The sequence below is a fragment of the Mustela lutreola genome, chromosome 5, assembly GCF_030435805.1.
Source record: "Mustela lutreola isolate mMusLut2 chromosome 5, mMusLut2.pri, whole genome shotgun sequence".
In the NCBI taxonomy this organism is placed as follows: Eukaryota; Metazoa; Chordata; class Mammalia; order Carnivora; family Mustelidae; genus Mustela; species Mustela lutreola.
In genome coordinates, this window is record NC_081294.1 from 69,979,909 (window position 1) to 70,201,657 (window position 221,749).

General features: G+C 37.2%; 1 protein-coding gene across 7 annotated transcripts; it reads right to left on the reverse strand.

Moving 5' to 3' along the window:
- Window positions 1-21,541: 21,541 nt before the first annotated feature.
- Window positions 21,542-217,987, reverse strand: RAPGEF6 (Rap guanine nucleotide exchange factor 6). 7 transcript variants are annotated; one of them, XM_059174491.1, is made up of 29 exons: window positions 217,696-217,986; window positions 193,288-193,358; window positions 191,938-191,994; window positions 186,754-186,837; window positions 165,991-166,060; window positions 145,239-145,382; window positions 118,129-118,260; window positions 109,306-109,483; window positions 106,958-107,094; window positions 104,750-104,908; window positions 104,022-104,174; window positions 99,287-99,451; window positions 95,783-95,890; window positions 93,240-93,443; window positions 90,323-90,431; window positions 81,003-81,243; window positions 73,445-73,602; window positions 65,655-65,895; window positions 63,324-63,707; window positions 55,252-55,463; window positions 50,794-50,917; window positions 48,278-48,301; window positions 44,096-44,316; window positions 39,558-39,749; window positions 36,496-36,630; window positions 30,786-31,014; window positions 28,387-28,889; window positions 25,807-26,121; window positions 21,542-25,116 (listed from the first exon to the last, which is right to left on the reverse strand). In XM_059174491.1, the coding sequence occupies exons 1-29, from the start codon at window positions 217,762-217,764 to the stop codon at window positions 25,091-25,093; spliced, it is 4,845 nt and encodes a 1,614-aa protein (XP_059030474.1). In that variant the 5' UTR covers window positions 217,765-217,986; the 3' UTR covers window positions 21,542-25,090. The 7 variants fall into 7 exon arrangements, with proteins under 7 accessions (XP_059030474.1, XP_059030477.1, XP_059030475.1 ...); XM_059174494.1 differs by lacking the exon at window positions 25,807-26,121; XM_059174492.1 differs by lacking the exon at window positions 48,278-48,301 and having other exon boundaries at window positions 217,696-217,985.
- Window positions 217,988-221,749: the final 3,762 nt, after the last annotated feature.

A 221,749-nucleotide genomic window follows, 5' to 3' on the forward strand; every position in this document is an offset into this window, starting at 1 on the left:
TAAGAATAAGGCATCCTGATTAAAGTATCTGAAGAAACTGATAGTGGTTTATGAGGATTCTATTTTGAGCACAGTTTCAAAGGACATGAATAAAATGCACAAGGGTTCATAAGCTAAACTGTTTTTATAGATCTATCCTACTTTTTGTGCTTTAGAGACATAGCCGGGAATTTGCTAAAACTTGTGGAAATGCAAAAATCTTCAAAACTGACAGGAAATTATTTACCCTCTGCTTGAAATGTGCTTTGAGTACACTATAAAGAAAGCAAAGGAAAGGTTACCTTAGGTTTATTGTCTCCATTCCTCACGGGCTAATAAAACTTAAACCATGTTGCTCAGAACTTATATTTTTAGCACATTCACTTTTCATTTTTTTGATGTTTTTGATGCTTTCCGCCAAGTAGCTACAGCCTCTGGGCTGCGTGTAACCCCAACCCTCAGCCTCTCATCATCTTAACAATTTCTGTCTGCCCTTTGATGCCCAAAGGAAGGAAGTTAGTATCAGAATAAGGAGAGCCAGATGTTTGATCCGGAGCCTCACAAGCAGTGGGGAAAGGGTGTGCTCCTGATATTGAAGGCCAGGTGATGGGAGTCTGACAGCAAGGCGACAGCTACAGAGCAAAGACACTGGCCAACTCTAACCTACACTCCACTGGATCCTTTACAACTCAGTTATGTGGAAGCTTTAGATCAGTGAATGCATGATAGCTTGCTCTGGGGGCCCAGAAAGGACTCCCAAGCAAGGGTTTTCGTTTTTGGTTTTGGTCTGTTCAAGGATCAGCAAGAAAGATTATTTAAAATTCCTCAGAACTTCACCTGATCACCTTTTTCTTCATTTATTAATTTCAGCTGCCTCAACACATGCCTCCTTTATACCATTTGGGCCTTTCAAATATTTGAGCTGATTCTTTACATTAGATCTCGATTCTGTGCAGCAGCACACTCAGGCACTGTCCACAGACATTTTAGTTGAGGTTTCTGGGTGTCTGGAAACATCACTGTTTCACTGTTCAGAACCATGCAGACGCGAGTTTAAGAATTGTCATTGCTGCTTTGAGCACAAGCACCCAGAGTCCAAATTCCAGTTCTCAAGTTTTCAATAATGTCTATTTTGTCACATTAACATTTTCATAAATTTCTGCAGGTTTTGCTTATATCTAATTTTTGCTGCTTGGATAGTGGCTTTGTGGGGGCTCTTCCAACAAAATACCCTAGACCAGACAGCTTATAAACAAGAGGAGTTGACTTCTTACAGTTCTGGAAGCTGGAAGTCCATGATCAGGGAGCCAGTGTGATCCTGTGAGGGGGGCTCCTCCAGGATGCAGACACCTCAGATCTTCGTGTGCTGAAGGGGCTAGGAATTTCATACGGCGTCTCTTCACAAGTGACGCACTAATGACACACGTCACCTCAGGGCTTAGGATTTCACCATGAACTATTGGGGGGGGGGCATTCAGAACCACAGCATGCAGCTATAGGAGGTGAGTGACTGCAACTGCCCTTCGTGAGCTGTGGCCACCTCCAGCGTGGAGTGTGTGCACCGTGGAGATGAGGCTGCAGGCCAGGAGCCTCTCGGTCAGGTACGACTGCCACTGAGAAACAGAAATGACTGTCCTTTCTCCTCCCGTCCACCATTCTGATCGTCCCCTAGGACACTAACATGACAGGTAGACATTTCAGGAAAAAAAACCAGCCTGTAAGGTCATCTGAGGGATGAGAACTTAAAGCAAATGGAAGATTCCAGTGATTCAGCCTCTACTGAGCAAGGAAAATGCTCTGAAGGAGGGGGAATATCAAAAAGAAATGCTCTTTGCCTGCTTTGTGTGTTAAAAATTTAAAAAAACTTTATCATTTATACTTTCTCACTTCACAGTTTGTTCAATAAACCTTTTGTTTGGAAGATGTGTATCCAGCTCTGGGAAATTATTTCTCTGGTTATTTCTTGTGAGGATTATCAGATTTCTGAGGAGCAACAGTGAGCTCTAGAATATAAAGGAGTACTTTACACATACTGATGAGAGAAAATTATTTTGAACGAGTATATTCTATCTAGACCAAAATCTCAAGGAGGTGAGATGGTAAAATAAAGATGAACAGGCAAGCAAGCCATCAGAAACTATGTCACACACCCTTTCTGAAAATACAGCTGGAAAAGTATGCTCTGCAAGAACCAGCAGAACACACTAAGTACTATGATTTAAAGGTATCTCAGGACTTCGACATCTGAGGCTGACCTAAAGAGCAATCTATCCAAATAAGAACAAACATCAGGAAGATTTTAGGAAAACTGGTCCCAAGAAGCATAATTAAATAGATGCCATTTATGAGCTGCAAGATTTGTGCATTCACCAATCTTTTTTTGCACATTATGTGCCCAACACGCTATTTATGCGCTGGGGGTACAATATCGTTCTCGACCCGCAAGAACGACACATAGCCTGGTATCTTGTTAACGTTGCTTCCTCTTTATTATCATACCACACTTGCTTATATGCAGTAGGGCACCCTATCAGAAGACAGAAATTCTCAAGACATCCAATCACAGACCTGGTGCTAAGCTTCCCCTAATTAGTCTATCCAATGTCCGCTTTTCCTCCCCTACATGGGCCATCGTGGATATCAGCTTGTTTACGTGGAAGTTTGTTTTGGCACCTGGCCAGGCGCCATCTTATAATGGCGGGGACTTCCTTGGCCACAGGCGGTTCCCGACATCTCCCCCTTTTTTGTTTTATAGCAGGGATCGTGCCTGTCTTAGGTTGTCAACAGTAGAAGACATCCCTACCCGTCATTAGACATGAGGTAGCAAAGATCTCTGTCCTGTCTTAGGTTGGTATGTCTCTCTGCTGATCTTACCCATCCTTGACTACCGACCCAGCATGCTTAACCATATTTGGGGGGATGTTCCAGCTTCAGTCGTCAGCAGAGCTTGTACTAGGGCTCGCTTTTGCTCACGATGTTGTCATCTCCACTGACATATTTTCTTAGTAAGAAGTAGCATGCCAATGAGGAGAAGGACAAGCAGACCAATCGTTCCAGCCCATTGTTTAGTAAAGTTAAAAACATTGCCGAGTGCATTTAGTATGTCTGGAAATGATGCAGGCCGTACACGAGTACTATTAACATTAGTGGTCTCAGCAAGAAGGCTCCGTGTAAAATTTTGAAAGTCTTCAGACCAGGTGCCTTGTAAATATCGGGAGAGCAGTCGGGAGGAATTGCTAATCTGACTAAGGTTAGAGAATTTTACAGGGGTAACACAGAGCGCAGAAAAAGGAACAATACAACCAACGCTCAGTAGTGAAGAACGGGGAGAAGATAAAGGAAGAATTAGTTAAAGGTAAAGGATAGGGCCAAGCTTTCAGAATAGCCCATAATTCACGTGTCGCCGTCGGGGGAATTAGGAATATCAGAGTCCCCCACGACAGTAGGAGGATCACGGCTTCCTCGGTCCTCGTCCTCGTTCTCAGGGGCCTTCCGGACCCATCTCTCCGGAATCCAAATCGGCACTTCTTTGTCCTGTGGGAAAACACAAACGGAGCCTCTGCCCCAGATTAATACAGGATCCGGGCCTTTCCATTGTCCCGTAAGGATATCCTTCCAAAGAACTAAGGGCTTGGGGGAAGAATCCATACGGGCTGAATGTCTTTCAGCTGCTGCTTGACCGTTTTTATCGAGCGTCAAAAAATTTAAAATAAATAGAATTGTATTTAGTTTGTCTTTAGGGGACCGGAACGTGTCCCCTATTCCCCCTTTTTGTTTTAAAAGAGTTTGTTTGGTGGTTAAGTGGGCACGTTCCACGATGGCCTGTCCTTGAGGATTGTAGGGAATACCATGATTTAGGGTAATGTTTAGTTGAGGAAGGAAACCGTGGAATACTTGTGAGGTGTATGCAGGTCCATTGTCTGTTTTTATTTGTCGAGGTTTACCCCAAGCGGCAAAGGCTTGAAGGCAGTGGGAAATAACATCTTTGGATTTTTCCCCAGCATGGATAGGGGTGAATATGACACCAGAACATGTGTCCACGGAAACATGCACATATTTTAGTTTGCCAAATTCAGGGATGTGAGTAACATCCATTTGCCATATATGGTTGGGTAACAGGCCTCGTGGGTTAACTCCTAAGGAGGGGGATGGCAAGAGGGTAACACAGTTTTTGCAAGAGACTACAATGTCCCTAGCTTGAGCTTTAATTATGTTGAATTTAAGTCTGAGAGTAAGAGCATTAACATGAAATAGCTTGTGAAATTGTTTTGCTTGTTGAATATTTTCCATTAAAGTGAAGATAAATTGCTTTTTGGTTAACATGTCTGCAGTGCGATTGCCTTCCGTCAAGGGGCCGGGGAGAGCCGTATGTGCCCTGATAGGCCCTATGTAAAAGGGTACCTTTCTGTCCTATATAATGTGTTGGAGATTCTTTAAAGTTTCTGTAATGGTGGATTTGGTGCTGATGTGACCTACGTTTTCCAGGATGGAGACAGCTTGGACAACATATTTGCTGTCTGATAACAAGTTAAAAGGTGTATCATGAAACAACTGAAAGGCTTTAATGACTGCAAATAGCTCTGTAATTTGAGGGGAGGAGCTTTGAAATAAAAAGGTCCAGTGTTATCTTGGGTAACCACAGCGCCCACCCCATTTTTAGAACTATCAGTAAAAACGAGTTTTGCATTATCCAAAGGTGATTGACCTGTAGCCCTCGGATAAATTAATGGGTGAGTAAGACTAAATTGCAGCCATGGGTTTGCTGGATAATGATTGCCAAATTTTGCAGTTGAGATAGTCCTAGTAATGGCCCAATCATCGTGACATGCTGCTAAGCAAGTTAACTGCTCTTGTGTATAGGGAGTTAGGATGACGTCAGGTTGTTTGCCAAATGCAGTGATGCTAAGTTTTAGTCCTTTCAATATAATTTTAGCTATGGCATTGGGATACCATGGCAGAACCTTTCCTGGAGAGTAAGCTAAATTGACCCAGGAGATGGGACCTTCCTGCCAAAAAACAGCAGTGGGCGTGTGCTCTACTGCAAGAACACAATAATATAGGGTTTCAGAGTAATTAATTCTATCAACTTGGGCAGTCTCAAGTCTATTTTGAATCAATTTAACAGCTTCTTGAGCTTGTTCAGATAAAATACGGGGGGAGTTCAAGTCAGAGTCTCCTTTCAATGTCTCGAACAGGGGCTGTAGTTCCTGATTAGTGAGTTTTAGGTATGGCCTGATTCAGTTAATATCTCCCAGGAGTTTTTGAAAATCATTTAATGTCTTTAATGAATCAGTTCGCAAAGTGATTTTCAAGGGCTTGACCTTTGTGCTGTCAAGCTTGGTGCCCAAGTATTCCTTGAGAACTGGTTTTTGAATTTTTTCTGGGGCTATATTCAAGTCAAACTGTTTGAAACATTCGAAAAGGGAGACAAGGGCCTTTTCAAGCTGTTCTTCCTGTTTATGGCAAAGTAGTATATCATCCATATAGTGGTATACCAAAACGGAAGGATAGAGCTCCTTGACCTTTTGCAAAGCCTGATCAACATAAAGTTGACACATTGTGGGGCTGTTAGCCATACCCTGAGGAAGAACTGTCCATTCAAATCGCTGATCGGGACCAGAATGATTAATAGTGGGTATGGTAAATGCAAATCGGGGGTATCACTGGAGTGTAATGGTATAGAAAAAAAGCAATCTTTGATATCTACAACAATTGAAGGCCATCTCGAGGGGAGGGCAGATACCAAGGGTAACCCTAATTGGACTGGTCCCATGATAACCATTTGGGCATTGATTGCTCTCAAATCATGCAATAACCGCCATTTACCTGATTTTTTCTTAATGATAAAGATAGGAGTATTCCATGGTGAAGTGGAAGGCTTTATATGTCCTGCAACAAGTTGTTCATACACTAATGTGTGGGCTGCTTCGTATTTTTCTTTGGGCAGGAGCCACTGAGAAACCCACACAGGCTTGTCATTGTGCCATTGAATGTTCAAAGGCTCAGTGGCCCCTATGAAAAACCCAACCCCGGTCCACCAATCCCAGAGGTATAATTACTTAGGGGTACTGAATTTGCAATACCCTGATTTTTCCTCCCTAATCCTCCAACACCTGAATATCCAGCTTTAGTCATGAGGTTTCAAGCTTTCTCACTGTAAAAGGCTTCAGTAGTCAATTTTAGGTCCATTTGAATAAGAATGTCTCTTCCCCAGAGAGATATAGGGATCTTAAGTACATATGGCTGAACCAGGCCGCGATGACCTTCATCATCCTTCCATGGTAATGTAGCAGCACTACACATAGGACTTTGGGCAACCCCTAGGCCTCTAAGGGTTTGATCACCCCTTTGTAGGGGCCAATCTTTTGGCCAATCAACTTCATTAATGATACTATGATCAGCCCCGGTACAGAAGGCCCATAAATTTTTTATTTCTGATCCACAGAGAATAAAGAGGTCTATCCTCCATTCCAAGTGTTAGACATGTGAGGGGCGGGCCAGTGGAGCCAAAATCCCTCTGTCCACGGGATTTTTCTATGTTGGGGAATAGTTTATGACAGCTTGGTAACACTATAATTTGTGCTATTTTATCACCTGGACTGATAACTGTAATGCCACGAGGGGAAGACACTAATATTTTGACTATTCCTGTATAATCAGCATCAATTACTCCGGGGTGTACTATTAATCTGGCAAGGGCTGTGGAGCTTCGCCCTAATAATAGGCCTAGAGTGTTCACAGGTAGCGGGCCCTTAAAATCCGATTCCACCACCTGGGTTCCCATCTCGGGGGTTAGTACGAGTCTGGTGGTGGCGCGGATGTCCAATCCGGCGCTTCCTTTTGTAGCCCATCTTGGTTTGTTGGCAGGTAATGCGTGCGGGCTACCTGTTGAAGCACCCCATACATTTGAGGGCCCTGGGGTGATGGGCCCCATTTCCCGTTTTTTGAATTCCTTGGGGGTAGTGGATTACCTTGAATATCTTTTACTGAGTGACATTCATTCGCCCAGTGTGTACCCTTGCTACACCTAGGACATATGCCAGGTTGCTTTGTTGTTGGGGGACCCTTGCTGTCAGGACATTCTCGCTTAAAGTGCCCCTGAGCTCCACATTTGTAGCATCCCCCAGAATTTCCTTTAGCGCCCTTATGTTGGGGTAGCTGAATGCCCTGAAGGCCTTGAGTAATGGCTGAAGCAAGTACTTGTCCTTGAATAACGCTGTCATTAATATCCCTGCATACCTTGATGTATGTGCTTAAATCTTTAGCCTTCCACGGCCTAATGGCCTTTTTACACCATTTATTGGCTTGCTCATAGGCTAGTTGTTTAATTAGAGGCATGGCTGTGTCAACATCCCCAAATATTCTCCCAGCTGTTTGCATCAATCTTGCAACAAAATCAGCATATGCTTCATTTGGTCCTTGTATCACCTTAAATAGTTGACCCTGCAAGTCCCCACTGCCCTGGAGGGTCTTCCATGCTTTGGTAGCGGCAGCCGCAATCTGCATGTATTCGGCAGGGTTGTACTGCAGTTGGTCATGTTTACCAGTGTATGGCCCCATGCCCATAAGCATATCCAGATTCCATTGTGGATTGCCTGCCGCGGCATTACGCCGTGCAACATCCTGGGAATGCTCTTGCCATGCTGTCTTCCAGACCAAATATTGCCCTCCAGAGAGGGTTGCCCTTGCTAAATTCCCCCAATCTTTGGGGATTAAATTCATGCCTGCTATGGACTCCACTAGAGAAATAGTAAATGCTGCCTGAGGGCCATACTGCATGACCGCTTCCTTTAATTGTTTAACTAATTTAAAGTCCAAGGGCTGGTGATACCGTTGATGATTTTGGTCCTCTAGAACTGGGAAAATCGAGCTGCTATTGGCCCCCCTCCATGCGGTCTTCCAATCCTCCTTAGCAGAGGGATGACATTTACATGTTACCTCCCCTGCCAGGGGATTGTAGGGAGGCGGAGCATTAGGGGTCACTGCTGAACAGGGAGGGCCTAGTTTTAATTTGAACTTCCACTCTAGCTCCTCCCCCGACATTTCTTCTTCCCCTTTGCTAGAACTACTCCTTTCCGCAGCACGAGATGAGCGTTCTTCTTTCACTTCCTCGAGTGCCTCAGCGCCCTCCTGAATAGCTGAGTCACATTTCGGCTTACGTCCTCCCAGGCACCCTCTGACTAGAGTCCATATAACTAACGTTCCCGGTGGCAATGATTTGTTTTTATCCCTCTTCTTAAAATCCTCGCCTAACTGGTCCCATTGGGGGATATTTAGCAAGCCCTCGTCCAGAAACCAAGGCACCACTGTCTCAACTGTATTCAAGAATGTCCTAGCAGTTTTCGTTTTTAACGGCGTGCCATTGGCCTTTAGAAGGTCCTTTAGGGAACCCTCTAACCTCGACTTTGACAGTCCTGATCCCATAATTAGAATCCCAACCTAATGGTGGTTTCGCCTATACTTGCCGCTAAATCCCGGCTCTAAGGCTGCCCCGCTTCTTATTGCGGACTTGTACAAGCTTCCCACCACCTTTGTCGTGGTTTTACCCCGCTTACCTGCGGACTTCTCCCTTGCAAGGTTTTTCTATTTTTCTTAATGTGTCCCAGGTTTCGGCACCAATTATCGTTCTCGACCCGCAAGAATGACACGTAGCCTGGTATCTTGTTAACGTTGCTTCCTCTTTATTATCATACCACACTTGCTTATATGCAGTAGGGCACCCTATCAGAAGACAGAAATTCTCAAGACATCCAATCACAGACCTGGTGCTAAGCTTCCCCTAATTAGTCTATCCAATGTCCGCTTTTCCTCCCCTACATGGGCCGTCGCCGATAACAACTGTTTACGTGGAGGTTTGTTTTGGCAGCTGGCCAGGTGCCATCTTATAATGGCGGGGACTTCCTTGGCCACAGGTGGTCCCCGACAGTACAACAGTGAGCAAACCAAATTCCTTTACCCTCTAGGAGCTTTCATTCTAGTGTTGGGGTGCCCACAGATGGACATGAAGCCAAACAAATTCTGTCAGGTCAGAAATTGAGACATGGTCTGGACAAACAGCCGGGGATACTGGAAAAGAGTTGCATTTTATTTTATTTTATTTTTTTTTTTTTTAAAGATTTTATTTATTTATTTGACAGAGAGAAATCACAAGTAGACGGAGAGGCAGGCAGAGAGAGAGAGAGAGGGAAGCAGGCTCCCTGCCGAGCAGAGAGCCCGATGCGGGACTCGATCCCAGGAGCCTGAGATCATGACCTGAGCCGAAGGCAGCGGCTTAACCCACTGAGCCACCCAGGCGCCCAAGAGTTGCATTTTAAAACATCACCGTGCCAAGACCATCGTATGAAACGGAGACGATGTCAGTAATATGGTGAGAAAAAATGTACTGTCAGGAAGCAAAAACGACAATTCTTGGTATTCTAGTATAAACCAAAAACTGGTCTGAAGGTAAGACAGGATTTTGAGTGAATGACACATGAAAGTCAGGCTCCAAGAATAGCATCAGCCATGCAAATTAAGTTCTGAGTGAAATTTAAGAAAACTCATTTGAGAGATACAGGTTTAGTGACAAATAATTGCCTTTCAGGGCACACAGGTACATCACCACAGGATGCAGATCTTTTAAAATCAAACCATGAAAGACAACTACTTTCACAGAACATAAAGTACAGTTTAGAAAACTGGAAACCACATTCAGAAGATGGTGGCGGGGAAAGACAGAGTGCAGAGTGCTAATCTCTCATGTATGTACTGGGAGTGCGGCAAGTATTTACCCCTTTTATGGCTATAAACAACAGTGTTTTATGTCAGTTGTACCTCACAACTAGGAAAGAATTTAATTCTAAAACTAACGAGGGGCGCCTGGGTGGCTCAGTGGGTTAAGCCACTGCCTTCGGCTCAGGTCATGATCTCAGGGTCCTGGGATCGAGTCCCCCATCGGGCTCTCTGCTCAGCAGGGAGCCTGCTTCCTCCTCTCTCTCTCTGCCTGCCTCTCTGCCTACTTGTGATCTCTCTCTGTCAAATAAATAAATAAAAATATTTTTAAAAAATTTAAAAAAAATAAAAATAATGAAAGAGGGGTACCTGGCTGGCTCCATCGCTAAAGCATGCGACTCTTGATCTTGGGGTCATGAGTTTGAGCCCCATGTGGGGTGCAGACCTTACTTAAAAACAACAGAGAAACTTACGTGTAAAAATAAAACCATAACTGGAATGAGGGAAAAGGAAGTCTATTGCAAGTCTCCTTTTTTGTTGCATAAAGTCATTTGTAGCATTCAAAGTTGATGAGTGAAGAAATTAAACTATGCCAAGTTATTTACAATTAAGGTGACCTGCAGAAGAATTCAAAATGTAAAGACCTGTAAAAGTAGGAACGGAATATTAGAAGTGGACATGGAGACTTATTTTTTAAGTACTTCCAGTCTATCCTGTTTGGGTTTCATTTTCTTTATACTACCAGTTTCTAAATAATATAAAACAAAATAACGTTACATTTTAAGCAGATATTAGAAAGGTATCTTTAGTGGGATGGCAGAGTAGGAAGCTCCAGGCTATTGTTCCCCCCACAACACACCAAATACTAGAGGACCAAAATAGCTTTGTGAGAATGCTAGCGATCAGTTAAGCTGCAGCAACCAAGTGAACACTGAACAGAAAAGACCACACTCAAAATGGTCAGAAATTTTGAGGCGTCCCTGTCCCACCCTTATGCTGGTGCAGTACACCTCAGTGGTGAGGAAACAACCCAATCCTGTTCCTCCATTGGGACTCGAAGAATGAAACTTGCTTGTAACTTTGACTTGCCTGGGGACTGGTTTTCTTGCCTGACTCAGAATGTTGCTGGAAATGATGGCATCGAGTAAAGGCAAGCTGGAGGCTGCTGACTACAGGCACGGGTGCGTTAGCAGGTTAGAACTCCAGGTGGTCTGAAGACCCATGGATGGCTGTGGACAAGAAATCACAGGCAGAGGAAGAGAAAAATTCAAGTCTCCTGAGAATGGGCAGGAATGAGAGTTTTAATGGAAATGAGACCATGTAAAAGCAGTTGGTATGTGAGGAACTGAAACAGGCCCACATGTGGTCCCAGGCAAGATGTATCCTCAGCAGAGATCTAAGAGGACCATGAGCCTTTTTTAGGTTGGGCTGATGAGTCAGAGTCTTCCACTGCTTGAACCTGGTCTCTGAAGAGTGGGAGAGGTGCCTGCTTTTTCAAATACCAAAATCTTAACCAAAGGTCACAAGCCATAGAAATAACAAAACATGGCTCATTCAAAGGAACAAAATAATCTCTAGAAATCAATCTTTAAAAAATGGAGACCTCTGACTTGACGAATTTACCACAAGGGTCTTAAGTATGCTCAGGGAGCTAAATGAACATGGACAAATACATATTTTCTCTTCCTGGTGATTTAATAGCATTTTCTTTTCTCTAGTTTACTTTATTGTAAGAATACAGTATAGAATATATATAATACAAAATGTGTTTTAGTTGGCTATGTTGTTGGTAAGGCTTCTGGTCAACAATAGGCCATTAGGAGTTAAGTTTTGAGGGAGTCAGAAGTTATATGTGACTTATATATGACTACATGGGGTGGGGGTTGTGGCCAGCACCCCTAAGCCCCACATTGTTCAAGGGTAAACTATATAATGAACTTATCGAAAGTCAAAGAAAGAGGACCTTAAAGGCAGCAAGAGGAAAGCAATGCACAAAATTCTCAAAAAATACCAACTAGAATTCAATAGCACTGTAAAGGATTATGCAGGATGGCCAGGGGAGAAGGATTCCTAGAATGCAAGAATGTGTCAATGTAAGAAAACCAGTGTAATATACCACATTTACAGAATGATGGAGGAAAAACCAGTAGGATCATCAAAGTACAGAGAAAAGCATCTGACAAAATTCAACAGTTTCACAATGAAAACATTCAACAAACTATTAATAGAAAACATTGAACAAAATGAAGGCTGTAAACGGAAAGTCCACAGCTAACATACTCGGTGGTGAAAGACTGAAAGCTCTTTCTCCAAGATCAGGAGCAAGACTTCATTGCCTACTTTCACCTTTCTATTCAACAAAATACTGGAACTGCTAGCCACAGCTTTAACGGCAAGCAAAGGAAATGAAGGCATCCATACCAGAAAGAAAGAGGTAATATAAGCTCCTATCACAAACAGCATGGTCTGTTACGTAGAAAGTCCTAAAGATTCCACAAAACAAAAGAAGAAAAAATGTGAGGTAAACTCCGCAAAGCTGCAAACAAAATCAACACACAAAAATCAGTTATGTTTTGGGGCACCTGGGTGGCTCAGTGGGTTAAGCCGCTGCCTTCGGCTCAGGTCATGATCTCAGGGTCCTGGGATCGAGTCTCTGCTCAGCAGGGAGCCTGCTTCCCTCTCTCTCTCTCTCTGCCTGCCGCTCTGTCTACTTGTGATTTCTCTCTGTCAAATAAATAAATAAAATCTTAAAAAAAAAAAATCAGTTATGTTTCTATATGCTAATACTAACCATCCAAAAGGAAATTAACAAAACAATTCTGTTTATAATAGTATCAAGACAAATAAAATACTTAGGAATAATTTAACCAAGACAAAGACTTGTGGAAAATTGAGTATAAACATGCAAAAGAATAAGGCTGGATCTTATAGTCTGTTTGGGCGACTATAATGAAAATGCCAGACTGGATAGCTTACAAACAACAGAAATTTCTTTCTCACAGTTTTGGAGGCTGGGAAGCTCAAGGTTCTAGGGCCAGCATGGTTGTTTCTGACAGTGGCCCTCTTCCTAGTTTAGAGCCAGTGCCTTCTTGCTATATCCTCACATGGTGAAAGGGCACAAGAGATCTCTCTGGAGTCTCTAAGAGCACTAATTCTATTTATGAGGGCTCTGCCCTCCAGATTTGGGCACTTCCCAAAGGCTCTACCCACTCATACCATCAAAAAGGGCATTTTCAAGATATTGTGTGTGTGTGTGGGGGGTGCACACTCAGACCACAGCAGATCTTTACACAATATACCAAAATTAAGTGGATTAAAGATGTATATTTAAGACCTCAAACTACAGGGAATATGTGGGTGGCTTAGTCTAAGGTTAAGCGTCTGCCTGCAGCTCAGGTCGTGATCTTGGGGTCCTGGGATCGAGTACCGCATTGGGCTCCTTGCTCCATGGGGAGCCTGCCCTCTGCTTTCCACTCTCCCTGCTTATGCTTTCTCTCTCTCTGACAAATGCATGGAATCTTTAAAAAACAAAAAAAGACCGCAAACTACACAGCTTTTGAAAAAAACACCGGGGCGCCTGGGTGGCTCAGTCCTTAAGCAGCTGCCTTCAACTCAGGTTGTAATCCCAGAATCCTGGGATGGAGCCCCAAGTCGGGCTTCCTGCTCAGAAGGGAGTCTCCTCCTCCCTCTGCCGCTCCCCCTGCTTGTGCTTGCTCACATGTGCGCTCTGACAAATTATATAAAATCTGTTCAAAAAAATGTCAAACCTTGGTGATGACAGAGTAACTACTTTTAAAGCTTCCTTGTTTCTTAGCGTGATAAAGCCCTAGAGTTTTAGCAAAATGAAGTGCTTGATGAGCTGTGGTTAAAACCCTAGGTCAAGTTTCCCTGTGAATGCTTACCCTTGCTGCAGTCTCAGTGCTGACTAGCGACTTGACCTCTCATGTCCTAGGGGATTTTCACGGATGAGACATGGGAGGTGGGATCATTTGAGGATGGGTTTGTTAAGTATGTGCAACTGCCCTAAACATACTTCTGGTCTCACAGGAGCTGAAACCCTCCATCACTGCCTACTGATTCCTTGCCCTGTCCAGCTGCAGCCCACCACAAATATTTCATCTGTTCATCTTTATTGGTTTGGAAAAATTGTGGTAAAACACACAAACTCAAAGGCAACCATCCTAACCATTTTTAAGTGTACAATTCCGCATTATTGTACAACTGATCTCCAGAACTTCGTCTTGCAAAATGGAAATTCTCTACCCCATTAAACTCTAGCTCTCCATTTCTCCCTCCTGCCCAGACGCTGGAAACCCTTCTCCTTCCTTTGACTGTGGACTCTACTAGGTACCTCACATCAGCAAGATCAAACAGTATTTATCTTTTCGTTACTGGCTTCATTAACTCCAATATCTTTTCTCGAAGTTCATTCATGTCATAGCAGCTGTCAGAATTTCCTTCCTTCAAAAGGTTGAATAATACATCCACTTCATGTACATTCCACACTTGGATCTCTCCCACCTCTTGACTGTGAATGATGCAGGGCTGGACAGATACCTCTGGGAGACCCTGCTCTCAGTTCCCTGGGACAGTAGCCTACAAGTGAGATTGCTGGATTGTATGGTATTATTTTTTTGAGCAACCTTCAGGGCACAGTGTTCCCATTTCTTCATCTTGTCACCAAAACTTTTTTTTTTTTTTTTAAATAGTAGCCATCTTAATGGTTATCAGGTGATAGGGTGTCATGATTTTGATTTGCATTTCCCTCATGATTGATGTTGAGCATTTTGTCGTGCACTTATTGGCCATTTATGTATCTTTTTTGTAGAACTTTTAGGTACTTTGCCTATTTTTAAATTGTCTTTGTTGCAGTTGAATGAGGTATCTTTTATTCAATAAATATAAGGCTTTAAAAATACTATGTATTCCCAATATACACTTCAAGTATGAACATACACTGACGAGGAGTGTCTGAGCCACCCTGACGCTGTGTCTGCTGAGTGACACCCCCATGAATCCCTGAAACACAGCCTGCCCCATTTTCCCTTGCTTGGCAAGCTCTTCTGTGCCTTTGTGTTCTGGCCCCTTCCCTCTCATGGGGTCTTCCTCACATTCTTCTTGCTATAAGTGTGTCTCCTTCTAGTTTTCCACCCCTAGTATGTTTTAACTTAGGAAACAAGGAAGTGCTCGGTCTCACCAACAAGTCAAAAATAGAACTTCAGTGCATTTGCTACATAGAATTGATTTTAGTTTTGGGAGCATCTGGATTATATTTTGAATAGTTGCAGTTGTCAGATAAATGACCATAGATAAAGGAGGTGTGGGACAGCTAAGACTCTACTGGGCAAAGAAATGAAATTCTGCAAGAGAAGACGAAATGGAACAGTGAAGGTACAGAACTACGGAAGTGTGAGGAGGGGAAAAAGGCAGGGAGAGAGAGCGCGGGATCATAATAATCCAGCCTAGAGTTTGCCAGGTGGCTGGGCACTGCCAGAGGATTACATGTGGATTAATTCACTTCATCCTCAGAGCAGCAGTAAAAATGAGAGAGGTTATTGTTGGTAACCTGTTTAAGAGAACATAGAGAATCTATAGCTAATACAGAATATATTAGTTCTCTGTTGCTGTAAATCATCACAAACTCAGTGGCTCAAAACAGCACAAGTTCAGTGGGTCAGAAGTTTGGGCCTAGGCTGGCTGCTGGGTCATCTACTCAGGGTCTCACAAGTTGGGAGTTCACAGTGTCAGCTGGGCTGTGCTCTAAGCTGGAGGCTTCACGAGGGAAGCAGCCACTTCCAAACTCACTGAGATTTTGGTAGAATTCATTCTCTAAGGAAAGGCTGGCTCCACCTTGCTGGTTGTTGGCTGAAGACATGTCTGCACCCTCACATTCACTGCAGGATTATTTGCAGTTGCCAAGATTTGAAGACAACCGTCTGCAGATGACTGGATAAGTAAATGTGGTATGCACACAGATTATTCAGCCTTAAAGAAGACAACAAAAATCTAGCCTTTCTTAACAACCGGGAAAAACCTGAAGAACATTATGCTAAGCGAAGTAAGCCGTACACAGATAAGACGGCTATCATGTGATCTCCCTTGTATGTGGAAGGCGGTGGCTGCCAGGGGTTGAAGGGGAAGGATGGGAGGATGTTCAAAAGGTACAAAGATTTATGCAGGATAAGTAAGTTCTGGAGTGATTCTGTACGACATATTGACTATAGTCAGTATTACTTGACTAAGGGCTAAGGTAGGTGATTTTAAGTGTTCTTACCACACGCAAATTTTAAGTCTGTGAAGTAACAGATACATTCACGAGCTTAATTGCGGTAACCGTTTCACAGTGTATACATACGTCACATCATCATATTGCACCCCGTAAGCCGCCATACACTGAAGGTTTATGCCCCACTCCCATTCATGGGTTGAAATCCGAATCCGTAAATGTGAGGGTATTAGGAAGTGAGGGCTGTGGCAGGTAATTAGGTGAAGTGTGTGAAGCCCCGATGAGTGGGATGACTATCCGTATAAAAGAAGCCCTTCTCTGTGAAGACACAGCAGGAAGGCACCATCCATGAACCAGGACACAGGCCCTCAAAGAATAGTGAATCTGCTGGCACCTTGACCTAGAAATTCCCAGCTTTCGCACTGTGAGAAATAAATTCTGCTCTTTATAAGCCACCCAGCCTGTGGTATTTTTGATACAGCAGCCCAAATGGACTAAGACAAACAACTCAAATATATACAATTTTTAATTGTCAAATCTCTCTCTCTCTCTCTCAAAGTGGGATGGGGGGAACCCCCAAACACATCAGACACTCAAAACCATAAATCTTTTATGAGATATATTAAAGCTCTTAAAGCAAAACAGTGAAACCAAAGCAATAGAAAATCTAAATAAATGAAGAAATACACTGGGCTCATAGACTAGAAGACTAAATTTTACAGAAATGTTAATTTCCTTCAAATTATATAATTTTAAGAAAATCCCATTCAAAATTGCAATTGTGTGTGTGTGTAAGTTGATAAGCTGGTCATTAAATTTATCTGGAAATACAAATGATATGAGAACAACTAATAATATTCTTGAAAAATAAGAGGGTCAGCCACCTTTCTCTACCAGGTATCAGTATTTAGTGTAATGCTAGAGCATTTAAAACAATGTGGTATTAAGGAATGGAAGGATAGCCTGATAAAGTATACAGACCCCGGAATAAATTCACACATACTATGACTCACATCAGAGATGGCACCACAGGGCAGGGGAACAAAGGACTTATTTTTTCAACAAGTGGTCCAGGAACAATCAATGGGTGGGAGACTAGACCTTACACTATACACAAAATTCTATTCTAGATATATTGTAGAGCTACATTTAGAAGGCACAACATTGAAGTATGTGAAAGGTAACACAAATACGTTAATGAACGTGGAAGAGGAAAACACTTCTTAGATCACAAAGAAAGCACTAACCATAAAGGAAAGGAGTAATTTCTTTAGTTTAAAATTAAGAACTTCCGGGGCGCCTGGGTGGCTCAGTGGGTTAAGCCTCTGCCTTCGGCTCAGGTCGTGATCCCAGGGGCCTGGGATCGAGTCCCGCATTTGGCTCTCTGCTCAGGAGGGAGCCTGCTTCTCCTCATCTCTCTCTCTCTGTCTGTCTCTCTACCTATTTGTGATCTCTCCTCTGTCAAATAAATAAATAAAATCTTAAAATAAATAAATAAATAAATGAATGAATAAATAGAATTAAGAACTTCCCTTCTTCATTATGACCACACATGCCACTGAGTGGGAAAGTTATTTGCCAAAGATGTAAGTGACAAAGGAGTCATATCCAGAATGCATAAAAAATGTATACAAATTGATAAAAATGCAAAAGACTCAAAAAGGCACCTCATAAAAGCAGAAATCAAATGACCCACAGAAATATGAAAAGGAGTTCAACCCTACTAATAGCCAGGGAAATGAGAACTAAAACCAGAATAAAATACCATTACTTATCTACCAAAATAAAAAACACCAAAAACACTTGTGGTGTCAGAATGAGATGGACACCTGCCAGGAGCCTGTGGAGTAGGCAACTGCTCAGTGTAGACCGCAGAAGTCGACTGGTTCTTGTGTTTATTACCTGCTCTTCATTCCTGCTCGGAGCTGTGCCATTTGTGTTTTCTGGAAGATTTCCCTTAGCAGCCCTGGAAAAAACCAGCACTCATTAAATATACCAGATCCTATGTCCAAATGCACAAACAATGTATACAGAAATAGCTGTATCACACTGTCTACTATTGAGTGTCCAAACTTTATTCAACTATAATCTATATAAAATTCTTTATTTGCTGGTTGGAAATGTTTTCATTTCATAACCTCTGTGAAGGGGAACTCTCAAAAAATTTCACTGCGGAATGCAGAGATATCTGGAAAGATGGCCAAGAAATTATAGGTGCCTGAGTGGTTTGGTGGGTTAAGCATCTGCCTTCAGCCCAGGTTATGATCTTGGGGTTCTGGGATCAAGCCCCATGGCAGGGTCCCTGTTCAGTACATATAGGTCCCTCCCTATACTTCTCCCAGTGCCCCTTTCCTCCCCCCTCCCCTGCTCGAGCACTCTAATAAATAAAATTTTACCCCTCCCCAAATTACCTTGCCCTAATCTTTCTAAAAACAAAGACCACAAGGGATACGTGATAGTGTGGCGCCATCTGGTGGCTCCAATATATTTTACCACAGCTCCCCATTGTTCTTGCAAAGGAAAGGTTTCTGCCCATGATCACCTGCCACCACAGTCCAAGCAGAGCACCGCAGAGCTAACATTTCCACGTCATCAACCCTAAACCTATGTAGTTTTTCATAAAGGAAGCAACTTTCCATGTTTAATAAAAGACAACTTCCCCTCCTTTATGTAATATTTAAGTCTTGCCTGTTTTCCTACTGGATGCTCTTTTTTTGTACACATAGAAGTACTTTATGTATTCTGGATACCAGTCCTTTGAAAGGTGTATGAATTACATTGTATTTTCCAATTCTGTGGCCTTCGCTTTTCTTAAATGGCATTTTAGAATAAACCTGCCATAATTTCCTTTAGAGTTGTCTTAACGAGGATCTTATTTAAAAATATCCTTCCCACTTTGGAGATTTTATTAAGATCAGCAGTATTTCTTCTGTAAGCATTTGGTACAACTTCTGCCCCCACTCCCCCCTTCAAAGATTTTTATTTATTTGAGAGAGAGAGAGAGCACGTGCGTGCACGATGGGGGTGGTCAGAGGGAGGAACAGACTCCCTGCTGATTATGGAGCCTGATGTGGGACTCCATCCCAGGACTTCAGGATCATGTCCTGAGGCGAAGGCAGTAGCCCAACCAACCAAGCCACCCACTTGCCCCTGGTACAACTTTTTTTGATAAAGTCATCCAGGCCTTCGGTTTTGAGGGAATGCTCGTAAAGTGAGGTTCCACTCCTTTAATAGCTGTAGGACTACTGAATTTTCCTTCTTGTTACAGTTTTGCAAAGTTGTGTTTTTTTTCTGTGAACTTATTTCTTCTAATTTTAGTACTAAAAGTGTCTCATATCTTCAGTGACATTAATCATAATCATTATCACTCCTAATGATAGTTTTGCTGTTTTTTTTTTTTCTTGGTTATTCCAAGAGATTAGCAATTTTATTAGTCTTGTTAAAGAACTCAGTGCTTTCTTGATTTTTTGGGGGGGCATCTTATTTATTTCATTCCTTGTTATTAATTTTTCATTATTTCCATTTATTTAAATTTAATTTGCTGTTACTATTCTGGTTTTCTTGAGAAGAATGTTTAATTCATTTTTAGCCTTTCTATACTTTTTCTATATATATATATTTAGGGCTATAAACGTCCCCTGTAAGTATGGCTTTAACCTCAAACCAAAAGGTTTTGATACTCAATTCCATTCAGTTAAAAAACCTTTCAAAAACTTTCCATTGGGTTAGTGGGGGACATATTTCTTAACCTCCAATTTTTATAGTTCTTGTTACTAACTTGTTTTATTCTGTACAGAGAAACTTCTCTACACAAGTTCAACTTTTTGCAATTTGTTAGTTTATGGCTTAACAGAGCCAACTTTGATCAATGCTCATGTTCACTTAGAAATAATATATACTTTGCAGTTAATGATTACGTGTTCTGGAGTCCATTGGATTATTAAGTTTGATAATTCTGTTGTTCTTGTCTTTTATATCCTTACTGATTTTTTTGTGTGTGTGTGATGGGGGAAGGGTATGTGTGTGTCTGCTTGTTACTTACTGAGAGAGTTGTCTTCAAGTTTTATATGTAGACTTCAAAAGGCACTAATTGGCACTTTAACCTCATGCCTCTAGTGACTAAAAAACTACACCAACATATAAAACAATGCCATTTAAAACACTGGACATCAAGCACTGAAAGACATTAATCTTTGAAAGCACAAGAAACAAGACCTGAACCTTACCACTGCCCCAGTTTACCGCCTGAAGAAAATTTCCAGGCCATGATGCAAGGAAGGGTAAACTGGGTAGGAGCTCCTCAGTGTTCCGGAGCCGAAGAGACAGGTGAGAGTCCAGAGAGGTGCAAGTGGCTAGAGTTCGTGTAGTGGTTTCCCTGGGCTACCGTAACAGATCAGCAGGACTCAGGTGCCCTATTTGAAACAGGCCAGAAGTCCAAATCAGGGTGTCATCCAGAGGTGTGGAGAAGAATCTCCTTTCTTCTAGTTCCTGGAGGCTGCTGGCATTCTTTGACTTGTGGCTTCACCTTTCTGCTCTCTCCACATCGCCTTCACTAGGTCTGTTTTATCTTCCTTCCTCTCTCCCTCCAACTCTTGTCTTGGCATATAGGGCTCATCCAGGTAATTCAATGTAATCTCATCTCAAAATGCTTCATTACATCAGCAAAGACCCTTCTCTCAAATACAGTAACATTTACAAATTCCAGAGATTAGGGCTAGATGTTTTTAGGTAGCCAACACTCAACCTACTCTATTTATGTGTAGTGTTTCTAAGTAAAGGAATGAACCAGGGACACTTGTGCAAAGATGGTCAGGGGAAGGAATGACTGGGGACAATCTGGTATGTGTGGTGAGAGGGGGTTAAACGGGAGGAGGGAGAAGCCTTATTATAAGGGAATAATATTCCCTAGGTACAGAGTGAAGACTAGGAAAGTTTCAGGAAGAAATGCTAGAGCAAAATTTCTTCCTTCTTTGGTGGTTCTCGGATCTGATCCCGATACAAACTGCTGCATTTCTTGCCTCACAAGAGGAGTCCTGTGGCAGACAAAGGCAGGTGCCCATTCAATGTCCATTCTTTCCTTCTTCACTGAAAGGAATCCAACTTTTTTGGGGGGCCATTGATGGCTCAGCTAAGGAGTTCACTTCCCAAGTTTCTTGCAGCTGCTGGTCATGGGACCCACTTCTGACTAGTGAGATAAAGGCAGAAATACCAAGTGCAGCTTCTGGGAAAGCTGCTGTTTCGCTATAGAAAAGAGACACACTTTTGCACCTTTACCTTTCTGCCCTTCCTATTGATGCACAGGTGATGTCAAGCAGTGTAAATGCCGGGGCCCTGAGTCTCAGAGAGTGTTTACTTACCCCATTAGCCCTGGGCTTTCCTGTTCTAAGAGAGAAACAAGCCAAATGGGGATTAACCACTGTTATTTGGTTTTTCATCAAACACCCTTTTTAAAACCCAAAAAAGAGATAGGTATTTTCTAGACACCACCAAGTCAACAATAATTGGATCACTCCAATTTCTCTGCGGACCTAAAATATAAGGCCTTCACACTAATGCTAGCCCCACAATGGCCGCCTTGAGTGACTGGGTGTCATTATTTTATCTATGTAAGAAATAAAGAGCAGAGAAGTTTAATGTAGATTCTTTATTGATTCCACCAATGTATTAGTAGATATGATAATAAATGGACTTTTACATTCTCTTAACCAAAAATATAACAAATATTTACACTCAGTAAAAATACAAAAAGCATACAGAGGCACTGTCTTTCTAAAAGACATAAGTTTAAGAGGTATCAAAAAATAGGAGACAAACATTGCTCGTTACAGGATACTTTACAATCACTGAATTGTGCAGTATAATTGCATTTAATTATTAGAACTGTGCAGTTTTGTCTTTTTCTGATAAGCTCACGTTTCATTTTAAAAGATCAAGTACAACTGCATTGTGTATCAAAAATAAAGAAGCCTTAAAAAAGCACAACAAAAGCTAAAGATGAACTGGGGTTCAAGTTTAAATTTGAAAATGTACTGTGACACTTTTGAAGATTCATCCCTCTGTTCTAGCCTTTAAGGTAATGCTAAAGGGATACATCTACTTTAATATCACATTTTTTAGAAACAAAATATATCAGAATAACAATCATTATCATTGTTTTAAATATACAAGGAAATTCTTTCTCCTCTCTTTTCATAGGGAAGAGAACACTTCATAAAAATTAGGTTTGTTCTCATAAATCCTCATGATTACTGCCACACTTCTGGCCTGGGAGATGCTCAGGTTATACCAATGACCACAGTATGACTTACCAGCCTCAGGAGAAACCAGTTAATAAGCCTTATTATTCTCTCCAAAGATCAGAATCAAAGTAATCATTTGGAGGAAGAATCTACTACTTAAAATAAATCTTTAGGGAAGTTATATAGCAGATTTACTAATTGACCAAATCTTTCATTCTAAACGAACGGTTCTGTTGAAACTTATTTGGCAAAACTCATGGATTTACTGCTTCAGGAAGTCCTGACAGATTCGGAGCTGAGGGGAGGTGAGGGCACTTGTGTCTTCATTAAAGTTAAAAATTTATAAAATAAAAATAAAAACAAAAATGGGGGTTTAGAATTGGAACAAATACAGGTTAAGGCTTCCCTTGTTCTAGTATGTAACTAAGAGAAGGCAGAAATGTATCCTAAATTAGAATTAAAATATAAAAATCACAATGCCATGAGTTTTTAGGGGATACACACAGATCAAAATACAATGCATTTGGCTTTAGTTCCTGATCACTGTTATCGGCTGACCCCAACACTCACAGGAGGAGCTAGATAAAAACAAAGGCAGCCACAAGGTGTAGTCAAAATTACAGCCTCTGACTCTCTGTGCAAGATATTCTCAACACCATTAAGGATGAAGACAGGTAAGGCTCACGATTGATTTCAAACACCTGTAAACAGACAGATAATGTGCAAACAGCACATTTTTGGGGGGGTAATGGATATAAAATAATAAGAATATATAACCAAATTTGACACAAAGAGATGCTTTGTTTTGTTTTCTTTTGTTTTGCCCCGGACATGAAAACACTATTACGTAAATCAATGAAGGGACATTTTCTGTGATCAGAGGAACAGTGTTATTAGGTTAAATCACGACAGTGTGAATTTCAAAACCAGGATTTTTTGATCCAGGCCACTTTCCATGTCAATGGAACAAGAAAGCTACAGAGTCAATTAGCCTCTTTCTAACATACTTGGCAGGTGGATTTTTAAGGCTTTAATAAAGTTTCAAATTCATGGGGTTTTCGTGCCCAAAGGAATTTTTCAGATAAGCTATTTTTCCTAAATGAAGAGACAGTCATTTTGAAGGAAAACATAGAGTACTCCCATTCACCACTTGGGAAATGAATTACTTCAAAATGAAGGGGATGGGGGGGTAGGGTGTGCCCCTAGCTGGCTCAGTAGGTAGAGCACGTGACTCTTTATCTCAGGGTCACAAGTTCAAGCCCCATGCAGGCAGTGGAGCCCACTATTTAAACAAACAAACAAACAAACAAAAACTGAAGGGGACTGCAAGAAAGTGAGAGAGGGAAGAGATAGCTAGGGAAAAATGAGAACAAACTCTTAAAAAAGGAAATCACAAACGAGCTAAATCCTATAAATTCACATATGGACGACCACTCAGAAGTAAACCCATTTTGGCTCCATGTTAATCTGGGTATGCACACAAATAGCTTTGGCTTTTTTCCCTTTTTCTTGCTTTTTTTTTTTTTCTTTTTTTGGTAGTCATCACAGAAGTTTATTAAGCTCTCACTTACATTTACATTAAAAAACAAATGATAAATTTTAAACTTAAGATATAGAAAACACTGTATTTAATTAGTAAAAATGTGGAAAAACTAGATCATCCAGTAAACAGTCACTGAAATTTTAATTAAATACTTAGAAGCGCCATGCCCAATAGGCTATTAAAAATATGTATTTCTTTCCTCTCAAGGGCTAAACTGAGTACAGAAAAGAGAATCATTTCCACAATTCTAGCTCCTTTGTCCCCCCTAAAATTTTCACTTATCACCTCGGTGTGCTCATGAGCTTTCTTGCAGGCAGCTGGGGGCTGCTGCTTTGATCAGGGTTGAACACAGCCTCATGCTGAGATGGGGTGCAGGGGCGGCTGCAGAACATACATGCAGCTGAATTCATCTCCATGGTTACAGACCAATGATTACATTTCCTTTGGAAAGAACTCCACATTTGAGCAGTCAAAAATTTTTGTTTTGGATTTCTGTAGAACTCTACTGAACCCATTCTCTACTTAATGGATTTACACTTTTAGTTAGATGCAGCATAACTTTAACTTCAGAAAGGATGGTATACATTTTCTTTTGAGAAAAAATTTCATTCTTTGGAGATGAGGGTGGCTACCCCCCCAGTCACAGCCTCCCTGTCACAAAGGACTGAGAAGAAACCCTGTGGCAGCTTCAGCTGGCCTTCTAAATCAGCCAAGGGCAGTATCTTCCAAGCACCTCAACCACAAAGGGCTTCCTATCCCACTCAAATGGAGATCCTACATTGCACTGGAGTTACAGATCAAGTTCATCTGTCTAGATTAAGCATACCATCTGATAAAGATGACTTCAGTTTGATCAGAGACAGTTTTATGATCTCAAACCTAAACATCTGCTAATAACAGCTCCCCAAAACGAAGAAAACCAACCACAAAACTTCAAATAATAAGTTACTTTTCAAATGCACAAGAATATCCTTGGTAATGGCAGACATTTTGAATTTGTCCGTTAAACCAAGCTATGGCTTGGAAATAATACTAAACTATTATCTTAAAAATAATTTGGTTTAAGAAAAATGTATAATGATATACATAGGGAGGACTCCCAAGTTTGCATCTGTTTTAGTAACTGTGGTCCCAAGGCAGGTCTGGTATGCGAAGTAAAGACTGGTTTCCAGGCACAACATCCATAGCTGAGGAAACTGCATCTGCAAGGATTCAGTAAAAGGAAGCATGATTCAGAGCTAGGTCATCGCTCAGAGTACAGGGAACGAGACCTCTGGGTTAGCAGCAGCAGCAAGCTGTTCGTTGGCAACAACGGCCTGCGGAATCATGAGGTGGTTCTGCCCACTCCTTCCTCGACGGCTTCTGGAACACTTCCAATGGGTCCTCCAAAGGCTACACTGCTGAGACCTGTTCATTTTCTGAAAATAGTAAAGACATCATTAAGTGGTAGATGAGGCATAGTAATGACGATCAACATACAATCTAGCCACCTGTTTAGAGAACTAGTCACTTTCAACCAAGAAATCCTCTCAAATATCCCATCAAGGCCCAGATTTTATTACAATGACATGAGTGCTGCTCGCACTGTGGACTGACAGACGGCATTGCCCTAACTGCTTCATCGCTTCATTACTCTACTGCTTGAAGGGATAAAATTTCATTTATTTTTAATAAAGCAGATCATTTTGCAAGATGCTGCCCCAGCTGCAGTCAGTCAAGAGTTCTGCTGTTAAGAGGAACTACACCAACAGCAAGACTTCAGGTAATGAGGCACTTTCCAGTTTTCATGCATTAATGTGAGATGCAGCTCTACTAAGGTCAAGTGCCTCCTCTCAAAATGATCGTATCAGACTGAGCCACTTCTGGTCAAATTTAAGAAGACCCTATCTGAGCAGGAAGAAGGGTACTGGGCACACAGAAACATGCAGATTACTCCATTCAAAAAATACACCACCACATTAAGGGATTTCTTTCTTTCTTTTTTTAAAACAGAGATTGCTACAGCAATTAGAAGTAAACATTAATGACTATATGAAATAACAGAGTAGAGATCAATTCATGTATTCAGCAATTTATTTGAGACCCATTAAGGTAGTCTGTCAACATACCATCTGCTTCGCTATCTGCATCAGTCACATCTGCTAGCTTAGGATGGGACGGCTGCAAAATCTGCCTCTGAGGCTGAGTTACAATCTTCGACGGAACACAGGCCACGGGGCTGCTACCGAGGGAGGCTGGTGGCAGTCTAGAGAGGCTGTCATGCATCATCTTTGACCTCTGCACTGCCACACTATAATCTGGAGGTTTTAGGTGTAGATAGGGTCCTTCCTTTAGGTCCGCTAAAGAAATCCCCATGTATCCTGGAGGAGTGGGAGGTGGCTCCCTATACCTATCCTCCTTCTTGGGTGAGGTGACACAGTACACTGGCATGAAAAACAAGCAATGGAAATGTTAATGAAAAATCTAAGAAATGAAAGAAAAAAAAATACTGAAACTTATTACAGTGACAAAACAGAACTCAAAAATAGACTAAATGAATATATTTGAATATAGAGAGAGCAGATTAAAAACACAATGATTAAAACTTAATATTTAAACCTGTTTTCAAACACATAGATCACATTAGGTCTTATAAACAAAACCAGAGTGACAGAGAGTTGAAAGAAGTGATGTGGTGACAAGCCCTCCTCTTCAGTGGAGCACCCCCCCACCCCCAAATTCAGAAACAGCTGCCTGGGACACCAGCCCTGGGGATGACACAGTCAGAACCATTCAGCAGTTTAACCTGAACACCTATGCTCTGCTGACAGGGAGGATTTTTGCAGAAATGACATCTGGACCCTCTATTTCAGGGCTGCCCACTCTGTCCTGAGACATGAACCACCGTTTTACAGCACTCCTGTGGAAACGACCTGTCAGTCCTGCTGTATCAACAACTTAAACTTCCTGGGTACAGAGGACCTAATTCCTTCAGGCATCTTACTGCTAACTTCTGATTTGTGATTAAGTGGGAAAAAAAAAAGAGAAAAAAAAAAGCCATAATTTTAGGAAATCCATCTTAAGTTTCTGTGATTTTCAGTGCACATTCAAAGTAACTGTGACTTTAAAAAAATGTAACTTAAAAACCTTTTCCCTAAGTTTGCAGACCATGGGACAAAGGCACAGTTTCAAAAAACTTCAGAAATAGGTTAAAGAAAGAAGTTCCATTTTATTAAGACCAATTCACAGGACCTAAGGGATAAACCACTCTGATGGCCTTACTGATGTAAACTTTTAAACACAAACACTACCTAAATGTAGGCAGAATAAATTAAGAAAGACCATTGGTAATTCTAATGTTAACTGCTCTTTTAGAGACAATCAGGTTTGTTCATAATGAAATTTCTACAACTGTAACAGCAAAATCTGCATGTAGTATCAAGTTCTTCAAGGATTTCCATTCCCACCCAAGAGGATGGGGCAGGGAGGGAAGGGGTGAAGTCAGCAAAACCAGTAAGACAAGAATGAAGAATTTAAGCCCAGAGTTATCTAGAAATGCAATAAAAGATTTTTAAAAATCTAGTTTCCGGGTGCCTGGGTGGCTCAGTGGGTTAAGCCACTGCCTTCGGCTCAGGTCATGATCTCAGGGTCCTGGGATCGAGTCCTGCATCGGGCTCTCTGCTCAGCAGGGAGCCTGCTTCCTTCTCTCTCTCTCTCTGCCTGCCTCTCAGTGTACTTGTGATTTCTCTCTGTCAAATAAACAAATAAAATCTTAAAATAAATAAATAAATAAATAAAAATAAAAATCTAGTTTCCTAAAAGGACAGGAGATTCATTTTATATCTTTGTACAATCATGTTTAACTATCCATATAGCAGTTACCCAGAAAGATTTAATAGAAAATGCTTGGAAAAAAATCAACACGCTAAAAACCTTTATAGCAGATTGCTATAATGCAATCTGACAAGTAAAAATGTACTACACATGTGCTATAGACATCAGCACATCTTTCACATTTTTAGTAATTTAAACTGATTTCATTAATATGTTATATAGTTGATTCAAAGTATAGTCATTCCATATAAATAGAAAAGCAGGGGCTATTATATCTAAATATTTACATAATTCAGTGAATAAATGAAAAAATGTATTTGATGGCTAAATACTAAATGAACACATACAACAAAAAAGCTGTTTGTGGTCAGAATGGAACCCAAAACAGGAGCTGGCATAGCCATGATGTGTGCTAGGGGGGTATACCCAAAAATATTTTCGACTTCCTTATCACAATTTTCCCCACTTTTATTAAAGAATAATATCAGATTTAAAGTTTCTACCATGTATCACATCAATTGGGGTCCAAACAATGTATGAGGTGACAAAGAGAATAATCCCTTTGTCAGGGTTGCATAGTAATACAATTTTCCTCAATGAAACCACAAATCTCAAAAACAAAACACAAATGAAACTGCCAGCTTAATTAATTACCTTCATATCAGCCCTCTGATTTTAATAGACTTGAATACCTGTCCCAAAACCCTTGAGAAATTGTCAACTTTTTGAAAATAATTTGTTTGTAGAAGGCAGGAAGAGAGCCTGGAGTGAGAAGAAATATTTTCAGGGGTAAAATTTTGGGCCAAGATATCCCAATGCCACTTTTTGCCACTTAATCCCTAAATGCCACAGATGACAAAAAATACAGAACTTACCAATCAGGCCCTTTTCTGTACTTGAAGTAACAGTTTTATAAACTGGATCAGTGCCATCCTTGGGGTCCAAGCCTTCAGAGGACTCAGGTGCGATGCTCTCCAACACTCTCCGTTTAACTGTTCCATAGTTTGGTTCATATGTGTCAGACAGAGAACTGGAGGAGGCCCAACTCTGTCTCATCTGATTAGTCTCTAGGTTTCCTTTACACTGACCACAAGTTCTAGAGCAGCCTTTAGGGCAGGAATAGGGCTCACAGTCAGGTAGTTCAACTTCAGCAATGGGGCCATCCAAATGGGTATGTCGATAAGCATTTAAAAAATCCCAGCCTTTTGGGTTTGGAAGGCTTTGGAAGTTGTCATGGGAACTGCTTGAACAGGAAGTCCAACTTCCACGACCACTATCTGCTGCTTCTAAAATGACATGCTCATGGGAAATCTCTTCATTACTCATAGAAGAGGAGACAGCTAAACTCTTGACAAGAGATGGTTTTGACAGCGTCCACCTAAAAAATTGGGGATACACCATTAAAAGTAATTTACTGGCTTACTGGAAAAACCTTCTTCTGTCCAATCCAAGTATTACTGCCTACGAAAGACTACTGAACATGCATCGTAAGTGTTCAATGCCAAAATAATCTTGTGAAAAAAAAAATGACACTGTAATCAATCATCACTTAATCTCTATATCCATTAATATTCATACTTACCCAGAAACATACTTGGGAGAAACTCAAATACTTATTAGCAAAGTTACCTCAGAAATTTTTCTTGAATTGATTTTAAATGAAAATGAAAAATGAGGTTTGAAATGAGTAACATTAAGTATACATTTTCATTGTTGGTCAACATAATGCTAGACTCTCTACATGGATACAGAACAAAGAATTCTTAACTATATGTTCTCAACCATATTTGGTTTTTCAATGTTAACTCTGAGGTTAGCCTAATATAGAGCCAAGTACAGAGTAACTTCTCCAACCAAGAACTGTAAAATGTATACTATTATTTACAGCACGTGTCCCCAGATTAGGGCTCAGGAGCCAAATTCAGCCAATGGCATGTTTTGGAGCAAGAGCATGTATTGTCTGGAGCAAAGCATGGTATTTTACATTTTAAAGAGTTTAAACAAGGGCGCCTGGGTGGCTCAGTTGGTTGGGTGGCTACCTTCGGCTTAGGTCATGATCCCGGAGTCCCGGGATAGAGTCTGCAAGGGGCTTCTACCTCCACAGGGAATCTGCCTCTCTCTCTGACCTTCTCCTCCTCTCTCATGCTCTCTTCTCACTGTCTCTGTCTCTCAAATAAATAAGTAAAATCTTAAAAAAAAAAGAAAAAGAAAGAAAAAAAAGGAGTTTATACAAAACAAAAACATGCCAAAGAATTTGAGAGAGAGAAAAATGGAGTCTGCAAAGCCTGAAATGTTTACGATCAGGCCGTCTACCCTCCTTGTCTCCTGCTAGCTGCACCCCGCTCCCCAACAAAAAAAAGCTTGTGAACCCTTCATTCACAGTACAGAGCAAGTGTGGGCAAACTATAGCCCAAGGCCAAATCTGATCCTTAGATTTGGCCTATTTTTGTAAATAAAATTTTATCGGGACACAGCATCTCCACTTATTTACAAACGACATTGTCTAAGGCTCTATCAGAGCAAAAATGGCAGGGTTGAACAGTTGCAACACAGAATTCATGACCTACAAAGTCTTGATATTATTTAGTATTCAACTTCTACAGAGATGTTGGCTGACCCTTGGTCTAGAAAATCATAGTTTAAAACCTTTACCAATATGGTAACACTTCACTCTGATTTGTTTCATAATAAAAAATACCAGATTTAACAATCAGTTTATAATCAACTTTCTCAGAATTTTCTCCAAGATTTCCATACTGCCTGATTCTAAATAGAAATTTACAGCTAACTTTAAGAAAAACAAAAAACAAAAAACCTTTCTGGACTTCTGCTAGCTGGTAATTCTTACTCCCTAAATGATACTTTCAGATCAAGGACTGACTGTAGCCCCCCCCAACCTGTCTATAATGGATACAGCACTAGGACCACCATCCATTACACAGTCTGTCTGAGGATTCTCTAACTTAATAGCCACATTACAAGAACCACATCCCCCTACCCATAGCAAATTCACTCTGAGCTCTTACTAATTGAAACATACATGACAGTTAAATTCAGTACACACTTAAAAATGAGCACCCATTCATCTTTCAAAATAGTACATATTTGCATATTTGAGATAGAAGATACATGCTGGCCCTCATATTATTTTATGGATCCCCTTGCAACCACCCCACAGGTACAGGGGTATCCTCTAAGGGCAAGTTGGGGAGCACTGCTTGCAATGGTCACTTGGCTTGGGTTTTGTGGTATGAACATGGGCAGCCATATTTACCCAGGGCCAAGCTGAGTATGATCTCCTATCCCTGAGGAGTGTTCTGTCTTTTCCAAAGGCCCAGTGGATTCAGGGACCGCCACAGGCTGTGAAGAACATCGTTCATCCTGCAGAGCTGTAGACATGGAGTCAACAGAACAATTGCTCACGATGCTGGATCGTGAAGAAATTTCACTATGGCTGGAGTCAGACAAGTTGTCAGATTTAGCTGACGGTGTAAGGGTATAACCTAAATGAGAGAAAACAAGTGATTAAACTACAAAGCAAGGAAACAGGGAGGGGGTATGTGGTCAGGGAGAAGTTGAAGAAAAACAAGAACAACAAAAGACAGAGTAAGCAATCTCAGTTTCCATCTGTGTAGATGTAATGATGCTAATTTCTTACACATATTCCCCTACATATCCACTCATCTACCTACCTACACTGTACCAACCTGACTCCAAATTCAAGAAATACGAAGTCGAAATCCAGTATTACTGAGGAAACTAGTCCAAATGTGTATCTGCCCTGGGCTCTCACATAGCTACAAGCATTTAATAAAATAAGAAGGTATTAGATATATTTCAAAATAGTAAAAAGCAGACATCTTGAGTTTCTCCACTTCTTTTTAGCCCTGTGCCCCCTTCTTTGATTAACATAAATATTTCATGGTCTGATTTGAGGGTCTAGAATACCACCTTGAAGTAAGGGTGGGTGAGGGGAATCAAGACTCAGAAAAGAGAGTTACATTTTTGCTTTTGAAACTCCATATACTTACCCCAGATATTTTGCTTATGTCAACTAAGGAGTCTTACTCCAAGTTCAAAGCAATTATTTTCATATTTTTAAATCAATTGTGTTAGCTATGAATTTCATCTTATACCCAGTTTCCTTTTTCTTCGCTAGGTTTACAGAATATTGCTTTAAACAGCAGAACTGACACATTTATAAAAATGTGTTACAAAAATAAAAGCATCTGCCTATTTTAAATTGTTCTATGGTTTACTGCACAGCAGATTCAGCAAGAGAGATTTTCTCTTCCATTCTCTGGAATAAATGGGTAGAGATGGAATGAGGCAGAAGCATCTCAAAATAAATCTGTAGCATGACAGTCAAAGGTACATAATGTCTATTTTGATAACTGTTAGAAAAGTAAACAAACTTACTTAGAAATAAAAGGAAATGCCATAGTAATCCCAACAAGGAGTAGGTCTCAAAGAAGCAAATAATTATTTTCCTTTTTACTGGAAAAATGAGGTTCAAAAGGTACATGACCTTTAAGGACAATCCTGACAAATCTCATTAAGGAAAACTATAGGCTTTATATACACATATAACTCAAGTCATTAAAGAAAAAACTTGTTGAACACTAACCATATTAAGTAGTTTTAGTAACTATTTCAGAGAGAAAAATGAAGACCCAGAATACGGGTGACTTCCCTGTGGCTTATGGGGCCACCAGGCACAGGACAAGTTGAGAGAAACAAGGCTTTTGTTCTTCTCAACATTGTCATTTCTCAGTGCTTTTTAGGAAGTGACTGGTCAATTTTCAAGAGAACCAAGAAAATGGATTTGGTAAATTTAAAACAAAAAACCAAACCAAAACAACCCCCCCCAAACCCCATCCAAATAAAATATAAAAATCCTTTCTCAAAAGAAAAGAACGATTGTTCTTTTATCCTGGAGGAGTCACTTGCTTTACTGTTTTAGAATTATATCCCTCTGTTAGATGAGTGTTTCTCATATACAATCAATTCTAGGAATTACCTGGAAAGGTTATTAATATACATATTCTTGGGCCCTTTCAGGCAATTCGAATTTAAGAGGTTTGTAGTAGGACACAGTAACTGTATTTTCAACAAGTTTCCAAATGATTCTTCACTTGCTATGTCAGATCTCCTTTTCCTGTCTCAATCAGAGATTTATATGAAAAGCAAATGAAATAAAAAGTGTATGTGGGGACGCCTGGTTTCCTGTCTCAATCAGAGTTTTATATAAAAAGCAAAAGAAATAAAAAGCGTATGTGGGGGCGCCTGGGTGGCTCAGTGGGTTAAGCCACTGCCCACGGCTCAGGTCATGATCTCAGGGTCCTGGAATTGAGCCCCACATCAGGCTCTCTGCTTGGCGGGAAGCCTTCTCCCCCCATCCCCCGCCCCACCTGCCTCTCTGCCTACTTGTGATCTCTGTCAAATAAATAAATAAAATCTTAAAAAAAAAGTGTATATGGACAAGATAAAATTTCTTGCCTTCGTTTTCCTTTAGTTGCAGTAATAAGAGCAATAAAATTCTCTGAAGCAAAGGTGGTGATAAGATCATTACTAGGGGTTCTAATGCAAAAGTAAATACTGATTTCTAAAAAGTACCTCTACTTATTTCATTCACAGACCCAGTCGCTATCAGCAGGAAATAAAGCCAACTACAGAAAACAAGAGTATAAATTTTACTCACATTAGTAAAATAACATGTACAAATAAGGCACTTTAAATAAATATGACTTTGTGGCTAGAGTATCTTTAACACTATGAAATGCCTATAAATCTTATTTTACACTAAATTGTTCTGCCTGAACTTTGTTTGATAAATAACTTAATTTAAGCTACATTTACATTAATAAATGAAAACAAGTTTAACACTAAAATTAAGTGAGGAACTCCGTCAGATTGTCTTTCTCCTTTTAGACTTGAATCGCGTATAGAAGCAGTTTAAAGTGTTACGGTTGCCTCCGCTATTTGAATTGAAGATGTCACTCCCTTTCTCATCTTTGATGTTGCTTCTAACATCCTTCACTTTCTCACAGCTTTCTGTAGCTTGATGGTGATCTGCGTCCTCTTTTTTGTTGTTGGCTAGTCTCTCCCTTGAAAGAGTTCTTTCCCTAAATCTTCTAAACGGGGATGTCATTCTTTTTTTGGCTGCGTTCTCACAACTTGTCCTGTCTCTATTCTCCTCAGTGGCCTTCTCGGTCCTGTCTGTTCTTTTGGCTGTGCTCCTGGTAATCTGAAGGATTTTCTTTTGCAAGTAAACCCCACCTATTCCGGGGCAGTTCTGGCCACTGATCTTGGTGCTGGACTCACGGGGAGGGGATGAGGAAGGCCCTGAGAGGCGCAGCAGGATGCTGAGATCAGATAGGATACTGCCAACTGGAGGGAGAGATGCAAAAACCCTGTCATGGTCAATTAATTCTTTCCAGTTAATCACAATTAGGCTGGTTTCTATTATAGAACATTTCACTATTAAAAATTCAAACATTTTGACAATATTGGAAAAACTGAAATCTAGTAACATATTTTTTAAAACACAGAGTTTACTATATAGCATAAACACTGAAGTCATTGCAAGACACAATGCAGGAGAAAAATTACCTTAATCAGAACAAGCTGGTAATATAATATTGTTCAATGTAAGCAAAACTTGTCATAAAGAAAAATATGACAAAGAGTATGAACTAACCAGAATTACTTCTCACAATAAACTGTGTCTAGAATTTTCAGGCAGATTCTACTAAGAAAAAGCTTGGTTAAAACCAGACAGGACACAAAAACAGTAAATACAGGGTAAATATTTACAAAGCACAATTTCTGATCCTGTTTATCTCCAAAGTGGAAAAGTTGCCTTCCATTACCACAGCCTTCCATAAAGCTGCCTGATGCCTCATATTTTTAAAAGTTCTTACTTACTAAAAAAAAAAATTTCTTGCTTAAAATCCCCTTATGAAAAACATGAAGATAGGCTTGTTTCCTATTTAATGTTAGGAAAAGAACTAATTCCAAAGTTTAGCAAGAACCAATAACTAGGAATTCCAAAGTTTAGCAAGAACCTAATATGGTACTCCTAGTTTAATAATATTTTTGTTCAATTCAGATTACTGGCAAAATCAAGGAAATACAATAACTAGAGAGGTTTTGATAGAACATATGTAAGAACAGTAAAAAACAGTTTTAAAGAAAATAATTTCTTCAGGTTTCTATGGATCGTAAACATGTTTATGACAGTCTCCTAAAGCTATGAATGACCACATGATGAAAGTCAAAATGGCTAAAAGATTTCTCGATTCTAGTGGTGAGAGTGGATTTTCTTTTGGGAATGAGAGCAATGGGGAAATTCGTCTTCCCACAAGTCACATGCAGGCAAGAACACTGTATTTAATTCAACTAGTTTCCTGGTTAAAGAACTGTCTGTGATGGGACCTCTGAAAAGCCCCCAAAAGGTGTGGAGGGTGTAGAGTTGTTCTTGAAAGAGTGCTAAGAGCATGCAGCCATGTTATCAGGACCATGTGTGTGACAGCATCCCCCTCTGTGAGATCTGGTAAGGGGCACTTCAGATAGGACCATGCAGAGAGTAAAGAAATGAAACAGGATATGCATGCTTCACAAAATCATATATGAGCTTCATACCACAAGGTCAGAAACCTGTGTTATATAATCACACTGTTAATATGCACCGCTTCTATTCCTATTTAATTCTACTACTCTTTTCTTAGTAAAATCTGAATGAAAATTCTAGCTAGTCTCAGCTATATCAAAGGGTAAGTAGGGCAGGTTAGCAGTGAAGCTATTTTTACCCCAGGGTGGCAGCAGGGTTTTAAAAGACAACACATCTCAATTTACTAAACACTTATCATCTGTCAGGTTTTCTAAGTATTATTTCTTTTAACTTCGTATGAGGCCTCTAAAAGAGCTGGTCTGGTCTTTGTTCCATCTTACGGACAGGAAACCCAACCTTACAGTTGGGCTTAGTTACATGGCTATAGTGGGGAAGAGAGTCAAAATTCAAACTCAGCTCTGACATTCCCTTACCACATAACTGCCAAAATGTGGCAGCTAATAAAAAGGAACCCTCAAAACTGAGATGAAACTTAGAACATGGGAGCTAAGGAAAACTCTGGAAGCTTCTCCTTCCTGCTCAACTTCCTAAGGTTGTCTTCCTCAACCCCATGTGCCCTCCTGTACTGTGATTATTTAAACAGATTAATTTATTTATTTTTTACATTTGTGAGGATGAGGCCAGAACTAAGGAGTTTTTTTGTTTTGTTTTGTTTTTACCAGGCTAACAAAAACTGTGGATGGGCCAATGTAAGAAATATACATACCCTTTAAATGCTACATGTGCAGTTACCATGAAATGGCAGTTGCATGCACACTACCCAGGGCTAGTCAAGACCAAAAAAAAAAAGAAAGGCTTCACTCTGAACTATGAAAACTAAGTCAATGAGCAAGACAGATTTCAGGTATTTTACTTCAAGAGGTCCTACATAGCATATAAAATCCATAGGGGTATAGGTTATTTTAAATCCTGATAAGTAAACGTAATAATATTCCATTATTAAAAAAAGGAATGTATCAACCTAAATGTTTCTTTCCCTCAATTTTGTAGTTGGTTAAGACCAGTTTCTTATAGAAATTCTGTTTTAAAAATACTCCACAGAAACCTTTAATTGGAAATTTGTATACAACATCAAGAATGCACAGAATAAACAACTGTGACTTCTGCCTTCATTCTTATCTACGCTTGTCCACTGACAAAGAGCCAGACTGTGAATACAAGAGTTCTGGTGATATGATGAACAATACCTGGAAAGCATCTCAATAGTTCAGTTTAAAACATGAAAGTCCAAAAAGTATTAGAAGTTACATGTTTTTCCACTTTCCATTATCACTATAGACTGAAAAACAAATCATGTACCACCAAGTGTTGTCTGGTGTAATAAGGATGAGCTTACACTGTTATGTCTTACCTTTGCGAGGGGAACCTTGAGGAGATGCAGGAGGACTAGAATGTAAAGATGATGCTACAGAGATAGTGTCTTCTGGATGTTTCTTACCACTTATTTCTTCAGTTGTTCCTAAAACTTTCTGAGGTAAATTTGTATCTAAAAATAAAACCCAAGAAGCAAATAACCATCACTTCACAATTAGAATATCTGTAGTGGCTTAGAGTACTACATAACTGAAGCCATAACACACAATGGCTAGTGCAGTCAACTGAAATGTCTAAATGGCGAACAGAACTAAATGACCGGCTGATGGCATCCAGAGATTCTCATCTCTAGGTTGTTTGTTCCAATTCAGCTAGTCAGCACCAACCAGATAATAACAGTTCTTTGTTGTTTGTTTGTGCTGTGGTGTCAGGGAAACCAAGTTAATGGTCTGAGTATAGTGTCCCAGCCCCCACAAAAGATACACTTGTTTTGTGGGAAGACTTAACAGAGAAGGGATGGATTCAAACTCTTCTCTCCCCTCTAGAGATGGCCTCTCCAGGGAGGGCAAGGCACACAACCAGGGCAGTGTGGGGATGTTGGCCCTATCACTACCTGTGTACAGCTGTGCTGTGGGGGCACAGGTGCGCAGGGATGCCAGTCCAGCCCTTTTCAAGAGTGCTAAATTCACACTACAGGAGAAAAGTAGACAATAGAAACAATCATGAATTTATGGAAAAATAGTATTATGGAACCCCCTCGGAAACAAGCAGCAAAGTTCTATCTCCACTCTTGTCCAACAACTGGTCCAGTTTAGCGTGGGTCAAACTTAGCCATGGTTTCACCATATTGATACTTCTGTATTTATCTTCTTTAGGAAATGTCCAAGAGCTACTGACACTCTTAATCAGTCAAGTGAGCCCATCTTTGCTGGGCCTTTGTCATAAAACCAAGCAGCTCTTTCACACTGAAGACCTTTAAATCACAGTATACTAACACTACTCTAAATTACATGTTATTTTAAAATATTTTTTTAAAAGATCTTATTTAATTTTTTGACAGGCAGAGAGACACAGAGAAGCAGGCTCCCTGCTGAGCAGACAGCCTGGTGCAGGACTCGATCCCAGGACCCTGGGATCATGACCTGAGCCGAAGGCAGAGGCTTTAACCCACTGAGCCACCCAGGTGCCCTTACATGCTATTTTAATATAAATGTATTTATCATATAAATAACAGGCATAATACAACAAATGGAGAAAAGGGCTACTTGGAACAAGTAATAACTACCTTTTGCGTGATGACATCCAAGTAAGAAGCCAGATCAGGATCTGTCTCATTTGGTACTACTAGCCTGCAACTTGACTGACTTCACCAATTTTGGATCTAATTACCTCTTTATTTCCATAACCATCCAACTAGCTCAGGCTCTGAGCAACACCCTGTTAGTTATTACATTAGCTTTCCGTTTGGACTCTCTGCAGTCTTTTTTTTTTTTTTTTTAAGATTTTATTTATTTACTTGACAGAGATCACAAGTAGGCAGAGAGGCAGGAAGAGAGAGAAAGCGAGAGGAGGAAGCAGGCTCCCTGCTAAGCAGAAAGCCTGATGTGGGGCTCAATCCCATGACCCCAGGACCATGACCCGTGCCAAAGGCAGAAGCTTTAAACCACTGAGCCACCCAGGCGCCTCTCTGACTGCAGTCTTACTGCACTCCCTACTATAGTCCTTCTCTAGGATAACACAGACCGTTACCTTCCCTGGCTCAAATCTCTGCAACAGCTCCCCACTACCAACTCCCCTTTGGACTCCATATTCTAATTTAAGTATGCTTTGGACTTCACATCTCATCAACTGGAGGTTGTTTAGTATGACCTTTTAACCATTAGCCTGGGCCCAACTCCCAGCTCCATTATTCACTGGTAGCAGGTCTAAGTTACGGAGACCCTCTATGTTTCCTCTATAGAATGAGAGTATTAGGTATCTTACAGAGTTACAGTGAAGATTAAATGAATATAACAAACCTAGTAAAACACTCAGTTGTGCCTGGCACTCAGGGAGTACTCTGTAAGTAGCAGCTTTAATCATCACTCTTTTTTTTTTAAATTTTTTATTTTTTATAAACATATATTTTTATCCCCAGGGGTACAGGTCTGTGAATCACCATAATCATCACTCTCTTAACAAACACTCTTCCTGTAGCTCTGCCCTCAGAGGCAGCTGCAATGCCCACAGCAACTCCTTATAGGTCCCAAGGTTTTCTTCTGCCTGAAGCAATTCTCTGCTATCACTGCCTAATGACCTCCTTCCTACTCAAGTTGAGACTCTGCTTAGGCATTACCTCCAAAAAGTCACCTCTGACTTTATACTTAGCTCTGTGTGTCCTAAAAACTTTCCATCTATTTTTTTTAGTATGTTTTTATATGCACATACTCCAGGCATAAAAGCAAACACATTATACTTAAGTTACTGGTTTGTGTGTCAATAGTACCAGAATGAAAATCTGGCAAGGGTGGGGGGTCCTTTCTTACTCAACTTTGGATCTAAAACAAAATCAAATTCACAGATGTCTACTGAATATGTCCTAAATATAATACATGGGCTAGGTAATAATGTTAGGAGCCAAACTGAACCTAGCTTCCCCTCCACATGGCCTAAGAAAGGGGCGGGGGGGGGAAAAAAGCACAGGTTTTTTTTTACATACTTTACAATTTCTTCTTGTCTCCTAACTAGGTTTTTCAAAAGTGATCATTAATGAAAAAAACAATATACATTTTTAGAACAAGCAACCTCATTCTCATAGGGTGCACATGTACATTAGATAACTGTTTTATGCCCCTCTGAATGCAATAAACTCTTGGTACCTCAGTGTAGTACTGTAAGTTTTCTGTTGATGACTACAGAAATTCCAAAGTAACATTTAAAATAGGTATGCTGTCAATACATACCTACAAACTGAAACTTTTTTAAATTCATGAGTGATGATTAAATTATACAAACCATACCAGATCATCTCCTGAGCATTTACCTTTGTAATTATTTTTCAGTCTAACTCCCCTGTAAATTTTAAATTACATCAATGCAATAATAATTGTGAATACTCACTTAATGTGGCAGGGTCTTTGGCTTGTCCCTTCTTCCTGATGGGGTGCAAATTAACAGCTGGCACTTGGAGCACCTGGCTTACTCGGTGGGGCTGATGTAAATGGGCTTTAGCTGTTTGACCTGCCGATCTCATAGGCACTGGAGACATTTCTGATGATTTGGCTGATCTTTTCTCACTTAAATTCTTGGTCACTAATGGAATAGAGTAAGAAATATGTAATTATGTGCTTTTTAAGGCAAGATTATTACCAGTGACAATAATAAATGACTGCACTAAAACCATCTATTTTTTAACACAAAAAATAGAACAGATTAATCTTCCTAAAAATAACTTCAGGCCCTGCATGATTAGCATCAGGCCAGTATTTGCCTCCCTAATACCATATACTCTGCAGCAACTAGAACCCTTATTTTTTCAAGTCATCCTATATCTTTTCTTCACAGCACTAGTGATTGTTTGTAACAATTCAATTACCTGTGTGATTCATTAATTAATGTGTCCCCCTGACCAGGCTCTTAATGAACATGAGAGTAAGGACTGCCTATTGTGCTCACTACTATATATCCCTCTGTATGCCACAACTGATACAAAAAAGATGCTTAATGGGTATTTGCTGAACTGAAACTATTGAAAAATTTCAATAGTTACATGCAGGACTATAAGAGAATTATTTTATAAATTCATAATTAGAGTACTTGATAACAGATGTCAGAATTAAAAACTGAGAACTGAGTTAAGTAACAAAAAGCTCCTGCCTCTGTATAAAATGAATACAGTAGTCCAGAGGAAAGAACTTTTAATCCTTTAGTTATTCAGGGTGGTTTCAACACAGGTCCAATCTCAGTACTCCACGATGTATTTGTTTTTAACATCAAGATAAAAGCCAAATTAGAATGTTTAACCAGTCCCAGAACAGCTGTAATAGTTATCCACCATGCTTTTATTATGAGGGCCTACAGAGTATTTTGAGTGTTAAGAATTAGGATACATCTCAGAAGTCAAAACAAAGGGACTTCTGCAAGATAATGTGCAGTGACTCCTCAACTGCTTGAACCCGAGCAATTATCTCACCTTTGGGCTAAAGCCATGGAACACACCTTCCCCTTTCTGTCAATACTAACCAATTATCAACTGACATCTTATTTTACCTGCTGTAGTATAAAGAAGAAAAAAATCAAGAAACCACTTTAAATAGAGATGACTGCCCAAACTCAACTAAATACATACTGATTTATGAGGAAGAACCAAATTCTAAAATGCTTAGCAATCAACTACTGTATAGGCCTGGGATTTAAAAATCATTTGAGGGGTGCTGGGTGGCTCAGTGAGGTAAAGCCTCTGCCTTTGGCTCAGGTCATGATCCCAGGGTCCTGTGATGGAGCCCCACATTGGGCTCTCTGCTCAGCAGAGAAGCTGCTTCCCCCTCTTTCTCTCTGCCTGCCTCTCTGCCTACTTGTGATCTCTGTCAAATAAATAAACAAAATCTTAAAAAAAAAAAAAGCCATCTGAAGAGTAATTAAAAATAAAAAATATTTAAATGCTTAAAAATCATTTATGCAATAGAAATCAAGTAAAGACTCTCAACCCAAATTAAAGGAATACAAAATGAATTAAACTATCACAAACTTAAAGAAGGTCTCACAGGTTTACTCATTTTAAGTCTGTATTAAATATGTAGTAAAGGATACCATTTAGTGTTACAAGGAAAGACAGATAAGTTTAGTTGGGTGTAAGGAAAGTGTGCAGGTGAGAGTGTGAGGGAAGGAGAACGGGAGAGAGAGAATGGATGCAGACTAGGTATGTAGAATCATTCTGGGCCCCCATTTTAACAATAAGCCAGGCACAGAAGAGATTTTTATGCTCTTGAATATCCCAAATCAGATTTAGGGAACAAAAAAAGCAGAAACTGAAAATAAAAGATAACATAAGTGTTGTTTCTGTTTTTGTCTGATGAAAGGTTAAACTGTGTTCTGTCACTGTAAGATGATAAGGGTCTATGCTGAATTACTTGGGGAAAAATAATTTTGAGGATCATGCAAAGCAGGGTCAGAGTACTTTAATAAATTATGGATATGGGCTTTGAACTATAAAATGTGGAATAAATCTTAAGATTCTGTACACTTTTTTGGTCACTACTCCTTAATATGTACCATTTTCACATGGCTGACACTTCTTACTAGGTCACAGGTAGTAAAAATTTTTCTAGATACCTTCAAAGTCTATATATGTTCATTATTTTTAATGGCCATGTACTATCCCTTGTCTTGATAAGGAAACAGTGTGCTTGACTATTCTCTAACATTTCAGTATCTGCAGGATTTCTTTTTCATCGGAATACATTCTGCAACATCTTTATATAAACAGATTTTGGGTGCATTATCTCAAAGGAATAACAACCCCAATACAAGACACCGAACAGGTAGCTCTAAGGAGTAAATGGCACTGTCTGTTAAGTGCCTAGCATGGTTGCTGCATATAGAAAGTTCTCAGGAATGGTTAGGTTTTATTATTTCTTTCTCCTTCAATCTAATAGGATTGATGTAGAAAGAATCACAGAAATAAAACATACTGTCAATCCTTAAGTCTTACATCCTTGGGCAAACAGAGAACTAGGATGAAGAGAACCTTGCTCAAAAAGTAATAATGAGGGGCGCCTGGGTGGCTCAGTGGGTTAAGCCACTGCCTTCGGCTCAGGTCATGATCCCTGGGATCAAGCCCCGCATCGGGCTCTCTGCTCAGCGGAGAGCCTGCTTCCTCCTCTCTCTCTCTGCCTGCCTCTCTGCCTGCTTGTCATCTCTGTCAAATAAATAAATAAAATCTTTAAAAAAATAAAAGTAATAATGACACTCAAACTTGGTCTTCATCCTTCAGAAGGTTCCACCATACTACTCTATTCCTATGGGTAGAAGGGTCCAAAAAAATCCTTTTTATGACGTCATTTACCGAATGGCTTACTCTGTACTTTAAAATCTACCATCATATTTGAAATTTTAAAATCAGTATGTGGTTATATGTCCACTTTCTCTTTTCTACTCTGTTGACAAACTGTTTTCTATTATATGCGATTTGTTAATCTCAGGGTCAGCCCATGATGACTACCATTTCCTCCTATCAATCAGGACGACTAGAAACAGAAAATGTGAACCACCCCCAACAATATTCTGTCAATAGTTTATCAGGTTCTAGACAGCCTATTGGAATTTTTATTGGTGTAATATTTAATTACATATATATGTATATGCATAAAATAACATCCACTTAGAGTTTAATCATCATTTTTGGCTGTCACAACACAATGTCTTTTACTATTTTTGAAGTCTGCTTTTGTGACTCATCATTTCCTTGACCCAGACACATATACATTCTGTTGTTGTACAGGTATTCTCAGCTTTTAGAAGTTTGCGTTATGCCATTTTGCTTTTATGTCAATATCAGTTTTCACTAGCCACAAGAAATCTGAAGAGAATTCTTGCTTATAGACGCAATGTGAACCCAGTCAGAGTAGAATCAACAAGCTATTTTCTCAGAAACTATATTCGGTATCTGATTATCAAACTGTCATAGCTTTCAACTGGGTCTGTGTGCATCTTTGCTTTATCTAGATTTATTCTGTGCACCCATTAACAAGGTATGTCTTAAGGTATCAGAAAAACCTAAAAGAGGTTTTTTTTGGGGGGGTTGGGAACACTCAAATTTTCTTTCATATAACTTCATGGTAATTGCTTCTTCCTTTTATGTCATTCTGGCTTACAAAAGGTTTCATAGAAATGCTCTAGTTAGGAATAGTGGGGGAAACCTACACGTAATTAAAAAAAAAATTGAGACTAGGCTCTTCTTTTGGCTATCACACCAATATTAGAATGTGCCTGACTTTTGTTTTATTAATTACTGACACCTATTATCTCTAAGATTCCTTTTTTTTTTTTTTTTTTTTTAAAGATTTTATTTATTTGAGGGAGAGAGAGACAGAGAGGGAAGGAAGGAGAGAGAGCATGCATACACACAAGCAGGGGACGCAGGAGAGGGAGAAGCAGGCTCCCCACTGAGCTAGAGCCTGATGCAAGGCTTGATCCCAGGACCCTGGGTTCATGACCTGAGCCAAAGGCAGATGCTTAACTGAATGAACTACCCAAGGGCCCCTCTCTAAGGGTTTCAATTAAACTTCTTGGATTTTGTAGTTGGTAAGTAACATTATCTGTGAGATTTTAAAAAGGTAAAAAACTTCACTTATTTTTATTCTTCATTTAGTGGTGAAGGTAAAAATGTTCTCAAACAGAAGGGCTCCTCTTATAATGTTCCATGTTTTTGTAAGAAGACTTTATAATGAATTTTAAAGAAGAACTCTTTATCTCTCAACTTCCTGCATAGGGTAATCATTCAGAATGGATGGTATTCAATATCTGGTTAAGAGGATCACTCAATGCTTGGGGTATATCAGAAAACTTTTTTGAGTGAAACAATTTGTATGGGACTTCAGCTTAACTCTGGAGAAATAAATTTCTATTTTCTTTTATATTAAGTGAAAACTTGTACTTACAAGTACCATAGGCAGGTTCCCACTGCAATGACATCATCTGAAACTTTTCCTCATCTGTGTCTACATCCAGACTGGAAAGATACTGCTTCACTTTTCTTGCCATTTGGGCATCCTCGTATAGCTTCTTGGCGTTAAGCAGAGAGCTGCGACGTGCCCTTTTTTTGTGTGCACCTCCCTGAACATCCAGCATGTTTGAGTTTGTGCTGCCTTGACTCAGTGACCTGTAGGGAGATGGACATCACAATGAGGGGCAGTAAAGATGAGAATTACAAATGGCAGACTAAGATTAAAAGAATTTTGTTCTGTTAATGCTATTGCATGCTGATGCAAATGAGTTAAAAGATGAAGAGCATTAATGCAGAGTAATATGGCACACATCGCTATGTTCTGAGTTCTAAGATTCGGCAAAGTGTAGAACTCAAAAGAATAAGATAACACCGCCCTCCCCACCACAATGAATTCCATCAGGTTTATGTTTGCGCCTATGCAACCCATGACAAAACTATGACAAGTAAACTGGCCCAAAGGCCATCCACACTCTGAAGATAAGGCAAGAGCCTGGGTCACAACAAGTGGATCCTTAGTCAGATCTCTGCACCAGGAGTTTCTAGAGCAGCTCTGCTTGTTTGTGCTGCTTTGGGTATGCCACCGCCACCACCATTCCTGTCTACAGCAGACCCACTCTAAGTATGCTAGCCAATTTTACCAGAAGTAGATCTTGGCCAAAATTCAAAGAGAACAATCAATAGGAAAAATAAGTATTTATATTCAATTCAATATAGTTAGAGACCAGAAGTAGGAGAGAAAGCTACTCAGTCTTCTACTTGCACACCAATTGATTAGGCAATATGTGGTTCTAGGACTATCTGTGACTGGGGAATTTTCTTTGCAATGCCTCCATGATAGAACTGCAAGCCAGGCAGAAATAACTACAGTTCAAACAAGCTAAAGCCTCTCCCAACTTTCCTCTTTTTGGCAAACTGCATTCTAGAATAACCACATCTAGAACCAATGGAAAATAGGAAATGCTATACTATTTATAATAAGGCCAGAAATGCAAGGTTCTTAAATGATTTTTATTTTATTTTATTTTTATTTTTATTTTTTAAAAGATTTTATTTATTTATTTGACAGACAGAGATCACAAGTAGGCAGGGAGGCAGGCAGAGAGAGAGGAGGAAGCAGGCTCCCTGCTGAGCAGAGAGCCCGATGCGGGGCTCAATCCCAGGACGCCGAGATCATGACCCGAACCAAAGGCAGAGGCTTTAACCCACTGAGCCACCCAGGCGCCCCATGATTTTTATTTTAAATGAAGTTCCCATTCCAAAATAATAAAGCTATCTATGGGTTTATTAAATTACCCTCATTTTTATCCCCAAATATTCTAAAAGACCACAACCTATAGAAAAATTTGTTCTTCAATGCTTACATACTATTTAAAACAGACACTAGAATCCTAATGTTTTCTTTGTAAACTAAGTGAAACAAAGTTAAGTGTTACAGTATTTTTTTTCTTTCAGTATTTTAAGATCTTTGGAATAGGATGTGCCTTACATTGGAAACCAACTTTCAATTGCTACTGGTCAGGCCCATTTCACACAGAGAAACGTCAAAACATAAGAATGGTTGGGAAGAAAATCCAATGATGTTAATGAACTACTCTTTCAATCTCCAAATGATTTTAAGAAGGGAGTGAATCCGACAACATTCCCAAAGCAGCAGTCAAAGGGAAGCAAGTATCTACAAACCCAAGCCAAGACTCTAGCACCAAAAGCTTTTACTTCTCTAATGGCTTGTTTTAGGAAATAATGCATTACTAACACCCTGGATGACACAAAAGATACTACTGTGCAGGGAAAAAAAACCTCCCAGAAACTAGTCACTCAGAAGATTCATATTCTAAATACGAAGAAGTCTAAGATCCAAATAAACCAATTTAATTTGCTCACATTTTTTAAAAAAAAAAGATTTTTATTTATTTATTTGTCAGAGAGAGAGAGAGAGAGAGCGAACAAGAGAGAGCGTGAGCGCACTGGCAGATGGAGGCAGAGGGAGAAGCAGGCTCCCCGCTGAGCAAGGAGCCTGATGTGGGACTCGATCCCAGGATGCTGGGATCATAACCTGAGCCGAAGGCAGCTGCTTAACCAACTGAGCCACCCAGGCGTCCCAACATTTTTCTTTTAATGAATGCAAAAGGGTGTTATGTGATAAAAATACATACCTAAGTTTACACAAGAGCTCTTTTAAATAAGCATAAAGTAAAAAATACTCAGGGGTAAGAAGGCAGTGAAATGATTTTTCTTAGTGGTACATCAAATAGTGGTGTGTCTAACAACTGAAGATATCTTAGATTCAAATAAATGCAGTAAAATCAAGTGCCAACATTTAGGAGCAAATTTGAATACAAAGATCTTAATAAGTTTTCCTTCACTGGTATCCAGGAAAAAAAAAAGGTTTCTACAAATCTAGGATACACACAAAATTCTAATAACTAAAAACATTGTAATAAATGACAATTAAATGTCTTCTAAACTACTTCCAGAACAGAAAAATACCATGATATAAGAATAAAAGCACTTAGCATCTACAAAATCACAACAGAATATGTTACTTAAGTCATTCAATACCCCAAATTCCCAGTAGGATGTACTGACCAAGTATTTTTCTTCATAACAGTAATGCCAGGAATCAATTTCTATTTTTGGTGAGAAGAACCAGAAAAGACCAAGACATAAATGTGGAATACAGGAAACACATGAGAAACACAAAGAGAAGGAAGAATGGAGAAGGAAGTTCAAGTTCACCAAACTTCCAACAGAAAACAAGATCACAAATAAGACAAGACTCAAGTTCAAGTTAAGTGGCTCACAAAAATTCCTTCTATCATGTAATAAGAGCATCTAACTTCATGATTCACTCTAGTCTTAAAATAACAAAATCCTTCATTCACAAAACCATCTCTTTGTTCATCTAAAAATAAAAGGGATACATAGATGATTTATAAGGTCCTAAACATTCTATGATTTTAAATAGGTATCTATGTAAAAGCAGAGATCTGAACATACCTGAACAACAAAAGGTGGCAGTTTCTGATTGTATTAGTTCTTTTTTTTTTTAAATAAGATCAACTCTATCCCCAACTTGGGCTTGAACTCACGACTTCAAGATCAAGAGTTGTATGTTCTACAGACTGAGCTGGCTAGGCACCCTGATTGTATTACAGTTTTAAGAAAGATAAGGGAGTCTCTTATTAAAAATGGCAGAAATTTAAAATAAATTTCTATCATGTTATATTACGTCTCACAGTATTAGTGGATCTGATGAATTAAAATAATCCTATTTCAATTATTTACTAACTAAATTTTAAAAATTAAAAAAAATTTTTACTGTGTTATGTTAGTCACCATACAATACATCATTAGTTTTTGATGCAGTGTTCCAAGATTCACTGTTTACTAACTGAATTTTATAACAGAGTTTGGATAAGGCTGCCTCTTCTTGGAAAACTAATGGGAACAAAACCTTCACAAACAAAAGTGATCCATTTTTTTTATTATCATGTATTTCTTAATAAAATATGGCATCTGAAGAAACTTTTGTTAACAATAGTCTTCACATCCAACGTGGGGTTTGAACTCATGACTGTGAGATCAAGAGTCACATACTCTACTGACTGAACCAGCCAGGCACCCCAAAATATGGCATCTGAGAATAAGAAAATGGCACAGACTCTGGAATCAGACTACCTGGGTCTCGATTCACTATTAGTGAGCTATAAGAATTTAGACCAGTCTATCTCCCCTGTCTGAGAGTATGAGAATAACAGTATTTATCTCCCAGGGTGGATGGAACATTCAGTAATTCATTTAAAGTGCTCAGAATAATAAATGGCACATAGCACACACCAAATATTTACTGTCATCATCATCATTTAACTGCATCTGCTAAATTAAAATCTATAAGGGACTTATGGGACATCAACAATGGCAAAGTAAAGGGGGAAAAAAAAAGCTAGTTCCATCACTACTTTCACCTTGTTAGCAAAAGGCATTTGTCAGGAATGTAGGTTGACAGGGTTAATAGAATGCATGCTATTTTCTGTGCGTGCATTAATGAATAGGATGCAGTATATGTTAAGAGTCGTACAATCTTCATTTCAGTTGCATTCATCTCTACACTTACCCCAGACTCCGCCACCTCTTCTTCCTGTAAGCAAGAGCCACAAACATTGAAGCATGGGTTGAATAGGAAAGCACAGAAAAAAGACAACAGTTGAGAGTCAGAGAAACTATGGAGACAGACTAGAACAGAAAAATTATACCAAGAAAAAATGGTAGTTAACAGTAAAATGACTTTAATGGAATGCAGAGGGGTAAAATGAATTATGATACGTACTGAAGGCCAACAAACCTGCAATATTCTTTAAAATATTTTTTTAGGTTAATTATATTTCTAATATCAAATCTGTATCTTAGGCTTATGTTAATAAGAAACTTAAGAAAAAACACGTTCTTACTCTAAATTGTGAATTTAAAGTTTTTAGGGAAGGAAACCTTAAATTAAGGAAGAATTTTTGAGTATTTTTTGGAAAGGATTTTTGGGCCACTCATTCAAATGACAGGATGAAATTACAAGGAACATAAAAATTTATGTCATTTCTAAGGGAAGAAATTTCTCTGACAATGTACTTTACAAGAAATGTTAACCAGCAAAATTGACTTAAAATTTAAGTAAAAAATACCATCAGAATAAGATACTGCATATCCTTATACTCCAATTAGACTGAATAAAGATTCTATTTATTTTTGCTCCCTGCTGGCCTCAGTGTGCCAGGCCTGTACCCACTAAGCTCCAGATGCAGGTGTTTTTGTCTCTGTTTTTCAGTCAGCAAATTGATTACTGTTAGAATAAAAGATGTTACTTTGTCCACACTAGATAATTTACCCCACAAAATGGACAATTACTTGCTTAAACAAAGAGCACATTTCAGTACTGGCTGACAAAGAAAACGGATTCAGGAAAATTCAATCCATTTCTAAGTGTCCAAACTAATTATAAATGTTTCCTTTTCCCCCACACTATATTCCACTTAACCAAGGCCATTCCACAGAAAACAGCCAAGTTTATGAATTTCCTCCTTAGGTTTTTCCTCCTCTGCTTTTTTTAGTAGCTCAGCTGGTACTCGTTATTTACTGGCCTGGTAGGGGCACAAATTCATAATGTCTTCAGGAACAAGGCTCCTAACATATAAACGGAGGTCCACATAAAGACAACAGGGAGTGGTGGGACCACTGGACAGAAACATGCAACAAAAGCAAAAACTTAAAGAAACAAACAAACAACAAACCCCCCTCCAGGTTTGCTTTGGTCCCTGGTTCTTACTGTTTTCTGCTTCCAAACTGTTGAGCACCGACATTTGCTCATTACACACAGTGATTCTTAAGGGTAGAGTGGGATGGCTGCGGAAGAGGACAGTTGACACTACCCTTTGCCCATACTCTGAAGGTCTCTACACTAGGAGCAACCATCAGATCAACTCCTTACAAAAACAAAGACTCTTCCCCAACGGATTTCTTTGGCAATCATTCTTAGCTTCTCAAAATTCACTAAACCATCTACTTTGGAGTCATTTCCTATGGAATAAAAGCAATTCTTTGGTTCTCAAAATTAAAATACCTATATAAAGGTAGCAGAAGTCAAGTTTCTCTTACAACAGTAAGTAAGACAAAACAAAAAATCTACCCTGACACATACACACACTATATTTTGGTTATCAAAACTCTAATTCCACCTCTGATTTTTAAAGAAACAAGTATTTTTTGTTTCATTCCTAGACTACATGTTTTTTTAAGTCAAAGGAACTGTGCTTGCCTTTGTTGATAGTTCATTTTGGAAGTCTTATGTACTGAAGCTATACACACAGGCCCAGAAAAAAGTAAGTCACCTAGATTAAAACCCCAGTTATCTATTTACCCTGAAAATTATGAAAATTACTGAGAACATCTTGACAACAAATGTTCTATAAGTTTTATATAGTCTAGAAAAACTTTACTATATTAAAAATGAACTTTAAAAAGCATTCTTAGAACTGAATATGGAATACAAATAACATCTGCCATTTCTATTAATGATGGAACATGCTTAAATCTGAACTTTCTCAATTCTGTTAAAGTACTTACAAATAAACAGTAGTACTATGGCTTGAGGAAAAGAATATGTTTTAAAAGAATAAAGTATGACTGAGTCAGAAAAACTTAAAAATATTCAGTAAAAATAGAAGACATGTGCAGACTAATAAATAATACTATACAAATAAGGCTGAAAATCAGATTAAACGCATTTGTCCTTTGTGATAACTTCAGTAAGGGTCAGCAATTTTCTTATATTAGTTACTTAACATAACAATAATACAGAATTATCCAACTACTCAAAAAAGTAGTACAGAACACATGTTCAAATGTCAGCAAACTACATAATACTGGGCAAATAACCTAACTGCTCTCAAAACTGGTTTTTTCCAATGTAAAAGGAAACCCTATACCACCTACCTTTAAGGGGTACCAAGACAAATGATTACTTATGACTGGCCTGTGTAAGCATGTCATGCAGTGTATATAACAAATGGGAGATGGTTAATAAATATTATTGCTTTATCACTTGACGTCACTCTAACACTTTTACACACTTCAATGTCTTACCTCTGCCGAAACATCATAGCTGGGTCCATGTTAGCAGAAGTCATTCGAACAACTTGGCGGATTTCTTTGGCAATCATTCTTAGCTTCTCAAAATTCACTAAACCATCTACTTTGGAGTCATTTCCTATGGAATAAAAGCAATTCTTTGGTTCTCAAAATTAAAATACCTATATAAAGGAAGCAGAAGTCAAGTTTCTCTTGGGAGCACAATTTGAACTGCCACTTCTGTTTTCTTGTTTTTTGTTTTGTTTCCTTAGAGGAGGAGATAGAAAGGGAGGTGGGGGGAGGGACAGGGAGAGAGAGATTCTTGAGCAGGCTCCATGCCCAGTACCAAGCCTGATGTGGGGCTGGATCCTACAACCTTAAGATCATAAAGCGAGCTGACATCCAGGGTCAGAGAGTCAACCAACTGTGCCACTGAGGTGCCCCGCCACTTCTATTTTTAAGAAGCGATGTATATGACTCAACTCTGCTCCTAGGTACTGAGCTATTGGAAGGAATTATATTCCTGTGGGGGCAGTGATTATGAATACTGGAAGGTGATAAGCTACATAGCTTCTGAAACCAATTTCACAGTATTGTTACAGGAACACCTGTAAAATGTGCACCTCCTTAAGTCTTACTCTCCAGATGCTCAGCCCACTCTCAGGCAGGTACCTGTCTCTGCTCTTTTAGACAGCAGGGTATATAGCACCTAAAAACTTAGGCTTTAGCCAGGGGTCATAAAGAGTGACCTATGAGCTTAATTAATCCAGTAAGTTTTCTTTGATTTAAAACACTTTTAGAAATTGTTAAATGAGTTGTCAACCTTTAACAAGTGGAAGATATCCCCTGAAAACTTCTGACTATTCTTTAAAAAAGGGAGGGTTCTGGTGGGGGATTAAGGAAGAGTAGGTATGTTTTCTTAAATCACAATTATTAGTTAAAATTAAGAGGTGGCTGGCTCACAGAAGAAACACTTTCTAGTTTGCCATTCACCTTCTTTTACCCAAAGTTTTAATTTACAATTCTTACTTTCATCAACTGATGCAAATATGCTTACTTAAAAGTTCCGTAATTATTATTGCTATTCTGGTAACTGGGCTCTGAGGAAAAATTCACACAACTTTCAAAATGGTCTGCTTTTCTCTGAAGAGAGTAGGTATGAAACCAAACTTAGCCTATCTGATGGCTTACTAAAAGTTCAGAGTACAAGGCAAAAAGAAAAAAAAATGTTCAAAAGGCAATGTAGTGTTTCTTTTTCATGCCTATCTTCAATACTTAGTGTGGCTGCATTTATCTAATGTGGAAGGCCCCTGAGATGCCTCTGTGGAAATCTTAAGTCCCAAAAACAACTTTAAGAACCTAATGGGTCTGAAACACAGCATGTTCTATCTCCTCATAGTAAACAGAACCTATACATTAAAGATTTGAGTTGTTCAGTGCCCTAACATGTGAGGTGGTAACAAAATAATAATCAAAAATACTTTTCAAGTCACATAAACATGTTTTGAAGTAGCAAGTCAGAAAAATATATGTGAAGTCTATCACAGTATTTCCTTATGAGAGAGGGGTAAGGAGAGTAGGGGCAGTAAGATCAGATAATCAGAACCACCTTGTACTGGGAATAACTAGAAAATTTGAGCAAAAACAGAAAAAGCAAATAATTTAAGTAATCAAAAAGCTACTGAAGCAGTGAAGATTCTGAAGAGGAATGAAGATCTTGGGGAAGGTTTACTATTTCGCAGTGCTTGATCCTACGGGTATTTACTGATTCAGAAAAGGCAGATGATGAACTTAAAGAACTAAGTGGTACCATCCCAACCTATGAGATTAGAAGGAAACAATTTAAGTTCTGGCAAACTTCCAATGCTTTGGGTTGGGATCCCGAAGGGCTATCCTGGGATTAAGGATGAACTAAATGTGACCAGGATATAAATTCAGTGTTAAATTATCTCAAGATATGAAAATGGATTAAGGTGATTTTGGATTGTTAGGACACCTAGCTGTCTGGCAAAAGCAAGCTTTAATTTCTCTGGAGGAATGGGGCATTATCCAAAATCTCAGATTATTTCTCTAATTTTTTTTATTAACAACATACATTTGACCAAAAATAACCAGGGCTATCAGGAAAAGAGACACCATGAATTAAATGCAGGAGAAAAAAATGACAGAAAGGGACGCACAAAGGATGGGAGTTATTAGACACAGACTTTAAAATAACAAAGTCGAATATGTGCAAAGATACAGAAAACAACACAGAACTATTATGAAGAACATAATAAAGATAAAAAAATGTAAATTATAAACCTCACCAAAAAGAAAAAAAAAGCCTCATATAACACAAAAACTAGAAGTAGGAACTCACTGATATATTTAATAGTAAATTACACACAGTTGAAGAAAGAACTGATAAACTGGAAGAAATTATCCAGAATGAAGCATGGTTAGACAAAAAGATGAGAAACAGAGAAAAGAGGGTATGAGGCAATGGAGGAAGTCATAAGGTCTAACAGAGGTGAAATCAAAATTCCTAGAGGTTAGAAGAGGAAAGGTAAAAAATTTGAAAACAAAATGAATGAGAATTTTCAGAACTCAACAACAACAAAAAATCAAAATACAGCTTTCAAGACATCTTACAAATAAATCAGGACTATGCCACACCTAGTTACATCACAGCCAAACCAGAGGTAAAAAAGAGACAAAAAGAAAATTATAAGGCAGCTATTGGAAAAGAACAAAATATAGTCACAGGCACAGCGAGTAAGACTGACAAATGATGTCCCAACATCAACAATGAAAGCCAGGGCACAATGGAATGGTCTCTTGAAATGTTCAAAGACGACAACTGCCAACCAAAATTATGCCTTAAAAATGAATATGAAGTAAAGATTATTTTTAGATAAATAAAATTAAGATATTTCATCATCAGCAGACTTGCACGTAAATAATAGTGTTCTATAGCAAGAAAAAAACCCCAACCACATAGAGCATTGATATGCAGAAAGAAATAAAAACAAAAAATATCATATAAATATTGACTCTACTAAATGATAGTGGGAGTTCAAAGCATTAAGAACAACTGCATATAAACTGGGAGGTTAGTAAATGGAATTTAAATAATCTAAGTTCCTTGTATTGCCCAATACATAGAAAAGTACTGATGAATATTAACCTAACATCAACTAATTGAGTATAAATATTATAATGTCTATTGTAACATGAGAAAAAGAGTAAAGCAGTTAGTAAGTTACTGTACTAGAACAAATACCATACACAAAAATTAACTAAGGAAGTTTGTAGATAAAATAAGGTAAAAGATCACTAAGATAGGCTTTTAAGGCTAAGAACCTGCTGTTCAACAAAAGATAATCTTAAGAGACTCAAAAAGTAGATCATACACCCAGGATTTATAAGAAATACTTAAAAATGTAATAAATGAAAGAGAAAACCTGATAAAAAAAATACATAAGAAACCTGAACTCATAATTGACCAAAAAAACCCCCCACATAAATATATAAAAGGGTATTCAATCTCATTAGTAATTAGGAAAATGCAAATTAAACCTCACCATTACTAAAATGGGTAAAAATAAGAAGACTGAGTTTACCAGGTACTGATGAGGAACAATGACAATTCTTAATAACAATGCCAGTGTTGCACTTCAGTACATAATGCCAACTCTCTTCTAAAGTTGATTATATGAGTATCAGATCCACAAATGCCACCTTGACTGATATGAATATTCAAGGCAGCATTATTCATAATACGTGAACAGTGGAAAACTGTCAAATGCTTATCAGAAGAATGGAAAAATCCACTGTACTGCATTCAGGTAATGCAACAGTAATTTTGAAAGTCAAGTACAGCTATAGTCAAAACCATGGAAAAATCTCACAAATCTAAGGTTGAGCAATATAAACCAGAAACCAAAACCAAACCAAAGCATAACAAATACGTTCTGTAATTCTATTTATATAAAGTTCAACAACAGATAAAACTAAACCCCAGTATTAGGAGTCAGGACAGTTATTACTATTGGGGAAGAGAATGAAGGTGGTAATTAATTAGAAAGGGACATTTTGGTTTTGGCCAGAGTATTGGTTACATGGATGTTCTCTCTGTCATAATTCATTTAGTTGCTCAATGATTTTGGGAACTTTTATGTATTGCATGTGTTGAGTAATTCAATTAAAAAAAAAAAGTTGGAAGGAAAAATATTACTTAGCAAAATAACAAATATGATTCCAACAGTCTGATCTGAGTATAAGTGAAATTTATGTTTGAATGCCTAGGATAAACACCTAAATTTGTTTTTGTCAATAATGTGGATTTTGATTTATAAAAGTTGCTGCATTTATAATTACATAAAGCTTTAGTGACATAAAAGGTTGCAAAACATATGAAATATAATAAAGCACAATTCTGTGGAATTAGTTGAAGTTTAACATGCTAATTTTCAAATAACTTTTAAATACCTTCATGGAGAAATGTCATATCTTTCTTGACAACAGGGAAGAGTGGAATAATTGGAGGCTGCATGCTTTGACTACTAAGAATATTTCTGTATTTTGCCATGTTTCTAGATGGATCAAAAAGGTCTTGTAGATCTTGGAGGTGTTTCTCATACTTGCTTGGTAATTTTTCCCAAGTACCTCTGAGTCGTGCTACAGATGCCAGGTTCAGGCCACTGCCAAAGATGAGAATAAAAACATTAATAAGGGACTTAGAGGAGTGAGAAAGACTCAGGGCAGTAAAGCATATACACCAAGTTTCTCTAACAAAGCTAAAGTAAGTAGGGACAAATTTTAATATGTTGAAATGAACAGAGTATAACCGTGGGAGAAAAAAAATACAAGGGACTCTCTAATCTGACAACAAGGAAAACTGCTTTCAGAGGAACTATATATATTACTTGTCTATGGTTGTATTCCTGTAGCCTTTATTTTCCAGCTTGCATGTATGAGACATAGTGTTTCCATAAAAGACACACTTAACATAAAAAAAAAAAAACACCCTCAAATATCACAATGTTTCTGTTTGTTTTACCTAGAAATAACTTTATGGAGACATTATCTATTTGAAAGAAGTTTAAGTAATGCTAAACACAAATGCTATAATAATTGAGGCAAGTTCTAGGGCAGAGGCAGCCTTCTTTTCCAGAGATTTTGTTCTCTCACATCCGATTCAAATACTTCCTTATCTCTTAGTTCTAATCCTGTTCCCCCAAGGCCTCTATATTCAGTGTCTTCTTTTCAACAGGTATTTAAACTCGGATAGCCCCGAGGTTGAAAAGCATGCATATCCATTAGACTGCAGCTCTTCCCTATCCCTTTTTGTCTCTACTACCACCCCCCTCCCCAGGCTGCCAAATGAATCATGCATATATAATGCCTCAATTTTCTTACCAGTTAATCCCTCTTTTATACTTAGCCACCTGACTTTTAGGGACACCACTGAACTTAAAATGTTCTCTTAACTTCTGATTTTTAAGGTGTGACATCAAGATATTTGTTCCCTTTGCCTCTGAGAAATCATCCCAAATGACCGAACGAGTATCAGAAATACAAATTTCATCTCCACTTCAACTAGGAATTATCTGTAACTCCCAAACACATTAAAAGGTTGACCCAAAACAGTCAAAGTTAAATAGGGGAATGGCAAATGCTCAAAAAGAACTTCTGTAGCTGAAGGTCTCAATGAAAGCTGGTCAAGTTCTCCAAAGCAGGTAACTCACCCCGAAGGCAAGACCACCACCCTCCTTTTTGAAATAACACAAAGGAATCTATAGACATAGAATTAGGTGGGGGCTGGACCATGTTCCTTACCAGGGAATGCCGGATAAAGTATATATAGCTACAGTACCTCGATAAGAAGCAGTTAAGCGGTGAGACTAGATAAAAGGTAGAAACTCTGAGTGGTAGGCAGCACTAAAGCCACCAATCTCCATGTGGTGGAAAGAAATAAAGGGTAAACAATTCACATTCAAGCTCAATTCCTGCTAGCCTGGAATAATGCCCTAGATCCTCTTTCATATGAACCTCCTGCAAATACTTGGTACAGGAAAACTCACATCAAAATAAACACAGAATCTATAATGAGCAGCTACAAGGAAAAACAACACAAAGAAAAATGCTGCCACCAATCAAATAAAAACTGGGACTAATCAATGACTTAGCCATGATTTCAAATGAATTAGTAAAATAAATAAAGAGCTTAATGGAGAGATATAAAGAGCTTAAGGGAAATATGGTAGAAGGAATTGGTAAAAAGAAGTTAACTAGTGAAGTTCAGAAAAGAAATGGAACACAAAACCAATACAGAAATTAAGGCCACCCTGGAACCTACAGAGGAGGGGGGAAAAAAAAGACACTGCTACAACCTGATGCAAGTAATGTTGAGAAGAGGATTAACAAAAGCAGTTAATGGAAGTGGACAGAACTGGAAGCCCATGTTTCCAGAAGAAAAGTTCTAGCTCTCGGCTGGAGTAAAACAAAAACAACACAACAAAAAATGGAGTCTGGATGCGCTTAAGTAGGTAAAACGAATAGTTTGATTTTGCTGGCTTCACCCCTCTCCACAGGTACACAGCTGAAAGCTAAACTAGACAGCTAGTGATTTCTCCCACAGGGGAGAGGGTGAACTAGTTAAGTACATGTCTGGTTTCCCTAATTGTATAGCATGCTATCAAAGACACTAACTTCACTCTTGTTTCACAAAGCTCCAGAACATCCAATAAAGTGGGAGCTCCATGACAAGGGGTGCGGGAGCAGAACTGGAGAGTAGTATGGAAGATTCCTGGAGGACATTAAAGGAACACAGGTCCTGCTGATAGCTTCTGGACTCCAACAGGAGTCAGCCCGGGAGCCACAAGGAACATCTCACCTCTCACCTGCAGATGGCCCCAAATGACCTACTGGCACCTGCCCTGCTCCATATACCCAACTCATACCCCTACATCCTTCTTCACTCTGCTGCTGGCTCCCTGTCCAACATCCTGAGAACAAGCTCTGGTAAAGAAGGAGCAGAGATAAAAGGCCAGAGTCTATGGGCAAAGGAAAAACCACAAACTTGAACTGGAGCACCACCTTCAGGAAAATAGAATAGAATCTATTAGCAGATGACAGGGTATACTGGAGAATACAGAGAAGATAAACTTTAGAATTCTCTCACAAGAGGGAGAGGTGCCTGGGTGACTCAGTCAGTTAGGTGTCTGCCCTCGGCTCAGGTCATGATCCCAGGGTCCTGGGATCAAGTCCCAGCAAGTTCCAGGACCGTGTCAGGCAGAGAGGCTTGCTTCTCCCTCTCCCCCTGCTGGTAGCTCCCCCTGCTCGTGTGCACACATTCTGTGTCAAATAAATAAAATCTTAAAAAAAAAAAAAAGAGAGAGAGAAAGCACGGAGTAGATACATCCATGTAATGTCTGAGAAAGTCTTAGAATCTATAGGAAGACTGCTAAAGTTTTTTTGCCTCCCCTCACTCTAAAGACTGCTAGTAAAAACTGGGAGAGGGTTAATGCTACTTCAAAAGAAAAAACAAAAACAAATCAGGGAACCACGACATCACTGAAGTTCACAATAATCCTCTAGTTGCCAAACCCAAAGGCATGGAGAGCTACAATTTACCTGATAAAGAATTCAAAATAGCTATTTTAATTAAATTCAATGAGCTACAAGAAAATTCAGAAAGGTAATTCAATGAAAACAGGAAAATAATACATAATCAAAATGAGAAATTCAACAAAGATACAGAAATCATAAAAAAGAGTCATAGATTTTTTTAGAATGGAAGAATTCAATGAACAAAATAAAATAAAATGTCACAGAGAGCATCAGAATCAGAGTAGATGAAAGAGAAGAATCAGTGAGAATAAGAATAGCAACTTTGAAGTAACCCAGTTGGGGGTGGGAGTGGGGAGAATCAACAAGACTGAAACAAGCCTACATGGTCCACAGGCCCATCAAAAAACCCAACCATCCGAATTAGTTGAATTCCAGACAGGGGAAGAGACAGAGAAGGAGGAAAAAAGCCTATTTAAAGAAATATGGCCGAGAACTCCCCAAACATGAGATGAGATCTGGAAATTCAAGTTTATGAGGCTAACTGATTACACCATTACTTCAACTCAAAACAACTTTCTCTAAGATTCACTGTAATAAAACTGTCAAAAATTAAAGAAAAGAGAATTCTAAAGGCAGCAAAAGAAAAAAAGATGATAACTGACGAAGGAACATCCACTAGGCTGTCAGCCGATTTTCTCGGTAGAAAACTTACAGGCCAGTAGAGAGTGGGATGATATATTCAAAATGCTGAAAGAAAAAAATTGTCAACCGAGGACACTATCTGGCAACATTATCCTGAGAAATGAAGTACCTTCTCAGGAAAACAAAAGCTGAGAGTATCTATCACCATTACACCTGCCTTATAAGAAACACTGAAAGGAGTTCTTTGAACTGAAATGAAATGATGTTAAATAGTAACATGAAAAGATATACAAATATATGCCACTGTGATAAAGTTAAATGCATAGTTAAATTCAGATAACTAAAAAGAAAAAAAAAGATGTTATTGATTTCTTTGACAGAGCACAAGCAGTGGGGAGTGGCAGGCAGAGGGAGAGGGAGAAACAGGCTCCCCACAGAGCAAGGAGCCCAATGTGGGGCTCGATCCCAAGACCCTGAGATCATGAGTTGAGCTGAAGGCAGAGTTTAATCAGCTGAGCCACCCAGGTGCCCCAAATTCAGATAACGCTTAATAGTGCAGTATGATCATTTCTTAACCACTTAGAGAATAAAGCTTAAGGAACAACAAAATGACAACAGCCACTAAGATGTTAAGGAATACAGAATATAAAAAGGCAAATTCTGACACTGAAAACATATAGGAGCAGGGAGTAAAAGGGTAGAATTTTGCATGTGACTGAAGTTGATATCAGCATGAAATAGTTATGTTTCATGTAAGTCTCATGGTAACCCCAGAGCAAATACCTATTGCAGACTCACAAGAGACAAGGAAAAGGGAATCAGAGCATTTAAACACAGATGATGATCAATTCACAAAAGCACATAGCAAGAGAGTAAAAATGAAAAAAGGGGAACTACAAAACAGCTAGAACTGTAACACAGCAGTAATAAAAGTCCTTACCAAGCAAACATTCTACATGTAAATGGACTGAATTCTCCCATCAAAAGGCACAGAATGGGTGGATGAATAAGAAAAACAAGACCCAACTATATGCTGCCTATAGAAGACTCACTGTAGCTTAAAAGACACAAATAAGCTCAAAGTAAAAGGATGGAAAAGATAAACCATGCAAATAGAAACCAGAAGAAAGCAGAGGATGCTTTATTTGTATCAGACCAAATGGATTTCAAGCCAAAAATGGTAACAAAAGACAAAGGAGGTCATGATATAATGATAAAGGGCCAACTCATCCAGAAAACATAAAAATCATGAATGTGTGTGCGCCCAACATTTCAGCATGTAACTATATTAAGCAAACAGTAACAGATCTGAAGGGAGAAACAGACAACAACGCATTAGTAAGGGACTATACTATACCACTTTCAGCAATGGATGAATTACCTAGACAGGAAATCAATAAATGAACCTGAACCATACTTTAGACCAAATGGACCTAACATATATATATACACAGGACAGTCTTTTCACCATTAGCAGAATATACACTCTTCTCAAGCATAAATGGAACATTCTCCAGGAGATATTATAAAATAAATCACAAGTGTCTTGGAAAATATAGGAATACTGAAATAATGTCAAGTATTTTTTTCTGACCATAAGGTGTAAAACTAGGAATTAACAAGAGGAAAATGGGAAAAATCTACCAATAAAGAAAAACTGAACAACACTCCCTTGAACAACCAATGGGTCAGAAAAAAAAAAAAAAATCAGAAGGGAAATAACTATCTCTCAACAAACTAAAATGGATACATAACACAACAAAACCTATGAGATGCCGCAAAAACGATTTCCAAGACAGAATTTTAGCAATAATTTTATTAAGCAATGGAAATTACCTGGCTTTTCATATCAAAAGAAGAAACTCAGCCCAAAGTTAGGAAAAGGAAAAAAATAAAGATCAGAACAGGAAGATACCAAATAGAGGCCAGAAAAATAAAAAAGATCAATGGAATTAAGAAGGATTTTTCTGAAATGATAAACAAAATTGACAAACCGTTAGCTAGACTAAGAAAAATAATGAAAATAAATAAAATATTACTACCTAATTCCAGGGAAAACTGATTTATTCGCTTGTGTCATCTCTGCTATAAAGTTAGTTTCTTTGATATACTTTAATATAAAATATGGGAAAACAAAGCAATTAATTTTACAGGAACTACTAAATATGAATAATGTGTATAATAAAACAGTCGTTAAAACAAAACAAACCTTTAACCAAATACCCACCTTGGAGCTGTCTTTCCTTCTTTCAAATTGCTTTCCTTGGCTGTAAAGACACTATCATAACTGTGGTTTTTTTTGTTTGTTTGTTTAAGATTTTATTTATTTGGGGCACCTGGGTGGCTCAGTGGGTTAAAGCCTCTGCCTTCGGCTCAGGTCATGATCTCAGGGTCCTGGGATTGAGCCCCACATTGGGCTCTCTGCTCAGCAGGGAGCCTGCTTCCTCCTCTCTCTCTCTCTCTCTGCCTGCCTCTCTGCCTACTTGTGATCTCTATCTGTCAAATAAATAAATAAAATCTTTTAAAAAAAAAAGATTTTATTTATTTGACAGAGGGAAAGAGACCACAAGTAGGCAGAGAGGCAGGCAGAGAGAGGGGGGAAAGCAGGCTCCCCACTGAGCAGAGAGCCTGATGTGGGGCTCCATCCAAGGACCCTGGGATCATGACCTGAGCTGAAGGCAGAGGCTTTAACCCACTGATCCACCCAGGCGCCCATAACTGTGCTGTTCTATTATTTCTTGAAACTGTCCCCTATCTCTTTGGCTCAACTCTCTTCTTTACCCCTACACTCTGGATGGTCACTAGTTATGGCTCTTAAACCCTCTACTATTTATTTTTTACATTCTCTTTTTACATAGAGATCTCTCTGTGTTAATCAGCTTTTTTTTCCCACAGACTACCCCAAAACTGAGCCTCTAACTCTCACATTCTAACTCTATGCCTCTACACAGTTTCAATTTCTAGCCTTCCAAGCATGCATCAATGGAATCTTGGTTCCTTGTTTTAGACTCAGCTGTTAAAAACTCTGAAGTAAGTGGCATGATTCCTGCATTTTATAGGTGGAAAAAAAAGTCTTCAATTTTCTACTGACACAGTGCTACTACACTGGAAAGGCAGGACTCAGACACAGGTTCAGCTGTTCTAAAGGTTAAGGCTCATATCTGTTCAATACTCCTTCTAAAATCAAATTTTAAAAAATCACACCAACAAAAATTCCTCCTAAAGCGTCTAATTCAAGCGCACCCACTGGTTACTTTCATAAAGGAGTTTCTCATCACCATGACAGATTTATGATTATAAAGATTCCAATTCTATCTCATGTGAGACTAGAGCAGGTCATAATTAAATTCTGTGGGAGTTATACATAGCTGGGATGAGGAGGTAATTATGCTGCAATATATAAGCACATGATCTTATAAATAGGCAAAACTATAACTACCCTCCACCTTTAAAACCTGACTTCCTTTAGGGACGCCTGGGTGGCTCAGTTGGTTGGACGACTGCCTTCAGCTCAGGTCATGATCCCGGAGTCCCAAGATCGAGTCCTGCATCAGGCTCCCAGCTCCACGGGGAGTCTGCTTCTCCCTCTGACCTTCTCCTCACTCATGCTCTCTCTCACTGTCTCTCTCTCAATAAATAAATAAAATCTTAAAAAAAAACAAACACACCTGACTTCCTTTAAGAGGAACCCCTTATCACTATACTAGGGGAGGGTCAGAAAATACATTATTACCTCAGTTAGCCAATCTAGCCAGTCACAGTGAGTCAGGGAAAGAAAGGCTTCCAGGACATATAACCATCCATATTTCCTGGACTTAGAGACCATGAATTTTTAAATTCTAAGGCCTATTGTGCTTCAGCAACAATACAACCAGATACCTCATGCAGTGTTTGATAAACAAATCAGTGCTCACCAAATGGTTGCCATTATTATCATTATTTATTGTTGTTTTTATTGTTTCAAAATTGCAATTTTAGGTTGGAGCAGTGATGCCACACTGATTTTTCAGTGCCAAATCGCAGTGAGGCAGATAGGGAAAGATGCCCGATATGGGAATCTGATGATAAAGATCACCTGTTGGCCATAAATCCCAAGAGAGTATAATCCATCAAAGGGGGGAGAAGGAAAAAAAATGGGAAGGTACTTAACCCTCTTCAGCAAAAGGAATGTTTAAATGAAAGATGTCAGAAAAAGAAAGTGAAAAAGTCACTATCACCAGAACGGAAAATTAAATCTAACAATACTTTGAAAGCCTATTAATTGGAATTTTCTTCTAGTCACTTCATACCTACGTAAAAAATCAGCTTCATGTCTAAACTATACACAAATATTCATACATACTTACCTTATTATGGCAAACATGGAATTGAAGTTCTTACATTCTCGACAATGAAGAGCAATTTTAATAAAATGCTTAATAATCTTCATTCGTTTCAGCTGATTAGATTCAGTTAAAATCTCTGAGGCAACCCAGAATGTCTCCTGGTTAACAATGTCCTCAAACTCTTTCAAGTGAGTATTTCCTGTTTTGGAATCTAATTTAAAAAGGTCATCAATGTATTCAGTAGGCTCAATATTACGAAACAAATCGAAGTCCCTCATTGACAGCTGAGTGGCCACTTCGATGGTACTGAGCTGCAGCATGGAGAGTTGGCTTTCCTTCACTAGTTCTTGAGCATCTTCATCTGAACATAAGGTTTCTGTTTCCATGTTATTTTTTAAATAATACCTAAAAGAAAAAAACTATCTTTATAACAGATTTCACATTTATAAAGAGCACTTTCTTTTGGACTGTTGTCAAAATGTGATTATACTGTTTGTCAAAAACATCAGATGTTTGTCAAAAACATCAGACTATTCAGGAAAATTAACATTGTAAATGAGAAGACAAAGAAGTTACCCTGTTGTTCCACCATTTGACATCTATTAGAGAGTAAAAATAATGTTGACAATGCTGTGAACCTAACCATTTTATGAAACTACTCACATAATGTGTCAACAACTGTGTGTGTGTTCTTAGGGATAAAGCACTAAGAGGCATAAATGAAGGAAGCTGATGCAGGGTAGGTACTATGTCAGTATTTGTTCATGGGCAGCATGAATGAACATCTGAATCAAGACTGTTTACACTTCTATTCAGAAGTCGTTCTTACACTCATTTTCTTCTTTCTCAATTCCCAAGAGAAGCAAAGAATAAAACCAGTAAAGAGGAAAAACCTCTCCACTAATGAGTTCTCCCTTCTCAAATACAAAACTTCGTTCCAGCAAACGGCACTGATTGGCAATCATAAAAGAGACCTTCATTTTCTTCTTTTTACATTAACAAATCTGTAACACTTAAAAGTTAAAGACAAGTTTCACAGCTGGGAAGTATCTTGTATAGGGCTGTTGCTGGGGATAAAAAAGGTAACATACTTGTCATGTGTCTTTTAGTTCATTCTTTTCTAATATACAATTTTTTCCCCAGCCTCAGTTTGTGACCATCTATTTTTGACTATCAAGGAACTATATCTTGTTTTCTTCTGTGTGTATACTATTCACATACCTAAAAGAACACTATAAATGTGTTGAGACCCTAGTTAATAAAATTGTATCTAACATTTATAGTGGGGGACTAACTCATTCATTCAATTAACATTGCTATGTGGTAGGTTCTACTATTATCATTCCCATTTTTTTAGTGAGAAAACTCAAGCAGAGAGAAACCAAATAACTCACTCTGGTCAGAGCTGGGACTTTCCCAGACTGCTGAGCACTCTGGCTCCACTAAGTATATCTAGCAAGGCTGAGTTCATCCATTCTCTCTTACCAGTAACCATGAGAGGTAGTCATTTTTAGGTTTCTAAGGATCTTAACTCTATATACAGAATTTAGGCTCACTAAAAAGAACATTATTCTCAGACAAAATCACCAGAGTTAACAACAAATGTACTATAGAAACAATCTTCTAGTTGATCAAATAATATTCAAAGCACATTTTTAAAAATTAGAAAAGTTATTCCATAGTCACAGTTGGAAAACTGCTTAGAAAAAGAACTGTAAAAATTATGCCCTCTTTTGCACAGAGTACATTTTAGTCATACTAAAAACAAATTTGTAACTAAACACATACATACTCAGATACATACAAAGATAAGTATCATTTGGTTTCCTCTCTAAAAAGTGGACTACACCAGTGGTTCTAAGAATCTGTTTTAGCAAGAGGGCTAAAATATTTTAGCAAATTATCCTTCCCTTCCTTCTCCTACTTTCGAGTAGTCCTTATGAGTGCTTACACTCTGAGATTCCATTTATATAATTATGGAGACAAAGCTGAAAAAAAAAAAGCCTACTTTAATTTTAGAGAAATTTCAATGATCCTAAGACATGATATTTCTACTTAATATATCTGTTTTTACACACAATCTTCAAAAACACATCTACATAAAAAGGGGATCAAAAGGTATAAAAATTTTCAGTTATATAATAACTAATGGAAATGAAAACTACAACATAGCAAATATAGTCAATAATATTGTAGTAACATTATGTATGTTGACTACAGTTTTCATGCTGAACACTGAGTAACAGAACTATTGAACATATTGTACACCTGAAACTAAAACACCATTGCAAGTTAATTGTACAATTAAAAAAAGATCTAGAAATAAGTACATTCACTAATAAGCACATTCACCTTCCATTGAGCTGAATTCTATCAGCTAATTTGGAGAACTGGTCTGGAAGTCTTCTCTGTTTTATGACACCCTCAGGAGTAACAGAAACTTCACAGAGAGAATATGTGTCGGACGCACCCGTCAAACCAAATTCATGAACAGCATGACAAACAACTTCTTTAGCTGTAGTGTCTTTACTGATGATAATGTAGCAACTCTGTTGATCTGCTTTGAAAACTCTTATAACTTGATCAGGAATATCTACGTAAATACAAAAGTGTGCCTTGTTATTTTCAAGACAATTCAACTCTTCATAAAGCAATTTAGAACAAAAAGATACCACTGGACAGTGATACATACCTATCTATTTCAGGAGGTTAACAGAAGTCACTGTTGCATTTATTGGTAAATGAAGGTATCTACCTTTCCAGGTGACAAAATACTAATATATGTTCACAGAAAAACATACACAAAATGATAAACATTATGATTTGGAAGCCACAATCTTTTTTATTTATTACAAACATTTTGAGGTCATTAAATACTCTTCAACAAAACAATTTTTTTAAAATAGATTTTATTATTTGGGAGAGCTAGAGAGAGAGCACAAGTAGGCAGAGCAGCAGGCAGAGGGAGAGGGAGAAGCAGGCTCTCTGCTGAGCAAGGAGTCCGATGAAGGGCTCAATCCCAGGACCCTGGGATCATGACCTGAGCCGAAGGCAGCCTTAGCCGCTTAACTGACTGTACCACCCAGGCACCCCAACAAAACAATTTTTAGAAGAGGCATAGGACTCCGTAATGTGTATTTCATATTTTTAAGATTATTTATTTATTTGTTTATTTGACAGAGATCACAAATAGGCAGAGAGGCAGGCAGAGGGAGAAGGGAAGGAGGCTCCCCACTGAACAGAGAGCCCGATGCAGGGCTTGATCCCGGGACCCCAGGATGATGACCTGAGCTGAAGGTGGAGGCTTTAATCCACTGAGCCACCCAGGTGCCCCTTTTTAAATTATCCAAACCTTTAGTGACAGACATTTAGGTTGCATATCTTTTATAACAACACTGTGATGACTAATACTCTCTTTCCCTGGTAGATTAACCTTTGCAGTCAATCTGATTATTTCCTCAGAGAAAATCCAGTGGGGGAGGGGAGATGGGAGGGGAGAAAGAGAGAGAAAGGATTTGCTGAGTTAGAAGGAGGGCAGGCATATTTTTAAGGTTTTTGAAATATACTGCCAAAATGCTCCCCAGAGAGGTTATAATATTTTATAATGCTAGAATATAAAGAGAGCAATTTTAATCACATCCTTACCCAACTGTTCATTACAATTTTTTCATTTTGAAACCGCTATGCTTTTCCTCCCTCTAAAAATATGCCATTATCTTACATTTCATTTCTTTGATTATGGGTGAGAGTCACTTGTTTAATGAGCAACTAATATTCCTTCTTTTTTAATACTTTTTACATTCTTTATGCTTTTTCTTACTGAATTATAGTAGATACCAACACTCAGTCTACCATACAGTGGCACATGTCTTCCTATTTTTATATTTATTTAACACAGGAAAACTGATTTGGTTAAACATTTTTTTTCTTTGGGATTTCTGCTATTAGCAGACAAATCCTAATTCAAGATATGCACAAGTAAGTAATGATTATCTCCTTCCCTCATTCTACCTTATTTTATTTTGTTATACTGCATTGGCTAAAACTTTAAAAACAATGTTCAATACGATGACCCTGGACTAATTTGAACAGAGTGTATTTCCTCCCTAATATTTCTTAATATTAATAATTTCTTGATAATAAATCAGTTACAAAAGTTTTGTTCTTTAAATTAAGAAAAATGTATTATTTGTTAGTTTTTTGGTAAGAACTATAATTGGACTGGGCGATTTTGGTGGCTCACGTAATTATATATGGTTTGTCTAGTACTATCTCATTAGCACTACATATATTAACTTTTAGAGATGAAGAAAAATGACAAATTTGTCTCAAAGCCATCTCAAGTACAATTCTGGCTAAAGGAAAGAATAATGAAAGAGATGTGGCAGAAGATAATTTCAGAGAATAAGATACTACTCTGAGCTCATGGGACAAAAAGAGACCCCCAAGACTAGAAGATTCAACTAAACAGATATGAATGCCTGGAAAACACAGTCTTAAGAGTTCTAGGCCCACTGTCAAGCTGGAAGCAGAAGTCTTCATATATTCAGTCAAGTTCCTTTCGTAAGATGTATGCACCAAATGGCCTTTCTTAATGTATGCAAATATTTGAGTCACCAAAAGCTTCTTGTTCTTATTTCCTTGCAGTGAGTCAATCCTTAGGATGCTGATGACATCAGTTCTCTACACCTACAAGGCTTAAGATTAGACTGTTTTATGATTCACTTAAATCAGAGATGCTTTTCTACTCTTGGCTAGAAAATGTTTTCAAGCAGAGGGAAATTCCAAGAGAAAGATACTGGACAAAGGGTTTCATTATCCCCTTGAACTCTGTATAAAGAGGTCAAACAACTAACTACTGTTACCTGTACTGTCCCCATCCTCTACAAAAAAAGGCCTCAGTTATCTGGGGCTCTAGTACTAGATCAGTTTACTAGTTTTTTTTTTTTTTTTAGATTTTATTTATTTATTTGACAGAGAGATCACAAGTAGGCAGAGAGCCAGGCAGAGAGGAGAGGAGGAAGCAGGCTTCCCCCAGAGCAGAGAGCCCGATGCAGGGTTCGATCCCAGGACCCTGGGATGATGACCCGGGCCAAAGGCAGAGGCTTTAACCCACTGAGCCACTCAGGCACCCCAGTTTACTAGGTTTTTGCCAGCAGGATTGGCTAACCTTGAGGCAAAGGGGAGATGCTCGGATCTCTTTTATTAATTTCTCCAGAGAAATTTATTCACAAAGACAGATTGGGAATTTGCACATATTTCATTTTCTCTTCTTTTACTTTCAAATACTAATAACATCTGGGAAGGAACTCAGACTTGTAAAACAACAAACATCTTGCAAAACAGTGTAAAAGAAAGTCATACTGTTAAAGCCATTTGTTTCCCATGAGAAGGCCAAATGTTACATAATGACATCATGTAAGAGGGATCTGGACATCATGAATGGGTACCCCTAGAATAGATCCATAAAAGGGATTATTCAAAGGGCACCCTATTACCTAAATCCTGATTAATTTGCCACGGTAATAAATACCAATCTGGAAAATGATTTGTAAAAATAATGGAGGTAAACATTTCTTTGCACTGTTATCGGCGTCATGGTAAAATTTTGTTTTAAAATTGTGACAGTTTATGTCATCATGTTTGTTGTTAGAAGGGCGTATGTGTCAAATGTAATACTTAACACAGGTAAGATAGCAAATGTTAAATGATCAGATGAATGGTAGACATGACATTAGAATAAAATTGAATCAAAGGAAAATGATTTCAAATTTTAGGCATGAAACTAAAATGCACCTAAAAATAAAACCCCATAAGGAAAAAAGAGACATTTAATAAGAATCTTGAGGACTAAAGCATTTATTAATCTTATTATTCCTATTTCATTAAAAAAAATCTTAGGTAATAGGTAAATGATTTAAGAGAAGAAATCTCCAATATCTGGACTTTCAACTCAAAGGCAGAATTTCTAGAATACTAACTATAATCCTCCTGATTAAAATAAAGAAATAACATACTTGAAGGATGCATGTATTCACCCCAGTAATAAAGAAGGGACTATTTAAGTAATATTATGATAAAAACAAAACCAAAGACTGTCTCTTAATCATACTTTAAGTTGTTAACTGCCATTTAAGTACTTATGGAGTGCCTATTATGTGTCAACAGTATTTAAGCGATGAACATACAGAAATAAAGGAGATGGGACAAAGTCTCTGCTCTCGGGGACTTGCTTATATTAGACAAAGTGGTGGGTTCACGGAAAGACAATCCACATCGTGAGAAGTTTCACTAAGAAAACACAAGGTAGTGGTACAATGGTAGAAATCAAGGATTAGCACATTTGTTCTATAAAGGGCCAGACAGTAAATATTTTAAGCTTTTCTGGGTAAGAGGCAAAATAAGATGATATTTTGTAGGTACATATATAGTAAAGGAGAAAATAAATTTCCACAAACTCTTTGATAAAAATTCAGTATTCGACAATAGTGCAAACATAAAACATGGAAAGATAAACACAGAGATTTAGGCAACACTGTAAACACTCACCAAAAGGGGACTGGTTAAACAAAATGCTACCAGCTGTTTAGTAAACTGTGGAAGAACAACACATTCTGAGGTAGAAAAGTATTCAAGGTATATTGCAGGTGAGATGGGCTAAGTAGAAGAAAAGTATAGCATATAATTTGGGGTGAAAAGGGTGGTGGACACATTTTATGTGCACTGAAATATCTGGAAAGATATATGAATAAACAACCATTAATTCTAGGGAGTGGAGACTTATATTCTACCCTTTCTCAGATTTTTAAAAATTTTATGTTCTTTAAAATAAAAAATTAGTTAAAATAACTCAGACTTATAATACTGAATCTGAAAAAGTATTAAGTAATAAAGAAATCAAATAAAAGGTATGTGCTACTAATGAAAAAGAAGCAAGAAGTTCCATAAGTACACTCAAAAAAAAATTCGAGTTTTATAATCCTTTTGGCCATACTCTGAGATCTTTTATGCCTAATCTAGTATTTAGGTCAAAAATTCCTCTAAAACCTACATAAGTTATAGAGCAGCTTGTATACTCTGATTCTGTAACTATAAAAAATTATGTATTCAAAGAAAATGTTGAAAAGAATACACACCAGTTTACACTGGTAAGCTTGTAGATTGGACAGAAAAGTTCTGACTCTTATTTTATTTAATTCTGTATCATATGACTTTTTTAAAATAATAAAATACTACAAAGAAGTTTAGCAATGGAATATCACAGTCTTCAAGATACTTACAGTAAAAAGCAATAGCTGTAGGCAGCAAAAACAAAGCAAAATCACAGAAGAGTCAGCAATCAAAAGCAAACTACTTTTAACAGTTCTGTAGCTTTGACCCTACTTTCTAACAATTTTACTCAAGCAGCATAAACATAGCTGAGATCGCATCAGACTCGACTCATGTCACACATGTGCTGCAATATATACATGTGACATGCACAGCTAACCTAAAATTTGGCGATGTCATATATAATTTAAGGAACTGATTTTGGAATCAATTGGTAATGTGTATTTTATTCAACATAAACAGCACTGTAAAAGTGCTTTCATAAAGGTGTACATTTGGGGGCTTAAAAATATAATTTGTAAGTCAAATACCGATCTTATAGGTGTTTTTTTTATATTGCTGGTATGGACAAAGGCTGCAGACTTAGTCTGCAGATGGACCTTCTTTGAATAGAAGTCATAAGAGCCTCAAAAGTTTTCAATGAGTGAGCTATGCAATCAGTTGAATTGACTAGCACTTCCTCCTCAGAAATTTGAATTTCAGTGCAATGGAGCCCAAAGTTTCTAAATTTTCATCAATTCCAACTTCTTCCCTTTGTTGCTCCAGCCAAATCCTCAAATGACTGCTGTCCTTTCCCTACAACCATCCCTTATTTCCTTACCCCCATTTCTAGATATGCCACTGACAAAAAGGTAGCCAGGAACATCACATTTTATAACATACCATCTTATGAAAGTATGCATACTTAGATTTTTTTTTTTTTAAAGATTTTACTTATTTATTTGACACAGAGAGATCACAAGTAGGCAGAGAGGCAGGCAGAGAGAGAGGGGGAAGCAGGCCCCCCGCCGAGCAGAGAGCCCGATGCGGGACTGGATCCCAGGACTCTGAGATCACAACCCGAGCCAAAGGCAGAGGCCCCAACCCACTGAACCACCCAGGCGCCCCTAGATTGTGTTTTGGTAGTGTAAAAATATTTCATTTGTGAACATACTGCTGCAGGACACACACATAGACATGAAAATAAATTCCCGTGCTCCTACTGGAAAGCAATATAAGACAGACAATGAAAATGTGCTAAAGATTTCTAGGAAAGGAGGGACTGCCTTCCTACATAAGGTAACATTTGAACTCAGTATCACAGAACAAGAAAAAGTTCGCAGGATATGCAGGGAGAGAACACCAAAGGTGGCAAAAAGCACAGGAAAAGAAATCACAGTTATGAAGGCACATGTCCCACTCAGGAAAGACAGGTGGTGAGAGTGGGGAGAATGGCAGAACAGCAGGCTAGAAAGGGGATTTACAATCATGCTGTGAAAACTGGACATTAACAAATATTATGTTATTGTCGTAATGTTACAAATCCGGGGCTGAGACTCTGCAAACCATATTCTTCTTTGCTAACAAGACACCTTTTAGGTTATGCCAAAAACCGGCACCAAAAACAAGTGTTGGGTTAAAGAAAGAAAAGACTTGCTGCTTTATGTTTCTTCTTGAGGGCTTTTTCTTCCTGTACCACCCCAGCAACACTTCACTCTATGGTGGCACTTCTTTCACGTACCAGAGGAAAAATCCAGTTTGCGCTTCCTACCTTTGTGATACCTTAGTGCTTGCTTCTTTACCATTGTAAGTAAATAGTTAACTTTATACCTTGACAACAATCCCTTTTACTAAATTCTGAATAAGTATCTGGAGAGGTTTCTATCTTATGACTAAACCTTGACTAATACAAAAATCACTAGAAATTCCTAAAGCAAAGTAATGACTCATTAGAATCTTTGTTCTAGAAAGAACATTGGCAGTCATGTAGAGAAAAAGATGTGTCAAAGACAGATAATTGGGGTTAGTCCTTGCTAACAGTTAAGAGGCAATTGAAATTAAAAAAAAAAAACAAAAACCCAATGTAGAGAATGAATTTCATTGAACTGTATTTTTATGTTATGTCCAATTTTAATTCAAGTTGCTAAAATGAAACATAAACCTTACTATTACACTTACATTCTTTCCTTTTGAATACTGAGATTCATGTAATTGAGTTTCCTCCCTTTTGACACAAGCTATTAGGAGCTTCAGCATGAAAATTAAAGCCAAATCACAATGTCATCAATCTTTGCAGAGCTACCTTTTTTGTCTACTCTCCTTGGACCAAATTACACATCTCAGTTTTAGTTGTATGTGTCTTTTACATACCATTTTACATTTCATTTGAAATGAAAGTCAAATCCTTTCAAGTCACAGATATGCAAATAATTCTCAAAGTTTTTCTTCTTAGTAATGAAATGTTGTATTATACTGTTAAGTGGCAATTTCTGCTGCTGGGCTTGAATAGATGCAGGAAAATTAACTTAATGTCCCACACAATGTTTAAACCCCAAATCTGAACACAAATGAAAAGATGCTATAGTATATTTAATTAATAATACGTGACAATAAAACAGCTTTAGCTTCAGGTGCTGCGGGAAAAAATCAGTGTTTACAAAAAATTACTAATATATTTCAGTATGTCACAGAGGAAGTTAAGTGAGACCACCAAAATTACAATAAATTCACTTATTCTCTTTCACATCCTGGACAACCTGCTTCTTAACTGAGCAGCAGCATCCCGCTGCTCTAAAGGCTACCAAAAGACACCTAAATGTAATCCCTTTTCTATGTACTTCTATTTCATATTGGAACAAACACCATTCTGGCTTATGCAGAAAGATACAAAGTTCTCTTTAGATTTTTGCAGTAAGTCATAACTTACTCAACATAACTCTTGAGATAAGAGAAGACAGATTTAAGCAAATCTACCATTTGATACACAAGACACAACCACCTCGTTTGTCCCTTTGGCACCAATAAGGCTATATGAAATCACAAATAAAAATTACCTGAAGGATTAGAAAAATCCAACATGCTGGTGGTCGGTTGCAGGAGATCAGGGCTGCTAGATGAGAGTGTTCCAGGAATAGGCATTATAGCCAGACTGTGCCTGCAGTGTCTTGTTCCCACGATGCTGTCGTCCTGTGAGTGGCTCAGGCCTCCGTCACTTCAAAATAATGGCACATAAAGTATTTAAAAATTCTTAATGGTTTCTTTTCTCTGTATACACTTGAGGCATAAGACCAATTCAAAGTGGTGACTTAAAAAATTATATAAGTATATTACAGCAATTAAAAAATGGGATAACTATATTAATGAAGACACTCAAAATTTACTTACACTAAATTTAACTTACACATCTAAGTAGTTTTACATCATAAAGAAAGTCATGCTGAGTTTCTATTGGTTTTGATAGAGAAATTAAACCTGAATGTTTGGGGAGCCTTTAAGATCATCCAGTTTTGGTGGACACTAATATATCCAACAACGTATAACCACACCACAGCAAAGTTTGCACTCGCAAATAATAGGTTGGTGATCTTCTAGGCAAAGCATGAAGTTGGGTCTAAATTTAAACCAAAAAACCCAGCAGGTTGTAGAAAACAAAGGGACCAGGTCCAAGTGACAAAATAAGAGAGTCTTTAAACATATGAACAACCTGAGAACTGCCCAAACCAGCGATAATGTGGAAAGGTAACAGGAAGATGGAACACAGAAGAACAGTGAACACTGGGTACATGTGACAAGTAGAAAGACGAAAAAAGAGGACCAGAAATCAAAACAGAAGAAAAGGAGTTTTATAGTCTTTTAAATTTATTCTAAGGACATATGATTTCTTGCATGATATCTCGTATCTCAAGTCTAATTTTTTGGCTATTCCCTAGATGAGAGCATCACAACCACAGCAGAAAGCAAGTCATTTAAAGTTATTTCCCTTCAAAGGTTTCAGAAATATCAATTAAATGGCCAAATTTAAGCAAATAAAACACCCCCCTCTTTTAAGATACTTTATAAAGTATTTATTTTTTTATTTTTACTTTTTAAAAGATTTTATTTATTCATATGACAGACAAAGATCACAAGTAGGCAGAGTGGCAGGCAGAGAGAGAGGAAGGGAAACAGGCTCCCTGCTGAGCAGAGAGCCCGACTTGGGGCTCGATCCCAGGACTTCAGGATCATGACCTGAGCCCAAGGCAGAGGATTTAACCCACTGAACTACCTAGGTGCCCCAAAATACTTTATAAAGTATTCTAAAGCCACCTGCGTGGCTCAGTTGGTTAAGCAACTACCTTCACTTCAGGTCATGATCCTGAAGTCCCAGGATCAAGATCCACATCCAGCTCCCAGCTCAGCAGGAAGTCTGCTTCTCCTTCTGACTCTCCCACTTCTTGTACTCTCTGTCTCATTCTCTCTCTCCCAAATAATAAATAAAATCTTAAAAATAAGATAGTTTAAAGGTTGAGAAGTTAGCGCCCCCTGGCTTTGGGACCTAGAATCCAATATTCCTGCCTGGCTTCAGAGGGTACAGCAACCTCCTAGGCCTATTTTCTAGGCTTCTAAGGAAGCACAGAATGGGCAAGGCCTGCCACAGTGCACCTGTACCTTCTCAAGCTCCAGAGAACTCTCGGCATGAAGACCAGCAAAGTGGAGAGAGAGTATCTTCTTCACTTGGGAAGTCAATATAAGGTCTAGCAACGCCACCCTGACTCCACACCCCAGCATTTCATTCATTATAGATACTAACTACATTACTATCAAATGACCTTATAATAACCCTGTGTGCCTTTGAAAAGATTTATGGTTTTGAATTGATGCTTTTAATGACATTTGTTATACTTAACAAGAAAAATACTTTAAAGGTGTTACACAGGCAACTCTAAATCCATCTAAGAGAAAAAATTAAAAGAAACCCAACTCTGTGGGATGCCTGGGTGGCTCAGTGGGTTAAGCCACTGTCTTCGGCTCAGGTCATAATCCCAGGGTCCTGGGATCGAGCCCCAAATCAGGCTCTCTGCTCAGCAGGGAGCCTGCTTCCTCCTCTCTCTCTGCCTGCCTCTCTGCCTGCTTGTCATCTCTCTCTGTCAAATAAATAAATAAAATCTTTAAAAAAAAAAAAAAAAAAAAAAGAAACCCAACTCTGTCATTTAAACTTTACATACATACCCCAGAAAGTCCTACAAAACAAAGGATTAATGAAACAGTCCTATACAAACACAGTACAGCAATGAAAAAGATTTCCATTAGAATAATGAGCAAAATACCATTTTTTTCTAAAGGTTAAACCAATCCTTTAGGTTAACATTAATTCTCATCTATGTTTTATTCAATGTAGTATTCTACCCAGTACCTGCCATACAAACAGGGGTATCAAAGAACACTTACCTGTTACCATGAAATGGATTAAATGAGTGATAGGGGATACATCCAGAATACGTTAGGAGTAGAAAATAGGACTTAGGCAGATTAGGGAACTATGCCAGATGAAGAGCGGAGGACAGTTAAATAAATAAGCTAAAGGACTGCTAACAGCCACAGAAGGAAGAGAGAGCTAGGACAAGCAAGACTGCACAGGAGTCAGGGAAAAGCATGAAGACATGGAAAGGAGCAAAAGTAAGTGTTTTAAGAGCCAGCTATGCATGTAAACTTGGGTTATTAGCTACGTGACCTCAAGGAAATTTCTTTCTGTTTTGGACCTTTGGTTTCCTCATCTAAAAATGTGACTACTACTCCCCCAGGGCTGCCTTAAGGATTAAATTAGGTTATGTAGGTGAATATTTTGGCACAGAGGAAAATACAATTCCAATTTTTAAGAAGAAGTAGAGTACTTTTACTAAAATTAGAACAGTACAAACCTAAAAAGGATTTTAAGCAATTTGTACTGAAAAACAGAGAAGGCAGCATGGATACAACAAATGCTACAGAAACAGGAAGTGTTTACCTGGGAGAGAAGGCAGTCTCATCTGACAGAACTAAGGCTAAGGAAATACAATATCTGATAGGATATTAGTGCTTATGTTAAATTGGTTCCTTATAATTTGGTGTGTGTTGCTAAAGATCGGAGCTAAATGTTTTAAAGTTAGGTATGAGAACAAAAGGAAGGTGGCTTCCACAGAAGCTGTACTTACAGCTTTGATGTAATTTGCAACAACTTAAATTATATGGAAAATAAATATTTTTAAATATAATAGGCTTTCTAATTTAACTGACTTTTGAAAACAAATCTGCTTATTTTTTAATACAGAGGTCCAAGTAACTGAATCCAAAGGAGCAAACTGTTAAAAGGTTAGCTGGTCCTATTAATAATCACAGTAGAGGGACGCCTGGGTGGCTCAGTTGGTTAAGCAGCTGCCTTCGGCTCAGGTCATGATCCCAGGGTCCTGGGATCGAGTCCCACATCGGGCTCCTTGCCCTCCGCAGGGAGCCTGCTTCTCCCTCTGACTCTGCCTGCCATTCTGTCTGCCTATGCTTGCTCTCGCTCACTCTCTCTCTGACAAATAAATAAATAAAATCTTAAAAAAAAATAATAATAATCACAGTAGAAGCAAGTTTAACAATGTTAAAAAGTTTTAATTTTCTTTTAAAGGGAACTGGCTCTATTAGTAGCAGTAAGAAGTAATTCACTATGGAGACTAAGAAAAGTGCATGAAATACCGTAAGTCCTTATCTTTCTTACTGATATTATTTAACATTACCTCTGCTTTTTTAATAAGCAAAGAGAGTACACCATACAGATACAATAATGTAAAGCTGGTTACAAATTCATGGTAATTAAGGTGTGAGCATGTATAAATGAAAACTATTCTAATGTTATGTACAACTCATGCCATGACATGAATGAAACAGTATCTAATTAGCAAAATATCCATGCTTTTTTGGAAGCTGAATTGATAAAGCCCATTTGCAAATAATCATGTCATTTCTTACCAAAACAGTCTCCTGAGATGATGCAGTAACAGAAATAAGATAGTTTTGAAAAATTCCTCAATAATTCCCCATCACTAAGTTTACTTAGAATAAAACTGTATTTTAGTTTCATATTATGAAACTAAAGAAGCTATGTAAATATCAATATGCAAATGAAAAATAATTCCAATACTAAAAGCAAACAAAGTATGCTGACAAAAAGATGGTGAGAAAAAATAATTTCTGATAAGCAAACAAGATAGTCTACTTCTGGGACTACTACAAAGAATAATATGAAGCTCTTACTACGCAATTTGTAATTAAAAGAAAAAACCTAAAAGCTAAGTGATTAAAAAAAAAAAGGACATCAGATTTCCTAAATCATAAAATATTCACAAGTCAATAAATACCCATTGCTATGTCCTTTCACAGAGGTTATTGAAAATGAATAAATTTTTTCCAGTTGTAATTTTCAGAACAATTCTTTCATTTTAAAATTATGTAATGGTTAGGGATATGGGGAATTATCTATTCTTATCTCAACTATTTGCTCTTTCCTTCCTTCCTTTCATATTCTTTTGCCTATGTGACAGATGTAGATTATTCTTTCTTCCAGTATTTCTATGATAACTCTTAGAGATGAATGCTGCAATGGGCAGAGACCAAGTGCCCTTCCAAAGAGCCTGACACACAGGAGATGCTCAGGATCATGGAATTAAATTCATTGAAGTTTTTTTTTTTCCCCCACTTAAAAAATATTTAAAGGAGAAAATTTAAAAAATACAGTGAACAAGCAAGGAACAGAGAAAATTATGTATAACATCACACTCTAGAAAAAAAAATCACAATCAACATTTTCCATTCTAGTTACTTTTACAGAATATAGCACAATCTATTTAACCAATCCCTTATAGCTGGACATCTAGGGTACTTTTTTTTTGTTTAATTACAGACAATACTACTAAGAGCATCTGTATATAAATCTTCACCTAATTATTAGAAATGGAATTACTGACTAAAAGGTATGAACATTTTTGAAACCCTCGAGAAAAAATACCCAAAGGCTTTATGGAAAGTTGCATAATTTCATATTTCAACAGCAGTCTGAGCCATTTATCTGATGTTATCAATTCCTGGCCCTGACTATTCTCTTGTCAATTTGTGATGAAACAAGTGGTTCCCTGTTTTCAAAATAAATTGAATACCCTTGATTACTAATGATGCAGCACACATGATTCATGTTCTCTGCTGATTTTCCCATTGAAGTTTTAGTGATCTTTTGTTTATCTATTAAAAGTTACCTGAAAGTGCCATTCATTCTCAAAAATGCTAAGCAACCAGTTTGACACATCAGTTCTTTTTGTAAAACAGGCTCCAGCAGAAAACCTTTATTATATCTACTAAAATAAACTGGCTTTTTCTTTTTGCATTTTATAGCTGAAATTATTAGCATTTTACTACTCTGAAACATGTTTAGAAGTGATAGTTTAATATTAACTTCTGAAGTACAGTATTAATGTTTGCATTCATAGCCAACAACAGTCTCCTACTGGCACAAAAAACTCCATACATAACTAAATGAAAAAGTATTTCCTTCTAAGTTATCTATTTCTATTAGATCTTTCATTATAGGGGGTACCAATATAAAGAAATCATGCTTGAAAATACTCAAATGACTGCTCCTGGCTACATTAATTTCCACACCTCCCACTGTAACCAAAGAGAATCCAAGCATAAAACCAATTCCCATCCCTGAAGGACATACTATGGAGATGAGTTAGCTGCGTGACATATGAATATAGCTGGTTGGAATCTAACACTAAAAAGCTAAAGTCAGTTACAATCATTGTTCTCTGACTCTAGAGAACACACGTCACAATGCCACTGTTCAAAATGAAAACCAGTTAAAGGAGATGAATGTATTCCACACCAAATCCACCCAGGTTTCCAGCAACAGAACTCAGGGCATTACCTCCTGAGAACTTCCTTTGAAAACTCTTCTCTGGTTCTGGTCCTCCATTCATCCCCGTTTGCTCATTGCCTTCCTGCAGACTTCTGCTCATCCAAAACTGCCTGCCATCTTTACACTGTGACCTAGCCCCACTTATATCTCCGTAATTCTCATATATGAGAATAAGATTTTTCTTACAGTGTTCGCTGTCCTGCTGTCACACTACAGTATGCTCAGCATTAAAAAAACTTCATCTATATTAAAGTTATCATTTTTATAAACTACTTGCCTCAAGGAGAACAGTCACTAAAAAACAATGAGTAATAAATAGACTTTGTAGAAATCAGTGACATTAAGAACAGATTTCAGGATGTGTCAATTCTCTGTGAGCCCCCAATTAAATGAAGAACAAATGTGTTCCCTGACTGGAAATAAGAACTCAAAAAGAAAAGCATTTTCTGATCAGGCAATCTTTGAGATCCTGAACTCTAAAAAAATTGAGAGTTGGTATTTATCGATTTCTAAGTTGCCCCCTAGTGTCCTTGCTGTTACTACTGCACTGTGCTGCACTTACAACCCCAAACTATCAAATATGATGAACAGAGTTTCTATGGCTCCCTCCTCCTATGACACAATAAAGTTCATATCTTTAGCATAATATTCAAAGTCCTTCATAACACAGCACTTACCTAACTCTCCTGCTTTATCCCTAGATGTACACACACTAATACACTCCAACTAACCTACCAAGCTTTGTTCCTGCCTTTTTATGTATTGAAACATTTTATCACTCTGTAATGTCTGCTTCCCTAGTTAGATAATCAACTCTTAGAGAACAAGAAACTTGCTCTATCTTTGTATTATTTGGACACTGTGCCTAGTGTATGATAAGTGTGTGGGAAAATAAAGGGTTTGTAGTACAAATTCCTTAGAGGTTGCGACCACCTCTTTTCAGCTCTATAAAATTATCAATGGGCATAGTGCTAGGCACTATCAGGAGCCAAGTATTTTCTTTGAGTATATTTTGCTTAAATATTCTTTCTTCTTTTCATTCACTGTCTTATTCAACAGATATTGAGTGACTACTATGTGTTAAGTATTGAGCTTGATTAGGACTTGTGTGATTGCTTTAAGAAGTAGATAATGTAAAATAAATAGACATAATATATGCTAGACTCTTTCCCAGTTGTGATACTTTAGTGAATTGATTTTCTAAGTATTTTACAGACCTCAATTTACATTTAAAGTCTCAAAGTTTCATTCTTTTTTGGCGACATCTCAATTTAGAAATAGAAACAGATTTGATTAAGAAGGTCATTTAGAATTCAGGAAGGAAAAAATAGTGCAATAAGAGAAAGATGACTTAGAAGACAAAAACCAGTATCAGCAAATGTATTCCCAAGATGTCCAAATTTATACATCAAAGGACTGAAATTAGACCAAAAATACACAAGGAAAGATTTCATAAGATAAAACGGACAGTCTTCCCTAAAATTCAAAATAGCTACTGGAAGAACACATAATCTAGCAGTGGTAACATCACAGAAGCAATGGAAAAAATACTGAGAATTTCTTATTTATGGGTTACTTACAGATTTTATGATGCATTGGTTGTATAAAAACCAAAACTGACCTCAAATTCCCTACCCCCCCAATAAAATATTATAGTCAATAGGAAAAGGCCTACCATGATACAGATTAGCATTACCTACCTAAACAGTTTTGGAGGTAAGATACTAAACCGTGTTTTATCCAAAATTTTCCTGATTTTGTTTCTTCCACCTGAAACAGTGTTTGCTTTTATTTTCTTATTTCCTTTCTCCTGTGATGTGTGTTCAATATCTCCTGGTACATCCTGGATTGAATGGCGATTACTTTTTTTTTCAGCAATTTTAGGAATATGAGGAATACCAGATTTTTCTTGTTCAGTCCTACTAAGTAACTCTTTGAACACTGTGGAAATTAAAAAAAAAATTGTCATTTCTTTTCTTCTCATTAGCAAGATTTTATAGGAACAACAAATTTGAAAGATAAACAATCACTTTCTATTACTTGGCCTTTCAGTCTCATTCATTAAACATTATGAAATTTATACCCATCCTTCATCAGCCATATCCACTTATCTCTTCAGTTTTTTAAGATTTTTTTTTTTTTAGTTTTTTAAGATTTTAAGTAATCTCTATACCCAACTTGGTGTTCAAACCCATGACCCTGAGATCAAGAGTCACATGCTCTATCTACCAAATGAGTCACCCAGGTACCCCTAAGAATATATTCCAATTTTTTTTAAAAGTAGGCTTCATGTCCAGCTTGGGGTTCAAACTCATGACCCTGAGATCAAGAGTTGCACACTCTACCAATTGAGCCAGTGAGGCACCCCTCTCTTCAGTTTTTATAACTAACCATACTTCTGATATTTTCCCAAAGTGGCAAAAGAAGGTTACTGGCAAGAATGGAATGAAAGTGGGCAGGTACTATGTTTGAAAGTCCCGGGCTTCCTATTTAGTAATAATTGCTATATAATAACAATAAGTAATATAACTATTAATCAACTCAGATTTTATAGAAAGAAGTATTTAGACTTTATTATTTACACGTTATTTCTTATCATAATCTATATCACTTGAGATGAGATACAAGTACTGCAGTCAGGTTCAGTTTTGTAAAATTTAGCCAATTAAAAAAAAAAAAAAGTTTGACTGCACCTGTTTTCGCCAGAAATAAACAATACCAAATGTAAAAATAAATGACAATCTCCTCAAGACGACATTTCTGACAACTCCGTCACTTGTTATTCAGCTAAGAAACATTCACTACAGTGGTGTGAAGTAAACAACCAATCATTCTTAGGTAACTTCCTATTAACGCGAAGTCTGATAAGTTATTTCATTCTTAAGGAAAGTGAAAGCACACTGGAAGAACTGCCTGTCTCACAATCTCTTAGCCTAGATCAGAATTTTCACCTTGGGAGAAGGGCTATACCTCCTTGGGATCAGGTGAAAAAAAGACTAATCTGTGTAAGACTATGGCTCAATCGCAGGACCCTGAGATCATGACCTGAGCCAAAAGCAGAGGCTCAACTCAGTGAGCCATCATCCAGGCACCCCCATACTAGGTACTTCTAATAACTAGTATAATTAGTTATTAGTGTTGCCTTTTCCAGTTAGGATAACCTATATTACCTACGTTTCATTAACTAAGTCCATAGTAATTTTTTTGTTGTTTTAAATATGCTTTCTGAAATAAGACAGATCAACTACTAGAGGGGGGAAAAAACTAAAAAGATAAAAGCTAACATAGAAGGTAACCTTCCTAAAAACTCATGGTGTCTGGGGGGGTCTGAATCAAAGCAAAATGAAGCTACATATTCTAAAATATGCAGGTCTTCAAAAGGTATAGCTTTGAGTAGAAATACTTAGTACCTTTATAAAAGAAAAACTGTAAATAGTACAAATGTGCCCACTGAAAACAGAAAACTTATCTTTTTTGTTGTTTTGGGGGTGACTGAACAGTTTCCTTCAACATCAAAAGAGTTACAAGTAAGATTCTGAAAGACAAAGACTTAAAAAATTGATGCATTACAACAGAAAATAGCTTGGCATTCAGTTGTAGAAGTGGACCACTCTTGAAAGTTTCAACCAGGATGATGTATTACCAAAGCATATTCAAAGTTTATGAAAAGCATATTTTCTGCCTTCAAAATAATGGGAAATCTTTAGGAGTCACCTTCTCAAGACATTTTGCTTGATTAAAAAGCAATAAATTCCTTTTAGTTTCCTTTGAAATTTATGCTTTAATTTAAGCATGCGGTAAAGGCAAAAATGCCTTTTTGAGCTAAAATCAGTATGTACTCATACAAAAAAAAAAAAAAATTTACTGACCCAAGAACATGTCAGGCACTATACCAAATGCCTGCAGATTGCCCGTTGTAGAAGAGTTAAGTCTAAGATACGTGGTACAGAAAAAACATAAGCCAAGGGATTAAGACAACGGGAAAGGGAAAATCCTCCTTAATTAAGTCACTGTGTAAGAAAAGTTCAGTAAGGTGAGATTTTAACCAAGCAAAGGGAAGGGAAAACAGAATGACACTAGGTAGAGGAAATCTCAAGTTCGAAGATCCTGTCACAAAAGGAAACTTAAGGAAAATTAAGATGACTGGGGAATAAGGTAAATAAGGGGCCTAAAAATGCTACGGTGAGGTGTCTGAATTTTCTGTGAAAAGCAACAGGAAATCTTTAAATGGGCTGTAGATATTCCTGCCTGTGATGTGTACATAACCAACTTAAGAGTGTATGAAGAAGTTTATATCCTCACTGGACTTGTGTATACAGTTATAAATAAAACTGTAAAGATATTAATTTGCAGATGAAGAGAAAAATAGTGAATTTTAAAAATTAGTTAAAGTTCCTGATAAAAATTAATAGGTGAGTAAATGTAATTACAATGCCAATAAAGAACAATATTGAACATACGAATCAGAAATGAAGGTGCCGGAGAATCATAAATTTGATTACATAAAGATGAAAAATTTCTCAGTCCCTACCTATATGTATGTATATCCACACACGCGTGCACACACACACACACACACACACCCGCAACACATCACAAGCAAAGTCAAAAGGACCACTTGGGGAAATATCTGCAACCTTTAAGACTAAAAAGATACTTTCCTTTTTTTTAGTAACACATTCAAACAAATCAATGAAAAATAAGAAACTCAATATAAACATGGAAAATGAAAAGACTGTGAAAAAGAAATGGTAACATGTAAAAAAGGTATTCATCTTCCCTCATAATTAAATGATGTGCATCAATAACCATAAAGTTGATCAAACCCACTACAGAGGCATTCTTAAATAGAAGTGTATGTAGATTGGGATAAACTTTTGGAAAGCCCAAGTACAGTATTGTCAAAATTAATTCCACTATGAGAAATTTATCTTACAGGTATATCTACATAAGCATAAAAGTACAAAGGATTTTTATTTCAACACTATAAACAGCAAAAACTAGCAATAACCAAAAATACCCATCAATATGACATTAGTTCAACACATTACAGATTACAATAGTATGTCAATAGATTCCTATTCAACAATCTCATAAGAAATAAATCTATACCAACTCCTGTGCAAAGTTTCAGAATACTGTACACAGTGGGGTCCATCTGTATACTTTCTTTAATGTTTTAATTTTTAAAACATACACATATATGACTTTAAAAAAAATGAAAATGCTAATAATTAATTATCTGAGTGATGTGATTTTTAAAGATGTTAGAAAGCTGTGAAAGCTAAGAGGAACAGATGAGCTAAAATTCCATGACACAAAGATCGTAAATTGAGATTGCCTGCCGTTTTCGTCTCTAAACATGAAATGGCAATGAGGTAGAGGGACTCTACTAGAGGAAAAATAATTATTTATTTATTTATTTATTTATTTATTTGACAGAGAGAAATCACAAGTAGATGGAGAGGCAGGCAGAGAGAGAGAGAGGGAAGCAGGCTCTCTGCTGAGCAGAGAGCCCGATGCGGGACTCGATCCCAGGACTCTGAGATCATGACCTGAGCCGAAGGCAGCGGCTTAACCCACTGAGCCACCCAGGCGCCCCGAGGAAAAATAATTTTTAACAGCTTCAAGCACTGGCATAAAAACTGGAATACAAAGAGACCCAAAGCAGTGCTGCCTTCCTCCATGGGACATGTCTACTTGTAAGACAAGGCAGGAGGCTGGGGACTGGTTGGAAATTTCATACAGTCTTATGGTACTTAGGATACAAAGTCATACAACAAGGATGGATGTGCAACAAACACATGATGTATTTATCTGCTTGGGGAGGGAGGCTCAAGAGCAAATCTCAAAACCTCTGAAGGGCTGAACTTAAGAAAAAAAAAAAAAGAAAGCCACTATACTCTGAACCAAAAGCCATGCCTCAGCCTGAGATTAGGGGTGAGGGTACAAGGACAAGGCTAACAAAAGCAGAGTACAATTTCCCACAATCTCTCCATGCTCAGAGACAAAACGTTCCATTAAGAGAAGGGACCTGCAACAAGCACAAGACAAACATCACTCTCAGTTTGAAACCTGGAAACATTTTAAGTAATTCTGTAACCCAACCTCACCCAGCCCTCACCTTGTATGCTTAACAAGAGGAAATGGCAAACCCTTTCCATTAAAAAAATATTAATTTCCCTACTTGTTATATACTAAGTATAGCATACAAAGAAAACATTTGCAAGACACACAAAATAAGACACAATGATAACCACCGGGGGAGGTTTGGCATGTGGATAATAAAAACCCCAATTTTGGAATTAAGACACAAGAGTTTTATAGTAAGAAATAATAAGAAATATAATAAGAAAATATAGGGAAGAGATAAAATAGATGAAAATATGGTGCAATAGAGAACTAGAATTTATAAAAAAGAGATTCAAATGGGAATTCTAGAACTACAAAATTATCTAAAATTAAGCTCACTGCATGTGTTCAACAGCAGACTGGATAAATAAGAAAACAGGAAAACTTTGCTTAAACACAGGTCATTAGAAAATATCCAAACTGAAGCACAAGTATGAGAAAAAATGGAAAGAACAGAACAGACTCTAAGTGATGCATGGGACAGAGATCTTTTACCACATATGATCTCACATGGAAAGAAGACAAAGTAGCAAAGGCAGTATTCTCAAGTCATAATAGCCACAAAATTTCTAAAGTGATGAGACATCAATGCACAAAATCAAAAGTTCCGCAAAGCCCAAACAAAATAAAGAGATTTGTACTAAGAGAACCTTTTTATACTTAAAATTGCCCTGAGTCCCGTTTATAAGTTATGGAAAATATTGCTGTATCTTTGTTTAGCCTTCTGTGGGCTATGGTTCCCATGTTCAGTTTTAAAAGCTCTGGAGTGCTTTGTGCCACCAGTCATTCTGGGACCTGGGCAGAGGTCTACTTCCAAGTCTTTGGTATGCTAAGTACGAACACACACACACACACACACACACACACACACACGCATGCACCCATGCACTGAGCCCAGGATCTCATAAACAACTTTATGGGGTTATCTCCTCCATCTCAGTTAACAACCTACTATCCTTAGTTTAACCTTTTCAGTCCTCTAGATATAAATTAATAAACTGCCCACTCTAGCACTTTAGGGGGGCAAGTAAGAGGACAGTGAGAGTGTGGGAAAACAATGAAGCTGGCCTTGCCTTCTTGGAGCCACAGCTCCACCCTCAGAATTGTTTCGAGTAGCCTTATGTTGAAGGCTGCGGTCAATGCTACTGGATTATTTGGAGCTGAGGCCTGACAGAATGAGGAAAAAAAAAAGGTGGGAATTCTCTTTTTCACTCCTCAAATTAGCTTTTTCCTGAACCTTTATTAGTTTGCACACATCCAGGTTTCAGCTTGCCAGCTCAGGGGATGCTGGAGAAAAAAAAAAAAAAGATTAATCCACTGCTGGTAGTGAGACTTCGAAGTTTCCAAGTTCTTCAATGGGTGATCACGATTCTGGCCAGGTTTTATTGTTGAACTTAGTGGGAAATAAAGGGTGGCATGTGTTTATCCCATCTCACCTGCAAATGTAACCTTTAATTTGATTTTTATCTTCACAGATATAAGATAGGTACATCATAGTCTGATATTCTGATATTTGATATTCTGGAGCCCTTCTGGTTCTGTTTCTGGTTGTAGATTACACTGACTTCTAAGAGAGCCTCACAGTCTTTGACTCTGTACTTGGAAAACTGTAAATTTTACAAATAAGAGGTCACTGCTTAAATCCTTAAAAGAGGATTTTTATATTCTTTTGCTAGGCACCTTAAGTCTAGGGCTAGAGCCAGAGCCAAATCTTGAGGTCCTTCTGAGTTTGCTTAACAACAGCCCACATCCACCTCAAAGTTAGCTGTTCAAGGTCCCAATGCTCAATATAGACATTTATGTGAGAGTGGTCTGAACCCTGGCAGACCCTCTAAACTAGAAACCTGTGATTTTTACCTAGCAGTTTGTTTTCTCAGCTACAATCTATGGACTAAAAATGTCCATGGGAAAAAAGACACCTTTATGGGATACAGTTTCAGTGGGGAGGGGAAGGGATTTGACACATGCAGACTTTGCGCCCCTAGCAACTGCAGGATTTCAACTCTATAGCCTTTTCCTGGGAGTCTATTGCCCAAAAAGGCTATCTCTCGGGTGCTTTACTGTACTGGTAATGTCCCAGAGATACACGGCTTCAGTTCACCTCTTTGTGGTCTGCTTCTCTCTCTGTTCTGTGTCAGATAGTTCCTAGCTCCCTTTTTGAATTTTTATACTTCTTTGTAGCTACTTTTTATATTTAGTCTAACTTTTCTGAGTGTTCTTAGTCAATACTGGAAACAGAATGTTAAAACAAGTTTAATTCATTTTGCACAGATTTTAGGTGGACTTTTAAATTAGAAGAGTCACATCCTTCTTTCATTCTGGTATAGTCTCTATTACTGTTACATGAGTACTTTATTTTCCACATTTTCTTTTATATTTCCTGAAATAATGCTCAATGTTATTTATTGTTGTTCTATAGTCTGGGAGATTTCCTCAACTTTATTACCTACTCCCCTCTACTGTATGTTTTTGTCTTTGCTGCCATGTTTTAAGTCACTCTGAGGTATTTCTTTCTCAGTGACTGTTCCTTTTATCCCTAATACCCTATTCTTGTTTTAAGAGATGAATTTTTAAATCTCTCCGAGCACAGCTCTGGAAATGTTCTTCTTCTCTTTAACTATTTTCTCCAGAATCTGTAAGCTTACTTATTAGGCTCTCCACCATGCTTCCTCAATGACCCTGGTTCTCTTATGCCTGGCCATCAGTTTTAATTAACACAAAAAGACTAAATATGGTTTGCTCTGGTATCATCTAAACATATCTATCTTCTGGTCAGTTTTCCTAACTGTAGGTTGTTTCTTTCTTCCTTTCTTTCTTCTAAAGATTTTATTTGAGAGAGAAAGAGGGTGCATACACACGCAGAGGAAATAGCAGAGGAAAGCAAAAAGCGCACTCCCCAATAAGCAGGGAGCCTGATATGCAGCTTGATCCCAAAACCCTGGGATCATAACCTGGGTTGAAGATAGATGCTTAACTGACTGAGCCACCCATCTTATTTGTAGCTGGTTTCATTGTGTGTTCTATTCAGGACGACCTAACTGTGCAAACTTTCTTCACTGTAATGCCAGAGTTACTAGGGCTTTATTCCAGGTACGACATCCAGAATAAAATGCTCCATTTCCACAAATGCTTTATTAATATTCCTTCAAGATACTCTTAGGTGTTTTGTTTGGGGTAAAAGTCGCTGACCATATTTTGCCTAGGATAAGGAACAAGGTGTTGTGGACACAGGCCCCCTTTGCACTACCACATAATGTCTATCCTTTGCCACATCCAGTCTAGAGTTCTGATGGGCAATTGTTTCTCACCACTCAAGGAGTTTTAAGGTTGTGGCTTCCCTGCCTCTTTATCCTTCAGATCTCCTTTTTCTGTCTCTCAGGGGTCATGCTATTAACCACCAAATTTACTATCTCAGTATCTTTATACATAATAGTATGGTATCAGTTAGTAACTATAATGTGCTGGCACAAAAAGTTAAAGGTGTTTGATCTACATAAGAATCTTATGAAATACAGTTGAAGAAAGTCAAGCATGGAGAATCATTTACTCTCAGTGTCAGAGCAAGCTCTGCTTTCTTATTTTACAAAATCAGAATCTTTTTAATTTAACCCATAAGTTTTGTTTCTAGATTACTAGTTCAAGCTCAGGAAATACAGAAACTGTGAAGGCTTACTTATTTTACACTAAATAATATAGTATTAGGAAATTGTGAATAGATGGTTATGTATCAGATTTAACAGGACATAATTCAGTAGAATGGATGCAAGTGAAAAGGGGAAAAATATCAAATGTTTTATTTTTCACTATGACTAAGTACAGTATAAGGAAGAGTCAAAGTGAAAAAATAAAACACACTTCCTCTTCCATAAGCACAGCTTTTAAATTCAACTCCTAGTTTTCAAATTGCAACCCAAATGACCTAGATGAATTTTTCCTCCTTACTTCATTAAGACTGTTAAATTTTCTTTGATAATTTTCAAATTATTATACTGTTTTTATTGTTGCACTTCTCAAAATTTCAGAGAATATCCTTTGGTATATATATATATATTTTTAAAGATTTTATTTATTTATTTGACAGAGAGAAATCACAAGTAGGCAGAGAGGCAGACAGAGAGAGAGGCGGGGGGAGAAGCAGGCTCCCCGCTGAGCAGAGAGCCTGGGATGCAGGACTCGATCCCAGGACCCCTGGATCATGACCTGAGCCGAAGGCAGTGGCTTAACCCACTGAGCCATCCAGGCGCCCCTATCCTTTGGTATCTAATGAAACCAAGTTACAGTAAGTCTTCCCTAAAAGAAAATAAAATACAACTACAAGCTTACTCTTTGCTTTATTCTAACAGAAGCATGATCAAAGCACCGCCGACACAGCATTATTACATAGAAAGGTAAAGTATACCCTTACTAAAAATCTGAAATTCATTGATTAATTATTTTACTCAATTCATTTTCACAGAACAGCTAATCTGGCATTAATATTATTATATCAGAAAGGCAGTTAAAACTTTAGCAGTACTATGATGTGCACATTTGCAGGGGGAATAAATGCCTAACCATGACTTTTATGCTTCATTCAGATCATTCTAAGATTCACTCAGTGCTTCCCAGCAAAGTACATAGTGCCTCCTCAGCAGATATTTCATAAATGACTAATAGAAAGTACTTATATACTTATTTTAAATCTTATTTCCAGGACATTAAAATAATACAAATAATGAAAAATGAAAATTCTAGAATACATAATACCATATCTTAACACTAAGGATCCTAAAAATGTTCTAAGAGCTCAGAGAGAACACATTTACATTTTATTAGTCTTTTCATTGTAATACTTTACTTTTTATTAACAAACAAAATAAAAATCCTCAGTTTTTACAACAAAACTCACCAAAAATGTTGGTCTTCACAGTAAGTGCAAGATGAGTATTATTCCTTAGAATTTCAAGGGCCTTCACAAATGTAATATTTTCAAAGTTTTGTCCATTTACTTCCATTATCTTGAAAAAAGCATTTGTAAAATATAAATTAAGACAAAAACTGTTACTTGTGCACCCTTAAGTTTAATGGTGGAAAAAAAAAACCTTGAACAAAATACACCCATATGTGAACAATGGTTATCTCTGTGAGAAGTGGGGTTACTACTGAATTTTTTTTCTCTATATTTTGTTTCCCCAAATATCTACTAAAAACATTTTTTTGAAAGTTCACTCCCTCTAAGATCTATTAAAGCCATTAAAAAAAAACACAGTATAGTTTATATATGAAGGAAAAATTTTAATCATGTCAGATCAGATGATAAAAATTAGTGCCAGCGTATATATGTGCAAATTTTATTGAAATTTTCTAAATGCAAATTAACTGCATTTAAGAGAGATAACTCATCCAAAAGTGATACACTGAATACATCTAGTATCATTTCCTGACAATGAATGAACCAAGTCAAGCAAAAAGTACCACTGTGATGAGTCCTTCCACATGACAAGGCTCAACCTTCACAGCAGGGCTTTCCCAAATTTGGCTGTACCTCAAAATTATATAGAAAGCTTTCTTAAAAAATACTAATTCTAACAAAAAAGGATAAAGAGATAACCATAATGAGAAAAAAAAGGAGGAGAGCATAGAGCAATGCTCCCATTGAGATTAAAATAAAGACTGAGAAGCAAAATATTATGAGAAGAAAAAAAAAATTCACAGAAATAAAATTCAGAGTTGAAAGAAGTCTTGAGTCTACATACTGAACTGTCTCAACTAGTACCCTGTAAGGATAATGAAGAGACTTAATACATCTCAATGAAAATTCTAAATTCCAAGGACAGAGAACAAAGAATCTGTAAGCATTACTTGCAGTACTGTGCAGTGGGACAAAGAAAGCTAGAAAAGAAAAATAAAGATTGGTTTGGACTTCTCCTGGGCATACTAAGATGTGATACTTTTCTGTAACATCAAAGTTCTCAGGGAAAAAGAACTATGACCAACGAATATTATACTCCACTGAACAAGAGCATTATCAGACATGCAAGGACACACAAAACTATAGTACCTACTGGCCCTTTTTGAGAAAAGTACTGGAAAAGGTACTGGTAGTACTAGAAGAAACTGTGAAATGAAACCCAATAATGGAGACACAGGGCATATGAAATGGAGGTAATCAATGAAATCAGTAAGACAGGTATAAATGTGTACATGGCTATTAGTGATAAACTCACAAAAGTTAATGTAAATGTCAAGAGTATTCTTAATAGAAGAAAAACAACATTAAAAATGACTTAATAGCTAGACCTAAAATTTCAGGTAATTTTAATAATAATTGAGGATACCGAGAGAAGTAAAACCTGATAAATTTTCTCTCAAGAATGAAATCATTTGATTTCATTGTTTTATTTTTTTTCCGTGAAGAATGAGATGCTTAAATGTGTTTAAAATACTATAACAATAAATATACCTAGTCTAGAATTCTAGCACTAGATATTCTTAATGACTGGAGTGGATGAGTTAGGCCCAGAAATCTCTATTTTTAATAAGTTCCCTCAGGGGAAGAAGGGGATCATTATAACTCTAAATCAGCTTCTTAACCCTTTGATATTTGGGCTGGGTTACTCATTATGGGGGATGCACTGCTGCAGCGTGTTGGAAGCTGCTTAGTAGCATCCTTGGCCTCTACCCACTAGATGATGGTTGCAGCCCCCAGGTCATGAGACTCATCAATACCTCCAGACATGCCAAATGTTTTCTGAGGGAGAAATCATTCCTGGTTGAGAATCCCTGTTCTGCAGTGTAAAACTTTTTATAATGTAATGTATTCATTGGTTTTTTTTTTTTTTTTTTTTTAAGATTTTATTTATTTATTTGACAGAGAGCCACAGTAGGCAGAGAGGTAGGCAGAGAGAGATGAGGAAGCAGGCTCCCTGCTAAGCAGAGAGCCCGATGCGGGGCTCGATCCCAGGAACCTGGGATCACGACCTGAGCTGAAGGCAGAGGCTTTAACCCACTGAGTCACCCAGGTGCCTCTATTTTAAAAGGAAAGTACATTGGTATGATTTAGTTAAAAGTACAATAAAGCTATATTCTAAATTAGTTTAATTAACTAGAATTTTAAAATGGGAAAACATAACCTTCCCAAGTGATTCACGTTAATTTGAAAATGACTCTTTGGTGTGCATGAGAACCACCTTGAGACCTGTTAAAATACAGATTCCTAGAGCTCATCTCTGTAGAATGTGACTAGTATGATTAACAGAACTGAGGCAAGCTTAGGAATTACATTTCTTAGTAACAAGGTTGTCAGGAATTACATCTGGGAACATACTGCTTGGTCTACAGCTACCTAAAGCCTTAATGGAGAAAATAAATCCTCACTAACTACCTCCTAGTCTCTTTTTCCTGGTCCCTCAACTGGCTTCCTCTGCTTATGCATGTAGTTCTGTTACTTATATGAACACTATTTAAGCTGAAACCATCATTTATGGTAATGTTTGGCCACTTACATTTTAATTTTTTTTAATTTTTAAAGATTTCATTTATTTGAGAGAGAGAGAGCAAGCATGAATGGTGGGCAGAGGGAGAAGCAGACTCCCCACTGAGCAAGGAACCCCACGTGGGGCTCAATCTTAGGACCCCAGGATCACAACCTGAGCCGATGGCAGATACTTACCCGACTGAGCCAGCCAGGAACCCCTCATTTTAATTTCTAATTGAATTTCCTTAAATGGATCATGCTTACTTGTAGAAATATCACATGTGAAAAAAAAGCAGCAGACAAATACTTCCTAAAAGGCTTTAATTCATGTGGTTGGTTATTTACTTACCTGATCACCACGTTTCAGTCCAGCATCAGCAGCTTTGCTACTAGGCTCTACTCCTTCAACGAAAATACCAAACCCCTTCTCACTCCCTCCATTAAGGCTGAAATGCAGAGGGGACTCTCGGGAAGCCTTCTGCAACACCACCTGTCTCCACTTGGCCTTTGCAGCACAGGCAATATTTAATAACCGGAGATGACCATTCATTTTCTAAGAACATAAAAAAGGGTATAATGTACATAAATTTATGTCTCTATCCCTTAAAGGCTTTTAAAAATCACCTAAAATTATTAGAATTAGAGTTACCTTGAAATAGAGAGTAAAGAACATGGAAGCCAGGGTAAATAAAACTGAAGGAGGGCAAACTTTCACCCCAGAGCGCTGTCAAGAAAACGATCTCACAATACGATTTATAAAAATGGCTCAAAAGGATTCCAAAATGATATCTCTTCATGGAAGACAAAACATTATTTCTCGTGGCCTAAAATTTCCTAGTACATCTCCACTACTATCTTGCTCGTCTCCAGGACGTTACATAAATCCAGAATCTTTATAAACCTTCATTTAAAACCTTAAAGGACCTGAACTACCTTTCCAAATACAGTCCTACTGAAAGACATATTCAAGTCCCTACTTCTTCTGGTTATATTATTCCCATATTATTTTAGATCTTTCCTAACTTTAGTAATATTCTCAAAATTTCAGATTTTAGTATCAATTTAATACTCAACTATTCTCAAATAGCATAGTATGTGTAAACCTCATAACTCATGCCCATAAAAAGCAGCTAAAGTTTCTTCAGGATAGGGACCCCGCCTTACACGTGTTCTGATCCTATTCTCCTAACACCTTGGGAGTATCAAGTAGAACTGAATAAATACCTGATGACTGAATGATTACCAAAAAAGAAATCCCATGACTGTAAGGCAATTTCTATTTTCCATTAGCCCATAATGGGATTTCTTTCCTAACTTTAGTAATATTCTCAAAATTTCAGATTTTAGTATCACCAAATGATGGTGATAAGCTTCTTATCACCTCTTAATCAAGTTCCCTGTATCTGTTCATTCTTCCCATTTTGTTTGCATAGAGCTGAAGGGCTGCTGAGAAGGCTACAGGAACTAAGAGGTAAGGGAATGGACAGAAATCTGCCTATTTGTCCCTTTTTCAACTCAATCCACTTACATTCTGAGTAAAAGCAATGGTTCTTGGGCCCCCAGATTGTTACATTCATTAGCTCATTATAATCCTTATAACAATTCCCAGAAACTAGGGGCTACTACTTATAAAGACAACTACAGAAAAGGCTGGGCTACTTGCCCAAGTTTACATGTCTAACAAGTGGTACAGTCTGAATGTTAATTCAGGCAAACTAACTCCTGAACTGCATTATTAATTTACTTCCTAAAATTTCAAGTTGCTTGGAGGATATAAATCCAGTTGCAGTTCAAAGTTTGTATCTGTCAGAGTAAATGGAATTAAAAATAGCTACTGTGTAAGTTAAAAGGACCTTGAGGGGGTTATCTTAGGTGTTGTATATTTAGAACAAGTAAAATCACATGCAGAAGGGAGACTCAGAATGTCTAATGTAGAGCTGATACATAAAATAGGCCTTTAAAGTTGCACAGAGTTCAAATAGCAACACTAGAAGAAAGAATTTAAACCTGAGAACTGGTAAAGAATATAAAATAATCTGGTTGGGTAAAATCAAGGGTGCACAGATAAAAAGACTTAAAATGTAGGTGAGGGGCCTGAACATATGAGGAATTACTTTAATAGGAAATACTTTAGTTCATTGACAAAAAGAAATATTCGTCTCATTTATAGTTTAAAAACAATCTTTGGCCACACAAAATGGACTAAAAAAAAATACTAGAACTAAAATTACCTAGCTATTACAACAGATGAGCCATGATTAAATGAGGCCATTTTTAAATGGGAAGTGACAAAGGAATGGTGGAGAGAGAGGGGCTATAGGGAATATGTGTACTGCCACAGTTAGTGACCTAAGTGACTTTAGCAATGAATGGACATCTTGGTCAGGGAATTCAAGGAAAAGAGAGAGGGAGTCCACATAAACACCAGAGTTAATAAGCTTGGGTGACTAGAGAAAGCATTCTCATGAGTCTTTTTTTTTTTTTTTTTTAAGATTTTATTTATTTATTTGACAGAGAGAAATCACAAGTAGATGGAGAGGCAGGCAGAGAGAGAGAGAGGTAAGCAGGCTCCCTGCTGAGCAGAGAGCCCGATGCGGGCCTCGATCCCAGGACCCTGAGATCATGACCTGAGCCGAAGGCAGCGGCTTAACCCACTGAGCCACCCAGGTGCCCTCTCATGAGTCTTAATATGAAAATAGAAGAGTGACAAGGAAGCCTGATTTTTGCTTGGGTTAGTGACAGAAAATGAGCAGAATCTAAAATATAAATTTATAAGTTCTCAGAGCAGACATTCAAAACATAGAAACAGATAAAAGTTGTTGTGAATTGCTGTTATTTGGAAATGAGGAAAATCCCTAAACCTTGAAGAAGATAAATTCTTTTAAGTCTTACTGTATCTTCCAGATTTTTTTCAAATTCCTCCAGAAATCGAGTCATAGCAGGATCACCTTCAAAATCATTAAAATGATTATTTACCCATAATAACACAATCCGTGTTACCTGTGGAAACATGAAGGAGGCAGCATACAGTTATGAGAGGCTTTCTTTCTGCTGAGTATATTCCAAAAGCATGTCCAAAAACCAAGGGGGAACAGAGTTTCATGGCTAATCCCTTTATCCACTCCCTGTCCTGCATGCAAAAGGTTCATCCTAACAGAGAGGCATGGTTTAGTTTGACCTTCTGTTTCCTGGGGGATACAAGCAAGCAGAGAGGGCCAAGAGTATACCCTCAGTGGAAAAAAACCGCCATAAATCTGCATGCTAAGCTGTAAGAAATACATAGGATGTATACCCCAGAAAGTATCCTAAAATGTGAGCTTCTAAGGGTAGACAATCATATCAAAAGGGTTTATATAGTCGAGCACATGTTTAGCCATAAGTCTTCACATAAGCACACCTGAACTTGCCGTATTACAAATACTGTGACTTTTCAAAGTTGTAAAGTGATTTGCTTACTTCATGTCACAGATTAACAGAAAAGTTAATGGAAGCTGAACTGAATCACACACCTAACAATGGAAGTAATTTATATATAAACTGAGGTAGAATACACATAAAAGCCAACATTTAAACCACTTTAAGGTGTACAGCTCAGTGCATTTAGCACCTTCACAATGGTGTGCAATTATCATCACTACCTAGTTCCAGAACACTTTTATCATCCCCAAAGGAAACCCCATTCTGATTATGGAGTCACCTCACCTGCCCTTTCTCCCAGCAGCCACTAATCGGCTTTTCTGTCTCTCTGTATTATGTCTGTGGGATATTTCACATAAAATGTGACCTTTCATGTCTGGCTTCTTTCATTTAGCATTACGTGTTCAAGGCTGATCCATGTTGCGGCATTTCCCTTTTATGGTTCAAAGACATTTCATTACATGACTATACCACACTTTGTTCCCCATTCATCAGTTTATGGACATAAGGGTTGTCTCTACCTTTTGGCTATTGTCAATAGTGCTAGGAACATCTATACCTAAGTTTCTGTTTGTATACCTGTTTTCAGTTCTTATGGATAAATACCTAGGAAGAGAAGTACTTTTTGAAGAAATGCCGAACTTTTTTCCAGAGCACCAGTAACATTTTATGTTACTACCAACAATGTATGGGAATGTCATTTTCTCCACATCCACATCTTTGGTAATGGTTGTTACTTCCTTTCCTTTTAAAAAGCCATCCTAGTAGGTGTGAAACAGAATCTTACTCTGGTCTTGATTTGCATTTTCCTATGAATAATAGTGTTGATCATCTTTTTCATGTGTTTGCCAGTCATTTATGTATCTTCTTTGGAAAAATAGTCTATTCAAGTCTTTTGCCCATTTTTACATTGTCTTTTTGCTGTTGAACTATAAGGATTCTTTATACATTCTGGATACTAGACCCTTATCAGACATAAGATTTACAAATATATTTCACCTAATCAATATGTGGTCTTTTCTTTCACTTTAAGGCTTTAATTTTGATGAAGTTTATCTAATTTTTTTTTCCTTTGTTTCTGCTTTGGATAACATATCTAAGAAACGACTGCCAAATCCAAGGTCTTTTTTTTTTTTAAGTTTTAAAAGAAGAGGTTTTATTTTAGTAAAAAGAGCACATATCATTGCAAAAGATTTATTTATTTATTTTTAATATTTTATTTATTTATTTGACAGAGAGCGATCACAAGTAGTCAGAGAGGCAGGCAGAGAGAGAGAAGGAAGCAGGCTCCCCGCTAAGCTGAGACCCAGGACCCTGAGATCACGACCTGAGCCGAAGGCAGCGGCTTAACCCACTGAGCCACCCAGGCGCCCCATCATTGTAAAAGATTTAAACAATACATATGAATACAAAAAAGTTTAATAAGGTCATGATTTTTAACCTCTTAAGAGTTTTATAGTCTTAGCTCCTATATTTAGGGTCCCTGACTCATTTTGAGTTAATTTTGTGTATGGGATAAGGTAAAGGTCCAATTTCATTCTTTTGCATGTGAATATCTAGTTGTCTTTCATTCATAGTTTTGCTCATTCAGCATGCCTTTATCTCCTCAGCAACTGATTTAACTACATATAACTCCAAAGGGGGTGGGTAGGCAAGCCTTTGGTTTAAACACTTTCGTTTCCTTAACAATGGAATTCCCAAGTCCAGGTGCATCTAATTTATTTCTCTTAAGATGTAACACAGGGGGCCGCCTGGGTGGCTCAGTGGGTTGAGGCCTCTGCCTTCAGCTCAGGTCATAATCCCAGGGTCCTGAAATCAAGCCCCGCATTGGGCTCTCTGTGCAGCAGGGAGCCTGCTTCCTCCTCTCTCTCTGCCTGCTTCTCTGCCTACTTGTGATCTCTGTCTGTCAAATAAATAAAATCTTAAAAAAAAAAGATATAACTCGGATGATGGATATTGGGGAGGGAATGTGTTGTGGTGACTGCTATGTACTATATAAGACTGATGAATCACAGATCTGTACCCCTGAAACAAATAATACATTATATGTTAATAATAAAAAAAGGTACAACTCAGAAAAACATACCAAGAAATTATGATCCTACTTTTATTTTTCTTAAAATAAGTAACTTCAGGTTTTTTGCTGAGGTATTGCTAGTCTTTCTACCGATGTACAAATATCCCATGAAATAAGGTAAGATAATTTAAATTAGCAATGTTTAATGTAAAAAAAAAAAAAAAAACCAAAATAAAAAAAAACTCGAATGTAGATTTAAAATAAGTCACAACAGAGAAATATTAAGGTCAAAAAGACTAACTGTTTCAAAAATGATTATAAAGTCTTTAATTCAAAAATCAACATTATTTCTATTTTGGGGCTTACAAACAATCTTAAGCTCCCCTAAAAATAATTTACTTGGTGAATATTCTTTCTAAACTATTAAGTTTTAAATGTTTTACTGATCTCTTTCAGAAACAAACACTTTGATAAAGTTCAAAAATATTCTTATGCAGCTATCATGTTTTCTGAGTTTATAACTATACTACAGCTTATTTCAGTTTTTAGCTTTAAAGGCTTATATCAACTTTTTTTTTTTTTTTTTTTTAAAAAGATTTTATTTATTTATTTGTCATAGAGAGAGAAGCGAGAGCAAGCACAGGCAGACAGAGTGGCAGGCAGAGACAGAGGGAGAAGCAGGCTCCCCGCCAAGCAAGGAGCCCGATGTGGGACTCGATCCCAGGACGCTGGGATCATGACCTGAGCCGAAGGCAGCCGCTTAACCAACTGAGCCACCCAGGCGTCCCTTATATCAACTTTTTAACATGCTTTTTTCCTCAAAAGTAACTAAGTAGATCTATGTTTTTTAGGTGAAGTAAATTTTGTTATCAAAATAAATATTTATCAACTGTAAAAGGTTTTTATGAATATAATTTATAGGTTAAAATCACTTCCATGCCCTTCATATTTACAAAACCAACCTTATCCCGTAAGTTGTCAATTTTAAACCATTCCAATAGTTTGATCCCAACATCCAAAGGACTTTGAAGAAATGTCCTGTAAGTTAGTAGGAAATCTTCTATATAAGTTGGGTCCACAATAGAGTGTTCTTCTATTAAATGCATGATGAGACGCTCAGGTGTTGCCTAAAAATCCAAGGACAGAAAAGATGATAAACAGCTGAAGAAACAAAGAATTCTACTGATTACTTTCCTTTGTAGTCACTCTATTACACAATTCCTCAGAGTTTCACTGTTAAAATACTTAGCAGTGGGAGAAGGTAGTCCTTTACAGATTGCAGTCCATCAGCACCCAGAAGTTGAAAAAGAGAAAAGGCAGAGGAATGAAAATACTCAAAAGCATTTACTCAGTTTTATCTGTTTTAATTGTCATTTCATCCTGGCAGGGCTTTTGAAATTCAGTGATTTACCCCTATTGGGGCTTTTTCTGTCATTTTCCCACAGTTGGTAGAGGTAGGGAGATGACATCTTAAGCCACCAGATAGAAGAAGTTAAACTTAAAAAACAATACAAAACAAAACCTTCCCTCCAAATTTAATCATCTTCAAATCTCTTTTGCCCCAGGCTATAGGAGCAGTGCACCAGTTTAAGATAGTGTGTTTTGCTGTTCTTACTTCCTAGAAAAGAAGTTTCTTTTTCTACAATTTCTCCATGCTAGTTCACCATTCTGAGAGGAACCAGAAGTTCTATATATAGTTTTTACATTAATTCAGAGTTTTAACTGCTTGCCTGTTTCCAGATTTATAAAAAGAAATGTAAACAGCATTTATCTACTGCTCTGCTTTAAGCTTCTGAATCAGTGTTAAAATTTATTACCTTTGCAGCCTTTTCAAAAGTGTGGAGATAAACCATATGCTAAACCAAATATAAAAAGCAACTGCTGTCCATAACATCAAATTTCAATTCACCCAATTTCACTGATGAGAATAACTATATGGTAAACATACATCAATGCTAACAATGTTATCTAAGAATTTAAAAAAAGGTATATAAATCATTTCTCTAGAATGAAGTCAAAGTAAGGTTTTTCATATAACATTTAAGGGATAAGGCAACCACAGGTGCATTCCTGTTCTTTTCCCACCCTCTGAAACAATCTAAGTCAAATAGTACAAAGCTGGGCCTAACTTTCACAAGCCAATCTTGAGTTGAGGTCTTTAAATCTGGTTCTTAGATCATGTATAGTTAAGTTGGGGGAGGAACTCATCAACATTTTAAAGGCCATTATTCTGACTGGCTAAATCACTAGGGCAGTATACCTGCAGAGACTAAGCCATATATTCAAAACTATATTTAAAGGTGAGCCCCACAGTCGTACAGAAGCATGTCACCAGAGCATCTGGGTGGCTCAGTTGGTTAAGCAACTGCCTCAGGTTGTGATCCTGGAGTCCTGGGATCCAGGCCTGCATCAGACTCCCTGCTGGGCAGGGAGTCTGCTTCTCCCTATGACCCTCCCCCTTCTCATGCTTGCACTCTCTCTCTCTCTCATTCTCTCTCTCTTTCAAATGAATAAAATCTTAAAAAAAAAAAAAAAAAAGTAGCAGCAGCATTTCACCAAAGGGCTCACTAGTATCCAACAAGGTGGGATTCTGGGAGACAGGGTGAGCAGAGCTGGTAGACAAAGGAGATGAATGGAATGGTGACACTGGCATGATAGAGACTGGTTACAATGAGCAAGCAAGTAAATACAGAGAGCATAACAAGAGCCACTCCTGGAGAAGGCAGTTACAAATATGAAAAGAGAAAAGACAGGTAAAACTGTGGTATAGCACTGGAACTGGGAATGCTAGTATGAACTCCTGAGTATTACAAGTGGATGGAATCACATACAAAGCTATAGGTGCATATGCATTTACTGTAAATATACACTTAATATAAATATACTATATAGTATGGCAAATACATATACATCTTTCCTTACAGTGTCTGATCAAAGGCTCTAAAAGAAATAACACCCAAGTAGAATGAAAGATTAAGTGCCAAGATCTTAGGTGGTAGTAGTGGTCACTGTAAGAAGATTTTATTCATTCATTTGAGTGAGCGAGAGAGCAAGAGAGAGAGACAGAGAGACACCAGTGGCGGGGGCGGGGGCGGGGGGCAACAGGAGGGAGAGAAACAGACTACCCACTGAGCAGGAAGCCTGACTTAGGGCTCGATCCTAGCATCCTGGGATCAGGACCTGAGCCAAAAGCAGATGCTTAGCCGAATGAACCATCCAGGCACCCCTAAAAGATTTTATTTTTATGTAATCTCTCCACCCAATTGAAGCTCAAACCCACAAAGCTAAGATCAAGAGTAGCATGGTCCACCAACTCAGCCAGCCAGAGTACCCCCCCACACAGATCTTAGTTTTTAAATGCTATTCTCCATTAGGAGGATCTAGGGCTCTCTGGAGAAATGGCTGATTCCAAACCTGGAACAGGAAAAGTACAAGATGAGCCTGAACATCATGTTTTGACAGATAATAAGAAAGCTCTCAGGAAAGGATGGGGACATATCAAAAGGATACAGGAGTCAGCCTTATGAAGGTCTCCTTAGCCAAATCTGGGACAACTTGACCACTGGAACGACGATAGAGAGTAAAACACAAAAATCCATGCCAGTATAATTGAACTGATGGGAGAAAAGGGAATTTTCATCCTTAGGGAAAAAGATAATAAATGAAAAAAAAAAAAATCTGGGAGGGACAGAAAATCACCATTTTAGGCAGGAGTCAATGGAAGACTGGAGGACAGAAGTTAGCAGAACATACAGACACTATGCCAAAACATGTCTCCTCCAAACACTTAACAATTACAAATGGTATAGTGGTAACTTGATAGTGAGGAAATCTGACAGACATCAACATGACCAGATGATTACAGCAGATTTTACCAAGGGTAGGAGGGACAGGCTGACATTACATGTTCCCTAATACAATGCAAAGAGAAGAACAGGACATCATTTCTGTGGAATTCCTACCAGAAAAGCATGAGTTGTGTCTGCTCATGAGGAAACATTGGAAAGATCCACACTGAGGATGACACTACAGAATAAAAGGTTGTTCTTTAAAACTGCTGAGAATATGAACAGAAAAAAACTGTTCCTAGAGCAGACTCAAGTGACATATGACAACTAAATGCTACTGTGTTCCTGGTGAGATGCTGGATGAGAAAGGACAAAAGCCATTGCTGAGACAGTTGGTGAAAATCTAAATAAGGTCTGTGGGCTGAATGGTTGTACTGCATCAATTTTTATTTCCCAATTTGAAGGGTTCCATGGTGTTTCTGTAGGACAGTGTTGTTTTTAGAAATACACAATGGAATATTCAGGAGTGATGCATCACACTTGCAGACTGTTCTCAAATGATTCAGAGAAAGATGGTGACAGTGGAGAAACTTCAGTGAAATGCCAACAAGCAGTTAGGGATTCAGTGAGGGAGCTCAGCACCGTTCTTGCAACTATTCTCTAAGGTTGTAATGACTTAAAAACAGAGAGTCAAAAAAACATGAGCTCCCATAAAAAAACAGTCTGTGCAATCCACCCATATGTTTATCTTGTCTACATATAAAGCTTATTCTTATCAGTTTAGGAAAAGAAAAAATGTTGCAGAATTGCCTGACTCCTGAGGGAAAATGGATCTGACATTAGTCCTTCACACTATTAAATAAGTTCATGCATTTGTAATGAATAACAACACATTTACTTACTTTGCAGCCAAGACTAGGTTGAAAAGAGAAATGGTTATAAGTTTTTATTTCCTCTATTTCAACTATAATTTCTCTATCTTACAATCTAGAGATCTTCCAGGAGACAGAGTATTGGGGGAGGGGGAGGAAGGAGACAAGGGGGCAAGTAGATAAAGGGTAGGGAAGAGGGAGCTAGAGAAAACAGTATGGGGATTAGTATTCAGACTTCACAATGTGCTAAGGTTTTTGATTTACCTCATTTAGCCCTAATAAAACCTTGACATACCATTTTCAGGTAAGAAAGCTGAGGTTCAGAGAAGATAATGCCTATTTCAATGCCATAAATATCCAGTAACCATTCTGCATCTTCATCTACCATTCTTTATACTTTTGTGATTAGTCCTTTCATTTTCTGTTTTGTTTCTAAATACTGCTGCTATTTTTTAAGTTTCAAAAGTTTTTATTTAAATTTCAGTTAGTTAACATACAGTGTAATATTAGTTTCAGGTGTACAATTTAGTGATTCATCACTTATATACAAAACCCAGTGTCCACTGTCAACAAGTGCCCTCCTTAATACCCATCTCCTCATTTAAGCCATCTCCCCCACCACCTTCCATGTAGCAACCTCAATTTGTTCTCTACAGTTAAGAGTCTGTTTCTTGGTTTCCGTCCCACCCAATGTCCATTTGTTTTCTTTCTTAAATTCATAAGGAGTGAAACCATATGGCATTTTTTTCTCTGACTGACTTACTGCTGTGTTTGATGACATCAACTCCCATTATCAATGGATCATAAATTTGAAAGGAACACTTTAACCATTGCATTCTAAAATAACATCCTACCCATACTAATATTAAATGCCAATGTCATGCTTATTAAAATGTGTAAAAACCAATGTAGAAAAAAGGACAAGAACTAACAGAATTAACACAATTATCTTGCACTGCACAAAAAGTAGTTCAAAGCCTTATACATAAGAAAGTTTTATTCTATCAGTGACTAGAATAATAAATAAAAACACCCACCTTGATTACAATGTGTCCTTTCCTGGTTCCACTCCGATCTAGTTCACGGTGCTCATGTACCATAACAATTTCTCCCTCTTCCTCAACTTTATGGGTATTCTTCTCCACATGATTTAAAATTCTCCAATAATCCTGCTGGGCTATGCAGACAAACTGTCCGAGAATAACATGGGGACAGTTAATGAACCTGTAGTACATAAATATATCACTGTGCACCAAGGCCGAACACAAAGGTAAGAAATCAAGTGGCATCAGTTCTTTTTTATACAATCCCTTTAACCCTTAACAAAAATCAAGGTGAAATAAATAATTCACGTACAAAGACACAAGAGGTTAAATCCTTTTGAATTCTGCTCTAAAAGGAGAAGTGAGCATCTACTTCTCTCAAAACAGACACTAAGCAAAGAAAACATGAAGCAGGAGTAAGTTAGAAACAAACAGAACTTAGAAGTTCCTATTTTTTTCCCTTAATTTAAAAAAAAAAAAGGACTAAGCTGGCTATTACCCAATAGAGATTTAACAAACCAACATTTCATGTAATCTCTTCTAAAAATTTGTTCTTTGTTCAATTCCACAAATGTTTGAATCAGACATAAAATTTAGTTTTGTTTTATTAACTGTGAGCTTCTGAAAACTCCCACTTTTCAAATGAAGCCATTTGAAGAAAAAACAGGCTCGGCCATTTTAAATCAATAACCAAGAATACAAGAGCAAAGAGATAAACTTACCTGACAATCATCTACTTTAGTTCTAACAACTCCATGCATGTACTGCTTATCCAGAGTGGGAGTAATTCCAAAACTATTTCCCATAAAGAGATTTTCAACTTTTCCATCTGGATGAGTGATTTCTACAGTGCCGTTTAAAATAACATACCATGAGTCAAGCTACAGAGAAAAAGACAGGTTTTAAGAACATGGAACTTGTATTTTAAAAAAGAAGAAGAGCTGGTTATATTACTTTATACTCTGTCAGAAAACATCCTATGCCTGTCGATGCAAATTAATAAAACTTATTTTATTCTTTCTTCTTTTAGTCAGGGAATGACATCAGAAGGACTTTCATAATTAACCAAACGAGAAAATCAGAGTAAAATGATGCAATGGTTAAAACTATAAGCTGCTGAAATCTGCATCCAGACCCTGCTACTAATTGGGTGAGTGACCCTGGGCAAGTTATTTAACCTCTCAGTGCCCCAATCTCTTGATTTCTAAGTGGGCTTAACAAGAATACCTATCATAGGACCTTTGTCTTAATGAGTTTAAACATACTAAGATACATACTGAGTGCTTAGAAGAGTGCCTAGGACATGGTAAACATTCAAAAGAAAAAAAAAAAAAGATAGCCAGTAATTAATTCAGAATTAATTTTAAGGCATAGTTGACAAAGTACTGAAAATTTCTCTTAATGTTAAGAAAATATTGCCTTCACTTATATAGCAACATAAGATGCTCCTAGAAGTTAACTCGATGTGTATCAGGGAAAGACCACTTGCTCTCCTTTAGTATGCCTCTTACCAGCCTACAGTCTCAACAGTTTAAAGGTGATTCAAGGGAAATCTGGATTATCAGTTCTGAAGGAGAATCAGTAGCAAAAAAAATTTTTTTCCAAAAGCGTGGGTTTTTTTTTTTTGATATTTCAAATATGAAATTCACTCACTGTGCGATTTGTGGATAACAAAAAATTGCTTGCGAACAGGGACTGTGTCTAGTTTTTCCACCACTATACTCCCTATGTCTAGAATAGTACCCAGCACAAAGTAGACAAACAATAAATTTTTGCTGACAGAACTGTGAAAAATTAAGAGAATATAAAAATTTGTGGAAAAGTTTTTCAAAATGCCACTGTTTATACAGTTGTTAGAAGTTTAGTTTCTCCAGGTTTATATTACTTTAAACTGCTGAAACAGTTAGTAGACTGTTTTGCCTTTTAAGAAAACTTAATAGTAAATTCATTTGTTCATGAAACTTTTTTCTTGAGTATATCCTATGTGCCAGATGTTTAGGATATGGGGAAAAACATGTAAATAAAGCTAAAGATAAGGCCCCTGCCTTCAAAGAGAGGCCATCAAATTTTAAAATAACTTGAATGCCTACATATTATTACTTTTGCAGGCATATAATAATTACTTAACCATTGATTACAGAATTACATTTTAGTCATTTCCAATTTTTATTATAAATATGTTGCAATGAACATCTTTTGAGTTTTATATTATGTACTGAACCAAGACACTCAAGATGAGTGAAACAGGATAGACTGTTAATTCTTCAAGGCCCATGTTAAAAATTTCTAAATGACTTTCCAGAAATGTTATTTTAGCAGTATATGTCCTTTTAGCAGTATATGACAATTCTCATTGGCTGATATGTCAGCATTAATTTTTATCAGTTTGATAAGAAAAACTGAAGAAATTCCTAACAGCAGTAATTCCTCTGCATCTTCCCTTTACCCACACAAAGTTACCAGCCAAACATTTCTTAATATAGAACTGCCACCACATAAATGTCTCAACTGACAGGACTCTACCAGGAGGCATAGATATCAATACATTTTACTTCTTTTAATGTATAACATAAAAAATGGATAAGGAGAGTAAGTAAATAACAAATATTTTAAATAATGACATAAATATACAAACAGAATGATTAAGAATTTTTTTTTAAAAGCATTACAACTTGAGAGAAACAAATCTGGGTCAATGGACATTATTTATTGAACATCTATTCTATACTAGTTCACTGCTGGGAAATAAAAATTAAGACAAAGCAAAGCAAAAACAAAAATAAAAACCTGCATCTTCAGAAACTGTAACAAACCCAAACTCAGCATTCATATAAAAAAAAGTAAAGATTTACATAAGTTTATGGAAATTAAATCATTCTAAAAATTAGCTGCCATATTAAATAATATGCAACATTAATATGCAACCCTACCTCTTGCCCATCTTCAAGAATAATAGCTCCAGCCTGTTCGACCACTTCAAAAATCATCACTGTGCAGAGTTCTCTCCTTACAGACATGGTCATGTTTGCAAAAGCAGGAAGCTGGTGCATAAACTCCATTAATTGTTCTATCAAAAAAAAAAAAAAGGCAATTTTGGTATAGACACCATTAAAGGTTACATTTTAAAGATCCAATAAAATCTAGAATTGAATACCCAATTTCCTAATCAACCTATGAATTTATGTTGCTAACACTGAGGAAACAAGGGGCAAGATGACTGCTGGTTAAAGAAACACACACACACACACACACACACACACACACACACAATGATTTAATAGATATTTCAGAATCACACACACAAAAATAGGCATATTGGAAGATACCAAGAATTCACAACCTCCAGAGAGTACCAGAAACCCAGACTGAAACGAGGCTAATTTTCCTACTCTATCATTCCACGGTAGTTAAGTTAGTGACATCTTTCCATCTAACAGATTAGCAAAAAAGTCTTTTGTCTAGTTTTTACTGGAATAGAGTTAAAAAAATAAATTTCAACAATTAAGCAATGAAGGGCAACAAATTTGAATTCTAATTCCCAACTGTTGAATCAGCTGCAAGGTAACTCTTTATAATCAACTAATGTTTATGAGTGCTTGCCTTAGGCCAACATTACTGGTACAGATACATGAGTAATAAAATAAATATTAAGGGAGAAACACATATACAAGCAGTCAGCTAAGAGATGTAAAAGAATTAATTCTAAGGTCCTATCTACCCAGATAACTGGGACATAATTATATTTCAATTTTTTAAAAACTGTGAAAAGAACACAGTATACAATTCTTTATCATTAAAAATGCACTTTCAGGGGTGCCTGGGCAGCCCAGTGGGTTAAGCCTCTGCCTTCAGCTCAGGTTGTGATCCCAGGGTCCTGGGATCGAGCCTGGCATTGGGCTCTCTGCTCAGCAGGGAACCTGCTTCCTCCTCTCTCTCTGCCTGCCTCTCTGCCTACTTGTGATCTCTGTCAAATAAATAAATAAAATCTTAAAAAAAAAAAATGCACTTTCAGTTTCTGTCCCGATACTATTCATGAGTCTAAAAATATAAGTTAGTGAACTGTATTATGTCATTAGAATGGCAAGGAATGTTCAAATATACTCATCTTTACTCACAGAGATTATGATTTTTGGTAGTAGCATCTTCTGATTTGAATGATAAGCTATATGGCTATTATGAAAGGGAAATCTAGGATAAAATCTTAATTGAATCATAACAATATATAATGACACTAAATAATCCTGTTCTTAAAGAAAACATTAGCATCTTTATTATTATTCAACCTCCCCAAAGTGATGAGTTCTATAAGAAATACAGAAAGGGAAAATTCATAAACTTTGATCAAAAAATTATACACACACACACACAACACAATTTATTTTTTCTTCCCCTCAAGCTAGACAAGTAAAAAGATGACTTTTGATAATATCTGGAAAATTTTTAAAAAGTTAGACATCAGACACTGTTGTACTGGATAGTAAATATCTTATGGACATGAAGAGGGAAATTACTTTACTGTAGTCAAGCTTTTGTTTTATAACTGAGAGCAGCCAGAATATGAGGGCTATCTGCTTGTGACATCTATCACCCCAGTAATCACCAATGTTGATTCAGATGATCTACCTCGCTAAGCAGGCATCCCCTTCCCCCGACTGTTTCATGTGCAACCCTATGCAAGCTGTGCAGTCAGTTTAAGACGAACTTTCCCTATAAAGGACAACTGTTATTTGGTCAACAGTATACCAATAGCTGTATCTTCCAAACCCTCAAATTGGGGTAGCTAGCCTCCAAAATGGCTCCAAATCTCGTTATTCATGATCCTGTACAATTCCCTCCCACATTACATCACGGTTATTCTGTGTGACACTCTTGAGACCAAATCATAAAAGATAATGTGGCATCTGCCTTACTCTCCCTTGGATTACTTGATTTGGGGGCACCAACTGCCATGTTGTGAGATATTAAAGAGCCTATGGAAAGGCCCACAAAGCAGGAACTGAGGTCTTCTACTAAAAGCCATATGAGTAGCCATCTTGGAAACATATCCTCTAGCTCAGCCCAGTGAAGCCTCAGATAACTGACTAAAACTTCATGAGAAACTGAGCCAGAACCACTCGGCTAGGGTGCTCGTGAATACTTGACCCACAAAAGCTATGAGAAAATAAACATGTTATTTTAAGCCACTAAGCTTCAGGTATTTTGTTATGCAGCAAGAGGTTAACTATATATAAATTAAACTATAAAATTCTTATTATGAACAGATATATATTTTTTTTACCAATATCATCATCAGTTTTGTCTGCAGGTTCTTTCTCAAGACATTCTCGAACAAGATCTCGTCCCTGCAGTGGATCTGTTCGATCAATCTCTTCATCTTCCTCTTCTTCATCTTCAGAATCAACAGGTCCTTCTGGAAGACGTGTTAAATCTACATCTCCTACTTCACTTTCTGTAGCCTACAAAAAGAAATCTTGATCGATTATGTTATAAAAATTGTATGACACAGCCTGAATTAATCAAAACTACTCCTTCCTAACACTACAAAAAGACAGCCAACACTATGTTCTATCAGAAACAAAACAGTATTTATAAAAGGCTTCTCTCTGCCCCAAAATACAGGCTCATGGTGACATCCAGATGATAAATCTGAGCCAGTAAGTTCACAAAATGGTCAAGAGATGTAAACACCTGGATTAATACCGGTTTCCCAAATAACACATTTATTTTTTAGAAGTGTAACAGCTCCTAAAACATGAAGTACAGGAGACAGTTTAGCAACATTCATTTTATGAATATCTATTAGTCTGTGCTGGATGTTGCAAATAAGATATTCTTTCACCACAAAGATTTAGAGTTCAGTAAGATAGGCAACCATGTAAATTAAGAACCAAAGTGTAAAAATGAAAAGGACTAAAACAGACCAATTGTGAAGTAATGAAAACAATCATAACACCCCAATACCTTTCTGTTGAATCTAACTGTGCAAAGAAGAGCTGAGATTATTATAGCCAATGTCTAAAATAAGCTTATACTTGCAACCTCAACTTTGGAAATACATTGGTCTCATATATCTGTAAAGGAACTAGCAGATTTTTCAGAAACTACAAATTTAAATTTCAATAATAGAAAATAATGAAATAATAAATATTTGGGACATACTGAAGTAAGCTCCAAGGTGCCAGAGGACTACGCAAATAAGGAAGACAGGGGCACACACCTGCAAGCAACTAGGTTCCTTGACGCTAAAATTGCATTTGCTTTCTGGACACAGAACTTTAGGGTTTAAGTGGCGTCACTTCTGAATAATACATCCTTAGAACCACAAACTTGTTATAGCAGGTTATTATTTCTTTTAAAAGAATAGTTTATATTTAAATGTACACATACTAACATGACTTTCAAAAACCTCATTTATTTACATACATGGATTTTAATCCAAGAAACTAGTGTTAAAAACAAAAAAGCAATACTCTCTGCAACTTCCTCTATAGTTTAATTTTTCAGAATAGAGAAGCTCACCCCCAGAGTAGCCTTTTTCCACTTTATCAAAAATTTAAGGACAATCTATTTTACATATGTGGGTTCTTAAACCAATGTCTTCAACATGATTTCAAGTTTTCAGACCATGACCCAGACTATTTCAACACAGTCTCCAAACCTTTTAGATTATATCTGATAAAAAGATGGCTCACAGCAAAAATAAGCAAGATTCAAGTCAGTTATGAGGACAACAGGCAAGGTTTATTGTCATCTGTGTGAGAAGTGAAGACACTTAAGAGGAAAATTCTTTAGAGAGAATGGAAATCATGGGTAGGGATTGTGAGAGGGTACTAAAGGAACTTTTAGAAATCTTTTTCTTTTTTTTAAGGTTTTATTTATTCATTTGACAGAGAGAGAGCACAAGAAGGAGGAGCAGCAGGCAGAGGAAAAGGGAGAAGTTGGATCCCCACTGAGTGGGGAGCCTGACACAGGGCTCGAACTCAGGACCTTGCGATCATGACCTCAGGGAGATGCTTAAGGGCTGGGCCACGCAGGCGTCCTAGAGATCTTTTAAGGAAATCTGCAAAGGAAAGACTATAGTCTATCCTTATAAATATCTTCTTTAACTGTACTTTTGTCAAAGTACAATAAAAAGAAAACAGATGAATATCATTTAAGGGAACATATTAAACTATTAAAATGTTAAAAGTATACAAGATGTATAAGGTAGCAAAATAAGAATTAAAAATAGTGAAGAAAGAGTAGCCAAAAACATGCTAGGAATTTTAAAAGGATTTTATAATTAAAAAATAAGTAAATAAAACAAGCTATATAGAATCCAAGGTCTAATTCCTTGACTTAGCAAAGGCAAGTCAGGTCTTTGAGGGTGAAGGTAGATATAACAACCATCAAGACAAGAAGTCACTGCATGATATTTCTGAGGATGCAGTTTGTTGGCAGAGTTTAATTCTCTAACAACCGGATAAGAATTTCTTTTTTTAATGTAGTATTCACAATGTCCAGCATACAATAAAAACTTGATAGATGAAAGAGGGAAATATGTTACATAACCAGAGAAAAATCAATCAATATAAAGAGACCCAGGAATGAAAGAATGGAATTAGGAGACATGAACTCCCAATGTTATAAGTAAGTTCTAAGATTTAAAAGAAAACCAAACATAAGCAGAGTGAAAATGGGAAATCTAAGTAAAGAAATGTAAGCAATAAGAGTAATGTGAAGGGTGGCAATAAAAAGTACCCCAACTGAAGCAAAGAAAGAGTAAGGCCATAAAGAAAATTTAAAAGAGTCTGAGAGACTAATAAGATAACATCAACTGTTGTTACAAAAAAAAATGTAGATCAACAGATATGTCACATTTGTTAAGACATGGTACAGAGAAGATCATTCCTGGTCTTTTAATTACTTTACCCCAGCACTTGGATTCCAGCAGACCCTCAAGAAGATTATAATAAATTAAGTTAGGGGTGGGGAAAAAAGGTATTTTGGTGAAGCAGTTAATAAGGCAAGTTCATTAAACTTGTGTTTTTCCTTTCCTGCAGTATAATGTATCTCTGCGTTTATGTGTAACTATAATTTGGTGAGGCAGACAGTCTGAGGTGATTTTTCTGATGACTCTGCCTTCCCCAAATAAAGCACCAGAGGATATCCTTTTCCTGTTTGCATCAAGATAAAGAATGAGGGGAACTACAGGTTGGAATGAAAAGTTACACAAACTTACAGAAACCACATTTTCAAGTTTAGAGAAATATATTAAGCCTAATATTAACCTTTAACTTTCAGTGCTTCTCTTTTTTGCATTCCTATTTTGAGTACTTCATTCAACCTTTTACATGTACCACTTAGGCCTTATGTTTCCTCTCTCTTTGGCCGGGGCAAGAAGGCTGTAAAATTAATCCTTCATGGTAATACTATCCAGAATAGTCCATTCCATATTCTCTGCAATAGGTCATGCAGTTTAATTAAAGCCTTATAAAGTCTTCTTTGTCCTGGATAATAATCAAGCTTTAATTACTAGTGATCCTCTGCACTTTCGTGAGGAAAGATATTGGTTTCTACTTTCAAGTGTAACTAAAAAAAAAAAAAAAATTCTAGATTACCTCCTAAATGCCAAGAGTGTGCTTAACTCAGCATAAATAAGAAACAAACCCTGCCTGTACAAATTTTCTATTCATAATCCACAGAAAAACTGCTGTGGGGTTCTAAGACATTGAGAAATGATATGAAAATGTCATCAAGGTGAAACTGCAGATAGAAGAGCACAACCAAAACACAAGGCTAGGACAAAGCAAACATGTTCAGGGAGTAACACATGTATTTTGTCATGGACCAGAATCTAGAATGTTCAAGTGGGGAACAGTGAAGCACTGAAACTTTTAAAATGTATGAGTAAGGTCACACCATTCTTGTAATTTATCTCATGTGGGGGTTTAAAAAATGGGAGTAAGGGCACCTGGGTAGCTCAGTCCATTAAGCGACTGACTCTAGATTTTGGCTCAGTTCATCATCTCAGGGTCGTGAGATCCACCCTATGTTAAAATAGGAGTAGCCAAAAGGTAAGTGAAATTCTGACCAGGACAAGGATACTTCTGACAGAAATATTAAAGTAGAAGGAAACGTGGTATGACAAAGCTAGCTAAGGTGTCAAATGAACCACCTAGTGGAGATGCGGCACCAGTTATAGAGAGACTGGCAGTAGAGGTATGAATTAAGGATTCATGCTGCCATAGAGATAGTAACAGAAGCAATGGGATTTTTTAGCATGTTTTACTTCCCACAAAGAAACTAAAAAAGATGACAGGGGATGAATATATGCCTCAGGTTTCTAAAATGTAAGTTAATAATAAATAAATATATTAAATTAATGCTTTATTTATAAATGCTTTATTTCATAATATTCCAGCTCTTGCTGGTATAAACAGACTGAAATATATAGAAGTAGTACTCAGAAAGAAGCACTCCTTATCTAGAGTACTCTTTGAGGATACATAAAATATCTGATCCAAGAACAATCTAGAATCTTAATATATAAATTTAGCTAAATTCTAAGCTAATCTGATTAGAAACATATTCATACCAAAAGATTACTTGCATTTTATCCAGACTGTGGTAAGTGGGTTTTTTTGTGTGTGTGCTTTTTTTTTTTTTTTTAAAGATTTTATTTATTTATTTGACAGACAGAGATCACAAGTAGGCAGAGAGGCAGGCAGAGAAAGAGGAAGCAGGCTCCCTGCTGAGCAGAGAGCTTGATGTGGGGCTCCATCCCAGGACACTGGGATCATGACCTGAGCCGAAGGCAGAGGCTTTAACCCACTGAGCCACCGAGGCGCCCCAGGATTTTTATTTTTAAACATGAAAACTCTCAAGGAGGAAATGCAGAGCACAGCCACACATTTGGCCATATAAAATGGTGTCAATAATTTTCTTGTTAAGAACTGCTGTTCAACTCTCTTCTCTCTTCCCCTCAAACCTCCAAATTAAAAATACTTGCATTATTTCACAAGGGTTTGCTTATAGTGTTAGAAGCCATGACCAGATTAGGTGTTTGCTTTTAAAATCTATGAAGTGCCAAAATTTGGATGACCAAACTACCTCATCTGTCACTGGTCAAGGTATACATACACAGGCAATGTCCACCTGTAACTAAACGGTGTATTCATAGCTTGAGTAAGTACTCCAAAGGAGGCTGGAGGTCAAGAGAAAGACTAAGGTCCAGTATTGATATTCCTCTTCCCTTTGTTATAGGATGTGACTGGATAGACACACACTATTTGGTTGGTGTTTTTTACTATATCTGTTTTTTTTTTTTTTAAAGAGTTTTTAATTTGTTTACTTGAGAAAGAGAACAAGCAGGGAGTATGGCAGGGGGTATGGCAGAGGGAGAGGTGGAGGGAGAAGCAGGCTCAGCGCTAAGCAGGAAGCGCAATGCAGGGCTCCATCCCAGGATCCTGAGATCATGACTTAAGCTGAAGGCACATGCTTAACCTACTCAGCCACACGGATACCCCCTTATCTGTGTTTTAATTGTAAATCTTGATATTCTGCATTTGGGGGGATATATTTTTTCAATCTGTTTTTATTCTGTTCTTATTTCTTTTACAATTTAGTAATTTTAACTTAAAGCTTTTCCCACAATTTTATTCAACTTTTATTTTTAACAGTAACTATATTTATATCCTCCTTAAAAATGTGTTAAATACAGAAATACTAATGTTCACTGAGAAAAAAAATAAGAAAAGCTAAGGTAACATAATAAAAACTATCCACAAACTTACTACTAATAGAAAACATTACTATCATTTGGTCCTCTTTAATTCACATTTACATTCCACGTATACAAGTATAAAATACATGTAATTATGTGTGTATGTGTATTTATTTCAGATATTGGTTTCTTCTGTTTCCAACTGTTTTTAACATAAATGGTTTCTATCCATTGGCTATTCACCTAAGCTTAACCTAAGCCCAGGTTTGAGGATTTTTACCTTCTTTGGCCATCCTTAAAATTTTTATCTTACCTTTTTACATTTTGAGTTTAGTATTAAAACTATCTCCTTTAAATTTCTGAATTCCTGTTTTGGTTCTAGATTTCATTATTTTTGCTTCTTTTATCTATTAAGTCCTCCTAAAATAATTAACACCGACTTTTATCTTACTGATTACATTTTACTTATGTCATGTTTAAACTATATGGCCCCCAAACCACCCTCCCTGCAAAAACCCCAAACTGCATGACTCAATTTATGTGGCCTTTGGAAAATGCAAAATTGTAAAGGCAGAAAACAGATTAGTGGTTGCCAGGGTCTGAGGATCAGAAGATACTGACTATAAGGGGGCAAACAGTACTTTCTGAGGTCATGGAAATGTTCTGTTTTCATGGCTATACTGCTGAGGATGAATTTTATTCTATGTCAATTATACCTCAGTTAACATAAAAAAATATAATAAAAACAAACACAACTAATGATGTAGGAAACAGAATGAACATAACTTGGTACTGGAAGTTATGCTCAAAGGAGAAGAGTCAATAGTAACTTTCAGGTTTCTGGGATATGACATGGTGCCTTCTTCACTTTGTAACGGAGACAGTCCTGTAACATGTAGGACAGCTGGCAAGCTTACTTATCCACAGTTTATCCAATGTTAAAAGGACTCTTTAAAGGCAGAATGAGGGGCGCCTGGGTGGCTCAGTGGGTTAAGCCTCTCCCTTTTGCTCAGGTCACGATCTCAGGGTCTTGGGATCAAGTACCACATCAGGCTCCTTGCTCAGCAGGGAGTCTGCTTCCCTCTCTCTGCCTGCCTGCCTCTCTGCCTGCTTGTGATTTCTGTCAAATAAATAAATAAATTAGATAGATAGATAGATAGATAGATAAATAAATAGGTAAAATGAGCTGTACAAAGTGTTAGTAAGGCAAGAGAACCTGCAGAAGGTTGGAGCAGGGCTCCTATATACAAGGCCATAATTCTATAGCAGAAGACTTCCGACTACCAGTAGATGTGCTCCAGCCTCAGCCTCAGGTGGACAAACCAGTAGGAAGACATGCTATACACTATACAGACATGCTATAGATATTACATTAAGTACAGTGCTTCAGAAGCTTCTCCAGGATCTTGCAAAGACATCAGACACTGCTCTATATAGCCCAACATCTGGTGCAGAGTAAAGCACTGGCCTTTCCATGTGACCCTGATCTCAATCTGTGCACTAACCTTTTGTTCTTCCTCTTACAACCACCTAAGGCTCTGTTCCTTGCTCCAAAAAGGTGGTAACATCTGGTTTAGAAATGGATATACTAACGAGATGAGATACCTAGAACTTAACATAACCTCATCTCTGCTGCATGTTTTCTCCTAGCAACGTCTAGACATTTCCACTATGAGAAATCTATAGTCTCAACCCTGAACTACATTAATCCAGGATCAATCCTTTCTTAAAAAAAAAAACAAAGAATCCAGAGGAGCTACAGCTCTACTTTAGCTTTTTGGTATGTAAGCATCCTTACTTCTTCCACATGACAATTCCTTTGGGGAGGGGCACCATACCCGGAATGCAATACTCTGAGAGGCTCCAGAGTCAACGTACTTTTTAAGTGTACTTTTAAAAAGTCACTTGTTCCGTCTCGTACAAAATGATGAACAAGAAGAATTCCTTGTTCTGTCTACTATAAAATGCTAAACAGGGAGATGTAGATGGCCACAGCAATGACCTTGTGGAGAAAAGCTATGCATAATCCAAAAATGGAGGCTTTTTTCCATTTTTTCTCTGCCTACAAACTTCCCTTGAAAGGAATGTGGATTTTCCTAAACCATCTGAAAATAATTCAGTAGACCCACAGCCCAAAATGTTTTCCATGAGCAAAAATAACTCTGTTTCAAAAGACAAGTAATATGTGGTAGCCACCTGCCACCTGTCACTTAAACTGTGGCTGGTCTGAACGGAAATGTACAGTAAGGTTATATTAAATTCTGCCTATGGGAGACTCCCACACCCCCCATACTGTGCATGCACCGCCTAGCACCTTGGGGCGAGGGCCACAGCCTGGGCTGGTGGACTCTTGCTGTTCCATCTTGTGTCCTGCTTGGCCTGCTACAGAGTCACCAAAGCAGGGAGTAGGAATGCTGCATTCCAAGTGGCTCTGGAAAGTCGGCTGTGGACTCAGGTCATCAGGCAATTCCACCACATCAACGATCAGCTCAAAGCTAAGCTCCCCAGAGGATCTCAGCTCCTCCATGGCACTGATCCACGATTAGGTCTGCCCAGTTACCATGGAGCCACTGGCCACAACAAGCCCAAGAGAATCCCCCAACATTCCACCTGGAACTCTACTAGCAACTGGCAGCCTAGAAAGGCATGTAGGCTTTCTGAATGTTGGGGCAAGCCCTTCTCTGTCTCTCTCTCAAATAAATAAAATCTTTTTAAAAATACCAGCTAGTAAATTAATTTTGATACTAATTTTTACATGTACATGTTTGCTTTGGATTTTTATTAAAATAATTTTATACTGTCTTTGGAAGCCAGAATTTTAAAAATTTAACTCATAATTTTAAACTGTGTGCTGAAATGATAATATTTGGATATATTATGCTAAATAAAACACATTATTCAAATTAATTTTACCTGTTTCCTCTTTTTTAAGGGGGTATACTAGAAAATTCAACAGACCCTTTACAATGAAAAACAATCATAACTATCTAGGATTTAAATAAAAACTTAAAAAAAGAAAAAGTTACTCTTTTAAGACTACTTACAAAACACTCCATTATAAAAAAACACCCTTTTTGTAAGTCTAAATTAATTTGTTTCAAGAACTATTTTTTAACAAAGCAAGTATCATATATAATGAATTCCCTTGGACTAAAGACATTAAAAAGAACATTATATTCATATATTCCTGAACCATATCTAATCACACTCAAAAGACTGCTTCTTTAATTAAGCTTGCAAATATGAAATAATAAATAAAGTGTATTTTCCCAAAGACATTCTGCCTGAATTTCATACCCTTAAATTAAAAGATACGTGACCACCTAAAGCACAAGCACGGATTATCGGCAGAATAACAAAGCCACAGGCACAGCATACAAACTCCTAAGATATTACCTGATAGATATCAGATAAACTGCTGCTCCCAGAGTCACTGGCGATGCTACAACCGGACTGACTAGAAGACACATGAGTCACCTGTGGATGAGGGTTGTCTGTGATGTGCATCTTGGTAAGATCGGCCGGAAGCTGCAGAAGAAAAATAACTTAAGATATTCCAAACATCAAACATTACCTTTTTATCAGCGTTGGTGAGGAATGCATAGAATTACTGAATCACTATACTGTACACCTGAAGCAGAGCACTGTATATTAACTACACTGGAATCAAAATACTTGATTTTTTTTTTTAATAAAAAAATGAGTTCTTAACAAGTTGTAACTTCTGTAACAAATACTTGTTTTATGTACATTGCTGGGCAATTTCATTTCTCACTTAAATTTTCCACTTTTATGAAAAATCTTAGGAAATTATAAGAACCAAATTAGTACTCTGACACTGTTACTCAAGCCTAGAGTGGAATTCCACTGTGTAGATTTCAGGAGACATTTTCATTGGTAATGGTATTTCATTGGTATTTCATTGGAAACACTTGGCCCCTCTTTTTCTCCAAATGAAACTATCAGCTATTGCCACCTTCAACTGTCCAGAATGCACTACACACACACCCACACAAACACACACCCCAACATAAAATGGTTATTCATATGAAAAAAAAAAAAAAAAGAAAGAAAAAGAAAAGCAGTATCTCCTGTTAAAGTACAGCACTTGGTAGTAAGACTTAGGAAAAGTTGATTGCATTCCAAATTTCAAAAACTCTGTAGAGCTCTTTTCACATGATACTGTAGTAGTATGTAGTTGGCTCCTAAAAGATTTGTTAGTAATTATGATGACTTAATTAATGTCTATGCTAGGTAAAGGGATACAAGAGACACAAGAAGGATATGATACTATCACACCATCTTTAGTATGGTCACACTTTTATAGGGGTACAGGTTTTATAATATCATTCATACCAAAAATAAACCAGAACAACAATAACCAAAAAAAACTCACAAAATCAATGCTCTAAGAATTACAGTAGGAAACACATGACTGCACTCCAGAGTAGTGAGAGAACGTTTTAAATAGGAGTCCTGGTGATATACTTTCCAAATAATTTCTCTGCAACTTGCCATGCAGGAACATTAAGAGAAAGGAATTTACTTTTTAAAACAGAGGTTCTCATTGTTTTAGTGCAAGAGAATGTTGAAGATGAACATAGTAAAAACTAAATAAACCCTAAAGGAAAAATGGAGAAGTCTGAGTTCTTTTATCTTAAGAGTAGTCACTATATTTATAAAAACCAAACACAGAGGGATGCCTGGGTGGCTCAGTCGGTTAAGTGTCTGACTCATGATTTCAGCTCAAGTCAGGATCTCAGGGTCATGAGAATTAGCCCTGCATCAGGCTCCATGCCCAGCAGGGAGTCTGCTTAAGAGTCTCTCTCCTTCTGACCCTTCCCTTCCCTTCCTAAAAACAAACAAACTGTACACAGAAATGACATCACACATTCCTCTGCCAATAAGGGTAGGTTATCTAACTCAGATAAATGTTGTAACTAAGATAAACAGAAAAGGTGGAATATACACACATAATCTGGCCTGTAAGGTTTTGCTGATGCTTTTTTTTTTTTTTTTTTAAGATTTTATTTATTTATTTGACAGAGAAGCTGGCTCCCTGCTGAGCAGAGAGCTGGAGGAAGGGCTCGATCCCAGGACCCTGAGATCATGACCAGAACCAAAGGCAGACGCTTAACCCACTGAGCCATGCAGGTGCCCTGGTTTTGCTGATTCTTAAAAAGGGAGAGGAAGAGACTCAGATGCACTTCAACAGTCACTGGTTAAAAGAGACAGAAGTTATATTCCAAGGCCTAGAATGGAAAGACCATCCTTTGGACTGGGAGTCTGGAAAGAACATTATACTCTAGGAACGACTGTGATCCAAAAGTAAATTAATGCCTATTTTAGAATAATATAAATCCCTGCTGTTGTATTAAGATTATACAGGTTTACTAGTACTTCCAGTCAACTACTGGAAGCAAATAGGAATCCTTACCACAGGAAAAAAATCATACTAGGTCTCAAATTATTTAAAATATTTTGCACATACGAAGCCATTGCTCAAATAAAAACAGGCAAATGAGAAGACAAGACAGCACTGATGAAAACTAAGAGAAATAATACACTTTAGAAAAGAATGAAGAACCTTCAAATAACAGAATAATCAGATTATAAAATGACTGTTTTTAATATACATAGCAAGGATAGGCAAATATTTTCTTTAAAAGACCAAAGAACATATATTTGATACTTGTGCAGGCAACATATAATCTCTGTAGATACTTCTTCTTTTTTTTTTTTTTTTTTTAAATAACGCTTTAAAAATGTAAAAATCATTCTTGGCTCACAGTTCATACAGCTCACTGGCCGTATGTTTTCCAATATAGCAATACATGATACAGGCAACTTAACCCTGAAAAACACAGGTTTGACCTGTATGGCTCCACTTATGCCTGGGTCCAGTTACATGTGGATTCTTTTTAAATACACTACACTAAATATATTTTCCTTAGATTTTATTCATGTTTTCTTTCCTCTAGTTTACTTTATTATAACAATACAGTATATAATACATATAACATATAAAATATATCTTTTTAAAATATTTTACAAAATATGTCTTAATTGACTATGTTATTGGTAAGGCTTCCAGTCAACAGTAGGCTATTAGTACTTAAGTTTTTGTGGACTCAAAAGTTACACATGGATTTTTGACTGTGCAGGGGACCAGTGGTCCTAACCCATGTTGTTCAAGGGTTAACTCTACAAAGAAAAAGACAAGAACTTTAGCAAAGAATAATTAACAAAGGATAAAATGCAAATTATAGAACTGAAAAGTAAAGTTAAGGAATTAAAAAGTCAAACGTGGACTCAATAGATTTGACAGAGCTAAGAAGAAAATTAGTAAAGATTGGCCTGAAAAAATATCCAGAATGAAGCATCAAAGTAAAAAAGAATGAAGCTGGGAGAGAATGGACAAGAACCATAGGAGATACAGTGAGAAGGTAATACCTGAATAATCAGAGTCATAGAAAAAGAGAGACTAAGGCATAGAAGATAATGGCTGAGCATTTTTCCAAACTGAAAAAAATTGAAAAGTAGGGGATCAAGTGGCTTTAAGAATGACCAACAAGGAGCGCCTGGGTGGCTCAGTGGGTTAAGCCTCTTTCTGCCTTCAGCTTGGGTCCTGGTCTCTCTCTGCCTCTTTCTCTCCCCCCCCCCCCCCGTCAAATAAATAAATAAAAATTTTTAAAAATGACCAAAAAGATATATTACAAAACCATACCTATGTTAACTAAGGTGAAACTAGTGGGCAAGGGAAAAAAAGATAAAGAGAAGTCTTAAAAGCAGTCAGAAAAAAATAAAAAATAAAAAGACCACTTGGACAAAAAGCAAAATTAAACTGATGGCTGAACTCTCAAAAGAAATTTGAAAGGCACAAGAGAATGAAGTGACATCTCCAAGAGCTAAAATTCTATACCCAGCAAGAAGAGTCCTTGGAAAAAAGGCAAAATAAAGACATTTTCAGAAAAATAAAAATGAAAACAAATACTCTCCAGAAGACCTACAATAAAGGAAATCCACAGGGAGAAAAGAAACAATTCCAGATGGAGGTTTCTAGATGCAGAAAAGGAAAGCCAATGAAAACAGGAAGTATGTCGGTAAATCTATATGGATACTGACTACATAAAATAGGAGCATTAATGTCCCAACACACATATAGAATTAAAATACAATATACAACAACAGAATTTAAGTCTCGAGAAGAGTAAATGAAGTTACTGAAGTACTTTTTCTTTGCAATGTCCATGACAATGTAGAAACAGACTTCACAGATGAAGCATATATCACTGTAATCTCTGATTTAAGAATAGTAAAACTGTGTATAACTATGAAGTTTACACAGGGGAAAACATTAAATAAAAGGAAAAGTATACACCATGCAAACATAAACCAAAAGAAAGATTATGTAGTTGTATTTCAGATGAAGTAGACTTGAGGGAAAAGCATTAGAGACAAAAAGGGGATATATTTTAATAATAAAATGTTCAACACTAGGGCGCCTGGGTGGCTCAGTGGGTTAGGCCACTGCCTTCGGCTCAGGTCATGATCTCAGGGTCCTGGGATCGAGCCCCGCATCGGGCTCTCTGCTCCGCAGGGAGCCTGCTTCCCTCTCTCTCTCTCTGCCTGCCTCTCTGCCTACTTGTGATCTCTGTCTATCAAATAAATAAATAAAATCTTTAAAAAAAAAAAAAAAGGTTCAACACTAAATAAATATGTACCTAAGCATAAATATATAAAGCAAAAAATGGCAACAATAAAAGAACTAGATGAATCCACAATTATGCTGTCAATTTATACCAAATTTTCCAGTGACAGAATAAGCAAATAAAAAAATATGTAACAACAGAGAAGATAGGAAAAACCATAACACACCTGACCTAAAGTGCATGAACATAGAATAATGCAACCAAAAACTTCAGAAGACTCTACCTCCATCTCCCTGTGCCTCTTACCCCCATGTTCTCTCTCTCTCTTATTTTTTTTAATAAATTAATTTTTTAAAAAGGCAGAAAAATCAATGAGGTATCTCTAACTGGTTACAAGAATACAGAAATAGTGATGGGACTATGTCTCAGCTCAAAGATCTACTTAGTTTCTACCGTTTTGACAGAATTCAACCAGAAATTCGTTCATCTAGGAATGAAGTTTATGAAAGACAAAGATTGAAAATCGTTTTAAAAGGTCATATGTTTGGTTGAGGTATCAGGAGTGGGAGATGATCCATACTCCCAAGATTCCCACAGAGGTTAAGACCATGGAGAAAGAAGTTATCCATCAACGTAACACAATGAACCAAAGCCAGAAGAAGATCAAGTCTGCAAATTGGGTGGGTAATGATACTTTTGAGAAATCTTCACCCTGACTATACCCTAAACGGTAAGATTATCTCTACTTAAATGAGAAACTGAGGCAATAAAATTAAGCTGTTAGTTAGCCACAGATCTCTCACTCAAGTAACTAGTGGAGTTAGAGTTAAAACTCAGAACTATCTGATTCTAATACTCTCTGCTACACTCTGCTTTGTACCAGGAACTCTGCTGGTAACAAAGATAAAACCAGATGGGTCCCCACAGTCTAACAGTGAAGAGCAGACAGAGATTCAGAAGTATACAGTATCAGGGCGCCTAGGTAGCTCAGTGGGTTAAAGCCTCTGCCTTCGGCTCAGGTCATGATTCCAGGGCCTTGGGATTGAGCCTTGCATCAGGCTCTCTGCTTAGCAGAGAGCCTGCTTTCCCCCCTCCCCCGCCTCTCTGCCTGCCTCAATGCCTACTTGTGATCTCTGTCAAATAAATAAATAAAATCTTAAGGAAAAAAAAAGTGTAGAGTATCTCCTTTCTCCCTCATGAAGGAAACTTAGATCAACATATAGGAATCCCTTCAACCTCTTCATGTGATGAGAATAATGATAGCAACTACAGCTACTGTTTGAGTACTCAAACACCACATGTACCAAATATGTAAGCTAGCAAATACATCCTTCTACATACTTTTTACATAGATTATCTCATTTAATCATCAAACAACCAGCCAAGGTAGATGTTATTATTATACCCAATTTTCACATTAGGAAACCAAAGCCCAGAGGAGTTATACAAGTTTCCCAAGGTCACATAACTATAGGAAGCAGGGAAAAACTGCATCTGAAAATCCAGGAGCCTGACTATAAATCAATTGCTCTTTCCTACTTAGTTGTTTCCTGATACTAAGTTCCTAACATCTAACGGCTCCTTTTCTTTATAACAAAAGAGGCAAAAAGGAGAAAGTTTTCCTCCAATAGAAATCCTGGATTTTTTTTTTTTTTTTGATTGATTGATTGACAGACAGAGGTCACAAGTAGGCAGAGACAGAGAGAGGGAATCAGGCTCCCTGCTGAGCAGAGAGCCCCATGCGGGGCTCCATCCCAGGACCCTGGGATCATGACCTGAGGCGAAGGCAAAGGCTTTAACTCACTGAGCCACCCAGGCGCCCTGGAATCCTGGATTTCTTAAACCTTCTCTGCGGTCTCTCAGCTTATCTGCCCCTTTTCCTATTCCTTCTACCCCCAGTAGGGAGTTATTAGCTTACCTTTAATGAGCAATGTCAATTCACTTACCGCGTCATCCTTCTAGCCTACCAGGTCTGGCAAACATTCCTATTTTCCAGTTACCTTATCCATTTCCTATACCCAAACTTCTGAGCTCTGCTGGAGCTCACATGTCCATGAGGACCAGTGTCAAAGTTCAGTTTGCGGTGTGGAAAGGTTCCTTGGCTAACAGCTTGAATATAGACACAGATTACGAAAAAGTACACAGTCTTTTGAAGACTCTGTATACATATAAAGGGAAAGAGATGTATTAAGAGGCTAGAGGTAGGGCACCTGGGTGGCTCAGTGGGTTAAGCTGCTGCCTTCGGCTCAGGTCATGATCTCAGGGTCCTGGGATCGAGTCCCGCATCGGGCTCTCTGCTCAGCGGGGAGCCTGCTTCCCTCTCTCTCTCTCTCTGCCTGCCTCTCTGTCTACTTGTGATCTCTGTCTGTCAAATAAACAAATAAAATCTTTGGAAAAAAAAAAAAAGGCTAGAGGTAGAACATAATCTTCAATGACAAGCAAAGTATTGTGATTTTGAATCCTACAGGTAATAGAGAGCTACTACAAGTTTCTGGGAAGAGCAATGACCTAAGATCTGCTGTATGTCTCAGGCAGACTTAAGCCAAAAAAGTGTCTATTTTTCTGACTCAAAGTTCTCTGCAGGTCCAGGCAATACTTTGGGGCAGCTTCTTTAAATGCAAACTCAGATACTACTTTGGTATTTTGGCTCTGCCATCTCCATACAGGGCCACTTAAATCAGAGCAGCAGGAGAAGAGAGCTGCTGGAAGAGATTGCTAAATCTTGCCAGCAACCAGGGAATTAAAAATGTAAACAAATAAATGTTCATGGGATTGGCAAAAAGAAAGCTTGATAACACAAAATACGGGCAAGGCTATGGAGGAAAACAATATTCTCATAAATTACTAAGTTATGAATTGGTATAGCCACTCTGGAGAGTGATTTGGGGAGTAGCCACTTTGAAGAGCAAACATTAAGATTTATTACACTTAACTTCATAAACCTATGACTCAACAGTTCCTCTTTGGGTATCTATCACCAAAAAGCATATAGGTGTGCAAGGAGGAATATGTAAGAACATTCATTATAAACAAAGTGTAATAGTTTGAATTAAAGAAAAATAATCACAAGAATGGCTGAGTTGTTACAGCCTATTATGGAATACTGTGCGACAGTTGAAGGTATAAAGCATACCTGTATAAATCAAATCTGAATAGGTCTCCTAGCTGTACTGACTCAAAAAAGTAACGTTCATGATAAATATGAGTCATTTTTTTTAAAGCACAAAAACATGATTATATGTTTTCTGTGTACATATACTCATCTAAGTTTGGGAGAAGAGATTTGGAGGAATATATCCAGGCAATCAAGAGCAGCACTTTTTAGTGAAAAAGAAGTATCAAGGCTGGTAGCCCAAAAGGTATTTTGGCATGATCTACAATATCCAGCTAAAATATTTCATTTTTGTATGGAGAAAACATTTATTAGAATGCTTTACAAGAACATGTTAAGTACTAATATACCTAATATATAAAGTGGAGCCAAGACTTTGGGTCTTAGGACTGAGCTCCGCATCAGGCTCCCTGATCAATGGGGAGCCTGCTTCTCTCTCTCCTGCTCCCCTTGCTGTGCTCGCTCACTCTCTCTGTCAAATAAATAAATCTTAAAAAGAAAAAAGAAAAGAGATTCTGAGGCCCAAAAACACCCTTTGGAGACTGTTTTATGAAGACAATCTAAAATGTCTCAGAAGTCCTAAAGGAAATAGTCGTATATAACCACAGTAACCTTGGGTATATTACACTAGTACTTTGCGTGAGGCAAATGGAACTATAAGGGAAGCATACATTCTTAGTTCATTAGCTTTACTAGAAGATGAGGGTTGGAGAGACACTGACATGTGTATCTCCCCACTGTAACATTTTTAAAACCAAAGAGCAGCTTTCAATCAATACTTGCACTTAACAGTAGGCTTATTAAAAGTGCAGACAGACTTGTTGAGAAAAGAGGAAATCAGTTTAAGAGTGCAGGAAACCAGTCACTGCACTGAATGAGGAGTGTAGCAGGAGATAATGGGAGAAGAGTCCCACAGTGTCTAGTAAATCACAGCTAAGACTCTGACTTAGTCTGAATAAAGTATGCCCAGAAGGGAGTTGTCAACTGTACCTACGCAGACAGGTAAAGTAAGGGTCAGAAAATGACCTGCAGATTTAGCTGTGTGTAAAAATGTAAATGGACTCATTGCCTTGACCAGTGACCATAGAAGCACCTAAAAGAAGGCAAAGAGAAGCCAAAGTGATGATATCTCTTCCACCCAGTAAATAAGTCACTTTGGGTAAACAACTTGAACAGACCAGGAAGGTGAGTTCTCAATCACTCAAAGAGTATCAACCTCCTGAAAAAAAATGCAAACACACTCAACTAAGAGAAGACTTTAAACATGAAGAAAGAGCTAAGCAGACAATAAGGGAAACGACTGCCATTCATGAAATGAAAAGTTATTAAACAAGGGTGGCTGTTAAAAACCGTCACTTGAGATTTCAGAAATGATTAATGGTGTGGGAAACAAAGGCATAAGAGAAATTATTAAATTTCCTTACTACCTACAGCCCATTGACAAGTCCTTGAAACAGGCAGAATGACATTCCTCTAGGGACTTAACTGCCTGGATGTTGACAGTTTGCTAATGGGAAAAGGCAATCCTAAACACCACCCCCACCCTAAAAATCTACTTTAACATATAAAATTGCTTTAGCAATTTCCTTTATCTCTAAACCCCACCTAGACACGTGTGGCAATCACTCCTCTCCCACAAGTATATGGCCCACCAATATATATATCTGAAGGGTCTCATGATTAAGATTTTATTAGACAGTAGTAAGTGACCTCTTCCCAACAACAGTCAGCCCCCTCAAGCTCCTGGAAACCTTGCTTCCAAAAGTCTTTAGTGACTTATGCTTTCCCAAACCCCCTCACAACTTGGAAGTATACAATGGGTCACTCTTCATGACTCCAGTGCAGCTTTTTCTGCCCACGGGTCCTGTCCCTGTGCCTTAATAAGACCACCTTTTTGCAACAAAGATGTCTCAAGAATTCTTTCTCGGCCATCGGTTTTGAACCCTAACGCCTCTCCCAAATCAATTAATACAACGATTACATTGAGAAATTTAAAAGATGAAGGGCAGAACAGCAAATGGTGACAAATGGAGAATCAGTGAGTTAGAAGATCAAACTGGAAATGCATAGAGTGAAAATAAAGTCTGAAACAAGTGTTTAGAGATAATATGGACAGATTCAGAGTTCCAACATCTGCAACACTAAGAGCTGCAGTTTTCAAAAAATAAATTTCCCATAACTGAAGACCAATGGGAATAAAGATTCCCATTGAGAATCTTGAGAAGAGCTTGCAAGTCCCAAGAAAACAAAACAAAAAATTAGAAAATCCAAAATAAAACCTCATGGCATCAAGGATAAAAAGAAAAATCCAAACAAAACAAAACAACTAACCACTGACGAGAAAAAGAGATTACTTAACAAAGGACTGAGGATTATAAGGAGCCCAGACTTCTAATTACCAACAATGGATGTGAGAGATGGCACATTAACTTTTTCAAAGTGCTAAAGGAAAAAAAAACCTTTAAATTTATTATTTTATATATAACTAAACAATTATTTTAAAAATAAATATGAAATAAAGCATTTTGAACATACCAGGACCTAAATAAAGTTCATCTCCTCCCCCCACCCTTATCTGGCTTCTAGAACTATTTATTCTGTCAAGAAAATGAATTCAGAAGTAACGAAAGCCAAGTAGTAGAGTGGGCATAGCACATGAATAAATAAAATCAGTAGGATGTATTGGAAAGCCAAGAGAACCAAGTTTAAAAAAATTAACCACAGGTTTAATGTGTTTGCAATCACAATCCAGAGTTAAAATTCCAACAGCAGTAACATGAGAGATGGGGGAGGGGTGGAAAGAAGTCATACTCTTTCCCTAATACTAATTTACATAGTCAAGTACCAATCACAGAATCCTGCTCAGATAGTATTTGCTGGCGTTTAATCAACCCTTAGAATCTGATTTTTAAAATCCTCTTGGCTCTTCTACACTTGTTAAACTTTAAATCAAAAGCTGGTTACCAATACCACCAAAGACTATGTTTTTGTTGGTATTCTAAACAACAACCCCTATATCTCATTCTTGATTTTCTTCAAAGCTTTTTCATTTAGTCTCATCCATTTTCCTTCCACAGGTTTTAAATCTTAGTAGTGTTACTATCAAGCATTAGCAAAGCGTAGGCCCCACAGGTGGCATTTGTACTATGGAGGCCACCCATGCCTTACCAGATAGTACAAATGAAGCGCATACCTATACCTATGTTTCTCTCCATCTTTTTACATTTCAATCAGCTGTTTGCCAAATAGACTGTGAATTTAAATGTATTTCAAGAAGCTGCGTTTAAGAAAATAGCAGTGATGCTATCAACAGTATTTCTCCCTTAGTCACCATCAGTAGGACAACCTTTAAACAAAGACATGATTTCATCTTAGGAAATGCCTCTATTGTGCCTGTCTCTATTCAACAGAACCATAAAGAAATCCTGACACAGCCAATGTTACAATTAAAGTGCTTACTAAAACATACAGTTTCATAAAACAAAACTAAAAATTCACACTTCTCTGGGTTTGTTTTTGAAATTTACATACTAGGAAAGATAACTTGAGTAGCATCAAATTTCAGATCTATATAAACAACCACTATTAACAATACAATTTATTAAATTACATTGCATATTTTCCTAAAACCTAGCATGTCCTGTTGTGTAGCATTTTGCTTTTCTGTGAGTTAATTTTGCTTTTTAAAAAGTGACAAATGTAACAGATGCTATCTTAACACCTCAAGCTACTAATGATTCACTTACGACTATTTTTAAAATGCTTAAGAACATAAAAATTTTTTCATAGACTTTTCATACTAAGTATGTCCTTCATATTACTTCACTGATGAGTTATTACCCTGTTTTCCTAAAATTTCTGTGTAATATAAAAACATATAAATATAGAGATTAGACTAACACTGCTAAATGCATCGACCATTTAAGGAAGCTATACAATACAATCAGGTTAAAGAGCATACTCACAGAGAAGTACAGAAATAGCTATAACCAAATGGTTCAGTCTGAAGACAGTACACCTCAAATACATTACATTTTAAGTCTATAGATTATTACGAAGGTATTTTTTCAAATCCTCTTAGAGATACATTAGAATACTTTAGAGATTCCTTTAAATTGAAAAACAAAATGGCCATGAGATTGAGCTTTTTTACATAATGCTTTGTAATACTTATTATTAAAGTTTAGGAAATGTAAGAGCACAATAAAGCTCGTTTACAATTCAAAGTAACAGAATTTAAATTTAGTAACTAGATTATATCCATCTCCAAGAAAATAATAAACATTACTTACTTTGGAGGCCCATGGCTGAAGACAATTGGCATAACAGCGAACAAGAAAAGCCATTTCCTGGGCTGGAAAGGGTAGTTTCCTTTTCAAACCAGAGCCACAGGGATGAGTATGTTGACAAAATTCTGTTAAGTTTCTTTTTACAAATCATACGCCATTTGCAGTGTTATATAAAGGCAGCTTCTCCAAATCCCTTTCAAACTGAAATCAGGAGCTTTCAGTAGCTCAGAGTATTGTTCTAAATAACTGCAACAGTTTTCATCACAATGTTCACTTTTAACAAGCAAATCACAGTAAATCAAGATGTTTACATTTCTGGCTCAGTACATACAGACATACACATGCTTCTTCAGGCTCCTGGCACAGACATGCACAGTAGTAACACACAGTTAATACAGTATCAATCAAAGTAAATAAGGCAACATGCACCAAATCTGTGTTCCTGGATTCTGAGAAACCCTTCCTTTCTGTAATACAGCTTTGTCTTTTCTTCAACTTATTTCATTCTGTAGAGCAAGCACTGCAGTAATTCTTTTGCATCGGAAGCAAACCAAACACTGTATCCTTAAAATGAAAGTTTCTTCTTTATCTTCTTAATCACCAAAGGTTAAAAAAAAAAAAAAAACAATCAACCGATGAGCAAGCAAATGGTAGTTAGAAGATATATATATGCTCTAACAGGTCTGTCCTGGAGAACGCCTGAAAATATCCAAAATTGAAATTTTCTCTTTTTCACATGCACTATTTACAGCTCTGCAGTACTGCTTCTTGTTCTAATGCATCAGTAAGACAGTAATGTTGATCTAAGTCTGGCTTTTCTGGTTGAAAATTTATATATGATAACACAAAAGCACTATATCTTCTACTAAAACAAGACTATATGTTACTGTCTTAATTCCTACTGTCCTTGCCTGTTTCACAGCAGCTCCCTAAGGAGAAGCTCCTATTGATTCCATGCTCTGCAGTAAGATGAAATATCTAATAAGAAGGAAAGAGAGTGGGAGGAGAATAGAGCTAAAAGGATGACATCACCTGTATAGAAAGCCTTCAGAAACTGCATTAGATCAATTGGCTACTGTATCTGCAGATGTAGCCCAAAAAGCAATTTACTGAAAACACACACACACACACACACACACACACACCCTTTCCTGAGACATGTCAGCAAGCTAAATTCTATAAGAAAAAAATTGGCTTAAAGCACCTCTCTGTTTCACTTTAAAAAATCCATCTTGATTTTTAATTCTGTGCATTGATACAGAGCTTTATTTGGGAAGCTAGATTTCTTATTATTATTCAAATTTAGCACAGTATTGTCCTCCCAAGGGAAAATAATTAGCACTGGTAAAATACTTGCATTACAAATATGTAAGGCAGCCTTCCCCTCAGATGTCACATAAGTGTTTGCTACATTACTAAATCAGGGGTTTCTGCTTGCAAAACTTATTTATCAAGTAACTGTTCTAAAAGATATAACCTTTAGGATACTCTTAACATTAAAAATATCAAAGTATTGGGGCGCCTGGGTGGCTCAGTGGGTTAGGCCGCTGCCTTCGGCTCAGGTCATGATCTCGGCGTCCTGGGATCGAGTCCCGCATCGGGCTCTCTGCTCAGCGGGGAGCCTGCTTCCCTTCCTCTCTCTCTGCCTGCCTCTCTGTCTACTTGTGATTTCTCTCTGTCAAATAAATAAATAAAATCTTTAAAAAAAAAAAAATAAAAATAAAAAAAAATAAAAAAAAAATATCAAAGTACTAAGTAGTAAGATTTTTATGTATATATTTAAATGGAAACAATAGAAATTCATTTTGCAAAGAAAAGCTGAAAAACATCACTAGGCATAACAGTCGAGTTGCAGCCTATACCAACTCCTCTGAGGAAGAATAACCCATGCAATACTTTCCTGCAGCCCGGCACTCAATTCCTAGAAAGACACAGGATGCCAGTAAAACTCAAAAGGAATTAGAGAAGAAAATCATTATACCTGTTTAAAAACTAGCACTTGGACTAAAAAGTAAACATTTTTCTATAAAAATTCCAGAAAAATATTAAATTTTGCCACACCCTATCCAATCTAAAAACAATTCCTCTAGCATCCACCCTTACTCTTCACACTTCTGCCACAAGGAACCTACTGCAGATACTCCTATAGTTTGCACTTAAGTTTGTAATGGTGCCTCCCAATGGCCAAAAAATGATATAGTTTCCAATGATAAAATGCTTAGTACATCCCCAGACAGCAAAATTTTGAGAGTTACAATCAATGAACAAAGCAAAGTAATACAATTATTTTGCTTTATTCACCTAACACTAATTTTGAGGGCAAGAGATGTGCAACTTAGGAAGAGAAATTATTACCTGAAAGATGGGTGTTATTACAAAGGACTCCACTGTCAAAGAAACATCATGTCATTAGCTCCACCAAATAAAGAAAAAAAAAAAAGAGTTCTTTAATACCTCTGGGCAAAGTATGACTCACTTTCTGAACAATACTAACCTGCCAACCTGAATTGTACTGTTACTTATAAAAGTACAATAAACTATAGTAAAGCTAAATACTGTTCTGAACAAAAGTAAGTCATGCTTTCAAATTATGTGATCACTTACGTACTTAGATTTCCATAAAACTTAAGAATCATATTTCTGGTGAAAGTTTCCAAAGAATACATACAAAAAATTTGCATTTAAATGTAAAATTAAATCTCAAAAATACAAATAAGCATGACTAGCTTTCTAAACATAAAACATGGTAAACATATACAGGTTGATTTTCAAGCACCAATATATTTTCTCAATTATTGCTTTTTAAATTATTTATTTGCCAGACAGAGATCACAGGCAGGCAGAGAGAGAGGAAGAAGCAGGCTCCCTGTGGAGCAAAGAGCCCAATGTGGGGCTCAATCCCAGGACCCTGGGATCATGACCTGAGCCGAAGGCAGAGGCTTTAACCCACTGGGCCACCCAGGCGCCCCTCAATTTAATTATTTATAATAAACTATAATGTGTTGGAGTTTTAACACTATGTTAAGCATTCAAGAATAAATTAACTGAAATCTAATTTTGAGCATTCATATTTTGAAACAGAAAAATGATAGCAGGCACTCTATGTAAATGAAGCCCAACAATTACTAAAGATAAATTTCTAAGACAAGCCTTTTATATATAAACATTAGTAACATGACTCAAGAGTAGTTCAGTCTCATTGACAGATAACAATTACATTCATGTATGGTACCAACAGGATTAAATTATAACCAAAAACAAGATCATAATGGTCATTTCCACCACCCCCTTTTTATAATAAATCATGCTGATAGCACACAAAGAAGGACCTCAAGCTGAGCAAGAGAGAGCCATCTCTTAGCTGCTTTAAGAAACTGCTGCTCTGTGTATGAAATGCAATCCACTAGATGCCATATGTTAGAAACTACTGTAGTAAACAACGACTCAGCAAAGGAACAACTCTCTTTTCCTATAGCATGGCCTGTAAGTGAAGATGACATCATCCTTTTCCTTGTTCTACCAATCACCTCATAGTATCTGCCATCCTGGGGAACTGTATGGTGAACAGAGCACACAGAATCCCCCTGCGCAACAATACCATCAAAGAAATACACAGGTCAAATCCTATATTCAGCTTATGAATCCACCAGCATTCTGAGGATATGCTATACCACACGATTTCTTCAAGAAAAAAAATGACATAACCTCCTAATTAATGAAGAAAGAAAGAAACATCTTTTGAAGACAACAGTCAGTAATTTGTCAAGTAACTAAAAATATGATTAAGTGAATAAACACTTTTTCACTTCCATCATTTTTAGAATTTTATTGTGATCTCATCTTACCAATTCAAATGAAGTAAACGCAGCAAGGGAGAGTGCCCTGATCTACACATTATCTAGGAACCATCACCACAGAATAGCCATTTAAGAATACATTTCCCCTGCATATGAAACATCATGATGTTAAGCCACATGAGATTAAATCTTTGGCTTCAGAAGGGTCTGCCGCACCACCATAAAAGAAAGCAATCGACATACATTGGTTTTTGCAAAGCTTCAAACCATTACAAATATATTTATAAAAATGTAAATGCTATGTAGCTAATAATTAAAATATGTTGACTGTAATATACTGCCTCTAAACAAAAATACAAATGAAAACATCAGAAATATTGCATGGAAAGCCAAAAATGAGGTTCTGACAGTTACTAAACTATACATATATTTCTTACTTAGTAAACAACACTGAAAAGGGGGGGGTCATCAACGATAAAATTATCAGAGGATATACATTCTTGACATTATAAAAACAAACCGACAATAACAAAAACCAGATTTATAGTAATCTCAGGCAAGGTCATATTGTTTATTCCCCATCTGCACAGTGAAAACTGTGAAAACTGTAATTATAACTTGGGAGAAACCAAATTCAAAAGCAGGTAAAGAACAAAGAAAAATTATGTACTACCACAAAATAAACAGGCCCCTCGTTCCTCTATTTTAGTTGTAAGCATTTGGTCTTCAAAATATAAATTAAGTGTGCTGATTTATATAGTAAAACCACTTTAATCCTTTTGAAGAATGAATGACCCGTTACCATAATGTCAGAGAGGTAACATCCAAGCCCTTGTAAAGGATCATATCAAGCTTTTCCACCTCTTCCTCATCCCTTGCTTAACTTTAATATTTGAAATGAATCCTCATTAAGTTATCAGACACGATTAATTCTAATTGCTGGTGCCCCTCAGGAATTCCTCTTTTCAAAGTGCATTCTATCTATCACTCAGCCTTTCTGAAAAAAGGGAAGCCAGAGCATCAACATTCTCCTCCTATTAAGAAAAAGTGCGCTTCAACACACTATCAGCTATGACCACTAAATGGTCAGCACCATGCTGCTAAAAACCCTGCTAAAGCTACCAGCAGGACACATAAGCACTATGAAATATGATCCTTCCTTAGGGAGTGATCGAGGAAGAAAAAGCAAAGGAGAGGGAAGCCTTCATCACCAACTAAGGTGATGTAAGCTTCTATAATTAGAAACAGTGTAACCGAAGGAACAATAAAAAGGCACACCATGCTTCCACTTTCCCCCAAACTGTGCAGTTGTAGGAAGCATTTTTTTACTCATTGACTCACATACAGGCAAATAAAGAACATGTTCTACCTGTAATCAGTCAAGTGTGCTACCAAGCAAAGCTAATTTAAGTTGTATTATTTTCTTCCAAAAAATGGGGTCTACCCAGTAATTAAAATAGAGCTACATATAAACATTACTGGAAAAACAAATGTCATTTTAAAGATTGAACTGTTGAGAATACGGTCTCCATCTCTAGAATCCCAGAATATATTTGAGACCAACTTTAAATCACTTCTCTAATTTTTTTTTCACTTCTCTAATTTTAATACTGCCTTTTCTAGTATTATGAAAGCCAAATGCTGAGTTCAGCATAGTTTCTAAACAGATAACAAATCAAACAAAATGGCAAAAACATTCAGCATTTATCTGTTTGCTGTGTCTCAGGAGTTTTCCAATTGGAATGCTCTTAAAAATCCATACCTTGGACCACTGGTATACATTAATAACAGACTTGCCTCAGAAAAACTTCAAAAGAGCTTCCAGTAGCAATTATTGTATAAAGTGTTTCAAGTACGTTAAAAAATTTCTCCAATTCTGGTTCCCTGGGCAGATCCAGAGCAGCATGCCCTGCCCTCCTTGAGCTCCCAACATTCATGAAGTAAAAAAAAAAAAAAAGTGAATGATAATTTCTTGAAATGATTAAGCTATCAATACTTATACAGAGCTATAAAAATAATTTTTATATCCTTAATCCAGTAGCTTAACTTTCACAAGTTAATCCTAACAACAAAATCAGAGTCCATTTATCATACAAGTTGTCCATTAAAGGGACAAAAAGCAGAAGCCTCGTGAGAGTACTTTCTTATACTCATAAAACATAATATTACTATTAAAAATAATGTTTTAGGAAAAACTTAATAACCTAAGAAATAGAGAACAGAATTTATAAATATCCAGCATTATCTAAATTAGAAGAGCTAAATTAATCAAGATACTTTTCCAAATCACTAGTAACACTAGCTATCTCTGGGTTGAGGATGACAGCAAGTTTCTTTCTTAACATTCTTCTATGTTTTTACATTTCTACAATGAGCATTTTTTTCACAAATTAAAAAAAAAAAAATCTGGGGCGCCTGGGTGGCTCAGTGGATTAAGCCACTGCCTTCAGCTCAGGTCATGATCTCACAGTCCTGGGATCGAGCCCCGCATCGGGCTCTCTGCTCAGCAGGGAGTCTGCTTCTCTCTTTCTCTCTCTCTCCGCCTGCCTCTCTGTCTACTTGTGATCTCTCTCTGTCAAATAAATAGATAAATAAATAAAATCTTAAAAAAAAAAAAAAAACTGCTCGAGGCAGCCATTTATCCTAACTTAGTTTGATTACATTACCATCCCTTTGCTTTTTCTCTATTTGCGGACTCTTGACCCTGTAAGTAGGTATAAGAACTTCCTATCAAGAATTCTGTATTATTTCCCAGAAGGCAAATGGGAAGCAAAATTCTCCTAGGAGATGCTAAACAATCAAGAATAAATTGAGAAAAGTCCTCTTCTGTTATTAAGATGCAAAGCACCATAAAAAATAGGGCACTCTGATACCCTTATAACAGAGGCCTCACAAAGCTCCCTCACCATTTCCATCATGTGAGCAGACAGGTCAGCAGTCTGTAAGCTCAGGGAGCATACAGAAGAACCCAATCATGCCTAGACCCTCACCGTAAAATTCCTGCCTCCAGAATTGTGAGAAATAAATGTGTTATTTATGAGCCACTCAGTCTGTGGTATTTTGTTACAGCAGCCTCAACAGACTAAGACATCCTCATCAAAGAGGAGATTTCAGCAATCACATGCATGATTAGACCAAAGTCCTCTAATTTCTGATGAGCTTATCAGGGGACAGGATCCTAATTTCTCACCACAGGAATGGCTTGATCAATAAGACACACAGACTCCATCAAAGCAACACACACTCTGCTAAAAAAAAACAACCCAAAACTTATGGTATCACATGCATGGCCAAGTCGAAGAATATAGACATTATCTGGTGTACCAACATAAAGGTGGTTAAATAATCTGATCCTAATAATCAACTGTACTGACAATTATGCCTTAATCTTGCCAACTATGCTCTGAATCCAAACAAAACTGCAGGAGAGCAGGGAATGTAAGGTGCCATCAGAGGGAGCTGACTGATTGACTGTAATTTGTCTGCCTAAAATCAAACCGTAGATTCTAGAGTACCGTACCATGCCTACAACCTGCCATACTTTCCGGAACAATGGACTGGGTAGAAAAAACATATATAAAGAAAGGTGAGTAAAAGAAAGCCCTCTAAATTTAAGACCATGACCCATGATGTTGCCATGAAATCCTTTTTCTAGGTGTCCTTTTGGAAAGAGTTTGATGGCTCCACTATATGGAGGCGCTATGATGGACAAAGAGAAAAACAAGGCTAGTGGCTTATGCTGTGCCTGAGAATGTAAAAAGCTCCATAAGCAGTATCGGGGAAAAGAAAGAAAAAATTATGATATGGTCTATTGTGGAACTTCGGATCTAGTTAAGAGAAGGTAACATGTACACCAAACTCCTTTACTGTTCGTTATTTAAAAACACAGTATTAGAAAAGAGAAATCAATAAAAAGGACTGTAATTTCATAAATGAAGTACCCAGGGGCGCCTGGGTGACTCGTGGGTTACGCCTCTGCCTTCGGCTCAGGTCATGATCTCAGGGTCCTGGGATTAAGCCCCACATCGGGCTCTCTGCTCCACGGGGAGCCTGCTTCCCCCCCACTCTCTGCCTGCCTCTCTGCCTACTGGTGATCTCTCTCTGTCAAATAAATAAATAAATCTTTAAAAAAAAAAAAAAACCAAAAAACCACTATTTATAAGTGAAGCACCTAAACACCAAGAAACTTTTTCAGACCTTTGAAGAATGTTCTTGTTTATATTTGGGTCAATAATGTTTCCACAAAATGAGCAGAATGGGGATGCCTAGGTGGCTCAGTGGATTAAGCCTCTGCCTTCAGCTCAGGTCATGATCTCAGGGTCCTGGGATGGAGTCCCGCATCAGGCTTTCTGCTTGGCAGGGAGCCTACGTCCCCCTCTCTGTCTCTCTGCTTGCCTCTCTGCCTGCTTGTGATCTCTGTCAAATAAAATAAAATCTTTAAAAAAAATGAGCAAGAATGTTCTCTGATATTATGGTGATTGATTTCAAGATGCATAAAGGCATACTTGGTGCCTGTCCTTGATGAAACCAAAATACTTCTTCCTTTTTGGTTCTGCCTTAATTTTACCATTTAACTTCACGTATATAACAACATTAAAAATTCAAATCATTACATTTGAAAAATGTTTACCATAATAGGCTGTTTAAAACATAGTAATCAACTTTTGGAACATAGCCGAATTCTATGAGCACACTGCATGTAAGTTCCACATCCTATGGGACCAATGAGAAGTCCACTCTATGAACAGGAAATGTTAAGAAAGATGTCTCCAAAGAGAACAATCAATGAATGAAGCCCTGGGAGCTGAGCAGGACTTCTCAAGAGGACACAGCAGGAGGCCATTCTGGATAGAAGGAGCAAATGTTAAAATTCAAACTGATTCCTTAAAGAATTACCTTAGGTAAAAGAGCCTCCAAAGACCTTCCAGGGGGAGAGCAAGACCAAAGGAAGGGATCTCCAGCAAAATAATGGAGCCAGAAAGCTAAAAAGATAAACTGGTGCCAAATGAGGAAGAAATTTAAAAACAACCTAATCTTGAAACTTTTTAAAATAAAAAAATTTTGAGATACATTTCTGACATATGTAACTTATTTTTTAAAAAGATTTTATTTATTTATTTGACAGACAGAGATCACAAGTAGGCAGAGAAGCAAGCAGAGAGAGAGGAAGGGAAGCAGGCTCCCTGCTGAACAGAGAGCCTGATGCGGGGCTCCATCCCAGGATCCTGGAATCATGACCTGAGCTGAAGGCAGAGGCTTTAAACCTACTGCGCCACCAAGGTGCCCCTGACATATATAACTTATTAATAAATGCACATATCCCAAGAAGATGTGGTATATATACACAATGGAATACTATGCAGCCATCAAAAGAAATGAAATCTTGCCATTTGCGACAACATGGATGGAACTAGAGCGTATCATGCTTAGCGAAATAAGTCAGGCGGAGAAAGACAACTATCATATGATCTCCCTGATATGAGGAAGTGGTGTTGCAACATGGGGGCTCAAGTGGGTACGAGAAGAATCAATGAAAGAAGATGGGATTGGGAGGGAGACAAACCATAAGTGACTCTTAATCTCACAAAACAAACTGAGGGTTGCTGGGGGGAGGGGGTTTGGGAGAAGGGGGTGGTATTATGGACATTGGGGAGGGTATGTGCTTTGGTGAGTGCTGTGAAGTGTGTAAACCTGGTGATTCACAGACCTGTACCACTGGGGATAAAAATACATGTTTATAAAAAATAAAAAATTATATTTAAAAAAAAATAAATGCACATATCCCCAGCAAAAATAGTTATGAAATATATACAAATCCCCAGAAATTTAAAAGGATAATACTACATATAAATATAAACTCTATTTTCTTCCCATGTCCTAGGGACTGTTTTGTAATCTACATTTTAAGACATATGGGCTAACCTACTGGGCCTTGCTAACTACTGTCAGAAAGACCTTCAAATCAGTCATTCCAAAACCAGTCATCAGTTTTTGGCAGACACCCCTGCCATCATTTCACTGGATTTTAGCCAGTGGTTGTGTACAGTAAAGCAACTTCAGTGACTTTCATATACATTTAGTTACCACCTTGTCTTTTAAGGTTGGACAAAGAAAATACCATATTTTAAAAGAGCTACTGTGAATAAACACTATAAAAAAATTGGGCGGGGATGGGAGCAGTGGTAGGCTGAATCTTAGTTGTCCTAATTTCAAGCCAGCTTGATTTTCTTTCTCCTGCTTTTACTTTCCCTTTGTTCTAATTCTTTAGCTTACTTGTTTTTTTATTCTATTAATATACTTAAATATTTTGGTAAACACATTTTATATTCAGGTATAGAACAGATAAATAAGAAAATTATTTTATAAGAAACAACAAATACTGAGTATTTATAGTAACAACAACAGGAAGAGAAGCTATTGACATATTAAATGGTTTTTAGAGCCCCAAACACAACGCAGAACTTTCTGTAAAAAAATCTCATTTAATCCTTTCACAAATTTATAGGTTATTAATCAAAAGAGATGTAGGAAGGTTACACAATGTACCCAAAGTTACAGAGGAATCTAAACAGGCTGAAAGCTGATGCAAGAAGAGGCACTCTTATTTTCCTTGAGAGACAACCAGCTTGGAGGGTACAAAGACGATGGTTCCCATTAGGCAAGTATATTCTGAAGAAACCATTACAGTGTAGTCTAATAATGGTCATAAGTATAAACATGGAATACTGTGGGAAAGCAGAGATGTATACCTAACCCTTTCCAATGGAGAATCATGGAGGCCTCCCATGAAATGATACAGAATTGAGTCTTGAGGATGACTTTGTGCCAAGAAGACAAAGAATAAAATAGCATTTTAAGTAAAAGGAACAGCAGATGTAAAAGATGTATACAAGCAGGTTTCTCACCCCTCAGTACATACACATATGTATGTATTTCTCACCCACACATACACATATAACTTAGTGTATACACATATACAGTAACCATCTTACAATATAATATGTATATCAAATCACTTTAAACTTACATAGTGTTATATGTAAATTCTATCTCAATACAGCTGAAAATAACTAAAAATATGGTTCCTTCAAGGCTCACCAAATTTGTTCAGCATGACTAAAAAGTAGTGAATGTGTACAAAAAAAAGAAAAGATAAAGCTGGAGAGGTGGACAAAGTCCAGACCTTGCTGTCCAATCTAGTCACTGCTAGCCACATGTGGTCACTTACATGTCAATTATTTGAAATTAAAATGCAAAATTAAAATCCACAGTCATACCAGCCACATCATAAGTGCTCAATAGCCACTTGTGGCTAGTAACTACCACCAATCTGGAAACAGATATAAAATATTTCTATCATTGTTAAAAGTTCTATTAAAGAGAACTAGTCTAGGGGCGCCTGGGTGGCTCAGTGGGTTAAGGCCTCTGCCTTTGGCTCAGGTCGTGATCCCAGGGTCCTGGGATCTCTGCTCAGCGGGGAGCCTGCTTACCCCCTCCCTCTCTGCGTGCCTCTCTGCCTGTTTGTCATCTCTGTCAAATAAATAAATAAAATCTTGAAAAAAAAAAAAAAGAGAGAACTAGTCTAGACTATGAAGGTCCTCATACATTAGCTCTCTGAATTTCTTCGGTAGATGGTAGTGGGCTATGAAAAGATTTAAGAGTTTAAAAGAAGCGACAGAGCTTCATTTAGAACTGAAGAAGTAAAACGGACGGACTAGTTGGTGGGATGGGATAAAGGAAGAGATAAAGAATAGGGCTAGCATAGGGTTATCGGAGAGAAAGGAGAAAATAAATCCTGAAATCAAAGAAAGTGATTAACCAGATGTCTTTTAATGAAGAGCTTATGAGACACTTTCCAATTTAGAAAAAAAAATTTCCACATTTCTTAAAATGAAGGAATACTGCTTTTACAGTGAAAATGGGCCAGGGGATTATAGGAGATGCTATTGCGACAGGTTTTGTTTTTTTTTTCCTTTTAAAATTTCATTTATTGATTTTAGAGATAAAGAGCAAGTGCAAGCAGGGGGAGGGGCAGAGGAAGAGCGAAACAATCCTAAATGGACTCCCCAGTGAGCACATGAGCTCAATCTCTGGGCCCAGTGGAAATCAAGAGTTGGATGTTTTAATCAACTGAGCCACCCAGGCGCCCCAATGCTATTACAACAGTTCTAAAAAGAAAGGCAGTGAACACTAAGGCAATGACATGGGGAAAGTAAGAGCAGAGTGTAAATCTTGAAACATTTAAGAAGAAGCATCTACAGATATTACTGACTGATTAGACTATGAGTGTGCAAACATGTTCCATGTTCTTTAGCAACCACCCCTTAAAAGAGGCACACCCAATACTACCATTCTAATTTTTTGAGGTACAGCAACCAAAGCACAAAGAGTTTAGATGAAACTCCCTAACCATACAGTGAGTAGGAAGAATTCAAGACAGATGGCTCATGTAAATGCTAGACTATTTTCAGCTGGCATAATTACCCATCTTACTCTCACTGAGTATTACTCCCATCACCTTTCTGCTATTTCTAAATATGAAATACACCTTCCTCAAATATCTAGAATATTCTCACTGAGAATATTAAAAAATATGTAAATTTGTTAAAAACTCTGAGAGCAATACTCTAAGGAGTTTCAAAAATGTTACAGTTATAGAAGTGCTCTTTTTAACATTAAGAAAAAACCCCTTTCACTTTCACATTAAAAGCATGGTTCTCATCTTTGTATAAAGCAATGTATGACAAAACTGCAACAATAATTCATAAAAATAAACAATCTTTTTCTATCATTCTAAGCATTCAATTAGAGAATAAAACATGCAAAGTCTTTAGTACACATAAACTTCTACGTACAGGTTGTATACTAATAATACTTATGACAAAGATAACAGTAACAAAAAATGCTGACCTTCAGCATTTTAGCAAGGAAAAGTTGATGATGGTGAGCAACTGAAAAAAGAAACTGTCAAATCTGCATTACTGTCTACAAGAAAAAATGATTCCTTTTGATCTTTCTCTCTGAATTGCTGAGAGTAGAAAAAAAAGAACTGAAAGATCCTCGAGTAGTCATAAAGCCAATTTTCTTCTGGATGTTTTCACAAATACTAATTAAATTTTTGATGCACAACCTCCTTTATCCAGACCAACTATCAGTATGTAGGTATTTGGACAGACACAGGTTTTTCATATGGGTGACATTAATGAATAATAAATGAAAACCTTGTAAAACCTTTTCCAAGTTGCCTGAAATATATCTATTTTAGGGGAAAAAAAAAAAGCAAACAGAAACTATTATTTCAAGAAACAGCAAATTTACCTAACATGACCAAAAATCCTTTTCCAACCCCATCTCATAGTTAGTAACTACCCTGAGTAAACTTAGTTCTCCCCTCTGCCAAACTTCTGACAGTACTTAATAGGTTAAGTATTACAAATATACTAGCTATATAACCCTTTAAATGCAACAATGCCACACTTTACTCAGAGTCATCAAATGGACAGCATCTCAAGCAGTGTGCCTGTCGCTATTTCTAGTCTACACAGGAAACCAACTTATCCCCAGGAGAACAACATTTAGCACGCATGGGAGTTGCAAGTACATGACTCAGGAGCGTAAGCCACAGCTACCTAGAGAAAATACAGAATTTGCCTGGGCTTCAAGACATGATGCCAAAAAATCTAAGAACACACTAGAGCTGAGACTGGAGTAAGTGATCAAAACACACACACAAACTATGCAGTCTAGCTCATATAAGGAAAACCAAATAATACAATTAAAGACAGTAATTCTACTTCTCAGCATTTTTCTAAAGAAACTGACATAGAGATACACGTAAGCACGAAAGATAATTAGAACCTTATTTAAAAAAAATAAAAACTAAAAAAATCGAAATGACCAAATATTGGGAAGTAGATAAATAAATTATGGTAATTATTATAATGGAATGCCATGATACTCTTGAGAATAATGTAAAAAAAATTTTTCTAAACCACTGAAAGATGTTCACATTATACACGTAAATTTTAAAGAGTTTTCATATATTTAAATTTTAAAAAGCCAAAAAGCTTACATTTGTTAACTCTATGTGGAAAAAAAGCCCCTTTATCCAAGAATACAAAAAATGTCATGAATGGTTACATAACTGGGTAGTATGACAAGTCAATGCATAATTTTTCCAAAACAGACACATATTACTTGTATAATAATGCAAACATGTTAGTTGAAATTTATTCATTATAGGGAAATTTATTACATAAAAAGAAATTATTACATAGTAAGATCAGGAAATGAACTTTATGTGCCTCTGGATGCGGCAAAAAAACCTAGGGGACTATTTCATATTACTCTTTGTTGTTAGAATGTATGGAACCAAAAACATAAGGCAAATGTCACTAAATCCTTAGAGCTGCCTTAAATTTAACATTTACTCCACTATACACAATTCCTTAAATAAGCGTTCCTCCTAACATGGAAGGAGGAAGTTCTGTTTTGACAACCAAATGAATTAAACATAACCTTGGGAATTTTGTTGCAATCAATCTCTAAACTATCTTTATATTTTGGGAGGGATCATGATTTCTTTGAAACTGATAAAATACCCCTGGATTTATTCTTTCTTAGATTATCCTTACTTTCTTTTTTTTAAGAATTTATTTATTTGAGAGAGAGAGCACAAGTAAGGAAGAGGAACAGTGGGAGAGGGAGAAGTAGACTCCCCTCCAAGCAGGGAGCCTGACATGGGGGCTCAACCCCAGGACCCTAAGATCATGACCTGAGATGAAGGCAGACGTTTAAATGATTGTGCCACCCAGGTGCCCCTATCCTTTCTACTAATTCAAATATTTTTTAGTTTAAAATGAAGTTCTCTGCAATTACAAAACTGAAGATTTCTGGAGAAACAGCTTCTGTTTCTTCTAGTGTTACAAAAGCTAATTATTTCATCTGCTATTGCTGCTGCTGCTTCTTCAATATTTGTATGTAAAAACATATCACTAACACTTGCCCACATTTCTGCACTAACACACAGTATCTGTATTTCTCCCATAAGACAAGAGAAAATTTGATGTATTTTTCTTTTGTATGCCTTACAGAATATCAGGAAAAAAGCTCCCAATGAGTCTATTATCTGAGTTCTCAGAACTCTTTCATATTCCACTAGATAACAAAAAGGCAAGAAAATCCACAAAGAAGGTCTAAAACGATACAGTAAGAATTTTTTTTACATGATTTGAACAAAAACCAAAGCAAAAACAAAACTTCCACTGGCAAGAGCATTTCTTTATTTATTTTTCTTTTTTAAAGATTTTTATTTATTTATTTGACAGACAGAGAGACAGGCAGAGAAAGAGACAGAGGAAGAAGCAGGCTCCCTGCTGAGCAGAGAGCCTGATGTAGGGCTTGATCCCATGACTCCGAGATCATGACCCGAGCTAAAGACAGAGGCTTAACTCACTGAGCCACCCAGGAGCCCCTGGTAAGAGCATTTCTACCAAAATCAACTGAGCATAAATATTTTTTAAAAATTATATATACTTACCTGCTCTAAAATTTTATGTTGAACCTTAAGTGTTGATATTACCAAAAATACATGTAAATTAGATACCATATATAAAAATTAAGGGAGAGCCATGAACTGTTCCCTAAATATACTCACAGAAAGATAGCTGTTAATGTCCACATCATCAGTAATAGTTTGACGCTCTCCTTTATAATTAATTTTCCGAAACCTTCGTCGAGATTGTCGGGCAGGTATTTCTCTTTGTAGAATACTATCTTCATTATCTTTGGAATTCTCCACCTGAAACACACGTTCATATTCCTGATTAAATATCCAATTTTTCCATATTACTGACAGTCTGTGGAGTCTTAACAGGCTCAAAGGAGGATTCATTTACTTCTTGCAAGGAACTGCTTCAAGAAAATAATCTGGGTAGGACAACACTCATGAGTTCAAGATTAAAGGTGACATTATTAAGATCTCAAGACCACAGTTTCCTTCCAGGAAATAGTCTGTCTTGCTCACATAAACATATGCGTTCTAAAAAAGGCACTTACCAGAAGCAAAGGCTGTTAACTACACCTACACATTGAATAATTAATTACCACTTCTGAGTTAGTCCAATTAGAAGCTGCATGATTATACACGTATTTTTATTTTTTGCCAATAATCATAGCTACGATTTCACTGAAATGCTCAACAGCAAAAGAAAAACGTCTTATGCATTATTCGTTGGTGTCCATCTTCATTTATGACAATAGAGTAAGGCTGGCTTCCTTTTTTTTTTTTTTTTGAAGATTCTGTTTTTGAGTAATTTCTACATCCAATGTGGGGTTCAAACTCATACCCTCAGATCAAGGTTGTTCACTCCACTGACTAAGCCAGCCAGGTGCCCCAAAGCTGACATCTTTTAATAAAGAAGTGAAAACTAACATTAACTGAGGGCTAAAATGGGCCGGCATGCATAAACATGATACTATTTAGTTCACACAGCAGTCCTGTAAGCAATATGTAGCTTACGGATGAGCAAAGCAAAATCCTAAGAGATTACTTTCCTCTCTCACATAGTGATCCTTATTATTAAAGTTGATTTGGACTGTAGGTCTGTCTCCAACATTTATGGTACTGATACAAGATTACATTGCCTGTCCAATCACAGATGAAGCCATACTTTTAAAAATTATTTATAAAAAGGTATATTGATGTTCTACAGTATAACATATAATTAACATCCCATCACATAAACATTATTTTTCTCCAAGTCTTCCTTCAAATGTCCTACCCTTGGCTAATATCAAAAATTCCCAGTTACCCAAGTATGAAATTTCATGAATATCCCATCCCTAATTCTGCTGCTTGTTTTTCAAATCTTCAACCACTTCTCAGAACTTGTCAATCCTTTTTTTTAATAAAGTCCTCTCATATTGCCCTTTCTTTCATTCCCATCATTCCTTACTCAAATCTTAATCACTTCAGTCCTGAACTATACAAAGAGGTGATGCTATTGCTTCAGACACATTCCTCTCCAACTCCATCCTATATCATCAAATAAATCGCTTACGTAAAAATCAACACTTTATCACATTTCCTGTTTAAAACGCTACAACAGACCACTAACAGTTATTGACCGAATTTTAAACAATTATTTGTGATGTTCAAAGCCACATATGACCCATCCTCCAAATCTATTACTGTATGTTATAAAGGTAAGCCTGGAAAAACTATTCCCTTATCCTCCCCCCTACCTCAACACACACAAAAAAACCTGTCACATAAAAGCTCACAAAATTTCCCGAAGATTTCTCAGAGTTGATGTCTGTCTGTTTCAGGTATGAGTGGTACAAGAGTTCAAGAATAAGTAGTGGCCAAATGAATAGGACTATTAGTGGGTTCCTATAATAAAGTGAATTACATTTTACTAAGTAACTTTGTATTATCCTACACATCTATCTTCACTTGCTGAACCACTGTTCATTTAAGACATGTCTCAATTAGCATCTCTTCTATAACTGCAAAAGACATTCCTGTCCTCAGACCACAACTACTTTGTGTACACAATCTAGACTTCTTATAAATAGGCCATGCTCTCCACTGCCTTCAGGCCTTTGTATATGCTGCTGTTGCTACTGCCACAAAGCCCAATCCTCCTTTGCCAACATGGTGGCATCCTTCCCATACTTCATGACCCCTCCCTCCTCTGCCCCAGGAAGTTTCTACCCCTTCTCATGAACTGCAATTAGTATATAAGCCCATATCATTAACAATCTAACAAATTCCTTAAGACAGAAACTGCATTATATATTAATCTTTATTCATTTAACACTCAAAAAGTTTGCAAAAATGGGCAGACAATACATTAGATTCTCTCTTTCTCCCCATACATGATAGGTCCTTGGAAATACATGTAAAGGACTCCAGAAATATAAGGGTATGCAGAGTAAGTTACTACGATTCTTCTGAAAGGTAAAATCCAGAAGAGACATGGGAACAACTTCCACCTCAACAAATATAAAATTGTGAATAGGTAGTGATACATGCTACCTCCTTGAGATTTAGTCTGCTTTTTAAAAAATGGTGAGAGAATCACAGTATTTACTCCATCACTACACCAGAGCCTGTACCAGACAGTGTAAGTTATCACTTAAGGCTCACAATGCTCCTATCACATAACTACTCTGTTTCAATAATCATACAGAGTAACATAAAACTTAAGTAATACATACAAGTGGGTAAGGACTCAAAATCCAAGTGTGACTACTAAAATTAATTTCCTTCATACTGCCCTATCCCAATGGATGAATTATATTATCCACATGAGATAAAATTTCAGTATCATATAATCCTTAAATTTTCTAGTATCTACAATTTATTGCTCAAAAGCAGAGCTAATAAAGGCTTTCCAAAATATAATAGTAAATTAAGTCAAGGAAAAGGAGTTTCTAAGTCTCAAAATTTTAAGGACAGTACCAAATGAAAATAAAGATTAAACAATGTATGAAGGATTAAGTACCCTTAACAAACCTGCCAAGTACAACTGAAATATGAAATTAAAAACCAAACAGAACTGCACATGCATACCTCATGTCACTAAAGTAACAAATTCAAAGACCAAGACTGAAGTGAAAATAAAAATACCAAGAGATAGGCTACCAATGAAGCTCCTGATCTACCAGAAAACAGAAAATTTCCCAACCCTAGAGATTAGCCCCTCCATTTTGATGGTTGTAGGGAGTGAGAAAGACAATAGAGAATCCATCAAACATGGCAATCCAAGGAGACTTGCTTGTAAGCTCAACTTAACTAGCTGAATCCACACTGTGAGGATACAGAAGTATAAGCCTATCCTGTAGAAGAAGACAGAAGAAAACTTGCTTGACACTGGGAGGAAAGGGGGTAAAAAGCAACCAACCAAACAGACCAAAAACATTTTTCCTAAGAATTTAAAACATAAACTATCCCTCATGCAGGTCATTAGTTTGAATTTGTAATACCTTAAGCACGTAAGTAAATTTAAAGACACTCAGGATTTATAATGTATATATGTAACTGACAAGAACAAATCTGAAACCTCTTTGCAAGACTTTTTAACCCAAACCTCAAAGAACTCCCACACCTACTGTTCAAGATATATGGCTTCCCAGATAAACATACCTTCCCCCTCCAAAAAAAAGAAGGAAAAAGGCCCCCAACTACAACAAAAATGAAACGTGAATAAATGATAGACATAATGAGTAATAATGGCCAGAAAAGGGACAAGAGACACACACTTGCAAATATTCCAATGCATTTTAAGTATTAGAAAATATAGTTATAATAATAATAAAAAAAAACTTTCAAACAAAAAGAAACTTGAAAACAAGCCAGAGATTATAAATAGCACTAAATAGGTAAGGATGGACCAGGCCCCAAAAACCCACAACAAACCCAAGTGCCCTTCCTCCCCAATACCAGGCTAGCAAACAATCTGTAATAAGCAAATGCAGTCTACATTTAGAAAAAGGACAAGAAAGTATAGAGAAATCCTGTATGAAACACAAGAGCACAAAGAAGGCCTACAATGGGGATGGAACAAGAAGACTCAGAAAAACCTCTCAACAAACCAATCCCAACCCTGAGGACAAAGGAAAACAGAAATTTGAAAGAACTGGAGCACTAAAGGTAACCACAGTAACAAAACAATGCAAACCTAGCTCAACTCTAGCAGAAGAGGTGTGTTCAGCTCCAGGCCTAAACACTATACTCATTCTCTACTGCCCTACACACAGTAGGTATCATTAAATCCAAAATAATGACTCACATAAAAATAGAAAGGGTAAAAAACAAACAGTAAAAACAAACAAACAAAAACAATCCACTGCCAAAAAACAAAAAACAACCAACAGAGCAATCCACCAATATCAGATGTGATCCAGATGTTTCAAGTATCAGAGAATTTAAAACTACATATAGAAAAGGCAGCAGAAAGGTGGAAAAGGCGGACAACATAAACAGAGGAAAAATTTCACCAGACATAAGGAAAATATGAGGGAGTAAAATGAGAATCATAGAACAAAAATCGTAGTACCAAAGACAAAAAATACCTTTGAAAAACTCATCAGTAGACTTGATGCAAGTGAATAAGAATCAATGAACTTAAAACACAGGTCAAAAGAAAGTACCCAAACCAACAGAGAGGAGAAAGAAAAAAAGAATTAAAAAAGAAGAAGAAGAAGAAGAAAAGGAAAGGAAAAGAAAAAGAAAAAGAATAAAGAAAAGGAATTAAATGCCATATGGAGATATAACCAAAAAGAGAATTAATAAATAGAGAAAATAAAGTCAAAAAATTATACAGTACTCAGCACAAAGCCAAGAGGAGATGAAAAACAAGCAAGCATAAAAGATATAGACAGGCTGAAAAGATTTAACATATAAAGTTCAAGAATGAGATGACAGAAGAATAAGGTAACATCCAAAGGAAAAATGAAACTTTTTGATTAAACAAAAACTTGAAGCAGTCCAACAAATCCAAAAATACAACTATAAATTCACATAGTGAAGATAAAAAGAAGACTTCTAATGCAGCCACAAGGAAAATGTAGACTGGTGATGTAAACGAAAGGTGATTAGATTAATAACAGACTTATATAACATTTATTATTTATTATGTTATATATAACAATTATTATTATTATTAACAGACTTAATAACAAGACTTAAATAACAGGTTTATTAGTATCAAAAAATAATAAATCCCAGGAAACAGTGGACTATATTGACTATAAAATATGTATGTGCTAAGAAAAAAAAAAGGATCCTCCTCCCCAAATTGCACTCGTGGCAAAACAATCCTAAAGAATGATACAAAATATAGTCTCAGTCATAATAAAAAAGAAAAAAATACACCCAGCTGAGCTGTTTACCAATAAATATTAAAGAATATTTTAAATGGTGTACCTCAGATACAACACAAATGCTTCTACAAAAAAGGTCTCAGATGGAAGAAATTAAAAGTAAACCAACAGTAAATACATGATAAAATATGAGCATATAATGATTGCATAAAACAGTAAGACATTTGTAAAGTACAAGTAAAAATACACATATATGGTACGTCTACATACATAATAGCTTTAACAATAACGTTACCACCAACATTCTGGTATTACATGGTTTTGCTTCCTAATGATTTATGTACATATTATAATAATTATAATTACACACCATCACACACATGTAGTATGTTTGTCTAATCATATACACAAACAAAAAATTAACAAAAACTTTAATGTCACCATTAGTACGAAAAATAAGACTACTAGTGGTAGTTGTTATAATTCTACCGAGATATATTATTTCTAGAAGATGGTATTTAGGTAATGCTGAGCTTTCCTTACACATTCCCAAAAGCCAGGAGTTTTCAATGTTTATTGTACCGTTAATGCAGATGCCTTTAATAAGGTTATAAAATTTTTTTTTCTTAGTTTGCTAAAAGTTTCAAAAAACATGAATGGATCTAGAGTAATACCAAATGCTTTTTCCTTTACCTACACAGTATACATAGTATACACAGTATTAGCAATTTGCATTTCTAATGAAGTAAGTCTTAAGGGCGCAAAGAACTAGTAATGGTTTTATGTATTTATTTTTTAAAGATTTTATTTGTTAGAGAGAGACAGAGTGTGTGCAAACAAGGGGAGCAGCAGACAGAGGGAGAAGGAGACTCCTCCATTGAGCAGGGAGCCCTACGAAGGGCTTGACCCCAGGACCCTGAGATCATGACCTGAGCTGAAGCCAGATGCTTAACCCACTGAGCCACCCAGGCACCCCTCCCTCAATTTAGAGCTAAAGATCTCAAAATTTATTTACGGTTTTCTGTGTTGATGTTTCCTACAACTTTTGTTAGATTTATTCTAACATATATGGACTTTTTGATGTTTACAAGTAGTATGTTCACTGAATTTAATTTTTAAATTACTTGTTCGTCCTAACTAGAAATACAACTGATATTCTGTACATAAATATTCAGAGACCTTGCTAAAATGACTTAATTCTAAAAGATTATGTGTATTTTTTTTATTTCCTACAAGCAAATCATTCATCTGTATTATACATGTTTCTAAAGCTTTTTTTTTATTCAGTTATTTAGAGAGCATGAGAGCAGGGGGAGGGGCAGAAAGAGAGGGAGAAAGAGAATCTCAAGCCGACTCAGCTCATAGGCTGAAGCTGGGCTTGATCCTGCCACCCTGAGATCTCTACCTAAGCCAAGGAAGCTCAACGGACTGAGTTACCCAGGCACCTCTATGTTATCTTTTGGATCTATCCTTGTTACCTTTCCTAAATGCACTTTATAGGACCTCTTAGCCTGTGGCTTTGGAAATGCTGAGCTTCCCTTACACATTTCCTAAGGCCTAGGTAATGTTTTTAATGTTTACTGTAGGGCTAATGCAGATGCCTTTTACAAGATTATGAAAGTTTCCTTCGTTTCCTAGTTTGCTTAAAACTTCAACAATCACAGGGACGCCTGGGTGGCTCAGTTGGTTAAGCCGCTGCCTTCGGCTCAGGTCATGATTCCAAGGTCCTGGGATCGAGTCCCACATCGGGCTCCTTGCTGGGCGGGGAGCCTGCTTCTCTCGTCGCTGCCTCTGCCTGCCTCTCTGCCTGCTTGTGTGTACTCTCTCTCTCTATCTCTGGCAAATAAATAAAATCTTTAAAAAAAAAAAAAAAGAAGAGCAATAAAATTAAAAAAAAAAAACTTCAACAATCATGAATGGGTTTTGGGTACTATCAAATTGCTTTTTCTGTGTCTATACAGACAATCATGTGACTCTAATTATATTACTATAGTGAATCATAGTGATTTTCAAATATAGGCATACCTCAGAGATACTACAGGTTTGGTTCCAGGCCATTCTAATAAGGCAAATATTGCACTAAAGTGAATCAAATAGAACTCCTGGTTTTCCAATGCATAGCTTATGTTTACAAAACACTGTTGTCTATCAAGTGTACAATAGCAGTATGTACAAAAAAGCAAAGAACATACATTAAAAAAATACTTTATTGTTAAAAAATGCTAACCATCATCTGAGCTTTTATCGAGTTGTAATCACTGATCAGAAATCACTGTAACAATTAAATAATGAAAATCTGAAATACTGCAAAAATTACCAAGCAGTGACAAATGATACAGGTGAGCAAACAGGGTTTAAAAAAAAAATGGCACCAACAGACCCCTCACCAAAGATTGCCACAACAGTATCCATGAAGCACAATAAAGCAAACTGCAGTAAAACAATGTACTGCCTGAATTAAATCAACCCTGCAACTCTGGGAATAAATTCAACAATCACGATATTTTATCCTCTTGGTATATCACTTCACTGGAATTTGATTTCCTAGCATTTTATGATTTTTAATTTAAAAAATCCTAACCTGGGGTGCCTGGGTGGTTCAGTTGGTTAGGCAATTGCCTTCGGCTCAGGTCATGATCCCAGGGTCCTAGGATCAAACCCCATGTCGGGCTCCTTGCTTGGCAGGGTGCCTGCTTCTCCCTCTCCCTCTGCCTGCTGCTCTGCCTGCTTGTGCTCTCTCTCACTCTCTGTCAAATAAATAAATAAAATGAAAAAAAAAAAAAAATCCTAACCTGGGAGCACCAGGTGACTCAGCCAGTGAAGCCTCTGCCTTGGGCTCAGATCAGGATACCAGGGTCCTGGGCTCAAGCCACAAGTTGGGCTTCCTGGTTAGTGGAGAGTCTCCATCTCCCTCTCACTCTGACACCACTCCCACTCCACTCCTGCTCTTGCTGGCTCTCTCTCCAACGAATTAAAAAAAACAAAATTAATCTGTAACATTGCCTTTCTATAATGTAACTCATCAGGTTTTGCCATCACAATTAAACCAGGCTCTCAAAGATTACATCACTTATACATCAATAAAAATAAACTGGATGCATAAAAAGGGAATGTAATCTCTTTCCTGCTAAGACTTTTTGATTCTTATTTAAATGTTAGGAAGAAAACTCACCAATGAAACCATGTGAGTGGAAATTTCTAAATGAAAAGGTCTATTACATATGTACTTTCTTTCTAGAAGAGGGATTCTGAAGATTTTCTGTGTGTGACACATGCACGTGCTTATTTCGGTTAAGTTTTTAGTAATACCCTTTACTGTTTTCAGAATTTTCATAAGCTCCATAGTAGTCCATGCTTTTCTTACTCCTGATATTAAGCTATGTCACGTTTTGTTCTTGACTACTTTGACAAAGAAGTATAAAATTTATTACTCTATTGTGATTATCAACTTTTACCTTTCTTCATCCTCTTTAAGTATGCTTTACATGCCACCAACTTTTTAATCTTCATTGTTTCTTGGTTTCTAATTTCTGTAGATATAGTCTGCTGTTCTCTGGGATACCTGGGTGGCTCAGTCAGTTAAGAGGCTGACTTCAGGGGCGCCTGGGTGGCTCAGTGGGTTAAAGCCTCTGCCTCCAGCTCAGGTCATGATCTCAGGGTCCTGGGATCGAGCCCCGCATCAGGCTCTCTGCTCAGCAGGGAGCCTGCTTCCTCCTCCCTCTCTGCCTGCCTCTCTGCCTACATGTGATCTCTGTCTGTCAAAGACATAAATAAAATATTAAAAAAATTAAAAAAAAAAAAAAAAAGAGGCTGACTTCAGCTCAGGTCATGATCCCAGGGTCCTGGGATCGAGTCCCACATTGGGCTCCTTGCTCAGCGGGGAGCCTGCTTCTCCCTCTGCCTATAGCTTCACCTGTTTGTGCTCTTTCTCTGACAAATAAATCTTAGGAAAAAAAAATTAAATTAGAAAAAATAGTTTGCTGCTCTCTAATTTCTTAATGTGGATACTTACCTTCACCAAATGTCAGCCTTTCTCCTAAAACATTAATGCTTAAACTACTCACCTAAGGCTCATGACAAATTTCATACATTTTGGTATATCCTCTTCATTCTGTTCAAAATATTTTCTCATTTTTATAGTGATTCTTTGGCAAGTGATTTAAAGTATACTCCTGAGTTTCAAGTTGTATTTTGTTTTTGTAATTGGTTTCTAAGTTAACTGCATTATAGCCAAAACAAAACCAAAAATTAAATTCTTAAGAAAGAATTAACATAAATTAAGACTTATGTTCCAGATATAACATCTATTTTTATTATTTTTAAATCTATTTATTTATTTTAGAGAGTATGCATGCTCAAGCAGAGGGTTGAGCAGAGGGAAAGGACTTTAAGCAGAATCTGCACTGAGCATAGTGCCCAGGGCACGATGCTTGATTCCAGGACCCTGAGATCACGATCTGAGCCAAAATGAGGAGTCTGCAGCACAATCAAATGAGCCACCCACAAATCTGAAGTACATCCCACGTGTGCTTCCAAGTACACGTACTTGTTGTTGATGGGTACAGAGTTCTACTATTAGGCACAGGTTCAAATCCTCAAAATCCTTACTGATTCCTTATGCCTGCTTTCTCACTTTTAGAGGGACGTTTAAATTTCTCTGTCACTGTGGATTTGTTGAGTTCCCAAGTTACTAATGACTATCTTTTAGTTATATAATAAGGCACATAAAATTCCAGGACTGTTTAAATGTGATACATATTTATCATGATGAAATACTATTTTTACATTAAATAATAGTTCACGCCTTAAATTACACTTTTTTTTGTCCTAAATTACACTTTTAAAATTGGAGACAAACCAGCTCTCCTTTGATTTTCACTTAGAAGACACAACTTCTGTTCTTTCCGTTCTTCCAGACTTGATCTTAGCCAAAAGACCAAGAAGTCAAGTTTCTTCTCAAACCTTATATTTACACTGCTGTTTTTTCAGTGGCATGTAATTGTGTTTAAAAAAAATTTAATCTGGTATTCGCTTTACTGGTTTATATTTAATGTAATTTCTGATACACTAGAAAGGAAATATCATCTTATGTTCTTTCCTCCTCCTAGTATGTTTCTTCTCTTCTGTGCCTTCATTTCATTATTCCATTTCCCTTCTTATTAATTCCAAGCTGTATTCTTAGAGGACATACATGCTTATTAGAAGCCACCATTAGTATATTTACCACTTTGTAGAAAATGCAAAGATCTTACGAATTTTTCACTCCATCCCTCCTTTTACTTGTCATGTGTTTACCTCTACATATATTTTAAAGCACAAAAGACACTTTTATTACTCTTACTGGTTTCTATAGTCAATATACATATATCTAAATGCTTTACAATGTCTTTATTTCTTTCCACATAACTGTCTTTCCATCTGCAATTCCCTTTTGCCTTAAAAACTCCCACTTGGTAAACTGAGTGCTTGTCTATTGCTGAAAATTTTCTTCAGTTTTGTGTGGAAACTGTTTACTTAACAAACAAAGCTTCAGTTTTTGCTGTCAGTGGGTGTTTTATAAGTTGTGGTGGTTTAAAAGTAATGTGTTTTTCCCTCTGGTTTTATAACTTTGTTTTTCGTTTTCCATAGTTTTACTATAATGTGCTTATACTTAAGTTTCTTTGTATTTATCCTGCTTTGAGATTAGAGAGTTCTCAAATTTGTGAGTTGATTTCTTTTTAATGTTTTGGAAAATTCTAAACCATTATCTCTGCTAATACTTCTTTCTTCTCCTTACAGGATTCCTATTACACTTACCTAAGATCTTTTCTATTATCTGTGTCATATACTACATAACGTATTTTTAGAATATTTTCTCCATCAGTTTGCATTCTTCTGGCTTATCATTCAGTTCCCTAACTTGCTCTTCAGTCAAATTTGAGGATGTTTCTAGTTGTAGAATTTGGAAATCATTACTTCATTTTATAGATTCCAATCCTTTAAAATTCTCCACTAAATCCTTGAAATACTAATCAGATGTTCCAAAATATGCACTTGTTAACTCTGGTATCTGTACCGCCTTCTGCCCGTTTTCCCTCTGGTTTCTGAACACTTTTTTTATATATTCCATGGATTCTGCTATATAGCGTATTTTCACTGTTGTTATTTTGCACAATTCTGTGATTTCAGTATGTATTTATCCTTTGACAAAAAGATGTTTGGTAAGTTTAAAATTTTTCAGGCAAAAGAACCAATTAGTTTTCTGTTGTTATAATTTAGAATTTCATTGCATGTAATCAGAAAGTATTACTATATCTAACTTACAAAAATTAATGAATTTTTTAAAAATATAGGAACATTTTTTGTTAATGCAGCATGGGCACCTAATACAGTTTATCATCATGTTGTAGAATTCAACTTATCTCCCTAAGATTACCTTACTGTTTATGTTGTCCAGGTCTTCTATCCCATTTTTTCCTTGACTTCGCCTGTTCTATACTAAGAACAAAGAATTAAATTCTCTAGTAGTAGATTTCTAAGTCTCACTGAATCCTCTGGAGTGTCCGTTGTAAAGATTTTATTTAGTTATTTATTCAAAGATTTTACTTACTTACTTGAGAGAGAAAGAGATCACAAATAGGCAGAGCAGCAGGCAGAGAGAGAGGAGGAAACAGGCTCCCTGACGAGCAGAGAGCCCCATGAGGGGCTTGATCCCAGGACCCTGAGATCATGACCTGAACCGAAGGCAGAGGCTTAACCCACTGAGCCACCCAGGTGCCCCAAGATTTTATTTATTTATTTAATAGAGATCACAAGTAGGCAGAGGGGCAGGCAGAGAGAGAGGAAGGGAAGCAGGCTCCCTGCTGAGCAGAGAGCCCAATGCGGGGCTTAATCCCAGGACCCTGTGATCATGACATGAGCTGAAAGCAGAGGCTTTAACCCACTGAGCCACCCAGGCGCCCCTGGAGTGTCTGTTTTAAATAGAAGGTTTCTGTATGATAAGCTGCGAAGATATTCATGTGTTCTCCTCCACTGTAAATTATAGGTTTTAGCACTAAAAAAATCGTCCTTCTATGTCACAGTTCATGAGTTTTTGGTTTAAATTCTACTTTTGGTATTAAGATGACCATACCTGTCCCACTTTCATTTTCATTGGTCTAGTATACCACTGTCTACTGCTTTATTTTTAGCCTTCCTGAAACATTTGATCCAGCAATCACAGGACTGTCTCTTCTAAGCAGCAGAAAGGGGCGCCTGGGTGGTTCAATTGGTTAAAGGTCCAACTCTTGCTTTCGGCTCATCATTATCTCAGGATTGCAAGGTTGAGCCCCACTTGGGGCTCTGTGCTCAGCATGGAGTCTGCTGGAGATTCTCTCTCTCCCTATGACCCTGTCCCCACCCTCATGCACACTCTAATATAAATGAATACATTAAGTCTTAAAAAATACATTAAAAAAATAAACAGTATATAGCTGGGTCTTCTTTTGTGAGCCAAACTGAAAAATCTATTCTTTATAATGGGTCGATGAAGCCACTCACATTTGTTGTTGTTATTACTGCTATCACTAATATTGCAGGTTTTTAACATTTTATCATTTTATGTATTTACTGCATGTCTGCATGAAATGTATATTCTTTGCTTCAATAAAAAATTGTTTTTGTTAGATTTGTCTCTGTATTCTTTTCTCACACATTTTTTTCCGAGATATAATTCCCATACCATAAAATCCTCTTTTAAGTATACATTAGTCAATTAAGTATACAATTCATTAGTCTTTAATATATTCACAAAGTTGTGCAAACATTATCTAGTTCTAGAACATTTTTATCATTCCAAAAAGAAACCCTATGCCCACTATCATCTATTTTCTGTCTCTACAAATTTCCCCATTCTGGATATTTTATGTAAATGTGATCATATAATATGTGATCTTTTGAGTCAGGTTTCTTAGAACAATCTTTTCAAGATTCATCTATCTATATTAGAGCATGTATCAATACTTGATCCCTTTTTTTTTTTTAAGATTTTTATTTTATTTATTTGAGAGAGAGACAGTGAGAGAGAGCATGAGCGAGGAGAAAGTCAGAGAGTGAAGCAGACTCCCCATGGAGCTGGGAGCCCGATGCGGGACTCGATCCCAGGACTCCGGGATCATGACCTGAGCCGAAGGCAGTCGTCCAACCAACTGAGCCACCCAGGCGTCCCTACTTGATCCCTTTTTATTGCAGCATAATATGGCATCATATGAACATAAAACATCTTGTTTATCTCTTTATCAGGTTAAAGGACATCTGGTTTGCTTCCACTTTCCAGCTATTACGAATATTATGAACATAGTGCACAAGATTTTATGTGGACACATGTTTTCAATTCTCTTGGGTATAAATGTGGGAATGGAACTGATGGATCATATGGCAATCCACTTTTAACTATTTCATGAGCAGTCAAATTGTTTTCCAGAGAAGTTGCATGTCTTTATTTTTCTACCAGCCACATATGAAGGCTTTCATTGTCTATGCCCTTCCCAGTATTTGTTATGGTCCTCCTGCTTTCTTACACCTTCTTTTGCTATCTGTGGTGAAACATAGTCTTCCTAGGGCCTGCTGTGCTTCTACACATTTTGTTGCATTTGCCAAGAATGCATAGTTCTAACCACTCATTAACTGGGCCATTTCTCAAGAGCTGTGCTTATAGTAAGCAATCCTGAAGGATGTGGTAATGTTTCCTGCTGAAAAAAGAACAGGCTTGCTCACTATAAAAGCAGTGGATTCCCCAAACTCAGGGGTTCTTAGTAGCAATGCAAACCTACTATGTGTGTGGCATCACTGTGGACCACCCAGCACTGCCTCCATGGGACCTATGAAGCAAGGGCAATCTACAGAAATATGCTAATGATAATGCTGCTTGCTATACCACAAGTAAAAAAAGTTCTTTGTTTGTGACCCATAAGTCTTATGTCTTCTGCCAACATCCATGAAATAAGTAAACAATTAGATTATACAGTAATCAAATCCCAAACCTTGTAATTACCTAGTTGGAGTTTTTATTGTTAACACTCTCATCTATTCTCCATGCAACAAACAACCATCAATACACTTATTCTTTTTCCTATTTCACTCTCCCTTCTCCTTTTCTTCAGTTTTATTACGGCTATTCTGTCTCAAAATATAATATAGTCTGTCCGTCACATCTCTACCTTTTAGTCTTATTAATACATTTGTGTATTTGAAAGATTCATCACTGTTTCTTTTGGTGAGGTTTTCCTGGCTATTTCTCAGTTAAACAAAATATCCTCTGGCAGATTCCTTAAAAACAGCTCATGGGTGCATAATTCCCTAAGTTTTGTTTTTGTTTTTTTTTTTAAGATTTTATTTATTTATTTTACAGACAGAAATCACAAGGAGGCAGGCAGAGAGAGAGAGAGGGAGAGAGGGAGGAAGGGAAGCAGGCTCCCTGCCAAGCAGAGAGCCTGATGCAGGGCTCGATCCCAGGACCCCAGGATCTTGACCTGAGCCAAAGGCAGAGGCTTTAACCCACTGAGCCACCCAGGTGCCCCTCCCTAAGTTTTTTAATGATGAAAACCATTTCTCCATAACCTTGATAAAGACAATGTGGCTGACATTAAATCCTTAGCTCATATTTTCTTTTTGAAAGGCTGCTCTACTTGAGCCTTGTTCTGGTTTTTAATATTTTCTTTTTAAAAAAGAATGATTTACTTAAAGAAAGAAAGAAAGAGCACATCATGGGGGGAGGGGAAAGGGAGAAAATCTCAAGCTTAGTCTCAAGCCCCATCAGATCATCACCTGAGGTGAAATCACAAGTCATCCGCTTAACTGAGCCATCCAGGCAACCCCCACACCAGTGGATTTTTAAATGTGTGAATCAGTGCAATTCATTTGCCTTTCAAAGTTGTGTTTTTGCCTGCAGACATTAAAGATTTTTTATCTTTGAAATCAAATAGTTTTATTAGGAAATGTCTTAGAAATTATCCTTCTGAGCTCATTTCCCCAGTACCCAGTATATCCTTTAAGTGGGTATAGATTTGAATCTTCTTCAATTTCTAAACAACTTTCATTAAATATTGCTTTAAACATAATTGCTTTCCATGTATTTTTCTCTCCTGAGACTCTTAAAGATATGAATATTATCCTTTCACTGTCTATCTTCAATTTCCACTATTTGCTCTGCCATTTGTTTTATGCCAGCTTTGAGATATAATTCACTTATAAGATTGTGTAAATTCAAGGTATACCATGTGCTAGTTTGATACATTTACATTTCACAAAATGATAATCACCACTGCCTTAGCTAACACCTCCATTATATCACTTATTTACCATTTCATTTCTGTGGTGAGAAACTTAAAAATCTGCTCTCAGTAACTTTCAAGTAGAGTATCTCTGACACTTTTTTTTTTTTTTAAAGATTTATTTATTTATTTGGCAGAGAGAGATTACAAGTAGGCAGAGAGGCAGGCAGAGAGAGAGAGAGGAGGAAGCAGGCTCCCCACTGAGCAGAGAGCCCGATGCGGGACTCGATCCCAGGACCCTGAGATCATGACCTGAGCTGAAGGCAGCGGCTTAACCCACTGAGCCACCCAGGCGCCCTCTCTGACACTTTCTACTTCATTCATTTTCCTTTACTTGCTTCTTCCTTACCTTTCTTCAATTCTTTTAAAGTGTAGTTGACACACAAAGGTGTATTAATTTCAGGTATACAACATAGTCATTAGACAAGTTTATATATTATGCTATGCTCAAATGCAGCTATCATCTGTTAACATACATTATTGTAGCATCACTGACTATATTCCTTATGCCGTACCTTTCATTTCTGTCATTTATTCATTCTGTAACCAGAAGTCTTTATCTCCCACTTCCCTTTACCCATTTCTGCCTGACCTCCACTCCCTACCCCACTGGTAACCATCACTTTGTTCCTTGTATTTATAGGTCTGATTCTGCTTTTTACTGAATGTTTTTTGCAGATTCCACACAAGTGAAATCAATATGGTATTTGTCTTTTCCAGTCTTATTCCCTAGCATAATACCCTCAAGGTGCATCCATGTTACCACAAATGGCATCTCATCCTTTTTTTATGGCTGATTAATATTCCATTGCATATATACGGTATCTTCTTTATCCATTTGTCTATTGATGAACACTTGATTGCTGCTAGTCTTGGTTATTGTAAATAGTGCTGCAATAAACATAGGAGAACATGTATCTTTTCATATTAGTGTTTTTGTTTTCTTTGGGTATACACCCAATTGTGGAGTTATGGATCATATGGCATTTATTTTTTTTTAATTTCTGAAGGAACCTCCATGCTGTTCTTTACAATGGTTGTAATTTACATTCCCACCAACAGTGTATGAGGATTCCTTTTTCTCCACATCCTCCACATCCTTATTTCTTGTCTTTTGACATCCTCAATCACTCTCCCTTATTTCTTGTCTTTTTATTTTAGCCTTTTTGACAGGTGTAAGGTGCAAACTCATTATAGTTTTGATTTCAATGCACCTTATTAAACTTGCATTTGAGTGTATTCTTCCTGGGGCATTCTGTAATTTACTCATTTTATATATACATTATCAATATTTTTTTTCTATGCCTTCGATTTCTTTACCAAGTTTATACTTTTTACTCCACTTTTCTTTCAGTTTTCATTTCTTGGTTTTTGAATTTTTGATTTTACATTTTTTTAAAATGTCCTTAAATTCTTCACTGATATGTTTGTATCCAAGTATGGTCAGTTTTCATCTGAAAATTTTCCTCAGATGGTACATAACAAATCTCTTCTTTTTTGGTAACAACTATATATACTTTTATTAATCTTCCCTTTTCATCTTTTTGTAGTATTGGGATATTTTACAAGATTCCTAGTTTAATAGGAAATTAGCAAATACTCTGAGGGCCAGGTATTTTAGGATACTTTTTCTTTTCGTCTCGCTGAGTGGCAGGGAGAGGGAGGTGTGGGCCTTATAAGACGGTGATTTTGTGTTCACCTTGTCTTGCAGGAACCTAAAACTTCCCAGTGTGCTTCTTTTCTTCTTTAACACCTAAATACCAAAGGGAGTTTTTCTTTTTACCTTTTTTGTCTTAACCCTGAAGATACACACCCATTTAGATGATGACTTTTGTAAGTCACTCCATTTTAAAAGACTTTCCTATAGGTTATGCTCTGCTCTATTCCACATACACACCCACAATTTTGAACTTAAGGTAGAATGGCTGTGCCGGTTAATCTTAGGTACACTTGGTAGCTTCCATCTTGTATGTTTTCTGCAAATCTGCTTGGTTGGCTTTTGCTTACTACAAAGCCTTGCTGAGGACTGGAAAAAGACAGAATGTGAGAGATAATATACTGAGAATTGGTGGGTTTTCTCCCCTTACTTAGAATTATGCTCAAAATTTGGCTTTCTCTGCCTTCAACTTATGCCTTGAACATGGTTTCTGTATAGATTTCTTTTACTCTTCTTATAGCTCTGTACTGCTTTTGGAGGAAATGTTGGGAGACAGGTAGTTAAGTGGTAACCACTGTCTTCCGCTACTCAGAGAAGTGAGATCTAAAAGCTAAAGTAAGGAACTAACAAATTCTATAAAGCAGTTTATATGGGGGCTCAGTCATTTAACTGTCTCACTCATGATTTCAGCTCAGGTAATGATTTCAGGGTCCTGAGATCAAGACCTGTGTCTGGCTCCACGTTCAACAGGGAGTCTTCATGACATTCTCACTCTCCCTCGGTCCCTCCTCCCAATAGTGCTTACTTGCATGCACTCTCTAAAATTCTTAAAATAATTCTATACATTGGGGCGCCTGGGTGGCTCAGTGTGTTAAGCCTCTGCCCTCGACTCAGGTCATGATCTGAAGAGTCCTGGGATCAAACCCACCATCAGGCTCTCTGCTCAGCAGGGAGCCTGCTTCTCCCTCTCTCTGCCTGCCTGTCTACTTCCGATCTTTCTGTCAAACAAATAAAATCTTTTTTAAAAAAAATCTATAAAGCGGGGCACCTGGGTGGCTCAGTGGTCAAACAAATAAAATCTTTAAAAAAAAATTCTATAAAGCGGGCACCTGGGTGGCTCAGTGGGTTAAGCCTCTGCCTTCGGCTCAGGTTATAATCTCAGGGTCCTGGGACTGAGCCCCGCATTGGACTCGCTGCTCAGCAGGGAGCTTACTTCCCCCCTCTCTCTACCTGCCTCTCTGCCTACTTGTGATCTCTCTCTCTGTGTCAAATAAATAAATAAAATCTTTTTTAAAAATTCCATAAAGCAATACAGGTTAAAAGGTCAGTAATATTGTCATGAGGAAAGTCTTTCTAATAAGCATAAACACTAACCAGAACTTTTAAGAGGAAAACAATGCTATAGATAAAAACCAAAAAACCTATTGCAAAATTTATTTTAGCTGATGAGAGAAAATGATTTATTTATGGCATCCTATAAGCAAAAGGGTTCATTTATTAATAAAAATCTTTTAAGGGAAAAAAAAAATAATCCCATGTACTTGGTGAATTAGTCAGTTGAGAGTCTGACTTTTGATTTCACCTCATGTCATGTCCCAGGATACTGGGATAGAGACCTGTGTTGGGCTCAGCACTCAGCAGGTAGTCTACTTAGGGTTCTCTCTCTTTCCTTCAAGATCTGCCCCTACCACACTGTGCGCTTTCTCTATAATAATCTTTGCCAAGTAAAAAAATTCATAATCCAACTGGAAAAATGATCAGGACATATGAATATTAAGAAAAACAAATCCCCTGTAAGCCATATGAAAATATGCACAAGTAAATTAAAAATAGGAAATTTCCTTCTAACATGTCAGATTAAGATGACTAATGTATCGGGTGATCATAAAGATGCTCAATAACAGGCATTCCCAATCACTAGTGGAGTTATTAAAATTTGTACACATACATACATATTAAAACCATCTGAAAGAACTTCATGCACTGACATTAAGTTCTTTCATGAATTCTAAATAATTTCAGCTACAAAATACTGAGGTACCAAAGATTTACACTCATACAAAATATCAATACATTTTTACTTGTCAAAAGATATAGTATCAGGGTGTTTGGCTGGCTTAGTTAGTACAGCATGCGACCACTGATCTCAGGGTTATGAGTTGAAGACCCACATTTGACATGGGGCCTACTTAAAAAAAAAAAAAAAGTAATAATGGTGAAAAAAAATCACATGGCATTTTGACAATAAAATCCTTCAAGAACTCTCAAAAATAAAAATCTTAAAGCAATTTTGAATAATTTTCTCCTATAACTTATAAAGCATTTTTAGTGATTAATTTCAACTTAAATAATAACAACACTGAACACTTAAAAATGGTTAAGATAGTAAGTAAATTTTCTGTTGTGTATTTTAGCACAATAAAATTAAACAACAACAACAACAACAAAAACAATGTATATGAGAACACTGCAGTAAAAAGCACTAATTCTTTCCTGATAAAGCAGAAAAAATACAAAATACATCAACGGACAAATAAATGAGAAAACTAGTACTGCCTGTGGCAGTTTTCTCGCCATGTCCCTCAATATATTTACTTAAAAGACAGAGGCCTGAGGCCTGAGACAGAGGTTCTGAGGCCTTATTTAGATATACTATGTATACCAACACTTAAAGAAAATAAACATAATACACAGTCAACTACTTGAACAAACTTCAGTTTAACTAACATTCACTGATTATTTCATATGCAGGCAGCACTGTGCAATACAATGGAAGAGCAAAATGAGTAAGACAATTTCTACCTTGTAGGAGCTAAAAATTATTTTTTTTAATATGAAATTTAGGACACTGAAGTGCATGATAATGTCGATGACCCAATTTGGAGAAGAGCAAACAAACTATGTGAAGATGCGAAGTTTTGAGCCCTGACATTAAAATGCATCATTAAGAATGTAATCTCTTTTCTTAATAACTTAAAATCAAATCAGATGACATGATCATCTACATGAGATGCTAGCAGAACGACAAGTCCATTCAATATAAGCTATTTTTTTAGTAAGGTTATCTTAGAAGAAAGTAAAACAAAGTGTTTTTGATTTTTTTTAATGCTAAAAAAAAGAATAAACTGAGGTTTTCTAATGTTATATCGCCTCTCTAGATTTCTCAGTAACAAGAATTATTACTTAATTATACTTTTAAAGAAAAATATTAACATCTAAACCATTTCTTACTTGGATATAACTATATGTCTCTTTCTCTCTTACCCTCAAGTTTAGCAGAATGTGGATGTTCAAAGATTATTAACTAAATTGCAGAGGAAAAGAAAAAAACACTTGAAAAGTCAGAGTTCCTCTAATAAGGCCTTCATTTAAAATTACTGGTAGAAGTAGTAAAAGAAATCACCAAAATTTGGAATATGGTATACAGAATTGTATCACTTTCTAAATTGTCTCAAAGATCAGAAGAAATTTTAAGTAGATAGAAACAACAAATTAGGTGTATAAGTCTGATATTATTCAGTATTTTTAAAGTCACAGTAATGGCACCCCCTTGAGTGTTTAAAATCCTACTACATTTAAAGTTGAAACTAAAGCATATCAAAAAAATTCACAGCATTCTTTAAAGTTCTTACCACAATCATTTCTGAAGGCTCTAACACAAGACAATCACATCCTCTTTTTCCTCCAAACTGCTTACCAAAACTATAAAAACAAAAGAACAATTTCTTTAGCAAAGATATAGATAAAATATATCAATATAGGAAAAATAAAAAAGAACCCCCCCAAAACCCTAAGCATTAACCAAGAAATTACAATCCTATCACCTATGCAAGATTTTCTTAAACCAAAATCTTTCCTCATATTTTCCCTTATATAACTAATCTCAACATAGTTTTTTGTGAAAAAATCTTTTAAAATAATTGCCTTTAACTCATCTCTAAAACTTTTATAGTATAGGTTATTTGCCTAGTCTCAAATCTTCAATTCGGTATGTTGAATTAACTTAAAAACACCTAATAAAAAATGAAGCCACGACTATGGAATATTTTCTGAAAATAAATTATTATAATATTTTGGGAGCAGTAATCAACCAAAGATAAAAAGAACTTAAACAATAAATCCACATTTAAATATATAAGCAAATGTATTAAGATACACATGTGATTTATTTTTCAGAAATACTGCTGGGGAATCCCTAGCTAGCTCTTCCAAAAAAACTACAACTGGCTTAGTTCTAGAAGAAAATATACTTCTATATTCTTCCAATGGGAGAAAGACTTCTCAGCAATCAAAAAGGGAAGCATTCCTATAAGAAAACGTAACATTTTCATTTAAAAGAGAAACAATGTTTTAAAAGGATGGGAGGATAGGATAAAATACTTGCTAATTATTTAAGAGACAAAATGTTAACATACCCAATATGGAGACCACACTTAAATTGTAAAAGCAATCTAAAATATTACATTAATGAAAATTAATTACCATGGCCAATTATAAAACTTCTAAAATATTATTATAAACTAACCAAATTAAAAAGAAATTCCACTAATCAAGCAAAACATAAAATACCTAAAAGTAAACATAAGAAATATAGGTCATTTATAAAACACTATAAAATTTTATAGATAGACTGAAAAGAGTGACTGAATGAAATAAGAGACCTATCATGTACTTTTATAAAAAGGTTCAATATTCTAGAAATGTCAATTCTTCACAAAGTATAATGTTATACACAAATATTAGTTCATAACAAAAATCCTAAGGTGCCTCCTTAGTGTAGTAGGCAGCATGTCAGTCTTGTAACAAAATCTCAATGTCTAAATGTAATAAAATTACTTCTGAACATTTAAAAAAAAAATCACTTTTGTTATTTCTTAAGCAGTATAACTATTTTTTCCCCAAACGCTAATGGTATCTAATGCATAAAAAAAGAGGAGTAAATTTGTGGAAGTTTCTTTCATTGAGGATCGAGTAACAGGACCATATTTATTCTACCTAAAAAAACAAGAAAATCAGACAAAATATATAAAACAACAGTTTCAAGACACTGGACAACAGCAAGGACAGGACTGTGATTCCTAAGAGAGAAAATAAAGAAATTAAGATGATACCTACAGTATCCTATTTTACAAACAACAGCAACTCTCTAGGCCACTTAGGTACATGCCCTAGATCAGAATTAGCAAATTGCTTTCTCTGTGTCTAGTATACTCAAAGCTTTATCATGAACAGGCTTTAGATTTTTTCAAATTTTTTTCTTACTTTACTAAAAGTATATGGTTTTTGTCCATTATTATTATACTAATTATTATATATTATATATAATAATATATATTATACATATTATACATTATTATACTAATACAGTATACTATATTAGTTGATTTATGAATGCTAATAAACCTTCTTGCATTCTCGAGATAACCCCAACTTACTAGTTTCTAATACTTTATTAATATATAACTGGATTTGGTTTGCTGTTATCTTGTTAATGATTGCTGCATGTATATTCATGAAAGATAACAAAGTGTAGTTTGCTTTTCTTGTGTTGTTTTTGTCTGTGTTAGTGTTAGGTTAATAATGGACTCATAAAATGGGTTTTAAGTGCTCCCTCTTTCCCCAGTTTCCAAAAGAGTTTGCACAGGATAAATAGCAATGCTTCCCTAAATAACTGAAAACATTTAGCAGTAAAGCCATCTGGGCCTAGGCTTTTCTTTGTGGGAGTAAACGTAATTAATCAATTTTACTTTTTTATAAACATATTCAAAGTTTCTTTTTCAGTCTCTATATGGTAATGTATGTATTTATACCTTTTTGGTATAAAGTGGCTTATAAAATTTTTAAATACTTTTAACTCCTGTAGGATATTAATATCTCTTCTTTTCATACCTTATTTAGGTATTATGTATTTTCTCTTTTTTAAATGATCAGTCTATTCCAAAGTTTATCAGTTTTGTTGACCTTTTCAAAGAACAAACTTTTCATCTCACTGATTATTTTCTGTTGTTTTCTGGTTTTTCTTTCATTGATTTCCACTCAAAGTTTATCTCTGTTTCAAATTTACATTGCTATTCTTATTAAGATGAAAACTTAAAATGATTGAATTGAGACCATTCTTCTTTTCGAATGAAGTTACTATAAATTTAGTTGTAAATTTCCCTCTAAATTCCCCCTTTACAGGAATCTCCATATGTGTTATATAATCATTTTCATTCATTTCAAAAAAGTTTTTTAAAAATTTTATTTATTTATTTGACAGACAGAGGTCACAAGTAGGTAGAGAAGCAGACAGAGAGAGAGAGGAGAAAGGAGGCTCCCCGCTGAACATAGAGCCTGCTGTGGGGCTCAATCCCAGGACCCTGGGATCATGAACTAAGCCAAAGGCAGAGGATTTAACCCACTGAGCCACCCAGGCACCTCTCAAATATTTTCTAATTTCTGCTATCAACTCTTCCCTGACCTATGGGTCATTTACAAATGTTTTGCTTAAATTCTCACATTTTCCCCTGGAATTCATTTACAATTTAATTCCCATACTCTGAGGATAAAACCTGAGTAATTTCAACCTTCTTAAATTTACTGAGACATTTTATAGTCTAGAGTATGCTCTATCCTGGAGAATGATCTATATGCCTGGAAAAAAAAAAAAAAGTATCAAAGTGGTAATAGTACTTCTCAAACTATTTATCTTCACTAATTTTTCAATCTAGTGGTTTCCATGGTTGATAGTTTTGAAATCTCCAGCTGTTTAAGAGTTCAATTTCTACTGATCTCTTCATTTGTCAGTTTTTAATTCTAGTATTTTAGGGCGCTATCATAGCTAAAAAACTGTTTTATGTTCCTAATATAGTCATCCTTTTACAACTATGAAAATTTGCCCTTAGTCTCCAGTAACATTTTGGGTTTTATAGTCGATTTTTTTTAAAAGATTTTATTTATTTATTTGACAGAGATAACATGTAGGCAGAGAGAGAGGCAGAGAGAGAGAGAGGGAAGCAGGCTCCCTGCCGAGCAAAGAGCTTGATGTGGGGCTCGATCCCAGAACCCTGGGATCATGACCTGAGCCAAAGGCAGAGGCTTTAACCCACTGAGCCACCCAGGTGCCCTTTATAGTCGATTTTGACTGATGTTGATATGACCACTCCAGTTGTCTTATGAATACAATATGCCTACTATATCCATTTCCATCCCTTTACTTTAAATGTATTTGTGCTTTGAACCTCAAGTACTGCCTAAAGATAACATATAATTCTATCTGGGATTATCACAGAATCTGATAACATGCCTTTTGACTAGAGTGCCTAGACCATAATATGTAATGAAATTACTGACATGGTTTGATTTTCCTACCTACTTTGTAAATGCCCCATCTTTTTTGTTCCTGTACTCCTACATTACTACCATTATCTCTCATGAGTAGTTTTAGTCTACCATTTTAATTTCTGTGATGATTTTTAAATGCCCTTTAAATGCTATTAAACTCTTACTAGTTCATCTAAGGATTACAATATGCATATAATATGCAACAATACATGGCAAGACTGTCCACTGTCATCACTTCCAACCAAAAATGTACTAGAGATTACAGCCAATGCAATAACACAAGAAAAAAAAATTAAAGGCACAGAGAATGGGTACCAAGAAATAAAATGTCTTTACCAGAGATGACCCATCTTGTATGTGGCAAACTCTAAGGACCTTTAAACTTTCCCAGAAAACTTAAGAGTGTACCATGTTCACAGGACATAACATCACTATGTAAAAACCAACTGTGTTTCTATATACTAACAATGAAAAAAATAAACATAAAATTAAGCAAGCAATGCTATCCAAAATAGGATCAAAAAGAAAAATATTTGGGACTAGTTGAACAAAAACGGAGAGTTCAACATTCAAAAATTAATGTAATCCATCATATCAAAGGCTAAAAAAAAAAAATCACACAATCATACCAACAGATGCAGAAAACACATCTGACAAAAACCAAAACTCATTCATTATTACAAATTCAGTATACCAGGAGTATAGGGTAACATCCTTAACTTGATTATGAGTATTTACAAAAAACCAATAGCTAGTATCTACTAGGATGAGCAACTAAGCAAGGATGTCTCCTTCTCAACCACTGCTTTCCAAAATCATACTGGAGGACCTAACTAATACAGTTGGAAAAGGAAACAAAAGGTCTAAGATTGGTAAGGAAAAGATAAAACTATCCTGTTCACAGATGAAATGATTAAGTACAAAATGGGGGGGGGGGGGCACAAAAATACTTCTGGTATAAGTTACTATAGCAAGGTTGCGGGGTACAAGTTTCATAAAAGTCAATTACTTTCCTATATACTATCGAACAAGCAGAATTTAAAATTATAAAAACAAACAATGTCATACCCATTAGCATCCAGATAAATCAGAAATTATATGGTAAAAATCCATCAGAATAATGTACAAGATCAGTACGGTGAAAATTACAAAACTCTGATCAACGATATTTAAGAGCTAAACAAATGAAGAAAGATTCCATATTCATGAATAGGAAGACTCATTGTTGCCAAGATGTCATTTTTCCCCAAACTGAATTATAGATTCAATGCAATTCCGTTCAAAATCTCTGAAAGTTTTTTTCTTTAAAAATTGTTAAAGTTTATTTATTTCTTGAAGAGAGATTAAGAGAGAACACAAGTAGGCAGAGTGGCAGGCAGAGGAAGACGGCATAGCAGGCTGCCCACCAAGCCGGAAGCTTGATGCAGGCCTCGATCCCAGGACCCTGGGATCATGACCTGAGCAAAAGGCAGACACTTATCTGATTGGGCCACCCAGGCACCCCAAGTTATATGCAGACATTGAAAAACCAATTCTAGGGGTGCCTGGGTGGCTCAGTGGGTTAGGCTTCTGCCTTTGGCTCAGGTCATAATCTCAGGGTCCTGGGATCGAGCCCCACATCTGGCTCTCTGCTCAGCAAGGGGCCTGATTTCCCCTCTCTCTCTGACTGCCTCTCTGTCTACTTGTGATCTCTGTCTCTTTCTCTCTCTCTGCCAAATAAATAAATAAAATCTTTAAAAAAAAAAAAAACAATTCTAAAGTTTACATGAATAGGCAGAAGACTCAAGAATAGCTAACACAACACAGAAGAAGAACTACGTCAGAAGACTGACACTAGGGCATGTGGGTAGCTCAGGTGTCTGCCTTTGCCTCAGGTCGTCATGTCACGGTTCTGGGATGGCGCCCCATATTGGTTCTCTACTCAACGGGGAGTTTGCTTTTCCCTCTATCTCTGTCCCTCCCTCCACTTGTGCTCTTCTTTCCTCTCCTGCTCACTCTCTCTCAAATAAATCAATCTTAGGAAGAAGAAGAAGAAGACTACGACAATGATGACGAAGACGACAAAGGCGAAGAAGAAGAAGACACTAGCTGAATTTAAAAATGTATCATACAGGTTCAGGGAACAGGACACTATGGTATTGGTTAATGAATAAACAAAGGTATCAATAAAAGAAAACACAGATCCCAGAATCAGAATCCCATTGATATGCTCAACTGATTTTGACAAAGAAGCAAAAGCTATACAATGGAGCAAAGACAGTCTCTTCCACAAATAGTGTTGGAATAACGGACATCTATCTTACACCATCTCATCAAGAAAATTAATTCAAAATGGATCCTAGATCTAAATGTAAAACATAAAGCCATACAACTCCTAGAAAACACAGGAAAAATATAAATGATTTTAGGACTGGCAGTGACCTTTTAGCTCCAAAATCAAAAGCATGATACATAAAAGAAATAAGCTGAACTTCATTACCACTGAAAGCTATTAATAGAAAAGACAAAGTCAAGAGAATGAGAAGACAAGCCACAGACCAAGAAAAATATTTCCAAAATGTCCGTCTGAAAAAGGCTTGTTATCCAAAGTACAAAGACACAAGAACTCTTAAACTCAACAAGGAGGGAAGCCTGGGTGGCTCAGTGGGTTAAAGCCTCTGCCTTCGGCTCAGGTCATGATCACAGGGTCCTAGGATTAAGCCCCGCATTGGGCTCTCTGCTCAGTGGGGAACCCGCTTCCCTTCCTCTTTCTCTGCCTACTTGTGATGTCAAATAAATAAATAAAATCTTAAAAAAAAAAAAAAAAAAAACCCTTAAAAGGAAAATTATTTAAAAATGGGCCAAAGATGGGGCACCTGGGTGGCTCAGTGGGTTAAAGCCTATGCCTTCGGCTCAGGTCATGATTCCAGGGTCCTGGGATTGAGCCCTGCATCAGGCTTTCTGCTCGGCAGGGAGCCTGCTTCCCCCTCTCTCTCTGCCCGCCTCTCTGCCCGCCTCTCTGCCTACTTGTGATCGCCAAACAACCACATGAAAAGCTCCACATCAGAAATCATCATGGAAATGCAAATTGAAATAACAATGAGATACATTACACCCTGTAGGAATGGCTAACTTCTAGTACACAGACAACACTGAATATTTGGTATGGTCATGGAGAAACAGGAACTCTCATTCATTGGTCTAGGAACATAAAATGGCACACTTTAGTAGAGTTTGGAAATTTCTTACAAAACTAGAAATACTCTTACCATACAACCTAGTAATCATATTCCTCCTCCCAAAGGAGTTGAAAACTTATGTACACATTAAAACATGCACATGGATGTCTCAATCAGCTGTTCAAGAGTCAACTGTAAATTCTTATAATTTGAAAGTATGACAACACAAATGAAAAGAGAAAAGCTCTAACAAACAATTTAACAGAGAAGATATAGCCTAATAAGCACATGGAAGGATCTGCAAAGGCACCACTCACTAATGAAATGCAAAAAAAAAAAAAAAATAGCACTGAAATGCTGTTAAGTACACACTGAAACAGTAGTAATCGAAGACTGTCAACAGCAAGTGATGGAGAAGATACAGAGAAACTTGATTCATTAAATGTTGCTGGCCACAATGTAGAACACTACAGTCACCTTTTAAACAATTTCGTCCTTTTCAAAAGTTAAATATATGCTTCTCATACAATAGAACAATTCCACTATTTTTGGATACATACAAAACAAATATAAACACACAGCCCATATAAAGACTTGAAAGTAAATCTTGATAACACTGTTATTTGTAAAAACTCCCAAGCTAGAATAAAAAATTTCTTATTTCTCAAAATTTTCAACTTCTGTTAAATGGATGGACAAAATGTGGAATCTTTCTAGAATGAAGTACAATTTAATAATTTTTTTACAATGAGTGTGCTACAACTGGTACATGCTCAGACAGGGATGAATCTCAAAAACATTATTCTAACTGACTGAAGTCAAAAACCAAATACTACTTTTAAATAACTGCAAGAAGTAGATAGTGACAGAAAGCAAACCATGTTAACTGCAAAAGAGCATGAGGCAACTTTTTCAGGCAATGGAAGTCATCTGTAACTGTGATGCACCAATGTATACATTTACTATAAATTATTCAACTGTGAACTTAAAATGGATGAATTTTATGGTATGCAAATTTTACTTCAAATAAATCTATTTTAAGAAAACTGTCTAAGAAACGAACAAAATCTTCAAAAACTTGGAATAGAGGAAGATTCGCTGGCACACATAAGTACTACAAATAAAAGGAAAAAAAAAATCATCCTTGAGACTTTGTAACAATTAAAGAAGTCACCAGTGAAAAATGAAAAGGCAAGAAATCAGTCCAGGAAAAGTATTTGCAATAGATTTATCTTGTAATGAATTTTTATGCATGATATACAAATAATTCCTATACCTCAAAAAAGACACAACCTCTTAAGAACTGAACAAATTAGGGGCACCTGGGTGGCTCAGTGGATTAAAGCCTCTGCCTTCAGCTCAGGTCATGATCTCAGAGTCCTGAGATTCAGCCCCGCATAGGGCTCTCTGCTCGGCAGGGGGCCTGCTTCCTCCTGTCTCTCTGCCTGCTTCTCTGCCTACTTGTGATCTCTCTGTCTCTGTCAAATAAATAAATAAAATCTTAAAAAAAAAAAAAAGAACTGAACCAATTTTTCACAAAAGAAGATTCGCGAATGATTAATTCACAAAAAAAAGCTGATAGCATTAGTTATCACAGAAATGCAAATTAACACCACAATGAGATCCATTTCATACACACAAGAATAGCTAAAATTAAAGACTAACCATCTCAAGCACTAAGGAGGATACAGAGCAATGTGAATTCTATAAACTGGTGGTGGCAATATAAATGGTACAAAACTTGACATAACATCTGGCAGTTCTTTTTATAAATTAAATATGACTACCACATAGTTCAGTCACTGAACTGAAGCTCGTGAAGAGACTTGTACAGAAATGATCAGGAGCCTGAGTGGCTCAGTTGTTAAACATTTGCCTTCAGCTCAGGTCATGATCCCAGGGTCCTGAGCCTGAGTCCTGCATTGGGCTCCCTACTCAGCAGAAGGCCTGCTTCTCCTTCTCCCACTCATCCTGCTTGTGTTCCCTCTCTTGCTGTGTCTCTGCCAAAAAATATATAAAATCTTACCAAAAAAAAAAAAAAAAAATCATTGGGTCTTTATTTGTTATCACAAAAAATTGGAAACAACCTTAATTTCTTTCAATAGTAAATTATATAAACAGACTGTGACATATGCATACAATGGGATATTAATGACCAATTTTACAAAATAAATTTTGTAAATAAATTTTGCATCTGCAAAAGATTTACACCTATTAGTATGTTTGGTGAAAAAGTGCATGTTCTACTTTTTCATCCCCAATTCCCCTTCTAGACAGAACAATAAAGCCTGTCCGCTCTCTGTACATCTCTTCAATACTGTACTGTGGTTTCTTCCCAGGGCAGTAAGGCAGGAAAGACAGGGTAAGGCGGGGGGGGGGGCATTTAAATTAGGGAAAAAAAACCCCAACAGTCAGTTCACAAATCAGTAGACAACAGACAGAAAATCCTACAGATTCTCTAAGATGGCTATTAGAACAAACAAGTGAATTTAGTAATGTTCCAAGCTATAAAATCAACACATGCAACACCTCAACACTGAAAACTACAGAAGAGCACTGAGAGAAAATTACACAACATTGTTGACCTAAACAAATAGACTGATGCACCTTGTTCATGGTCTAAAAGAGACAACTGTTAAGATGTCAAAACCACCGAAAATGGTCTACAGATTCAATTCATTTCCAATCAAAATCCCAGGCTTTGCTTTTTTTAAAAATTAATAAATTGATTCTAAAATTCACCTGAAACTGTAAAGAATCTATAATAATCCAATTTGACAAAGCTGTGAGGACTCAGACATTTTGTAATATATTATAAAGCTAGAGTCATCAGGATAATGTAGCAATGGAACAACACAGAAAAAATAAATCAATGAAAAAAACAGATCAATGAAACAAATTAAACAGTTGGGAAATAGACCACATAGTCAATAAAATTTCAACAATGATACAAAGGTAATTCAGAGAAAGGATAGTTTTGTCAACAAATGGTGGTAGAACAATTGAATATGTACAGGTAAAACGATGAAATTAGATCCACATACCACGCTATAAAAAAAAAGTAACTACAATAGATCACAAATCTAAATATATCATAATAAAATCTGCAACAATACAGGTTCCAGAAGAAATTACAGATAACTGAGACAATGGGTTAATCAAAGATTTCCTACAAACAACAAAGGCAAAGTCCATTAAAGAAAAACTTGATAAACTGGACTTCATTAAGTTCTGCTCTCTGAAAAGCAATTAATAGATGGAAAACAATCCACAGACCAGAAGAAAATATTTGTCAGGCACCCATCTGTTGAAGGAACTATGTAAAGCATAAAGCATCCGGAACTACAAAATAAATCATACAACTCTACCTACCCCACCCAAATGGGAAATGATTCAAAGAGACCCTTTGTAGACAATATGTAATTGACAAATAACTACATAAAAAGACGCTCACCATCACTAGTCTTTAGGGAAATGCAAATTTTTTTAATGTTTTTTGTTAACATATAATGTATTATTTGCCCCAGGGGTACAGGTCTGTGAATCATCAGGCATACATACTTCACAGCACTCACCACAGCACATACCCTCCCCAATGTCCATAACCCAACCACCCTCTCCATTCCACCTTCTACCATCCCCCGCGACCCTCGGTTTGTTTTGTGAGATTAAGAATCTATTATGGTCTGTCTCCCTCCTGATCCCATCTTGTTTCATTTTTGGAAATGCAAATTTAAACTACTATCAGCTATGATCCCATACCCATGAGGATATGTAAATTTAAAAGATTGACTTTGGGGCTCCTGGGTGTCTGGGTCAATTTGGTTAAGCATCAGACTCTTGATTTCGGCTTAGGTCATGATCCCACAGTCGACAGGATAGACCCCTGAAGCCTGCTCCTCCCCACCCCCATCTCATCCTTGTGCGCTCTCTCTCTTTAAAAAATAAGATTGACCTTACCAAGTGTTTGTGAGGAGGTATTGTGGAACAACTAGCATTCTCTTACACTGTCGGTAGAAATGTAAAATGACAACTGTGGAAAAGAGTGTAACACTTTCTTAAAAGGCTAAATATCCCTCTCTATCACACAACCTAACTCTTCCAAAATAAATATACATACATACTTGTATACCCAAAATAAATGAAGTATGTGTCTACATGAAGACGTATAATCCATTCTCTTCCCATGTATATACTAAAAAGATAAACCATATGTCCATATAAAGACTTATAAACAAATGCTGATAGTGTCACAAGTCAAAATAATCAAAAACAGGAAATTACCCAAATGTCCATGAATAGTTGAACTGCCAAGAGTAGTATATCCATACAAAAGAATATTGCAATAAAAAGCAATGAAATAAATGAAAGATGAATGGATCAAGATAATGTGGTACAGAAGGAAATCCTGTCATTCTATGGATGAACTCTGAGGTCATTATGTTGAATGAAGTACACCATAAACAGAAAGACAAAAACTGTTCATTATCACATGTAGAGACAACTTTTTACTTTAAATCTGATTTCATAGAAACAGACTAAAATGGTGGTTGCCAGGTACTCAAGGGAGAGGGAATTACAGTGATGAAGGTCAAAGGAAAACAATTTTCAGAAGCACAAGAATAAGCTCTGGTGATCTAATGTACTACATGGTGACTTAAAAAAGAAAAAAAGGAATGAAATATTGATACATATTAAAACACGGATAAGCCCCAAAGTAATTTTAATGTGAGAAGCCAGCCAAGAAAAAAAATATGTATTTTATGTTTCACCTTATATAAAATTCTAGAAAATGTAATCTACAGTGACACACGGAAACACACACATCAAATCCCTGTGGATCATAGGAGGGAATAGGAAGGTGGAAATACTAAGTTTACAATGGGGCACAAGTAATTTTGGGGGGTGATGGCTATGCTCATTATCTTCACTAGAGTGGTAGTTTTACAAGTGTATACATACACCAAAATTTATCGAACTTTATATTTTAAATAAACGCAGGGGCACCTGGGTGGCTCAATGGGTTAAGCTTCTGCCTTCGGTTCAGATCATGATCTCAGGGTGGGATAGAGCCCCACATCGGGCTTTCTGCTCAGCGGGGAGCCTGCTTACCCCTCTCTCTCTTTCTTTCTACTTATGATCTTTGTCAAATAAATAAATAAAATCTTTTAAATAAATAAATAAGTGCGATTCAGTCTACATCAATTACATCTTAATAAAGTTGTTTAAAAGACAATTAGGGTGGCTGGTTCATCCAGTTGGTTAGAGCATGGTGCTAATAAGAAACAACTAAGAAAATGAAAATGCAAGCCAAAAATGACAGAAAATGTATGCAAAACCTATCTCCTTGTATCATGAATGTATTAAAGATTCCTATTTTTAAAAATCTAAGACAAAACAACTCCACTTTAAAGCTCTAAAAAAAACTTTATTCAGTTACTTCACAAAAGAATATAGAGGAAGCAGCAACCAATAAACACAAGAAAAAGTGCTAAATATCATTAAGCAGGAAAATTAAAATGCAAACTACTTCACAGTGACTAGAACAGCTAAACTAAAATACTGACAATCATGTGTTGGTGACTGCGTAGGAAGAAAAACAACTCTTAAGACACTGCTGGTGGAGTTTAAAATGATACAAATGCTGTGGAAAGCAGTTTAGCAGTTTCTCATTAACAGTTTCTCTGTTAAACTGCAAGACACATTATAAAGCTACTGTAATTACAACAGTGTGATATTCAAGCAGTGACAAAATCTACTGTAACAATCAGGAGCCCAGAAACAGGATATCCACTTATGTGGATATTTGTTTATAAAAAAAAAAGATATGGCACTGAACAAGAATGGATACAGGATATACAGAAATCCATATGGCAAACCACACAAGATTATCGTACTCAAAAATCTAATCTAAGTAGAATATAGACCTAAATGTGAAAAGAAAACAAGGAAAGTTCTAGAAAGTAACAAAGGAAAATATCTTCATGACCACAGGTACAGAAAATTTTTCTTAAGCAAATGAGACAGAAAGAAAAAGACTGATCCCCATTCGAATTAACAACTTTCATTAATCCAAAGGCAATACTAAGAGAATGACAACACAAGACACAGGGAAAAGGTATTTGCAACAAAAATAACCAAAGATTCTTATTCAGGATTTATAGAGAATTTCTATCTCATTAACAAAAGGACAATGCATTAGAAAAATGGGCAACAGATCTAAAGATGAACTTGAAAAAAAAAGTTATTCAAATAAAAATGCACTCACTCATCAGCAATCTGTAATATACAAATTAAAATTATATGAGGTATAGACACTCAACAGTAACTGCAATTCAGCGGTCAAAATAAGTAAAAACCACGACAATACTAAATGTTGTTAAGGATATGGAACTACAGAAATTCTCATGCAATGCTAGTGAATGTGTAAAATAGTACATCCACTTTCGAGTATAACTGGCAATCAACAATATATGAATACTGTTCATATGAATACAGACATCCTGTAAGCCAACAACTCTCTGCTACATAAATGCAAGCCAATGTGTATCTGATGTACAAGAATGTTCACAGCTGCTTTACTTCTAATAGCCCTCAACTATACAAACAATGTAATACTAATAAAGAAAGAAGTAACTGTAATTACATGGATGAATCGCATTAACAGTGGGCCAAAGAAGCTACACACAAAAGAATATTCTATGACTACACTCATATCAAATTCAAAAGTGAACAAAACCACAGTGTTTATGTGTGCATACTGTCAGGCTAAAACTCTACAGATATTAAAGACTAATTACATTTTTTAAAATGTTATCTTTGGTGGGAAAGGGGGAAGTAGGAAAGCCAATTTGAGAAGACTACAGGCTGCCTACAGGGTGTTGATAATGTTCAACTTTTTGATCTGAGGAATAAGTAGGTAAATGTTTAATCTATAGTATCACTGATATGCACATCTGGGTTATCTAAACTTTACCCATACCTTGCAGAACAAAAGAGTTAAAACCAAGGAACAGTGTTCCTTTTTGAGTCAGAAATGTGGGGGAAAAAAGAAATTTCTTTTTCACATATGTATTTAAAAAACCTGAAGAAGACATTAATAAAAGTGGTTAGTCATCTATGTAAGATGGGTTAAATGGTATGGATGACAATATTTCTGAATGGTACAAATTTTAAAAGTACATCCTGAACACCTGGATGGCTCAGCGGGTTAAGCCTCTGCCCTCAGCTCAGGTCATGATCTTAGGGTCCTGAGATCGAGCTCTGCATGGGGCTCTCTGCTCAGCAGGGAGCCGCCCCCCACCCCCACCCCCACCGCCGCCACCCTCTGCCTGCCTTTGCTACCTACTTGTGATCTCTGTCAGATAAATAAAATCTTTAAAAAATAATAATAATTAGATTCTTAAAAAAAAAAGTATGTCCTTAGAAAAAGAACAAAGCTACTTACAGTGTTATTTAAATAAAACCGTAACAACCCCAAGACTAGCAGAGTAGGTGACACATGAAGGCACTCCACGTTTACTAAATTAATTAATGCCCCAGTACTGGAGATATTCTCTGACTGCAAATTCTGTTACCTTCTTCTTTGCCTAGCTAATACTGCTTATCTGTAGAATCCATTTCCACAACTGCCTAAACAAGTTTTTTTTTCCATGTGAAACAACAGTGTGGCCCGTTTCAAACAAAGCAGTCATCCCTATCCAAAGTAAATCAGTCTTTTTTATCTCAATGCTACTGTCTTATAAAAAGATGATAATCAATATTTACTTGCTCCATAAATTGTTTGAATGAACAGATGAATACATGCACCATTATATTTTATTTGAAAACCACTATTCAATAAAGTCCTTGCTTTCTTGAGCTACAATTTGATTTTACTGTGGCAATTAAAAAGTGAATTCAATTCCAGAAAAAGACTAAATTCATTTCAGAAGACATATAAATTTCAGATTTGATTTATTATGTATCTACTTAGTTTTTAGTAAATTTAAAAATTTATTTTACTGATTTAAATTACATATAAAAATACAAATGGCCTGCCCTTGTGAAGTTTCTGGGAGTTCCATAATTTGGGACATGACAATATATCCCCTCTAAGTTGAAATATAAGTTGCTGTACCTCATGCCATCTACCACAAAAAAGAGAAGTTGGTTAGTTTATTTTGCATTCTTGAGGTAACATACCCTTAGTGTGCTACTTTGACCCATCTTCAGAATTGTCCTCAAGGCTACTAGCAAATTCAAGATGGAGCGTAAGCCACTGTACCATCTAGGCCTTATGAACCAGCATATCAATGGTACCTTTAGTGTCCATGGCAAATATGGATGCTCTCTACAGCCTCTCCCAAACATTAATTTGAGAATGACAGTGTAGATGTCTACAATTTCTCAAACATAACATCTTCTGCAAATATCTACTATACTTTTGAGAAACAAAAGTGTCTGTCTTGTTACTGGGCCTTCGGAGATTCTGAATGCCTAACTACAGGACATCAGGTGACAATGCTGCCTGAACTTCCGATTATGAACTGCACAGTTAGCCACGCCTGTCGAGCAGGGGCAGTAGCAATCTGTGTAAAAGGCTGAGTTAACCCAGGAGCAGACAGGTAGATCAGACTCCAAAATCAACTCCTACTGCTGTGCCTCTTCTACCTTAATCCATGCCTATGTCCACCTGGGCAGTTCCTTATGACCAGCTGAGAGAAATAAAAGCCTTCAGCCTGTTTCATCAGTGAGTCTGCACAGCACGTAGGTACCACCCAAAAGTGGATGGCCCACAAGTCACTCAAGGATGACCATGAAAGAAGGCAGTAAAGGAAAATCCTCCCAGAGAATACTAATTCTAACAATACATTTAGATGTCCATTTTGTCTGGATTGAGAGATGGCCAGAATTATTGACTGAAACAGATTTATGGGCAGTTCCAAATGGCATGGTTGAATGCTCGAGGATCTGCAAGGAACAGGATTGGAAGACTGCTAATGAGAAGTCTAGGAAAAGGTATGTGGAAGCACTTCTTTCAGAATGGGCACAGACTATGAAGATAACTCTGTCTCATATGAGTGCCTCAAGGGCATGCTTTTCATCATCAGATGAACAAAATGACATGCCCTGTGCAAGTCAAACTTCCTCCAGGGACACCAGTGCTTATTCAATGGGTCCATGAATGAAGAAGCCATGGTGTCAAGAGACAGAGAATATGCAGTGGCTCAACTGCTAATGCTACTGCTGGGAACCTAATCTGCAAGCATCAGAGATCAAAACTAAGACTCTGATATGATACCATTGCTCCACGTGAACAGTCTCCTGGAGGCAGATTTATGATGATTTACAATGGATTCTGGAAATCATTTGCCTTCCATGTCCATGTTTCTACCAGCACCACTATCCACAGGCTCACTATATGCCTGATCTACCATCCTGGCATTCTAGACAGCACTGTCTTTTATCAAGGCACTCATTTCACAGCAGCCTAAGTACAGCAATGGTCTCTGTCTTCCCCAACAGCCAGAATACGTAGGCCTGATATTCAAGGCATGAAAGTAAGAGTGGCTCTTCTCACTGATATTACCTAGTAAATAACTCACAGAATTTTTGCTTGCCATCCAAAAAACTTTGAGCTCTGCTGGTTTTGAGACTTAATATCCAAAGGAAGATTGTTTCTACCAGGAAACACAATTGTTCCAGTGAATTATATACTTACACCTGGCCATTGAGCCAACGGGGAGTGGGGAGAGGGGTTACTCTAATGGCCTGAGTGATTAATCCCAATCACAAGGGGAAATTGAGTTGCTGCACAAAATGGGGGCCACCAGGACTACATCTGAAGTCCAGGTGATTCACTTAGACTCCTCACTGTACTTCCATGTCTACTATTCAAAGTTAATGGAAAACTGCCACCATCGGACACCTGGGTGGCTCAGTGGGTTAAAGCCTCTGCCCTCAGCTTAGCATGATCTCAGAGTCCTGGGATGGAGCCCTACATTGGGCTCTCCGCTCAGCAGGGAACCTGCTTCTCCTCCTCTCTCTCTGCCTGCCTCTCTGCCTACTTGTGATCTCTGTCAAATAAATAAATAAAATCTTTAAAAAAACAAAAAACTGCCACCATCATCACCACAAGGAAGGACATTTAAGGACCCTTCAGAAATCAAAGTTTTGTTCACATCATCAGGTAGAGAACGCGGGACAAATGAAAGGCTAGCTTAGGGCAAAAGTACTTGAATGGGTAGTGAAAGACATAAGCCAGAGGAACCAACTACAGTCTTGTTAACAAGGAATACAGGAGCTTTTCATATTTTCCCTTTGTTTATTGTATATGTCTATATTTGGTTAAGTGTTAACCATTTTTTTCTTTCCTCTCTTCCCCATATATATTGTATATATAATTTGTTGGAAGTGAATCTTACAAGGTTATTCAGTTAGCAGAATATTCAGAAGCACTGTGATAAAGTATGTAATTCATATAGCCAGCAATGCCTGTTAGGATTGTACATCTCAGTACTTTGGAGAGGGTAAGAAATTCTTCACTTGTATGAAGGACAGCTTTGCCTTGTAAGGTGTAAACAGAATTCTTTTGTTGGATGGAAGCTCAAAAGTGTTTAGAAGCACTGATTGGAAGCTAAGTAGCCAGCGTAGTGGACTGTGACAATTACTGCCTTTCAGTTGCAAATTGATTGTCTTTTTTTTTTTTTAAAGATTTATTTGTTTCAGACAGTGTGCAACCAGGCACATTCAAGCGGGAGGAGGGACAGAGTGAGGGAAGGGGAGAGACAGAGTGGGTCCCAAGCAGACTCCCCTCTGAGCTCAGAGCCCTATTCCAGGCTCCATCTTACAGATCCTGAGATCATGACCTGAGCTGAAATCAAGAGTCAGACACTCTAACCAAGTGAGCCACCCAGGTACCCCTATTCACTCTCCGTTTCAAATCTACTTTGTAATAGAGTCTAGACTCAAGTCAATGTTCTCCTTCTGCCTGCTGAAAATGTTAAAGTTCTGCCAGTAGAGGGTGCTAGTAGAAGAACGATGCAATAGAAAAATTGTCTTTAGGAGAGCGAGTGTGTGTGTGTGTGTGTGTGTGTGTGTGTGTGTGTGTGTGTCAGTCAAAGGGAGGTCCTATCCCCAGCCTCAGGGCCTAACCATACCTGGAAAGGGGGAAGAGAGGTTCTCTTGTCAGTCCTGGTCAGCAATTCTCTTCCTGTCAGCCTTGACCCTATGACTGTGTACCTGCTCTGGTGCAAGACAATCCAGTGAATTTCTCCACTATCTACTGGGCAACAGCTAACACATTTCCAACAAGACCTAAAATCCAGTTGTGGGGAAAGAGTCCCCCTTTCAGGTTTGTTCTTTCCATGGGTATTCTCCCTTGGCTCCTTTATCCTTCTCAATGCCTCATTTCTTTAAATAATAATTCTTTAAACTGTCCTTGTTCTAATTATTGTGCAGTTTCTGTCTCTTGACTGGTAAGAGGAATAAATAAATTTTTTAAAGGTTTTATTTATTTATTTGACAAAGAGAGATCACAAGCAGGCAGAGAGGGAGGCAGAGAGAGAGGAGGAAGCAGGCTCCCTGCCGAGCAGAGAGCCCGATGCAGGGCTCGATCCCAGGACCCTGAGACCATGACCTGAGCTGAAGACAGCAGCCCACCCCACTGAGCCACCCAGGCGCCCCAGGAATAAATATTTTAAAAAAAAAAAATTTTTTTTAAATTTATTTGGGGAAGAGAAAGAGCAAGCAAGCACAAGAGCGGGGACGGGTAGAGGGAGAGGCAGATTCCCGGACGGTCAGGGAGTCCCAAGGAGAGCTGAATCCCAGGATCCTGAGATCATGACCTGAGCTGAAGGCAAATGCTTAACCAACTGAGCCACCCAGGCACCCCAATCAGGGGAATAAATATTTTTACATCTAGAGAAACAGGCTATATTTTAATGAACTAGAATACTACTTTCACTCCTTCTCCTGTAATAAGTAGTGTTTGTTTTCTATTGGTATTACAATGATCATATCCCAATGCCATTATGCTCTAAAAATTAATTTTAACAGAAGACGAAAGTTATTTAATGCTTAGTATATGCTAAGCATTATTTTAAGTTTATTTACAGATAATTTAATTCTAACAGTCAGCCTATGACCTAGTACAAATATGTGCCAAATGAAAAATGCAAATCCCCTACCCAGAACTGTTTATTTTTTTTTTTTAATTTTTAAATTTTTACTTTAAGTAATCTCTACACTCAGCAGGGAGCTCTAATTGAAGACCCTGAGATCAAGAGTTGCATGCTCCACTGACTGATCAGCCAAACACCCCCAAAACTGTTCTTCACATAACGATTAAACTTCTATAATCATGCTTACTGTGAAGTTCATGAGGGCTGCATTAATGTGTACCATCACTTTGTTGTTTAAAATCTCATACGTGTCTGTGAATTATTAAAATATTAAGCTTCATTGTCTTGATCGCTAAATAATGGTGAATTATTATGGCTGATTAATGGCTACAGAAAGTCTTAACAACAAATTCCTGACCATCAGAGCAGGCAAGAGTGAGGAAATATTTAAAAGAACAATACTAACTTCTAAAACTTAACTGCAGTCTCTATCATTCCGGCTATTCTCTCTCAGTAGCTAAAACTTATTACAAATTCATTAATGTGAGCTTCAGAAACACAGGGAGAAAGAAACAATGACCCAAAAGCTTAAATAACCAAAACTACTATGTATTTTATTTGTAAAAACAGGAGACACTATGTATTATTAGTCAAGAAGTACAGACTTCCTAACCAAGCGTCAATCACAGTCCTGAAGAACTCAAGATAGGACTTTAAAAATGGCATCAAAAATGAGATGACCATACAATCCATCAAGTAGACTATACTCTGATATTTAAATTTAACAGTTTTGCAACTAATAGCTGCAATTAAAAGCCTTACTTTAGAAAAATAGTAATAAAATATATTTTTAAATTTTTAATCATATTAATTACAATTATTTTATAATTAAAATTATAATAAATAATCAATAAAATAATAAATAAGTAAATCTAAAAATATCTGCTCAACATTATTGGAAATAAGTCAATTAAAAAATTATGTTTTTATGTCACCAAATTTCATTATTAGGCCCCCAAAATTTTAATAATTGCTTAGAGAACAAATTCTTGAAGAACACTGCATGTGACTATTTTTCCAAGCACCCTTCTCTTGTTTTACCTAATAATTGTGCTAGTGATAATTAACAATTACCTGTAACAGTCAGGCACTCTTCTAAGATATGGATATAGATACAGATAAACTAATTTATTCCTCAAAACTACTCATAATTAGGTAATTTGCCCAAGAAATATTAGAACATTTGTCATGAACTCACACAGATTGGTTCTTGACTGCCAATGTTTACAGACGTCTGTTCAGAGATTTGAGTGGTAGAGTTTGCTAAAACTTCATAGAGACTCTTCAAGTAGGTACTACTATACTCATTTTATAAAGAAAATTAAAATTTGTATAAGGTCCTAACAGTGTTAAATTAGGACTTTAATCTAGTTGCTGTTCTCTAAAATCTATTATTCTAAAAACCATTTTCTTAACTATTAAAATAGATCACCCTCTCTATAATCACTATTAGTAGCAACAAGTTCAAAAACCATTAGATAAATTAAATCAAATCTCATATAAAACTAAAGACCAAATAAAAGATACTATGTATGATGTAAACTTAAAGATCACACCCTCAGAAGCATGAATTGTCAATTGTTTCTTACTATTTTCAATAGTACCAGTAAGCAAGCACATTTATAAAATATATCACCTACTGAGAGAATATATACATCCTACATAAAACAGTTTAACATTAGAGATAGAATAAATAGCTGTAATATTAACTCTGCCTGCATATACTCTAAAGCAGCAAATGTAAATGTACCTGCAAGGAGGCAAGACCATGGAGTCTTTCATAAGCACAGATCCAGAAAGCAGGATATACCAACATCTGGCAACAGTTTCTGAACTGTTAAAATAAGTAAAATTAACAAGTAAATAAATACACATATGCACATGTATAGGACTCAAAATATACATAATTCAATACAAAATACATAACATGAAATGCATTCTAATAATATCATAAATCATTAACATTTAATGGAATTGGGGGAAATACTGACTGTTGCCAAAGGTTTTACACAGACCATGTGCATACGGGAAAAGTGTAATCACTACCTTAAGATACAGACTTCACAAGAATATGGTTACTAAGTCAATTTTATTACACCTTTAGCTTCACAGTCTTCATTTCTGTGTAGTGGATCATAAGATCTGATGAAGATTAAAGCTTAAATATTGTACTACATCTACATACCATAAAATCCTGTTTTAATAATATTAAAGACTTCCTTGGAATTCTCAAGTTTATCAATGTCATATCTTCACTGACAACTGTAATCTGAATCATGATCTATTTATTTCTTTTAAATTGTATTGACATGAACAAAATGCCTATCAAATCTTTCATTTTATGTGTGTTTGAAAAATAAAGAATACCAGATGACTTAAATGTATCAGCCTTTTAGTTGAGTTAAATCTCCAATGGAAACCCAGAATTTTGTTAGTTGTTAGTGTATAAACTAACCATTTGGTCTTTTAAATATCTTTATCTACCATAACTAAGGTTTTAACTTCTTCCAATATGTACGTATAAAACAAATCATTTCTCTGACCTGGGGAACTTTTTATCTATATAACTATCTGCCTTGACTATACGTAACTGAGAGAACTCAGACTCAACAAATTAAAAAATCTACCTACCATTTCCTTCAAGATTACATCTTTTCTGGTATTCTCTGTATTCACTGAATACTGCCATCCTCCATCCAGAACCTAGGCTTCTAAAACATTCCACATAGCACTCAGGGTAAGCTTTCTAGGTCAATCCCATTACTGACCATAAGAAGGAAAAACTGTCAACTTTCCAGTTAGGTACTTTATTTTTTTTTCTTTAAGATTTATTTGAAAGACAGAACATGAGCATGTATGAGCAAACTGGGAGGATGGGGGGATGGGGAGCAGAAGGAGTGAGAAAGAATCCTCAAGCAGACTCTGGGCTGAGCACAGAGCCCAATCTCAGGACCCTGAGATCACCGCCCCCCTCTCCCCGAGCCATAATCAAGAGTCCACCAGTTAACCAACTGAGCCACCCAGATGCCCCTCCAACAGGTACTTTAAAGTTGCTTTTTTAGTATTTTCTAATCTTCACTGAGGGAAGACGTAAATGGTTACACATCTCCTACTTAAGGTTCTTTGTTTAGAAATTTTACTTCCTGTCCGGCTCTCTGCTCAGCAGGGAGCCTGCTTCCTCCTCTCTCTCTCTCTCTCTCTCTCTGCCTACTTGTGATCTCTCTCTGTCAAATAAATAAATTAAATTAAATTAAAAAAAGAGAAATTGTACTTCCTTACTGTTGTGAAATATGACTTAAAAAGTCAAGGGGGAATAAAATCAAACAATTTGCCAGAAATTAAGACAGGACAAAGTTGTTAAGTAGATGCCACCACAAGCCTCCAATTTTTATTTCACTTAGCTAAAGTGGTCACAAAGTTGTCAGTAAATTCTACTGTAAATGTAGGAAAATCCCAAAGTTCACTCCCACCACAAGGAGAACCATGCCAGCCCAACACTAAGAAACTGCTCAGACCTTGAAAAAAAATTCACTCTCAGAGCATGGTTTGCCAATGCACCTAAATAAACCCAAGGAAAGCAAAATGCTTTCAAGTGGGCCATTGTATCTCCTGTTCTCTGGGCAAGCAAACTCCAGCCCAGAGAAGGAAGGCATACTTAATCTTGTCAGATCTTATTCATACAAAGGCTTCAGATGCTCCTAAGATAAAGATCAAAAAATCTTAAGATGGCCTCCATCTGCTTCTCCAAGTCTCCTCTCTTACTAGTTCCTCTTCTTTCCTCATGGTGCTTGAACACATGGTTTACTTTCCCTTTTTCTACCATGTTGATTCCCAGGCCAGATCAACAATATACACTCTTTTCACTACTTTCACCAAACTCTAAATTAAAATTCTAATTAACTTCCACCTTCTTTTAAAATTGTATTATGAACCAGATACAGATTTGTTACTCTTAATATTTCTAAAAGTTTACTGAGGTATAATTTAAATACCATAAAAGTGCACAATCCAATTTTCATGAAACTTAAAAGAACTGTGCAAAGATCAGCACAATCCAGTTTTAGAACACTTCTTTGTGTTCCTAACCTGTAACATGCTCTGTGTCTACAGATGTGGCTTTCCTGGACAGTTCATATAAATGGGACCATGTAATATATGGTGTTTCTCCCTTGCTTCTTCCACATGGCATGTTTTTGAGGTTTATCCATGTTGTGGTATATATAAATGCTGTATTCCTTTTTTATTGCCAGACTGCACTCCGCTATACAGTTACATGACATTTATCCATTCATCAAAAATTTTTATAATTTCTGGTTTTAGGCTGGGAATACAAATAGCACTACTAAGAACATCTTTGTGTACATCTTTGTAGGCATCTATTTTCACTTATCTAGTATAAATATGTAAAAGTGGAATTACTGGGTTACGTGGTAAAACTGTTTAACTTTTTGAGAAACTGCCACTGCTTCCCACAGTAACTCTATCATTTAACATCCACATCACTAACGCATGAGGATTCCAGCTGTTTACAGTACTGGTGCCAGTATTTGCTACTGTCCACATTTTTTCTGTGACTACTCTAATGGCTATAAAGTGACAGCTCATTAATTTTGGTATAAATTCTGTATGGTGTAAGGTAAGGGTCTAAATTAACTTTTTGCAAAAAATAAATAAATAAATAAATAAACTTTTTGCAAGTAAATACTTAATTAACCCAGCATCATTTGCTGAAAAAACGACACTGGCCTCCCTAAATGCTTTAGCACCTTCATCGTAAATGAACTGTACATCGGTGATTCCTTTTTAATCCTCCATTGTGTTATACCCACTCTATGGATAGATCTTAGCTGGAGATCATTTAAAAAAAAAACAACTGCTCATAAATACAAGGGTTTACTTCTAGGCTCTCAATTCTGTTCCAATGATCTATTTATACATTCTTTTCCTTGAAAGTACTTAAATATGTTCACCTTTTAATTAATTTTCTCTACTCAACAATAAGCTCAATAAAGACAAACACTATGTCTCCCCACCACTCTGCACGAAGGTAAGCATAATGTACAGCAGACAAGCTTTTAATAATAAATGAATGGACTAAAAAATGAATCAAGATAGGTATTAAAATCCTTGTGAGTTCAGTTTAATGCTTTCAAAAATTGATAAATATCACGGGCTGATAATGAAACATGGAAATTAACACAATCTCAATATACCAGGTGAAGCTATATAATAAAAGAGGTCATTGCTACCAATATTTTAAGAAGGAAAATAACTCATCACCTGGAGAAAGACAAAGACTTTACTTTTTATTTTTTTTATTTTCGGGTTTTTTTTTTTTTTTTTTTTTTTTTTTGACAGAGAGATCACAAGTAGACAGAGAGGCAGGCAGAGAGAGAGAGAGAAGCAGGCTCCCTGCTGAGCAGAGAGCCCGACATGGGACTCGATCCCAGGACCCCAAGATCATGACCTGAGCCGAAGGCAGCGGCTTAACCCACTGAGCCACCCAGGCGCCCCGGGTTTTTTTTGTTTTTTTTTTTAAAGATTTTATTTATTTGAGAGAGAGAGAGAGAGAATGAGAGAGCGAGCGAGCGAGCATGAAAGGAGAGAACGTGGCAGGAGAAGCAGACTCCCTGGTGAGCAGAGAGCCCAATGTGGGACTTGATCTCGGGATTCCAGGATCATGACCTGAGCCGAAGGCAGTCACTTAACCAACTGAGCCACCCAGGCACGAAAGACTTTGTTTTTTAAGTAGGACATGGAAAGCACACATCACAAGAGAAAAACTGAGAAAGTTAGAAATTTCTCCTCTCCAAAGGATACCTTTAATAGAATGAAAAGGAAAACCACAAAGTGGGAGAAAATACATATAATGTAAGTATCTCAACAAAGGACATGGATACAGAACTCATAAATCAATTTCTACTTATCAATAGAAATACTACAGAAAACCCAATTAAAAAATGGTTAAAAACTCAAATCAGAGTTCATTAAAACAAAGCTACCCAAATAGCCTACAAAAAACATGAAAATCATTCATCATCAATAAGCAGGGAAATGTAAAATAAAATCAGTGAGATAGGATAAAATATGTAACTCAGATTCTAATGTCAGATTCTCCTAATTTGATCACATGCATTTCCACTAATTCTATTCCTAAGAATATGCCCAATAGTAATGACTATATAAGGGCACAAAAAGACATGAACAAGATGTTTGTCGAAACTTTATTATTCACAATAGGAAAAAAAACTGGAAACAACCCTAGTATCTATCAATCAAGAGTGGGAAGGATAAATGAATTGTGTCATTTGCACACAAACAGAAAAGCAACGAAAAAGAATTAATGCAAAAACATAGAAGAATCTTAGACATTTATCAATTAAAAAAAAAAAAAAAAGAAAAGAAAGCCTGACCAAACAATGCTTACATGTGTGGAGTTCCATGGTGATGGAAGTCAGAATAGGATTACCTTTCCAAGAGAGGTGAACAGAGCTTTAGGAGAGCTGAAATATTCTATATATATATATACATATATATAGTGAATATATAACTGTTACTAATACATACTATTTTATTTTAAACTTTTCGTGCACTCTTTCAGTTTATGAATATATTTCAATCCACTCTAAAGAAATTCCTTCCAAATAAAATAAATCTCAATGCTAAAAGTCACAATTGAGGGACACCTGGGTGGCTCAGTGGGTTAAAGCCACTGCCTTCGGCTCAGGTCAAGATCCCAGGGTCCTGGGATGGAGCCCCGCATCAGGCTCTCTGCTCAGCAGGGAGCCTGCTTCCTCCTCTCTCTCTGCCTGCCTCTCTGCCTACTTGTCATCTCTGTCTGTCAAATAAATAAATAAATAAAATCTTAAAAAAAAAAAAAGTCACAATTTAAACATTAAAGCTATTAGTTTAAGCTAATTAAGGAAATACTTACCAAAAAAGAATTTGATTGCCACTGTATCTCTCATAGCGTGCTCTTGCAGACATTAATCTAACATATTAAAAAAAAGCCAAATATTTAATGATTTTATCTTCACTTGGTTTTAAAAACACTTATGATTACTTCAACAGAAAATTGTCTTACCTACCACTAACTTCACTAAACTCCAAGAGTTTAGAAATATATACATCAAATGTAGTATTTTCAAAAACGTCAGTTGGGTAATATTAAGAGACAACAAATACAATACTATCATGTATACTCTAGAACCTGCCAACTCACACTGAACGATGTTCCTTTTCTGCTATGAAAAAATACACATTTGTCTGATTCACTACTGAATCCTCCTGTTAAGATATTACTAGCAGGGGGAAAAGAAAAGTTACTGGCAGAGGTATACACACATACATATCAAAGTCTGTTGAGAGAGAGAGAGTATGTGTGTGTGTGTGTACGCGGCTCCTTCCAAACACATTCTGACATTTGAATTATGTTATACAGAAAAGAGAAAATAAAAGGCCCTAACATTTACACAAATACATATCAAAGTCTGTTGAGTGTGTGTGTGTGTGTGTGTGTGTGTGTGTGTGTATGTTGCTTCTTCCAAAGACATATTGACATTTGAATTATGTTATACAGAAATAAGAAAATAATAGGCCCTAACATTTATATTCCAGCAATCTGGTTTGGTCCCTAACCAGAAACTTAAAGGAGGGCCAGAAAAAGTAATGGATGAGCTGGTTATGGAAGGAAAACACACTTTAATTAAAACATTATGCAAAGTTACTACAGTAAATGCTTTACAACACTCAAAGGTGTTTTTATAAATGTAATCACAATGACATAAGGTAGCAGAAAAGATATTTCATTTTACAGAATAGGAAAATGGGGTTTGGAAAGTTTACAGGTCTTATTCACAGAACCCATATGAGCATACCAAATCAGGAGTTGTAATTCTTGCACTTTAATACAACACTACATAATACCCAGTCCATCTTAAGCATGGACATAATATCAAAAAGAATTACATAAAGTAAACAGTTTTGTTTTCATTGACTAGCAAATACTCAACACTGTGTTTTGCTTCAGATACTCTCATGTAACCTTCAAAACACTGTAACAAAGATCATCTCTCATTGTCTTTATTCCATCAAAGATAAAACTGCAGCTAAGATGTTAAGATTTGCTCAAGGCCCCATGACTAAGGAAAACTGTGATGAGAAAATCCGAAGTCCTATGTATATCCTACAAAAAGCCCCCGAATGGTTTGGGCTCCTAATTATCTATCCAAACCCATTTCAATAACTCCATCACAAAAGCTCTTAAACAGAACATCACACTTACCTGAGCTGATGTTCCCTGAGATTTGATAGTATTTCCATTCCATGAAGGTAAGAATAAATAGTATTTAAATCCTGGAGAACAGGAAAAAAAAAAGATTATTTTTCAAATGTATCTTCCAAAATATCTTAACACCCCACAACTCTGATTTTAAGCCAACAACTGTTCATGACAAAACTATTGACTACGGTAGACAAAATCTCTGAAATAAAAGAAATCTGAAAAGGTAAAGAGCTACCTCCACTCATACAGGAAGCCCTCTTCAGGACGGCTGATAAGCTTCTACTCAAGCAATGCCAGAAATCAAAACCTTGGCATTTCATATGAAAGTCTATTTCATTTCTAAACAGATATAACCCTTCTTCCTCAGTGACATCCAGCTATTCAAAAAAAATTATCATATCAACATAAATTTTTAATTTATTATTTCCTCCAGATTATTCAGTGTCAGTATTTGCAGTTTCTACATCTTGAAAAGCATCCTGGCTAATCTCCTTTGGATAGGACCCAATTTGTCAATATTCCTCTAAAAATATGACCTTCTAAAGAATCTCTTTCTAAAGACAAGGCACCTGGGTGGCTCAGTCATTAAGCATGTGCCTTGGGCTCAGGTCACGATCCCAATACCGTGGGATCAAGCCCCCAGTCAAGCCCCACATTGGGATCCCTGCTCTGCAGGAACTCTGCTTCTCCCTGTCTCACCCCCCTTGCTGTGCTCCCTCTCTCACCATGTCTTTCTCTGTCAAATAAATAAATAAAATCTTTAAAAAAAAATCAAAATATTTTTGATATTATTATACCTCTTTCTAAAGAGACCCAAAGCAATATTAATCAACCATTAACCAAAAAAAAAAAAAAAAAAAGTCCAGTGGGACAATCCTGTTACTCACTTTGTGAGAGAGATAGGGAACTTGTCTCTAGCCCTCATTCAAATAACTAGGTATTAAAACTCCCAGTATGATAGAGTATAACCTCAGCCTAGAGAAGTGGCAGAGAATATAGGTGGAGCCCAAATTCCTTTACCACTTATGTAGAATGTTGGTGCTCAGAGATTATAAACAAGCTTAAATTCTCTATATAAAATGGACCTCCTTATTCTCTTATATGGAACGATGACTTTATAAGACAGGCAGCTCCCCAACACTGCCTTCCTGCTTTGATATGCAATTGGCTAAGAGAATTATCAGATGACAAAAGAAAAAAGCTAAGACAACCTGTTTTTTAACAGATTAATAAGAAAACATAGAGCCACTAAGAAAAAGATCCATAATCTGTCATTCCAAAAATTACCACCACTAATTAACCATGACGAATTCAATGACCACACCATCTCTAATCCTTAGGAAGATAGAGTGAAAAAGATTTTTTTTCCTATATACATATATAAAGAATAAACTAAAAGAGAAAACCACAACAAATGAGAAAAGGTCTATAAAATTCTTGACGACAACAGATAGAGAAGTGATATGATAAACTAATATTTCCATAGATGGCTACAATGGTATTTCTTATCCTATATGCTTTCAATAGGACACCTTACCACTCCTACATCAAAAACTGGAATCTTACGTGCCTTCCCCAAAAACCTGGTTGGTCCTTTGATTTGTTCTGATCAAAAAGAATGTGGCAGAAGTAAAGATATGTCACTTGTAAGATTCAAGTACCCCGACACCACCAGTGCTGTGAGGAAGCCCACTAGTCTCATGGAGAAAGGCCACATGGAACAGCACCAAGACATCAGATATGTAAGTCATGTCTTCTTACACCAGAAGACAAATGAAACTGAGAAAATGATCCCAGCTGAGGTTTGGTGAACAAAAGAACCAACCACCCAGCCAAAACCTTCTGGATTAAAGTAATAAAGTCCTGGCCAAAGTCTAGCTCACAGTGAACTCACTGAGCATGCAGACCCATCTAAGAGTCCCTCTCAAAATCCTGGGTTTAAAATTAGAATATATATTTGTTAGTTAGAATAACCCCATATGGGTCCATGACCTATGTGATAATAGCTGTAAGTAGTGGGAAAAGCCAAGTGGAAGCCTCTGAAATAGCCCACTTCCTATGCCCCAGAAGAAGATAGTAAATAAAAGGTCATATTGCTTCCATACAGGCAAAGGACAGCAAAGACTAGGGTGTCCAATGAAAACTTACAGTATTTAATAGTGAGGTCTCTACCATAGACTGTCCTCCTAAAGTACACATATCCTTAAAAAAAAATGCCTGCAGACTGCCACAAACTTAACCAAATCCTAACGAATAGTCTCAACATAACATTGTTGCTAGAACTGAGTAAGCCTCGGGTATTTATTTGGTGAATACATTTGTTTACCATTTCCATTACAAAAGATCATCAGAAACAGTCTGCATTCATATAGGACAATATTAACTTACAATTTTTCCTTAGGGCTATTTTAACATTCTCACTCTCACTTGATCTTAGCCAAAAGGCCGAGAAGCGGATTAACTCTCTCACTCTCTACCATAACACAACGTGAAAACATCTAGACCTTCTTACCCATAAATAGTTGGTATCTTGCTGAATGTACACAATGAACAAGAGAATGACCAAAAGGAGGCCGGTAACCCTGGAGTCCTTGGTAACACACTCATACTTCAGAAAGTGGGCAATAAACTCTATGAGGAATCAAAGAACTATCACTTTGATGTTTTGGGAGGTGCAGTGATCAGGAGCATTTCAGAACATCTCCTATTGACAGAATGTTGGAGCTTCAACATCTGTCATGACAGATTAAGATAGATTGGACTTACCTTCCACCATAATCAACTAAAACTAAAAATAAATATATGAAATCATATTTTTCATGAGATAAGACACCAGGCAACAGAAGACAATTTAACACCTGAGAGAAGAGAAACAAATGTGATGATTCAAAGAATGCTAACTTACTGCTTGCCAGTATCTTTAGTTGACAAAAAGGAAGAGGCAATCTAGAAAGCAGAAACTGGCTAGAGTTTGCAGAATACAAGAGAGCATGTTGCACCCGTAACGTATATTCCAGAAACCTACTGAAGGCGCTCATCAAGTCTTCAGTTGCATACAGATCATTCCATAACGTGGGGGAAGAAAAACAAAAACCAGGCACCTGGGCGGCTCAATTGGTTGGGCATCTGCCTTCGGTGCAGGTCCTGATCCCAGAGTCCTGGGACCAAGTCCCATATCAGGATCCTTGCTCAGCAGGGAGCCTGCTTCTCCCTCTGCCTGCTCTGCCTGTTCTACCTACAGCTCTCTGTGCCTTTGCTCTCTTTCTGACAAATAAATAAATTAAAAACAACAACAACAACAAAAAGAGGCAAAGTAGTCAGGGAAAGAACTATATTACAGAATGAAGTAAGTCCTCAAGCAGGAATGATTTTTTTCCCCTGGATGACAAGAGCAGTATCTAGAGACGTTTGGGATTGTCACAACTTAGCACAGAGGCAGGGTGCTGGTGCCACCAGCATCAAGTGACTAGAATCCAAAGATGCTGGTAAACATCCTCTGATGCACAAGACAAGGACCCGGACTAAAGGATTATCTGGGCCAAATGTTCATAGCGCTGAGGTTTAAAAACCCTGGATCAGAGGGAACATATACCTAAAACTCACACAGGGCCATGAAGAGTTACTATTTCCATCAGGCAGACTAGAAAATCTCATAATCCATAGTGTGTTTATCTGAGTACTCAGAAGGTTCTGGACTAATACTGGGGCAAAATTAAATAGAAATTTGGCACTATTTAACACAGCTCAAAAAAAGGCCCAAAAGGATCAAATAATTTCCAAGTCACTTACCTGTGTCCCAGAACAACGCTGAGTAATATTTACAAAAAATAAGAAAACCCCAGTACATAAAAAGGTAAAGATCACGATATCTGCTATTCAATCAAAAATTACCAGGCATGCAAAGGAGGAGGAAAAAATGACTCACAATGAGGAGAAAAATCAATTATAACCAATTTACCAATTACACCGATAACAGAATGAATAAGAAAAAAACATTTAAAGCTTATTAAAATTATATTCCATATATTCAGGAAGATAAAGAAAAGATTAATAAGCATGTAAGAAGGGACATTAAAAAAATTTCAGAGATGAAAACAGTATCTGAGATGTACAATACACTAGATGGGATTATCAGCACAATCAGACTTTGCAGAGAAGAGGTTAATAAACTTGAATACACAAGAACAGAAAGCAAAAAGAAAACAGAAAGATATGGGAAAAAAAACTTGAACAGAGCACTAATGAATTGTGGAAAAACTTCAAGCAGCCTAACAAAAGTGTAACTGGAGTCATTTCGAGGCAGAGGGAGAACAAAAGGGAAAAACTGAATTATGGAAAATATTCCCTTTTTGATAACTATAAACTTACACATCCAGGAAGTTCAACAAACCCCAAGCACAAGAAATACTAAGAAAACAGCATCAAAGCACCTTAAGATCAAATTGCTTTAAAAAAATGAAGACAAAACTGTAAAAGCAGCTCAAGAAACAAGATAAATTACATAAACAAAGATTAGAATTATAGCAGGCTTCTCGTCAGAAACAATGCAGTCCAGACAACTATTGTAGTAAATCTTAAAAGTCAAAAAAGAAAAACAATTATCAACCTAGAATTCTACTGCCAACCAAAACAGCCTTCAAAAACAAAAGGAAAGTAATTTTCACATATATGAAGTCACATATATGAATGAATTAATCACCTGCAGACCTGCCTTATAAAAGAAACGTTAAGTCTTTCATAAAGGAGGAAAAACCAATACCAGATGGAAATTTGAAACTACACAAATAAATAAAGAGAACTGAAAATGGAAACTACATGGGAAAATATAAACCTTTTTTCTAATTATTTAAACAATAATCAACAGATTAAAAAGCACTAGCAAAAGGGGAACTTGGGTGGCTCAGTTGGTAGGGCATGCCAGACTTTTGGTCTGCTATGGTCATGATCTTGGGGTGATGGGATGGATCCCTGATATCCATGTTGGGCTCTGAGCTCAGCATAGATTCTGCCAGGGATTCTTTGCCTCCCACCTCCCACTCCTAGTGAGTGCACACGTGCTCTAATAAGTAAAATCTTAAATAAATAAAAAGCATTAACAAAAATGTGTGAGAGTTTCCACTATGCATACACCTGAAGGGTATCTCAGTAAGAGCACAAAGGATGGAGGTAAAAATGACAATACACTCTTGTAAGGTTCTTAGACTCCATGTGAAGTTCTATAATCTCACTTGAAGACAGACTGGGATAAACAGAAAATGTATACTATAAATGTTAATAAACCTCATATTTTGTAGATTTTCTTGTATTCTCTCTCTATAAAACACCCTGTGAATGAGAACAATTATTAGTTCTTCTTTTCCAGTCTTGAGTCCTTTTTTCCTTTCTCTCCTATTCCTTAAAGCTGTGGCCATACACACATAGTTGCTTGGGCCCCACCCTTTACATTGAAAGTCATCAGAACCTGGCGAGACACCTACAAAATGCCTATCCTATGGATATGTGCAATTTATTTCTGACATAAAGCTAACTTTTAGTGGCAAGCAAGTTAGAACTCCCATAATGTGACCTACCAAATGAGGATAGGCTAGTGTCAAAAAGCCTCACCAGAATTTTCTGAGATTCTCAACTAAATTTATGTCCTACAATTTCTACTGTTTTCAATTCAGAGGACATTTTGGGAACAACATCAATAATGCCATTAATATCTGACAAAGAATCTGGAATTCACTTCTCAATTTTAAACTCTAAGCAAGAATATAATTCACCAGTTTTGAAATACATGTTTCTTCAGTTCTCTGCTTGAAGACAGCCTGACGAAGTTTATCAATTTTAGATTCTAAAAGCCCTTCTTCGAATATTGAAATAGCAGTTTTTACTGCTAATCGTCTTCAATCTTATTTCAGAGGGACAATTTGGCCAAATGAACATGTAGTTCTCCAACAACATCTATAAATGCTGACTCTTGGACCCAAATACAAATATTAGCATTATTTCTATCGGGGTGGCAAACCTTTTCTATAAAATGTGAGAAAGTAAATATTCTAGGCTTTTTAGGTCATACAATTTTTGTCACAACTATTTAACTTTTCCTTTTGGCATGAAAACCATAAAAATGTAGGTAAATGAATGGGTGTGGCTGCATTCCAATAGAGTCTTATTTACAGAATAGTTGGTAGGCTAATTTGGACTCCAGGCCATATTCTGCCAACTACTAAAATATAGCGGTCAAAAATATCCACAAAGGAAGTCAAGCCATGAATGAACTCCTCTTTGGAAACTACTTCAGTGTATGAATTTTGGTGGAAGCTGAAAACACCAGATTTTCATTCTTCCAACCTCACATAAAACTAGGGCGTGGGCAAATGATCCAAGTGCTACTAATGAGACACACATGTCCCAAAATTTGAACACAGGGAAACCAACAAGAACTGCACAGAATCTATGCTGGCAGTTAGCAGTAACATCAGGGTGAGTCAACATATGCAGTATATAGTGTAGGTGGTCAACAGTCCAAGTAGTGGACTGCTTGTGCTAGACATATGACCATGTTTGTCTAGCCCCAAGTCTACTTCTCCAGTAATCCCAGCAATTCTGTAGCTACCAAGTATCTTTTTATTCCTTTTCTTTAAAGTGAACAGAACTGGGCTCTGTTTCATTTAAGTTTACAACCCCTACAGACCCTCAGACCAGCACCATCATGTGGGAATGCAAATTCTCAGGCCCCATTCCAGACTTAATCAGAATCTCTGGTATAGTTCCAGCAATTTATGGTTTAATTAAGGGTTCTAGGTAGTTCTGATGCATACTAAAGTTTGACAACCACTGGCCAGGAAGGATTATGCCACTCTGTTATTTGGCTGATAACATATTAATGAAAAAGGGAATTCATCACTGAGATGCCTAGTAAGTCCTGGTCCCTACAATGTACCTGGTTTGAGGGTCATAAGATGCTAAGCACTCATGAAAGAACAGAAAAGACCTCCCAGAACAAAAGCCGGATTGTAGTAGTAAACTGGCTAATTCTCCCACATGATGCGGGTGGTTATGGTATTTTGTTTAAATGGGACACCAAGTAGTTGCTGACTGTGTAAAGCTGGCCTTAGGGGTTTCTTGTAGGTTTTTGTGTTTTGTCTTAAGCAGGCTCCACACCCAGTGTAGGGCTCAAACTCATAGCCCTGATGTCAAGAGTTGCATGCTCTACCAGCTGAGCCAGGCATGCACCCTGGTTTCTCGCAGTTTTTGTACCAACTATTTCTGAGACAGGCTTGTGGTAGTATTATTAGGCCTGCTATGCCCAAGATCAATAAAAGCTATTCTAGAAAGCCAAAACAAACACACAAAACTTGACAGAGACAGGCCTTAAATCTTATAGATACTTGTTGGTAGTTAAAAATGTAAAAGGTACATTCAAGTATTAATCATTTACACCGTGTGCACTTAAAAGCTGCCCTACAGAGCCTGAAAGAGGGAATAAGGAAAATGGAAAAACTAGGAAGTCAGGACATTTCAGATCAGCAACATTCTGTTCTGATTCTCAACAGAATGAGCCACCTGTTCTGAAACTTCAACAATGTGCTACAGAAATTAACCAGAGGCATTAGAATAACAAATACCAGCTCTGGGTTAAAGAATAAAATAATGGGTCCACCTGGGCAAAAAAATGGTGAGGAAGCAGTGATGACTCAGATCCTAAAACAGATCAACCATACCCTCTCAGCCAGTTATGTGAGTAAAGGTGGGCAAGCTGAGGCGGGTGGTAATGCGGCCATCCTACAACAAAGCAGCTACCTTTTTACATCTTTCAAATATTCCAAACCTAATGAATTCACTCTAGGTACATCCCACTGGTTCAATTTTAAGTGAAATATTCTTATTTGCAGCGCTGTATGAGGAATTAACGATCCCTTTAAGTATACCTTCTAATTAAGGAGATTGTGCCAAAGCAGTGTGCTGCTCCTGGAGTAATGCCATCTTCCAATTCTACTGATGGCCATTCCACACATACTTAGAAACCCAACCAAAACTTAGAAAACTTAGAATGCAATGCTTAAGAAACTGTATTTTTCTGTTTCTTCAACTCTAAAACTAATGAATTTCTTATCTTATGATTAACTCACCACATGCAACTTTCAATACAACATCAATTATTTAAAATACTCATTAATGAATATATTTTACTCAATTATCTTCTACACCTGGAAAGCAAGTATATCCCTAGAATGTTAACAATGAAAAATCCCTCGGGTGAATTCTTTTTTTTTTTTTTTTTTTTAAGATTTTATTTATTTATTTGACAGAGAGAGATCACAAGTAGGTAGAGAGGCAGGCAGAGAGAGAGAGGAGGAGGAAACAGGCTCCCTGCCGAGCAGAGAGCCCGATGCGGGACTCGATCCCAGGACCCTGAGATCATGACCTGAGCCGAAGGCAGCGGCTTAACCCACTGAGCCACCCAGGCGCCCTCCCTCGGGTGAATTCTAAGAGCAGTATAGATTCAATTCCAAAATATATATATTCTGCAGCTACAGGTCTAAACATAAAAACTTACAGTGAAGAATCCTCTACAAATCAATGTTTGAAGACAGAATAACCACGTAGTTAAAAACCTGGGAATCTGGAGTTAACCTGGGTTCAAATTATGCCTTTATCAGTTACTAACCAATAATCCTGGATTATTTGCTTAATGTTTATTGTCTGTATAAAAGGAATGATAAAATCTCTCCTTTTGAACATTTTATGTTCAAAGGTAAATGTTAAGTGTGTAACACAGGGACTATCACATGATGAACAGTTAACAATTAGCATTATGCCTTTATATATAGGTATGCATTATAAATTACAAAATAATAATTAAATTACATTCAGCACACTATGAAAGCTATTTTGAATGTTTTTGACAACAGCTCCAAGCTAACAACATTATACATTAAACATAGAATTCTATTCCACTGGTTTTCTCATCCATGTGGTCTAAATACAGTCTGCAAAATACCAATAAAGAGCTATACAACACTTACCACACCTGGAACTCAGCCCCTCGTTTCCAAAATACCATTTCCTAGTAAAAGAACCAGGTTCCTTGGGTAAGTGACTGACTGCACAGAAAGTACAAGCCTGGAACATCTTTTTGTGCCAGAAAGAGATGACTTAAAGACTAATTGGGTCATGTCAAAAGGACATAGGAGAGGACTTTGAAAGGGCTCTACTGGCTAAATTTGGCATAATCTAGTAATAAAAAAAAAAAGAATGAAAATATTAAAAATACAAAAATAATCCTTGAAAAAGTCATTTAAAAGAGGAGGAGGAGGACAGGGAAAGGTGAGAAAGTTCTTCTATAGAAAAACCAGCTATTATATAATTGTAGGAGAAATATACAATTAGAAAATTATCACTTTGTAACAGCAAAGTAATAGCTGATTAAGCAAAGATTATCAACATGCTAATAAAGCCAATGGGTCCAACACTGTTGAAAGACAAGATATCTACCCTTTGGCAAAGTATCATCTCAAGGACACTTCTAACTTACAGCACTGTACCTTTTAAACAAAGAGATACAGGTAAGCAAATTTAGCATCCCCCATAATGGAAAGAACTGGTAATGTGTCCTCTGATGTGACAATATTCAAAGTCCAGAACATCATGGAGAGCCTGGCTGGCTCAGTCAGAAGACATACGACTCAATCCCAGGTTGTGAGTTCAACCCCCAGGTTGAGTGTAGAGATTACTTCAGAATAAATAAATAAGCTTAAAAAAACACAGTTCAAGAAAATAATTTCACCTAAATCTCATCATGAAAAAATAATTTCACCTAACTCTCACCATGAAACCAAATTATGAAACATTCTACAAGACAAACTGGCCAGATTCTTCTATAAGTCATGTTTATGAAAGAAAGAAAAAGGCAGGAGAACTGTTCTCTATTAAAGACAACTAGGGGGCACCTGGCAGCATGTAACTCTTGATCTCAGGGTTGTGAGTTCAAGCCCCACATCGGGTGTACAGATTACTTGAATAAAATTTTAAAAATAAAGAAGACTAAAGAAACCCAACAATCAAATGCAATGTTCCCTGACTGGATCCTAGACTGTGAAATATAAGAGACATCTTAAACATACTGTGAGGGGTGAACTGTTACCAGGTCTGCAGTTTACTTTCAAATGGTTTAGCAAAATAAAGTATATGCAAGAGAGGAGGACCTAAGATAAATATGGCAAAATATTGCTCAGGGTGAAGAGTATATAATACAGGATCAAAAAAGGGAGATACTATTCTTCCCATGTTTCTGTATTTTGAATTTCTCAAAATAGAAAGATAGGTGTGGGGAGAAAACATGACTCTTTCCTGTTTATCCCACACGGTGACAGACATTTCTAGTTTTCCCTAAACTTCAAGTCTCATTTAATGATCTGCGTTCTTTTTTTCATTACCTTTTGCTATGCATCCCCAATTATCACCATACGCAAATCTGTGTCTATGACACAGTGCATCCAGGAATGTCTTCTGGAAAAGATGACCTCATTCCATGAGTATATTAGAATTTAGTCTTTTAGAATTAGAAATTTAGTCTAAATTAGAATTTAGTCTACACATTTGGATATACATTTCTTTTCTTTTTTTTTTTAAAAGATTTTATTTATTTGACAGAAATCACAAATAGGCAGAGAGGCAAGCAAAGAGAGAGGAAGGGAAGCAGGCTCCCTGTCGAACAGAAAGCCCGATGCAGAGCTCGATCCCGGACCCTGGGATCATGACCTGAGCTGAAGGCAAAGGCCCCAAACCAATGAGCCACCCAGGCGCCCCCCGGTATACATTTCTTAAAGCAAACTAGAACTTTTTATTTGTAGATTAAAATATGTTGCCTAACCAATTACCTGAACGTTAAATTTTATTAATAACTCTAACATTAAAAAGTTATAGCCTGAAATTTTTAAAAATGAAAATCCCAAACATGCTTAAAATTAGAACACCAACAATTAACCTCTGAAATAAGGTATCAAAAGATCAAGCATCTAATTACTTCTAAGTTCAAAGTTTAGGCTGAAGTTCACCTTTCTGATCCCACTATGTATCATGCAGTCACCCAAGATAAGCTAATTCTAAGTGTCACATGCACTTTTCAATCCTTACCTCTCTCCATAATTTTCTTTAATAGCATTGCTGACACATTCATCATTCATTCACTCCTCCCTAAAACTCTTTCCTCCGATCCCTTCTGTAATATGGTTCCCTCTGGGTTCCTGTCCCGATGGAAAACATTTAATAACTACAAGCACATACTGTGAAATTAGAACACCTAAGTTTGAATCTTGACTCCGCAGTTTCCTAGTTGTGTGAACTTCGACAAGTTAGTCTATGATTCGATTTCCCTGTATGTAAAAAGTGGATCACACCTTCTTTCAGGGTGTTTTGGAAGATTAAATGTGTATAAAGGTTTTTCTTTTTTTTTCTTCTCTTCTTTTTTTTTTTTAAACAGTGACAGGCATCCCAGTAAGAACCACAGCATATGAATCTTGGCCATTCTTATTGCTATTATTACCTTTCTGCCCCAGGTGCTCCTGAGTCTCCTTCACAGGTTTTGCCCTATTAGACCTTTGAATGTTTACATATGTTCCCATAACTGTGACATCCATCATTTCTTCACTAGAGACACTCTACCACCAGTAAAATCCTCCACATTCATAGTTTGAACTACCATATACATGTTCATGACACCCATATTTCTATTTCTAGCCCAGAGCTCTCTAGCAAAACTTACAATGTAAACATTCCACAGCATAATGAACACTTAACACCTGAGCAATCCATCAGCATCTCAAGTGCAATAAATGCAAAGCTAAACTCAATATTTATACTATTGGCTGTGTCTTCCTCCGAGGTTCCCTGTTTTACGTGATACACTCTTGTTCAATGATTCTGGCTAGAAATTTGTCAATTCTATTTCATAAATATCTCTGTTCACCGTCCCATCTGGAACAATTGGGGAATTTATTATTTCTCACTGGGTAAATGAGCCTAATTGCATTTAAGTCTGACACCCTGTAATTCATTCTTCATAGTCCTGTCAGAGTTATCTTTCCAAAAAGCAAATACAAACTTCTTAACAAAGAGAAACCAGTCCTTTATGATCTGGATCCTGGCCATGCCTCCAGTGTCCTATCTTGTACTACTTACCTACCCAGGGAACTTGCATGTTTGTGCCAAGCACATGTTGTAGCCTTGACAAATACTGTTCCTTTTTCGGTAAATACATACTATCCCTTCTTAACCTAACATTTGTATATTCTAATCTATGCTGAAGTCAGGATTCCCTTTTCTAAAACAGCATGAATGACACCTGCCTACTCTTTACTCTTCTCTCTCCAAGTCCTCCTATGAACTCCTAAGGCCTCATTTTACAGCTATCACAGTACTTAACCAGGCGATATTTTAAACTATCTGTGTATTTGCCTATCTCCTTCCATATAGAAAGAACTTTAATCTTTTACCCTTGGCACTTTAAAAAAAGTACTTAAAAATACTTACCATACAAATATAATTAGGCACTCTTCCTCAAAAAAAGGTACATATTGAACTCTGCCTCATTTAAGCAGCTCATAAATACTTCAAACTTCAGTTGGCACTTTTGACACAAACTCTTTTGTTTAAAAAAAAAAAAAAAAAAAAAAGGCCTTTTCCTATTAGTTGAATGCTTTTAAAAACCCAAAATGGAATATACTACCACCCTTTGAAAACAAAAGTTTAGGGGCGCCTGGGTGGCTCAGTGGGTTAAAGCTTCTGACTTCGGCTCAGGTCATGGTCCCAGAGTCCTGGGATCGAGCCCCGCATCGGGCTCTGCTCTGCAGGGAGCCTGCTTCTCCACCTCTCTCTGCCTGCCTCTCTGCCTACTTGTGATCTCTGTCTGTCAAATAAATAAAATCTTTAAAAAAAAAAAAAAAAGAAAAAAAGAAAACAAAAGTTTAAGTTATAAAAACAGAATGGTGTAAGAAATCACTGACACAGATAACAAGCACACCTGTTTCCATCTTACATAAAACTTGAGAATTCTGTACCTCCATTACATTGACCCCTTCCATTAAATTTACATAGCACCTTTAAGTTCTGCATATAGTACAGGCAAGATAAAACAAGGCAAATTTATTCAGGAAAGCATTAGGCAACTATAAAGATGACAAAAGTTCAAAGCTTAAAACATAACCTAAAGTTCACTGTTCTGCTATAGAGAAGGCAGTGGGGTGCTCGTAGACTGAGGAAGTTACTGATGAATCATGTGACCCCTGAGCAAGACATTTTACCTCTCATGAGTTCAGTTCCTTTATCTGTATGCAACTCTTATCATCAGCTCTTGACCTCGCCAGCTACAATATTTCTAGAAGCGCTATATATATGTTCACAAATACATGTTGGCAGTGTTGCTACTTTAACTACTTACTAAGTGTTCTGTCCAATAAGCCCCACTATCTCTGCCACATGACAAAGCCTAAAGCCCTCCAATTGTCAAAGGTTTAGTTTATAGCAAAGTAGTGGAGAGTGTCTAATAGTGGAGAAAAAACAAACAGGCCGGTTAGGCCTCCATAATCTAATATTCTCAGTAAAGCAGTTCGTTCACTTTTTATTTACAGCAAGACCTCAGTTTAACAAGTCCAGGGTCAAGTCAAATAATAACCATAATGTCACAGAGCTCATAATCACTCTACCTCTTCCAAAGAAGAGGACTTTGTCACATAGTCAAGCTCATCATGCCTGGCTGCTCCTCACTTTTGTCCAATGCTCTCAGGGAAGTTCCTCACTCTCTCTCTTTTTTTTTTTTAATTTTTTTTTAAATAAACATATATTTTTATCCCCAGGGGTACAGGTATGTGAATCACCAGGTTTACACACTTCAAAGCACTCACCATAGCACATACCCTCCCCAATGTCCATAACCCCACCCCCCTTCCCCCAGCCCCCCTCCCCCCAGCAACCCTCAGTTTGTTTTGTGAGATTAAGAGTCACTTACGGTTTGTCTCCCTCCCAATCCCATCTTGTTTCATTTATTCTTCTCCTACCCCCTTAACCCCCCATGTTGCATCTCCACTTCCTCATATCAGGGAGATCATATGATAGTTGTCTTTCTCCACTTGACTTATTTCGCTAAGCATGATACCCTCTAGTTCCATCCATGTCATCGCAAATGGCAAGATTTCATTTCTTTTGATGGCTGCATAGTATTCCATTGTGTATATATACCACCTCTTCTTTATCTATTCATCTGTTGATGGACATTTAGGTTCTTTCCATAGTTTGGCTATTGTGGACATTGCTACTATAAACATTCGGGTGCACGTGCCCCTTCAGATCACTACGTTTGTATCTTTAGGGTAAATACCCAGTAGTGCAATTGCTGGGTCATAGGGGAGCTCTATTTTCAACTTTTTGAGGAACCTCCATGCTGTTTTCCAGAGTGGCTGCACCAGCTTGCATTCCCACCAACAGTGTAGGAGGGTTCCCCTTTCTCCGCATCCTCGCCAGCATCTGTCATTTCCTGACTTGTTGATTTTAGCCATTCTGACTGGTGTGACGTGATATCTCATTGTGGTTTTAATTTGTATTTCTCTGATATGGAGCACTTTTTCATGTGTCTATTGGCCATCTGGATGTCTTCTTTGCAGAAATGTCTGTTCATGTCTTCTGCCCATTTCTTGATTGGATTATTTGTTCTTTGGGTGTTAAGTTTGCTAAGCTCTTTATAGATTTTGGACACTAGCCCTTTATCTGATATGTCATTTGCAAATATCTTCTCCCATTCTGTCAGTTGTCTTTTGGTTTTGTTAACTGTTTACTTTGCTGTGCAAAAGCTTTTGATCTTGATAAAATCCCAATAGTTCATTTTTGCCCTTACTTCCCTTGCCTTTAGCGATGTTCCTAGGAAGATGTTGCTGCAGCTGAGGTCGAAGAGTTGCTGCCTGTGTTCTCCTCAAGGATTTTGATGGATTCCTTTCGCACATTGAGGTCCTTCATCCATTTTGAGTCTATTTTCGTGTGTGGTGTAAGGAAATGGCCCAATTTCATTTTTCTGCATGTGACTGTCCCAATTTTCCCAACACCATTTATTGAAGAGGCTGTCTTTTTTCCATTGGACATTCTTTCCTGCTTTGTCGAAGATTAGTTGACCATAGAGCTGAGGATCTATTTCTGGGCTCTCTATTCTGTTCCATTGATCTATGTGTCTCCTCACTCTCTTTAAAACAAAATTTTACAGTGCCCAAACTCCTGAATGGCTACAGTTTTCTTCTCAAGGAGGAAATCTCTAATACATGTAAAATGAGGTGCCTAGAAGAGATTCTGCCTAATGAAGGCCCCATCCAGATCTATATTCTCTATCCAGCTGAGTTTACAAATGAAGGCCACAGGGCCCCACAAGCATAAATAAGTTCTTTTACTTTCCAAAAACCCTCTGAATGTGCATCTGCTGTAGAAAAGCACAAGAGACTCTTTGTTCTGCCACCCTTAGGGATGTGCACAGTGACTCACTCAAAAATGATTCCAAGTACAATGGTGTGCTTTCGCCAATTGAGAAAAAACCTCTACAAGTCTACATTTAAGGATATTCTAAATTCTGAAATAGATTAAGGACTATAAAAAAACATCTTACATTCTTATAGTCCTAGCTCCCTCTTCAACTTTTCACAACAAAAATAAGCTATTTTAATACCTTTTTCTGACTGTAAAAAGGTAATTATATTAGCACCTAGCTAAGGATGTAATTTTTGCCCAGGAAAAGTTTTAAGTCATCTGGTTAAAATCACATGAGAAATTAACACCGATATTTATCTGCATTTCTCTCAGATGTGTCTCCTACACACGTGTTTTCCGTAAATGTATTTTAAAAACCGTACAAAAAAGGAGTTGGTTTCACGGTATGACTACGTTTCTTCTATTTGTATTATTTATAAAGAACTACCAGGTAAAATAGTCTCTATGGCAACTGTACTTTATTCATATTTTATTTAGAGAGTATTATTAATAGCAAATTTGGCCTTTTTTGTCAAACTTCATCAGTCTTTTAATCCTAGCACTTCAAATATTACACCAGTAGAAACCACCACTAGAAGAGGAGGGAAACAGTATTTTTCACCTTCCTTTTCTTCTTAAAGTCATTTATAAATATGTGTATACCTATGGGTTCCAAGTACTGCATCCTATGCACTGGACATTAGAATACTTTGTCTTCAAGGAGTTCATATTCCAGCCACATACACAGACATGCAAGTAATCATAACACAGCAGTTACTGTGGTGAAGGAAGGTATGAAGTCTCCTGGGAACACTGAGAAGTGGAAAAGTAAGGAAATCTTCAATTTGCAGGTAAGCACTCTAGATGACACTTCAGTGAGGAGACTGAACTTGCCAAGTTAGAGGATGGCTTTCCAGTCAAAGGAAATGGCAAGCTAACAAATATGCTACCACTTATTGAGTGTTTATTATGACAGGCACTTGCTAAATATTTATTCCACACAATAATCCCCAAATGATATTTGGTCTTAGAGATATTAGGCAGCTTGCCCAGGATCATTCAAAGTCTCAGTGCTAGAGCCTACACATTAGTTTGAAGTAGTCTTGCCCAAGCGCAAAACCCAAGGCTATAAATACTGCTATAACCATATTTTCCCAACCTGTATAAAGCATAGAGAGAAGAGAATTTGACACAATGGACAATGCTTCTCACCTCTGTCTGTGTATCAGAGCTATCTAAAAAGCCCTCTATAAGTACTAATGCTTAACACTCCATTCCAAAAGGTTCTAACCCAAGAGACAAAGAGTGGGCATAGACATTTTTTTTTTTAAAGTTCCCTACATTGAGAGAGATAGCTTAGAAGGAGAAGTAAGGTGTTTCAATATTTTAAGTAGTTAAAATGCACGTCTTTCGGGGCGCCTGGGTGGCTCAGTGGTTAAGCCGCTGCCTTCGGCTCAGGTCATGATCTCAGGGTCCTGGGATCGAGTCCCGCATCGGGCTCTCTGCTCGGCAGGGAGCCTGCTTCCTCCTCTCTCTCTCTGCCTGCCTCTCTACCTACTTGTGATTTCTCTCTGTCAAATAAATAAATAAAATCTTTAAAAAAAATAAAATAAAATAAAATGCACGTCTTTGGAGGTGGGGATGATGAGGCGAGAGTGCCAGGCAGAAGATCATGGAGGACTTTACCTCTCTATACAGATTCACAAAAAGTACTTGTTGCCTTTGCTTTCTTAAGTCTTATTCTCTCTTCAACCCACCTCAATCAGGATCTTTATTCATTAGTCTAGTGAAATCATCCTAACAGACACAATACAAAGAATTTATCAGTCCTCCCTCTTCTTGAACTCTCAAAAGTATCCGACATTAGTGATTAGGGATTTCTCTCAGAAATGCCCTCCTGTAGCAGCACTCTTCTATTCTCATCCTATCTCTTTAACAATTTCTTTTCACTCTCTTTTCCAGGTTTCTTATCTTTGTCCCATCCCTTTAATAGCGGAACACCCAAAAGGGCTGTCCTATCCTCATATCGCTTTTTCCCCTTGTCATTCCTATCAATCTCATGACCTTGCCTATAACCCACATGCTGTACAGAATCTCAGACCCACAGCCTGGTTTAACCTGAAGCTGTAATTTCTTAGAGAACATCATTACTTGCATCCCCTGCATGGAGTCTAAAACCACTTCCAAAATTTAATCTCTTCCCACCCTAATTCTGCTTAATAATGCACTCTTAACCAGGCAGCTACCCAAATCAACAATCTAGAAATCATCTAAACTGCTCTGTGCTTGCACCCAGTCAAAACCTGTTTCCAACAAGCAAAAGACAGAAAGCCAGACTTAACCTGAAACTTGTGAGGAACATAAGGGCAGGGTGTATAGTTGGCCTTAAATGTAGCTTCTGGGGTTGAGAAGCAATTATCTCAAAAGTAGGTTTGGACAAAGTGGAGCAGACAATTCAAAAGGGTAGCCAAAAGGGTGAATTAGGATAAAAAGGATAGGCAGATGGAGATCAAGGAAATCACCAAGAGGGGTGATTCTAAGTCCAGTCCAGAGGTAAAACACAAAAAAACAAGCCCTCTTGGTTGCTACAAAGAATATACAGTGTATGATTGCATTCAAATGAAGTTCAAAAGTAGGCAGAACACATTTATGGTTTAAAAAAAATTTTTCGGGGCACCTGGGTGGCTCAGTGGATTAAAGCCTCTGCCTTCAGCTCAGGTCATGATCTCAGGGTCCTGGGATCGAGCCCCACGTCAGGCTCTCTACTCAGTGGGGAGCCTGCTTCCTCCTCTCTCTCTCTGCCTGCCTGTCTACTTGTGGTCTCTGTCTGCCAAATAAATAAAAATCTTCAAAAAAAATTTTTTTTTCCTCTTGGAAAGGGTACTGATTGGGAAGGGCAAAGGGGGAGTTTCTGGAGAGGTGATAGTATTTCATACCCTGATTTGAGTGGTAACTAAATAGAACTATAAAAACTAAGCTGACCATCTAATTAGGATGTATGGATTTCACCGTTGTGTGTGTTATAGTCCATTTCAAACTTTAATGAAAAAGCCTGGTGGGAGGCAGATACTCCCAATTCCAATCAGTGAACACTTGGACCAATTCTAACTCCTCACTATCTTATTATCCTACAGGCAACTGCCTTATCTCACACTTGAACTGCTTTGTTTCCTATAACCAGAACCCTATCTCCTGGTTTTCCTGTGATCCTCATATAATCATTAATAATCTTCTCTTTCATTCATAAATGTATCCTGGTTTAGAGAAAATACATGTTTACCCTACCTATAAGCCTTTCTGCTTTTGTTATACCGCCCCAACTCCTCCCCAATATATCTTCAACAACACCCACAGAGTAAATCTGTAAATCTGACCTTATTTTCAGGCTTTAAACCTTCCAATGTTTCTCCTTTATTCATAAAATCAGGTTCAAATCCTTGAAATGATTCAACCCTGCTAGTATTATATCCAGCTAGTATATCCATTTAACCCCCGGACACCATACACAGTATTTTGCAAAGTTTATTATCACATCCCTCCCAAAGAGCATTTTTAGACATTTTTTTCTGAAATGCTGCCCCACCCTCAATTAAATACTAAGAAATAAGATTCTGCCAGGCAGAACTGAGTTTTTTAAGGCTACAAACCATTAACAAGGTCTAAGATTTTTTTCACTACTCCCCTAAAAAATAATTTTTGCAGGGCACGTGGGTGGCTCAGTTGGTCAGTTAAGCTTCCAACTCTTGATTTTTGGCTTAGGTCATGATATCGGGGTCATATAGGGCTCCCCAATCAGAGCGGAGTCTGCTCCTTCCCTTGCATGAGCACACATACTTTCTCTCAAATAAGTAAATAAATACATCTCTAAAAAAATAGTAATAATGTGTATTCCTTTGGGGATAATATCACCTCACCGAGAGGCTTCCTGTTCCACACATAAACTTCTTCACTCTTCTTGCTCTCTGCCCAGAATGACTTCCCTTCTAGATGTTGTCCACACAACTATTTACCATGTTTAAGATTCCATTAACTGCTCGTCAAAATTTCTCCTTTTCCCACTTGCAGTCCAAAGTATCCCATCCATACTTTTGCCACTAATAACCTTAACATTTTACTAATGTTTCCTTGACCATCTCCTAACTCACTGAATAGGGACCATATCCAACTTCTTTCCACAAAAACAATGTATTTTGTGTCTGACATATTAAATGAAAGGGCATATTAATGTTATTACATAGGTGAGATAACAATACAACTCATTTATCTCAGACAGCCCCTCTTTAACGTGTTATTTTGACATAAATACTAATGGTATCTCTTTTAACTCGCAAAAATGATTTGGATAACTTATACTGGTAACTTATCTAGGCAGTGGGCAATTCTCAGCAAGAGTGAAAAATGGTGAGATGTATAAAATAAATAAAATGACTCAAGTACAAAAGTCAAAGATAAAACGATATAAGGGCATGAACTACGGTAGCAGAGCACAGGAAAAAAAGGTAGACAGAGATTCAGGACATAAAAATTTAGTGGTCAGTTGGACAGAGAAAAGATTATCAGGGAGAACCTAGAGTTGGAACATGAATTTCTAGCCTGAGCAACAAAATATTCTGTTTTTTGAGGCTTCAATTTAGGACTAGTGATTAAAGAACCTGGAGGACAACTTAATTGATATATGGATCAAAAGCACATGAAAGTTGGGTAAGAAGGACCAAGTGTCAGTCTATCAATACTAAGGGAAGCCAAGTTGCTGAATGAGGCCTCCCAGGAGGTACAAAATCAACAGTTCCATCAATAGAAACTATTATATTTTAACAGGAGGACCATCAAAATGAATTCTAGGGCGCCTGGGTGGCTCAGTGGGTTAAGCCGCTGCCTTCGGCTCAGGTCATGATCTCAGGGTCCTGGGATCCAGTTCCGCATCGGGATCTCTGCTCAGCAGGGAGCCTGCTTCCCTCTCTCTCTCTCTGCCTGCCTCTCCATCTACTTGTGATTTCTCTCTGTCAAACAAATAAATAAATAAATAAAAATCTTTAAATTAAAAAAAAAAATGAATTCTAAATTTTGTTTTAACACATTTATTCATTATTTAGTACATGCAAAGCACGATATTAAATACCTATGGAAATGAGAGGTAAGGAGCTCACTCTGAGGTAAAAAGAAAGGTGATCGACAAAGAACGGTGCTGCATACGGACTGAGCTGAGGAAGGGCCAAATTCAAGACCTTAATTTTGACTGTAGTATCTTTAATTTGGCTAGAACTCAAAACAAGTACCTTAACAGCTTTCACTGATAAAGAGCTTCACAGAGTACCTAAGTCTAAAATTTTCCACTTAAAAAAAATCTTTGCGAAGTGGAAAGGGTAACCAGAGAACTAGCTCAGAAAAGACAATGGGCTGTAAAGCTGGAATTATGAAGTCGGAGAAATAGCCAGAATGTAAAAACCATGTTAGAACATAGTTCTAAGTTGTATACTGTACAACACATTTCCATGTCTGGCTCAATTAGATTAAGTTTGAGATGACAGTTTCACGTAAGAGCAACAGATGGTTCAAAATAAAGGGACTCTTAGTTTTGTCCCAGAAACACAGAGAAAACTTCTATACTCATTATACAATGCAAATATCTCGTTACAAGATTATAAGACAGTGATTCTTAACCTATTTGTCTATTTTTTGATAATGCTTCACAACCACTAAGCATTCAAGAAATAATAAGTTGAATGTATTTTATCCTCTTCTATTACACACTTAATTCATTTGGCTTTTCTTTTCCTTGCACGGTTTGCTCCCACTCGTTCTCTTGTGGTGGTCTCTGCTCTTCTCCCCCGATGCTGTAGTAATCAAGTGTGCCATGAGGCTGTCTGTGGTCCTCTTCTCTTCTTTGTATACACTCACACCACCTTGGTAGTTTCATCTAGTCTCATGACTTGAAATACTGCCTTCCAGAGAAAGAATATAAAATTTCTATCTCCAGCCCAGCCCTCTCTACAGAAATACAAATTTGTATACGCAACTCCTTACTCGCCATTTCTAATAGACATTTCAAAACTTGACATATTCAAAACTGAATTCCGGATTTTCCCTCCCCAAACCTACTTCTCCACAGCAGCTTTCCCCCATCTCTTTGACGCCAGCTGAAACTATGATGTCAGCTGAAATTCTTTGATAACTCCAACACTGATTTTCAGGTCAAAAACCTTGAAACCCTGCTTGACACTTTTCTTTCCCCCAAAGCACATGGTTAATTCATTACCAAATTCTGTTGGCTAAACCTTCAAAATATTTCCCTTAATGATAACTTCTTACCACCTGCAATATTATCACTTCAGTCTAAGTTACAATCAGCTCTTCCCGACTTCAAAGTGACAACCTTCAACTGACGTGCCTGCTTCTTTTTACCCTTGCTCCCATAAAGTCTATTCTCAACCCAGCAAGCAACCAGGGGGCGCTTTTAAAAAAGTTAAGTAGGATAGTATCACTCCTCTGCTTCAAAATCTTCTGGTGACCCCCTCTTTCACACAAAATAAGAGTTAAGGAATTTCCAATGACTTACAAAGACCTTAATGATATACTCCCTCCTACACTATTACTGCCTCTCTGACTTCATCTCTTAAAAATCTCACCATTGTTTACTCTCCTCCAGTCACATAACAGCTCCTTGCTACTCCTCGAATGCACCAGACATACCCTCATCTTGGAAGTGCATGACTATTCCCTCTATTTCAAATGCTTGCTCCATGTATCTCCAGAGCTAATTATATCACATGCAACAAGCCTTCAATCAAAAGTCATCTCAGAAATCACAACACTGTTCAACCAGTGTTGCAACCCAGCCCTTGCCCCTGTTTCCAATCCCCTTATTCTTTCTTAAATTAGCCATTATCACATTATTTAACTTACTTGGTTCTATTTTTCCCATCTCCCCCTTTGATCCTTCCATTAGAATGCCAAGCACCAGTAGGGCACGCCTGTTTTGTTCAATGATACATCCCAGTGCACAGAACAGTGCCTTGAATTTGTAAGATTTCAGTTAAGTGTTAAATGAAAATATAATAAAATTGTAAGAGTCCACTAAAAGAATAAAGGTCTCCTGAAAAGAGAAATGTAACTTGATGAAATTCTCACAAATAAATCAGCACTTCGATTCAGGTTACCACTTCTTTACACATACTTGGGTACTACAAACAAATTCTATACTCACTGGATACCACTGCCAATAAATCAAGCAGTTACCATGTTATGCTGCTAGATCTCAGCACTCTAGACTGTATTGTGGGCAGTTGGTCAGCATTCCCTTAAACAATGCTGCTGTTCCAGTAAAACAAGGTGAGTACTTAACGCGGCACACATCTGCCAACATAATTTTCTTAATAGTTTAGAAAATCTTCTAAAACCAAAAAAAAAGAAACAAGAAACAAAGGAGAAGTATCTACTAAGACTCAAAAATGGGCCATTCCAAAGTGGCTAATTAAGCTATTAAAGAGAAGTAAGATTTTCCTTTTTTTTTTTTTTAAATATTTATTTATTTGAGAGAGAGAAAGTGAGACAGAGCATGAGCAAGGAGAAGGTCAGAGAGAGAAGCAGACTCCCCGTGGAGCTGAGAGCCCGATGTGGGACTCGATCCCGGGACTCCAGGATCATGACCTGAGCCGAAGGCAGTCGTCCAACCAACTGAGCCACCCAGGCGTCCCAGATTTTCCTATTAAACTGTGAATCTATCATACATATTTAAAAGTAAAACCTACATTATAGATTGCAAGACTTGTGTAATAGTTTCTAATTATATAAAAACTACAGCAGATTCACCTGTGAAGGTGAAGACTTTCAATTAGCTCACAATGACTTTAAGAATCATCACAGGGAAATTAAAACACATGGGATAAAAAATGTAGGTCTCAAAATGAGGACTCTGGAAAGTGACAGAATTTGCCTTGTTTCCACTTAAAGATCAGGATCCCCAAAACAAAGTTGACTCTGTTTAACCACAGTTACACCTTGACTAATGTCATATCACAAAAGGTCAGCCCAAGTTACTGAGATCCACTATGCAAAGCACTATAAATCTGAAAAAAACCTCAAAAGTGGATTAAGCATGAACCAAAACATTTAATTTCATGTATTGCAACCATATACACGACAATCTAACAATCCCTTCACCGTCTTGTCAGTTAAATTGCTTTCTGGTTTAAGAAATATACCACTTATTACAGAACTACCCCAAATCAAGGAAAACCTCCCCCCAAATCTAAGCACCCTATAGGGCTATGCAAAGTTAACAAGGTGTCTGTTCCGTGACTGAAAATTAGCCTTGAGATCAAATGAAAATCATTTAAGCTGATGCCACTGATGCTAACTCAATAGAGCAAATTTTGGATCCACGCACAAAATACTGAAGAATTTCCTGCTGACAGTGTGAGAAAGTACCACCAGAACCGATCTTTAAATATGCATCACCCACCACCAGAATGCATCTGACTGGATGCAAAGTCTTAAGCTGATTTTGAAAACTTTCTTTCCTAGGCAACTTCAAAGACCTTTAAGAAAAGCTACTTTTTCATAATATGACTACTAACAATTTCTACTCCGTTTTTCTATCAACCTAGGGGCACTCTCACTCCGAGACCCACATTTTGCCCTGAGAAAACAGGATTTTGTTTTATCTTCTCATCAAAAACACTAGGAAGTCACCGGCAAAGACGGGTATGCGGGAAGACTGCACCTCGAGCAGGAAAAGCGGTCATCACCCCGGCGAGAAGGGCCTGGGTGAGGAGGGGTGAGAGGAAGGGACGCAGAGAACACATAAACCGGCAGCAGGTGCGAGTCTCTGGCAAGGGGACAGTCGCCACAGGTTTCGGACCGACAGGAAGATGCTGTCCGTTGGACAGCGGGACTCGCGCTAGGGTCTGACAGTCTTACCTCGGGGGTCCGCTCGGGAGGCTTCTTCTTCAGCGCCTGCCTAGCGCCGGGGTCCACGGGTGAGTTCATGGCCGCGGCCCCCGCCCCCGTGCTCCCCAACCTGCCCTTAGCAGTCCACGAGACAGTACATTCACCTTAGGTAGGGGGTCTGCACCCTCCACCCCCGAGGTAGAGAACTCCGGACCACCCCGGGGTCAGCGCTCAAACAAACAAGCCTTCGCAACGCCCGCCCAGGGCCTCAGCCCACGCGCGACTGGCCAGAGGGAAGCCCGCACGGGGGCGGAAGGAGGGCGAGTGCGCATGCGCAGCAGACGGGCACGCAAACGAGCACCCAAGGGCGTGTCTCCGCCGTGACGTAAAAAACTCGGGCGGTGCAGTTAGACCTCTTCCGACCCTTCTTCGTGAGATTTGAAGGCACTTCGCGAGATCTTACCTGAACCATTCACGGGACCCGCCTCGGATTTGCGGTTTCAGCTGTTCCAACTTCCGGTGCAGGGACCGGAAGCGCACTGTAGGGGACTGAGCAAAAATAGGTTGTTGGGGCAGAACGGTAAGGGTAAACTTTGTGGGGGCAGGGTTCTGTTTGTGCCCTAATCCGGAAACTCAGGGTGTGGCCAAGCCTGGGGCCAAGCTCTTATTCTGCAACGCCGGCACCCCTCTCTTGGAGAAAGTGCAGAAATCGTTGCTACTGTTCCGCGAACGGGGAAGTTCACTCTCTTCGGTGCGTTTTTTGTTTTTTTTTTTTTTTAATAAATCTCTTGTGGAAGAAGACCGTCAGAAAGTACTTGCCCTGTCCATTACGGACGTACTGAGATTGGGGCACACACAGCAATTAAAGTCTCGTGGCCTTGAACAGGGATTGGGCGCCGGTCGTGTAGCCAGCTCCCGGTTAGTGCTGATTCGCGAAGAATTTAGGGCCGCCTGGACTCGAGTGACCAATTTCGCACTGCACGTTACATACTAGCCTGTTTCCCAACAGAGCGAATAAAGCCAACGTCCACTTATTTACTGGTCCCTTGGTAAGAAAAAAAGACCATTCTTCAGGATAGCCAGGCACCTGCAAATTAAGTTTTCACTGTGAGAAAACGGGGAATTCCAGAGTCCATTCGTTGTAGAACCGTGCTTCTTTTCACTTCTGTCCCTTTGGCGCGCGGATGGGCTGCACTGGTCTCAAAGTTACTTACTTCGTAGACATCATAGGCATGTTCTTTTTACTGAATTTTAAGCTTTCTTAAGTCTGTATACCACATCTAGGTACATCTTAGTATTTCTCACGGCAGTTTGCATAGCTCACTCAATAATTCAAAGTGATTAATGATTATTACGTTATTCAGTTTTCTAATGTGCTGTATCTTAGAGAAAAGGTAAAGGAGAATTCAGGCAGCAACATATTTCTCGTACCTGGTAATGATGGCTGATATTAATAATAGTTTTGGGGGCGCCTGGGTGGCTCAGTGGGTTAAAGCCTCTGCCTTCAGCTCAGGTCATGATCCCAGGGTCCTGGGATCAAGCCTCTGCTTGGCAGGGAGCCTGCTTTCCTTCCTTTTAATGCCTGCCTCTCTACCTCCTTGTGATCTCTGTCAAATAAATAAAATCTTTGGGGGGGGGGGGAGAAAATAATGGGATTTTCTTTGAAAAAATATATAAATAATAGTTTTGTTTTCTTTTGGTCATTGGACTTGCCCAAACTTGCAAGTTTACAACATATTAGCCCATTTCTCTTTTGAATATGGGTCAAAAACCCTACCAGGAAAGTTGTGGTTCAGCCATTCTGGAAATTAACTGTGGAGAGATTACCAGGAATTGCGATGACCCATTTTCGTCATTTTTTTGTGTGTATAAACATCTTCTCAAAGATCTGCCTAGGATCACAAAAATGAGCCCTTACTTACATTCTTCAAGGATCAGTTTCTAGGGCCACATAAATATTTTAAAGAGGAGAAAGGAATTTAAAGCATGATGACCAGGAGCTTAGACTTTAGGGCAAAAATCTCAATTTGTGTCTATAATAGGCCATTTCTATTTAAACCATTTGAGGGGTGCCTGGGTGGCTCAGTGGGTTAAGCTTCTGCCTTCAGCTCAGGTCATGATGATTGTGGGAAGAGCTTGCACCCAGCTCTCTGCTCAGCAGGGAGCCTTCTCCGCCCCCCTCACCTACCCCCGCAGTGTGTTGCTCTGCCTACTTGTGATCTCTATCAAATAAATAAATCTTTAAACCATTTGAAGTGATATAGTATCTCTTACCTTCAGTTTCCTTATCTGTAAAATGGGAATAGTAAAGGGCCCATTGCTTTGGGATTCTCAAGATTACATGAGGTAATTCATGTGCAGTACTTCAGATGTTGCCTCCATTCTTATTTATTTTTTTTTTTAGATTTCATTTATTTATATGTCAGAGAGAGAGCGAGAGCAAGAGAGCAGGCACAGGCAGAGGGAGAAGCAGGCTCCCTGCCGAGCAAGGAGCCCGATACGGGACTCAATCCCAGGACGCTGGGAACATGACCTGAGCCGAAGGCAGCTGCTTAACCAACTGAACCACCCAGGCGTCCCTGCCTACATTCTTTTATTACTTTACCTCTGAAAAGTGATTTCTCTGAAATATAACTTAACTGTGAAGAACTTTTTTTTTTTTTTTTTTTTTTTAATTTATTTGTCAGAGAGAGAAAGAGCAGCAGGGGCAAAGCAGGAAGCAGACTCCTGCTGAGCAGGGAGCTCAATGCAGGACTCCATGTAGCACTCCGAGAACATGACATGCACCAAAAGCAGACGCTTAACTGACTGAGCCACCTAGGCGTCCCTAGGAAGATTTTTTTTAATGCCTAGTTTTTTTTCATTAATAACTTTAAGAAACACATTTATGTATTCATGAGGATGTGGAACAAGAATTGTCACAAAACTGCAGGTTGTGTGTAAACTAGGAAACTGCTTTGGTAGAAAAATCTAGTAAAGCTGAAACATACCATTTCACAGCAAGTCCAGTCCTTGATATTATGTCCTGAAGAATACCCATATACACTAGAAAAGATGAGCAAAAATGTTCACTGTTCATATTAGCCAAGAACTAAAAATAACACCAATGTCCATCCGTAACAGAATATTATGGTATATTCATTCAGTGGATGAATAAACTATTGGATTCAGTGGCTGAACCTCCACCATAATGTTGAGAGGGAAAAAAGCAAAACAAAATATGAAGCAGAATTATAACACAGGGCTCAAATACAAGCAAAATTAAATTGTACCACTTTGTGATGCAGAGGACAGATAAAATTATAAAGAAAAAGGGAGGTGATGTTCACAAAAATCAGGTTGTAGTTAGAAAAATGTTAAGGAAGAGTATTATGATCAGGATAGGGCACAAGGATCAGGATAGTAACCTAATTCTAGGTTACTAGAATTTGTTTCTTGACCAAAGTTATGGTTACATTAGTGTATATTTTTCTGTATATTCATGTTTCATGAAAAAAATTACATAAAAATAACTATTAGCTCTATCATAAGACAGCAGTAGTAAAAATAATGTCCATGGTAACTACACACAACCTAAACTTAAGCACATGTTCAAAATCTTTCTTGTCCTTACCATTTTATTTTGTGCTCTGCTATGTTGAAAAAAGTGAACAAACAGTGAAAACTCTAATGGCTATTTTCAGAGAAAAGGCAACCTCTAGGATATTATTCACCAGTACTACCTGGTACACGAAAGGAAAAATAATGGTTCTGAATGCAAGCAGTTTATTAAATTCTGGGAAAAACAAAACATGGTTAAATCTTAAAAATTAATAAAAAAAAAAAAAAAGGCTTGACTCTTTACCATACCTTTTCTTCATCTTCATCACTCTTACCACAACCTGACACCATATTTTCGTCTATCTCCCCCACCAGTGGGGAATACAGAAGGTTTGTGTTATTTACTGCATATAGCTGGCACCAACTTATGCCCAGCATGTAACAGGTGCTCAATGAGTACTTGGTGAATGAACAAATGGAAGTATCTAAGGACTAAGTAATTAAGAAGGGATTTTGCTGTTTAAAAAAGGGAGGGGGCACTTGA

What these genes read in the sequence shown, in the direction of transcription:
- RAPGEF6 (XM_059174491.1), bottom strand. Translation starts at nt 217,764, where the DNA reads ATGAACTCACCCGTGGACCCCGGCGCTAGGCAGGCGCTGAAGAAGAAG. An exon ending in GACTGAAACGTGGTGATCAG is followed by an intron (nt 90,432 to 93,239) that starts GTAAGTAAATAA and finishes GCTTTTTTCAAG; the next exon opens with ATAATGGAAGTAAATGGACA. An exon ending in CAAAGACCCTGCCACATTAA is followed by an intron (nt 36,631 to 39,557) that starts GTGAGTATTCAC and finishes TTTTATTTTTAG; the next exon opens with ATACAAATTTACCTCAGAAA.